Consider the following 250,392-nt stretch of genomic DNA (forward strand, 5'->3'; position numbering starts at 1 on the left):
AGCTTTTTGCTTCGTAACACTTTAGTGGCAAGGTCCTAAGAACCAGATCTAAATTTGCTTTTCTAATTTCCGCTATTGTTTATCGGGATAGAAGTGAAGTATTTGTTAAAACCTGTTATATAGGTAACTAAAATTTGCACATATTTTAAGTTTATTAAAATATGGTTAATACCCGAAAACATTACTTCGAGAGCAATTTAAATACTATAAGGTGCGGTTATGATTTTGTTCACGCCCTAGGCGTTTTCCAAATAATGCCTCTCCATAATAAATCATTTCAACTATGCGTTTTTAAAAAAAAAATATTTTTTGATCATTTATCCCGATAGAGGCATGTATTTAACATTGTAAATAACTTTCTTTTAAAGTTATCATGCTGAATACAAAGGTGCGCCTTTATATGGTAGATCCGCCCCAGAATACTGTATTAAAATTATTAAGTACTACTAAATGTATATGAGAAATTTTTATATTATTCCTTTAGGATATAAAAACGTATTTTATTTATTATAATTTTGTATTTAAACTTTTTCAGATTTATTATGCAAAAAAACAAGACGAAAAAAGACGAACAGCAATTATCGTGAGATTTAGCTCTGTAATTGTGGTCAAATTTCAATATTTCGAAAAAATATACACAAGTACCTAAATATTTAAATGTTCAATTTTTGTCTTATATTCAGCATATCCCCGTATTGAAAACATGCTTTATGATTTAATATGTAACTATGTAAAGTAAAATCTCGAAAAGCAAAACATGGTTAGTTTGAAAATTATTGATAATGTTTTATAGTTAATAAAACATTATGTTTTTCTTTTGTGTGTAACACTGTCATACGGTTAGATACAAAGTTCATAACAAATGTTTGATTTCTAATTATTTGTTGAATGAAATTGTATAATCTATGTGTATTTATATACTTTGTATACCAAATACGGAAAATATCTAACAAAAGCAACACGATATCTATTAAATGATAATTAACATAAAAATTTCATACATGTGTGTAATCGAGAAAAATATTTAAAAGCAACATATTCACTCGAAATTGTACACGAGATGTTACACATTCATTACAATATTAAATACCTACAAAGATTATTTTCAAAATATTAATTAATTTTACTAAATAATTTTCGCATCAGGTAAAATATTTTTCAATGGTTTCCTTTATTTAGAATCAAAACAAGAGATTTTCTTTTCAACGGTAAATAATATTAAAACTCACGAATTATGACCACCCACGAATTTTGATTTTATGATTTTGTAAATTCGACTGTGTAGATAGATGATAGGTAACAAAGTATGATGTAAAATAATTTTGAAATGATTTATGCCGAAATTGTTTACAATATTCTGAATAGGAAGAAAAAATTTCGTTTTCTGAATGAAATTTTCTGGCCCTGCCATAATTTTTATCTAAATTTTAAATGTATTGGACTACGTATTTTTAGGTATTAGATTAGAAACCCTATTTTGTATTGAATTTTGCAAAGCTACGCATGGAATTCTTTAGTCCCAAGAAAACTCGCATTTCTATGGGAAAAAAATCTGCTAACGAGAAAAATAGCATATAGTATTCGAACATTTTTCCTTTACAAAAATTTAAATTTGAAAATTATATTATTATAATTATAAGCTATTTTTAAAATTTTAGAAATTTTTAAGATCTAAAAAATAAAAAGACCGCAATAGAATTTTAATTTCCTGAAGGAAAATGTGAACTTTTTTTCGTTTCGTCGTTTTAACGTTAATTAACAATTTGTTTTTATAGATTTTATTTTTGGAATTTTTTTTTTTTTCAAATAATTTAATTTTTAATGTCTTCATTTTGTGATTGCGACAACTACACACATGTAATTAATTTTTTTTGTTGTTGTTGCTGTATTTACTGTACAAATTTCATTTAATTATGCTTCTATAATATTTATAGAATAATAGCCTAAAAACTTTTTATGATTAAACATTATTTGGCTTACCAATATAAAATTTAGTTATTTGAATATTAAAATAATAAGATTTGAGGTCATGTTAACGATTAAAGCCCTATTAAAACTTTTACGTCAATTCATTAAAGCTATTTATTTTAAAGATTTTTATTATTATTTTTTTTTTTTAAATAAATTTAATATTAAAAACAATTAAAATTGAAATTTTCGAAATAAGTGTTTTTTTTCGTACCTACTTATATGCTATTAAAAGTTTCAACATTTAAAGAACCTTCAAACTTTTTGTATTTTGGATAGAGATTCCAATAAATTTCTACATTAAAATTTAAGATTTTTGCCTACATAGTTATTTTGAAAGGAAGAGTCATACAATGTGCGTAGTTTTTACATAACACGTAATTCTAATGTGCGTAATTTTTACGTAACACGTAATTCTAAAAGCAACCTACAGCAAATTGAAAAATGCTCCTTTGGAGTACTTTAAAGCAATAATTACAAGTAAATAACATATATGTCATAAGTGAAAGAGGAAATAAAGATAGTATGACAATGAATAAGTCTGCCATCAATAATCGACATAGTGTTATATAAGTCTATTAATTGTTCCACCAGTTTCAAAACCATAAGGGATAATCGTCGGACAGAAATTTTTCGATAAATTTCTTTAATCCATCAAAACTACCTCAATCCATCAAATCACCTCCCTAAACCCCAGTGAATCACCTTCCAATAGCTTTAACACTTTGAACAGACCACCCTGTATAATTAATGAGAAAAAATATACTAAGTAGAAATAATTGACATTCTCCGTATACAGATTAAGGTAAAGGTTGCCGAATTATGCAAAAACAATTTTTAAAGTAGTATAATCCACCGTTTAAATTTTAAACTATAAAATATATTATTAATATGGTAAATATTTTAACTGTAAAACTACATCAAAGATAACGTAAATTTTGATTTATACAAGTTTCTACTCTCATACCAATATTATTGTTAATCGTTAATTACAAGTTAAAGAAAATTAATTTTATAATCATTTAAAAACGAAAATTTTTAAAAATCTATAAAATTAATCTCAAAGCGAATATTTTGATTTACCCATGTACAAAGTTCATAAATCACAACTAATAGAGCTATTTCCAAAAAAATTTTAATTTTTTAATTTTCCGAATTTCCTTTTAATTTTACCTTAATTTTTTTTTTTGATTTTAATAAGAACAAAAATAAAATCTTATTAAAGATGCATACTTAATAATTATGATCGTATTTAATAATTCAAAAAATATTTATTTTTATTCTGATTTTCTTGTTTTTCTATATAAATAAACACTATGTTATAATAAATGTACGTATATAATAATCAACACTCAGAAAATTTTAAATAATAATTATTTGCAATTTTCCCAGTTAAAAGCTGTTGATTTATTTACTTAATAATAATGTTCTTGTGCTCTTAATGACATATTTAACATTGTAAAATAATTATAAGAATTTAAATAAATTTACTAAAAAAAAATATAAGTGTTTATTTTGAAAAATTTAAATATTGAAATAATGAATACTACAGGGACAACGAAATGTGAAAACACACAAACTATGCAAATATATTTTTACCGAATAGCACAATATCGAATATAAAAAAAAAAAATCTAATGTGGTCAGCACATAACCAACCGCATTGTGTATTGTCTAGTTAAATGAAAGTGTTACAGAACGTTATAAAAATGCCTTTTAAATACTTCTTTCCAATTTTTAGGACATTAGTAAGCTTGTAGTTAACATACCTAGAAAAATGTAAATTTAGCTCTTAAAAGAGTTTCGCTTTGTGCTACCCAAGTTCCCAGAAATGTTCGCCAGTTAACCAGAACTCAAATATTAAATTTCAAGAAATTCCATAAATTCGTTCCGTAGATATGGTGAAAAATGTAAAATCGGCCCACAAATCACTTTTCGAGCCCTGATCTTTCCAAAAAATTTATATGTTCATTGTTTTAATACGAGGAATTCAAATATTAAATTTCAATGAAATCGGTCAATTATATCCCTTTATATACGCAAAAATATATATTTGGTCCGTAGTAAACGCCCAGTTGCTGATGCCTGATTTCTTTCAAAAGTTAGCAATTTTCGCGAACGGTCTAGAAAAGCTTATATATGAAATTTCAAGTAAATCGGTTGAATACTTTCTTCAAAATGTTCAAATATGTAAAACAGGCAGGCTAAAAAGTGCAGTTCCAGAGGCCTGATATATCCCAAAAGTTGATCCGTGCCATAGTAGAAATAAACTTACATATAAAATTTCATCAAAATCGGTTCAGCAGAACTTGAGATACACGCGTGCACACACAGACCGACAGACCGACGGACCGACAGGTTGCTAAAAATAGTTTACTTACACTTCCCTACTATGCAGAAGTGCATTCCCGCCGAAAACTCGATATGCAAAATTTGTTGCCATCACATAACCTACCTATTGTTTACACAATACGGTCGGTAATTATATACATATGAGACTTTTAATTAAAATTATTTTCATATTATTCCAAAGAAGTAAAGTCAATTAAATTTTTAATTTTCTTAATTTTTACCTTCAAAATATTTATAATCCGTTTAATTCCATTTGCCTACAAATTTAACTGTTCTAAAGGTCAATTATAAGATTATTGTGGATTAATATTGCTGAAAATTTTTGTTGCATTATTTGCTAGAACTAACCAAGTTATTAACGCCTAAAAAATCACCTAAATTCTGAACGGATAAAACTGGTCCTACAGACCAACTAATACCTCCGCACCAACTTGGTTTTTCCGTGCAGGAATTAAATACCTTCCATAAGGAAATTGGTATTTCGTGTTAAATCGAATGGTCTTGTTCGTTCAAGTCTTTCTGTCATAACGTCATTGTCTAGCAGCCGAGCTGCTTCCATATTTACATGCTGTTCTAGACGAGCTCTATGCTTTGTAGCACAACTCCTAATTTCATCCACAACCAAAGGAATTCCTAAGTCCCTGTGGATATCACTGTTACGTATATACCATGGCGCATTTACCATGCCCCGTAGAACTTTATCTGGAAAGTTTGAATTTTGTTAATGTGAGTTTTCTTGGCACAACCCCACAGCTGAATGCCATATCGCCATATTGGTTTAATGATTTGGTTATAAATTAAGATTTTATTATCAATTGCCAAATTGGACTTACGACCTAGGAGCCAATAATTTTCTCTATATTTATTTTCTAATTCTATGTGTTTCTTCTTTATATGCTCTTTCCACCTTAGCTTGACATCTAAAGTCATTCCTAGGTATTTTGCTGAGTTATGGATCGCTACGTTCGTTCCATTTACGTTAATTTGTGGTGAATTCACTATTTTCCGATTGGTGAAGTTTATGTGAACCGATTTTGCTTCATTCAACTTCACCCTCCAATCTCTAGTCCACTGGCTTATTTTGTTAATTGCCTCCTATAATTTTTTTGTCGAATCGCCAATGTTCGCTCCTACTGCCAATATTGCAGTATCGTCAGCAAAAGTGGCTATCGTAGCATTTTCTATTTGTGGCAAAACACTTGTGTAAAGCAGGTACAACGTTGGCAGGTACAAGGTAGCGTGGAGTATTCAGCATCTTGTTTAATTCTAAAAAATCTATCAGCTAAGTAAGATTCCAAAATTTCTACAAATGACGATGGTAACATTTGCCCTAACTTAAGTATCAGGGTGACGCGAACGTTGCCATCTACGTCTGGCTCTTCTCTTTTCACCTATTAAATCAGTTATTTCTCGAGGATAGCTATTTGCTGTCGGTGTGTACTTTGACATTTTTGTATTGTTCCATGCAGCTCTTTGTATGATTTTAATAAATCCTTCTAACTCCACATCTAATTGCTCTCTTGATTGTATATTTATATTTACGTCAATATTGTTTATTATTTCGTATCTAAAGCTCACCCAATCTGTAGTGCTATTTGTTAAACTGGGCCTAAATAATGTTTTAGTTATTTTTTCACTTAGTTTTAATATGACAGCAGAGTGATCCGAATTAAAATCATAGTTATCTTCAAGGCTTAGAAAGTTTTCTGATATTTTTTTGGCTATAAAAAAGTCAATAACATCAGGAATCTTGTTAGTGTCAGTAGGCCAATAAGTAGGAGTGCCAGTGGAGTAACAGCAACAACCTAGCTCTTGAATAGCTTTTCTTAACTCTCTTCCTCTAGTTGAGGTGATTCAAGAACCCCAATCTGTATGTTTGGCATTATAGTCACCTCCTATTAGATATCTGTGTCCATTCTTGTACAGGAGATCTTTAAAAGTATTTTTCTTAATGCTGCAATTTGGTGGACAGTATACATCACCAACACTAAAGTCCTGTTTAGTCGATTTAATTTTTATCGAAATAAGCTGAATTTCAGCCGTTTCTATCTCGAATTCTTCATTATGTTCTATACTTTCTTTTATTAGTATTGCACTACCTCCTCTTGGCTGATTGCTGGGATGTTCCGCTTTATAGCGATCATAGCCCTTTATTTTAAGGCTCGTATAATATGTCAAATGAGCCTCTGACAGCAAACAAATATCTATATTTCTCGTTTTGAGGAAGACCTCCAATTCTTGTTTCTTATTAAGAACACAATTAGCATTCCAAGTTACTATGCGTACCTTATTTACGTATATCTTTTCTTAACTTCTTTGGTGTCCCCGTATACATCTCAGTGTATGCATTTTCTATTTTTTTTAATAGAAAATGTATAATAATCTTTTAGAGATCTCGTCAATTCTAATCAACATACTATGCATCATTTGCATAATGTCTGCGTCAGTTCTTTTTATTTGTGGGGTTTTGTTCTCAGGTTCCTTCATTTTCTTTTTTGTGGGTTTTTTGAAGCGCTTGTGAATAAGATACTCCCTTTAACACCTTCTAGGTGCTGTCGTTCTATCTATTTTTGGAGTTCTTTGTTCATTAAATTTAATTTGGTTTTGTTTGGCCTTATTCTTTTTCAATCTTCTTTTTTGCAATTCTTTTGCAACCAAACAGCCTCGATAGCTAACAGGGTGTGCCTCATTGCAGTTCGCACATTTGGGCTGAAAATTATCCTTCTTGTTGCACTCCGCTGTCATATGATTACCAGCACATTTTACACATCTAGCCTCTCTTTGGCAAAACTTTTGTGTGTGTCCAAATCTCTGGCATCTCTTGCATTGAGGAATGGATTTGCTGCTTAGTATTCTATTTTATAGATCTTGGTTATCTCTTCCGAATGGTCAAAAGATAACATAAAGAGCGGAATTTTTACTGAAATATATTTTCCATTTTCCTTCTTCCTTTTGATTTTATTTACAACATCTAGACATTTAAAGCCTTTGCTAATCAGCTCTTTTTTTATATCCTCTGGCTCACACGATGGATGGAGATTTCTAGCCATAACTTTAACTGGCCTCGTCAGTTTATTCTCATACGTGTGCCACTCCAGTCTAGCCTTATTTATAGCTTTTGTTAGTAATCTGAATTCATTTTCTTTTTCCACATTTATTTTTAATTGGTCATTATTCATCATATTGACCCTAACGTTTATTCTTTCTTCTTTTAATATCTTAACTATGTGGGAGTAGTTCTTAATGTTGCTCAATACAACCGGAGGAGGCTTGTGCTTTTTTGGATTTTCAGCCTTCATTTTAGGGCTGGTTTCATTATTTTTTTTAACTGTCGTCTCTGAATTTATTTCAGGAGACTTTTCCATTTTTCGCTTCTTTGCATTATTCTTTTTTAGGATCCAGTCAGTTTCTCTTGCCAGTTCTTCCTCGTCGGTTTCATATACGATAACTTCCGCATCTTTGTTTTTCTTTTCTGTTGATGCAGATTTTATTTGATTTTTTAAATCTACATTCTCTGCCCGTAATTTGCAGATCTCGTTTTGTAGCACCTTACAAAGACTCTCCAACTCGGTTATTCTCAAGTCCTGAGTATCCAATTTATTCTCCTGTATAAGATACCTTTTCATATTACCTTCTTGGGTTTTCATTTTTTTGTCTTCCGCAAACTTATTAGACTTTTTCTCAGAGTTATCTTCTTAACTCTGTCCTTTTTCTCTGCAATCACCAATTGGGGTGATCGCATGACCCCCGATCTCCTTCTAAATGGGTCCATCAACGCCGATCTACTATGCAATAAGTGGTCTCCCCCAGAATCCATGAGACCAGCCTCCGAAGAGTGTGGATTTTCCAGGATTACTGGATTACCACCTGGGGTATTCAATCCTTGTGTTTTGCTCATTGCATTTGTTTGTTTTATTTCGGAGTTTTCTTCTTCTAGCCTTTGAGAATAATTCCCTCGTGCAGGGCAGCGCATATAATTTCTGCCGTCCTTCAGGGATCAGTCGCAGACCAGAGAGCCGCTCATTGTGAGTCCGTCGCGTCTGGATTTTCATTTGGATTTTAGTGGACTCTTACCACAAGCATACCTTACTGCGGATATTTCGTAGCCCAATCCGCCGGGAGGTTAATTATATAGTATATATAAAAAATTTTTTCAAAAATTAGGAATAAAATATTTTTATACACATATACGAAAAAATGTTCCAGTAATATCTTGAAGTTACCACTCCGCTTATAACGCTAAGAAATAATAGTTTGGGATATAGACATGTACATATATATTCTTACTCAGCTTCAAATTCTAAGTTTGTTTAGCCATTTTCATCTGTTCTTCCCAACGATAACTAGCAATTTCACCAAGTTTACCAAAGCTGAGTTTGAGTTTACCAAAGCAATTGCAAAAATAGAAAATAAACAAATTTTGAAGTTGCAGTTTCATTGTATGCGATTCCATTTAATAACATCGAATTTTTTTGCAGTTGTTAAATTTTGTAGTTTGAAGGATTGCCTCATTGTGTTTAAGACATTTATGATATAACAGAGCCAATGATTCGTACTGGTATCACAGACACGGTCAATTTTTAATTTAATATTTAAATTAATTTTTCTAAAGCAACCGTAGCATAAGTAAAGTAATTATAAATTACAAGCATTTTCATGGCACAATAACAAAATGCAAAACAACAAAACAAAACAAAAACAAAATCGTTGTCACAATAATTTACTGTCAAGCTATTAATGTCGCAATTTTCATTGCGACATTTTAAATCAAAAAGAAAATCAAAATTTTGCTTTGATTCTAATTTATTTTCCAACATATTTTATTCTTTTCATTACTCTCTGACATACTACCTATACATAATGATGTACCAACAAGCTATTAAACAATTATTATAAATTTTTATACAAGAAATAAAATAACAAAACAATCAAATAAAATAAGATCAAAATTTTTGCATTCAATGCACAACAATATTTGCACTTTCCATCTACCGTTATACTCAGATTTTATAGAACTTTTCGTAATTAATTTTTTCTAAATTTATCAAAAAACGAAAAAATAATAAATTTTTTTTTTAATTTTCTCTTTTGAATATTTTATGGTTAGCCTTAAAAATAATTGAACAGTAGATTATGTCTGTTATGTTTTGAAATAAATTCCAATTTTTGTACGCGATGCCAAATAATATTAAAAACACATAAAATTATTTCAAAAATTAGGTTGATCACCCATCTTTAAGATGGTAAATACCTACTTTAAAAACAATTAAATGAATTGAAATTTTATTTCATAAAAATAGTTTTTAAACTAAATGGAATTTATAAAATTTTTTGTTGTTTAATGAGAACAATGTCATTCTTAATATTAAAGTTAATGTTTCTGGTATTTCTATTAAGAATAACTCGAAAGCTTTTATGACATAGTTTTCTGAAACTTTTAAAACCGCTTTATAATATACATAAGCCTTATACAAATCGCATCCATTTCCTTGAGAAAAATTGACTCAAAAAAGTATTCATGTAATAAAGGGCTCAGAAGCAAAGTGGCTTAATTCTCACTCCTAAAATTTTTGCCGCAATATGTGGGTTAGTTCCCACTTTTGCACTGGAAAAAATTTAATTTTGAGTTTAGGCCAAAAAAATAACGGAATATAGGAAATATTTGACTTTTTCGTCGATAAAATTCGGCTAAAAGACAACAAAGCAAAAATTTTGGGATTGAGGGTTAAGCAACTTGGCTTTTGAACCCCTCATATGTATAATATTCAATAAAATCTATAGAAGCTCAATGGTCAATAAAAGTTATGCTCAAAAGTTATTTATTCAACTAAAAGTAAACTTAAGGTTACAATAATTTTAAAGTATCTTTAAATAAGTTTTTACGATTGGAATAATTATTATTTTGTATAGGTGCTAAAATTATTTACAATAAATAAAATACTTTATGTGTTGTATCTGTAAGTATAGCAATTTCAAAGTAATTTTTGATAATTAAAATAGTACAATGCAAATGATCAAGAGTCTATGTAAGAGACCAATTTGTTGAAATAACGCAATCTGTATTTCGTTGAGTTTAATCAATTTTTTATAAAACACAAATTATGTGATATTAGCTCTTTTCCAAGTCGAGATGCTATATTTTAATTGAATTTGAAGTATACGCTAAAAAATATCATTATAGTGCCAGAATGCAATACTATGGTATGCTGCACCAACGTATTATAAACTATAATTTCAAATATAGAAGACGAGAAAATTTTTCAAATATTGCTTTAATTAAAAATTAATGAATAAAACAGTCATGATGTAATATTTTTGCTTTTATAACATTATTACATACGGATTTACAGTGTTATACACCAATGTACTCGTATTTTATTGTAATATATAAAAAATATTTTTATAAAAATTTTATGGCGGCTATTTATAAAATAAATCTAAGTCAAATTGATGATTTGATTAAATTTTTTTTTTTTTGAATAAATTTTAAAAATTACATTTTCTTTTTTTTTAATTATTTTCATTCGATATTGATAACATTTAATTAATTAATATTATGCATTTATAACAAATGAGAGTCAACCATTTTGACGAAATATTTTCAAGTTCTTTTGAAAGCATGAAAGTTCTGCTCTCAATATGTTTACTGAGTTTGTTGAAAAAAAAATAAGTGTAGAATGTTGACGCTCCATGATATTTTTTACTTATCTATACGTCCAAAACTAATTCAATTAAAAAATAAACGGAGACGGAACAATCTCTATGAGTTTTTACTATATTTTCTGAAAATTTGAAATGCAGAATTTAAAATCACACATGATACTTTGCCTTACCGCATATTTTTCCTAAGATCAATATTTTTAAAACTACTGAAAAACTTCAGTGTAAGCAAAATTTTTCCAATGCAAATTTAATTTTACTCTATAGATAAAAATTTATCTACATGTTTTTTCTATATTTAAAGTTCAATTACAACTAAAACGAGAAAAAAAATTGAGTTGACCTTGTCAACTCTGTGATACCCGTACGAATTTGTTATCCTATGTGCGAATAAAGATGCCATAACTGACTATGGGACAGACTATGACTTTAAGTTGCCGTATTACCATATTAATTTATGCAAAATTTCAGTGCTATGTGTTTTTCAAAATACTGTGTGTGCCAAACTACTATTAAAGTTGTATGGCAGCTACCAGAAAGAGCTAAGCAATTTCAACGAATTTTATCAAGCACATCGGCCCTACTAACATATTTGCTTGTGTGAGATTTCAATACCACAGCTTTTATAGTTTCTGGGATATAGCTAAATAACTTTTAAAGTTGTATGGCAAGTATCAGAAGGAGCCAAGCAATTTCAACGACTTTTATGGAACACATTAGCCCTACTAATATATTCGTTTGTGTGAAATTTCAATACCACAACTTTTATAGTTTCTGAGATATAGCCAAATAAATTTTGAAGTTGTATGGCAGCTATCCGAATCGCTACCCCGATCATGTCCAATTTAAATAGGGTTCTGGCACTTACTACAGTAAATCATTTGTAAAAATTTGGTGAACTTAGCTCAATTAGTTTTTGAGTTATCGCTGGAACGGACGGACGGACGAACAGACAAAGCTTAATCAACTCAGAATTTGAAGCAGATCAAAAGCACACACTTGAGTCTATATCTAAGACCGTTATTTCTAAGCGTTACAAACGGTAAGGCAAATTTAGTATACCTTTCGAACATACGTTCGTACGGGTATAAACACGTGGAAAATCTAAAGACATTGTTGCATTATTATTTTAATGCTATTGACAATTTGCAAAAAGAAAACACTGTACAAAAATAATTTTTACTTATACGAGTAAACACAAAAATACTGAGGAAACATTTAAAAATAACAAAAAAAAAATCCTAAAATAAAATTTTTCCACTTTGAAATTGTTCATACAGAGTGCGCTTTCACATACATATGTAGAATACACGAATACTTTGTTGCATATTGTGTTGTATAGGCATTAAATTTCTAGTCTAACAATTTAATTTCTAATTTTCATACATGAAACTAGTTATAAAAATATTGCAAAATTTATTAGAAGACAATAATTAATTTAAGAAATCGCCACTCTACTTGTGATTATGGAAAATTAAATTTAAATGTTTTTAAAGCTGCTCTGGTTAGAATAAAGTTGCACGATTTCGGTTTTTGATTGCGCTAAAATTTATAACTTAGTAGGGAAATTTGTAAAACATAATATTGTTCAAATTCTGTACATAAACCCAAAAATGTAGAGGCAGAGAAATATATAAAAATTGAATTTGTAAATTTAAAACTCATTGTAATATGGTAGAACTCGTCTTATCAAATTAAATGGCATTGAACTAAAATCCCATTTATAAATATTTTTCAGTTTTATTTACGATATGATTTTGAAAGAACACACTAACCACAAAAGAATACTTCAAAATTACCACAACATTTTTTCAGTAATTTAAGCATTAACCATATTAAACATTTCTGTCTAAAATTTTTATTAAGAAATTGCAGTGCAGGCATATTAAGTTTAATACAAATATATTTAATAATTAGACTTATAGATATGTGAAATAAATTAATACAATTGTATTTAACAATTTATTACTTCAACAATACCCAAATTAAAAATTTTAAGAAACAAGTGATGAATTGGTCAACGCAGGTTTTGATCATGCATTCGGTTAAATTGTTATTTTGCAAACTCTTTAAAAATTTGCAAGATTCCTTTATAAATTATTGTAAATAGAATTATTATATTAAATATTTTATTGAAAATTTAAGGTAGTTTTTTTTCGGAGAGCGATTTTATGCAACTACAAATGAAATTATCTTTTGTGAAATAAAACTCAAAAAAGAAGTGCATCGGAATTTCTTTCCAATTCTGAGAGTAGAAAATTGAGTTTTTTCGGAAGTACTTATAGTTTGGAATAGCCATAATTTTCCACCTATGGCTCGACCTATTTGAATAGTTTTAAATAATTGTTTGTATTCACCCATAAACTTGGAATTAACAATTAATTAATGAAAATTGGAAATTTATACATATATTATACATACTAATTTAATAATGCACATATAGTTAAGCAAATTATATGTAAATATTGTATATAATGCATGTATACACAGGAAAGTATATTGCATATAAAAAAACAACTACAATTTCATCATTAGCACAAATTAATTGCCAGCAAACACGTTTTATTTTAGAAAAAACAAAAATTAATGTTTTTATTTCCTAATCATGTTAAATGAATGAAATTGCACATTATGTTTACGTGTTATATATGGACTCGTACAAATACTTGAGATATATTATGTATATACATATATCGCATGTTTTGTAGGTATGATAAAGTGAGGAATTCTTTAACACTGTAAGAAAAAGATTAAATAAGTCGTGCGCCATTTGTTCTATTTGGCAAACAAATTCGATTTTTTTTTTGATTTTTTATCATTAATTTTTCATTCATTCAACAAAAAACAACAAAGTGAAAGTCAAAGTAAAGGGGTTAGAGGTATTATAAAAGTTTCCTTATTTTTAAAATTTTCAATTTTTCATTTCAAAGACATGCAAAATCTCCATACTATTTCAAAAATTGTAATTTTCAATATGCATATTCTTACTTATTTAAGAAAATATTATGGAATGGGTCAAATTTTACTGCTCTAAAGAATAACACATTTTTCATTTGTTTTTGCAAGGAAAAACTACAAGTTGTAATGATTTTTTTAGTTAATTTATATTTTTTTTTTTCTACTTTACTCCATTTGGGATGGTGGCGTTAATACTTACTTTATAATACTGTATATTAACTATAATTATCATAGTGACCTGACCAGGGTTTGAACCCGAACCCGTCGGATAGAAGAGGAGTGCCACATTCACTGCACCATTAATTAGATTTATTTTATTCTATAGAACTAAAAGTTCTATAGTCGGCAATTTCTTTATACCTTTTTAGCTCAGTTGGTAGAGCGTCCGCCTAGAAAGCGGTAGGTCACTGGTTCAAGTCCAGTTCGAGGAGAAAAATTTTTAGTTTTTCTGTCTTTAACTTAAGGAACAAGTGATTACATCATCCATCTGTTCTGCAGTTGTATGAAGAAATTTCCACTAAGCTAATTGGTGTAATAAGCACATTACTTATTAATTGAACACGATGTTTTAATAAATCAGTATTTACTGCTCTAAAGTATCAAAGTATGTACATAATTACTAACAAATTGTTTACTACATACTCTTACACTATTCTTCATTAACAAACACTCACAATATTCCCAATATTTTTTATTTATTCACTTGTTATATTTTGATTTTGATTAATTTTAAATCCGATTTCACGGTCCATTAACATAAAGTTTTGGAAACTATGTTTTAGTAAATAAAATAAAAACCAAATTCAAATTACATAAGATAATTTGAGTATAAAATAGTGTCAAATTTTTCTGTTAAAATATCAAAAGTTCTTATTTGAAACGATGAAGTAGATTACATTTTTGGCATATACAAAACAAAAATATCGATGTATATACACATGAACATACGGTTAGACTGTCTGCTTATAAATTCGTTGTTGCTTACAAATTCAAAACTCTCTTCTTTTCAAATGTCTGAGAACAACATTGAATTTTATTATGAATATACATACATACATACGCAATCTGTACATATTAATGTCTAGGAAATTGTAACCGTATCACAAAATTACTGACATTTTTCTTCTTTGAATTTCAAATTAATTAAATTTTATTTTTGAAAATTTAAAACACGAGAAAAGAACATAAAAAATTTTTTGTTTGTATTCTTTTTTTATTTTTCTATTTTTTTTTTTCTTTTTAATGTGACGCATATTTTCACTTTTTTCATAATTATTTTGCGTGTTATTTCTTCGACAGGTGCATAAGATAACTATGAAATATTTCAGTAAAAAAAATTCAGAAGAAAAAACGCAAATTACCATGGATGATTTCATTTAAAACGGAAATGCATTTTAATAAAATGCAAATTTAATTTTGTGATAATGAAAATTCGGGCAAAGCTCTATAAAATATTTTTTATACATATATTATTGAATTTAGTCATTTTGATTAAATTAATTACAATGATTTTTCCAAAATTAAAACATAAAATTTTTCCTATGCTTGTTTAAAAACAAATTTCAAGGTCATAAACAATAAGATATATTTTTTTTCTTTTCTATAGTAACGGAGTGTATTAATTAAAGATTTTATTTTTATTTATTTTAAGTATATTAAAAATTTCTGAAACAAATTATGTTGAATTTTAATTAAAATTTTTAAAATATTTTAAAATCTTACTTGATTATTTTGTTGCTTTTATTTAAAATATAAAAAATGGTAAATCTTGATTTGATTTGATATTACACAAAGCAATGCAAAGTGATTTCAATCAGGGTATAGGTAGCGCTGTAATATATTAAAAGTATATTTGTATCTTCAATGATTGTCGTAATTAAAATACTATACACATTCACTTTAAAGTGATAATCAGGCTGTAACTGCATGACGGTATCAAATTTCGTAATTTGGCTTCAAACAGTCGGTTCAATTAAAGCATTTATCTGTATTAGTTTGTGATACATCAGTTAGTAGAACCAGCTTAAATCTGAATTGAGAAGAAATTTATTAGTTTAAAATTTAATTCCGAAAATGCAATGCTTAAAATAAATTGATAATAAATTTTTCTTGTCAAATTAATTAAATCTACATATAATGCATATGAATTTAGAAATAGGATTATTGTGTTTGTAAAGGTCATGATTTAACATACAATATAAGCAATATTCTTGGCATTTTTTTATAAAAACAAATTTGACAAATATTATTGTTTAAATGACCTCAGATGATCATAGCTTAAATCCGTAATATAAGAACCTGTAATTTGAAAATGGCGAAGAGTTTCGTTTTAAAATCACTGCAATTTAACGTAATATTCATTTTTGACTGATTCTTTTCAAGTTTCATATTTTGGATTTCAAAATTATTATTCGATATATAAATTAGAACAATCTCTTATATTAAAAATGCATGGATTGCCCATAATAAATTAGTAAATTTGTACAAATAATTTTATAATTTTGTTCTTTTTGTCATTTTGTTCTTTATTTTTCTTCTTTTTTTTTTGAAATTTTGTTGGAACCAAAATAGAAAATTCATCAATGCCAAATTAATTTTTTATTTTGTTCTTTTTGAATGCATCAAAAAGATTTATTTTTAATTTTGTTAATTTTAGTCCTTTAGTCCATATTTTGTTTTTGTGATCACTTATTTTTCTTTATATACACGTCTACATATACATACATACATACATACATACATATAGATAATATTATAATTTTGCATATTTACTGAAAGATTCCTCTTTAGTAAATTGATAATAAACAAATTCATTCAATATTTTGTTGTTATTTATTATTTATATTTTATTTTTCGTTTTATTTTTCAATCATGTAAAACATTTTATTTATTTATTTATTTTTTTTCTTTAAATTTATTTTTATCGAACACGGATTTTATTTTAAGCGAAATGTTGTTTGTTTTTAGTATATGAGTGCAAGTTCTTATTTAATATGGGTGATTTTTTAAATTAAAAAGTTTTAATCTTTATTGTGACTTAATTTTGAAATCGACATTTATGTTAATATAAGTGAAAATCATTCAGATGATCATAACCGACTGAATTATTCCCAAATAATTATAATTGTAAAAAATATTTTTTGCTTCTTAAATATTCAAAACTAGCTTTAGAAGTTGTATGAGAGCTACCCGGAGCGGTTTAATGAATTTTCGGCAGGAGTAGTGTGTTGCCTGACGAAAAGTATGAATTTCATTTATAAAGAGCACTAAACAACGTTAAATTTATATTTAATTACTTCTCCAAAGCATGTTTAATGAAATAATTGTGTATAACACTTATCCATGTATGAATCTTTGAAGAAGAGAGTGACTCCCCTGAAAAATTAAAGAATTAGGGAGCAGATTAAGTATAACATTAAGACTTTTTGCGATTCATATAACAGTAAAACTTGAAAATTTGATCTTACAATAAACAAATACATATTCTTGTATAACAGTTTAATATTCACATAGGTAATTGATACAACTTCATATTTCTTTTCCTATATTCACATATTATTTTTGTGAAGTATTCTGCCAAATAGGTGATTACTACAATATTAATAACGAATAAATAAAATCACTTATCGATATTTTTACCTCAAATCGTTTTATTTCTACGCCGTATTCAAACGTTTATCTCTTATTCCACGAAGCATTTTATGTTTTTCACTTTGAAACTTATACGAATTGTTTTTATATTGCATTTTAAATTGTCCTTAATAATATTAAGATAACGTATTATTTTCTCTTCATATAAGTATATTATGCAGACACATACATATATACATAACATGTATACGTAAAAGTATAAAAAATTAAAAAAAAATGTGTTAAATAGTGACATTAATTTTATTGTGACAAAATACATAAAATGTCGGTGTCGGTTCTCTAAATATTTAAATTGATCTGAATTTTGTAAGAATTCTTAAAGAAACATCAGAAGTAAGAGAATAATTGAAATAGAAAATTTAAATTAATTGTCATCAGATACTCTTCTTAGAAAAATGAAAATCGTTTGAATTCTAATAAAATACAAAGTAACAAAGAAAATAAAAACATATAGCCATTTTTAATATCTATAGTTGTATTATACACATTAAAAGAAATTGTATGTATATTTTATATTTTAAGTAATTATGTATGTATTATTTATTTCGAGATTTTGTAGGATATATGAATAAATTTTGTGTACATAATATATATACATATGTAATTTGAAATGTTGATTTATAACAAATTGCGATTGAAAGTTTACAGCTGTCACAGAACACATTGCGGAGTGTATTTTAAATATTTAAAAAGAATTTAAAAATATAATTATAACAGTTATAGGTATTAGATATGTGTAACACATCTATAAAATAAAAATTTGACACTTTTTAAAATTTGAATAAATTTATTTGCAAGTGTTCTTTGATTTTTAATAAATTGATTTTTAATAAATTCTCACAAATTATATAAAATTCTTACGGTATTGGTTGTCCCTTAAGATACATACTATATCACTTTACCACATGACTTATCAAGTCATGATATATCAGACCAATTACTTGAACCACACATCAACTATCGCAGAAATCAACCTTGTATGAAAAACCACTAACAAACAATCATCATTTCGACACACAAAATTATGATATCAGATTGCCGAACAAAATCGTTTTTCATTATTTAGTGAGGAAGTAAAAGGAATGGGGAACAGTTAGGAAAGATTAGAGTGTATGAGTTTGATAGATACAAATTTTTTGCGTCAGTTCTTATGGAACAAAATTACCGTACGGTTAATTTGTCACTACAAATTAGAACCGTACAACTCCTTCTTCAACACCAAAGAATCACTGTCGAAATCTTTCAGCAAAACTGCTCAGTTCAGAGTCAGTTACAAAATCTGGTGGAACCGGACCGATGCAACGTTTGTCAATATGATGAAAAGGAGTTGACTCGGAATAACGGAAAGCTAAAAGAAGCAAAGAAAGCTTCAGACAAAGGTGATAGAAAACATAGTGGATATTATTTATGTTGTATTGTATGCTTGTTCGTTTGTATTGCACTCTACGGAATATAGGTTTGTGAATAAATAATAAAACTATACAGCGATCACTTTACGAGAACGGAACATTGGCACCTGATAAATAATCATGACAAAAAGGCGAGAAATGCTGAAAAATCTCATTAAAAAACTAAAAACTAATGTCAAATCAATTTTCAAACCAAAAAAATTAATGTTATCTGCTCAAAGAAAATATTATCCAAGAAAACATGTTCTTGGATAATAAAAGTTTAAAAATTATCAGAAAATCGTCAACATACCAGAATGTTGATGTGAATGAAAAGAAGATCGAGTGGCTGCATAAGCCTTCCAAACCGAAGTAAAGTTATCCCAAAATACTTATCTTAGGAATATATTTTCTTTTATAGACAAGTCTTTTATTACTTCTATCAATAATCAATTAGTGTTAATGAAGATGTACACATTCCTCAACAATAACGCTAAGTCTTTCTAACTTTAGTGCGCGATAAAATAATATAAAATGTTGCTTGAGGGTAGTAGTTGCATAGAATAGTATATAGTTAGAGTTTTTCCGATTCACGACACATAGGTTCTTGTATTTTCTTATCTTTTAAGTTTTATTATATTTTTATGTTACATTTTGCAATTAAATAATTAATTTCTGCCGAAGTAGCTTTAAGTTTGAAGTTGTTCTTATTTAAAATCTAAATGGAAGGCATGTAAATATGGAAGCAGCTCGGCTGCTAGACAATGGCGTTATGACAAAAAGATTTAAACGAACAAGACCATTCGATTTAACACGAAATACCAATTTCCTTATGGAAGGTATTTAATTCCTGCACGGAAAAACCAAGTTAGCGCGGAGGTAATAGTTGGTCTGTAGGACCAGTTTTATCCGTTCAGAATTTAGGTGATTTTTTAGGGTTTAATCCATTAAAAATATAAACCAAATTGTTTTCAATACAAACACAAACTTATTTAACAAAGTCAAAATTATTTGATTAACTTATAGATGTTTCGATACACATTCCACTTTTTCCAAAAAAAAATAAAAAAAAAATAATTTTGTTTCATAAATTAACTGGTACGTTCTAATTACAAAAATAATTTAATTATCAATAATTATTATTAATTTGACAAGAGAAGCAATCCTTTTGAAAATGCAACCCCGACAATTTTTGCTTTTCCGCCAATAAATTTAGTATTAGTTTTTTTTTTCGAATTATTGTATAAGAATTGCGCTGAAATATACAAATTCCAGATATTTTATTTTTTTTTCTTCTTTTATTACAAATTTGTTTTTCATTAAAGTATGCGCACATATCCAAAGTCTTAAATCATTTATCGATTAACACATTTGTAATAAATCATAGAATATTTTTTTCCTTTTGCACTTATTTTTTTCAATTTTTTAAATTACTCCAATAAAATAAAATATTACATTTAAATTAAAATTAGTATATAAAATATTTATGTATGTATGTAAGGTTGTCTTTTCGTAACATGCAAAACAATTTAAGTATACAGACGAATTTATAAAACGACAACACTTACTTTGTCGCCATTATTGCTTTATTTATAATTTATTAAAAGATTGACCATATTATACGTTACGTATAAATTTTTGTCGCGCATCATCATTTACGATGATGATATCTGCATAATACATACATACATATTTAATTAAAATAATATTTAAAATTATTAAGTTGTTATCGGTCTGACCGACTGTATACAGCACATTTAATTTTTATATCTTGAAGCATTTTTTTATATCAAGAATTTTTTTAAGTATTTACAAAAGTTTGGAAATTTTGAATCATGCCTCCTCTCTATAGAAAACGTTGATATGGTGCATAAAGAGGTGTTGAAGTTTTATCATAATTGTAAGACCATAAATTGTACGTAGCCGAATGAATTTTTTTAGGTAATAATATTAAATATGTAAATGTTCTTAGTTATAACCCTAGTGATCGGTAGAGTTGAACGTTTTAACTCTGTGATACCCGTACAAATAAATGATATTAAAAGTTGTATGATAATTGCCATGCTTGGCAGACAACTGAAATGACAAGACTTGTACCGAAAATAATGGCCTTATATTCGTTTATACAGAATTTCAGCATAGTTTCTATAATATAATATGTGACCAAATATTTTTGAAGTATTATGGCAAATATTATAAGCTCAACAGCTCTTAGCGATATTTCAACAATTTTTGCCGAAAATTTCAGCACTGTATAAAACATCTTCTGAAGTATTATGGCACCTGCCACAAGAAATCCAGTAATATCAACGACTTTTATTAAACATATTAACTCTAAAAATATGATTTCCTTGTGCGAAGTTCTATAGCCTCTATAACTTCTCAGACACAGTTAAATAACTTTTAAAACTGTATACATATTCAAATAGGGTTCTAAGATTTATTATATTTAATCATTTGTAAAGATTTGGTGAACCTATGTCAATTAATTTTCAGTTATCAATGAGGAAGCGAGATATCGATTCAGAATTCAGAATGCTAACAAAATATTATGCAACTGCATTCTTATACTACGTCTATATTTTGGGCCGTTATTTCAAAGCGTTACAAACGTAGTAGCAATTTTATAATACACTTTCAACATTTATTCGTATGGCTATAAAAATGCACTTGCATATTATTGAAATGCATAATTAAAATAGATAAAATAATGTGTAGAATTAAAAAATTGTCATATTTTGACTTAAAAGTATAAATAATTATACGGGCGTGTGTTTTAAATCGTTTATAAATTTTAAAATAAATACAAAATGCTTTTATTGAGAATATTAAAAGTTGAAAATTATTAACACATTTTTATTTAATGTTTTAATTTTGGATGCGACAAAAATTGGAGAATTTTATTATGAAATTAATTTTTGAATCATAATACATTGCAAAAGAAATCATCATATGTTTTTTTTATTTTTGTATGATAAATATGACTACACACCTATTTTAGGTGATAATGCCTAAACTATACCTGCGAATCCTTCCCTGAAAATTATCAAATGCTAATTAATTTAAGAGTAAATTTAAATTACCTATAATTTTTTCTTACATTAATAACATTTTGTCAACTGTTAGAGTAAATACGAAATCTGCTCTACGGATAACAATTTGAAATCATGTTGGTTGGATGGTTGGTTGATGTGGCTGGTACAGCACGATTATCGCACTCTACAGACCGTTATCGAGCTTACGATTACAGGTGGCCGATTACATTTATCCTAACCTAAAAATTATAGATTTTATAATTATATTTTACTGTATATCAATCGGTATGTAACTGTAATTATATTTGCACTTAAATTTATTATAGATCTTGAGTCTTTAGATTTAACTAAATTTCACGTTTCTTATGCAATCTTTAAAATATTTTATTTTATAAACCTATTTCGAAATTTCTTCAATTAGATTTATCTTAATTACATTTAGAAAATTTCCTAATAAAATCTAAATAATAGGTTCAAGGCGAAATGCACTTACTAAAAAAAACACAAAAAATTTATTAATTAGAAAATGTCAAGATAATTAAATTTTTAAAATGTACCATGCTAAAAATATTTAAATAGGGTAATTTATAAAACTTTATTCACATTCTTATGTAAATAAATTGTTGCGGTTCTTGCAAATATTGGTCTTTATTTAAGATATTAAAAATAAAATTCGTTATTAAAATATGCAATTTTATATAAAGGCCATGAGAGCTTGCAAAAATTAAAAAAAAAATAAAAAGTTTTTAAGGAATCTCTTCAGAGTATTCTCAGAATAAAAGTATATAAACATATAATCGAGAACGTTTACTTTTTTATGAGCAAAGTTTCATAGAGAAAAGGATTCAAGGTCAAAAGTACTATGCCAAACATTCGAATATCCTTTTCATCAGCTGTATAATGTTATTAAGAATTGGTTAATGTCATAATCATGCAAGACTTATTATATTAATCAACCGTAAAGTTATACACTATCCCATGGTTGGTCTGCATTACTCTTTAGCATTTTGTTTTTAAGTTGTAAATATCACAGATATAAGATTTTCTTAAAGATATAAATTTTATATGAAAATTTCTATTATTGCGAATAATATTTTGCAATAAACGCACAAACTCAAAATACAAGTTAAAAAGAAAAATTAAAAATTGAAAAAAAAAAACATTTTAAATCAAGTGGTCTAATAGCTTGTGAAGCGTGGAATTTCTTCAGTATATGCTTTTTTTTCATCTATTAAATGTAATATCAAAGATCCGGTGGGTGGATAAAATTATGTGGTAGCCAAAAATAAAACAAAGCGAAAATAAAGAAGAAAAACGGAAAAAAACAAAATTATAATATATGTATGACAAAATATATAAAATCACTTTTTAATAAAATATTTTAACAAGTATAAGAAAACCCAAATATATAAAAAATAATATAAACTGACTAAGTATATGGTTTTCATTTTATTACTGTACTAAAAAAAAAAAATAAAGTCGATTTTTATATCAAAAATAAAAACAAGAAGGTGATAAATTTTCTATTTAAATGATAGATAAACGCATATATAAACGAATAAGAAAATTAAAAACGAAAATTGATACTTTTATATCCGGGCGATCATATTTCATTGACAATCATCAGAATGTCATTGGATCGAATGTAGTAGAACTTTGTACTTATGTGACTGAGAGCTGAGTACAAACAAAAAATTCTTATTTCACATTATTTACGAAAATCTTTTTTATAAAATTGAAAATGTTGATACAAAACAAATTTTATAATTTCATTTTCTAATGCATTTTCTGTATGCATTATTGCTAACCCTGATACACCCAAAAAAATTATAAGTCCATTGCTTTCACACCCTGAATTCAAATATTTAATATGCGCCAAAATGTAATGTCGGTCCGCGGCAAAAGTCCAGCTGCTGGCTCCTGATTAAGTTATGTGTTTTCTTGTATTGCCAAGCGAAGTTTATGTATAAAATTTCAAGTTAATCGGTTGAATATCTTCTTAAAAATAATCAAAAATGTTAAACCAACTAGTAACATAGCTCAGTTTTCGAGACCTAATATATAACAAAAGTTGATCGAACCGTCTAACACTCAAAGGACGGAGAAAGGCATTTCCACCGTAAACTCCGCAAGTGAAATTTAATACCATCACTTAACCTCCCTTAGTGTATTCAAAGTGATCGTCACTAAAAATCAGCATTGACATTCAAATTTGGTACAATAGTAAGAATTTTTTCCTCTTTTTAGAGCTACCCAAAACTGTCCAGCCGTTGCAGGTAAAATACAAGGATACGTGCGACTATAATTGTACATACGATTATCAAGTTTCATGAATATAACTTCATTATATTTGTATATGCTGTAAATGAGCCATTGGTCGAGTTGGCTCAATTACAGCAGAGTTTCTCCTTGGACACACTTTGTAAAATTTTGTTGGTGTTTTCTTTATTCGCTTTTGAAATGTCTAAATCAACGCAGAATTTTACGCTAAGCAAGAATAATATACACATGTTCATATCGCAGACGACTCCTTTAAGTGATTACAAAATCCGCACCACAGTTTGTTTATCCTCCACGGAGATCCAGGGTATAAATAGTTATACATCTATAAAATGTCAAAGAACAAGTTTCCTCTCTGCCAATAATAAACCTTTTATGCATTTCTTTATCAAAAATTATTTTACATTCAATAAATATTGTTAAAAGCATTGTAAATTCGTGAATTTTTTGAACTTTCAAAAACAAATTATTCAACCGAAATTAATTTTTTCCAAAATATTAAATAATTTTTTTTTTTCTATTTTTCCTATTTTCATTTTGTTTTTCATTAGTTTTAATTTTTGTTAAAAAAAAAAATAAAACTGAGAATGTTGACAAGGTAATATTTTATTATAAATACGAATTCGCCAAATTTTCCAAAATTAAAAAAATAAAATAAAAAATGAAAGAATCATGGAAATATTTAATTTCTATATTCGTTTCATTTTTTTTTTTTTGATTTTTTCACGCAATTTGAAAAAATAAGCGTACGTAATAAATTTAATTTTAGTAGCACGTGTATAAAATTTATTAAATATTTTCCTCTAAAGTTGACATATTTTCTGATTTTTATACAGACTGACACATCTATAATAATGTAATATGTATTATGTGTTAGAGTCTTCAAATAACACATTTATATGTATATCAAATATTTGACTTGAATTTAATAAAACTACACATAGAGTGACGAAAACCTTTTTACTTGTGTGTTACCTTTATCGTGAAATTTTAATAGCCTGTAGTTTTTGTTATGATTTTTTCATAAATTAAATTTATGATTTCTGAGTGGATCTCAATGGACTTGAGAAATCATAAATTAAATTTAATATAATAATAATAAAAAAATATTAATTAATTAATTTTAAATAAATCAATTCAAATTATATCTAATAAAAATAATATGATAAAGAGGTAGGTAAAAAAATTTTATAATAGTAATTTTTTAATAATGGACATGAATATTTTGGCGATTAGCTGAAACAAGTTTGAAAAAACTGCAGATACATGATTTTTTTGCCGTTTTACCACAAACAGTTTTTACTTCGATTTTATAAAAAGATCATTATTCTTAGTCAAAAAACCCATAAGAAATATGGATTAAAGCACTTTGATGGTTATGATTCTAGCAGTTATGTAAAAATATTTTAGTTTACATTGTCTCTTATTTTTCCAAAAATGCTTTTGAACATTCTCTTGAAGTTCTCAGTTAACTTATATTGTTCCAGTCACTATAATAAAAAAAATTAATTTAAAAATTTCAAAAAATAATATTATGAAAGTTTTTTATTACAAGCTTGTTAGTAAGAAGATAAAGGCAAAGGAATGATTTCCAAGCATGTTCTGCTCAAAATAAATCCGTACGAAGCCACAGTTCTTGTATATCTCTAAGAATATAGATTTAAAGCGAACTATTGAAAATACCTACGAGAACAAAAATTAAGTACCGAGAGCTATGAAGAATGATGGTAAAAATCTTCTCAAATTCTTCAGAAGGTATTTTGCTAGAGAGTGTCCACAAAGATGCCTTTTCGTTTTTAAGGCAGATATGACGTAATTTTTGTTTTTTTTTTGGCATATTTATAGGTGCAAATAATGTTTAAATTCTTATAAAAAACAATATTACGCTTTTTACGATTGATTTTTCAAATATTTAATTTTTATTGCATCGAAAACGCCTTTTTCTCATACAATAGCTATGCACATATAATACAAATTTAAAATGCATACAAAATAGGGATAAGTGCAAATAGTTTATGAAAAAATTTAAATAATTTATAAAATAAGGGAAAATAAAATAACTTTCATCATTAATAAATTATTATACTCATACAATAAAATAAAATAAAAAAAAATTATTTATATGTACCTAGCTATATATTTTAAATATTGTCTAGACTGACTAATCATTAACATGATTTTTATAATAGAATAAATTTGATATTATAATATACTACTTAGCATTTTTATAAAAATGTATGTAGATATATTTAAAAAAAAAAAAAAAGAAAAAAAAAATCAAAAATACATAGAACACCTACTTATTTTCGATTACAATTATAATATTAACAACGCCATTTGTGTCCCTCTATATATAATATACATACCTAACATATAGTTTTGTTGTCATTGCCAAAATTTTATAAAATTAAAATACTTCATACATATTATTATATTTAAAATATTATTATCTATTTTAAATATAAATATATTTATATATATACATTCTGCTTACGTTTATACATTCATACCAAACAGATATAGTATTTATGGGCCTATATGAATACATATATAGCGACCATAGATGTATAGGCCTACATGTATATCATTATGATTGTATATGCTTAAAAATAATTTTCAAAATAGTTATAGAAATTTAATAAACGTTTAAAATGATATAAATATAAAATTTATGAATTTTTTTTTATTTTGTTTTAAAAAATTCACTCATTTCTTTTTCAATTAATTTTTCATCTTTTTCCACTTTGAATATAATAATTTTTTTTTTCTCTCTTTATTTTCCTTTTTGTTTTTTTCATTTAGTAATTTATTTGCTTTTGTTTTCTCAATTTCAATACAAAAATGTTACTGAAACAACACATTTATACATACCTACACATTAAAATATTTACATACATAAAATATTCATGTATATTATTATATATTTTTTTTGTTTTTTAAATATGTCATAAACTATTTATGAATAAAAAAAAAGGAGAAAAAAAATTGAGAAAAAAAAGAACTATTCATCATTACGCTCATGTTTCAAAGAATAATACGATGATTAAGAAAAATATTATTTTTATGCTCTTTTATTCTTTTGGTTTTTTTTTTTTTTGAAAAATTTTTTAAATAATATTTTGTACGCAAGATTGCAAGACTGAAAATATTTTTCTTTCTACAATAATTTTCGTGTATTCCACTACATAGCTGCTATGAAAAATAAATTTTGTACAAATTTAAATGTTGTGATTTTTTATAAAAATTCAATATGGAAAATTTATTAAAAAAACTTTAGAAGAAGTAGAAATAAATTGGATTCTTATATTTATATGAAACAATGTATGGTCTGAGCCAATTGTCCAAATTGATTGTGACTGTAAACTTAAATTTGTTTTCTTTTGGGAAAAAAGAAGAAATAAAAATTGCCTTCCCAATTTTTTAAAACCGTGAGGAATTTTCTTCTGTGAGGAACGTTCTTCTTATATTTTTACCTAAGTTAGAACCAGATCCTCAATAATTCATTTAGAGTCAACTTAGAGATTCTAAGTACGAAAAATGGATTTAAACATATAGTTGGGAACGGTCCCAAAAAACAATTTATTTTATTATACAAAAATTTTTAAATTTCGTCTACCGTACCCATTAATTCCTACCCAAAATCTCTTGTAACGTCAGTACAAATTTATTTTATAATTGCCTCAAAGATCAATTTTATTGACCCTAGAATACGATACCCTTTTAGAATTGAAAACAAATTTTTGTTTAAAATTTATATGCGTACTTTATTTTATACAAGGCTTTACACGTCACTACAATAATATTGTCATTTAAAATAATTTCTGACAAATGTTTATTTTACCACTGAAAAGTGTACGGTTCAAATCCGTTCTGCGTTATTTGGTTGAGAAAATTGTTATTTGTTTCTTTTTTTTTCTACAAAAAGAGTATATTTCATAAACGTGAGCATAGGTACATTAGGTGCATAGGTACTTTTATTATTGAATTCTTCTTAATTTTACTTGTGAATTCTTCCGATTTCTTTCTGTTAAATTTGAAAAAAAAATATTCAAAACACCACAAATAATTAAATGTTGAACTCTATAATAAAGCTACGTAGACTGCTATACAATGTTTTATTCAAAAGCAAAGAGACAAAATATACAAAAATTATATTTCAACATTTTTTTAAATGATATAATGTTATGTCTGTATACATAATGTTAGTAAGGAATGTTAGTTACATTTAATATTCTTTATAACGTTTAATTTAATATATTAATATAACAGATTATTTATATTTAAATGCTAACTACTACTAGAACAGAAAAATTTTAAATGATTTCAGATAATTGTAAATGCCTACATAAAAGAGAATCTATAACGCCGAATATGATTTTTCAAACGCTTTCAGCAAAAGCTTTGAAATATAACCAGGTTCAAACAATGGAAAGCAAACATTTTTTAGTATTTATTTTCGTTTATGTGATTTATATACGAGTATTTCATAAATGCCAAGGCCAAATATAGTTTTTTATAAGTGGCAAATGTATAACTGTTTAGTAGTTTTATAACATAGATACAAATATATTTTCTTAATCAAACATAATGGGCTACAAAGCATATAGGTTTATTAATTTTATTGTGGAAGGAACTATTTCATATTCCTTAAATTTTGAGCAATATTTATGCTATAATTTAAAGTGTTTGGGTAATATGAGTTCAGTAAAAATTATTATTTGTCATTTTATTATATAGGTAAGTACGTTTGCTTGCAATAAATATAACAGCATTTAAGAATCCTCTATATTATGTGTTCTAATTGGCGTTCAATTTTATTTCGAACAAATATGTACAAATCACAATTTGTTTCACTACCTTTTTTTTTTCTATGTACTATACGGAAATTAAAATTAAATTATAAAAGAACAAAAAATATTTTATTTTAATAATAAAATATTTGTAAAAATCAAAAACAAAATGCTTTTACATTTAAGAGATTTTTATTTGCTAAAATATTCATATACCGCCATATATACACGTACATTTTATACGATTATATTATTTTTTTTTTTATAATACTTGGGTACATATTCTATGTTTGCTCACAATTACGTCACAAATATTTTTCTCAGAGATTATTTTCTAACGTGAAAAATTTTTTTCTCGTGTTCATGCGCTCTACGACCTTTAACAGATTAAGAAAAAAAATTTACCGTTAAAAAAATACAGAATTCGAGAGTAAAATTAAGATTAAATCTCATGAGATAAAATTGAAATGAGAAATAATCAAAAATATAAATATTGTACTCTAGCATTATTATCAATTTTGTTTACAGTGAGATGAATCTGCTAGTACCATACAAATCATATGACAATATAATTAATGAGTAAAAAAAAAATAAAACAGTATTATGAAATTTTCTGTAAAACTTCGCACGTTTTTCGTTAGAAAAAATATAACATTATTTTTCAATGTGTAAATGCAATTTATAGTTTCAAGGTTTAATGTATAATAATTACTTCAATGAGAATGAAAAAGGTAAATAAATAAAATATAGATATGACAGATAAAAGCAGCCATTTTGTTAATATTTTGACATAAATAAATTGGAAGCTTTCGTTTAGCAATAGAAAATGCGTAAAATTGAACGTTAAAAATTTAAATTATATAATTATGTTATTAGTATTTAAAATACTAATACTATGTAAAAAATTTTTTAAACCAATTAGTAAATAAGAAATTTCTTTAAAATATTAAACATTTTTTATGTTATTTTCGTGAATTTATCAAATAAATTGTGCTAGCAAATTTAATATAAACTTTATTTATTTATATTAAATAATATGTAAAATTTAATTAAATAATATGTATTTAAAAATTAAATATTCATAGTTAATAATAATTTAAAATTGTAGGAAATATTTAATTCAGAAAAAAATATATGTTTTGCTTTACAGTTATAATTTCAATTTTAATATTATTCAAAAAATTTTCAAATTACACAATAATTTCAAAAGGTAAGTTTATCGTATAATTTGTTATTAAATTTGTTTTTAAAATTGCCACTCAAATTCTATTTCTCTATTTATATAAGCATTGCATACTGAGAACAATTTTTGAGCTAAGCTTTTCTCTCTTTATTTCCCTATTTTTTACGAATTTACTCTAATTTCAAATATTTACGAATTTTAAATTTTAGATTATATACACCCAAGGAGTAATTGAGAATTTTTTTTTCAATATAATTCAACAAAAAATAATTATATTAAAAAAAAAAAAAAACAATTATATAATAAAAACGAAAACTTGAAACTGTAAAAAACGAAGTGAAAAAATAAATTGTATTGGAGAAATAAATATTTTAGTGTAAAACCATGTGCCAACAGCATCCCTTTCTTATTGTATTTTCTTTATTTTTTTTTTTTGTGTTAAAATATTCCTGTATACAATACAATGCTTGACTTAACGTTAAACGATAAAATAACGAGAAAAATTTTAATACCGAAATATTTTCTCTCCGTTTTATTTTTTTTTTTTCAATCTCATTTAAGATAAATTTTCTTTTCCTTATTTCTCTTCAGATTTTTCGTAATTTTCATCGTTTTCATTTTTGTTTTTTTTTTTATTGTTAATTCTGTTTCTGCTTATAAGTTATTTTTTCTTATTTTTTTTTTCAAATTTTACGAAATTTTCTATGTTTCATCACAAAATTTACGGAGATGGTTTTTCCTTCATCTCGTTGTCGTGATGATGTTATGTAGTGCTCGATAATAGTTGGCTCGCATGCACACACAGCACACTATAGGATTTTTCGCACGCCGTGTTTTTTAAGTTTTTTATTTTGATTAAAAAAAAAACACAAAAAAAAAACAAAATAATAATAATAAATAAATAAAAATCATAATAAAAAGAAGAATAAAAGCAAAAAAATAAATATAATAATAATCATAATAAAAATCGTGTATAAAAATCCGAAATAAAAAAAAATATGATATTATAGAAATAAAGATATACAAGAAATCACAAGAGCAAGAAAGAAAAAATTGCAAAAAAAATATAAATAAATAAAGTAAAAAAATTATATTTAAAAAAAAAAAAATGAAAATATTGTGAAAATTTCCTCTTTTATTATTATTATTAAAAATAAAATCAAAGTGTACAGTGTGTTAAAAAAGGAAGAAAAAAGTGTAAAATTGTTTAGAAAAAAAAAGTAATAAAGAAATATTATTAAATGTTATGAATACTTAAAATAAAATTTTCTCTTAAGAATTTATAATGAAAAACAAAATCTTAAAGTTACTAAAAAAACAAATATGAAATGCACATATATAAAAAGAAATTGTACATAAATTAAATTAAATTGAAAATATTTGTTAAACAAAATCAAATAAACAAAGTAAGCAAAATAAAAACACACAAACATTTAAACAACTTTTTTTTCTCAGTGTGTTTTCAAATATATTAAATATATTATAAAAAATTAAGAAAAATTAAATAAAACAAATGTAAATATCCCGAACATTTTAATATTTAAAATTTTTTTAGCTTCATAGCAATTAAACAGGAAAAATAAAATGTGTTAATTCTATTTAATATTATTCTTTTAAACAAGAACAAACTTTGATTCTCTTTTGCATTGCGTATAGCCATTAAAATTAGGTTTAATCTTAAATTTAATTTTTTCTTCAAACAGAAAGACAATTTCAATGGAATCAACATTTTCATCTTGTTTGGTTACCTTTTAATGTGTTCTCTTAAATAATTGGCATATAGGACCTGTACAAGGATTATATATATAAAAAAAAAAACATGAATAAAACTTTAAATTCTTAAAATTGAATTCTTAAAAGTCTCAATTTATTTGAAATATCAATATTTATATATATATAAATATATGTTTGTATTACATGTATATAGAAAAATTTTGCAATAAAGAAAACAAATAATGGAATATTGTGTTAGTGAATTTATAAATTAAGTGAAAATTTTTTTGAATTTAATAAATATTATTATTAAAAAATGTATATTGTATAAAATACATTAGCATATATAATTACATACATATACATATATATATGCGTATACGTATTTAAAATTACAGTGAAATTTTTCATGTGTGTATAGTAGAAAAAATTCAAAATAAAGAAAAATAAAAAATTAAAATTGAAAATGTAAAATTAATATAAAAAAAAATAAATAAATATAAATTTAATTTTATTTAAAAAAAAAAATTATTAATAATTTTAATGTAAATTTAAAAATAGAATTTTGAAAATATAAGAGAGAAAACTTTAATTTTAAAAAATTAAAGAGTCTTAAATTTTTTTTTCATTTTTGTTTTCTCATTTTCTTGTTTTTTTTTTTTGTAAAATATGAAGATTTCTTTAAATAAATTCATATATACCGTCGGGATGGAATATAAAATATAATATCTTTGTTTACATTTAACAACAATATAATATAAAAGTTATGCACATATATAGTTATACATATGCATCTAAATTTATATATATAAAAGGTATGAAAATATAATATATATATATATATATATATATAAATATTAAATAAAGAACAAAAATAAATGTGTAATTTTTATTATAATTATTTTTATTCATCTTAAATTTTTTTCAATTTGTAAGTGAATGAAGATTTTAATATATTTGCAGATTGCAATATATTTTAAATTATTTTTGAATTTATTCCATTAATTTAATAAAATATTTATATAAGAGAATTAAAAAAAAAATACAATAATAATAATAAAATATTTTTAGAAAAAGAAATTTGAGGATATTTTTTCGCCTATTATGTGAGTACTTAATAATTGAAAATTTAATTAAATAAAATGAAAGAGATTTTAATTAAATTGAGAACTACTTATATTTCTCATAAAACATTTTAAATAGTAATTTTTTATTAAAGATTTGTCATTCTCTTAAGTTTTAATTTACGTCATTCTCTTCTCAAACTGTTATCTTTTAAGAGTAAATAACTATACAAATAAAATTCTATTTGATAAATGCTCACGGAACAATTTTTGCTAAATATTAGTTGTTTGCAAAATTCTGGGTCAAAAAATTTTAATTTATTTAAAAGCACCCATTTGTGGTACATACATTTTTGCTTTTATATCAATAATTTCATTTCAATATAATCCAATAAAAATATTTCAGTCTTATAACAAGAGAGTTATAAAAATCGAAAAATTTAGTTTGGAAAGATTTTGGCTGTACTGCTCTTAATTTGCACGTGTATGTATGCATAAATTTTTCTTTAGCATGGCAAACCTATATCAAATAAGCTATTAACAACTTTTATAGAATATTATAGAAATGTATAATATTTACTTCTTTCCATTTTATCTATTTCGCCATGTCGCTTGGGAAGCTTGCGATATTGAACTAATTTTTCCATCACGTGATAGTAGGGTTCAAGAATTCAAAATTGCTTTAAACTAATAAAAAATATAATGATAAATTGTAAAAGAAAAGTTTAAGATTTAAGAATTAGCTTTTCTGTAAATTCAAAAGTTAAAATGTTAAATAAGCTTTCGTTAATTATTATTAGCATTGGGATAACAAACATAGAGGAATTTTTGCACCTGATTCCAAATTCTTAATAATTTTTTTACAATTTTTTGTTGTTATATTCAGCTAATTTTATTATCATTAGTTTTAAAACAAGTTATGTATTTTGTAGTCAATATCTAAAAGTTTTATATTTCAAATTTGAAATAATTGAATAATTTTCTTTTGACAATGGTTCTATAAATGAACGCTGTGCCAGACAATATTCAGACTGAATAATATATAAATAATATTGTATTGAATACTATTTGAAAACTTATATTTCTTCTGTTGTTTCATTAGCAAACGAAACAAGACTATCTAAATAAACAATAATATGTTTATTTACAAAAATTCCTATAAAAGGAAACATATGACTAATTTTATGATAGATTTCAAAAATTTACTGAACTTTTTTTTTAATTATTTAATTATTAAAACACATGAAATGGTTCAAAAGAATTTTAATGTAGTTAAGCCCAATGTAATAATAGGAACACGTATTCTTTGTTCCTGGCTATAAAAAAATAGTTCTTCATAAAATTGCAATACGATTAGATAGCCTAGACAAGTGAACGAGTCTAGAGGTACAAAAACTCATCTGTAATTTTCTCAAACTGATTTCAATTGGTGATCTGTCACTCACAAAATAAAAGTCGTGGCGTAAGTCCCTGGTTCGGGTCTAAAAATTTTGTTTTTTATTTTTCCTAAAGCCACGTCTTTTATTTACTTCATCCATCAGTCATGAAAGTTTGTGTGAAGAAATTGTTTTCTTGTATATAAATTTAGTTCAGCAATTAGTTGTATTTTAAATTTTAATTTATCAAATATGTTAGAGAAAACTTGATTTCCTTTTGTTGTATATTCGCTTTTACAGTCAAATAATTTGCAACTCGTATTATTTGGACTCTCGATTATTTTAATCAAAGTATGTTAACAACGAAATTCCCATTTCAACAATCTCAGCCCTACAAGTAATTTGTTATGAAAACTTCAACTCCTTCTCATATTCTCAAAGCTTTTCTGTTATTCATTTGTTATACTTGCATACAGTACACGTACTTGCAAAGTACTTTTTCAATTATTTTCTAAGTTCTTCATTTAGAATAAATAATTAATTAATATTCCCTTATTTCTTTCCCTCTCTAGAACCAGGCGCCTCATCAATATTTTCTTTCTTTTTTAACGACAATTATAACACTTTTTTAACATTATATAATATTGTGATTCTCAAACAAAAAATTTTAATTGTTAATTAGGAGCAGTTTGTTTGAAAAATTTACAAAAGTTTACAGAACAAAATTTTTTGACTAGAAATGCAATAATTTTGTTTAAATTGTCTAAAAAAAATTTATAAAAATTTCTTTATAAAATTTTTCTATTGAAAACATTTTCAAATGTCTAGGTCCTTAACAAATAGATCTAATTATAAATTATTGCCCAATAGTATTTATTCTTTTGTTATACAACCACGACAAAAAAAAACTTTTCTTAAATTTCTATATTTAAGTGACAATGAAACTTTGAAAAGAAAAAAAAAAGAATTGAAAATAATAAAAATAAAAATGTTTAATAAAAAATAAAAAAAAATGATGACACGAGAAGACAACTTGGAAAAAAAAGAATAAAAAATTTCTATAATAATAACTGTTTTTATTAAAACATCGCACGTGCTCCTTACAACTCTGTATAAATAACTTTTGCGCGACGGAAAATTAATAATAAAATCAAACAGAAATTTCTCTAGAACATTTCGAATAAAATTCAAAATTAAGATTAATAATGCTCATTGGCTTTCTATTTATTAATTTATTTAATGAAAATATAAAAATTTTGTTTCAACATTATGAGGAACAACCCCAAATAAAAGCGGGTCAAATTAATGGTTTTTAAAGTAGCACATTTTCCTCTTAAATATTTTGTACTGTTTGGAGTAATTTTCTCGGTTACGAATTACGTCCTCTTATTGTATACTTTTCGGATAAGAATGATAAATGGAATATTTTTCTGAATTGATGGTCAATATGGCCAGGTCAGTTGATTAACAATAATATTTTCTGATAGAACGGGATGTATCTTTAGTTTTTCAATTTCATAGAATTTTTTGGAGATGCTTCCATTTTCCAAAAAGAATAAGTAGCCGAAACCCGAAGTTTTTATAATGCAAAGAAACAATAGTTGAGTTGAGAGAAAAACTAGATTGAAAATATTTACTTCTAATAAATTAAACTGTTCATTAATTATTACAATTTCTCAAAATATAAATTTAAGACTTTTGCAACTTGCAGTCTAAGTGACAAATTGTGTTACAAACCTAAAAAGAAACTATTCAAAACAAATATTTATTTTAACAGCTGTTTTGTTAACAAGCAGTTTCATATTTTGAAAAAGGTGTGGTTTTTTATAAATTGTCAATATTCTTTAAGGTAGAATATATCGAATTCTATTAATTGGAATGTTACTATTTCCCAATTATTTTATAAGATTTCTTGTAATTATTTAGAAAGGTCAATCTGAAGCTAAACGAAACCGTCTATTGATAACGTCCCAAGCTTGGAGAACGTCTCAGCGCTATGTAGACTACTGTTTTTTGAATATTTTGTAAATGATCTTCGACGTTGGCCGCAAGATTTAATATCAAACCTTTACATTGATCTAAATATAATATATCTCGAATGTAATAAAGAAGAGAAAAATGAAAACAGATAGCAAAGAAGGCAAACAAATTTTCACTCAACTAGAACTATTTGAAGTACGAGAGTATGTAATTCTATTAGCTTTAATTAGAGAAAATGAATGAATATTCTGCTTATATTGAAGTTTTAAACTAATTAAATGCAGAATTTTCTCTTCTACCCTTATTAAAAAGTTTAATTACGATTCCAACTGGAATTAAAGTTTAATATGAGAGCATAAGAAATTGAGAACTTAAATTTGTCGTGTTTTCTCTTGTGAAACTACCCTTAATCACTTTATAAAAAATTTAATCACTTTAAGAAAAATTTCATAAATTATAAGAAATTGTGTCCGAATTAAAATTCTTGAACACTATTTTAATATTTTTGCCAATGTACAGCACATGCACAGACAAATATATAACTGTGACATAACATATTTCTCAACAATATACTATACCCAAAAAAGTAGGTCGTTACACTATGAAATTTTTAATGATAATGTTTTTAAATGTTATTTTCATTACAATTTAAATTTAATAAAATTAAAATGAAACTAATGAATAAGTAAATTTTTATATTATTAAAAAATAAAATTATAATTGCATTAAAATACATTTTGAATTGCATAAATCCATTTATATAAAAATACACCCTTAATGTTTGTATAAGTTTCGAATGTATAACAAATGTGAAATTCACATTGTAATACTTAATGTGACACTTTTATTTTTCAATAATGTTTCAAATTGTAATTAAATTTTGTGTAATCACATGCTCTAAATTTTAATTTTAATTGTTATTCATGTTGATATGACATACGACATGTTTAGTATCTTGACATAAAATTAAAAAAAAAATTTATTTGGCAGTCGTAACTACCTGTCTTTTGTTTCATGACTATGTAGTTTTACTTTGTATCCAATATTCTGTTACTTTTAAAATATCAAATACACGCATAGTTTTATTGGAGCATAAAATTTTAATTAGTAAAAATAAAATGTTAATAATGTGTTTAGTTCTCCTTTTATATTTTATACACTTTAACTTATACATGTATAATTTGTACGTACTAATGCATATGTAAATGTTTATATAAGTAAAATAATAGATATAACAGCAAAGTTATAGAGTATTTTAGAAGAATTTCATCTAAAGATTGTTAAAAACTAAAAAAATACGTCTAAAAATCATCTACACGCTTTTAGTTCGTGAATTTTTCAGTTTTTAATCAATTTTCAAATTACTTTGAACCGTGGCAGACCAAAAATTTAAGGCATAGTAAGCTATTTTGATTGAAAATTTTTGATTAGCATTTTTGAAATAACATCCGTTTCCGAAAATTTTAAACAAATTTAAAACAAAAAATTTTCCAATTCTACCACGGCATTTCTAATTTTCCCTGAAATTCCCTTTGTCGACTCTTCTAAAATATTTCTTTGTACAAGTGCCTTACAATCTTAAACGCGTTTCTAGATATAATATTGCAACCAGAGTGAAAATTAGAAATTTCAAAATGCGGAAGGTTCTCTAAGAAGAACAAAAATTTCACGCTTTTGAAATTTGTCTTATGAATGTATAATTTTGTGTGTTTGTTCTCACGTCATAACTTGTCATCATTCTGTTAAATAATAATTCATTCTGTTAAATAATAATTTTAATGTCATAAATAATAATAATTTTAATACCATTCAGTACCAAAAACCCATGGAAAATAATATGAATATTTTGGAGTCACTGCATCCGTCACCTTCCCAAAATTCCAAAAATTTCTATATACAGTATCGGGGCACGTTAAAAATGATTTTATATTCAGAAAATTCAAAAATTTTAATGAATTTTATTACTTTTTTGCGGTAATGTGAATTACTATTTAAGGTTACAATGTACGTTCCAGTCTGATTCTACAGGTTTCTTGAGAAGTATCAATAACGATATAAAAGCCAATTTTGTACTTCAGCCTTATAATTTTCGGCTCTTTGGAAATTCTTAACCAGTAACAAAATATTTGTCAAACTTTTTTAATTAAATATTTGTCAATGGGTGATAGAATATTATTGAGCCTGATCGAATATCTTGCTATTTTTCTCGCCAAGTGAGAGGAAAGTGAGTAACTAGCACATAATTGTGTAGTGTAATTTTCGTTCGATAATTTAAGAAAAAATGCAAAAATCCTGTTGACAAAATGAGTAGCTAATCTTATTGGAAAAATTAAACACCCATTAGAATAAAGTTGGGTCAAACCAATGGTTTGTATTAAAGCACTTTTCCCTTCAACAAGTGAAAATTCTACTTTTAAATACAGTCTATGTATATCCACCACACTATCAAAATTATTTTCATTCTATTTATTATATCAAAATTAATATACAAAACTATTTATAGGATTGCATATATTTAGGATGATGCATATATGCAGTCTTTGAAATAAAGCAAAAATTAATATAAAGTGGGTTTAACATAATGCTCGATTTTAAGATTTAGTTGTGTGAGTTAAGAAAAATAATTATATTTTTTAATGTCATGGAATTTACCGTTAGCTTTTAGCGTTTATAGAAATTTAAAAAAGCTTGCGTGTTCGGAAATATAAGGTGTCGAAAATTCAAATTTTGCAAATTTCAAGAGGCGATAACTTGAGAGGGGGTGGAGATGAAAAAAAATTTTCTTCTAACGAAATGAATTATTTGTTAATGTCTAAAAGTTGCTAAAATTTCAAGCTTCTACAGGCTGGGGTCTAGAAGAAAACCGATATCAAAAATTTGCAAAAAAAAGACTTTAGATAAGGGTAAATTTGAACGGCCATTTTTTTTTTCTTAAGTTTAACTATAGTATACCGCGATAGGTGAAGCAAACCGCTGCCTTTCTGTGTTTGAAAAATTTCAAAAATGCTTATGGTTTTATTGCAACAAATAGTTAAAAAAGGCCATTTTTAGGGTTTTGGGGGGGTATAACTTCTAGAGGGGGGGAGACAGGTAAAAATTTTGTTCAACGGAAATAAGTTTCTAGTAAAGATCTATGTACGTATTAAATTTCAGCTTTCTATCTTCAGAGGGTAGAAGTTTTGTAAACAAAAAAAGTGCCCGCGGACGGACGGACGGACGGACACAGTGAAACTAATAAGCACTTTTTTTCAAAAAATCTTTGGAAAAGTGCTAAAAACGGAGAATCCTAATTTGAAAGTGAATAAAAAGTGAGATGAAAAAGCGAGATACACGATTAAATTGCATGTTTTGAAGATCAAATTCATAATTATTTTATTTAAATTGTAAACGTATTAGATATTTATCGTAATGTGATGGTATTAATATTTACTGCCCCAAACTCTATTGAAAAATTTTCAGTTCGCTAAGAAAAAATCAATCCAACCCTGTTCATATTACAATAATAGGATAGTTATCGCTCTATTTGTAACATAATAAAAATTTTTACATCAATATAAAATTTTAAATTTAATTTTGCAAAAACCAAAATATATTTTTAATTTTCTTTTTTTAATTTATTTATACGAAATAATTAAATTAAATGGCAAAAAAAAAATAAACAAAACCAAAAAAAGAAAGAGAATTTTTATGAATTTTCATTATTTTTTTTTTCCGTATGAATGATGAAAAAATTTCCGTATTGATGATAAATCTTCAGCGTAATAAGATAGATGAAAGAGAAACACTATGTAAAGCCGAGAAAATGAAATTTTTAAATAATATTAGAAAATAAATAAATAAATAAATAAAATATATTTAAATTCTAATATATTTTTATATTACAAATAAATACAAATATACAGACAAACATACAGATATAAATATTATAATAAATTATAAATGAATATAATATTAAAATAAAAATAATTATTAAAATAAGAAAACAAATGAAACAACACAAAAAAAGAAACTCATTTAATGGTATGCCGAGGCAACGTAAACTAAATAAAGAGAGCGGAGAAAAAAAAATATTTAAGATAAAAAGAAAAGAAAAAAATACTTTCTCTTCATCTTCATTTACGATTTTTATAAAATAGGGTGATATAAATTTTATTTATTTTATTTTATATTTTATTTTATTAATATATAAGTATATTAAATTCATTTTTTTTTTTTGTTTTCAAGAATTAAAATCGGCCATTTTGTTTAGATTATTAGAAAAATTTTGTGAACACCCCAAAAAAAAACAAAAATATAAAAAATTATATACCCCTCCCTATACAATAACTAATTTTAAATCAAAAACAACAAAAAAAAAAAACAAAATACTATGTGTATTGTAAGTACTTTGGGTACATTAAAAATTTTATAATTACAAAGTAATCAGTAGTAACATTAAATGTAAAATTTTTATATGTAATTGTGTAGATATATAAATGTAAATATTTAAATTAATATTTTATATATTTATATGTAATTTATATAGGTACATTTGCATACATTTGCATATAAATTTAATTTTATAAAAGTTTTACATCATTTTACTTATATACATAAATAAATATATGCAATTCGAATAATTTAATATATATATATATCTATAAATTGTATATTATATCATTAATGATATTATGTCCTTGTTATACGAGTATAATAAATTTTACATAAATATTTTTGTGGATAAAGGCACATAACATTTAAATATTACATAAAAATGTAATAATTTTATATATAATGCATGATATATGTACATATGAGTATATATACTTTTGCTATAAATTTATAACATGCAGATAACTAAATTTTGTATTTGAAAATGTCTTAACTGCAGAATTTGATGAATTAAAGTCATATTCATTTCATCTGATAATTTTCTTGTTAAATATGTACTCTAAGAATGAGCAACAATAACTTTATGCATGGTATTGCAAAATTACAAAAATTGTGCACTAAATTTCATTTTGTTTCAATTCCGCTAAAAATTCTTCATATCAAAATACTTATAAATGACTGTAATACAAAATTTTTGAAAAATTTATTTGCTTGAATACCATCAAAAGAAGACGTCATTAATTTAAGAAAAAGACGTCGTTAAGCATGAAGAGAGTAACTTAAAATATACTTTAATGTTGACAAAAAAGCTTAAAAATAATGTTGCTATCCGATAATAATTTTGGTCTGACAACCGTGGTGGTCTAAAGCTGATAAAAAACTTTTGGAACTACCTGAAAGAAGCAGCAGATAATGAAAAATAAGAACAAAATTGTAAAGTTATTTATGACACAACCGCATAGTGTTAGAATTCTGCCGCAATATAGTAGTATTTAACAAAGACAACGTAACAAAGTATTGAAGACCTTAATTAAGGTAAAAAAAAAAAGCAATTATGTACAACAATGTACTAAAGTCAGTTTCGCAAAAATTAATTTTTTAAAAAGCCATTTGATCTTTAAATAAAATCTTATTAGTTCAGAATACATGATGGAAAGTAAACCTACTATTACTTTAAAATTTTTAGTGTAAGCAGAAAGTTAGAAATTTTTTAAATTCTAAGAAATTTTCCTAGAATTTTAATATTAAGTAGAATAAAACTTGAAAATTATTGTATTTGGAATGTGATAGTAAGATATATTAACAGAATAGAACAAGAACAACTAATAATTATTTATTGAGATCTATTATTTTTCCAATTTTGCCCAAAATGGACTTAATACACTTTCATTTGTACAGATTTCTATAAAATTTAATATAACTATATTTATTTAAAATAAATTTACATAAAAATTAAGAATAAAAAAATTTTTATTTTACATTCAAATTTTAAATAATCATTAGGACAGAAAGCCAAATTAAAAAATTTGTATATATATGTTTGCATAAGTGTGTGTGTGACCAAATATAGTAATATGGGGATAAGTATGTTTTTGAATAATAATTATAATATTGTATAAGGATATTTTGAATTTCTATTTTTTTCTATTTTATTTTGAATAAATTTCTTTACAACCTTTATAATTAAATTAATAAATTCTGTATTATATTTGTGTAGATTTATGAATATAAACTTACATAATTTATTTTATTTTTTCAATTAAAAAAAAAACAATTTTTTTTTTAAATCCTATTTTGGCTAATTCCTTTTTAAAAAAAAAATTTAATATTATTTTTTATAACATTTAATTGGGATTGTAAAATAAATGGAAATATTTTTATTTCAAAATATAAAAAAATAATTATGCAATAACTAAAATATATATGTATATATATATATATATGTGTATATATATATATATATATACATATATTTTTATTTGATTTTTATATTCAATTCATGTACGTATATTTTTGCTTAATTTTATTTAATTTAATATTATGCAAATTGAATTGTAAATTGAAATAATTAAAATTGTGACAAAATAATACTCTACAGTCTATAATACTCTGTTACTCATAGAAACACATACTCTATTACAACGAAAGTAACAAGAGTTCGGATAAATTTGGTGACTACAACAAAAATTTTCTAAAGTCGAGTTGAGAGTTTTTAATCTGGTGTAAATTCGATTCTTAATTACTTTTCTTTCCAAAATTTAATTAAAATACTTGAATGAATTTGGAAAATTAAAACAAAAGCAATATAAACATATTCCGAAAAAAAAATCTAAATTCACAAAATATGTTATACTTTCAACTTAATCACCTAGATAAAATTTGTTTTGTTCACTTTTGTTTGGCGAAGACCGTGCCGTTACCTGAAGAACAATTCATTGGCATGATTTCTTAGGAAATAATTGCTTGGGTCCATTAAATCACTCATATCACCCGTTATTTTTGAGAAAACTAAATTCTGGTCTAAATACACTTGCAAAAGAAATAAGTTTCAAAAGTAAATTCTAAATTAGAGATTTTCATTCATGTATTTTTACTATCTCAAGTAATAATTATGGATTTTTGATAAATTATCTGGTTTTGTTGTTGTGTCCTGTCCTTTTTAATACAAATAGATTGACTTATAATACAAACAATATTGAGTTAAACTTGTTTTTTATAAATTAACCTATATTAAACATTTAGGTTAAGTTACATGAATTATATTTAATTGAAATATAATATTACTAAAATCATTGCGTATAACAGTTTATGGTGATATACAGAGGACAATTTTTTTTGTAATTAGAGAATAGAATTATTTTTTAGTGGTGCTATTTTAAATTAAAAAATTTAATACTAACTAGCTTCCTTCAAAAAATCTAGCTTGTGGTGTAATCACAAAAATGGTCTTCTATAAAACAATATAAACTGTTATACAAAAAATGGCACTCTCACTTAACATAGACTTCGCATATGTTTTATTGAAAAAAAATTATATTAAAATTCATATAATAACAAAATTTTAAATTAGAGATGGTTTTAGCCTAGACGTAAGCATATAAATGTTCAATTATTTCGTACAATTTCATATAGCCTGAATTTTAAAATATCTCATATAACTTTCACGGAAAATATTCATAAACATATGGCCTTAATTAACTTGAATCAAATTAAAAATTTTTTAATTTTCTCTTTGTTTTTTTTTTTTTTCAAAAAACTTTTTGAACCAATTTTTTTAAAATTCTGTTTAATAGCTCCAGGAAAAACAAAAAACAAAAATGTCCTTTTCACCTTTGTTCAAAAATAAATTTTCTATTCTTATATATAAAAACTTGTATATAATGTCGTATGTCACAATTAAATTTATTAACATTTCCCTATAAAATTGCTATAGTATAAACATTAAAATTTATACTTTCTACATTTAAATATGTATATATACATAAATATGTATATATACATACATTTACATATATACAGATGTATTATAAGGATATCATTTTCAAAATTGATTTATTTTCATTTTAAAAGATTTCAATGTCCATAAAATATACCTACATAAACACCTAGTATATAATATAGTATATGAATTGTACATAAATGTTATATAATATAAAAGTATGTAAATGAAAATTAATAACACAATTTTGTTTTCGTACTTTTAAGAAGCAAAAAACAAAAACAAACACAAAAGAGAAAAGTAGAGGGAGGAAAAAATAAAATTAAACTTTTTTGTTTTTGAAATTTTATAAAGATTTATGCGATGAAAAGTTTGAAATTAAAACAGAAACAACAAAACTATTTATGTACAATGTACTTATAAATTTATATACATACTATGTATATGTATATCGATATTTATATTTGTCAAATAGAAACCAAAATGCATAAGAATGAAAAGGAAGGAAAATTGAAAAATAACAAAAGCGCCTTTCACTTTATTGAAAACTTTGTACTAATTTGTCATAAAAACATGAAAAATCAATTTATAAAGATTTTCAAAAAACAAAAAGAAAGAACAGCAAAAAAATATTAGAGGAAAATTGTAATTTAAATATTTATGTTTGTGACGTATAAATTATAAATTAAAATATTGTTGTTGTATCGAAATGTATAAATTTCAAGGAAACAAGTATATAAACATAAAAAAATATTATTGGAAAATTTATTGGGCAATTTTTGATTGTTATACATAATGTGGTTATAACGCATTTAATGGTCAAATTTTAAAAAATAATAAATTTTGTAATTTCTCGAAAATACTTGAAGGATAATTTGTTAAAACATGCTTGGAGATTGATTGTATGTATACTATTAAAAATATGTATACGGAGAAAAATATTGTTATTCTTTTAAAGTACTGCTGGCTAGTGCTAAATTTATCGGATAATACAGTCCAAATTTGTACTAATTTATTTAAAAAGCAACTAGTTACTAAATTTTTGCTTATTTCAAATCAAATATAATGTAAGCCTATTCACTTTTATATATTAGCGTTTCTTATCAATTTCTAGTTCTACGAAAGATAGCGCAGAAAGTCGTACAAATAATTTGATTGGTAAACATTACTAAAATTATTGACCAAAACTATAAATGACGAATAACTTCAAGGACTTGAAATTATTCGTCATTTCATTTTAAGATTAAAAAATAGTCAAATTATACGTGAACAAATTTCAAATTAAGATATGCTTTTAAAAGGCCTACACTCAAATACATGGCAGAAATTTCAATCAATAAACAATAACACCATCTATACGTGTAACATGTAATTAAAATTAAAAAAAAAATTTCTGTTGCATTCTGTTGTTCTTATAAAATGAACGGAAAAATTTTGGATGTTCAGTTACAGCAATGGATTTCAATATTATATACACGTGTGCATATAGGAACTGTGGTATAAAAAATAATATGTAAAAAACACCTGGATATTGAAAATCTTTTTCGTTGTCCCTCTCGAATTTTAACATTTTTTATTTTTGTTTTTTAAATTTAAATATTTAATTTATTTTCATTCCTTTTTAAAAATTTTTTTCGTATGTTGTTCTCTTGTATCGTTTCCCAACCATCATTAAATCATGACCATTTTATATACTAATATTATATACACATGATGTACGTACCATCATAACTTCCGAATGAGCGAATTTCAGAAATTTTATATTTATTTTTTATTAAGGAATGTTTTTATACACAACCACATTAAATATATAAAATTCGCACCATATACGTTCATAAAATACACGTAGATAATTTAAAATTTTTTTATTCACATATATAGTTCTTACACGTACCTACACATATTATGTGCGAATTTCATTCAAAATTAATATTTAAGTGTGGTAAAATCTACAAAAAAGAGCATCGTTTTTCTTTTGAAATAAAAGAATTTTTTTCATACTGTCTTTTTTCCCTATAATATGAAAAAAACTTTTGTTTTCATATTTTTTCTACCGCCCTCTCATTAAAAAAAAATTTAATATGTTTTCCCGTTCTTCTTCTTCTTCTTTTTATTTTCTTATTATTCTTTTATTTTTTCTTTCTCCCTGCAAAAAAAAAATTGAAACATCGCTTTCACCTGTCGCGTAATGCCATTTCCATTTTGGCCGATGGTAAACAGAGAGAAAACATAAAAAAAAAGGTAACGAAAGAAAAAAAATCACAGAAATTTATAAGTAAAGATGGATGGTCGGGGGGGGAGGGGGCCGAGAAAGAGAGCATCAGTATAAAAAAAAATCAGTGATTCACACACTCAGCTGAAAAAAAGAAAAAAAAAAGAAAAAATAATAAAACCGTGTCAAGGATTTCACTTAAAATATAAATCATGTAAAATTTAAAATAAGACGAATAAAATATTAAATATGAAATAAAAAATAATGTTATATACATATATGTGTATGTAATTAATATAAATATAATTTATTATTTTAAACATGTATACAATTTCAAATTGCAAAATGAAATTTATATTTGCATCAGATAACAAGAACTAAGATCAAGGAAAAAGAAAATGAAAATAAATTTAATTCATCCTCTTATATATATATACATATATATACATACATATTCTAAATAATTAATTAGATATAATTTTACGTGCTCTTAGATTAATGATCTTAATCTTTAGAATTACCTTGAAATCCTAGATGCACCAAAACTTACCGTAATTCATAATATTCATAATTTTGTCGCAATAAGCGAAAATTAAACGTCTACACTCACATTTATTTTCGTAAGACAATTTACTCATACTCGGGTCTACTAGAACCTCTTTTTGTAGGTATTTTCGTGAAAAGTTGGGCAAGATGTTGATCTTGTCGTAGACTAATAACAAAAAAGAAAATTTAAATATACTTCTCGAAGGATTAACACTAACATTGAAAGAGAAATCAATAAATTAAATTCTGTTGCAGTCTGCTAGACTCTGGTGTGAGTATCCCGGGTTAACTAAATTTATTTATTAGTACGAAATAATAATATAACGGAATATTTAATTTCACTTGTTATGGTTAAATTTGGACCTTATTTTGAGTTAATAAAATAAAAATCAGGAGAATCCTTTTTAACAATTTAATTAAACTATTTTTTTGGAAAACATACTATGATTCCGAAATTCGACCTAATGAAATTTTCAGCCAAAAAAAATATATTAAATTATTGAATAAAAATTATGTTGGTGATTTTATGCAAATCCGGTTTTCGTTCGGTTATTTCTATGCGGATCCGATTTAAAACTTCTCAAAAAAGAGGTTTAATTCTTATAATTCCGATTCAGGGGCGTTTTTGCATAAAAGAAACTGAAGTTTATTCTTATATAATCCCAGTATAAAGTAAAATTTCATTTATTTCAGAAGAATAAAGTAAAATTCTAAATTTCTAATGAATATTTGTTATTTAAATTATTCCAAAATTTGATTTCTTAACCTATTGCTTTAAATAAGATTTTACAGTAATAATTTTCTATTTTCCATACAGTCTTTAAATTAATATTCTAGCTTAAAAATTAATTCTAGCTTAAAAATTAATAGCCTCAACTGAAATATTCTATTTTACACGAATTGAAATCCACATTTTATAAAAATTCCTAAATATTCTCATCAGAATACAAAAGAAAACCTGTGTATATTAAAGGCGAACATTTGGAAATTTTTAAAGAATATTATCTCTTCTGCAAATCAAATTGAAAACACAATTTTTATAAAAGGAAACTCCTATATAAAAGAATTCTGAAAAAATATTCAATATACATACGTTAATATAATATAATTATACGTATACGTATACTTACTGCGCTATAAGTACATTTGAATAGGTACACAAAAATGTAATCAAAATACAAAAAAAAAATCATCCATGTCGGATAAGAAAAGCATCTCAAATTAATTCTTTTCCCGCGAAAAATTATCATATTTTATAGTCCGTTCCCGTTCCTCTCCCTATAATAATCGCTTTTCCATTCTCAATATACATTTACATGTCTACCTTGAAATATATTGTGGTTGCGATAAATTTAATCACAGCATTTATTCCTTTTTCACATTTTGTTTTTATTTGCTAGTTATTTTGCTTTATTTTTCTAACACTGTTTTTATTTATATGACTGTAAAAACCAGATCACAGTTGTTCTTTAATATTATAACAGAAGGAAAAAAAAGTGAGAGAAAAAAATTATAACAAGACAATGAAAATGTTCATCTTTTCTTTTTCTTATATAGTCTTTGCTATTTAAAATGTTAAAAATAAGAAAAATAAGAAAAATAAAACCATTATAATAATTTATTTTTTTTTTTATGTTCATTCGCCATTTTTAATATAAACGTGTTGATTTTTACACACATATACACTCCAATAAATACGTACTTATCCGATAAGTTCATAAACAAAGTGTTCCGTATAGTGTAACTGTAATTAGTAAGTAATGTAATTTTTTTTTCAACATTATCTGCCTACCAAAAAATATTAAGCCAAGAAAATATTGAGCAAAGTGCTCAAAATGCTCAATATTTTCTTATTATTTTGTTTTAATCTTTTTTATTATTAATTTAAAGTTGCCATACTTTAGTTTGGTTTCGTTCTAAATTTTACAGTTTTATTGCAACTATATAGTATATGGAAATTATAGCAGCATTGTTCTCAAGATTTTGAATTCAAATAAAATTTCCCAAATCGAATTTCAAAGTTTTTTCAAAATTAATTAGGGTTTGAGTTGCCTACTAAAAGAATTTTGTGAAAATTTAATTTACATGTAACACACTCAATTATAAAGTAAGTCTATTTCTATGACTACATTTTCCATTTACCTTCATGCGTCCATAACAAAAGACAGATGATAGTTTCTGCAGCTGAACATATTCACTGACAACTCTCCCCGTAATGTGTTTTGTACATTGCTGTAATAGCAAAAAATTTATGCCGACAATTTGGTCAATTAACATAACTATCATTTTCTATATATAAAATCTGGAAAGTGAATGCTTAAGTCAAGTTACAAAATCTCGACTCAAATAAATAATTGGGAAAACAATATGATTTTTAATAACTCTGAGTAACGAAAGTTGCTTGTATTTTTTAGTAGCATAAAATTTAAAAAATAGCAACTAATTTTAAGAATGCAGTGCAATAAAACATGATAGAAAATTTTAGTTTTTCGCACTACCCCGATTTCTAACAGTTTTTATTACTTAGAGGATGCAAAATGGTACGGCAGATGTAGTTATAATTCTTTTCTGAGTGTGATAAATTTTTATGAAAAATTCTGTAAAAACCCTAAAGCAAGATTATCGAAACTGCAATTATTTATTTATAAATACGAGAAAATTGGCTCAAGTATCTTAATAAATTATTACTCACTCGAATATTACACGAAAGTAACAGATATACCTTGTGCACTAATTTTATTTTTAAATGTACATAATGTGAAATTGCTGAGTATTACATAAATATTTTTTATATACACACGTATGTAGACACTTAATAAATACCTATACAAAAAATTTTCTGAATTAAATTTACACCTGTATTGTACACATTTACATGCATAGTCATATTGTATAAGTATTTGTAGAAAATATTTTTTTTTATTTATAATAATAATGATAAAAATAAAAAAAAATTTGTATAAAAAGAAAAGCTCATCAAGCTTGTTTTTTTTTTCTCGTTCACTTTTCTTACAATTTTTATTAAAAATTTTCCTATAAATTCTGTAATACAGAAAAAAAAAGTATAACCAAGCAAAAGAAAAAAAAAAATACAAATTTTTCATTTTCTTCCGAAGGATATATGAAAAATTTGTTGACGATATCATAATAGCTAGCAATTTTTGAATAAGAAAGTAAATAAAATTAAAGAAGGGAAATAGGAACAGGAAGTTGTTATAAATTATTATCAAATCGTTGATATTTTCGTTATACACATTAATTTTTTTGTTCTTGTTATTTGGGTTATAAAAAAAATTTGAAATAAAAATTTTGTAATTTGCTTTCAATATTGAAAAGCAAGATATTTAAAGAATTATTGTGTTGGAAGTTTTAATTTTTCATAATAAAACACCAAAAAACAAAAGAGATATTGTTATACATATATCAGCACAATATTTAAGAGACTGAAAATTAAGAAAATATTATTTAAATTGATATTAAACAGGTTTCGAAAAGAATTTTTTCATTAAAATCTAAATTTGTGTAGCTGCCATACCAAAGTTTTGTCACGAAATTTCATTTTTAATATAAAACGTTCTGTATTTTTGATTAAAACAATAGGAAAATTTTCTACTATTGTCTTAATTTACGCAAATTCTACGATTAAATTTAAGGTATTCGCTTTCGCTCATTATTCTGTAACTTCACTATATGATCACCAATGTACTTAAAATTAATAATATAATACCTAAACTTCGCAGTTATAGACTGAATACAAAGAAATAGAAAAATACTTCTATCGCTATTTTATTTTGAAAATTTTAAAACGTAAACTCAATAATAAGATGAATTTATTAAGAAATTAATCAAATTATTGTATATATGCGCTCAAGGACTTTTTATTAAATAAATTTTATTTCAAAGGCATAGCAGTAATTTCTTAAATCAAAAATTTAAAAAAAAAACCACGATTTTTATTTGAAAATGATTTAGAAAATTGACTCAAAATGCGAGATACACACTTACTGGCTCTTAATATAGAACAAATCAATTCCGCCCCAATTAAAATCAAATCGATTCGTTTAGAAATTTATATAAATATATATAATAATAAATTTCAGATTAATAAATAGTATTAAAATTTCTAAATTGCATTTAAATACAATTAATCATAAAATATGCATAAATAAATAGAGGCCATTAGTTTAACGTGTGTTATGCAAATATTATTAGTTTCTAATAATATTGATTTAAACTAGTTTTGTATTTATATGTATTGTATGTATGTAAATACATTTTATTTACACAAAAATGAAAATTAAATAAAATTTAATTATCATTAATTTAATAATATATATTTTGTATACTATAATAAATCAATTCGAAAAAAAAAATTGTGGTAACCCACAAATAATAATTTATAATAATTAAATTTTATAAAATTCTATGTATATATGAGTATATAAAATAAAATAATTATTATTTAAATATCAATTTAATTTATTTCTAATAATTTTTTTCAATTTGTTTTGTATTTCTTCAACTGTAAATTTTATTTAATTAAGACAATATAATTTTTTTTTTGTATTAAAATATAAAAATTAATTATTTTTACCATTTTATTTTTAATATCAAAATTATAATTATTGTTGTATAAAATATTTTACTTTAATTTAATTTAAAATGGTTTTAATTAAATTTTTACCTTTTTTAAAAACTATATTTTAGAATATATTATATAATGGGCCCATATCATCCTGCATTACAAATTATTTATGATACTAACAATGTATAACAATAATAATGAAATTTCCTATATATATACAAAATTTTCATTTTAAATATATACAATAATTAAATTACAAAATACACATATAATATTCTTTACAATTTAAATTTCTCTATTCATATTCGATTTAAATTCAAAATATTTTATTTAATTAAACTTACATTTCATTATTATAAAATGAATATAATAATGAAATCAAAATAATAAACATTTTTTTTTTAAATAACAATATAATAATCATTATTTACATACGTTTCCTCTATTATATATACATATATGTATATATAATAAATGTACCATTTGATGATAATTGTAATAAAATAATAAAAATTATATTTAAATATAAAATATATAACTATTGTAATATAAAATCATAAACAGTTTAATTTTATTATTATTTCAAAATAATATTTTATGAAAATGTGAAAATTTTATATGCAATATGCAGTAATCTTAATATATTATGTACATGTATATGTGACTATATGCTGAAATTCCTACATATATGATAATAATGATTTCTATTCGTTTGGAAATATTATTGGATATTATTGGAAGAAAAGGAATATAATAATGATTCTTGGTAACAAAATTTAATTGTAAAATTTCACAGAATTTAAAAATTTTTGTGAAAATTTTAAAATAAATTGTTTATTTTAAATAAATAGCTTAAAAGCTCTGTCTAACAAGTATGTAGTGACCAGATTGTTTGAAAAATTAATGTAATCTTTGAAAAATATGTACTTATCTTGATTATATTTAAATATTCAGTCTTAGTTTTGGAGTTAAGAAAGAAAGAATACTATTTAAATGTGTGCGTTGCGTAGCACAATATTTTGAATCGTGAAACGGATAGAATTCCAATGAAAGCTGTTGGATTTTATTAATATTTTTATCTGATTAGAAAGTGAACGTTACTTATATTTTTCTTGATTTCTTGCCTATATTAAAAATTTAATATTTTTTTTTTTTTAGTAAATTTTAAAAATTTTATTTAAATACCATTATGGTTTTAAATTTTTAAATTTTATCAATTTAAGACTCGTTTTCACTTAAGGCTAGGGAAATATATTGTATACATTTTAAACCTATTACTAGCATTTACACTTTTTGGCTATATCAAATTATTACAACACTATTTCTTCTAAAATTTCCATAAAAATTAATAATATGTTTACATGTACTAAAATATAATAAAATAAATTCTAAAACGAATTTAATAGTCTTCAAATAAAAATATAATTAACTTGCCCCCATAATTATGCAATTTTGTTTTTTTTAGAATTTTGCTCAAATTTGCTCGTTTTCTTGGTGCTTTTAAAATGTCTAATATTCCATATCTATTCAATTCTTAACTTGCAATTTAAATTAAATAATCACTATTTCTTTTTATAACAATAACAATTTTTTATATCATTTACAATCAATTTAAATTGACGTTTTAGTTAACTAAAACAAAAATAAAGATAGAAAAAAAAAAATTGAATAAATAAATAAAATCACCATTGAACAGGCAAATAAAGAATAATAATAAAAAACGAAAAATATAAAGGAGCATCGTGTGTTCTCATTAAGTATTCCTTATTTTAAGGCATTCATTTTATTATATGATACCCTTCAGGAAATATTTTGTATAGCATAAATATTATACAAATATTTAATTGCAAGAAGAGGAACAAAAGTGTATAATATATAAGTGTATTTTATATTTTTTGTAAATATACAAACATATTGCATTCTATATATATATATATAAAGCTAAACAAAACAAGAACGAAAAAAATTCAATAAGGACGATTGAAGATGAAAATCACAAAACAAAACCACTAAAATCATAACATTAAAGCTAAATATATGTACATGCATAATAATAACAACAACACTTCATTTTCAACATTACATTTTTTTTTTGCGTTCGTTTATTCTTTTCCTGCAATATAAATTCATATTTTTTGAATATGTGTACATGCTACATATAATTTATAACGGTACTTACATTATAATATCAGGATATTTTAAGTATATCCTTAATATTTATATAATACTTTTATTTTATTTTGTTTTTCTTCGTTTTTGCTTTTCTTCTTATTATTTTGATAATTCTATTTTTTCTTTTTTTCATTTTCATTTTCCTTCTCACATTTTATACTCTGATTTCTGCTTTTATATTATGTTATATATATATATATCCTTGAAAAGTTAAAAAGTGTTCCAACCCTAAAAATTTTTCATCATTTTCTATATACAATATTATTATATTGAAAGGTGCAAAATTAATATGCATGTTTTATACTTTACATATACGTTAATATATATATAATATATATATATATGTTTATAATGTAGAAGTATTGTTAATATATTCAATGTAATTTGTATATATGTATGTGCTTGAACATTAAGCATTACCTGGATTTGTATAATGTAATGTACATTAGAGTCAGAATCATTCATATCCTTTTTCTATTCCTTCGATAATGGCGTTTATTAGAAGAATCACTTTAAGTTACCGTAATATTCTTGTTGCTTATATTTTTTCTCTTCTCATCTTACTTTTATATTACATTATATGTATGCATGTATGTATATAAGGTTTTCATGAATATTGTAAGTCATTGTAATTTTATATATAAAATAAATTTTGCTTATTATTTTTACTTAGTTTTTCCATTTTTCTTTTATACTCTAATAAAATATGGATAGAGGAAAAATAAAATATTAAAAGTGAGAAAAAAGAAAATAATTTAAGTCTTTAATTCTATAATATCATATAGTTAATAATTTTAAAATCAATAGTATATTAAGTTTATAAATTAATTTCTATTTAAAAAAAAAAAAGCAAAATAATTGTATACATACTCGTATTATTAACGTTATATAGAAAATTAATTTACCGGTATGAATTGAGGACAGAATATTGAATTTAAAAATTTCCATTAATTTTTTAATTTGCACTAATTATTAATTATATTTAATTATATAAAATAAATTTATAACAGTTTTGATAAAAATATAGTAAAATATTTTGATTAAAAATAAATGGCTGACATAAATTTAATTTTTAAAATTCGACCAAAATTTTTAAATTTTATTGAATTTGTGAAGAAATTTTAGAATTTTTCTTATGCTATATGAGTTCTTATTATTTTTTTAAAAAATTATATTGTAAATTTCTATTAATTTTTAAATCCGAGAAAAATTCTCAAAAAAAATTTGAGGATTTTTTTGTATTTTAATTCGACTTTTCATATCTCGACTCTCACATATTGAAAATTCAGCATACTTGATATTATTAAATAAAAAATTAAGTTGAACTAAAGTAAATGAAAATTTAATAAACACCTTCTGCTTTTTAATTCCATTTTGAAAATCACATACATAAGAGTAGTTGTGAACTGCTTGTTGTTTATGTTACAAAAAACTTAAAAATTAGTAAAAATCTTCCAGTGTTAACAAAGAAAATTCTTTTCATTTAATAATATTTATGTAATAATTTTGAAAATTTTTTAAATCTTCTAATGTTAGTAAATAAAAGTTGCATTAATCATTAAGCTATTCGAATTTCTAGCCATCTCAATTTTGTGTGAATACAAAACCTTAAAAATTTTTATAAGGAATGCGATTATCAATAAAAATTCGCTAGAATAAGATAAAAAACATAATTTTTATCCTAATTGTTAAAAAATTGATTTAAAGCAATTATTTATATAACAATGTTCTTATATAACAATAAACTTTTGAAATATACCACGGTTTATTCTTTTCTAATGACAATTCAAATTCAATCAATAACCGATTTCCATTAAATTTCATATAACAATTAATGCAATATCTTTCAATATAACAAAATCTAATGATTTTTATCGAAACCAAAGGGTTAATAATCTTTTATTCATTTTTATAACACTTACTTTTCTCATACATCATGTCTATTATCTGTTTTAAAATCAAAATACAAAATTGTTTTCCTCTTTGAATATAGAACTTTTATATAATAAAATAATATAACAGGAAAAAAGGAAAAAAAAAAATAAAATATTGCAAATATAACAATATTGAGAATAATTTTTTTTATATTGTTCATTTTCAACATACAAAAACAAAAAAAAAAATAAGAATATAAACTGCTGTAAAAGGTGATGTAAATTGAAAGCATTCGTACATACAAATTGTATTACAGAACAGGAAAAACAACATCAAAAAGAAAAATAATGTAATAAAATAGGAGCAACCAAAACATATACACAAAAGAATAACAAAATAAAAACAAACAAAAATATAAAAATAACAATACAACAAAAAAAAAACAGATAGGAAAAATTTTAAAATGGAAAACGAGTTGAAGACTTTTTTTCAGGACTCTTCAATTTTATGAAAAAAAAAATATTAACAGAAAAACAACAGAAATTTATAACAACAATAACAATATATTCAAAACAAAAAAAAAATCAATAACATCCTCTTTGGAAATTATAAACCTGTTTTTTTTTTGTTTCTCTGCTTTGCATTTTTCAGTTTTATTATTATTATTGTTGTTCCACATGTTCTCTTTAGTTATCCTGTTTGTATAACATTCAATAATAATAATATATAAATTGTACAAGAACATGTGCATACCTACACATATACGCTATATTTACTTATATACATATATTATATGTCTTAGTTCTCTACATTATATATATATATGTATATGTGTACATTTATTGTGTAACCGATTTTCACTTAGTTAAAAAATTATTAAAAAATCCTTTTTAAAAGTAAATTACCTGTCTGTTTGAAACACGTTAAGGATACTTATGTACTTTAACACAAAAACATACACGTACACACGTAAGAAGAAAAAAAAAAATATGAAAAAAAAATCACAAAAATATAAAAGCGAAATAAAAAAATCACAAAAACACAAAAAACAGAAAAACTGAAATTGAATCAAAAATGTTCTAAGTTGTTATTGTTATTATTGTACTTTCATGTATAGTAATTTTGCTTTTCTCTCATTTTTTTTTTTATTTTTGAGAAGATAAAGATCAATTACTGTCATGTAGTTTACTTTCATGATTACAATATGAATAGAAACAAGTTTATGCTTATGTTGATTGTAGAGAGCATATATAAAGTAGGTATATAAATTTTATATTTTTATTATTTTTATTTGGAATATACAATTCTCTTTCTCTCTCTCAATCTTTTATTTTTTCACAATAATGAGTATTTTATGCAAATCTTAATTAAATTCATAATAGTTTAACAAGGATGTTCACTTGCATTTTAAGTAAGTGTACTTACTATAGTTTATGTGCCTATATGTTTGAATACTATTGAACTTACATACTAAGGGTTGCCAGTTGATGGTGATTTCGCAACAAATTTTGTTACTTGTTTTTCCGTTTGTTTAAATGGTTTTAATGTTTTGACATTTATTCCAATTCTCCTTAAATACAGAGGTACTATTAAAAAACTTTTTCAATTGAAACGAGAATAGATCAATTCGTTGACTATATGATGAATTATATGATATACTCGTACGAATGAGTGATTTTAAGAATTGTCACGCTAAGTCATACAAGTTTTGGTTTTTTTTTTTATACAGTGCTTATTTATTTCAAAAAGTTTCAGCAAAATGCATTGTTTATGCAAAGTTTCAGCACTGTCATTTAAATTCTATTTCTATAAGATATAACTTGATTACTTTTGATATAGCATGAGAACTGTTTCAATAATTTCCGAGATATAGTCAAATAACTTTCAAATTCGTATATATAATTTATAAACTTAATAATTTATACTGAAAATAATGACCATACTACCACATTTGTATAAACCTTACCACAATTATTTAAACAATTTCATCGAAAAGCTTGTGAGAAATTTCAATATGTACTACAGCTTCTATTAGATGAAACGAAGCTACTCGAATTACTGCCTCGGCCACATTAAATTAAAATAGTGGTGTCTTTACAATTTATTTGTAAAAATTTGTTGAATTTAATTTATTACTTTTTGAGTTAACATAACAATAAAAATATATTAAGGCTAACAAACAGCAAACTCACAGCATTTATTTTGGTTCCTTTCTGTTTGATTTGATGAAATTTGAACAGACTATTCTTGAAATTGGCAACCCTGCTCATTCAATAAAATCTCTTTAATTCAATTTATTCAATAAAAATTCCTGATTAGTAATTTTTTTGTATGCTCAAATAATTATTGAAATGAAATGAGAATGGAAAACAATATTGTAATTGGAATGAGAAAAATTAAGAGTTTATGTGAGAATTTATTAGGTACAATAATTAAATACTTGTTTAAAGATTAAAATTTTCAATCACTGTCCTAATGATCATAGCCGTTCATACAATTATCATACAATTATGTTATTATAAATAGTAGGTGTTAAAAGTAAAATTTTATAATTTAATCATTCACATTGAAATTTCATCTATATCACACTCATTAAGAACATTTTCTATTTTCTCTTATTCAGTCAAGTTAATTATGCTTTGTTTTAACTTGAACTTAATGACACATAGATTTTTTAATAATATCATTAAAAAATTATTCTTAAAACCCTAATTGCCCTTTTACTTTCATTATTACATTGTAAATTTAATTAATAAACACATTTAACGAGTTATTTTGAAATTATGTCATTCCAAAATATTATAAAATCAAATAACATTGAAAACTTGTTTACGAGCGCAATAATATTAAATAAGAAATCATTTTTAATTAATATAGAACCGAGAGTGAAAATAGAAACAGAAAATATTGTAAAATAAAACAATTTTTTTTAATAGACATTTAAAAGGACAGAAGAAGAAAGATTTCCAGCAAATTGTTATACCATTACGTACCCTTTTCAAGTTGAAACAAAACCATGTAACGTATATAACAACTATGTACAATGTGTCTCTCACACTATGGTTTAAAAGAAAAGAAAAACAAAAAATACTGAAAAAACGAACATTGACAAAAACAATTAACATTTAAAAAACATAGAGAAGAAGTATAACAGCATAATGCAGTCAAAAATAAAATAAAAACAAAAATATGAAAAAAAAAAAGGTATTTTATATTACGGTAAAATATATTCATTGGCACTCATCACCTGTTTAGAGTTCTTAATATAAAACAACACATTAAAATTTCATATTTTCCCAACAGCAAGCACATCTTTTGTTCCCTCATACTGTTTTTGTTTGTTTTTTTTTTAGTAAGTATAATATGACTCCTTCTCAACAACGTACACATGTTTGCATACATTTCTATATTAATAAAAACAAATTTTTTAGTAAATGTGTTATAACTAGGTAATCTCGGTTATAATGCTTTTTAAATAGATTTGCTAGTAAGATTAAATTTGTAACCCTAATCTTACTAGATTCGAATTGAAATTCTAATGTTTGGTGTGAAAGCATATCTTATATTTCCAATGTAGCGGGTTCTATCTATAATAGTGCAGAAATTTTGAATATAAAAGTTAAGCGACATACTTTTGAGCACTCGAGTTTCCGGCTAGATTTCGTTTTATCAAGTATCATATTAGAATTTTATAAAATTAACCTGATTAATTTGAATCAAATTGTTTGACTGCTTTTAAAGTTATATTAAACATTAATTTAAATAACGTGTAAAATCTTCTAAGTATAACAATTTTATGTATAAATTTTTAAGTTTTCAAAATATTTTTCAGGGATCTATCTGATTAGTTTAACATTGAAGCCATATATGTGATTTTGAATCAATTGGCTGTTGTTGTTTTTCTTTCAGCCAATGAAACTGTAATATCAATTGAATTTAAAGTTGCGTCAATCGCCATTTTGCGAAACCGATTCTTATACATTTTTTTTTGGAATATTCTCACATTTACCCAAGCTTTTTGTATATTCTTCACATTGTTGGCTAATTTGAACTTATTGCATTATTATTCCACATAAATTCTTCGTGGCAAGCATATCCGAATATTGTCAAATTTAACGTGTTCCCTTTATGTTTTCTTTTCTGTTTTTTTTTGCATTTTTCATACCTTTTTAAATAAATATTTTATATTGTATACGAAACTGTAAAATATTTCACTGTGTTTCGGTCAGGTTTGTTGTTTTTGTTTTTTAAAAATAATAATATAGCAAAAAAGCAGGGCATAAAGAAAAACAAGTATTATTAAAATAAAAAGGAGAGCAAAATAACCGTGACGTTACAGAGGATACACACAAATAGATTGTAAAGTGTTTGTGTAAAATTTCAATTATTTAAAAAACAAAACTGTAAAAAAAATAAAGAAAGCGCAAAGTATAACAGTATAGCAAGTACGGTAAAAGGGTAAAATCAAAATGGCAGATTTTTATTTTCTGTACAGCAAGTTACACCACTTTTCCAAAAAAAAAAAAAAACAAACAAAAAATCGCAAAATATGTACCAGATTGTTGACTTGAAATGGAACAAAATGCAATGGAAAGGAATAACAAGGATTAAGAAAAAGCGTTTTAGTGAAAATTGAGAGAAAAATGAAACACACAAAAAAAAAATTAAAATTTTGTGTAAAAGCTTGTTCTTTTGTTTTTACTATTGTGCTTGTTTCCATTTCTTTTTTCACATTTTTTTTTATTGTTTTGTTAAAGGTGTAAAAAAATAATTTTTGGTTATGATTTTTCTTTTTCTTTGTGATTTTTTTCTTTTTTCATAATGTGAGCAACAAGAACAACAACAAAAGAAGCAAATATTGATGAAAAAAGAGTTGAGAGCAATCAGAAAGGAAAACATGAAAAAAAAAGGAAAAAAAAAACTTTGCGTTACAAAATCAACATGCGGTTTCATTGTAATGTCACAAAGGTCATGTTATAAACGAACATAAAAACGATCAGAAACAAAAATAAAATGAAAGATAAAAAAAAACCAAATATGACATTGGATTTTTCACCCCCAAATTTCTGGTTTACAAAAGATTTTTTAATTAAATTTTCTAATTTTTTAAAAATATGTGCGAACCCATGACGTGTTCTAAAAAAACTTTTTATTTTTGTTTTACAAGATGAAGCTTGGGAATATAAGCTGATTTGGAAAGACTTCTTAAAAATCCTATATATGTATACTCCATTGTCGCTGAGGTTTTTCTTATAACATGCAGGATATATGATTGAGCAGGATATAGATTGCTTATAAAATTCATTGATTTCATTTCGATTTCATAAATTTTAAGTAAAACGAATTACAAATAAAATTCTTTTACATCATATTTCACATATTTATTGCCTAAATCGATGTTATTGCCAGAAAATTCGACTTTTTTTCGTTCCTTCATGTTCTTAAATTTTCACTAACATTGAATTTCACACCTTAAACCTTGCAGACAATAAAACAAAATTGTTCATCATGACCTCTAATTTGCAGTTTCAATTTGATACAAAAACTTTTAAAAACAAAAAATATTTAAATATGAATAAACTTTTATTGAAATATTTGACATTTTGAAAAATTAATGAAAAAAAAATGAAAGACTTTGTTAAAATAAATCATGATTTTGGTATTTCAGTCCTTGTAGGTTTGAATTTCAAATATGAATTTTATAAAAAGAAAGTTTTTCATGGAATTTTCAACAAAACTGTTAAATTTTTGACATAAAATGCACTTACAACAATTTTTTTTATCCTCTTGTTTGTTAATTTTTTTTGCATTTAAAGCTCTTTACCAAACTTTGTTGGGCTAAATAGATATTTTGAAAAATGTTTAAAAAAAACAGACAGCAGAATGGAAAATAAGTTTAAATTAATTGAAAAATGGAAATTTTTAAGAAAATTTTCAATTTTCCAACAAATTCCCACGATATTTTTAAGAGAAAATGTGTTTTTGTTCACAAATTTGGTACCGAAATCTATAAATTTTAATACTTACTGCAACAACAACGTAATCATTTGAAACGATAATGCAAAAGTTTGTTGGACAAAATATAAATCAATAAGATCTAGTTTCCATTTTAAAGTACTATGCCACAGTAGTATTAAATTTAAAACCAAATCAGCACAATTGTAATTCTCAAAAAATTCAGGACACTGTCTAAAACGAGACTTCAATCACAACATAATCAGTTGTGATCTTAATCAGCGGTCTTAAGCTAAGTAGGTCGAAACTAATGTGAGAATTAAAATTAATATTACCAAATATTTTTGCATCTGATCTCATCTTCCATAATATATTCCACAATGACAAATTGTATATTCCATAATAACATACGTAAACGATATGTTCGATTTGCCACCTTGCTGAAGATTCTCTCAGATGACCCCACTAATAAATGAAGTATTAATTATCATCCTATACACAACTTATTTAAAAATGTTATATCAATAACCACCCTGCAAGATTTCTCCCAAATAGATCTCATCATCTTAGCGCTTAATCTTGAATTATTCCTAAATATGTTGGCTGGCTATATCCAATTTTTTATGATTTTAAAATTTCATATTTGAACCTTGATTTTGTTCAAAATATTTTTACTCGTTATTGTTTTTTAACTTTTTTTTTACAATTTATTCAGACAACACACTCCGAGTAATTCAATAAAACCCCTCATGTTTAAACAGCATCTGTTTTCTGAAATCTTTTGAATATCAATGAAATTTTATTATGATCAAAACAAACAAAAAAAAAAAAAAATCTTGTTATCAAACCACTTTTTTTATTTAATTGGGATTGTTTGAATAAAATCACAAAATAATTTCCTTTTATTTTTAAAGTAGAAAAGTGTACAATAAATAAAAACTATCGCATACGTGCTGCTTTAATTCTATTTCAATTCCGGGTCACAGTTTTTTTCACAAACTTTATGGTTATGTTAAATTCACATTTTCAACATAATTTTCAAATTTCCATTTGAATTTCATTTCAATTTCACATTATTCTCAGTTTTTTTTCATGTTTTTGTAGTTTTTATCCCTTTTGTTCTCTCACTTTAACTATTTTTGCTTTATTGCCCTTTTTTTTTTATTTTCCTCATTTATTGTTGCCCAAATATTTTTCATTTTGTTCATTTCTACTCCTATTTTTTTCATTTTATTTTTATTTTGCTTCCATTTTTGATTTGTTACGGTCCCATAGAAAAAAAACTTAATTTCCCTTTTACCATACTGTTACATTTTATCCCATATTTATACTCTAACTATAATAGAAAATATTCTTTATGTGACGATGATTGTAAATGCAATAAGGAATTTTTGACAAAAATAAACAAAAACAAAATATAAGTAGTTGTGTGTATATATTATGTATAAATAAAAGTAGTCCCTAATTTCCAAGGTCCTTTTTGCATATACATATGTGTATAATATAATAAATGTGCTACTGATGTGGACAATAATAAAAAATTATAAAATTAGAACAAAAAACAAAACAGAAATGTAGAGTGGAAAAACAATTTTAATACTCTGAACTAATATAAAAATCACTAATAAGAAAATACAGAAAGTTAAATTTACTTGTACATGCCAGATATATGAGGAACGTATCGTATACTCATGTGTACATAAGTGTATCAAATATTAAAATATAAGTGCGGCACAATATTCAATACAACTTTATAGATTTCGGGAAAAGCTTTTTAATTTTGAATTAAACTTGACAACAATTTAAGAATTTTCGTATATCACATACCCTCCTTATATCATCGGAAATGTACAAGGTAAATTTAACTTACCGTTTTCCACTATGACTATGTTTGAAAAAATTTAATAGCTCCGATCTTTAAAATTAAATTTTTTTCCAAAATTGTCAGTCCAATTTTTTCACATCGAAACTTATTTTACATAATTGCCCTACTTTCTATTAAGAATCGAATTAACTTCTTTAATTAACTAGTTATCTTTCACAATATAGAACTGCCGTAATAAGAAGAATTTTAGAACATTAAACCATTCCAAAATTTAATATATTTAGATATTTCTTGTGACATTAAACCTAAAACATGGAATTATAGTAGCTGTATATTTAAAATTTATGAGTAAAAAAATTTTAATATGAAAAAACGGGGGAATTGTCAATAATTTAAGTATGTAAAAGAATTATTTATCTCTTTGAATCTCAAAATTAGAACTATATGGGAGATTTTCTGCGGTAATATTAAATAAAATAAAAATTTTCATATCTGTTTTTCAAAAACATATACTTAAGTACATATTTAATTCCTATTCTATTTTTCCAAAAATCTAATAAAATTTTTAGAAAAAATAGATTATCGATATTAGTCACACTTTTTAAATTTAAACTCATAAATTTATGTACTTAATTTATGTACCAAATTATATAATTGAGTGGTTTATGAAAAATATATAAAAAAAAATCTGATGTGGTCAGCATATAACCGGCCGCGATTTATATTGTCTAGTTAAGTGAAAGTGTTACAGAAGATTATAAAAATACGTTTTTAACGCTTCCTTAGAATTTGTAAATTTGTCTCTTAGTATAATTTCGCTTTGTGCAAAATTATGAAATTGGCGCGCAAAAAGATCCAGTTCTCGAGTTTTGACCGAGTTGATGAATCTGTGACATAACTGAAATAAACTCACATATAAAATTTAATTAAAATCGGTTAAACCGAAGTTGAGATACACATGTCCACACCCAGACCGGACAGACCGACACACTTCTAAAAAAAGTTTGTTTGCGTTTCCCTAGAATGGAGAAATGCATTCCCACGGAAATCTCGACATCCGAAATTTGGTGCTATCACATGACCCTTCCTATTGTATGCAATGCGGTCGCTTAAAATTGGAAATAAAAAATTATGACAGAAACATAAATTCTAAACACTTTATATACACTCACACACACGCTCATACATAATAAATATTTAAAAGTGTGCATTTTTCAAATTTCTTGACACAAAAATTATTAGTTATAAAGTTTTTTTTTTTTTTTTTTCATTTTCAATTTAGTTTAATGGTATATCTACATAACATTGCTCGTAATAACTTAACTATTTATATATTTACATCTTATAAACGAACTATAAATCATTCTATTAATTTTATGATTTTTTAGTGTAAAATGTTGACAGCTCATAAACTTTTATGTCATAATTTTTATTAATCTTAAAAAAATCTGTCATTCTTATTGTTAGCTGTTATTAAGGAATTAAAATATTTTAAAATCATTTTGACAAGAAAATATTATAATAAAAATATTATTATTTGAGTATTAGAGTACATTTTTTAAAGTAAAGTAGCTATTAGACAATTTAAAGAAAATAATTTTCTTATTCAGCAGAATAAGATTACTCTAGAGTCTAGGAATTCGGAGTATTTCTAGCATAAATAAATAAAGTTTATAACAGTTTTCAATAATAGAATAGAATAAACTGCCTTGTGCAGTTTTACATAGCTATTAATAATATTTACCTATAGAAAAAGTAGTTTTTCATGTTTGAAGTGCATAAGGAAACCAATAGTGAACCAATCATGACAATGTTTGTCTGTAGATGTCTGAGCGACAAGTTAATATTTCAAAACCATGTTCCTTGTACAGTTTATTTCCAAATAAACAAAAGCATGAAACTGGTTTATTAAAAATTCTGGACTTGTGCCGAACCTTTAAAATTTAATTGAAATTCTCTTAGTATTCATTAACATTTTTATTTTTAAAATAAAATATTTATAATTCTATTCTGGATTTTTTTTTCAAAACCATAAAAATTGAAGTCAATTTTATAAAAGGAAACCACATAAAAAGAGTATTCTAGAGATTACAATTTATATTGTATTTAAAAGAATAGAAAATCTAATAAACTATAATATTTTATATTTTTAATACATATAACAAAAAATAAAATACATTTATACAATTTCATATAACAATTTATTCAATTATATTTCATCTAAAATTAAAATTTTAAAATAGAATCACAATAAGTTTAACAATGACCCAATTAAAAACATTGTATATATATATATATGTGCTACATATCATTGTCCTATATTTACATGCACATATATTAACATATAAAATATGTACATATATTAAAATATTTATAACAAGTTTTAATTTTACAATGACTTTTCATATTACACTAAAATTAGTCCATTTAAATTCTAAGTTCATTACAACAATGTACACTTATATAAAATATGAGTACAATACAATAAAAAAAAAAATAAAAACTTTTATTATGTAATATTAACATGCTTTTGTATTCCTTACTGTATATATAGTTTAATTCCACAATATTTACATATACACGTATACATAATATTATATAACGTATGACATACAACATATTTTAATAATAAAAGGATCATAATTTAAAATAAATTTTTGTCCTTTTAAATTTTATTTGTTTCTTTTTTTTATTTTTTTTTTTGTTTAAATTAAAAGAATGTTTACAACTAAATATAAAATTTGTATGTATGTATGTATGTACATAATATTAAGAACATAAACCCATTCCGTGTACGTATGTGCTTAAAATTGTAATACAAAATATGTGTAGGATAATGTTATACACATATGTTTGTAATATATGTATGGAATATGTAGTATGTGTTTGATTGTATATGTAACATTTTACTTCAATAACAAACCATTAAATTTTTTTGATTAAGAACATTAGATAAAAGAAAAAAAGTAGCAATAAACAAGATAAAAAAAAATGTTAGCAAAAAAAAAAATCTGGTGTGATCAGCACTCATTCGAGAGGAATGTGTATTGTCTAATTTAATGAAAGTATTACAGAAGATTATATAAAAATGCCTTTTAACAATAATTTCTTTCCAATTTTAAGAGGTTAGTAAATCTTTAGTTAAGATACCTAGAAAAATGTAAAATTGGCTCTTAGTAGAATTTCGCTTCTTGCCATCCAAATTCTCTGACAAATTCGTCATTTACTTCCGTGAAAAATTTATAAGTTTATTGGTTTACCATCCCGAATTTAAATATCAAGAAAAATGTTTGATTATTTCCCTTAATGTGTGCAAAAATGTGAAATTTGTCCAGGCCTGCTATACCTAAAAAGTTGATCAACGGGTGATATAGCCCAAATAAACTTGGATCAAAATCGGTGATATAGTCCAAAAAGATCATCAACATCGGTTCAGCCGAATTTAACATATGTACGTGCACACTCAAACAAACAGACCGACATCCCTCTAAATATAGTTTATATATGTTTCCTTACCGTGAAGAAGTGTATTCCTACCGAAAACTCGATGTCCGATATTTGGTACCATCACATCATTTCTCTTATTAAATTCAATGCGGTCGGTAAAAATAATAAAATAATAAAGAGTAAAACTGGTGAAACACAACACAACAGTTATATAATTGTAAATGATAACGATAATAAATAAAGCAAAAACCAAACATATATACATTTGTACAATGTTTTGAACAATAAAGAAAGCTCTAATGATAACAATAAAAATAATATACGAATAGACCCACATACACACACACACATGTAAGAATTGAAAGAGTAAATTTACAAGAAAATTAAAGTATCTATGTAAAAGAAAAAAAAGAACAAAATTATACTAAGTATAGATGAAACGAGTGAGAAAAATTGGAAAGTGAGATTAAAGAAGTTCTAAAAAAATTTTAGAGGAAGAGAGGGAGAGGAAGCAGAGAGTTCGTATAACAAGAATTTAGAAAACAAGAATACATTATGTATCCACAACAATTTATAGCTGATATAGATAGATAATAAAAAGATTATAATAAAACTAAAAAAAAAATACAATAAGAAAACAAAACAATTCACAATTCACGATAATAACAAATAAACTAAACAATATACATACATTTATTATACATGAACATGACGTGTGTGTGGGATTGTATGAGTTTTTAATACAAAACAAAAGTGACGAAGGATATAACAACAAAATCACAAATAATATATAATGTAGAAAAGGATTATTGCTACTACATACATTATTACATATATAGTTTCTGACAGATTGCTTTTATTACATAAATTAAAGTTATAAAAGTAATTTGCTACTTTCGACATCATTTAAATCGTAAGATATGGGTATATCTGTATATTTTATAAATTATACTATTGTAATACTACTGTTATATATAACCGTTACAAATTTTCTTTTAGAAAATTATACCACAGCGATTTCCAAAAATATTTGAATTTTAAATTTTTATTTCTCACGTAGTTTTTCAAATAATTATATTAAGATCTAATCACTTCTTTTATATTGATAAAAGAATATTAATTGTAATTAAGATTAATTTATTATAGATTAATTAAATTCCCTCCAATTCCCTCAAAATTGTTATTTTTCATAACATATTTGTTTTTAGATTTTAAATAAATTTTTTTTTTATTCTTAATATTATTTGCAGACCTTTTAACAAGAATATTTTCTTCACAATATGATTAAAGTTTAAGCCTGTAATATTCATTTACAATTCATATGTAATAGAATTTCGGCATTTCTAAATTTATTAATGTTTGCAATAGGAACATAAATTTTTACCCTACATTAACTATGTCGTCACATAATATTCGGTAATATCAAATTAATAATCCTTTTAACTACATTTAACTACATAATGTTAATTTATGATACTAGTATCTGAATGTTCTTTATTCTTTTGATTCTAAAAAAAATTCGTACCGTAAGGTCTAGTATAATATCAATACCCTTACTTTATTAAAATTATTAACAAGTATAAATCAATTCTAATTTCGAAAACTATTTTAAATAATATTATCTTACACTCTTTTTTCTTACGACTTCTTGAGCCGCCTTTTAAAAATATTATTAATTTTTTAATAAATTTAATAAATCAAAGAAAAATATTATTCTAGAACACAATCTTAATATTTTAGTATAACTAGCATTTTCGTTATTCTGAATTTACTTTAATTTAATCTCATATACTCAAATTCCGATATCACACAGTATTATTGACCAATTAAAATCAATTTTTAATTTCTACCAAATTGTTTATTATAGTATAACAATTTGTAATTCTGTATCATCTATGTCATATACAAATTATAATATGTATGGTCAGGAATATAAATTTCAAATATATTGCCTTCTATATAACATTTAATAAATTATTTATAGAAATGTGTCTGAAATTACTTAAATTTTATGTTCTAAAAATACAAGTTTTCTTATATAATAATAAATAATAAATAAATAATGTAAAAATGTTTGTAAAGATGTAAAAATGAAATGATGTAAAATCATTTTGTTGTTCTTATGTTTTGCTTTGACTTTTACATTCATTCTAACATTATAAACTACCACAATGTATATTGTTACATACATTATAAAGGACTCGAAAATATCGAAAATATTTTTAGACAAAATTTATATAAATTTTTGATTATTTGTCTTTTTTTTCTGCCTTTCTAATATTTTCTATATTTTTTTTTGTTTCTTTTTAATATTTTCTCATTTCCAGTCAAAATGGAGACTTTCATATTATATAAGAAATTTAACAATATTACTATACATGTATAATACGAGTATATAAAAAATATAATGTAATTTTGTATAACAACATTATAACGTAACCATAATGTGACATCATACGAACGACATCATACATGTATACCTTATGTATTTGACAAAAGAGAAGTTAAGAAAATATGCCGCGGAAAAAATTAACAATCTTAATACATTTGGAAAGAAGGAAGAAAAAAATAAGAAAAGAATATTATAATACGAGTATGAACGCGAACATTACAAAAAAAATACTAAAATTGAATAAATAATAACGCATAGCTCTAAATAAGAATCTCGAAATTTTCATGTATGAAAAAATAATCTTTGAAAACATTTTGTTACATTTTGTTGCTGCTTCCCTAGTTAAATGGATACATACAATGTTTATACATCAATCATTAATTTTAATTCTTTATGTTTTCTTTATATATGTGTTATATTGTTTAGATATGCCATGTGTTCTCATATATATTACATTTACATATACATACATTCATGTTTATCATTTAATACGAGTGATATACAATATAACGAATTTTGTATATCCTTTCTAATGGTATTAAAGAAAAAATGAATAGCGGTATGATGTAAGACATCCGTTTTCTTTTAATAATGTAAAGAAAATTTAAGGACCTTTTTGTTTCTTTTCTTGTTTTTGTATTACTTTCTCTTATTTTATGCTCATATCAATGAAAATCCAAAAAATAAAAAATAAGGGGGAAAAATTATATATTCCATTTGATACTTAGTCAGTAAAAAAAAAAAATTTTTTTTTGGCAATAAAATAAAACAACAAGTAAGTAAAAAATGAAAAGGAAAAAGCAAAAAAAAAAAAAAACACAAAAAATTATGACAACACCAAATAAACAAAACAATAAAAATTTCACAGTTACACCATTAAATTTAAAGTTTTTATAACCAACCATATAGCAATAATACAATTTCTCTGACTTTTTGTTGGTATAACAAATTTCTTATTTCGTTACATAACCCACAGATAATTCAGAAACAAAATGTCAATTTAAGAAAAACAAAGCAGACAATTGGAATTTTATTAAAATTAAACCTTTACCAAAATTTCTTAAAAGAAAATTTTCGGTTTTATATAGTAAAATTAAATATGCAGTACTTACAATATTTATAACTAAGTCCCATTACTAATTTTACTCAATTATCATGAATATTAAAATTGTAAAAATATTTTTGAATATCTACTCGTAACCCCTTAGTTCCAAGCTATCTTATCTATGTAGAAACCATTACTGCATTCTTGTAAACAATGGCAAAAAAAAAACTATATAACAAAATTATAACAGTAGTCGTATTAGGTGGGGGGTAGAAATAAACAAAAATTGCTTAAAAAAACAAAGACGAGATTATGGTACAGGTAAACAATGAAAGAACATCGAAAATAATAAGATCCAAGAATCTTACGTATATAATTTATGATGAGAGCTGGAAATTTATGCAGAAAAGAAAAAAAAATATAAACGAAAAGCGGAAGATGCTTTCGCTTTTCAACAATTTTTATTTATTTTTTTTGCCTTAAATATTTTACATTTACTTGCGCTCTTTATGTGGTAAAAAAGTAATAAAAACAGTTAAAAATTATTCTTTTTCTTTGTCCCTCCCCGCCCCCCCTCCCCCTCCCACTGCAGTTACCCTTCTTAACAAGTAGTCTCCTTATATATAAAATTTTTAAACTGGTAAGGAAAGAAAAACCAAAAAGCATAAGAACATTACCATTCTTTTATATTTTTAATGGTTGCTTATTCCATTTTTTTTGTTTTGTTTTACAAATATTACAACGTCCCACAAATTAAAAAGTTGTGTTTCTTTTCGTATTCGAAACCCATCCCATAAGATGTTGAAAACCATAATATATATACGTTAATAGAACAGAAAGTATGTGTAAGGGGTAAATTTATAGTTTAAACTTTGTAAAAATATAAACCGAAAAAAAAAAAAAACAGTTTTATTTTTTTCTGTTATATAAGAATCTTGAAAATAAAGTAGAGAATTAGTGGGGAAATCTTATTTTATTACAATAAAAAGAAAAAAAAAAGTATTTACTTAATGTGTATTTTTGTTATTCTTATTATCGTTGCGGTTACGGAAACTTCAAAAATGAAAACACACAAAAAAAAAGGACTAAAATAAATTATAACATTAAAAACTAATATTAAATTTCTTTATAGAATTTACATGGTCTTTTCTTTTTTACTCGTATTTATACAATTTCGAATTCATTAAATTTTAATATGTAGAAAAACATAAATTATTATACACTTGTCCCACATATTTTTATGTAAAATAATAAATAATATTTGTATATTAATATTAATTATATATATAAAAGTTTAGGTATGTAGAGAAAATATTAAATAATTTTTATTAGAAAAAATTTGTCATAATTTTATTAATCGTAAAAATTTGCATTTTCTTCATTCAATATTCTAGTTCATTCATATAATATAATAAAATAAAATTAATTGTTGTTACTTTTAATTTTACTATTAATGTTATACAAAAAAGAAATTAAACGTCTGTTATCTTATACATAAGATCATATACCCACTTACTTTTTATATACAAGTTTGTATATTTTTCATGTACAATAAAAATTTAATTATACAATTTCCTTAAAAATATTACAATATTATATTGTAGTGTAAATATAATAAATATTGTGGCTTCAAAGGAAATTTACTACTAAAATGGAGTATTAAAATTAAATAATTTAAGATTTTTCGTAGTATAAAATGTAAAATAAGTTTTATGTCATATAAAGTTCAAGAATTTATTGGGTTTCATTAAAAATCATACTTATTTACTAATATAAAATATAGGAGTCATCGAAATAAGTTTTATTTTCCTTAAAAGTATTAAGAGCAAAATACACTTATCTATACTTGCGTTCCAGTAATAGTAATAGTAACAATCAAGTATTAGTACCAATTTTTTTGATTACAAATATAAAAACAGCCAATAAGATGATTTGAGAACCTATTAATTTTAATTCATTTTCGAATTCTTCATAATTTAATTCGTGTTCTATATCATATAATTTAGGCATACATACATGGCACCTATATATTTTGCCTTCCATTTAAGTACCATGATACGAAAAATAGCACGGTAAGGTAATTATAATCTCTCAATTTGTCTCATAATTTTTAGCATTTTCCATACAATTATACAAACAATTAAAAATGTTAGAATAAAATTTATATTTTAAAAAATATTGAATATTATTTCAATTAAACTTTTTAATTTCTATATTTTGCGTTAATGATGTATTGCGACCCATAGAGATTTATTGTGCACCCCCCACCCCTCTAAATGTTCCCCTCTAAACAAACGTTTTTTCATATAACTCTCCGAATCTTCTTAATAAACTTAAGAAAATTGAAAGATCTCAGTTCTAAAACATTATGTAAGCCTGTTACTCCCATAAATTTCGCTTCATTTATGCTCCGAATTCTCGAATAAATCTGTGTTTTTTAAATTGTATACTACCCTATTTCTTCAATACTTATTGACACTCTCTTATAAATTGAATTTGAACACATTTATACGTATATCAAATTAAAATATTCATACAAATAATTTCATTTTTCTATTTTCGCTCCGAAAAAATCTCTATTTAAAATTATAAAAAACTTAAAAATAAATTCCATTTTTTGTATACAATTAAATGTTTTGTATAACAATTAATTTTAGCAAAACATAATCTTTCATTAATGACATTTCAAATATACAAAAAAAAAAAATGTGTACATGAATTTTAAATAATGTGATTATAACCTTGTTCTATATACTAATAACGGTATAATATTGTACTTCTTATATTTAATTTTACAATTATTTGACTTAATGAACATCTCCAAAATTTACTAAAATATGTATAGGTCTCAATGTATGTAGGTCTCAAACTAAAATAATTATAATGCAAAAACTGAAAACATATTTAGAAAAATCTTCTTTTTATACTGCGCTTATTACATATATGTGATCTACATTGCCAAATAAATATTAGACACTTTGCCTAATACTCTTTATGTGATATATTCAACGTATATGCAGTATACAATAAATTTTACCTACTTATAATAATAAAATAGTTAAATATATATGTATGTATGTATATAAGTAGAAGAGATAATGCAAAATTACATCTTAAATAATAATTTTTCATACCACGGTACAATACGTCACTGTGTGCTTAACGATTTACATTCAGATTTACAGATTCTATGCTTACTATACCTATTCATGTACGAGTAATATTATAGTTATATAGGTTCTAACATAAAGAATATAATACACACCAACACTATGCATATCTACAAATATAATGGAAAGGTAAAAACTAACGTGCAAAAGAGAAACAAATAGAAAAGACCGTTATTATCCTTAAACCTCCAAAAATGAACAAGTCTTAAAACAAAACAGAAAAGTAAAACAGAAAAATAAAATGAAAAGAAATCAAATAGAGAGAGAGGAGAATAACTTAAAAGTAGGCGAAAAACAAATAGACTAAATAAGATGACTTTATAAATATGTACATACGTCATTATATTATACCGGTTTACATAATATAAATAGAATACAATATACACACTGTTATACATATACAAATGGACACACATAATATAAATAGGTGAGTGTGCATTGAAAAATAAATTGTACTAAGTATACGTATATACTTTGTAAAGCTCATACTATAGAAAATATAATGAAAACGTTGAATGTTTTGAAAATATCCTTTATGAGATGATATAAAGGCTAAAATGGTTTTTTAGACTCAAAAAAAAAAAAAATTTTTTTTATAAGTGCTATTAAGATAAGAAAAGTACGTGGTTGCACTTACCATGCCCTCAGTTTTTTGTCTTTCTGTTTTTGTTTTTCTTTTATTTTCATATTAATAATAGTAAAAATTATATTATTGTATTATACTTTATGATCAGTGGCGGCTCTTACTGTATAATTTGTGGGTAAGTTTTAAATACACATTAATTCGATTTGGTGTCAGAAATATTACGTAGATGAAATATTCTTGCAAAATAAACGTTTAATTAGTCGAAAGTTGGTGAGTGCATTTTGTTTTAGGTATCTATATGGTTTAGAAATTCTCTTCAAATTCACACCCTTACATTCTAAAATTAACAAAGAGGATATAGGAAAACACAGTGCATTTGTCATTTTCTTATAAAACACATGGAAAAAATATTTGAATTGGAGTGCTGAACATGCTGTTGCAAAACATTTAAAAGTAAATTCAGTTATTTCTTCGAACCTGAGCGATTCTGGAAAATCTCTATTATAGTAAACGAATAGTAGTACGAAAATTATATTGAAAATATCACATGCTCCAAAAAGTAAACTAATAAAACTAACTAATTAAAACTAATTTCAATACTGAAATCATAGCATTTTCGGAATTTCGAACTAAATTCAATATAGTAAATTGTCCTTAAAATAAGAAACTGGAACAATTTTTTTAGGAAATTTAAATCAATTTTGAAACAACGAGATTTTTAATTTTAAAATTTTTGTGATATAAATTTCGATTGAAAGTAACAGAAAACAATTTATGAGTCTTCCAAAATACACAAGTAATAACATCACTCTTTAGAATGAATAATAAAATTGAAATTTCGAATTTGAATTCCGAAAAATCAAAATTGATTTACGAAAACAGTGTTTACAAATTTTCGAAACTAAAACATCCCTGATATTCAACTTTTTGAAAATGAAATAATTTTTACTTTTAGAATGTGACGTGAATCATAAAAAACCATTTTGGACTGTGTTTTACTCTTATTATTTTTGTCCTTTTTTTTTTCATAATATCCTTTTATTTAAATTCACCCTTTCAGATACACTGCAATCTTTTTATTTACTAACTGTAGGACAAAATTCACCTCCATTTTTTATTTCATCTACATTTTTTTTTCCATGTTTTTGGCATCAAAAATTTTCCCTCTTTATATTACTATAATTCATTGTTGGTGTGTAGGTATGCAGCATTCTATATTGCACCTACCGTCTAATACCATAAAATATTTTAGTTTTTCATCTTATTTTCATATTTTTTTTTTCTTTTTTTAACTAACTATTTTCCATAATATATTCCACTTGATTTTAATCCTTAAAATTTAAATTTTCTAACTGTTCTTTATCCTTGAATTATTCTAAATTCATATAAATGCATATATGTCAAGAGCTTTGGGTAATAATAAAAATTAAAGAGTATAAAAAAAAAATTATATAAAAATGAGAAAAAGAAAGGAAAACATTAAAATTTTGTGTCTGGTTCGGTTTATTCATTCACTCTTCATATTCTATCATTTATTCCTTATTCAATCATTCTCTTATATTTTCTCTTTCTCACTTTAGGGAAAAAAAATTTTTTTTTCTTTATTGTTGTTTCAAAAATTTCTGTTATTATAATTTCTTTTTTTTTTCTCTTCTACTTTTTGTTTTTTTTTTTTGTTTTGTTTTGCGTTATATTTTATACTTTTCTTTTCCTTTTTGAATTTATTAGAGAACTGTGCGAACATAAAACATTTTAACCGTGACAACCAACCGAATGTTGGTCGAGGCCAACGGCAGAAAAGTAAAAACAAAAATAAGAAAACAAGAAAAAAACAAATAATGAAAAATGAAAAAAAATTCTCTAGAAACTTGAGAAAGAGCAAAATTAAAATTGCACAATGTGAGCAAAATGATGAGGATAATATAAGGATATAAAGAAATGTGAAAAATATAAGAAGAGTATAATAATAATAAAGGGAAAGGATATACATAGAGAAAGTAAGAAAAATTGGAAAACTTGGCAAATAAATCGCATTATTTAAATAAAAGAAAATTTTAATAAAAGCCTGAGGACAAAGACACCAAATACAAAAAAAAAATAATAAGAAACGAAAAAAACCTTAAAAAAAGAGAAGAAGCAAATGAACAAAACTTTAAAACAGAAAAGAAAAAAAAAGATTAATTCGATACATACAAACACATAAACATACTTTTAAACAATGCAAACATGTCCTTTTTGTTTCCTTCGTATAAGGTACACACTGCGTGATGACTTAAATTTTCAATTTATTATGACCATTGGCTTTTAAAATATTTTGTAAAAAATGGCATTTTTAGAGTTTCATTGCAATAGTGCTAAGGATTTAAAATCGAGAGCAAATATACAGATCAAAATTCGATATTTTATTAATTGATCGAAGATGTTCTCGAAATATAAGGCTACAAGAAACTAATTTTAATGAAAAATTATAAAAAATTATTAAAATTGATTAGTTGGGACCAAGTTTGGCTTTATTATGGCAATTTTTATGAATGATCTTTTCGATTTGTCATTCATATGCTTTCTGAAGGCTATAGTTTCGCATTATACTTATGTGTTATACATAAATTATCTGTGATAAGCACGGAAACTATGAATACCTTGTAATTTATTTTAAAAGTGAAGTAAAAATTGAAAATGCTTGTAGCAGAGAGGACCGAAATTCTTTAAAAATACAAAAACAAAATTAAGCTAGATTAAAATATCTGATATAATTTTTAAATTTTTATGAGAACAAAATCTCTTTTCCATGCAAAAAAGAACCAATTTTAAATTAAAAAGGATTCTAATAACATGCTATGTGAGCATTCCTGATTGACAAATTACATAATGTCAAATTAATTCAATCTGTTTGCCGATAATTATTACTGATTTAATATAATCAATAATTTTCTCTCTTTTATTTAATTAATTTCGAAAAGGAATATGAACTTAACAAAGTCATAGTCTTGAAAAATTTAAGAAATTTTTAATTTATAAAAGGAAATTTGAGAGTCGAAATGTGAATAGAAAGAGCCTAAGAGCATCTTTATTGAAAAACCTTGTGTATGCTCGTATATTATTAACGTTTAACTATGTATAGATATGTACATAGTTATGTATACCTAAATATAATTGTCTACTCTATATACAGGAGACATTTGGGTTTTTCTTTATTGCTACAAAAGGTTATCTTTCCTTTTTGTGTGTACTTTTAGTTTTTTTTTTACCTCTTCATTTCCTTTTAAAAAAGAACACTTGCTCTGAGAATCAATTTGGTGAAAATGTCCTGGGAAATTTTCTTACATTATTTTTTCGTTTTCTTTCTTTCTAATTTTTTTGTTGCATTTTGTTTTTTTTTTTATATGTTCTTCCTTTTTTTTTGTCTTTTGTTTAATCAAAAGAAAATGGGCTTTTAAGAAAATGAAGGATGTTCATTAAGGAAATATTTAGTTTTTTTTTTTACTTATGCTCCTTTTCTTAATATTTTATGTCCTTTTTTTTTAATCTTTTAACATTATTAAGAATAAATGTGTATACATTTTGGAAAGGATATTTTTTTTAACGAATTTTCAATTTTATAAATTACCTTATTCACAGTATATGTACATATATATTTATATAGGTATGTATCAATATACATAATTATATATAAAGTTATATAATCGACATATGAACACACGTGTGCATTTTATACATTGACTTCTTAATTTTTAATATAAAAATTTAAGAGTTTTTCCTTTAGTCGCCTTTATAATTACATTTCATGTAGTAAGTTGTTATTGTTTTGATTTTTTTTATGGTGCATGATTTTAATTTTATAATTACATACTTTTTATATTTCAAATTATTTGAAGTCACATAGAAGAAGAGAAAAATAAAATATTTTTGTTATGTCAAAATTTCTGTTTTAGACAATGACAAAGGATGTGTATAGTTTGTTTTGAATTTGTTTTTTTTTCTGTTCCGTATATAAAATGTATACGTATAACATTAGCAAAGAAATATAAAATGTCATGTACAATAATATTTTATTTTAAGAGTAAACAGAAGAATCACGATTTTTGAAATTGTTCAAACAAATTAAAGGATTTAAAATAATTTTTTTTTTAGCCGAAAAATATATGGAATTAAGAAGTTCTTTTACCTATTCTCTCATTGCATGTGAATAATTTTGTATGGGCACAAAAAATTTTCTTGCAAGTTTCTTAAAACTGATGGTTCACAATATACAATTCAGGCTACTCATCTGAATAACAGTCGTCAGTTTATTAAAAAACTGCCACTAAATTTCGCGCAGTCTTTCGTGTTTATTATTTTTCTCCCTCTATTGGTTTATAGTAGAGGAACTGTTTAATTCGCGTGAATAATACCTTGAATAATACCAGAATGTGACACTTCAGCAAAATCACAAAAATTTTTAATTTTTAATTTTTGGCACTTATGTACCCATAATTTATTTAACTCTTTCCTTTGAAACTAATAGAAATTCACTTAATTCTTTAATAATAAATTATTTTATTTAATTCAACTATTTATACGTATCGCAGAATAAAATGGGGGGTAATGCTTTAATATATGGCATTGCATTACGTTCTACATGTATCTGACCTTTAATTCTTCATTTCACTGAACATTTGAAAATTTTAATATTTTAATTTTAAATTATTTATGTATGCACATATCCATACATATATTATGTACATAAATAATGTGGCGAATGAACTGTGGTTTTAACTCGTGTCTACCATATCAAAAATCTCCATTGTATAAATTTACAAAGGTATACATTATCATACTATACAATAAATTTATTATATATATATACCAAAGAGTATAACAGTTGAATATCAATAATCCGATGGATGTAATATACATGTACATAAGTAAATTCAGTAGTGCTGTTAGCCAATATACAAAAAAAAATCCATAATGTGTTTAGGTACGTGCATACTCATATAGTATTTGTCTACAAAATATGATAAATTTGTATGTATGTATGTATAAGAAAATATTATTACAAAAATAAATAATATTCAGATTTGATCGTACAGAAAAACGTATTCCTTTTTTTTTGTATTTGTCAGCGAACAAATAATAACACAAGAGCGTAATGACACCCTTATAAATATTTACCATCGCGGTACTTTCATGAATTATAAACAAGATATGGTCTGACATTTAAACAAAAGGGTAGTAGCATGACACTATTTTGGTATCACAGTATTTTTTTTTTGCTTTTATTTCACTGAAAATCTATTTAATTTTTTGTTTTCATTCTTATTTTATTTTACCATTGCAAAAATAAAAGGTTCATATTCATATTCGCATAGCAACAATAAATGTATAAAAACAAAACAAAAATTTTTTTAAAGCAATTTCAAACAAAAAGTTTTTTTCGAAGATAGCAAAACTGTGATTTTATTTAATATTTATATGTAAGTTTGTATGCTGGTACACAAATAACACATCATTTCATATACATCCCTTATACATAACAAAGTATGTATAATAATAATACAAATATAACGATTTGTAATATATACTGTGCTAAATATACACACTAACACCCTACTATTCTCATGCGTATACACTGTAAAAATTTCTACGTAAAAATGTGTATGTTTAAAATATATTTAAATTAATATTAAATATAAGTATATATTGTACATATACACATTATAATAATAATATATTTATATACGCTTGTATGTATATATGAAATGTAAATACCCATTACCCTCAGGGGTAATATTTAAGTCAAGTGGATGAGTAAAACGCCCCATCATTCCATGGTATACTTACACTTTTTATTTCTATCCTTGAATGAAAAATTGCCATGAGGCTGTACAATAACAACAGCAACAGAAAGAAAAAAAATCAACAATAAAATAAAATAACAAAAAATTATATATTTTAAAACAAAAGATTTTTCACAAGCTAGCTCAAAAAGGACAAAATGTGTAAACATTAAAATAATTGAAGAGAAGGTAACAAAAAGTAAAAAAAAAAAAAAAACCGTATCAAAAGGCGTTATAAATGCAATAAAAACTGTGCAAAATTTCATTAAAGAAATAATTTTTCATATATACAATAACGGATATCTAAAGTATATGCTTCAAGATAAAGTAAGTGAACTTATTAAACATTAAAAAATAAAAACAAAATCCAGCAAAATCTTGATTTAATTTAAAATACCTTTTTAAATTACCCAACTCAATAGCATAACAACTCAATTGTATGCTGCCATAGAACAGATAAATTTTAATCTTGAGTGAATTGAATTTTACTTTAAGCTAAAAATGCGTCAAATAATTCGAGTAAATTTTTTTAAAATCGTAGGGGTTTTTATGGTATTTGTGTTAAAATATTTTAAAAAATTCAAGAATTATTTTGAATGAACTCAGTAAATGCAATAAAATCGATATTTCTTTCAATATTGAAAACAAAATATTTTACACTTTTTAAGAAAATTCGAATTGAAAAACGAGATTATTTAAATTAGACATTGCTAAGCAAACATTTGTGAAATACGAAAATTCATTTTGAAATGCTAAATTTGGAGAAATTTTCAACATAAATTAAGAGAATTTATGAGAGACATCAATTGAAACAGGATTCCATTGTGAAAGAATTTATCAAATTGGAGTACAACTGAAAAAACACAGTCGATCAACCTAAAGTTATTTAAAGCCTTTTTAAAATAGCGTAAAGAAACGTTAAGGATAAGGAAATAGAAAATTGTTACTTGCTTTATGTACAAGTTCGGTTAAGCTGAAAATCCCAAATCAAATAGCTGACCAAAAAATTTATATATTATTTGAGGTGGAAAAATTTTAAAATTTAAGGTAATTGGATCGAAAGAAAGATGAGCTACAAAAAAAAATTTTATTAATTGCTATCTATAAATTCTTAAAATATGAGATTGTTTCGAATGTACCATGTTGGATAGAGATTGTTGTATAATATTTTCTAGAAGAATTTGTTCCATTTGATTGAAAAAGAAAAGTTTCAGTTGTCATCTTTCTGCCATTGTTAAAATTAATTTCCCAACTTGGAAGAGCAACAACTAAAAAAGGGATTGATTAGATTTTTTTGGAAAAATAATGTTTCAATTAGAGTATTTAAATTTTTAATATTACAGATTGTAGAAGTTTTGTTGACGGACAAGCAAAACAAGTATACTAAAAAGCAAATTAGTTTTCCAAAAGCTTTATGTTATTACATTTCGTTTGAAGTTTATGCATTGCAGGTGCGATAATCGATTTTAATTTTAAATATTTTACGCAAAGAAACGATTAAACTTGTTAATAATGAGTTTACGACCATGGAAATCAGCACAAAACTTTTTAGAAAATTAAAGCAAAACAAAATTTTCCAAAATATTTTATAGGTAATTTTACTCTTCTCCAATTATAACACAAACACATTAATGTAGGAAAATTTGTACTAAATTTTTAAAAGTGCTCTCAAAATTTTACATGCAATATTCACATATATTTAGTTTCGAAACAAATTTAACTCAATTATATAAGCATCATGTTTTTTGAAAGGAAATCTAATTTTATGGTTGAGTTTAATTGGATTTTTCACTTCAACTAAAAATATTTATCTACGCTTATAAAATAGGGGAGTTTTTTATTCAATTTTTAGGACAACAAAATCTTCCAAATTTGCACCATATTGAAAAATTTAACTTATCAATCAATTTTAATTCAATAAATTTCCTAAGGTTAGTCTATGTATTGGTACTCATTCTTATAACAAATTTTTTTTATATAAACATGTTGCGACTAAACAATTACTATTAGTCCTTTAGATTAATTTGATACAATTACAATTGGGCCCATTAAATATTTTGAGCAGCTTACATGTATGTACCTATGTTATTCATTTTATGCTTGTAATTTGAAAGAAGACATTGATTGACTGAGCGACACTCTCTGCTTGTATATAGTTGAAAAAAAAAATTTATTTTTAATTGAAAATTTATGCCAAAATATTTTTGTTAATATGTGTATGATTGTATATTTATAATATGTGTACATATATATATATATATATTTTCTTACTCTATTCATTATAATATAATCCTTTAATATTAAAAAAAAATTTTAGGGAAAATTCTCAAATTTCCCCCTTTTTATTATTCATTCATTCATTTAGGTAATTTTAGAAAAGGTTAGTGACGTGGAAATTGTCTAGTTTCCCAAGTTTTCACTTTTATTTTATATTGTGTTTCCATATAATATTATATGGATATGTATATACACATAACGGTTGATTACATACATACATATATTACATTTTATATTCTAACCATTTCTGATTTTAAATGTTAAAAAACTTTGAAATATTTTGAACGATGGCTGATTTTGAACCCCAAAATTAAAAAGTAAAGAAAAAATTACGTTAATTATAATTGTTTTATTGAAGTGGAAATTTTATTTGAAGTTTAATTTAGAATTAAAAATTGAGATTAAAAATAATTTCGGTAAAAGTTAAAATTGTTAATATGAATTCTGTTTTTTTTTTTTTGTTTTTTTTAAATTGAAGCAATTTCGTGTTGAAAAAAATATATAAGGAAATTAAGTTGAACAAGCAAAAAAAGTAAAACGATTTATGCATGTTAAGGAGGGGAAATTTCATAAAGAACGAAATCAAAGCTCTGAGCGTAAGGAAAAAAAAAATTTTAGAATTAATCCGCTGAATTTAAAAATTATAAGCACATACATAGTTTGCTTTTGAACTTCCACAAACAATTCAATGATAGAAATTAGTAAATTTGAAAATTAATTTGAACATTTTGAAATTGAAGTAAAAATTCATTTGAAAATTTTTTTGTCAATTCTATGAAAATTTTAGAATATTATTAAATATTCCAATAATTCATTAATTAAAAAATTTCCTTGATTTGAGGCATAAATTATTTGTGAATTTAATTAAACACCTTACCCTGGCAATTGTATTTTAGCTATCTGCTCAATATAATTTTAACAGAATAATAACTGCTGTATAAGGTAGACTGATTTCCTTTTCTAAATTTAATTAATCTACTTTATTAAATTTAATTATAATCTACTTAATTCATCTAATTCTCTTGAACTAGATTAGAACAAGTACGTAATATGCATACATAATTTATTTTTCGGCAATTAATATAATTAATAAGTTTAAATTATCACAAGTTTGCACCATATTTTTTAGAGTTAATCCTTCTTATAATTACTTTTAAAGATTTAAAAATAATTTTTAAAAAATTTATAATTAATTCTAATTTTTAAAACGTGGGAGAAAACATAATTTTTTCCTATGATTATTTTATTTTATTTAATAAAAATTTATATTTCTATCCAGAATAAACTTCAATTAAACTTGAATTTTATAATAAATAAGATGAGATTTTTATGAAAATATGAAGCACATGCATTTTAAACTAAATTAAGCTTTAAATTTTATTTTAGAACTTGGTAATCATTTATTCCAAAGAACTTTGTAAGTGTTAACGAACATTATTATATTTGCAGAATTCATTTATAATTAAATTTTATTATAGAAATAATATTTCCGGTAAAATTTTTATTAATATTAATTCTTGTACACAGAATTATTGTATTTTAGCACGAAATTTTATTAGAAATCCTCGACTTCTATAATACTGTGATATCATTTTGATTATCAATTCAGTTCGTAGACATGAATTTGCTTAATTCTAACTATAATAATAAATTTCTGAAATTGAATTTAAATACGGGGTTTTTTGAATTGCAGAACGTTTTTATTCATCAGCAAATGGAAAATAATCAAATTATATCATTAGTAAATTTTAAAATATCCATAGTAAACTCCTAAAATTTGAAAACAAACTGAGTGAATTTTGAAATTAATATTAACCAACCCAGAAAATATTCTTCTCATTTTATAATTGCACATTATAAGAACACATTTGTGACGTTTTCCATGAATTTGGTTTTCACTCGGTAAATGAGAGAGAGAGAGAGAGAATCTTAACCAAATTAAAATTAAATTATAAGCATTACTATAAATATTATATCCTTAAAAATTTAAATTTAAATATAATAATTATAATTATAATAATTTACTTCAAACTATGTTAAAAATAAAATTGAAAGCAATTTAAATAAAATTATCCTTTAAACTAGGATAAAAAACAATTAAATTCTATATTAAAAATAATATAGGTAAAAACCAAGTAAAATTGATATTAAAAATAATTAAATAAAAAAAAAATAGAATAAAAAGAAAAATATCCTTATTGTCCCTTTTTTTCTCATATTATTTTCTTGTGTATATATACATTGTTTATATACATACATACATAGAATGACAAATTATTGTACAAATGCCATTCTTCCTTTAGCATCATATTATTATTATATCCTTCAATAGAATATAAAACCATCATTAAATTTTTATAAATTAATAATAACAATAATAATAATGATAATAAAATTATTAGAGAATTTATATATGTAAGGTTTGAAGTATAATGGAGAAGAAGAATAGTATGAGAATAATATGAATATAAAATGAATTTTGAAAGATGTTTGTTTATTTTTCTCTGGTACGCTTCGACAATTTCAATTAATTTTAATATATTATTTTTCATAGGTATATGTATATATATATATATATATATATATATAATATTGTACTTACATATTATAACAAAGTTTAAAAAGAACCAAACTATGTATATATTATACGTATATATAGTTATACATATATATACATAAAATATAAGTAAAAATATTATTTTGTTATTCATCTATTCATATATACAATAAAAACATTTATTATTATTGCATTAATATTATTTTTTTATTAAAATATACATAATATATAATAATATATAAATAACAATATGTATGTAAATATAAACTGTATATTATATATTAAGAATATTCTAGAAATATTCAATTGAATAATGAAAAGAAAACATGTTTTTTTTTTCTATATCAAATTTATTTTATTTCTTATATGCTTATACAACTTATACAATTCTATTATATAAGTTGTATAACATTATTCAGTTTCATTTTATTATTAATATTTTAATGGTAAATTCGAAGGTAAAATGTTAAAAACAAATTTTAGAATTAGAAAATAAAAATATTACTATTTACAACAAAATAAATTATAAATATAATATTAAATAAAAAATTTTGAGGGTAAAAAATTTTATATAAAATTTTTCACTCACAATACAATTTTGCATAAGTATAAGGAAACAGAATTCAATGAAACAATTTCTCTTTCCCTATATAAACTAATTTCATTACTTGATAAAAATTTTAGTCAAAAAAACAATTTTATTATTTTTAAATTTAATTTAAATTCTAATAGAATAATTCTTTTATTTTTCATTTGAAATTAAATCGAATTTATAATTTCTCAAAAGAAAAAAATTTTAAAGTGTGTGAAAATTTATTAAAATTTATTGAAAAATAATTGATATTTATACTTTACTAAAACTTTGGAAGTCGTATTATTCTTTTCTTCAAACCGACGCCTTTCTCCTCTAGACATATAGGATCTTTCTCGATTCGTGATCCAGTTACTTGAGCACTATTTCTAGGGACCTGATGACACTGCTCCGTCTCTACTTTGTCAACCCCTTTCAGAATAATCACGATGAGACAATATTTTGTGAGCACTCTTACCACTAACACCAAGTTTGAACGACACTCTCCCTCGCCTCATGGGGGCCCACAAATTTCTTGGAATATGCCGTAGGCTTTCCTCGACCAGCCATTCTCAGCACCGCCAATTTAGATAATAAACTATTTTTAACGAAATTTCGGTTCGTGTGTGCACGCAACTTGAAAAACATAAGTTCGGCTGAACCGGTTTTGATGAATATTTTTAAGAAAATTTTTAATTAATTTTAAATATAATACATAAGTTTTATTAAAGAGACTAAAAACCACTTATAGTTTTTGGAAGAAATCTAATGTCAGGAGGCCTAATTTAAAGAAAAATAACCTCATTTCCCTTTAATTTACAATTTGAATACAGGATGTTAAAAGAATGAACGAATACCGGGGTTCGGAAACTGAACTAGGGGCCGATTGAACATTTTTTATCATATTTAAGAAACTAATTGACAGAATTGTTCGAAATTTATTATTTAAATACTGATTGACCGGAACTAACCGATGAACATTTTACGGAATTCGGGTGGTATCAAAAATAAACCTCTTATAGTGGTGTCCTTAAAATGTATTTTGGGTTCAATTAATATGACGTAATTTTTCTAATTTGTACTTATATCAGAAATCATCGAATTCCTAAGAAACTTTTAAAAAAATATTCATTTGAAAATTGCAAAAAATTTATTCTGATTAAATTAAATTCATAAAAAAATTTCAACAATTTCACTTACATCATTTAGCAAAGTTCTCTTACTTCTATTTAAAATTTCTTCTACCTCAAACAAAAAGGCAAATTTAGTAACGTAAACATGTATAATAAGAAAAAATTATGGCTATACCCGTGGAACACTAAATTAATATTTATAATTTGTCATCATTTTTTTTTCCTCTTCTTTTAAAATAAATTCTAACTCACATTTTTCGTTAAAATTTAGAATTTATACTTATGGTACACTAATGATGAAATAATTTTATGATAAATGAAGAAATTTTTACATTTTTTTTTTTTTGACTTCTTAATGGACCCATTTAACTTTAAATTGTTTAATATAACGTGCATATAATGTTACCATATCTAATTTATTCGCTTATTATAACATTTTAAATATTACACAAACTTATATTGTGTTTCATTTTTAAATTAGCACTACCAGCTTTACAAACATTATTAAAGTACTCATGGCTTTGCATTATTATGAAATTTTTACAATTTCGAAAACAGGTAGCCTTGTATGAGAGCTGTTATATTTTAAGGAATATTAAATTAATTTTAAAAAATTATTTAATAATTTTACAAATACCATGAGATTTTACATAAATTCTATGAGATCTGAATAGAAGCTATATCTATATTTTTTAATAAATTTTGAAATATACATATATACTACGATTATGAAACAAAATGTTCTAAGATATTCAACACTCTGTTTATTATAAATAATTGTGACAAATAATTTATTAGACGGCATATCCTATGCATTTCATTTTATATATTTTATCACAAAAAGTCCAGAAAAGAAATTACTAATTCTCTAAAATTTATACAAATTGTATAAATGCATATATACACGCACATAAACACTTTATAATTTAAAAAATTTATATATAAAGCGAATTTGTAACTTGTACATCCTGTTAAAATAAAAATAAAATAAAATGATATTTAAATGTAAATGTTAAAAAAAAAATTGTACTTAATATATATAATGTTTATGTATTAACATACATACATACTTGTACATTTATATTTTTTATTATGACCTAAAAGATCTCATTCACTTATTTTATATATATATATATACATTTTCATTTTAATTTCACAAGCATACTGAACGACCAACAGACCGACCGACACACAAGTATTTTAAAATCCATAGTCCCCATCATAATATAAATATTATAATAATTCTTATATTATATATACAGTATAGATTTTCTTCCGCCTAAAGGAACGTAGCTATTATTATGATACAATATTAAAAAGTGTCTCATCTCTGTTAAAAAAAAGTAACCAGCAAAAATAAAGACTGTAAAATAAAAACATCACCATGGTTATTTTATCTTAATTTTCTTTTTTTTTCCCCGTTATACTTTTTTTTTTTTGTAAATTATTATAAATATAAAATTTTCCTCCTGTTTTTTTCTCGTGTATTTTTAAATATTCAGTATGTATGTTTGTATATATATTTATGAGTATAATGTAAGTACTGCCATGTGCACGTGTAAATATATTTATCTACATAATATAATATGTATATATATAAGTATTAATCTAGATAGAAGTGTGTTTAATATTATAAACAAGAAAGAATATAGAAATTATCCTGCCTTCAGCAAAATTTTAATACAGTTGTAGAAGAATAATAATATCCTTAACAACGGATGTTTACGTATAATATTTATTTATGTACATATATATGCATGTATATTTGTATTTGTATGTAAAAAACATATTTTTTTTTTTATTAGAATGTAATATTATGTTAAAGAAGGCAAAAATCTAAATAAAAAGATTATTTTTGTATATTTGTATGTATTTACGATACTTATTGTATTCAAATGAACATCAACTGCACAGTATAGGTACATACATAGCTAGCATTGAAAATTTAATATTGGAATAAAATGAAAATTTATATTAATATAATTTTTGTGATTGATTCTTAACAACTTTAAGATGAAAAATTGCATTATAAAAGAAATATTTAAAATACAAAAGAAAAATTATTTCAGTGTTTTATACGTGAAAGATATCGATTTCGGAAGAAGCTAATATTTCCCCTAATTAATTAGTATGCAGGTAAATTAATAATAATTATAATTTTCTTTATATAAAATAATTTGACTTTCATGTTTCCAAAAGCGACTTTAAAATTTTCGACACAATATTATATTTGGCATATTTTTGTATAATATTATGACTCTTAATAAATATTCGGACTAATGCAATATTGTGTTATATTGAGAGATAAATATTGCATACGAAAAACCTTGACAAACATGCGCCAGCTATGTATTGTAGATTTGTATTGTAAGCAACAAATAAGCAACATGCTAAAAAGAAAAGCTCATCTAAGTTGAACAAGAGCAATTTTCCGCGGCAAAATATCAGAATTCATATAGAATAGAAAAATTTAAATGAAACTGCCGAGAATCAAGGAAAATTACCGTCTCTAATTTTACAGTCGGCGTTAAAAAAGTCGTACAATAGTGTTAATAGTAAACTCCTATTTGACCGCTGCCGGTTTTTTTAACATTATTTAGTGTTATATTCAAAATACTGTTCAATTGATTTTACCGTTCCACTCTTGTTCTGGGTTAACAACGGAAGTCGTTTGTCGGGGCAGCTCATCATTTTGGTTCTTCCAGTTAAAGAGTATGGTGTGATATACCGATTCAACTGTATAATTGTTTTTGAAATAGTAAATTAGTTACTCTTAATAATTACATATAAGTAATAGTAGTTGTTAAATAGTATATCCAAGATGTTTATTTAAACTCTGGTTTTCACCTTCAATTATAAAAGATATGATAGTCTTATACACGATATATGTATATAAACAGAAATATGAATTCAAAATCTAATTCGGCCGAAAACTACGGAAAATTTGATTTGATTAAATGTGAATTTGTGGCTTTGAAATGTGCACGTCCATTTCATAATATAAAATATCGAAATTATTGGAAAACTATCAGAATTAAAACCAGTTTGAGAATAAAATAACCTTATTTCATAACTCTTAATTTTAAGAAATTTGACGTTAAACAAAAAAAATTCACCAAAGTTACAAACCCATTAACAAATTTTGTACACTTTTTGAAATATTGTAATGTACTCGTAATGAAAAAAAAATAGGTTTTTCCTGTATAATAAAATGTAGTTTTATAAGGAAACTATTAAAAAATTATTATAATTTCATATTCTCATATACTATATACTTTCATAATTTAATTTGCAAAAAATTCACATACATACATGAACATTAAATTCATAATATAAAATTTCATAATATATACCTAGTTATATACATTTGTACTTGTATTAAATTATATTGTTTAAATGCAGATGACGTGCAATTGCGGATATTAAAGAATAATACAAAAATTATAATTTAATCATTATAGTACTTATCAATGTCATATTTAAACTAAATTATACATAATATTTGATGCGCATTATATAATATTTTTCTGACATCTTAATAAATTTGCAATGTCATATTTTATTTAAATCATTTTTTGTTATAATTATTATTAAGAAATTTATTAAAGAATGAATTTTAGTAAATTTGGTTTTGTCATTTTTAAGTAAAATTAAAATAATTAAATTATATTGATAGATGAGTAAGTGTCAAATACAATTAAATAATTATTCGGTCCTAATTTGCGGCCCTAATATTAATCGTACACTCAATGACTCTCAAGTTAATTAGTATTAGTCACAATCATAAATTCCAAAAAAATGGAAATTTAAGGATTAACATTGTTTAATTACAAGTTTTTTTTTTGTCAGAAATCCTTTCAACTTTAAATTGCAATTGCAATCGTGTAAAAAAACATTCCACAACAATTATTTGAGAAAAAAAAACGAATTTTCCCATTTTTATAGCATCATTAGAAGTTTTTCTCTTATAATTAAATTGTTTTTATCTTCATTAAAATATTTAAGTCCTTTTTTTTCCTGTTTTCTTTTCACAAATTCAAATTGAAATGACTAATGACCTAGGTTTCAATTTCTTTAGATTACATCTAGGTTTTCATTTTAAATTTTCCCCAAAATTTTAATTTTAATACTGGAGTATAAAAAAGATAATTAATGCTAAATAAACAAAAAATTTCATAGATATATATATTATGTATATATATTATATACTATAGTATGTTATGTAAACAAAAATGTAGTTTTAATTTTTTGTTTACTTCATAGAATTGAAATAACAAAATTCTTAATGATACCAAAAAATCATTTTATTTTACCTTTAAAAATGGGTAAGCAAAGGTAAACCAACTTGTTTTTCTAAATGTATTCTAATAACATGTTGATGTTGTGAATATGGAATTTGAAGGGATTTGGAAAACACTAAAAAATTCGAATCCAACCATTGGGGTTGTAAAATTAAGTTGGTAAATTTTATTTGATTTTGAATTGAAAATATTTAGTCCGAGAATTTGCTAAAAATTGTTGGAATTCACTTACACTTTCACGCTATATTCGACATATTATCAAGATCTCTAATTTTAAGTACACAATTACATAAAGTTTGGGTATTCGCATATTTCAGATGTTCAAACCAAATATATTTCAATTGCATTTTATTATTCGGACATTATTCCTGTAATCAAATATTTTTTTAACTTTCCCTCACAAAATAACACTGCAAGACTTTAAATTTAGAAATTTTGCATATATTTTAAAATTACCAAAACATTTCCCTCTAAGCCCCTAACAGAATTTATGTGCATTTGTAATATGTGCATTTACTTGTGCAAAAATATTCACAATATTTTTAAAATATATAGTCAGAACCTTGTAAATAAGCTTAACCTTTTTGATTTTTGTATAATTTTTAATATATCTGATGTACATATATAAAAGGACTCAAATGTTTATCTTAGAAAAAGTAAAGCAATATCAGGAAAAACAACAGGTGCTACAAGAATATAGAAAAAATTTATTCATTTTTTTGTTTTTTTTATGTTACTTGATTTTTAGATTGTTTTTATTTTCCTTTCAAAAATTTCCTGTTAGAAAAACCCTGTATAGTTAATCAAAATATTTTTGTACTTAACATTGGAGAAAGAAAAGAGTAAAAAAGTTTGTTAATGGCCTTCTCTATTTCTTGCCTTTTTTTGTTTTGTTTGTTGGTTCATTCAAAATTATGCAGCACATGTATCGAAAACTTATGTATAGTATTCACATTGTATGATAATTATTGTTACCAGGGAATACTAGTATAAAAATTTCCATGATGAAGTTGGAAAGATTCAAAGACGCTTAATATTCTGAATTGATTGCAAGTACTTATAAGGTAAAATTTATACAAAAACGTTTTATAAGTAAAATCTAACATATTGCAAATATACTGTTTAGAGTGCAGTGTATATCTGGTGTTCTCAGCGACAAGTATTTTATGAAATTATTAAATTTGTATGCTGGCTGGATATGACGCAGCCATAGATATTTCCGGAGCGCAGAGGGATTTTGTTTTCCTCAACACACTGAAAATAAATATAGACATTATCTATGATGGACCGACCGCAATAAGAAAGCCCTGTCTACACGTGGGATGGCAAGAAAAAATTGGTCAAAATACAACCTTATATGAAATCAAATCTCAAAAAACCCTATTGAATAATCATAAAAATGCTTTTTATTTCCGTTTTAATGAAAATTATTATTAAAGTATAATGAATAAAGTCTTGCTTCCTTTTGCTTTCCGCCGAAATGTTATAAAAATGCGTACAATGGAAGTGTGTGTATAAATGTATCTTAAAAATTCTTTCATTATTTTATTCATTCCTGCATAATATTACAATATATCTTAAAGTATGTATGTAAGAATTGGAATTTCAATTAATTATATGAGTAAAAATGAAAGTTTTAAGTCCCTCGTTGCTCTTATTATGAGAAAATCTGCACATTTTCTCTGCCCTGCCTGTATTTTTATGTATGTACTAATTTCTATTCTTGCGTGAAATTTTGTGTGCTCATAAGTTTTGTATTTCCCTTGCACACTTTTTATCCCTTTTTTCTATAATTTCATTTTTATTTTGAGCAAAATGTTTGAATAACAATTTTGTAGCCTAAGTAGATGCTTTGGATTTTTTCAAAAATTTCAAAGAAATAAGCAAAAACATGAAAATTAAGAGTAAAAAATATGCCCGAGAATAATGCCAACAAACAGAAAGTTATTTACAATATTGTGATGTTATGTACGTATGTATGTAATGAAAAAAGAAAAGGAACGAATTAGTAACATAAAAAATTAAGGATTAAGAACAATATTAAGAATCTATAAATCATAAGAGGATTTTTTCTTAAGAAAGTATTTTTTAAAAAACAATTTTTTAAAAATTTATTATGAAGTTCGTTAATTATTAAAAATGTGTTCTCTTTTAATGCACATGGATAGCAAATATACATCAGAGTATTTTAAAAAAATAATACTCCGATAATCAGTCGTTTACGAAAAGAAAAATTATTTTACAAAAATGCAAAATCCAAGTCGATTTAAAGTATTATAAGTTGCACCTGAGAATATTGAACACTTTTTTTCTTGGTTTTTTAAACTGAAAAAAAAAATTGGTAAAGGTTTCCCACACTTTAACTCTTTGCACTATAATTGTTTCTCTAATTTGTTCTCGGCCAACTCTGATTTAATTTTTTCTGGTTTTGATATCATATCTTCGGTATGAAGTAATTAGTTGGAGAATACACTCAATACTAACAATAATTGAATTGCGCATGCATGAATAACTGTTTTGTCACGCCAGAGGCGACTTCAGAGTTTTGGAGAAAAATATTTTTGTCACGGCAGAGGTGATTTCAGAGTTTTAGAGAAAAATATTTTTGTCACGCCAGAGGTGACTTCATAGTGCAAAGGGTTAAAGAAGATCAAAATATTGACTCTTATATTTTAAATGCAAATCTTATTTATACCCTCTTATCAAAAACATCTCTGCAATACAAAAATTTTTTTAAAAGGTCTGCAATAAGTATATTAGGAACATGAAAATTTTTGATGATAAAATTTTCATTTCTCGAGGCAAACAAAACAAATAATATTGAGTAGCTGTACAATATTGTACTGAAGTTTCGAAAACTATCTATAATTAAGAGAAAGTTGCATTATGCATCCTTTAACGTATTTTTTAAGAAAAACGACTATATTTTATAACAAGGAATGACATAGTTAACGACTGTACTACATTCAATAAAGACAGCACCAAATTTCACATGTTGAGGAAATGTGTTTCTTCACGTTAGAGTAGCAATAGTGTAGTATTTTTAGATAAATGTCAGTCTGTTGGTCTGTCTTTCTGTTTGTCAGTTTGTTTTACAAAATTTTATATCCGAGATTTTATCGAAAAAGAGCGGATTTGATTAACTTTTGTCTTTGAATATTTCAGCTATCTGGAATGCAATTTTTCATTCTTGACTATATCTAAGAAAATAATGAGCGTATTTTTCTAAATTTTTATAAATAAGTTTAGTCTGATAATACAAAAATGAAATTAGAAAATTTTTGAAATATGTGCGTCCGCAAAGCTAACAAGTTAAAATTTAATATTTAAATTCTGTTTGCTACCAGAAATAATTGGTGAATTTTTGTATAGGAATTCAGATGTCATAAAGTGAAACCCTACTAAGAGCCAAATTCTCATTTTCTGGGTATGTTAACCAAAAGCTTACAAAGTAGACAATTCACATTCCGGTCGGTTATGTGCTGATCACCCCAGATTTTTTGGTATTGTGATTTTTGATTGAAAACTTTAAAGAGATAGTAAAATTTATTACCATATCGCAGTTTAGTGCTTAATTAGTGTATGTCTTTATTTTGGTATAAAGCTGCAATATTTATTCTATTACAATATTATTATATTTCCATTAAACACAAATTAAACTAATACAATACTTTAATTTTTTCTCTTTTTTTATATTTTGTTTCAGATTGGATTCATCATTGGATTTTTATCGAATTTCATGAAGTGAATCTCCAAAAAAAATACTTACTTTTATACTAAACAAGAGAAAACCAATCAAAAATTAAATTTATTTAAAAAAAAAAAATTCTTTTCCATCTTAAAAACAATGCAAAACAATTATGGAAAACTAATCAAATGAAAATCAAAAAAAAAAATATATTTATTTTTTCTTGTATTGATCAATCAATTAAAAAATTTAACAATAAAAACACACAAAACAAAAGGAGCAAAAAACCAAAACAGCAAACAAAATCTACGTAAATGGATAACATAATCATTTTAATAGAACGCTTTTTATTACAAAAATTTAATATAAATTACGAATTTTATGCAATTATTCAATCAAATCATGTGCTCAAATAGCATTAATAATTCTTTGAAAAAATAATTCGTTTTCTTTATTCTCTCTTTTTATACTTATATATTATATAATAATTATATAATTATAATTATTAAATATTTAAATGAAAAATACTCTGTAATATTTAATAAACAAAAAAAAAAAAACGCTATGTAAAAAACAAAACACTTATTTAATATTTGCGAAATGAATTAATTAAAAAAAAATAGAAAAAGAAAAACTGAACCTATGTGTTGTGAATTAAAATAGAATCCTAAAATAAATAAATAAATATATAAATAATAATTATTTAAAATATATAATTGTATTGTAATTATGCATTTCATTTAAAATATTAAAAAATAAGAAAAAAAAATACACAAAAAATTAAATATGATTTTTAATAATAAAACCAAATAAAGTATAACAGAAAAACAAACAACTGTACATACTCGTATATATGAATTAAATGAGAAAAACAAAAATTATATTAAAATTTTTAATATAATTGCGTGTACTCATCCTCAACAAATATTTGTATTATTTAAGGAGGAGTGTAAAATTTCCGTTCAATCATTATTAATTAAATAATTGGAAATAACAAAAAAGAAAAACACTACTTAAAACTTATTATAAAAACCAAACTATTATAAATATAAATAAATAATAGAACAAAATCATATTTTATTTATATACATAAATAAATTGGTAAATATATAATATATATACATATATATATATATATTAAAATTATTCTTTTAGAGTTTTATGTAAAAAACAACAAAATATCGCAAAAAAAAAAAACATGTAATCAAAAAAGTAAAAATCCATAAACTCATTGGTTGTGTAGACTTTAATAATATTACAAAAAAAATACATAAAAAATGTATTAATAAAAAATAAATATATATATATATATATTCAAATAAAAAATTAAATTAAACAATTAAAATAATTAATTTTTTTAAACAAAAAATAATAAAAATATTAATTATATAATATCAATTTAATTTTTTTTTTATTATTTTAATCAAAATAATAATTACCTACTACATACACCTTCTTCTCATCTTTCACTACCCCGGCAAAATTTTAAATAATTAAAATTCATATAATAGAATAGTTAATTCTTTTGAATAAAAAACAAAAACAAATAATATTATAGTTTAAATATTAATGCTTAAGTATGTAGATATTCTTATTATTGCATTATTATTGCATTCTTATTATAATAATTAGTAATCAAAAAAAAAAAAAATTTTTTTTGTAGAAAAATTAATTACAAAATATTACAAATCATATAATAAATTCAAAAGTTAAAAAAAAAAATATAAAATAATTTTTAATTATATAAATTTATTATATAAAAAGAACAAACCTGTATAACATTTCTTTTAATTATTTATTATTTATTAAAATATTTGAATATATTATTATATATAAATAAATATAGTAATTTGATGTCGGAAAATTTTTTTTTCAATATTTTAATATTATATAAATAAATCACTTAAATATTATTATACATACATATATACATACTTATTATTAATTAAAAAAATATATAAATATTATAATTGATTATTAAGTTCATTTTATTATTATAATATATTATATTAATTATTATAAAAAAAAAAGAACAATTTGTATATCAAAAATATTTAAGAAAATATAAATTTTAGTATAAAATATAAAAACACTAATTTGCTCTAAATATATTTCCACCTGTTTTAAAGTGAAAATTATTATTACCTATAAATTAAATTTGCAACAAATGCAAAACTAACAAAATTTCGTTAATGATAATAAATGATATTTAATAAAAAAAATTTACGCAAAATAAATTTATGAATGCGGCAATTATTATATACACGTAACACTCTTATAATCTGATCTTATATATACAAAAAATTATTGGAAATTGTTGATGAAAATTGTAAAAACGAAATAAGAAGAAATATTTGATGTCATTTTAAGTACAGAATAATCAAAAGAAAAATTAAAATAAAAAATTAATAAATAAATTAATTTATATTTTTAATTTTCTCATATATGAGACGTTCCTCCCAACTTCTATCATTCTTCTTCTCGCAAATATGTATTGTATCGTTAGGTTGTGAACATTTTTTCCAATAAAAAATAATTAATTTACAATTTAATTAAAATTTATATTATAAACACAAAGAAACACAAATAAAATGAATGAAAGAGAAATCGAATGGTAAAATTATATTAATAAATATTATTATAAAAATATAACCATATAAATAATAACATCAAAAATATTAAATGAAAAATGAATCAAAACCAAATCAACCACAATATATTATATTATAAAAAATAATTATTAATTTAAAATAAAAATTTTAATTTTATAAAAAATAATAATAATAAAAAAAAAATCAAATGATAATAATCAAAAAGAAAAAAATCAAATATCGTGTACGACATCTATCGGACATACATACAAAATAAATAATGTTTATTCATAAAATTATTTGTACATAAATATTATTATAATAAAAAAATATATTTATGTATATATATATATATATGAATATAATATATAAAAATTAGTAAATATATTTATGTGTAGAAAATTATTAGAAAATTATAAAAGAACCTTATAAATTTCTAATTTAAAACAAAAACAAAATAAATCCACAAACATACATTACAAACATTTTATATATTACCTATCTTAATGTATATATAAACATGTAAATATAAATATATATATATATATATATATACACTTATATAAAATAATTAAATATTTTAAATGTATACTGCAAACCGTCCTATTATATAATATAAAAAAATGTTTATTTATTTTTTCTCGTTAATTTTTTTCCGAATTTAAGAATAAAAATCTTTTTCCAAAATTAAATAGCAAAAAATAAAAAACCTATAATTACAAATTATTATAAATAAAATATTTATAAAAAAAATATTAATTAATAATAATTATTAAATTGAAATTATTTCATGTAGGTTAAAAGAGAAACACTTAGAGAAAAAAAAAATAACAAATTTCAAATTTGGTATTAGAAGAATTTCATGTAAAATTATTTTAAATAATAAGAGTGTAAATAAAATTAAATATTAAACAAAATTTATGAACATAAGTCAAACATTTTCTGATTTACAAAAGTATTTCTTTTAAACTTTTTAAAGAAAACAATTCAGAAAGAAAGGATTTTGAAAGGAGAATAAAAAAATTACAGGTGATATGAGAATAAAATATTTTTTCTAACATGAAATTTATGTATTAAAAATATTGTAAAAAAATAATTTCTCGATAATTCAAAAATTTTGAAAATAAAATTTTTCTTCGATTTAATTTTTCATAACAATAATAATTAATATTATTATTATATTAGAAGAATTTTGTTGTAGAAAATTATTAAAAAAAAAATTAAAATTGAACTTGATGTTAAGTAAAATATTTTTGAACAAAGTAAGAAATAAAACTGGAAATTACGATTAAATTTTTATTGGAGAATAGAAAGAAGAAGGTAAGTGCTAATAATTATTAATTTTGTAATTAAAAAATTTTTTTAAATTTAGGATAAAAGAAATTAATTATATACACTATATTAATCGTATATCTCGTATATTAATCGTATATCTCGCCTTTTCATCTCACTTTCAAACCGGAATTCTCTACTTACTAATTGACATTTCGTTTTTCCAACAAATTTTGCATTTTTTCTCAAATTATCGACTGAACGTATTACCTTCAAAAACAAAATGAATAAATTTTTTATATATTTTATTTATTTCTGCGAGACCATTAAGAAATTGAATAAAGTTGGGTCAAACCAATGGTTTGTATTGTAGCACTTTTCCCTTCAACAAGTGAAAATACTGCTTTTAAAAACAGTTTATGTATATCCACCACACTATTAAAATTATTTTCATTTATAAACAAAACTATTTCTAGGATTGCATATATTTAGGATGAACCATTTATGCAGTCTTTGAAATAAAGCAAAAATTAATATAAAAAGGGGTTAACATAATGCTCGATTTTAAGGTTTAATTGTGTGAGTTAAGAAAAATAATTATATTTTTTAATTTCATGGAATTTACCGTTAACTTTTTGCGTTTATAGAAATTTGAAAAAGCTTGCGGTTTCAGAAATATAAGGTGTCAAAAATGCAAATTTTACAAATTTCAAGAGGCCATAACTTGAGAGGGGGTGGAGATGGAAAAAAATTTTCTTCTAAGGAAATGAACTTCTTGTTAATGTCTAAAAGCACCTAAAATTTCAAGCTTCTACAGGCTGGGGTCTAGAAGAAAAACGACATCAAAAATTTGGAAAAAAATGACTGCAGATAACGGTAAATTTGAACGGCCATTTTGTTTTTGTAAAGTTTAGCTATAGTATACCGCGGTAGGGGAATCAAGCCACTGTCTTTCTGCGTTTACAAAATTTCAAAAATGCTTATGGTTTCATTGCAACAAATAGTTAAAATAGGCCATTTTTAGTGCTTTGGGGGGGTATAACTTCTAGAGGGGGGGAGATAGGTAAAAATTTTGTTCTACAAAAATAAGTTTCTAGTAAAGATCTATGTCCGTATTAAATTTCAGCTTTCTATCTTTAAGAATGTAGAAGTTTTGTAAACAGACACACGGACGGACGGACGGACGGACGGACGGACGGACGGACGGACAGAGTGAAACTAATAAGCACTTTTTTTCAAAAATTTTTTGGAAAAGTGCTAAAAATGAGTTATTGTTTTAAGCAGGTCGTTTAATTTTAGTGCAATCAAATTGGTTAATATCCACACTATTGTAATTATAACATATGTTTTATAATAAATTAAATTATAATTATATCTTATGGCTTTTTAATCTTTGTATAAGTTGATCGTCTAAAGCACAAGATCGATCTTTGAAAATTATGCAATACGTAAGTTTTTGAGCTTTTCGAGACCTTGTTACGTCTTATATAAACAAACTTTAAATATTAGCCTTTAATAAATTTACCGAGTTCATTAAGGTTTTTTTTTTCTAAAGTCCTCCTCGGAACGATTCCGGCAAATGAGGCCTCATGCGACTGACCCTTAAACACTTCGTCTAGCTTAACTTATTGCCTTCCTTAAGTAGTTTTCGAGGAAGACATCATTGCCACTTGCTTTTTTTTATATTGAATATTTTCTTTTTGGAATATCAAGGTTCTAGGGATGTATTGCTAGTGTTTCATATTTCTGTATAGGATTAAAAATGTTTTGCTAATTTTGTTTTTGATATTCAAATCTTCTTTCAAAGTTTATGTTATACAGTACAGTATTTTACACAATATTTTAGGAAATGTTATTAAAATACGAATAAACAATACTTTTGCAACCTATTAGGAACAAAGTCAAAATTATAAATAATTGAAAATAAGAATTTTCTATGCTTGCAAATGGTTTCTTCAAAACGTAATAATTGTCAACATTAATTTGAAATAAGGAAAAGTAAGACTATTAAGTGAATTATTGCTTTTTATTATTTTTCACGCATTTGTATGTGTTCGTTTGTGTCTTATTATATTTTTTGATAAAATAAAAAAACTTTATCTAATTTTGATCTCATGACAATAATTTTTTTTTCTTCGTTTGTTTTTGCTGGTGAGCTATTAAATCCGATTTATTTCTTGAAATATTCAAAAATTGTCTGCAGGTTTTTTTTCTGTGTTATTTTAAAAATTTTTATCCTTTCATCTTATTTTTTTTTTACTTTTATTATATTTAGATTATTATGTTTGTATTTTACTTCTTTTATATTTTTTCACCCCCAATAAAAACATTTATCAAGGCATATTTCTATGTGAATAAATAAATTATTTATTTCGAATTCATGTTACAGTGTTTAAATCAGGCAATAAATTTTTTTATTACTCTTTTCAAGCATGATCGTAAAGCTTTGTTAAATTAAAGTAAAAGCAGATTTTCTTATATTTTCTTTCTCTTTTTTTTTTGCTTCTAATGGCTTCTGACATGTTTTCTTTTTAAATTTAAATTGATGATTTCACGTGTAATATAAAGAGTTTTCAACTAAATCCAATATTTTGTTAGTACTTCTATAAATATAAAATGTTGCGTTTATAGCATAAATGTACAAACATTGATTTTATTATAATACTTAAGAGTTATCTTACGTAAATTGTTTCCCTTGCGCCGCAAATAAAAAAAAAAGTCAGGGCAGGCTATTAAGGGACTCAGGTAAGATTTATACTAGAAAATATTTTTATTTTTGATGAAAAGGATTTCAACTTTCCTACGAAATTTCATTTACCAAATAAAGTACATAAAATGAATTTTAACCACAAGTTTTTAAAATTTTAACGTACATGCATACGTACATAGATACGATTTGAACGCGTTTGTGTGATAATATCCTCATTTATGTGACAATTCTCGTCTTTTATATCTGAAATAAATAACGAAGAATCTATGTATATAATGTGAAAGTTCAAGGATAATAAACTTATTTTTTCCTTTTCTTTCTTTTTTTTTGGTTTGCGTACCTATGTATATCCTAAAGTGTAAATCCATAAAAGAAGAGAAGTACGTTACGAATAAAAATAGATAAAAAAATAGGAAATAAAATAATTTGACAACGTAAGATAACTTTTACCTACAAATTTTAATTTTAACAAAAGTTGATTTTGTTTTTTATCGTAAAAAATTTTCATGCGGAAATCTTTTGTGAGAGGAAGTGAATAATCCTTTTTTATTTTACTTTTCTTTATCATTTTGAACGAGGAAATTCAAATTTAAGATTTATAAATTTTATGTTTTAAAATTATTAATATATATTTTGAAAACTTTTTAAAAGTCTAGAAAATTGATCCGGATATAAGGTAATTTATGTCAGGATAATGCACGAAATCATACTCTACTAAAATAGCAAGCAAAAAATAATGATAATAGTTTTTTTTATGGTGTTTAGTGAGCTTTCTTCTATTTTTGAAATCTTGAACATTTCTAAAGAATTTTCAATTTTGCAATTTTTAATAGCACTTTAGTGTGAAATTGTTGCATCAATAAAGGAAAATCTTCCAAAACTGTGAAAATTCCACATAATCTACTTAAATATGGAGATTCGAACCGATGCTTGATTTTAATTTCATATTCCATTAAAGTCACAGCATTGCGGAATTGATAATGAATCTTTTGACAATGAATCTAACTTGAATGGACCCGGACCACAGTACACAGTATACAGGCCATTTTGTATATAATTTTCTTTCAAAGGTTACTCTTAAATATAGAGCGAAAGAAATTTCAAGATTCTAAAGCAGCTTTTATTACAATTTGTACAATTTGTGGCAATTATTACAATTTGTGGTTACAAATTCGTATTGTTTTTTTTAGGAAAAGCAATACTTTAACACACTGAAAATGAATTTCACAAATTTTAAAAAAAATTTCATTTCATTTTAAATATAATTTCTTTTTATTATTTTTTATCACATTATCCAAATTTGTGACTCAACATTATTACAATGTTATTCTCTACTCTATACATTCGATATTAAATGTACGTACAAACAAACACACATACTAATTTCACACATAAATACAATTTGTTCTATTTCAATTTTCTATAATTCTAATAAAATTTAAAGAATATCAAAGTACAATAACTTTAACAATATATGTATTATATTAAAAATAGAAAGAGAAAGAAAATATAATATTGGAGACAAAAATTGAAAATACTTCTTTTTTGTTCCAATTGTTTTTCGAACTGTAAAAATTCCTAAGATCAAATTTTTCAATTTTATTTTGTTATTTTGTTTGTCAACTTGTAAATTTTTTTATAGGTCTTATTTTATTGTACATACATACACATTTTATAATGTGTAATGAATGTTTTAAGAATTTGGCATTAGTTCAAAAATACAACATTCCAACATAACATCACTTTTAGCCTTTTTGGTTCACACTTTGATATGTAAAGTATTTTATATAAAAAAAAAAACAAAATTAAAAAAAAAATAATGAAATAAATGATAAAAAGAGGAAAAAAACAAGTGTAAATTAAAAATTCTTTTTAAAATTTAATTGTAGCAAAATATACATAAATTTTTTTTATGAAATAGTCATGTAGTAGAGAGTGTTGTGATGCAACGCATAACTAGATGGTTGATAAACAAAATTATGTTTAAAAGGGAAATATTTTTCATCCTTACGACAGAAGGAATTACGGTTCGACTATTCAAATTAAATGAGAAATAGCACATTAATGGTTTAGTCGAGATTCATCGGGAAACAGAAATATAAAAACATGCGCGCGTAACATAATACCTTTTGGTGCTTAACGATACCAAACTAAAATTGTAGGCACAATACAACATACTTGTTCTGAACTAAGTAAAATTCCTTTTATGTTAGTTTAAAGCAAAATAAAGAAAAATATATTTACAAGCTCAGTAAACGCATATAAGAAAATATTTAATGAATTTGAAAACCGAATGCACATTATCCAATTGTATTCTTTTAAAAGAATGAACTTTTGAAATTATAATGTTAAGGGATTTCATTCTGAATGTACCCTGCATACTGATTTATATTTCCGTAATGGTTCCTCTATGTTAAATTGTTTAGAGTTTGGAACGCAATTTTATGTGATTTTTTCAAAATCGCCTTTCTTGACTTAACACGTTTTCAACACAGAAATTCAATTTAGTACTTTTTGTTTTTTTTTTGTAGAAGAATTTTAAAATTCATTATAATTTTCACTTCACAAGGCTTTTAAAAAATTTTTCTCGCATATACCATGGACTGGTATAAAATTTGATTCATATTTAATAAAAATTGTGTGACATTGCGGATCTTGTTCTCTGTCTCAAAATTTAAGATCAAAATATCTCAATTTTCTCGTTTAATGTGAAATAAAAATAATATGAATATGCTAACCATGATTATCCGTTACTCACAATTTTTAATTCATAGTTGTATCCAATTTTCCAAAATAATTTTGAAATTCTACAATTGGTTCATTTTTTCGTTCTCAGCAACTTACATAAATATTAATAATATTAAAGTTCTTATATAAGAACTTCTGATATTTTTGAAATTTAATTTAAAATTAATTATAAATTTTAACAACTTCCACCCCCACCCAACCCTTCAATCTTTAACCATAAAAACCAATTTCAATTTTTATTGCCTTTTTTTTTTCTATATTAATTTTGAAATTTTTTTCTATAGAATATTAAAATTTTAGGCAAAAATAAAAATCAAAAGTTTTAATTTTGAATAAAACTGGAAAAATATTAACTTTCCCTACACCATAAAAAAAAATTATTTTTTTTTTTAACAAAAATGATATTTTTCAACTGCGACAACAATTCATCATATTGTCAAGTATTATGGTGCAAATACTACAGTATTAAAAAAAAAAGGGGTAGATTATTGGGTTTTTCAGTTTTGACGCGATTGCTGGCTGAATCATTTATCATTTTGTTCCCGTTGTACACATTTTATGTATCTATAGGCAAAGGGACAAAGTACATACATTTCTGAAATTCTTATTGGTTTTTCTCTCTCTCTCTCTCTCTCGCAAAGCTCTTTTATTTTATTAACTTCGCATATTTTCATTAATTTTCCAGTTTTACCCATTTTCTATATCTTAAATTGCAAGAAAATTAGAAAACCATTTTCTACATTTTTTTATGTTATTTTTTTATTTCTAAGTATTTTTTGCAGAGATTTTTCTGTTTATATGAAAGGAAGGTTTAATTTCATATTTTTTTAAAGACATTTTACTTGAAAACTTTAATTCTTTTATACTTGATTTGGCATTTTGGCCTAACATTTTCATATAGGCCTTGAAAAAAAAAAAGTTTTTTTTTTTCTTTTATGGTATAAAAAGAATGAAATCAAAATTAATGAGATCATTCTTATGGTATCTCCAAGGCTAACAAACAGTAAAAGAAATGAAAAGAAAGAAAAATAATAAAATTTGTTGAAGTGATGTTAAGCGGGAGTGAACTTGTGAGAGCGAGTAGGAGATAAGAAATGAAGAATGAATGAAAGAGAGTTATTAATAGTTTATTCTCATTTCGGGCATTATAATGGGCCTTTTTCGTATATATGTACATATATACGAAAAATTTCTTTACAAAAAATTTTTTATTTCGTTCCTTTTTTTTTGTTTCATTCTTTCTTCTTTTATCTTATTTTAACTTATTTCGAATAGTTGATTGATTGGTCGATTATTTGCATTGAAAAAAATCCTCTTCTGTTTTTTTTTTCTCTGCCGTTTCTTCTTTTATCGATCAATAAAAACCAAATTTTGTGTTTCGTTGATTTTTAACAATTTTTCGGTTCTTGGGGTTTTCGCATTTTAGGGACGGTACGGTACGTCTTTTCTAATACTTTTATATAATATTCTAAAAAAAAACGAAATAAAATCCAAAAAAAAGAAATGATTTATGGCTTATGAGAAGATGGCATAATGGCAAAGAAAAATGAATCACAAACAAAATAAAAAGGACGAAAATATTTTCATTTTTTGTAATTTTCTTCCTTTTCATTATTTTCACAATAAAAAAAACAAAAAGCACAAACGATGGGACAAAAAAATTTTGTGAATAAATTACTTTAAGTTAAAAACGACAACTTTTGATCTGTTTTTAAAAATAAAAAAAATTTAATATAACACCACATACACAATTCGTCTATATATCTGTAGTTATAGGCGAAATATGAACAACAATTTTAATAAAAAATGCTTGTAATGAAAAAGTTTGTAAATTTTTTATAAGGAATTAAGAATTTCATTGAGAATATATTTTAATATTTTTATACTATGCCGAAACTATATTTTAAATAAAATAATTTCTTCAGATACCTACCCTCAGTTGAAGACAGCAAAGGTCCGTTTTCAATAATTTTCATTGAAACAGACATTTTACTTATAAGTATAAAAATATTTTTTAATTTATAAAAATTAAAAACCCCAAAAGATTCCCTAAAAATTTTATTAAACTTAAAATGAATATTCAAAATTGAATTTTGATTTAGGTTAAAAATTTCAAAAGTATACAAATATTAAGGAACTGGGAATTCAGAGTTGGGATGATAATAAATTTCAGTAGGTACCAACCAAATTAAAATACAAAGAATTGATGTGTTTGGGGTGAAACTTAATAAACATTGAGGTTGAACTTAAAAATAATAAAGTATTTGAAATTTTTTTGCCTGATATGGGGACTCGTAACTTACTTGCATTATAACAGGAAGCCCTTGCAAAGTTATAAGATCTATAACTTTTGTAAATAATGTTTTCTACATTTCGATGAGCATTCATGATTTTTCATGTCTCCTGTCAAATTGACGATTACGATTGATATGGAATACCTGCATTATAAAAATTAATAAACAAAAGGATCACCCCTATAAGTAAAGTGATATAGTGTTAAAAAAAAATTAATATTTGAAAAGTTAAGTGGTTTTTTATAATCCAATATTATAAAAGTAATATTCAACTTTTTAGAGGAATTAAAAAGTAATTAGTACACAAAGTCAAAAATAAAATAGATTGTGCAACGACGGCCCTAGTTTCTCTGTTACGCTTAATCAAAACAACCACTTCAAAAATGCAAAGTTGTACACAATTAATGCAAATTGTTTTATGTCAATAACAGTGTGTATCTATTAAGTATTCGGGTATACTACAATTCGCAAATACAATATTATAATTACCTACAAAATCTATCTATATAGATACATAGAATGAAATAGGATATTATTAAAGATAATTTTTGTAAAATAACCTACACTAAATCAACATTATTTTTTTTTTATTACTTAAAAAATATATACAAAATACATACATTAATTAAATCAAAATACAAAACACAAAATAAAATACAAACATAAAATAAAAAACAGAAGTCAACTAATAAATTTCATTTTCTATTTTTGAGCGAAAATAAATAAAGAAAAGAAGAAAAATAAATAAATAAATGAAAACTCGTAAATTTCTGTAGTTTTGGGTTGAAATTCCACCCTCCGCAATCTCATTTATTCTTCTTTCTTTTTCTTTCATTTCAATATTGCGTTATAACGTTTTCTCTATACATATATAGATATTTGTATAAGAATATGTTCGACCATATCCAAATATACCATTTTGTACTCTTATATTTATGGTTTTTCATTATATTAAGAATATTTTCATTTTCAAGAATTTTCCCCTGTTGTTTTCTTTTTCTGTATATGAAGTATTTTTCGTATTTTGATTTTTTTCTTAGAAAATGAAAATTATTCATTAAGAGTAGCAAATCAATTTCTTAATAGACCAATAAATAAATAAAAATGTGTAAAAGAAATATGAAAGAGATGAGAAAAAATAGAAAAAAGAAGAGAAAGAAAAATTCAATATTTTGTACGACTAAAGTCACTTTTCATATTGAACACATACATACACACATAAAAAGTAAGAAACAAAAATGAAAATTTGTAATAAATTTTAATTTCTTAGTGCTTATTTTCCAATCTGAAAAAAACAAATATACTTAAATAAAATGTTATAAATTTTCATCTATCGGAAATTCGCTAAAATTTATTTTTATTAATTTAATGTCTCATTCTTCATTCGTTCACACAATATCAATGAAATTTAAAGACAAATTGAATTGTAGAAAACAACAATTTTTATAATTTACTTTACAAGACGATAAACTCCCTGGAAATTTTTGTTTCATAATAATTTTTAATTTTAAGAAAATGTATAGTTAACATGGAAATATTTTGTAAAAGTACATTAAAATCTGTAAAATTTTAATGCTTAACAATTCAACCCAAGATTGTAAGATAAAACTATGATTATGGATAAAAGTGCAATATGTATTGAAAATATTTTAAGTAATTTTTAGGTATTATTGAGAGAGAAATTGAAAATTGGAAGATCAATTTGAATGGGGATAAAGCATAAGTGTTTATATAGAGTTGTTTTCGAACACACAAAAATTCTTAAGCTTACAATAAATGATTGAGAAAACTCTCCAGTTTTGCTCGAATTTTACGACCAGAACCCCAGTACAATTTGTCCATTTCAACCCGAGTTTTGGTCGAAACCAAATTAAAACATCATTTTATTTTAAATAATTTTACAAAATTTTACACTTTTTAATAATATCGAAAAGTATCTGGCAGAAATTATACCAAACGAAAGATTGTTCTAGTTTAAGGCAGGATTACATATTTTAGTGTTATACGAAAAAAGTTCATGAAAGTAGAGTGAAAGCATATTTAAAAATTTATGCCATAAAATTTAATAAAATTGTTTTAATTTAGAAAACAGCATTATGTCGATTTGATAATATCATATAAATTTAAGAAGTACTAGCAAGAGTTAAAAATTAAAATTAATTAGTTTTCTAAGGGTAGTGTTTTCATATTGTGCTTTAGGTATACCAAATTCAATTAATAGTTAATCTATTCAAGATTATTACATTTAACAATAAAACTAACATATAAATGTAGAAGTCGATTTTGCCTTAAATTGTATGTCTTCAGTTAATATTTGCATAATATGTATAACAATAAGCTTATTAACATAGTCAAGAACTAAAACTAAATTTACTATTTAATATTATAGTTCCACATTAAGTTATTTTTATATTTCAAGTCAAAATATTTTTTTTTTTAAATTTACATCTTATTTTTATTATTATCGTAAGTATCTAATTTGCTTTCATTTCAATAAGTACTCATATATTTGCTAAATTTATATACTGTTATTTATATGTATAACATTTTAAATACAACGTATAATAAATAAATATAATATGTATATGTAGATTATAATTTTAATGTTTTCCTCTCAATTTGTTTTCTTTTTTATAAATTTATTTTTCATTTAATTTACAAAATAGCTATATTTGAAAATTTTATACATTTTATACTCAAGTATACTCTTAGATACACAATTTATACGAGTATATATGACAAGTAAACATTATTTTCGATTCAAAATGAAGAACATTGTATATATATACAAAAATATACTTAAATAATATAAATGTTGATCGAGAAATTTAAATTATTGCCAAAAACAACAAACATTTTACATATATAAAACAAAAATTATTAATGTTTTTAAAATCAATAAATATGGGAGAATGAGAATTTCATTTATTTATTGAACTTTTATGTTTAATTTATACTACAATATTACAGACATTTTTTGTACATATAATTAAATGTCTAATATTATAGGACCACAATATAATTTTGTATTAGTCCAATATGTATATTTTATAGGAAGACAACGTACATACATTATTACCACAGGAAAACAATAAAATAGCAAAAAAAAAATAAGTAAATTTTTTCTTCTTTTATTAATTGACCACTTGTGATTATATAGACATTTTGTTTACATAATAAAAATTGTAATTTTCTTAACGTACTTAAAGATAATAAAAAAAATTGAATATAAAGGAAAATATTTTTAGTAACATGTTGCTTATATTTTTGATTCACTCTTAATCATAATTTTTCATCTTAAAGAATATAAACGGAGCCGGTGGGGAGTTTAATAAAAAATTCAAAATTATTTACAAAATGCCATAATATTATTGTCTTTTAACTTTTCGTCCTCTATAGATATCAATTACTCATTGTAGACGATCTATACATAAAATTTCAAATAAATCAACTTTTAAAGAATAAGAAAATGTTTGATTGTTTGCGTACTTTGTCTTTGTATTATAACCGTAATCTAAATATTTAGAATATTTAAATTAGACAACAATAATAAATTATTGTATAAGATTACAAAAAGTGATTTTTATTATCATTTCTAGGAACAAATAAAATTGAAAAATTGCATAACTTTATTAATAAAAATCATGAATGAAAAGTTTTCAGAATTAAATTTGTATGTTTATGGGAAGAATTTGTTTTGCATAAAAAATAGAATTTCCAAATCGCTATTTAGAAATAACATTACTTTCTTTTATAATTATGGCATCCATATTCATACTGGAAAAATTCAATTGAAAACGTACTTAAGTTGAATTTACTATTTCAAAATTTTATAGACCACATATATATTAATTCCGAATATAGACCAAATTAAAATGCGAGCCTCAATACTTATGGAAATTTGATTTAATCTTGGATATTTGTATAACACAAAAATTGAGCTATTTATCATTTATTAAGCTTTGGTGAAATTGAAAATTCCCAGATTTATAATTATAATTTATTAGTTCTCATTTAATTATGCTCATATGAGTAACTTATCATTGGCATAGTTTCAAATAATATTATATAACTACTAGAATATTTAATATAATACTATTTATAGGTCGCTTGGTGCACGGTTAATCAGTTCAAATAAAATTTAATTTGCGAAGCGATTAATTACTATAAAGAGAATACTAAACAGTTTTTATTTTTGTATCTTATGGTACATATATATTTCATAAGTGCTGCATATCATTAAAATTTTGTGGAAATCATCAATTTGAGAAAAAGGTGCATTCTATATTTTAAAAAATATTTAAATATTTCAATTGCAAAATGGAAATTACGAATTAAATTTAATATTTAGCGAACGAACTTCATCAATTACAATGATTTCCGCCAAGATACAATGAAACAGGTTCACTTACCAGTAAAGCGTTTTTTTTTCAATTCGTAAATGTTTTGCTTGTATTTTTTAATTTTATGTGTTATTTTTCACTGAAATTAAATTTGATTCGTTTGTGTGAAAAGCTTGATCCAATTAAAGAACTAACTGCGCTAACATTGTTGCACTTAACTATACAAAGAGCACCTACACAAATTTAATTTTAATTAAAAATTCAAGGTAATAATAATCTTCTTAATAAATCAACAATTACTACGTAACAATTTTTACAATATGACACAATAAGACCTATTACGTAATAATTTTTTTTTATTTCCATAAACTAATGCCCAATTACTGAAAATTACAGAATTTTTTTGAAAAATAAATATTAATAAATTGTTATATAACTTAAAACCTAAAAAGATGACTTACAATTTCCATAGAAAATAAGAATTATCCTTAAATTAATTAAATCAATACTCTAATATTTTAAAATTTAAATACATAGTAATAAATTGTAAAAATTTAAGTGATTTATAAAATTGTTTTTGTAATTTTCGTAATTTTCTCCATATTATTTTATATGTTCTAATTATAATATTCAAATTGCAAATAATTTTATGGTTCAATTACAAATTTTAAAGTATTTTCATTTATAAATTTTATTTTTTTTTGAACAAAAATAATCTCATTTCTTATTTTAAAATTAGAAAACCTAAATATAACCCAAGTGTATTTTATATGTGAACAATTACATGACATTTTAATTTATTCCCATTACACATATTTTGTGTTTTTAATTTATGTATGTATATTAGTGTGTATGTTGTGGCATAAATTTAAGAAACATAATCCAAAAAATTATTGTTTTTTGTGAGAATTAAAAATTTCAATAAATATAGATAGTATGGGAATTATAAGCAAATAACTTTAATCTAGGTCGGTGATATTAATAACAGAGAGCAAATTTAAGCCATTATTTAATGTTTGACACATAGACCATTAAAACAAAACTGAAGCAATTACATGACTATTGTAATAGTTTGTTTTAAATTTTTAAAAAACAAATTATATATTCATTTTAAAATGCTAAATTTTGATTAAACATGGTCTCATACTTCGATAGCTATTTTCTCTTGAATTTTATTGAGCTCTAACACTATAGTTTCTGAACATGCGGTACTGGATGAAAATAGTAAAGCTCTGCGGAATTCTTTCAACGATATAGCACAGGATTATTTAAATTTTTTATGACTTTAATCGGAAGATTTCGATATGCTTTTTTAAAATAGACAGACCGAGAGGTAATTCATTCATATCTGCCCAAAGTAAATTAGTCAACTTAGGATTCGACTCCGAGCAAAAATATACGGATACCTTATGTTTCCTTTTTGATATTAATGCAAACACACATGACTTAGATGCAACCCTATACATAATGCAAAATTTAATTTGAAACATTTCAAAAATTAAATAAATCACTAATAAATTTTTCCAGTCTTGATGTTAATTAATTGTTTAATTTAATAATTTCCATTATTTTATAGATTTAGTCAACTGCATTGAGTACAAAATAAAATCGTACATTGAATTTATATTGAACATCTGGTCAAACGTTTGCTCTCCTCAAACAAGTAAACAAGCCTCAGAATAATTTTTCTGAAACTCATATATAAAATCAAAATGAAATTGTTCTTGAAATATCAATTACAATGATTTTGAAAAATATTAATATCTAGAACTTGTTTTACCCTTTTCTAAATTAGAAGACAACCTATTCCCATTCTCAATAATTATAGAAAATTACAACTTTTTTCATATTTGCAATAAAAAGGACTTAATATTCAAATTAAATTACAAACTATACTTAATAAATTTTATGCCGTATACAAAATTATCATAATAATGTGGAATTAATTTATTATATAGGCAGACTACCTAATTATCCTTATTGTTTATATTTTCTCTTGCAATTTAATTTTTGAAATAAAACTCATCCTAGTTGTATTTATTCGTTTATTACAATAATATTTACCAGTTCATTATTTGACTATATTATTATACTAATATTGTGCCATAAATGGCGGTACTATATAACGCTCTTTAAAACTTATGCAAACATTCAACAATTATTTGCTATACACATACGCTAGGAGCATATCCAATAATAATTTTTGTTTAATGTTTATTATAAAAAAAAAATATTTTATTTTTATTTCTCATTCTTCAAAATAAAAAAAAAAAATAAATAAATAATGCCGAAAGAAAATAAAAATAATTATCCATAAAAAAAAAAAAAATTTTTTATATTTCTAATAATTTGCCCTAATAAATTCTAGACTCTAATTTAAAACAAAATCTCAATGTATAAGAAAGGAAAACAGCAGCCATATACGATTTGAGCACATATACGCAGAGAGAAAGCACTACAAAAGACTTACAAATAAAAAAAAATTAAGTTGAAAGAAAAAGCAAAATTTTCTCTGCTTCTGCTTGTTTTTTTTTTTCTCTTTTTTAATTTATTAAAGAATCGTAAGTACACTTCATACAAGGACTTAGAATAAAATAGATCCTTGAAATGAATATGAAGAACTAAAACAAAAATTTATTTATATAAAATTTATATATTTTTTTTTTCTAACTGAAAAAGTTTCAAATAAAAAATAATTTTTATATTTAAATTTTATGCTTTTTTTTTTGTTTTTTTTTTTTCCAGTGTATTTATTATTTTTATGCGTTCATTCATTCACGTGTATTATTTTTATATAAACTGGACCGACTTGACTTTTGTTTTATATTTAATTTTATTTTTATGTATAGAAAAATCTCTATAAATATTTACAGAAAAAAAGAAAATAGATTCATAACTATTTTATATTTACCGAATTCATAGCATACAACATGGGATGCTGTGTGATGGAACCAAATTTCGCATTTCGATTTTTTCTATAGTTATGCATTTGTTCGTAATAAAAAAGGTTAAGTAAACTTTCTTAGAGAAATGTCTGCCTATTCTATCTGCAGTTTACTCCTGTATCTCAATTTCGGCTTAAGCGACTTAAAGGAAAATAGAAGCCTTAACAACAAAATAGCTAACACATAACTTACAAGTTAGACCAGCTGAAGTATATTGTTCATATTATTATAATGCATGAAATATGGAGTATTGACTTGTAATACAGACATTGTAAATATTCAGGTTATCGAAAACAATTCTTATATAGAAAGACTAGATTTAGTCTTTCCTCTAGGTGTTGTTCACGAAATTGAGAACGAATATTGTGATGAATATAATAGTTTTATTACTGCGATCATAAAAAAACAATAGTGCTTATAAAGTAACTACAACTATATATTGACACCCAGAAAATGCTCTTTTCCAAGTAGAAATATTCATTATATTTGAGTTTATTTTGACTCCGTGGCGTATTGAAATTGTGATAATATGTCTATTGATTAACGCCTATTAACTAATATGTCGACTAACGAGAATTAACATATTTGGAATATGACATTTCAATACTGACTCTTGAAACTATAAAATAAAAAAAAAATCATTTGGAAGTGCAAGTTCCGGAAACTGAAAATTCACTTATCTTTAGGGAAATATGCAGCGAATTTTATTGAAACTTAATTTACAAGCTCTGTTTAGCAACAACATTAACTTGTTTTTTTAGAACGACATTCACATTTTTAAGTTATTGAATTCACATCAAACATCATTAAGTTTAAATTTGGAATAAGTACTTAAACAATGTTTTCAAAATCCTGTTCTCCGTTTTCTCAATTTGAAAAATAAATTTATAGGAATTTCTTAATATTAACTAGAGGATATGAATTGCTTTCGGTTATTTGCTGACCGCGTTGAAATTTTTTTATAATTTCTTTCATATTTCATATTTATATATTTTTGTTTTTAAATAATTGAATGAAAAATTTAATTTTGATTTGAGAAGAAAAAAATTTTTTTCCCTTCTTATAATAAAATTTTCCTTCTTTTCATATTGTACTTAAAACTAAAAATTCTATTCATACCATCTAACTATAATACACTCTTAAATATTTTTGTATAGCTATTTGTATCTGAAAAACAAGACATGCGTCTGAATTCTCTGTTTTTATAAAAAATAAATATAATATTTTTATATTGTACACAAAATGTTATTTAAAGGAAGAAAATTACCAGTATCAAAAAATTTATAAACAAGTAAAAACGTTTCAGTCGGTATGAACCGATTGAATTATACCCTGCACCTTTCATTGTTGTATAGCAATTACTCAAACCTGTGAAGTCATTCTATAGAAACTTCACGGATATGTCTGACCTATAATTGGACATCCGACTGAGAAGTTTCATGAATCTGACTTTAATATTTTTCCAAATATTTAAAATTAGCTTTTGGAGTTGTATGGCAGGTACCCGAACCTGCCAAGAAATTCCACTAAAACTTCGCTAATATATCTGATCTATAATTGGACACACAACTGCCAAGTTTCATGAATCTAACTTTATTACTTTTCCAAATATTTAAGATAAGCTTTTGGACTTGTATGGGAGCCACTCGAACCTGTCAAGCAATTCCACCAAAACTTCAGAAATATCTTTGACCTATAATTGGACACACAACTGCCAAGTTTCATGAATCTGTCTTTATTATTTTTCCAAATATTTAAAATTAGCTTTTGGAGTTATATGGCAGGTACCCGAACCTGCCAAGCAACTCCATTAAAACTTCGCAAATATATCTGATCTAAAATTGGACACACAACTGCCAAGTTTCATGAACTTGACTTTATTATTTTTCCAAATATTTAAAATTAGCTTTTGGAGTTGTATGGCAGGTACCCGAACCTGCGAAGCAATTCCACTAAAACTTCGCTAATATATCTGATCTATAATTGGACACACAACTTCCAAGTTTCATGAATCTAACTTTATTACTTTTCCAAATATTTAAAATAAGCTTTTGGACTTGTATGGGAGCCACCCGAACCTGTCAAGCAACTCCACTAAAACTTCGCAGGTATATCTGATCTATAATTGGACACACAACTGCCAAGTTTCATGAATCTAACTTTTTTATTTTTCCAAATATTTAAAATAAGCTTTTGGACTTATATGGGAGCCACTCGAACCTGTCGAGCAATTCCACCAAAACTTCAGAAATATCTTTGACCTATAATTGGACACACAACTGCTAAGTTTCATCAATCTGACTTTATTATTTTTCCAAATATTTAAAATAAGCCTTTGGACTTGTATGGGAGCCACTCGAACCTGTTAAGCAATTCCACCAAAACTTCAGAAATATCTTTGACCTATAATTGGACACACGACTGCCAAGTTTCATGAATCTGACTTTATTATTTTGCCGAATATAAAAAATTTGCTTTTGGAGTTGTATGGCAGCCACCCGAACCGGTGCAGCTACCCCATTATAATTTTTATAACATATGTAGAATATAATTGGACACATGTATACAAAATTTTATATTTGTACCTTTATTAGTTTTTGAAATAATTAAAATAAACTCTTTGAGTTGTATGGCAGCTACCCGAACCCGTTGTCCGAATTGGTCCAATAACAATAGGGTTCGTCCTTGGCACAAAAGAAGCAACTTGTGAAAGTTTGATGTCGATTGCATTATTCATTTTTGAGTTATCGTGCGATCGGACGGACGGACGGACGGACGGACGGACGGACGGACGGACGGACGGACGGACGGACGGACGGACGGACATGTCTAAATCAACGCAGAATTTTACGCTGAGCAAGAATATATATATATGTCCATACCGCAGATGGCTCCTTCAAGTAGTTACAAACTCCATACCAAAGTTAATATACCCTTCACGAAGTGCAGGGTATAAAAAATATGTAATTTTTGAAAGACAAAAAAACAATATCAAATAAAGAGATAAAGTTAAATATAAATGTACATATACTTATGTATAACAATAACATTGAAGGGCAAAAATGAATACAGACATGGAAAATTTTTTAGTATACCATAAAGTTGTTCTAACAATTCAAATTACTTTAAGTATGAAGAAGCATATTAGAGTAAAACCAAAAAAAATTTTGGTCTTCTCTGTAAATAAAGTACACATGCTTGGCAAAGCTTACTTATGCCATTTGTAAAACAAAAATTGAAAAGCGAGTATGAAATAATCAGGAAAAGAGGATTCACTTTTCTTATAAAATATTCAAGTAAATATAGAATAATCTATTATTTGTGGATTTATTGAAAAATAAATATAGCGGAAGGATGTTATTTACTTACTTATTTTATGCGATATTGAAGTTGATACGATAATCGAAGCAAGTCAATTTAGAATGGCTCTTTAAAAATTATTCATAAAAATTTAAATTTAAAGTTTTACATAATGTAGTGTAAAATTATTTAGTGTTTGTAATAGAAAACTACTAACTAGTTTCCTGCAAAATATCACTTATATTCAATAATTTTATTGCTTAGTAATTGCTAAAGAATAAATTCAATTGCAGTACTAGAAAATAGATCTAAGAGTGAAAGCTATTAAAACAAAATCATACTCCAAAACAACGTATACTTCAATTAAAATAATGTTAATAAACAACACTATATCTAGTTTCTAACAAACTTTATTGTACACCCAATTAACAGTTAACACTTAAGTTCCATGAGAGCGGGTATCTAATTCTGTAATAATTACAAAATTATGTCTTATATTTTATTATTGGTATTTTGTATTTATGTCTCTTATGTGTATCTATGTCTTCGCTGTTCCAAAAATTGGTTAATAATGTGTTTTTATAATGCGATTTTTAGGTGAATTGTGAAAAGGGAAACAAATATTTTTCGTATGCTTGACTTCACTAATTACATTCTTCATATTCCGCATATTATGATGATTTATGTCTCAAAAAAAAATCGTATACTCTCGAATTGCGGTGAATGTATCATTTGTAGTTCTAAAATACAAAAATATTTTTAAAAATTTGCCACTGGGACTTTGGGGATGTCCGAGACTCAACAGCACTCGAGCATTAGGATGATATTATGACTCCAGATAAACTAGAAACAGTTACTGACATTTACTTTTTGGGCTCTTTTTCTCCAGATGTTAGGCATAAAGTAGACTTAAAAGTTCTTCAGATGTTACAATATCTGAAAACTGTCTAATTTTTAAGTTTTTAGTGATAACTAGAGAAGTATCACAGGTAAATCCACTTTGCTGTTTCAAAGTTTGATTGAATATTAATTTCTGAATAAAGCGGTTTTATGAACATAGTATTTGTTTTAAGAGCAAATTATAGATTCAGTTGAAGAATTACAACTGAGAAAATGACAATCCCATCCTAAAAAGTGACTAAAAAAATTTATTAAAAATATGAGATGTTGAATGGAGCTCATTGTTGAAAAATTTTCGTTTCATACAAATGAAAATTTGCAATCCACTCATTATTTTGTTAAAGTGTTTTCAATATCTTTTAGAAATTAATTATTTTTCATTAAAATCTTTCCACCATCACTCACGTTCAACAAAACAAATTTGTTTATTTTATAACACTTCTCAAAACTTTCATAACACGATCATTATAAAACTTAGGTAATTCTACAAAATTTCTTAACTGACATACTGACATAGGTAAATCTTCAAAAACATTTAAACATTTCCTTAAAGTCTAAGTAAATTTACCTAAATATTTCATATTGTGTACTTCACACACATGATTTTTCTTAAAGTGATCAATTTCAATTAAATTTTGAAATAGGTTGCCGGGTCAAATTGGAAATACAAGTTTTGTGTCTTTTTAATATCAAAAACAAAATAAATTTAAACTTTTAAATTTAAAAGTTCGTAATTATTTCTCGCACTAAAAGAATTGTTCTTAACATGCGTCATGACCACATTTTAAGCATTAAAGTTGAAAACAAGGAAATTAATATAGCATATTTGTGATGAAAACAAATTTTGAAAGACTCACCATAAAAAGTTATACTTAGAGGTTTCTATCTTATTGGATAGAAACAGTATTCTGTCAATATGTGCCATTATGCTCACTATTTATGTACAAAAACAAGAAGAATACAACACAAAAGCTTTACATTATACAGGGTGAAACTCTTGAGGGAAGATAGATCGGGCAATATTATGAAAAAAAAAAATTTCAAGAGGTAGATAATTTGAAGACAAACACAAATTTCAGATTATGAAAAAAAAATTGAATAGGGTAAATTTTTCAGTAATTGGTCATTTTGTGAAAAGTTTGACATTTTGTTTTTTTTTTTTTTTTTGACTTTTTTCTCAATAAATTTTTAAGCAATGACGCATTTCCAATAAAGAGCTCTTTTTCAGTTTGCCATTGCATATTAATTTTTTTAAAGTGGTTAATAATTATAGAATTTATGTTTATTGAAAACTGATACACTTTTTGTTGTCGAAACAACTGCGATAGTGGTTTAAATGTTCATTTGCAGCCCGCCTCCAGGAACAATTTTTTTCATAAAATTGTCCCGATTTTCTGACCTCGAGAGATCATACCACCTTATAAGTTCACCCTGTATAAAAACTTTTATATTTTCATAGAATATCACTAGGATCGTCGCATATCGGAAGAAACCCAATAAAATCAAATTTTAAAAAAAGTAATACAAGAACAATATTTAAAGATAGAAAGAAAAAAACTTCTCTCTTTTTTTGTCTTTTTTCATCTTCCCTCCTTCCTTATCTTCTTGTAAATATCTAATCTATAAATACATTAATGCCTACATATATTATACTTTGATTGATTATTCCTTAGGGTATAATAAACATGGTCGATGGTAAAATATGGCATTGAATTATATTAAAATGTTTAAAAATAAAAAAAAAAATAAAAAATAAAATGCCTTGAGTATGTTAAAAAACATGGCCAGAATATTATGAACAAAAATTCTTTTTCTTTTTTTTGTTATTATTTTAAAAATAAAAAAAATTCCTTCTTCTTTCAAGAACAAATTTCGCCTGCGACTTTGATCCTTTGAGCTTCTGTTTATGAACATACAAATTTTTTATAAAGATTTGTTCTTTATTATTTTATTACACACATTTTATACATTTTTTGGGAATCAAATGCTTACGAGTATAATAACTTTAGAGAAAAAAAAAAACAAGAAACCGTTTTCTATTTTTAGATGAAAAATTTTTAAAATCGATTAAAATTCTTATAAATTTATTAAAATAAAATGAAACTCAACGCAACTCTTTACTTAAGGAATCTATTTTTCAATTACCCCAATTGAGCAAATTTCAAGATTTATTTGTTATTACTTTCGCTATTTCATTTTGTTGGATTTTATTTACAGGCCAATTGAAAATACGACAACGACCCCAATTGGAATAAAATAAGACCAGATTTCATTTCTATTTTATAAAAAACAACATCACAACAAATTTTATTGAAGATTAATCAAATAACACCCTGACGACTTTCAATTCAATTGAAACAAAGAACAGGAAATTTTTGAATTCTAATTTTTGACAATATAATAACATTTCTTGTACAGTTATATTGGAAATTAAATATGGAAAAGAAAGGAATTGCAATTCCATAATTATAGAAGAACGATTATGATTTTAATTAAACATATTCTTTAGTAGTTTAATGGAACAAACTGAATTTTTTTTCAATTTTCGAGCTCTAATCCTGTTGCCTTTTAAAAATTTTAAGAAAAAATGAATTTAATCAGTAAATAACCAAAATTTGTTTAAGATAATTACAATAGCTCCAGATGCAAATGAGATGTGGTCATGTAAATATTTTTTGAGTATTTTGTCACTACATCTGTTTTGAATGTCAAGATCACGATATTAAATTGTTAATTTCCAAAAAAAAAATATTAATAAAAATTAAAATTGGCAACATTAATTTTCAAATTTCAATTTATAAAAAAAACAAAAATATTTTTGTATGTTACCATAACACAAAAACGAAAGTGAAAAAAAAAAAAATTCAGGTGAAACCTCTTTTTAACAACAATCATTTTTACCTTTCGTTGAAAACCTCAAAAAAAAAGGAAATAATGTTCATTTTTAAATAAAAATCGAAAAATTTTTTTTTTTCTTTAAAAATATTTAATATCACTTTAGAGTATTCAAAAAAGCAACAAAAAAAACTCATATTTAAAAAGGTACTTGAAGGGCCTCCACTCTGCCTTTTACAGACATATTTTATAATACACTATATTATAAAATATAACAAGGAGCTAAATGATAATTTTTTTCCCCTTAATTCTTATAGTTTCTGTTGTTGTTTTAAGAATATAAGAAGGCAAAACTTTCTTTTCGTTAGTTAATTGTACAAAGAAAAGTTTTGGAGCTGTACACAAAACTTTTCTTGTATTTTTAAAATAAATTCTGTATGTACTTTCTCTATATAGGTGTATGGTATGTTTATATGTACAATATACAAGTTCTATACACATATTATATACATATGTATAGGGAATGAACAAAGAAACATAACATTAATCATAAAATATCAGTAGCCAAGAATCTACTCCTCTTATTTTTAAACTTTTACTTATATTATTTTTTTAGTATTTTTTTTTTCAAAAAAATTTTCTGTACATCTTTTATCCACACGAATGGTGTATGTGCGGTATCCCAAATTAAAAAACGAAAAAAAAAAAACTGAAATACACAAAAACCAAAAAATTCATATTCCTTAAAGTTTTCAATATAAACTTTCCAATATTTTATTTTTATTTTGTAGTTAGAGAGAATGAAAACCGAAAATATAAACAACAACAACAAAATATAAAATAAAGTAGAAGGAGAGTACAGGATCCAGGATACAAACGAACGAAAAAAAAAAACAAGAACAATTTAAAAAGTTTTTCCACAACAAAACATAATTTTTCTTATATTATTCTCTAAAGACTTTCAAGTTAAAGATAGCTTTGGGTAGTTTTCCATATACCTACACACATATCTTCAATTCGTATATAATAATGTATAAAAAAAAAATATGTGCAACTTTTTAAGGGTCTAAATCTAAAATATACTAAAACCTTCCCATCTTGTACTCAATTTGATTTTGTATCCTAAGATATGGTAAACTTATATAAAGAGAATCAACTAAAAGTATATTGATATACTTACATATACTTATCAGAAGAGAAAAAAATAGCTGCTGTTAAATTTTAAAGGAAGATATACGAGTAACAGGAGTAACAGACAATGAAATCATGGTTGGTTTCAGTGCAAAAGTAAGAAAAAAAAAACAAAAAGGAACAGAAAAAAACGAGGATCTTTCAACTTATATTTACTGATTTCATACAAAAAAAGAATTGATGTGATCAGCACATAACCGACCGCAACGTATATTGTCTATAGTTAAGTGAAAGTGTTGCAGAACACTGTGGGAATGAGTTTTAAGCTCATCTTTACAATTTTAAGGGAATTAGAAAGCTTTTAATCTAAGAGTACCTAGAAAAAAGTAAATTCCTTGAGTAAGTTTTAAATATTAATTTTGAAGAAGTTCCGTCTGTAAATACCTTAGATATGGGAAAAAATGTAAAATCGAACTCCAGTTCGTTAAATTTCAAGGAAATCAATTGACTATTTCTCTTTATATGCTGAAAAATGTAAAATTGGCTTGGAATCCAGTTCTCGAAACCTGACATATGCCACCCAGTGACTTAGCCAAAACTAAACTCAAGTTTAAAATTTAGCTTAAGATATACTTGTGCACAGATACAGACCGACAGACAGATAAAAATACATCTCTCTAAAAATAATTTATTTGCACATCCCTGCTATAGTGAAGTGCCTTCCTACCGAAAACTCGACCTCCAAAAATTGCTGCCATCACATAATCTCCCTTATTGTATGCAATGTGGTCTCTAGATATAGAACAACTGAAAATGTTTGCAAAAAAAAAATTATTTTTGCTATACCTTTTAAAAATTTCTACTTATGTTTGGTTATATGTGAATTTATTTGTATTGGCATATATTTTATTTTACCCTTCCTTTTTGGTTATTTCCTCTTTTTTTCTTGTTTTTGTTTTTCAATTTTCCGAAAATGGTTGTCGATACCTTAAAAAAGATTTTTGAAAATATTATAGAAAAAAAATATTACAAAATAAAACTTTCTTAAGTTTTCTTCAAGAATTTAATAATACAAGAAAATATTTTAAATTAAAGAAATTCCCGAAATATGAAAGAAATAAAACAGAGAAACCCCCAGAAAATTTTATTTTTATTATGTTCAAATTTAATAGAAAAATTGACGTTTATATTTTCGAATGAAATTGAAATTTTTGTTTTAAAAGAAATAAAATTTTTACCCATACTCTTTTACATTGAGAGTTTAGAAGAAACTAGTTCACACATTTTAAAATATTCTTGTAAAATGCTTCCGGGAACTTAGATTTTTTTTCTTGTACAGTGTATAGTTTGAAATATTAGGAAAATTAGTTGACATTAAGAAGACTTAAATCAGGAGAAAAACAAATTTTCTGAACAGTCATTTGGCTTCATTGTTTTAAATTCAAATTTGACTATGATGTTATATAAACCATAATTTTATTTCTAGTACTATAGAAAATTTAAAGATGTATTCTATTAGGTCATTACCTGTGAAATCAGTCTGAAAAAATATGATATCACCATATCCAATTTAAACATGAAGTCCGTATTTGTCATATGAATTTAAAAAATTCTTTGCTTTTAAGTTCCCTTACATGATTTTAAACAACACTGTCGGAAATTTTATTCAGATTTGATTCGAATTTTAAACAAAATTTTTTTCAAAAAACTTAAAATATAAAATTTAAATTTTCATAAATTTTAATTTGAAGTACATTATTACTTGTATCTATTGTTTTTAGTGTATACAGTAAACATAGCCATCATTGTCAAGATGTTGTTATAAATATTATGTTCGTTCATTGCCCCTTTCAAATTTTATGAGCATAAACACATAATTATTTTTTAAAATGGAAATTTAAAACTTTATTATCATTTCTGGTGAATTAATTATTTTAAAATTATTATAATCCATTAACCCAGCATTTAACCTAAAGCACTTTATAACAAAACAAACTATAAAATTTTTTAAAATAAAATTTAGAAACAGAAAAAAAAATGTAATTTTAATTCTACATATTTCGTGCACTAATGAAGTCATTTACAAAATCTAACAACCATCTATTTTGTTCTTTGTAATTTAAAAAACTTGAAAAATCTCAAGAGATCCGTTTAATTAATTATGTCAGTGTTATGTAGGAGAGAAGTTGAATAAGAAACAATTTATTTAAAAACTCCAGAAATATTTATTGATTTCGTGGTGGAATATTGGGATTTGTGGAATTAATTCTGTTCAAATTTCAAAATTATCATATAAAACTGGTTGGCATATGTGATAATCTTTCGAGGATTTTAAAAAATTTTCTAAAACAATGTCAAAGTCTGTATGAAATTTTTTAATAAAGCAATATTGCAAATAAAGTTAAAAGATTTTTAAAATCGTCCTATAGGTAGCAAAAATAAATCAAGCGGCAAAATTAATGTGATTTGGCAAAAATTTCTTAATCAAATAAATTTTTCCAAATTCTAGAAAAATTCCGAAACTTAATTTTTTATCACTAAATTGGTTTTTTTGAACATCAGAGACACTATACTTCAGTATTAAGAATCCCCTTGCACCCCAATATTTTGTTCTTTGTGTTTGGAAAATTTCCAACGAATTTCAGTTGTGACCATACAATATGTGCGTTATAATTGGGTTCTTGCGGCAACTTACATTACTTACCAATTAGTTTACCTCATTTTCAGCAATTATTTTTATAATTTTTTTTATCTAAATTTTCCATTTTTATTGTTTAATTTTATATAGCAAAAAAAATTTTTTTTTGTCTTGGCATTATTTTTATTTTATAATTGAATTAGAAATAAAAAATATATATGTATGTATGTATGTATGAAAATATAAAATAAAATTAATATTTAAACATGAAAATTTTTTGTATTTTTTTAAACAAAAATAAAATTAGAAAAGCGGAAAAAAATAAAAATTTTCTCCTTCAATTAAAAATAAATTTTTACAGTGTAGTTTTGTGTCACCTTCCAGTCAAATAATTTAATAGTGTGAAATTTATTTTTATTTCCAATTGTTTAATATTTTTTCCAATTTTATTAAAGATTGTACCTACTTATTCTGTGTTCAGTAAAATATGTAATTAAATTTTTGTTTTTAAATTAAAAAAATTAATAAAAAAAAAGAGAAACGAAAATAAAACCAACAATCATTAGCATTACAATTATTATTGTGACCCTCAATTAAGGAATCTCGTAAAAAAAAGAAGAGGGAAAACTATGTATTTAAACCTTGTTTTTTACTTCGCGTGAATCCATAAAAAAAGAGACACAAATGTGCGTAAATACATAAAAAATAAATGTAAAAAAAATAATAATAATAAAATCCAAAATCAAATTAAAAAAGAAATTTTCCCGAACTACAAAAAAAAACCATTCAAATTGGCCACGACACAAAGTGAATATTTAACATAATTTTTTGGTTTTTCATGTTCTTTACTCTGATTATTCTTCGGCCCCATACAACGTGTAAAAAAATATTTTCTTTTTATGTTTTTTTTTTTTTGCTTGTTTTAACAAAATATTTTCTTTACTTTTCTTCTCACATTATTAACCGAAAATTTTTTTATGGTCAATTTTATACTGTTAATTTATTTAAAACTAAATGAGCCATAAAAAATTTGTCAAGAAAATAATATAAAAAAGACAATTTTATTAAAACACAACAAAAAAGAAAAATTCAAATTTTCTTAACTTAATTATAAATACAACAAGTCAACAAAAGAGCCCATCAAACATTCAAATTTTGTGTATTAACACAAAATACAGGAACGGTGGTAGTTCTTTAGAGAAAATTTATTATAAAATATAAAAAACATTTTTTAAATACTTTAAACAAGCATTCGTTTGTATTATGTATGTATTTTATAGTGTACAATGTATACATACATAATATCCATGTATACATAAGAAAGAATATGAAATTTATTTAACATTGTTATTATAGAAATTTTTTTTTTTTGTATGAACGTATTATTTGTATGCAATACATAGAAAAAGCAAGTTCGAATGCAACAATCATTATTTTAATTATGAAGCAAAAATAACATTCACCATTTTAAATACATAAAAAATAAAGTATGTGAAGTGTTATAAAATTATGTATGTATGTATGTCCGTAGCTATACAATGTTATATTTTCTAATGCGATTTTAAGTACATACATACTTATATAAATAAAATTATTGTCATTTTAAAATATTTATAATTTTGATTTATGTTTGATGTATGCACAATTTTTAAAATACCATTTGAAATATAAATTTCTAAAATTAATATGGAAAACGTTAAGAAAAGTCATAATTGCAATTTAAACATCTTTATATTGTTAGATATATATACAAAACTTTTAAATACAGAGTAATATATACATATATACGTTATGTATGTACATGTAATTTTGTAATTATTAAACACAGTTTACATTATTAAAAAAGAAATTATAGAACAGTTTCATCGTTACTCAATTATTATAGTAGAATAAGAAATTTTATTGCCATTATTAAGATTTCTTATAATCTTTGTACATATGTATATATAAATCAAGAAATATAAATTAAAACTATTAATTTTAATTCATATAAGTGTACGAAACATTTATTATTATTTAGATAAAAACAAAAAGATGATTGACAATATTAATATTGAAAAACTTTTGTAGTTTTTCAAAAAAATTTTAAAAATATTTTGACATTTTTTAAATAGCTATCCATGTATGTATGTATGTGTGAACGTTTTTGTTAAATATTTGAAAACTAGTATGTTATATTTTGAACTTATAATTTACTTACATATATTTAATATTTGAATTCGATATAAATATTAAAACTACTAAATATAGCAATATGGTATTTATTTGAAATTCAACAGCTTTCAAATTCTATATAAAAGAGCTGTCTATAATATTACGATAGGCGGTGAGAAGTAGGTCAGATAAATTTTTTCCACAACTACAGAACGGGTGAAACTAACATACTAATTTACGGGGCATATATAAAATTGTTGGTTCCCGTATCTATCAAGGTCCCGTACCGTTCAATGGTCTCTAAGCCAAGGTAGAAACTTCAAAAAGTATAGTTATACCAGGTTCACACACTTTTTTCCATGGAAACGCATTAATTCTTGCTTATTTTCTCGTGTTTTTTTTTTCTAATTGAAAAGAATAATCCTGCTTATTTAATCAAAAAACAACCATCAACTGAAAATGATCGTCAACACTAAAATGTGTTTTTGTTATTCACCCAAATTTTTTATTTTCCAAAAAGCTCTAATATTTAGGTACAGGCGAAAGTCTCATAGTTCTGATTAGATATGAGTATTTTAGCTAAATATGTGCAATGTTACAACCAAAGAATATCATTATGATTTCCATTCGCTTAAATTTGTAAAATATCTTAATTTTCCTTAAAGTTGCATGTTACTTTTCCATAAAGCGAAAGTAACATTTTAGCCTTAAGTATAAGCTTCCTAATAAAAAGTACGTAATTCATCGCACAAAATTATAATAACGAGATAAAAAAAAATTTCAAGTTTTTAAAAATATTTTTGTGATTAATATAAGAAAAATTTATAAAATTCAAATCGAATACTCTAAAAAAAAAGACATTTGATAATTCAAAATCAGAAAAGAAATAAATTTAAAAAACCCAAGTGCCACATATCGTCATTTAAAATGACCACAAATTCCAAAACTTTATAGAATATTAATTTAAATCTTATAAAAAGAATTGTTATAAATTTGTATCCAGATTTTAGGCGCAGAGCCTACATGTGTTTTCTATTAAAATTATTTGAAATAAAAATAAATGAAATTATAAGGGAAACCATTTCTACAAAGTCTCTTTAATTTTATAATGCCACCAATCTATTTTAATTTTTATTTTTTAATTAATTGTGGGAACTATATAAAATATTATAATGTTTTCGAAAATATGTAGGCTATTTTCATATAATTTAAAATAAAAAAATAAAAAATAATCGTAAACATTGTAATTCGGCATAATAAACATATTTTAATAAATATACTAGCGATGACTATTGTACTTAAGCATTTCAAGAATTTCTATTTCAAATTAAAAAAAAAAATTAAAATTAAAATAAATTAAATATGGCAGAGATATTTTAAAAACAATAAAAATAAAGCAAATTGAAAAAAAAAATTAATTTTTCACTTTAAGTACCGTACCGTACCTTAAGTTCTGAAACATAAAAAAAAAATTCATGAAAAATGAAAATAATATAAAATTTATTTTTAATTAAAATTTAATAGAAAAAAAAAAATAAAGTACAGTTGCGTATAATAAATGAAAATTTCAAAAAAAAAAATTAACTGTGTCATTAAACTGAAAAAAAAAATTTTTTTTTAAAATAGATTTCTCTATGTTATATAATAAATTAGAGATTTTTTTTTTCTATAGATAAAATTTTTCATATAAATTCTTTAGAATTACTTTTATGTTACTTTTAGGTCAGAAAAATTTGGTTTAAAGAATCGTATTCAACTTGTAATTGACGATTCGAAGAATTTCTATCAAAATTAATTAAACTTCTACCACATTAAATAACACGTAAAATAAAATTTTAAATTCTCAACTACTAATTTTTTAACTTTTTATTAATAAAAATGTTATATCAAAAGTAATTTTTTGGACATGTATAGTGCTACACCATATTCATCACAAAGTTGATTCAAAATTCACAATTGAAGGCACGAGTGAATGAAAATGACAACTACAGTTTTTTGTAATTCTACAAGTTTCGAGTAAATTAAATTTCTTTCAAGGCAAAATAATTCAATAGTGTGACATATCACCTTTTAAAGACAAGCTATATTTCTTAAACTGAGTCATTGCATTAGACTGAGTCAACTGCATATGAGAGAAAAACATATAAAACTTCTATTTATACAATAAACCCGTTTTCGTAAAAATTGTAGATGACACCTTTATTCAATCGTGTCCTCAATTATGCAGTGGACCTAAGGTATTAAGTCAAGCCGGCACCGATTTTCGAAATTAAATTTGTAATAATATTCCAGAATAAATTTTTAATATTTTTTCTTAAAATTCTATTTTGAAGAGGAGTAACCTGCCTTACAGTTAAAATCACGAAAATCAACGGTTACCCAACATTAACTTTCCTTTTATATCCTTAGGTTGTAATTCTTATGTATTTTATTAATTCGTTCAACTACTCCTACCTTAAACCATATTATTCTTATTTTTACATATATACATACATTATACATTTTCCCTCAAACTTCACCAAAAAACAAAATCTAATTAACCAAAATTTCTTTTTTTTTTTTTCTTTCGCCGTAGGCATAAATGTTATTTTATTTCAAAAGTAACAATAATTTTTACAAAACAAACACATACAATACCATAATATACAAAGTAAAAACAAAAAAAAAAAATTAACATTAAGAATAACAAAACAAAAAAGAAAAAAAAAATTTAAATAAAATTACATAAATGAATCGTAATTAATTTTAAGTGAAAATGTTACAATGAAAATTTCGTAATATTTGAAGAAGAACAAAAAAAAAAAAAAGAGAAAAATTAAAATAATAAAAAGACAAAAAGAAAAAGGAAAAAAATTTTCCACAAAACAAGCGAATCATGAAATGAAAAACAATAACACAAAAACCAACACAGAAACTAAAAAGCAAAACAACACAGACAGATTTGCTGTGTTTATGAAAAACAACACAAAACACTAACAAAAACAAAAAAAACAAAAACATAAGAATAGAAAAATAAATATGGCCGCCACATGACAGAAACAAATTTTTCTTCGAATCAAAATAAAATTGAAAATTATTTTTGAAAAATTAAAACAAACAAAAAGAAATGCAAAGAAAAAAAAAATTAATTTTTATTTTTTGCATTTTCTATCAGGAGCAATCTCAAATATTTTTTTTTTTCTTTTAATAAATCAAAATGAAAATTCTAATTCAATCAACATGAAATTGAATATTAATATGTTTTTGGCATGTTCACCAATTACTATTATTGACATAAATTAGAAAAATAAAATTTTACTAGTCAGTCAGCCGACAAATTTATTTAATCTTCTGCATCATTTCAATTCTCAATATTATTTAAATTAAATTATATGGAAAAGTATACTGTTAGAAGGAGACTCAAATTGAATTTAAAATCTGTACATGATATAAGCCTTTATTGTAAATCTCGGGATTTGGTATAATTGTGAGATTAATAGTTGGACTTATTCTGAAAAACGTGTGACTAAATGAGAGCGAAGTCTATTGTACATATTTAAAAAACCTTATTTTTGGAACGAACCTTTTGAATATGGATTGGTTTGTGGTTATAGTAACAATATCGTACTTTTTACGACAAATGTCGCAATCAGTTGCAGAGTCATTCGACTCACAGAAGGAGAGACAATCTCATGTCTTAGAATGAAATTTAAACTCCAGATAAAACATGGGTCTCCTTGTTGACGGTCGGTAGTTTGAATCGGAAAATAGAAATTCTTTATTTTCGCTGACTTCAGAATAGCATGGACTTCTATTCATATATATGTACATTAAAATAACACATACTTAATTGAAATTCTCGAAACTGAATACAATTTCCCGTTTTCCAAATTTGATTTTATGTAATTCCCATATTGCTAAAATTATTAACTTATAAAGCATTAAATTTCTCGGGCGCTACTATTGTTAAATTAAATTGTGAATATACAATAAATAATAACAAGTAATTATAAGAGTTAATAAGCACTTTAAATATACAATGAATAGAAAGGACAAAAAAATAAAAATTGACAAAACTTCAGTCACATTTTCATTAATAACAATCCATCAGTTGACTCATTTTATATAACAAGTTTTTTTTTTTTTTTGAAATATTTAAATCGAACCTTTTATACTTAAATTGTACTCAATTATCGCTCATAAATCATAATAACCCCCATGCTTAGATTAATATTTTAATTATTATTACAATAAAATATTTTTTATAATTACAAGATCATTAAAATATATATTGAAAAATTTTCATACACACACCACGACCAATTATTGCCATCATTGTAAAAGAAAATTGTGATTAAAAAAAAAAATAAACCGAATTGTTCAGAAAATTCAATGACACTAAAAAATAAAATAAATGAATTTTTAAATTGAACTTTTTTATATTTATTAATTAAAAATAATTGTTATAAAAATATATAATAAAATTAAATTAATTTATTTTATAAAAATATCAGTCAATTGAATTTTCGTTGAATTATTTTTAAATTGTCATTAATTAAAATAAATTTCCAGTTATAAAATTTTATTTTTTCTGTCTGCTGTCATAAAAATAATATTAAATAAATTATATTTATAATATTAACAATAGAAATTTTATTTTGTATTTTGATTTAATATAGAATTGAAAATAGTTCAATTGCTTTAATTTGAATTTAACAAATATTAAAGTAGAATAATTAATTAAATTTAAATTTAGAAAAAAATTGCATACTTTTAGGGATAAATAATAAAGTTTATTAGAATTTTCATTATGATGGCGTCTGATGTGTGAAATTCAATATATTTTATCATATTACGCATGTTAGGTTTGATCTCCTTTTATTAATATTGATATTGATCGAATTGAAGCTGTACAGAGATGTTTCCTTCGTTTCACTCTTCGTGGCTCTTCTTGGATTCGTTTAGATTTCCCCCTTATGAGAGTAGCCTTCAGCTTCTGGATATCAACTTGTGGTGGGTAACATGATTGTTCCGATTTTATTAGGTTAAATTTCTTACAGAGAGAATCCCAGTAACTTAAGGTTGGTCGAGCCTTTCGATATTCCACGTCATAATACGAACTATGGAATGCAGGAGCCATTGATGCGTATTGTAATTATCTTGTAATTATCTTGTATTCGTTTGCTTTTTATACCTACATAAGTAAGAGTAGTCGTATACGTTTGGTTTTAGCTGTTACCTTTCCTCTCGATCTATAAATGGCGACGGTTTTAGTTATAGTCACCTACAGCCACGTTTGCTGGCTAAGTCATATTTTTTTTTGCTTGTACTTTATCAATTTCAACTAAAAAATTTTCATTAAAATTAAAAACCTTAAAATCTTAACCACATATTCTGAAAATTTTATATTCTCAAATTTCTTCAACCAAAAGTATAAATTTTCTTTTCATAAAAAAGATAATTTATGAATGACCAGAAATTTTCATAAAATAAAATATTTCGTTTCTTTTTTTTTTTCTTGGTAAATTCTTGTACCATGAAAAAAACTTAATTACAATTTTTATAAATTTTTTCTCAAAAAATTCTTGAAGAAAAACATTAGAAGAAATGTAAAAGAAAAATAAAAAATACGAAAAGAAATCGAAATGTTTTAAAGTCTGCTGTAGCTCTTGTAAAAGCAATTACATGACGACGCACTTTTTATCTATACACTGAAAAAAAAAAATTAAAATAAAATGAAAAATTCAAACTGAACGAAGAAAGAAAACCAAAAATTTTTGCGATTTTTCTATTTTTTGCTTTTAACAAAATTTTTATTTTAAATTTTTTTTTTTTCGAATAAACCATATTGAAAAAATTTTATACGGACACAGAAATAAAATAGAAAACTTACATACACACATTGGTATACATATGTATATTTTTACATATCTCCGTATTGGGAAAATGACAACGACAGGTGGTATTATTTTTCTACTAAAATTTATGTTTATGAATCGTAAAAACCAAAGAAAAAATTTTAGATTTGAAGTATACAGAATGCTGATATGATAAAAAAAAACACAAATATTTTAATGAAAAATAAAATGTGTATGGTATGGTATGTAACCATATTGGTACATTAATTGTCCCATCTCATCGCATCATACAATATTTCTTTCTAGTGCCCTGAAATAACTTGTGCTTACTAGATTTTCTCATTTTGTTTTTCAATTCACACCAACAAAACAATCTAAAAACAGGTGTGAATAATTAGAGAAATTTTTTCGTGCGAAACAAAAGAATAAAGAATCAAAAAATCTTAGAATTCTTATTAAGAAATGAAAACGATTTTTATCAAAATAAATAAAAGCATATTATCGTCTCTAATTTTGTCTCCATTTATATGCCTACCTTCGAGTACATACACACTTAAATTCGTGTAGATGTAGAAAATAATTAATTTAATCAAAAAAGAAAAAAATTAGATCATATAAATATTATAATGATAATCATAACAGTAATTAACATTACAAAGTGACAAGTTTTATAATAATCAAGATAAGAACTGACCATAATAATAAATTACAAGATTAAAATTAACATTTAAAGGCGAGAATTTTGTATTATAAGAATAAATTCTAAGAAGAGCAGAAATATTTTAATAAACATAAATTGTACCTCTGCGAGCAAAATGTGTTAAATTAAAAAAAATTTGTTTTGAGAAATATGCCGAAAATATTTTCAATTAATATGTGAAGGAAATGTAAAATAAAAATCAATTTCTTTAAATAAATGGTGAATTTTGAAACTATTGTCTGCAATGAAAAAATAATAACATCTTAATGTTAATTGATTAAAATTCTATACAAAATACAATTATATACATATATGTGATTAGGTTTGTTCATCCTACAAAGTAATTTTTTGTCCAGCCTAGAAAGTTAAGGTTTATTCAATATGCAAAATAAAATACATTAATAGAAAATGGCGTAAAATTTTTAACATTTTTTAAGGGTATTGAAAACTGAAAAATCACATTAGTTTGAGTTAATAACATTTTGTTGTAGGGGATTTGAAAATATGCTCTTTAGGCGATTTTATCACAAATTTTTATTAATTAAAATAGCGCCGAATTTATTCGATTAACAAAATTTATTATATTGTGCAAGGGCTTTCAACTGCTTTTATATAATAATATGCAATATAATTTATAAAGACAACATTTATTGTAATTTTAAATAATATTATTGAAACAAAAATTCGGAATAAATTTAGAAAATTTAATTAAGTTTAATTTAAATAGTTTTTTCTTTACATATTAAGTCTTTAATTAAAGCAATTAAATTGAATAATTTAAGAAAATTTTGCAAAAAGAAAAAAAAATTAAAATTTTAATAAAGGGGCAAATTGTATTGCTAATTCCGAAAAGTTTTTACTATACAAAACAAATCTTGAATTCTAAATTGAGAAAAATTAATTTTCTAAATTTTTCTTAATAATTGTAAATCTTGAGTTTATTTTTAAATATGTTAACTTCGACTCTAAATTATTCTGGTCTTTAGCTGTAACGAAGAGCAACAATTGAGTCCACTATTAATTTTTTATTAAATAAATTAAATTTTAATAAATTTCTCTATAAGTTTGATTTAAATAAATTTTTAAAGTTTAAAACAATGATTTTCGTAGGTAATCAAAATTTCAGGAAATACTTAAATTACACATTTTGTCAGCATAATATTAAGCTAACTAGTAGAATTCCTAGAGATAATTTTTATATTTTATAATTTTTAATTTTCTAAAATTCACTTTGACAATTTATTGTTTTTTAAGTATCTTATAATAAAATACTTTATTTTAATATTTAATTTTCTATGAACTTTCGTGTTCGAGTAGTCTGACTCTTCTTTATATACTCATATAATATGTGGTTCAGCTCCCCTTCATGTATATACTCATAATATTTGTGATATTTATAATTCTGCAGCCCATTTGAATAATTTTCATTTTAATTAAAAATTCTTTAAAGAAATCAATTTATGTTGTTGGTTTTTTTTTAAAACCACCCGTATAATATTATAGCAAATCCTTTTTGAGAAGAAGCAAAAGAAGAATAGAAAAAAATTAGAAATGTTAACACTAAACCCAAAGTATGTATTCAATTTTTTTTTTTTCATTTTCTTTATTCATTTTATAAAATAATTTTCGCAATTTTTTCTGTTTTTTCAAAGACAATGTAGATTTTCCCTATCATTATTGTATTTATAAGTTGCTACAAGCTACCAAAAAAAAAATTGTTTTTTTCTTTTTAAAAGCATTTTCATGTTTAGATTAAGCAACAAGAATTGAAAACTTGTTAAACAATTTTAAAACAACCTATAACATAAATAAATTAGTATAATTTTCAATTTTCCTCTTTTTTTTCGGGGTTTTCTCATTTTTTTTTTTGGAAATTTTAAAACAATTTTGTCACAAAATATAATTAAAAAAAAAAAATTGATCAAATTAAAAAATTATCCCGAAATGTTTGCCTTAAGCTCTTATTCAAAGTGTATTACGTAACATTTAAAATTTGAAAATGAAAAAATTTTATGTGAAATTAAGTTTTGTGAGTATTTTAGAATCTTTGTGGGTAATTTTTTATTTCGAGAACTTAAAATATAAAATGTATTCAACCACATAGAGAAAAAATTTAAATATTTTGCCTGTGAGTGATTCGGCTTCAATGTTTGAAAAGTTAAAATTTAGTTTTCTATTTTTGGTTTTTTTTCCTTGCCGTTCTTGTCTTGTTGATATTATTGTTATCAATAAATTAATAAGTGCTTAAATTATTTTTTATAAATTGTATAGACTAGATGGACAACTAGGCGATAGCAAATAAATAGCAAAACTATTCTTCTGTAAGTGGTATATGTTTTCAGTCTTCTTGTTAATTCCAATTGTTTGTCCAATTGCAATATTGTGGTAACTGTCTTGAACAAAGTGTCTTGAACGAACAGTATTAATATTAAGATAATTTTCGAAATCATAGAAGAAAAGTTCCCCAGCAGTTCATTAAACAATGCATGCTTGAAAGTGGAAATTCGAAACCGTTGTACTTAATCATCTAATTTCGGTATTGCCTGTTCGCAATTAAATTTTTTAACAATATTTGCATAAGAAAAATAAATGTGAGGAACTGAAATTTATTATGAAACTAAAAACTGGCGGAAATTTACCCATTTTTTGCTTGTAATTTAATTGCAGGTGTAATTAAAGAAAATTACAAAAAAAAAAGTATTTTAATGTTTAAATTAAATCCATTATATTTTTAAATTTTACAATATTCTTATTTATAGAACTACGCCCGCAATTATACTAATCATTAATTAATTCAATCTTTTATATTATAAAGATTAAATTAATTACAAACGAAAATAGGTATAGAATTGACCCTGCCAACTTTGTAATTCCCGTACGAATGAACGATTTTAAGAATTGCTTCATAATCGCAAAAATGTTTCACACGACCTCTTATTTTTTATATGAATGCCATTTTATTGTACATGGTAGTTATCACATAAACTCACACAATCCTAAAGATTTTTATTGGAAATACTGGTCATATCACCAGTATTCATAAATAACATTATTGAAACTTTGCATATTCGTTTATGCAAAGTTTCAATAATGTTATTTCGGATTAGTTTCTATAAGTTCTAAAGTTGCAGACTCTATTTCGGTATAGTTTCTATAATGTACGACCAAGTAAGTTTCGCAGTGAGATTTAGCTATATAACTTTTATGACAGCTACCAGAAGGAGCCAATCTATTTCAACGACTTTTATTGAATGCAATATCGCTAATAATATTTTTGCTTGTGCGAAATTTCAATACTATAGCTTCTATAATACCTGATATACAGCCAAATAAATTTTGAAATAGTATGGCAGCTACCCGAATCAGTACCTTGATCATATTCAATTTGATTGGAGTTCTGACATTTACTATAGTTAATCACTTGCAAAAATTTGTTGAGCTTAGTTCAATTAGTTTTTGAGTTATTAGCTAGGACAACCAACAGATGACAGACATGGTTAATTTGACAGACTCAGAATTCGACGCTGATCAAAGACACACACACTCATATCCACATCTAATGCCATTATTATTTTTAGTTACAAATGGTAAGGCAAATTTATAACATATTTCGAACGAGTATAAAAATATTATCTAATTATTTTCTCCAATTTATTCGGACTTTGTATCCTCTTCCAAATGCGACATTTTTTTCTAATTTAATATTTTTAATTTTTAACTAGAAATGTAAATATTTTAATAATGTTATATAATATTTTTATTAAAAATTCTTTTTGACTAATCTACTTTATTGTTATATTTTTTCTCATTAATTTTTTTTTTTTTCTTTTTAAATAAAAATTGTAAATTTAGTTTTTTTTAACTCTTAAGATACTTACTTGAAACATTTTAATATTTAAAATTTTTTTCATGAAATATTTAGTATCTAGTATAAAAAACAAAATGTTAGCATAACAACAACAGCTATGCCATGCAATATTAAAAGAACAATAGCAAAATATAGTATAACAAAAAAAAAATTAAGAAAAATAAAAACAAAACGAGAAAAAAGCTATAAAAAATTTTAAGTTGTTATCGTTGTTTTTCTTGTTGTTCCTATTATTGTTTTTATTTCTTATTTTTTAGACAACATTGACCTAACTTAAGTATATTCTTCAAGAATCGGATACTTTTTTTTCAAAAATTTTTGATTACGTCTATAAAGATGTACACCATATAGATATGAAGAAAACATTTTAATGTCCTTGTTGCTATAAAAACAAACAAACATCTCAGAAAAATAATATTAAGAAGCATTTAAAAACTGTATTGTACGATATATAGTATGTAAAATATTTATATACATACATATACTACAATATTGTATATATATAATCAAATTTATAAAAAAAAATATAATTTTGTTCAGTATATACATAGTGTTCATAAAATATATATTGTATATTATTCTGCTTATATATAGTAAAATATTTAAATGTTATATGCTCATAATTTAAGCTTTGGCTATATAACAGTTTGCCTTTGTTTATTGTTTAATACATTCACATATATACTTGCAAATAATATATATGTACGTAGGTATAAATGTATGAACGCATCACTTTTAGATTGTTAAGAAGAGTTATTTTGTATTTTTGCTACAACTTACGGTATTCTTCTTAAAAATATTTTGTTTTTGTTATATTTGTTTTTATTGTTTGCTTTTATGTTTATATGTATGTATACATATGCAGTATATATTTATAAATAATTTATATATGTATACATTTTTGTGTTTTAAGGATATTTAATGCACGTTTTTAGCTTTCTCGCCTTGTCTTTCCATTAATCTGATGAATTATTCATGAAACGAAACGTTTATATTGATTTAATGAGAGTTTTTACCATTTTTCTCTTTATGAGGATATTAAAGTTTATTTTATTTTGTCCTTCTTCTTATATTTTTTTTTTCCTTTCCATTTCTACATACATATTTATATTTATTGTATTTAGTGTTGCCGTTTTATATAAACTGATTTTGTTATTAAGTTGTTAAATTTGTGCTTTTTTTCTTCTTTTTCTTTTTCATGGCATATAGTTTTCACTTTATTTTTTTTTTCTCCTGTTATTTTTCATTTCTTAATTTTTTTTTATTTTTAAATGGTCTTTTTTTACGTTAAATAATACTGCTGCCGCTGAATCATTTTATTATGATATTATTAAATTTTTTTATTCTGTATTTAGGCGCTATTTAAAATTAGGTATAGCAATAGTAGAGTTTACAAGAATAAGTAATGGAAATTGGTGCGAGAAATGGGGTAAAAAATTAAATAAAAGCAAATTACAATGAGTCTACAACATTGTTTGTGTTTCTCTTTCCAAATAATTGATTTGATTTTCTATGTATGTAAATAGCAGCAACCATTTTGCAATATTGCTCTTAAAAATAATATCAGTGATTTGTAATGTATTTTGGTTTTTCAATATTTGTTTATTGTAATGGACTCGTAATAAGAATTCGTTTTAGAATTAAATTCATGTAGCATTAAGAATTCCGCCTATAAAATTTTAACAGAAATATGCAATTTTAAAGCATTTCAGACAAGAATCGGTACATGATTTCTACAATGTTAGAAGATTTAATAAAGTCGGGAATCATATTTTAACTTTAAGAACTCAATTTTAAATTTAATAGCATCAACATTACCTTACTCACCTACTTTAAGTTAATAATAGTCAATAATAACGTGTTTATATTTGATTTTTTCATTTAATATTAAGTGATGGATAGTTTACAATGAAGTTCTACTTTGTTGTGGAATTCCTGATCTATTCTTAATATTATCAAGCTTATTTCATTTCAATACCTATCTCAATCAAATAAAAATAGGCAATTCGAGCTCAACGTAGCTGTAGCGAATCATATTGATGTCAAACTCAATATTAGTCTGCATCCGGTTTTTAAGACAACAAAAATTTTTGAAAATCCCAATTAAAACGCTTTTTTTTATTTTCATTTACACTTTTTTTTTATGTAAGTGTAAAACGGAAAAAAAAAAATTTTTGTTTTTATTTTTCTAATCCCAAAACTGTTATTGAAATTGCAAAATTTTTTTCCACTTTTTTTTTTTTTTAATTTTTTTTTTACATCAATATTTTTAATAAAAGCTTTTATGACCTTCAAAACCATGTCATTATGTTTCCCTCCTGAAATTACATACGTTAATATTTAATTTGATTTATAAACATTGTAACAAATAATATTTTATTAAATTATAAGAGTAACTTCAACTACATACATACACACACACATTATCTATGTATATGAAATATAATCGAATAACTTTCGTTAGCAGCTTTAATATGCACGCCTAAGGATGTGTTTAAAATATAATATTACATGTTTTTCAAAAACCAAAAATTTTAAAATATTAAAGAATATGATTTTATAGAATACGTAGCTATAGATCTAGATTACATTGAATAAAACAAGCCTTAAGTATATAGCAATGGTTTAACAATAAACTGTTGATGTTACCCAATAGAATAGAATTTTATAAAATTGACACCTCAAGATTAAAAAAGTTGTAAAATAAAAATATTAAATGACATATGGGAGTGAGGTGTAAACAAAATTGGGAAAAAAAAAGAAAAGTTCTGTTGGTTTGCCCTTTTCGCATTTTCCATTTAGATTACTTGGTAATAAAAATATTTTCAAAGAACTTTCAGAGTTTATAGCACTTCAGATATTTTAAGTATAAGAAAAATTTGTGTATTTTAACAATCACCTTAAGAGAAAATTTAATAGAAAAGTTTAACAAACATTTTATTAATCACAATAAATAATCAGAACTTTTTAAAATTTTTCTGATCGTAAGAGGAATGAGGACGAAATTATTAAAAGTATTTAAAATTACGAAGAATAGACTCAATTGAGAATTGATTTTTGAAAATTATTGAAATTTTTTCGAGTTTTTCAGATACATACATAAAAAACATTGTTAACTATTTAAATTTTATAAACTATAGGATCATTCGAAATTTTTAGAATATTTTATAAATTAAGTTCAATGTACTGTTCAATAAAATCACCTAGAAACACAGGACTGCTATAAATTTAAAAAATTTTAACAATTCCCATCATTCTGCTTGCAAGAGAAAAATATATTCGATTGCGACATTTAAAGTTTTGTTAACAAAAATTTAAAAACTCAGTCATAGGTGATAGATATACATAGGTACATAAAATTCCATACAAATTTAATATTTGTCAAAATAAAGTAACCAATAACGTCAGTTGAAAATCTCATTTCTTCTTGTAAGTAGATAATGTAAAAAACATGACTTGCCCATACTCATACTCACATAATACATATTTGCGCGTAACCCACAAGAATTTGCCGACAAATTGGTATAGGTAGCCCTAAATGTAGTAATTATCTACATTTAGGTCGTAGACCTTGTATGAATATTTCTCATTGCTCTTCTAGAATTTCTTATTATTACCAATTTAGTATTGTTTTTCGGATACACAAAGTATAAGCCAAATATACGTACAATATTACGTAAAAAGCAAAACTTTACCATAAAAATTATTCTTTTATTTTACAAATAATATAAAAACAATATAAAAACAAACTGTTTATCATTCTGAAAGACTTTTTTTTTTAAATATTATTGGAATAAAATTTCTTATAAAAAACCTCATCCACTTGATCCAGTTTCTATTTTGTTTAATTTTCGTTCTCCTTACAAATTTAAAATTTTTTATTTTTTGTTCGTTCTCTCCCTTTTTAGTAAATAAATTATAATATTTTCTTTCTTTCTATTTTAAAAAGGGAAATAAAATAAAACAAGAGCAAAAGGACGAATATACGAAAAAATACGAAGATAAACAATGTATAAAAAAATTTTAAAGAATAACGAAGGCATTATTTTGGGACACAAATGTTGTTGAAAGGATGTTTATTGTGAATATCCCAAATTTAAAAAGAAAATTTAAATTTTAAGAAATTAAAAAAAGGAAAATATTATAATGTTCACAAATAAACGTTACATTTTATGTACATATTTAATGGGATACAGTAAAACCATTTTAACAGCGGGCCTTATTATGTACTTCGATTTTTGTGAAAAGATTTTCGTATTCGGAAAAATGGTAAAGTAACACCAATCAATTTATATGAGAAAAATCCATTTATTTGGGCGAGTACGATAATCATTTCACGAAAATCGAATTACCCCATAGTAAAGCCCTTGGACAACATCCAATAATGTTTTAGTGAAATAAATTCATTTGAAATTATTGACAATCTGCGGTGTACAGTATAAATCTGCCATAATCATTATTCTATTTCTCTTTATTATTTCACCTTTTAATCCCTTTAGACTTCTTAAAATTATAGTCCAAATAATGTCGCGAAGAAATGAATTATCATTTCAATTTCACATATCGCAATTCACTTTAAAATGCGAGTCCGAAACATAATAACTCTGTCAAAGAACTGGCAGAAGAATTTTTAATTATATTAGATAACACAATTTCCAACCACCCCCTAACTGCAATTTTGAAAGTTTTAAAGCATTTAATAATCAACTATAACCGGGGAAGCTAAAAATTCCTTACCACTTTAATAAATCGAGATTTTACTGTTGCATTTTTAGTTTTTTGTATAAGATAACATTTTTTTATCAATTCTCATTTTCTTCTATTTAAAGCGTCAGTTATAAACGTTCATATTAATGTTTATGTTCTATATGGTATGCTACAATTTATTTGCACGAATAAAGAAATCTTAAGTCCTTTTTCAGCAAAGAAAAACCAAAAAAAAAAAAGGACATCCAAATAAGACAACCAAATAAAAAAAAGACATAAGCAATAATAATAAAAAAAAAAAATAAAAAATAAACAAAAACAAAAATATAACAGAATATTTTAATAAGAGCGGCTCTTTCTTATTGTATGACTCTGTTTCTTATTCTTGAAGCCATAAATGAAGTGACGAGCATTTTAAGAGCACAAAAATTTATGTGTATAATAATAATGACACACAATAATATAAAACAAGAAAAAAAATTAAAATAAAATGAATTGCTGCATAAAAGAACAATAAAATAAAGAGCAACAATTAGATTAACAAAACAAATAAAAAGAAATTGTATGCATAAAAGAGTAAGAGAGAGTAATTAAAAAAAAAAATAAGAGTAAAGAGTAAAACAAAATTTGTCTTATAGTAATAACACTTGCTTGCATGTATTTGACACTTTTCTAAAAGAAGAAGCATTCAAATTATATTACAGTAATTGCAGGCTTTAACTAATTTAATTTGACTAAAGGCCAGACTTTTTGACATAAGGTATAACACATATTTTTTCACAAAATTTAAAATTAAATCCGTGGTCACTCTGCATTTCCAATAATTTTCAACTAATGTTCTTAGTTTTGGGTCAAATATAGGATCACAAATGTATACTATTTTGGAAAAAGGCGCTTAAAATCTCTGCAATAAATATTTTAGCTCTCAAATTAAGTTGAGTAGAAGTCATTTTAAATACCCGACCGTTGTTATGAACACAATACATTAATTTCAATATTAATTTTACATTCAACTGCACTTTAAAACCTATAATAATTCAGAAGAGTGGTCAAACTTAGAATTTAATTTAAAATTTTGTTCATATAGACAAACTTGTTTATAACCGCTTTGCCATTCAATTTATTTGTTTTTCTTAATTTTCCACAACAAATACTTCTCTCATACTTAACGCAGACTTACGTCATTATCATACCCCCCCAAAAAAAAAAAATTGTAATTGTATTCTAATAAATTTTTGTATACTCTAAATTATTATTTTTAGGTTTTCATTTTTATTTTTTAAGTATTTTAAAGATACTCATCTTTTGTGTCCGATGATCATAAAAAAAATAAAACGTATAAAAAAGCAACGAATGTAAAAAAAGTACAAGTATAAAATAATTATTTTCTACACCTTTTACCATACCAAATTTTTACTCATACATAAAAACCAAATGAAAATTGGGTTTTTTTTTTTTTTTGGTCGGACTAGCCATGAATCAACTGAAGTAAAATTATTAAATGTGACATACAGAAAAAAAAAGGCTCATTGTTATATACAAACAATTATTATGTATTCAACATACATAAACCTAACCGTATACATGCGGCCATACATACATAATACATATACACATTGAAATTTTATAAGATCCCTTATTATTATTTCCATTATATTCAATGTTGTCCTGGCTACATTTTGGACAAAAATCAAAATTGAATTTGACATGAATTGCAGACAATGAATATTAATGATATCAGAAGAAGAAAAATTACAAATATATATATATATATATACGTATAAATGTATGTGTGAATATAAAAAATCAATAGAGATATAGAATATTCACATTGGCACAAAGCAACAGTTGAACATAAGACTCTTCAGAACGTTAACATAATAAAAATTAAATTGGGTCCAGTATAAGGTACATTTTATATAATGGCGATATTATGATACCTTGAACATAAAAATTTTATTTAGATTATAAGAGCCGAGGTGAATAATAAGACAAAATATATATGTATGTGTGTAGGTACATAGGTAGAGGAAAATTTTAAATTAATATAAAAATTTTCTATGATAAAAATAGAAAATAAAAAGAACAAATATTTTCTCTCTCTCTCTCTCTCTCTATCTCTTTCTTTTTCTTGTTATTTATTATATAAAATATTAATTCCTTAAGAAAATATTAATTTCTTTTCTTTCTTATCTTAAAAAATTTTATAACAATTTTTTTGTAATATCATTAAGGATTAAAGAAAATAACAAAGATGTATACTCAAATAATATCCTTTTTACTATGTTATATATGAATGGGGGGGGGGGGGGGACCAAGGAATGAAAAAAAAAATTCCTATTTTCTAAGTTTTTTCATTTTTTTTGTAAAAATATTTATAAGAAATTTTCAATTTATTTTTCAAGGTTTTTCTTAATTTAGCATAAAAGTTTTCATCTTTTTATTCTTTTGTTTTTTTTTTTAGTATTTAAAACTGAAAAACTTAAGGAAATATTTATCTTATTTACATTTTATACACAAAAAACTTATAAATATAATATTTGAAAATAGTTTCTAGGAAATTTTTTTTAACATTTTCTTATACATATGTATATATATATATATATATGTATATGGTTTCGAAGATAGGAAGACACTTAAAACTTACCTGAAAAATTATTTAAAACAAAAGTCCTTAATATATCTTCCTTCTTTAAGCAAATATTACAATCATTTTGTAAAGTATTGGTTCACCAATATTTTGTAGTATTGCGGGATCTTAAATATTGTGTTCGAGTTATTATAATTAATCAGTAAAAATCTTGTTGTTGAATCAACAAGACTCTTACTAATTTATTAAATTTTGTTTTTAATTAAAAAACCCAAAAATTAATTGAGCTTATTTCGTTCTGCAACCATCTACATTGAACATTTTTCGTTCATCGAAGAGCCGTATTGGAAATGAAATCTGTTTGAGCGATAAAGGAGTGAAACAGCATAGAATATAGTAGTGAGTTCAGAAACTGTCTAATAGTGAATGGCAAGAGTCTAACAAACACTTTTTTGCAATATTATTGAAAGTAGAAAATTGTTAGCATTATTAAAAGCAGAAAATTTTCTTCATTATTTGATTTGTTTCAAACATTAAGCTATATGAAGATGTTGCTGTCAAAATTTCGATTCCAATAATTAGAACTATACAAATATTAATTTATTGCGCGAAAATAGTTAATAGTGGCATTTTGTTTTAAGAAAATTTTGAAGAAAATTTAATCTTTGAATTTTATAATAATAAAGCCGATTGTATTTCAAAGTAACAACATATAGCCAATAATATTTCCGTATTTTCCCATTTTTTCCTGCACAGAATACGCATTGAATAAAATATTTTTAATAGAAAAATTTGTTAAAAATTCATTAACTATACGCCGCAATTCAAAATATTCTATCAATGTGAGTGAATTATAAATAAACGGCTTAATACTTTAAAAATGAAGAATACGCAGGCTCCTCAGTATCGTATACTTTTAATTTCGAAGTATAGACATTCTAACATCCTTAAATTAGTTAGCCGAAATGAACATTCTAACATAAAATCCTTATTAATTAGTATTTAGAGGAAGAAAAATTTATAATTTTATTATTACAAAAATTATAATGTTTTCATTAACAAAACATTAAATCAACATAAAAAAAAACAAAAAGAAATGAAAAAAAAAACAAATTAATCCTTAAAAAACTAATCAGCAACTTTTGAGAAAAAAAAACATCGCATACATAGCACAAAAATAAAAATCCTTAATAAGCACAATAAATATAACAGTTTTCTAACTTAAGATAAAGAAGTAAAAAAAGGAAAACTATGCGAGAAAAAAAATTAAAAGGAATAAAAACTAAGTAAAAAATTAAATGAGAAATAAAAAAAAAAATAAGAAAAATTTATACAAAAAAAAAAAACATACACACAGCAAAACATAATTTGAACATAATTAAAAAAGTTTTGATTGGACAGCCATAAAACTCTGATTAATTGTAAAGTTTGTGTTTTTTTTTTGTTTTCTTGTTTCATTTTTTATTTCGTTTTTTAGTTTCTTTATTAAATTTTTTTTATTCTCTCTTTATAATTTTGTTTATTTTATTTTCTCTTTTCTTATTTTCTTTTTTTTCACTTAAAAATTTAAAACAAATAATTAAAAAATTAAAAAAATTTAAATTTTCCCCTAAAAGTATGCAATAAAATTTTTATATCGACAATTTTATCTACATACTTTTGTTGTATAACAAAATTCGAAATGACCATTAACATTAAGAATTTTATTGTAACTGTTTACAACTTACTTTACCCCACCCCCCCCCCCCCCCCAAATGTTTTTAGTCTTGCATAAATTATTGTTGTCGGAAAATGTGTGTCGGTCGTTCGGTCGAATTTCGAGAATTTTCTGTATATTTTAAAAATAATTCCAAAACTATGAAGTTTTGTGATTTCTGTGTTTTTTTTTTTTGTTAGATTCCATCATAAAAATAACATTGAATTAAAAATTTAAAACATTTTATTTGAATAGGCGATAAATGTAAGTATATGACGTTGGTTCGGTTTTTTGTAATAAACAAATTTTTTCTTTATTATTATTTTATTTTTTGTATATTCCAATTCAGGGCTATAGCTATTAATCATAAAACTAGGACAAACCTAGTAAAACAAAGTTTATTTGTTTTTTGTCTTTCTTGTTCGTTCTGTTTCTTACTTTTTAAACAAAACTCTCTGTAAAAGTAACAGAATTAAAAATTTGAAAAGAAGAATTTTCGAATTATTTTTTATTTCTGTTTAAAAAGGAAAAAGAAAAAAAAAAGTTTTCTATTTTATTTTGTTATTTTTTTTGCCCCCACTTCGTTGTTTTTAAAAAGATAAAGTTTGTTAATTTCTTTGTTTTTATATTTTAGTTTTTCATTTTCTCAAAAATTCAGAAAAAAAAGAAGGAAGGAAAAAAAGTTTTTTTTTTTTTTTTTTTTGTGGAAAACTTTAAGAAAATAAATTTTAAAATTGGATAATTTAAATAAAAAAAAAAATAATGAAAAAAGAATTTTTTTTTTTGTAAATTTCAATGTAGTTGTCTATAAAAAAAAAAAATTATATACAAATTGCAACTATGATGGCTTTCTTAGCGATTTTTCTAGGATACAACTACTACTATCACATCGAAACGTGTAGTATAACAAAATATAAAAGCTTATATAATACTAAAATCACAATACTCAATTTGGGAGTTAGTTACACTTCACTCACTCAGTTTTAATTTTTAGAGCTTAAGTAGTTTTCTTGACATTTTCTTCTTTGGCAATAGCCTACACTAAAATTGTAAAATAAAAAATTTTTAAATTTTGCGGAGAGCATTTCAACTTTCAACTTTTATTTGTTATATCCAGAAATTTTCAAAGGGAAATAATTGTTTTTTAACAAATTATTGAATAAGTATAGCTTTTTCTTACATTTAAGAGACATGGTCCTTATATAACTTCGTACATAATAAGCTTCTGATTAAATCCTCAAAGTTGAATGTATTTTCATCTCAATCAAAAAAATCTCAGTTATATTATGCAATTACAATTATGCATTCTTTGTTATTAAATACCACGGCAAAGTTATACTTAGTTTTAATTATGCTGAAAAATTTATTTTCCAAATTTTGCTATGTACTGTTTGCGTACATTTCCATTTCACTTAAATTTTCCATCAAAAATGTGAATGAAATGTGAATGTAATTAAAGAGTATACTTGTAAGAAATTATAATTAAAAAAAAACCAAAATTTCAATTATTATGTAAAACATTCAATATCATTAAAAAATTTTTATTCCATAGAAATAGATTTGCATTGATTTTGCAATAATTAATGAATTTTTATACAAATGCATAACAATCGCAAACAAAGCTAAAAAGCAGTCGGAAATTCGAGAAAACAGTCAAATCAAATATAAAGATTCTATGAAATAATTCTATTGAAAATTTTCAATTTTAGTTTTATTTTCGTTCAGAATTGAGTGTGATACAGTGAGAAAATCGCAATTGAAATTAATGATACTGTAAGAATACAAGTGATTATATAAAAGCCCATCCCGTATTTTGTGAATTATTTCGGGTTATTTAAGTTTGTTTTTTAGGGAAAGATTATTGAAAAAATTCTTAGAGATGATTTCAAAACTTTTTTTTTAACTTAAATCTCTACAATTTTCCAATAGTTCTGGAAAATTATTGAAATGTTTTTAACTACAATGCATTTTAATTGAACAATATGCAAAATTTTAATGACAATGTTAGTTTTCCACTTTGATTAAGATGATTTCATTGATTTATTCCAAAAGAGTAGTAGAAAATTATTTTTCCAACACAAAATTATTCTTTCCCTCGACTTTAATAAAAAAATTTTCCATAATATTTTCTATATGCATACTAGCACATACTATATATAAACAACACCAAACTAAATTTCAAGATAACAATATTTTAGTTGACAAATTGAAAACATAAGATAATGAAAGGATATTTTTCTTTTAATTTATTATTCAGAGAAAAAAAATGAATAATTTTTAGAGTTACACAATCGTGTATAATTTGCATTAAATAATTAGAATTTTCCTTTTATACTCAATACTATATACAAGGAAAATATAATAATAAAATTATTAACAAAAAAAGAAAGAAAAAAAAAATGTGCCATAGTAATTTATTGATTTATATTTTCCTCTCAATCCTTAATGAATAAAATGAATAAAATGCAAAAAAAGATGAACAAAGAACAGAAAATCATGAAAAGCAAAAAAACAAGAAAATTGAAAAGAGCACGGAAAAGCACCTAATAAATTTTCTTTAATTTCCAATCAATTCTATTGTTCTTTTCGATTTTATCATTATCCTTTTCAAAACAATATATTATTAATGATCACGATGATAATGACTGTATATTTTTACTATATATCCGATATATATGATGCTATTCAGACGATGACGGTAATGGTATATATACCATACCGTTACGTATATATAGGTTTTGATAGGCTTTTTGTTCTATTTGTAAAATTATATACATATGGAGTAGTATTGATTATATATTATGTATAATGTGATAGTAAGTGAATTTGTGTATGTAGATGTTTGCGTAAATATTGATTTAATACAAGATATATATATATAAAAAACAAATACTCATACTTACAGTTACCATATTATATTGAACAAAAAATGTTGATTGCGAATTGTGGAATTGTATAAATATATACGTACATTTATATATATATATATAGATATATATATTTTGTTTGTGTATAAATTTCATTATATTTAACATATATGGCGGAAACACAATAGAATTAATTGTTATATAGAATTTTTCCCATGAAAGAAAGCATGTTTGTTTTCATCTTGTTTCCTTATCTGTTTTTTTTTGGTTTTTTTTTGTGCTATTGTATAAACACAGTCATATACAAGAATAATATTTGATATAAGAGCAGCATTTAAATTTATTAAAGCAGTATAAAAATTATTTTGAGTTTTAAATTTACAAAAAAATTGAATGTTTTTATTTTATATGAGAGATAAACGATTTGAATGAGTCCTGACAATATTTTCCTCCTATCAACCTAAAATTTGACTTTATTTGACTTGCGATTTTTCAATCTGCTTACAAATTTTATTATTAAATTTTTGAATCTTTTACTTTGACTCCAATTTATGTAACTAAATGTTTGTCCTACTCTGTCTTAGAAATGGGTGAAATTTCTGTCGACACTTTATTACAAATTTTTTTTAAAATGTTATTGTAAGGTTAACTTGTAATTTCTTCTACACATCCTAGGATTACACACATATTTCAGAAAATCTTTAGTTTTTTTTGTTTAGTTTAGATTTTCCAAATCACAATACATTAAAAATACTAAATAATACTTTCGGCACTTAAATGAAAACATTCAAAAGATGTAAGAAAACTTTCGCTTTACATGTTTCTAATTGGTCTTCTTATTCTTCGTGTTTTAGGCTACTAGCCTGTTTTTCATATAAATGCAACTGGTCTGAACATGATCTTGTGTTTCGTAAACAGATCTCATATCTGCACCCTTTCATCTCGCAAGGTTTCCGCGGTATCGCCCCTGGTTTCTACTGCATATATAATTATTGGTCGTACGCAGGTTCTGTAAATTCGGACTTTATTTTATTTGTATCTATTCTAGTTTTTTTTGTATTGACTTATTGTATTACGTAAGTTCCCGGAGATGGTTGCCGCTCCAGCGGTCTGCAAACTAACTTCTGTTTCAACTTGTCGGGAATCAGTAATATCGACACCGAGGTATTTGAAGTGATTGACCTATCATTTTGTTGTTAACTACTAATTTGCACCTAATTGGTTCCTTTTATATAGTCACTGATTTCGTTTTCTCGATGGATGTTTTCATATTGTAATGTTCAGCAACTGTGTTAAATGTGAACAATATTCTCCTAATTGGTCAAAAATATTAATTATATATAAAAATATTTGTTGCTTTTCTGTACAATTTTTTTTGTATTGCACTGTATATTATACAAAATAATGTATAAGTATTATTTTATCTATAATGCTCTTAGTATGTTTGTACTCTTCTTACTTTATTTTGTATTCTCCTTATTTTATAACATGCTCATTTCTATTCTATGAGAAAACAATTTGCTTAATTATTGATAATGCTCCAAAATTAATTATTTTGGTTTTAGCCTCCTTCCTCTATTTTGTTGTTTTTTTTTCTCTCTTTGCCTTTTACACAATAGATCATACTGATAATAATGTAGAATAAAAGTATTGTATGCAAATTGTGAATTCAAATTTCCTTTTCCGATCATAATACCTTCTAATACCTTTGGAAATTATGACAATATGCGTTGCTTCTAAAATAATTTATTAATGAGAAACAATAGTTAATTTAAAATTAAATAATTTGGCAGTATATCGCGTTCAACTGGAGTTCATACCAGAATCAGATTTTTACAATAATCCCACAAAAAATTACTTCTTTGCAAATAAAAAATCTGGTCTTTCATAGCTAGTATTTTATTTTCAATTTTTAATTCCTATAATCAATCAATCAGTATACAGGGCTAAAATATACCTATAACTTAAAAGTTGCCTCTTAAATTCATAAATTAATCTTTTTTTTATAGACGCGTTCAATTTGTTTATTCTTTATCATTTTTGATCCTTTTGTTTGTGCCATACTTTTAATTTCTCTATTGTTTTCTTGTCTCTCATTGTTTTTTTTTTGCCCCCTTGTATTCACAAATTGATTATATTCAAATTATATTCAATTTTATGGAAATTAAGATGAAAAATAAATGAAAAAAAAATGTTAGAAAATACACCATATGTTTAATGGTGGATTAAATTAAAAAAAAAATGATTTTTTTTTATGTAAAAATTGGTGGTTTAAGAAAATCTGAGTATTCTATAATTTTTCTTTTTTATTAGATTTAAAGCTAAAAATCGAATTTTTTACCAACCACAATTTTACATTTTAGATTTAAAGAAAAAAAATTTGTGTATGTGGGTATATACCACATACACAAATTTTTTCTTGTGAAGCCTATGGAAAAAGTAAGCGTGTATAAACAAAGACTTTAAGGATTTTAAAATTAAATTGTGTATTCAAGAAAATTAAACTAAATTTGTCTTCTATAATATTAAAGACTTTAATATAAATTTGTTATTAAGAATTAAGCAGAGTAAGATTTTTTAAGTTTGAACTTAATTAACAATTATAATTCAAACTCAATTCAATTTTGTGATTAAATACTTAGTATTGCTGTAGACATTTTTATTACCGCATTGTTTATAAAATTTAGAGGAAATATTCAATTTTATACCGGCAAGATAGACAAAATTTTTTCATGAGCTTTATACTAATCTAATTAATTTTGTTGAGATTTATAGGAACGACTTTGAGTCATAAAGTATTATTGCTTTCAGCTACTGTCTATGCAATTGTTGCAAGACACCACGTTAATTTTCCTCCAAAAAAAAATGTATTTGTCTTATGCATTCATATTTCACTTAATATCTGAATCTATTTTCTGTAATTTCCATAAAGAATTAAATATATTCTTGTGCTCCTGAAATTAAAAATTCTATAGCGATAACTAAAATTATTTTAATTTAATTTTTTATTAATTTTTCACTACTATAATATTTTTTTTTCTTTTCCCATCTAATTATTTTTCATTTTCAGACTTACTTGTCTTCATTGTTGAACTGCAATGGCTGCTGTTAATTCGGTAAGTTTTATTTTTTTTTAATTTCTGAGATTCTTTTAATAATTTGTTTTTCAAATTTTAATAGTAATTTTGTTAAATTATGAAAATAATCAATATTAAATTATGAAAATAACTAATATTATTATTATGTTTTTCTGAATTTTGTGTATTGAGTTCTAAAATATACGAGGTTTTATTTAAAATGTTCTTGATTTTCTAATATCAGGATAAATGGATTTAAACCTGCGTTCTAAATTAAGTGAATTTAAAATTTAAAATAAATTTGAATTTTGAAATAGAGTCCAAAAAACTATTACGAAATTTTTCCCGTTTAATTTTGATAGGGCCATATTATTTTTAGTTTGTTCTAAAATAAAATTAGTAATATTAATTAATTTAATTCTATATATATATATATATAAGATAATAGAAATTTTATAATTCTGTACAAGGTTCCATAAATTAATAAACAAATACACACAGAACCACTCTTAAATTTTATAACAAAATTATGAAAAATTCATCACGCAAAATATTCATAGGTTCCACCTACATAAAAAATGTAATTATTTCAAAACCGTTTTAGGTCTTAATAAAAATTAAAAAAACAAAATGTTAAAGTGTATACTGCTTCTATAATTTGCATAATACCCTATGTATTTCACACTATTTTATAATCCCACACTTTATATTTAGAACACACAACTTAATGGACTTTTAAGTATTTTGCATTATTAAAAACCTCAAGGTTAGCAAAAAAAAAATATTTTAAATTGAAATTAATTAAGATTTTAATTTTCATAACATTTTACCTTTTTTTTTTGTTGTTTTTATTATTATTATTCAAAAACTAATTTATTTCATTCGAAAAAAAATTCTTTAATTAATATTTCATGAAAAAAAAAACAAAAATTAATATCACATGTTTTACAACAAATTACACTAAAGTAAGAACTCGTAACTTTTAAATAATTTTCAAAAAACAAAAAAAAGTAAAAAAGGCAAAAATTGAAAACTTTTACAAGAAAACCAACAACGAAAAAAAAAATACCCACAGGACATTTTTATTTTAATGAACTATCCTGACCAAGAGAAAAATGAGAAAAATTAAAACAAGTGAAAAACAAAATGCAAAAAACAAAAAAACTTTTGTGTAAAGTAAAAATTTGCAAAAAAAAATTTTCCATACAACACAAGTCTGTCATTTTAATGAATTTTCAAAATATATATATATATATGTATATATGTATGTATATATATATGAGTTAAACAGCAAATAATCGACGGTGTAGGGTACTTTTTGAATTGCGGGATTACGCCAATAAATGAACACTGAAAGTACGCTCTCACAAATCAGCTGAAACAATGGACTATTTGAGCACTCAAAATGTCGAATTGATGGGTCATCCGCCGTACAGTCCTGATTTAGCACCCAATGACTTCTTCTTATTCCCTCACATCAAAAAAAAAATGCGTGGACAACGATTTTCAACACCTGAAGAAGCAGTCGATGCGTTCAAAAACCATGTTTTGGAGGTGTCTCAATCGGAGTGGAAAAAGTGCTACGAAAATTGGTTTCAGCGCATGCAAAAGTGTATTGATCTTCATGGGGAATATTTTGAAAAACAATAAAACCATTTCCAATGATAAATGTTTGTTTTTTATTGCTAGACCCGAAATATAAATAGTGACCCTCGTATCTTAGAGAATAATGCAAAATGTAAAACTGTTAAAACTCAATATAGCAACTTCAAATACCACTTTAAAATTTCGATTTTCTAATAAATTGCTCAACCGAAATTGATATACAAAGCAACATATTTAGACAGACAATATTTTCCTCCTTCCCAACACTAGAAATTGATTTTCCATTTAAAATGTTTAACATGTTAAATTTGGTGTGATCACAATACCTCGCTTATTAAATAGAATGCGGTTAAGGTAGAGAAAAACAACAGAGAGAAAATTCTCATCTTCTTTTATTTTTATTTTTTTTGTATGCTTTATAGAAAAAGTATATGGTCGGTTTTCTCGTCTAGAAATGGTTTTTTCTTTATTTTTAGTTTTAAAATTAATTAGGCTATTTAATTAAAATATTGCAAGAGAAAAAAAAGAAGAAAACGAAACGTCAGCTATGTTTTTCTATAATAATAATAGACAAAGTAAAAAAATTTAATTTCTTAAATGGAATGAACAAATTGCTATTCAATGATATTGAAGAAAATTTTGTACAGTTTTATCTTTTTTCAAAATGAAAGTAAGAAACTAACAAAAAATGTAAATATTGCATATTGAGCAAGGTACACAGCTTTTATTGGTGTTAAAATTGCTCTGTATACAATATTGTGTTGCAATTTTGAGAATTAAATCAGATCCTTTATTTGTTTGATTAAAATTCAAGTTGGCTTTAACTCTTACAATTCAATTTTCTTCAAAAATTATTAAGTATCATATTGAATCTTTTTAGGGACGTTAGAATGCAATTAATAAATTCCAAACATTAAACTTGCGACATATTATTTACAAATTACAAAAATATTAAAATTAATAATTATTTGTTCCCCAGTCCGCCTTTTATTCTTCCCGCTTTCTGTTAAAGATGTTGTGTTCTGCCATCATTCATTAATCAAAATCTAATATAATATTATCGCATCCGTATAAAAAATTAATATTATTTAAATTTCGAACTTAGTAACAATAACAAAACTATTTTTTGAAAAGTGTACAAACATATTATATTTGAAATAATTTTAAGCACTTAATTTAATTAAAAAAATCTTCTCACAGCATATTATAACAATTGCACATTAAATATGTCAAGAAAACAAATTTTGTTTTTAATTTACGGCTGTACGCAGAGATTAAATTTTCTAAATTTATTCTATCCAAGCATACAACAATATCTACAATATTATATTTAACATATAAAAAATTATTTTGACTAAAAGGCCTAAGAAAATATTAGATCTCTACATAATGTATAAAATGTATATACATATATATATATATATATATATACATATAAAGGTACAAACTATGTATATAAACTCCATGTTGCATAAAATATTTAAATTTCATATGGTTATTTTTTTTGCTTTTCGACTCAAAATCATTTACAATTAAAAATTAAACATGTCAAGTGTTTCTCTCAACAGATCTTTATTTATTAAAATAGTTATTAAATTCGACCACCAAGCATAATAAATTGAAAAAATTAAAAGCAAAAAAACAAAAAAATAACAAAAGTATAACAAAATACTTATAATTTTCCATCTCAAATTCCAATTTAATTTTATGTGTACATTTTTAAATAAATAGACTCGTGTAGGCTTTCTAATGAAAGGCATGTATGAGACGACCATATCTTTTAAATTTTTAAAATAATTATACATGAAATACGTTAGGAAATTTGTATGTATACACATATGAAAATTTGACGAAATTTATATACTATACATAATAGTATATAACAAAATGTATATGAACAAAAATAACGTAAAATTTAATCTAAATTATTTACTCTAAATTTAAACTTTGTACATAATATACATGTACATAGAAAAAGTATATAAAATTATTTTCTTCTTGTTAGTACTCCAAAAAGAGAAAATGGGAAAAAAATGCCTGTTAGTTTTGCTCAGTCTGTCCGTCTGTGTGGCCGTTTGATTGTCTGTTGCCTGTTTACAAAACTTCTACACCCTTTAAAATAGACAGCCTTTTTTTGTCACCTCCTTCCGCTTCCAAGTTATATTTTTAGCTACACGAAATTTGTAAAATTGAAATTTTCAATGCATTATAATTCCACAACTGCAAGGTTTTCCAAAATTCTACAATATAAAATAAAATAGTTGAAATTCCATGCCATCGAAAAGTATAATTATTATTTATCTTAACTCATAATAACTTGGCCATTCAGTTCGATTCAATAATTTTTTTACGATCATCCTAAATTTATGCAATATTTTCACATATTTTAGTAAATTAGTGCAAGAAATTTAAATGACATAGTAGATTGCTTTCGAAAATAATATTTTTACTTGTTTAAAGGAAAAATGCTACCTTACAAACCATTAATTTGTCCCAACTTCATGTATTTTCGTTTTTTTATTTTATCCAAATATTTTGGGTCGCATCGTACTTCGTTCAAATCATATATTACTCATTCATTTTTATATTATGGACAATTTGTATGTATGTATACTCTTGTGAATTTAAATTTGCAAAAAAAAAAAAAATGAAATATAATAAAATATTCAAATAAATACGAAAATTGTAAAATATAGGGGATATTTGAATTTACGTATTTTCATTAAAATATTTATGCAGTACGTTATATTATGACGTATTCTACGTATGTATATAATTTTATTATATTGCATTAATACTGCCATACCGCGTATTTATGCAAATAATATAAAAAAAACTGTATTACCTACATATATATATACATATATGCATTCATTTAATTTTATAACTCTTAAATATTATTAAATTCTAATCTATATAGTCTAGAAGGGAAGATGGATGTGTCTGCAATTTTATTTTTACAGCACACCAGAACATTAATAAATTTTTATATTAGTGCATGTCTTATGTGGTTAAAACTGATGATATTAAAATATTCGCAAAATAAAGTTGAAGCATAAATTTTTTATAGAATTAGAGAGAAAAAAAAAACAAAAATTAATGTAAATTTTTTTTTTTAAATTTATTTTGAAATGCAAAGTTAAAAGTTAATATTATTTTGAGTATAAATTTCGAGAAAAAAAAAAATCCCCTTGGAATGACTCATTTAAAATATTTTCTAGATTTTTTTCTTGTTTTTTTTTTTTGGTTATTAGTTTGAATAAGTACTCAGTTAGTATTGCGGTAATAAAAATTAAATTATATAATATGCATGTACTTTAGCATTAGTACATTTTTATTAGTAGGTCAAAATAATTTATGGACCAGCCACATCTTTTTTTTTTTTATAATAAAAGGAATAATAATAATTATTGTGAAAAAAATATGTTGTAATTAAATTGTTCTACATTTCAAATTGCAGGGATCAAACTGGGGAATAAATTTAGAATGGAATTTAATTTTGATATTTTTAATGAAAAAAATTTGGCAAAAAAAATTAAATGAAGAATTATTAAACTTAAATTGTATATTTTCAAAAGCGTGAACCGCATAAATTAGTTTTTCTTCTTCTTTCTATAGGACAACGTCCTATTCTAGACAATATCTTCTTGGGTTGGATTGTCCAATACTCTCGTCACCTTTTTGGGAGGAAACCAGGAAAACGATGACCTTTTGAAACAATTCTAAAGACAATTTTGACAAGAGTATTTTCATTAATTCCTTTTATGTGCTCCCTCCAACAACGTTTTTCCTGTCTCGTCCTACAAAGTACATCTTTTCTATCACATTTTTTTCTGATATCGGTACTTCCGACTCGATCTCTGAGAGTTTTACCAATTATTTGCCGTGAGGTTTTAATTTCTGTACTTTCTGTTTCGGTTACTAATTAACTTATCAATTGATCAAATTCAACCTCTATAAATGAACTAAAACAGTAAGGGATCCATTTAACCTATGACGTGTAATTGATTAGCAGCTTGAATCTCATATCTGAATTTAAATATAAGTATAAATCTACGTCTCAATTAAACCTTTATTTTGAGAAAAAATTCAAGACAGTTAAGAGAAAATAATTTGCTCTTCAAAATTATCATAAAAATAAATCGAAAATATTGTCATCATCAAGATTTTTTCATTGTGTTGTAAAAATTTCCTGTATATTCTTCAATATTTTCTTATGGCATATATCCTTTTTTATCACAAACAAAAATTCATTAAATATAAAAATTGAATTCGAAATTCAAGGATCTTTTTATTAAAATATAATTTAATAGTTACTATACAAAATATTTATTACAAGGTAACAATAATTACTATCATTGAGAACGGTAAAAAAAAAAACTGAAACTACACAATGCTTGCGTCAATTGTACATTTTTTTATTTTGGTTATAAATGAATTAAATTTCTTGTAATTATTAAAAAAAACGAACAAAAATAAAAAATAAAGAAAGGAATGAGATAAAAGATTTTTCTCGTCCTTTTTGTGTATTAGTGTATGTATATATGTTTTAATTCTCGTGTGCATTTTATTCGTATAACAATATACTAGACTCAAATATTATAATTCCACTTGAAAAAATTTTCATCGAATTAAATTACAAAAATCCTTATACAAAGTCCTCTTTTATAAAATTTAAATTTTCTTTTTTCTCCTTATGGTTTTTCTTTTTATTATTTCTGATTTTCTTTGTTAAATTTTTTTCTTTTTTTAATATATGTACGAATGGATATGCATTTTTTTTTTTGCTGTTGATTTTATTTAATAGTTATAATGATGATTATATGTTGATGATGTTGTTAATCACAAAGTTCCGCAGTTATAATGCTATACAACCATATATGCAATATATTATAAGGATTTATTCATTGATGTTTCAAGAATTACTATACAGTAGTTTTTTAATAAAAAAAAAAATTATAAAAGAAGCGCCATGAATTATAGCCTAAATGTCAATTTGCGAATATTTATTATATGAGTTAAATGCAATATGTATTATTGAAATTTGAATTTGTAATAAATTTTAAGACTATACAGAAAATTTTATGTACAAGATAATGAAATTATCATTTTATATTATATTGAAAAATGTTAAATATTTCCTTGAAAAACTGCATTTGGTTCATGTGTTATTTCCGAGAATAGTCTGATTTCGTTTCAATTTTAAAATAAGATAAAGGTGCTAACCAGAGATTCGATATTACACTACATATAAATCTGGTTATATGAGAAAGAGTATCAATATTTTAATTCTAGGAGAATTTGCAAATATTAATCGAAGAATGCTCGGCCTCTTTCTATATCCCAATTTTTTCAATAAATATTATCATAGTCACTTTAAAATCGGAATTCTCATTTTCTTAATTATATAATATTATGTGATATTACCAATAAGAGTACTAATTTTTTCAACTGCATTTTTTCAATTTGTCCCAATATATTATTCAAAAATTTCGAAATTTCGAGCAAATTTTTGATTTTCTTAAATGTATGTATGATTTATGTAACTGAGTGAGGCATTCAGAAAGAGTGAGTACAATAGATCTTTATACGTGGTCGCGATGCACTGTTATTCCAGTTGTACACATTTACAATCTAAAATAAGCATTATACATAATTTGAGAAACATTCTTTCCATTAATATGAAAATTTTGATGCTGCATTGGTGAAAAAATTAAATCCCGATTAATATCGAAAATATCTTAGCTTTCGTTTTAAATAAAAATTTACTTTTATTATTTTCATTTTATTTTATTAAAAATTAGATTATTACTATAAATACTCTGTTTTAAATTTTATTGAACCATAAAAATTCAATGAAATTAAAGTCACATAAAACATTTTAGTTTAAATTTTAAAGAAGATGCACTTAATAATACTGAGAAATATTATAGTTAAAAATAAATTAAATTTATTTTAATAGTAAAATATCTTATTGAATTGCTGAATCTTAATATCCAGCTATTGTGCTGTATGATTTAATACCATTAAATTTAATTTAATTTACCTTCTAAAGACCTTTTTGTTCCTCGAACTCTATTTACTTTAGAAAAACCCTAAAATTTCTCTAATGTTATTTACTTAAATTATAACTGGTCATGAATAAAAAAAAAGTTTTTTACAATTATTAAAAATTTTTATTTTGTCCAAAATGGAAAAACTCGTTTATCTATTTTTCTAGTTTATCTAGAAAAAAATTAATTTCATTTTATAAAATTAAAATTTATAATTTCGTATAACATTGGGCTCTTTTTTATTTGTACACACTGTTTCTCTCTTTTTCTCTCTTATTTCGTTTTGTTTTTTTTCTTTCATTTTTTTCTTACACAGTTGAGTACGCGTACAATTTTCTTCCATTTTCCTTTTTTTTTTTATGAAAATTTAATTTTGAAAATGATGACAATAGAACTCTCTCTCTTACATATACTTCTATACATATATACATTTACATACGTACACAATTATATTTGTATGCATGCATAAAAATATAAAAATTCTTTTATTCAAATTCAACCTTTTTTTTTTCTTTCTTTCTTTCTCCAATTTATTTTTTTCATTTCTTGATTCAATTAAATTTTCTTTCCATATTGCTTTTCATATTATAAAACATATAATTCAACTTAATGATGCTTTGTGATTTTGAATAAATTTTTTTTTTTTTTTTTTAAAATTTTATGCTCGTCCTTTATACAGCAAAAAATATGAAAATAAAAATATGGAAAATATGAAAAATATGAAGAATAAATGCATGTGTATAGGAATAAAGCAAGTCAGCCTTCTTACATATTGTTGAATATTGTACATTATGTGTATAGGATTGTGTATAAAATTGTTATACAGCGAACCAAAGTTATAACATTTTTTTTTTAATATAAGTAAAGGAAAAAAACATGTTAAATAATTTCTTGTAATACTTTTGATCTTCATAAAATGTACAATAAAAAAAATTCTTTTCATATAAACATTTTTAGTTCGATACATAAGTGATGTGTGTATGTATGTATGTCTGCATATAAATGTGAAGAATTTAACCAAAGTATCCGTAAATATGTCTAATTATATTGTTATAGAATAAGGAATGGAGTAGTGATTTAAAATGTCAAAGAACTCGATTTAGAATTTTATTCTTTTTTCTTTTTAATATTATTAAAATTATAATTGGATTTGTATTTTTTTTTTGTTAAATAAAATGAACATTTTAGTAGCAATAAATTTTTTTGTTGTTTTTGTAAAATTTGCTTTCAATATTGTTCGTCTGTTCCGCGCTTTTAGTAAAATTTATGATAAATAATAAATGTAATTTAAATAATTGTTAAGACAGCAATGAAAAACTTTGAATGAAATTAATAAAAAATAAATTCGACCGAAACAAGCGAATTTGAAACATAGTTTATATAGTTTTTGACATTTTGGGATTTATTGTATATAATGATCTAAAAAATTGTTAACTGCTTTTACTTATTTGAAACGTAATTAATACAATGGATTTATTAAAATTTTTATATTAATTTCCCATTATTTGCTTTTGATCTTACCAATATGTCTGCCTTCTCATTCTCTTTTTTTTCCACATATCCCACAATTCTATGCTCAACTCGAAAAAGTTCCCGATAGGCTATTTCGTATACACATATTATTATTTCTACCCGTCTTCTATGACTTCACTCAAGGTTTAACTACAAACATAACTAGCCCAACAGACGGTCAAATACTTTGTCTCAAGATTTAAAATACTTTGCCTTCACCCCAAATGTATCCGTATTTATTCTCACACAAGCCTTTCACACATCATGAACCTTGTACACTTACACCAGTACAATTTTTTTCTCCATAGCTTTTAAACTTAGCTTTTAAGTTGTAAGGTTTTGTATACTGTTAGGAAACCGACCATAACGTATTTAAACTTGCTAAAAATTCAAATTCTAAATACGTTGGAATACGAAAAATTATGAGTTATTAAAAGTTATCCAAAAATCAATTTCCAACAACCGCAATAACAAAAACAAAAATCAATATTTTCTTTTATAATTTCTCTTAATCGTGCATTACAACTAAGAAATCTAAATTTTAAAAAAAAAACAAACTACTCAAATGCACGTAAATTTTTAAAATTTTACAAAGTGTGCAATGATTACAAAGCAAAGTTTGCAACTTCTTTACAAAAAATACAACATTCAAAAATTTTCTTTATTTTATTTAAAATATCAGAATTTCTTCTTGGACATTTCATACCAAACTAAATATGTTACTTTCTATAAAGCACATTTTCTTATCATTTACTTCGTGCTGGTAATAGTTACCATACCATGATGATAATAATATGGTAATAATCATATATATACACAAATATACTTATACATACGTACATAAAAAAACATTTATCATATTATCGTGAGCATCGTTTCTAACATTTACACATATTGCGCTTCATACGAGTATGCACAGGATGTGTTGCAGTGGAAATAATTCAAGAGGAAATTTGCAGTTTTTGACAATGTTATACAATTTTCATTTCAAAATGTCAGTAATACACGAATCCGCAGTAAATTTTTCTCTGTTAAAAAAAAAAAAATTTTTTTTAAATTTTTTTTTGTAAAAAGAAAAATTTTTTATGATTTCCTTTTATTTCTTGGTTGAATGAAAAATGAAAAAAAAAAATATTGTTGCATATTACAAGAAAATCAGTTAAGTAGAAAAATGAACGGATAGCATTTTATAATATTATGGTGAAAATAAAGAAATCTGTAATTTCATATTGAATTTATTTATATGCTACAGAATATTAGTGTGGTACAATGTTGCAATTATCTAAAATTCGAAATTTTGTTAAGCATTTTTATGGTTTTCTTATGAACTCAACGAATGAGTCTGCTTAATTCCGAGCTATTTGTAATTTTGATTATTTTACTAACCTAAGTAATCATGGAGATTGAATTAATTGTAAACAATTTTTATTTATAAAAATTATATGTTGCTGTTCCGTAAAATTTCTCTTTGCATTTTTTTGCCAAACATAAAAATATATTGGAGGTCAATAAAATTCAAAATTCTTTATGTTTGAATTTAACGAAATGGCAGTATTATCCTGCAATTTATTGTTTTTATTATAGGGAGACCCTACCAAATCTAGCTCTGAGTACTTTACGTAATGAAAAGTTATGCCAAAAATTCTTCGAATTTCACATTTGCTTCAAAATGATTACTTTCTAGTATTTTAGTTTATATAATTTAAACACTAGACCTATTAGTTTATATAATTTAAACACTAGACTAGATATTATATTAAAGGTAGATAGACATGCAATATTTTTTTAATTATTTGGACCACACAGAATTTTCATACTTCATTTTTTTATAAAAACTCAGCATATCATGTTAAAATCATGTTAAAAAAATAAAATTTCAAAAGAATTTGAATCAAGACGTAACGTAACGTTCAGGAATTACTTTAATTTTACAAAAATAAACACAAATTCCTGGTTAATTTTCAAAGAATATTATTTTTACATTTTAATGCATAAAATATTTTTTCTTGAATATTTTCTTTAAAATGCATTTAGCTATATTTTAAATAATTTCTATGAACATACAAAATAAAATTTCCAAACAGTTAAGGAAAGTTATATTTAATTTTGCATATATTCTGACGTTTATCACAAATCTTGAATTATTAGATATATCCGAAAAGTAAAAATAAATTATTAAATAGGTGTGTTATTCCAACTAATAGCTCAGAAAATTTCAATTAATACATTCTTTTTCCATATTATTGAATTTTTGGTAATATTTGCACAACGTTTACCCTGAAAATTCATTCAAAATTATCTTATCATTGAATTAAAATAATTTGTCATTCTATAAATAAAATTTCATGCCACATTCCTTCGAATAATATTATAATTATTGTTTAAATTTTGCAAATACTTACGTATTTCTCACTAAAATTCGATTCTAATTAAATAATTTGCACTTGATTCCAATTCCAATTTATTCTTTTGTAAACAAAATAATTAAAATTAAAATCAATATGAAAAATTATTATTAATAATAATCTATTTTACAATATGAAAATTTTTTATAATGGAATGAAGAGGAAATTCAACACACCGTTGCCAATTCTATGGAACAATTTATTTAGTATAAAACATGAATTGAATCGAAAATGAATAGAAAAAATTTTTAGAAAAAAATTTTTTTTTTTTAGAAAAAATAATACCAAATAAAATAAAAATTTGAAAGCCTATTTTAATTAGTGCTTAAAATTAAAATATAATAAATTTATTTATTTATTTTTATGTTTTTTTTTTGTACAAAAAATCAAAAAATAAATATTTAAGCATACTTAAATGGCAAACAAATAAAAAATTATTTTCTATATTTTGTTTTTCTTCTTTTTGCTGTAATTCCTTTAACAACATCCAAAAATTTATAAATAAGAAGCATAACATATACAAGGAAAAAACATCCGAAATCACATTAACTCAAGCCACAATCAAATAAACAAAACACAATTAAAAGAAAGTTCTTTTTGTTTTTGTTCGTATTTCATATATTAAAACAAAACCTAAAGGATTAAAATTAATCCCTTATGAAGGTTATTTTTTGAAAATACAATCACAAGCTAATAAAATACATAAGTATATTAAAAATATGTAAAAGTTTTGTATAACATTGAAAAAAAAAAATATTTATTTTATTCGAACATATTTCGTATAATTTCTAAAATCTTCTAATTTAACTTTTAACTTTGTTTAACACGACCGAAATTTGTATAAAAGGCAAATAATTCTTGTATTATTCAAATAACAAATAGTGTAAATGTATGTACGTATAAGTAAGTATATAGGCAATCTTATTTTATTTTTATACTTTGCTAATGAATTAAAGAAACTACTATCATATTTCAAATAAATTTAAAATTTGATTGTAATCAGCATATAACTGACTGCAGATTGTATTATGTAGTTTAGAGTAATTGTTTCATAAAATTAAAGAAATGCCCTTCAAATACTTGAGAATTTGGTAAGAATGCTCTTAGTAGGGTTTCACTTTATGCCATCTGAATTACTAGAAAAATTAATTAGTTATTTCTGGTAGCAAACAGAATTTAAATATTAAATTTCAAAAAAATTCAATTCGAAAACTAGTTAGCTTTGCAAGCGCTGAATTTTCATGAATGAATTTTACGATTTCATTCTTGTGTTGTCAGATTAGGCTTAAATATTATAAATATTCAGAAAAATAAGCTCATTATTTTCTTAGATATAATCAGAAACGTAAAATCGGCCTGTTGTAAAGATCCATTTCTAGACATACCGTAAATATGTCTAGAATAAAAACTTAGATATAAATTTTCTCGAAAATCAGTCCAACCAAAACTTGAGATATCGATCTGCACAGAGATACTGGCAGACAGATCGGCAGATATTTCTCTAAAAATAGTTTATTTCCGTTTTCCTAACATAGAGAAACACATTTTTACCAAAAACTCAACATGTGAAATTTAGTGCCAGCACATAAGCTCCCTTACTGTATGCAATGCGGCCGGTAAAATTAAAATTACAAAATACAAAGTTTTTAAAATTTATCGTAATTTATTTGAACTTTTTGGAAGCGTAGTACTTGAAAATTTTAAAACCCCATAAACTGAATAAAATCACAATGATTTTGCATTAATTTTAGTGTTAAGATTATCAAAAAAATAGGATTTGGTATACTACAGTAAAGCGAAATCGAGATTGCATGGTTATACCTGTGGAGAATATAAAAAATTACAATTTGTAGTTGTAAAATTTAAAATATTTTGAATTCTGCTTTGATATAGTCATATCTGATTTGCTTATAATTCCATCTATCTAAGCGATAACATATGGAACTATATTTTCTACTCTATTAAATGACAATCAGAGCCTTGGTTCAAACAGTTCAATTTTCAGAATTATTTTGTTTATAATATTATTCAAAATTAGATTATTTTAAATTAAAATTGTGTAAAGTAAATCTGACAACGAATTTCGAATATTTCCAAAAGTTCTTAACATTTTCCTTTAAAAATCTATTTCAATTGATAATTATATTTAATTAGCTTATCAGTAATAATTTAAAAATACAATTTTTTGATAAAAATTTCGCAGACGTAACGTTCCTCAATGTTATTCAAGTCACATTTTCTGACTAGGTAACACACATTTTATAGCAATATATAACTGAGACTTTTATAAAACAGTATAATAAAACAATACTTGACAAGTGTTTGTATAATTGGTTGTTTTTTGAATATAGGATTACCTCATGATATTATTGAAATTGCATGGTTTGTTAAAAACACAATATTATAATATATATAGCATGTAGATTAATTTGCATTATAAACTTTATTTCTTTTATGTACCTATGTTCTTACATACACCTACATGCATATTTTAATATGATTTTCACATATTTTTACATAAAAAAAAATAAATATTATTCTTTTATATTATTTTTTTTATTATTATTATTGTTATTATTACATTCAAAAATACAAAACCACTTATACACACATATGACATTTCAGAAATACCAAAAAAAAAAAAAAAAACAGAAAAAAAAAACAAGAATTAAGGACAAATTCATTCACCAGAAATTTACAAATACAAAACTAAAATACAAAATACATAGAAAAAATTCCAAAATTTAAAATATTTTACCGTTTGTGTAATAACGGCAATCAATATTGTTGTTTGTTTTTTTGTAAAACACTCAGAAATTTTTCAAATTTACAAGAAAGTGTAAGATTTTGTAATGGTGCCTAAAAATATGCAATTTTCATATTTTTGCATTTCGTGTAATTTTAATTTTAATCACTTCGTGTTTCGATTATTCTGAATGCTTCATGTATTGTAACAATTTAAGTTCAAAATTATAACGAAGTTGGCTCTAAGTCAATTCTAGTGAGTTTTGATTACAAGTGTAATTACAACATAAGTCGGTACCTCCCTCCAACGCCTCCTCGTCGTTTATGTTTTCATTCCGAAACTTAAACCGAATCATTGCCATGCTATAAAATCTAAATGTTTTAAGTTTGTAATTTGTATTGTGCCAAACGGCCTGACAATTATTATTAAAATTGAAATTGAAATAAAAAAAAATTCTTAAATTTAAATTTGTACTTTTGATATTTAAAAATAAACATGAACGCTTCTCTGAATCCTTTTTTCCCTCTGATTATTTATATACACATTTATTTCGTTCTCCCTTTTCCTTTCTTCCGTCTACCTCTGCTCACTTTCTCATTCTTGTAATTTAGTTTTTGTTTTGTTTTTTTTTGTTGTGTTTACATTTTTTCCGCTTTTGCATATTTTATATTTTTACCACTTATTTTTCACCTCTTTTTTTTTTTATTATTTATTTTTATTTTTTGTTATTTTATTATTATGTGTTTATTTTTCTCAAGTCTAACAGATTTTTACCGTATGTGAAAATCGTCCTACTTTATAACCAAAAAAAAAAAAAATAAAGAAAAAATTAAAAATGAAAAAAAAAAGCTGTACCCCAATCAGCAAATTTTTATACCTCTGAAATTTAAATTTTTCTTATTATTGTAATGGTTTCTTAAAATAAATAAATTTAAAATCATGACATTGCACATAAAAAGCTGATTGTAATATGAATTTTGGGTAATCCACTGTGTTTGGATTTTGATATTTTAAGCATATTTTGTTTTAACTTTAAGTATTTGGGAGTAGGTAAAGCAATGAGCATATTATAATATTAAATCAGAAGTTTACTTGCTTTCCCTCTAAATGAAGTATGAGGTACAAAACACTGTTACAAGAAATGTCCTATCTTTCAGCTACTAAAGAAATGATTAATAGAAATCTTTGTAATATACAACAAATTTACTCATTCAGAATATCTCTCTATCTGGCCATATCAACTAGAATCCGACTTTACAATATCAAGTTCAAAGTTGTCGCAGGCCTTTTCTTCTTAGAACGCCATGCCAGTTTTCTTGCAAGTTTGTATACTAGGCAAAAGCAATTCTTCTGCTTGCCATGTTTCTTTATATCTAACTAACAGGAATGATCCATCACTGCAATACTGTTAATGCGAGTTCATTACTCTTTCCATACTTCCTAATATTAGCACGTCCAGAAGCTCATCTAGTCGGTATTATTCGTTAGTCGGTAGTGTTTCCAAACATTGCGTTCTCATTTTATATAGAAAAATAATTAACACATGTAGGGGTCTCTTTTATACACAATATCACAATTTCCTCAACTCTTAATCGTTTTCTGCTACGAAAGCAAAATGTAAATCGAATCAACTTAAAGCGTACTCATATTAAATACCAAAGTCAACGATTTAACATAGAACATAAATATTCATGCAGATCACACACCCTGTTAAAAATATTTACCTACATATGTACACATAAATTTAATAATTTCTTTTTTTTCTTATTTTTTATAGCTTATACAAACAAAAATCATGTTGTAATGTTTTTTTTTACCTATTTATTTATATTAAATGAATCTCGCTTATTATTGTTCCGCCACCCATATCCTCTGACTTTTAAATCTAGTTATATGTATATATTGTACTGAGACCTTGAAAGATATCTGTTTTTATTCACTTTTTATTTTATCAATGTAAAATAAAGTAGCAATATGTTTGTGCTACTACATATGTACCATAAAATGCCATATTGGTTTCTGGCAAATATTTTCATTGCAAAAGAATATTAAAAACTTTATCGAACATTTTTATTGCCCCAATTGTGTGCCAAACGTGAAAATTATACATGAAAAAATTGTGAATTTTAATCAGTCATAATTATTGGTAAATTTATTTTGGCCCCTTTATGTTTCTTACGCAGGACTAGCAATAAAAATTTATGAAATTCAATTCTTAAAAGAAAATTCTAGTTGCCTTTATATCTTAAAAGTCGGACATACCACTTATAATTTTTAATTTGTTCTCTTATTTTTATTTTTTGTTTTTTCATCCAAGCATACACACATTTCTTTCGGAAAATATCGAATAAGCTATGCACATGTAAATTTCAACAAAATCTACAAATTACCACCACCCTTTTGTTAAAACTTTTATTTTGTTTTTTTATTCCCTATGTGCTTTTCAAGATTTCATTCTCTTCCTTTTATTTTTTCGACTTTAACGTGTATTTTCATTTATTTGAAATGATTTCTTTACTCTGCCATGGGTACAAATTGTATGTTCAACTTATGAAAATCTGACTTAATAAAAAATCCTGCATTACGCGAAGTACCAAAAAAAAAAACAAGAACCAAAAATAAAAAAGGATGGAGACATAATTATTTTTGTTGTAAATTTTTGTTTTGTTTCTTAATAAAAAGAGTGGTGTAATCGCACTTCGTAAAATTTATAATTTTACAATGCTTTCTACGTTTTGGTTGCTACATGTAATCTTCTCCATTTTTTTTTGTTTTCTATTTACATATACAATCGAAAATATTTTGTATGTGTGTAAAATTCTATAATTTTAATATTAAAGTTATTGTGAATTTTTTAATTCTTTTGTATTCGTGTAGAATCTTGTAAGAGCTTACGCGTATGATTTTATTAAAAATTGTGTATAGTCATAAATTAGAATGTGATCATGAAAATTAAATCATTCAAAAAGAAATTAATAAATAAAATGGGATCTCTTCAGAAATATTTAAGTGAACATTTGCCTTAAATAAATTATAAAATTACTCTAATTCTTATTGGTCTTATCATATTGTTATAGTTCTTTTGGCTCATAAATTATAGTTAGGCCGTTTGTGAACCAAAAACTAGAGTACATTTTATACCTTATTATAAGAATAGAAAAATTTTAAAAATACTAAATCATAAAATGCTTATATATTCCTTATACGAGTATCTCGAGTATCAACAAAGTGGGCTAGGCCACTTCACTTTTTAAAAAACGATTTAAAGTATCAGTATTCATTCGGAAAATTTAAATTAATATAGCAGATTTAAGAGATTGCACATTACTGTTTCAACCAGTATTTGTTTGGCAGAGCAACATTTTAGAATACCCTTGCATTATTTTAGATGTGCGTATATTTGCGATATTTTAGCAATATACTTGAAGAAATATTTTGAAAATTTTAAATACCTTTTGTTACTGAATAAAAGAAGCAAATAGTTAATTTTTGTTAACAACTGTAAATGTGCCAAATCCGGTGTCACTATGAAATTATTCCAATACACCTTACAAAGTTACCCAAATAATAATATTGTTCTCTAAATAATTTTTATAATTAATTGGCAAAACATGCAGAATTAATTGGGATGCAATTTAATTTTTAATAATTTCAACTCAATTCTAAAATTTTATACTCAATATTAAGCGGAATCGGGAAAGGAATAAACGTGAGCAAGAGTTCAGGAAATTATTCAATTAAATTTTTTAAACAAAAGCACCTAGGAAAATTTTGTTACACACACTTAATTTAAAAAATATTTTTCTTTAAAATAATCAATCAAACTTTTTAATTTTCTCCTATACAATATTGGTTAGACTTTTAAATTCTTCTTCAATTAAAACCTCACCCCCTCCCCCCATAAGCAATTTTTCTTCATATATTTTCTTTAATTTTCTTTTCAATAATTTACCTACCATCTCTTCACTTTTATTCAATATTTCTTTTTGGCACCATGTAGGTACTTACGTTGTTTAACAAGAATTTTTCATCGAGGTCTCAACTTTTTCTCATCTTTTGATATTCAATTTTCACATATTGAAATTTTATTTTGCCTTTTGTTCTCTGCTACTCACTCCTGCACCTGTGTGTGTGTGTACATTCATTTCGTTTTATTTTTTTTTTGCTTTTTTCATTAAACTTCATATAACGTGCAAAAAATTTTAAAAATTCAAACCATGGGAATCAAAATCTTTTAAGAAGATTACATTTAAAAATGGTAATTTAACCAAACATTTTGGGTAGAGAAAAAAATTTAAAAAAAAAAAATTGGAAAATATTGTGGGACATGATAAACGTGAATATGCATAAAAATAACAAAAAACCCATTAAAGTTAAAATTATATTATATAAGTATTTAAAAAAAAAAAAAAGAAAAAAAAAATCGTACTTTAAGTAGAACAATTATTGTGAGGTGAAAAACTTTAATCTGTAAAGGTTAGATTTCCCAGACAATAATGTAGATGTACTTAAGAGTGTACAAACATTTCTACATGCATTATTAATACATTTCAAAAGCACTGAAAAACAATATGATATTGCAGGACTTACAAGAAAAAAAAATAATTGTATTTTTTTGCCTTATGCATGGTTTGTAAAAAATAGTTATATTTGAGAAAAAATAAGACCAAAAAAAAATAAATATGGTAATTTGCATATTTTTAGGATGCATATAAAAATAAATGGAAATATTAAAAGTTTTATTAGTGTTACATAACATTTTATTTTTACTTTGTGTTTTGTTTTACTTAAAGTGAAAGCTGTTTTTTTGGAATTTTAATTACCGTCTCATACGCCTTGTACGAACATATTATGAGCACCTACAAATATTCGTCACAATTACTGGTAGGCTCGTCACCTAAATGGTAAACTCAATGACGTAAGAAACTGGCTCATGGTTATTTACAATATCGTGCACCAGCCCAATGCTCCTCCCAGGACTGAAATAGGAATAAAAATAATATAGCTAAGCTCTAGTTAGGTAATATTAATGATATTAATATCTTATGGTTAATTAAATTTTTTAACAATTTTAGGTACTTTAACTGAGAAATTCCTAAATAAGAGAACTTTTTAATTTTGTGAATTTGACTATTTTATTTAGTACATTTCTAAGCATATATAACCGTAAAATTTGGAAGAGATTGATTTTACGGGAATTTTTATATTTTTAACAAAACATAAAAATTTTGCTTTCAATTTTTATCTTGCCAATCAATTTCATCTGAAACATCACATCGCCAAAAGTGTAGTGGTTATTGCACTGGTCCTTTAATAAAACAATTAAATATCAATTATCTTACATATTAAAAATTAAAAGAAAAAACTACGATACGCTTGGCACTTAACTAGTAAAACTCAATTATGCAAGAACCTACTTAGGGTTATCCGCAGTATCAAGCGCCTTCTATATATTTGTCTGTAGAGCGAAGTAAAATAAAAATAAAATCGATTTCAAACTTTTAATAGCATTAATGACAACATGTGTAAATTATTTTATAAGAAAAAATTATTGTTTAGAAAATATTTTGATTGAACCAAAGCTATACAATATATTCTTACCCAGTATTAGTTAGTGAACAAAAATCTCAACTCTTACCCTTTATATATCTGTTATCAAGAAGCGACTGTACCAATATTCACAAGCAACTCATACTGCATGTACATATATAAACATACTAATTTATAATAATATATTTTCTTGTGTTTTTTCTAAATATTTATGAAATGGCACAGCTCCAGTAATTATTGTTCTTATATATTAGCTTCAAAATATTCTACGTATCGTACTCTAATTAACATTTAATTTAATTAAAATTTAAAAGAAACAAAATCGATTTTAAATTTTATCTAATTCAACAATTTAAATCAATTACCCGAAACCCGAAAAACCAAAAATTGAAAATTTCAAAAATTTCTCACTCACTATATTACTTATCTAATTTGATGAACTTTTGTAATAACTATATATATATATGTATTAAAAAATATTCTATAAAAATGTGAAAACATCAAATTTTTTTTTTTGATTTTGAACAAAAAACCAACACCTTTCTGTTACACTTTTTACAATTATTGTGTAACCAAAATGCAACCAAATTCTCTCATTTTTTGTTGTTCTTCTTTAATTTATTATTATTATTTTTCTATTATGAATTTGAACTGCAAAATTCACTATAATAAAAACATTAATATTCAGTGAAATAAAATAACAAAAAACAATAATGAGAGGCAGGCAGGAAACGATCGAAATCGTCAACCTAAATCCCCTTATACACAATGTTATGTGTGTAATGCATATAAAATTAAATTTCACTTCAGAATACATTATTTAATCTACATTTTAATTTAATTTATTTTCAATTTTCATATTTGTTTGTTAACTATTTTGTATTGTTTTTATTATTATTTTTTTTTTTATTACCACAATAAACTGTAAAATTCTTTGGCATTCAGATTTTCTAATTTTTTTTCTGCTATGCTCTAAGCCTTTATTATTTTATTTTTTTTTTTTTGTTTTTCAATTCAATTTTCATTTATTTATTCCACAAATTACTTAAGAATTGTTTCCAACTCTTTGAATATAATCCTATTGTTTGTATGTGATTTTATTAAAAAATACCAAAAAAAAAATAAAAACAAAAATAATATAAAAATAAATTTTTGAATTTCCACCCGTTTTATATACAAAAATTTTGAAGCTTTCTTCCATTTCTTTTTTTATTATTTTTATTTTTTTTTTTTTTTTTTTTTTTGTTTTTCATTTCTGTTTTTGGCTGTTTGCTTGTTTGCTTTTTATATATATTTTTTTTTTGGCATAACGTTCAATTATTGTACTATTTTGACACCTTCCTACAACCATTTTGAATTGATGCCAACAGAAGGCTCTATAAGTTACATACTTTAGTAGCATACATAGATACTGACGCGCATATAATAATAATTTAAAAAAAGAAAAAAATAAAAATTTCCGTATTATATTTCGAAAAATACGGAATGAAAATTGGCAAAACATAGAAGATAGTAAACACAATCCATAAGTATAGCGTGTTATAATAATAATATTTTTTTTTCGGGGAAGGGGAGAGATGAAAACAAACCGAAAGAAACAAAAAAATTCAACTGAATCATTGTTATAAGGATATTATTATTGTATGAACAGACAGAGAGGGAGGGTGACGGATTCAATGAGTATTTCGTAGAACAACAAAATTGTATGATAAAAAAACAAACAAACAAACACAAGTATTCATTCAATGAAATTTGTTCTTTTTTTTTATTCTTTTTAGATTTTCATACCATTTTTACAACATTTACAAGTTTTCAGTACATATAGCGAGAGTAATTCAATTTAAAAATATAATTTTTTAATTTAACAATGATTCTCAACATTTTTTCTATCAATTTTTATTCATAGTTATTTCTGCAACTAAACCATACAAAATAATTCCTTAAAATTTTCCCTTCATATCTAAAAATTTTTACTACACCTATTTGCTGGAGGAAACTTAACAGCAAAATCGCGTCTCTGCGTGCAAAATAGTGAACATTTTTTTATTTGAAAATCACTGGTTTTAATTCATAAATTCTACATATTACAAACATATACAACATTACAGTATTTGTGTAGTTGTACAACATGTTTAAATTTTCATCACATTTAGAATATCCTCGTAGAGCTTAAAATATATTTTGTATTTTATATGACATTTTATAATGTAACCGTTATACTATTATTAAATAACATTTTTAAGTAAAATGGGTACATGTATATGTTTTGAGACAGTGTTGCCTTTAAAACAAAATTTAAAATTATTAAAAATATTAAATAGGAGGAATTTATTTGCATATTATAATGTAGGAATAGTGAAGAAAATAACAATGTGTATTAAATTTTTTAATAAATTTTAATTTTCCAAATACATTATGTAAAGACTATCGAATAAAAGCATTGATTTCGAATTAAAATTGTAAAAATTTTTTTAAATGAAATTTTATGAAATTATTGAACAATATATAATCTCTTAAACAGTATGTAAAACTAAAGAATCAAATTTTAGAGAAATTAAAAAAGAGTTTTATACATTATAACTCTTTGTTATTATTCTAATAAAATCATTGCTTTAAAAACCAACCATTTGAAAAATATTAATATAATTTATCAGCATTTTAATTAACACCCCCCTATTATTTAAAATGACAAAAGAATATGAGTTCGTGTTTAATTTCAAAACTATTGTAAACATTTTATTGAATTTAAATGAAAAGCACCGCATAAACAGGATTTGTTATTGGAAAATTTCATGAGAAAATTACACGTAGCAGTTATAATATACACATAACACGTTCTACAGTCTATTACCGACTTTAAGTAAAATGTGTTCAAAATATTTTAATAACCTAACTTATTAGTTATTATTAGTATAGATATTTTCGAACAATCAATATCAATTTCAATATCACAATGAATAATATTTTTGCTCATTACATTTCTTTACGAACAATCACCCATTACAAACAATACTATTATTTATTAGTATATTAGTATATCAAAAATAATTGAAATATAATCCAGATGTCAAATTTTATTTTATTATCGATGAACATTGAAAATTAAATTTTTATGTAATTTTGATAAATTTTATTTGGCGTTTGTATTTTTGTATTTAGAAAAAAATAAATATTTCAGCCATAATTCGCTCGCCTCCGCCGCATTATTTTGCTTAAGTACTGTTAATTTTATTAAATTGGATCAGCTAACTTTTTACGTAAGAATACATTTGACAAAGAATATCAACGAAATGAAAATATTAGCGTGCTCAACTTGCTTGTCAGCAGAGAAGATTTTATTTTCTTTTCGACTTTTGTTTTCATAATCATTTGCTACAATCAGTGACGGGATATGTCACTCAATCTATATTAAAATATTAAGATTTTCGCAAATAAATCTAAAATTTTATGGCTATTTCTTATAAATACGAGATTATTTATATCAATTTGGTATTTTTCTTAAATTAATCTAGGTAATTGATATTTTTTTGTTTAACAGAAATGACTAAGCTCTTTTTAGCCTATAATTTATTCTAAAATTCATTAAAATTATGAAGAAACCTGATTTAAAATTTGAATTGTTTAGTAATGGATATTCTTTTAGAAGAAGAATTAATTTAAATTTGCGCCTCATTTTATGCAATTTTTTTTTCAAATTTCAATATTTACTTGAACAAAAATATTATCATTAAATTATTCTTTTATAAAAATCTGCTCTTTTCATAAATCTTTAAACATATTTGTTTTATAAAGAAGATAAAAAAGAAATAACTGTTATACAAAAATATATAAATTTTTCTGAATTGCTATATTATAGCAATTACACATGCCTCGTTTTAGAAAAAAAAAAAAGTAGGTACCAATCAGAGCATAAAGAAAATAAATAGCAAAAGTTAAAATTGATTCAACTTAAAATAAAAAATATTGAAATAAAAAGGAATCACATTAATTCTAATAAAAACCATATTTTTGGTATCGTTATTTGATTCTTCGCATTTTCTTCAACATTTAAAGAAAATTTTATTTGTTTTTTATTTTTTTTTTGAAAACTTGAAAAATAAATTTATAAACAGTAACGGCAACAAATTGGAAAACCAATAATTGAATACTACCTAAAATTTCATTCTAACTTTAAATTTCTAACATTATTCTAACTATCAAAAAAACCTGAACATACTCGGTTCTTACTTCAGGTCTAACTCAGTTCCTATCATGTAGAGGACTATGAAAGCGATATTTTGAGTGTTTATACAGAAAATATTAAATATAACAAGTTTGAATTTATTATAAAAATTTTCTTTAAATATAGAAGACAATACGATTAAATTATGCCCGGTAAAAGTCTATAATTCCTTCTAATAATAAACTACCTATAATTCCGGTCGATTACAAAAAAATTTTCTAAAAATATTAATGTTAAATAACTACTGAAAATATATTCATAGATATACAGACAAGTATCCATTATTGGGTTACCATAGTCTTGTTATTAATGTCTGAAAAAATCTTCTCACTCACTGTATATTAATAAAATTTATATGAATTAACTGTTCTACGTATAAAACTTTTTTCCTCTCTTATTCCAGTTCCTATTTTTATTTGTATAATATTATATTTTTGCGTGCAAAAATATAGCAAATATTTTTTTTCCTTCCTCTCTTAAATTTTCTTAAAACAAAATTCTTCTTGCCTTTACATAACTTCCTGCTTTTGTTTCACATAAAAATAAAGTTAAGAAATCATAGATATAAAATAGAAAATCAAATAATAAAAAACAAACTTAAAAACAAAAAAAATATAATAAAATTGTTTTACTGTTATACAATGAAATCGGAGAAAATAATAGATAAGGTATTCTTATTTTACTCTTAATACTCAACAATTCTATAACTGATAAAGAGCCTTAAGAAATAAATTTTAACAATTTCAAAAAAATCAAAGATTAGGCCAGCTAGGTTTTGTGTTCTAGACTAAGAAAACAAATTCACAATTTTCAGCTTATTAAAACCTTGTTATTTGAAGAGACTAATTCTTATTAAATTGAATTCTGAAATTCTGTGGGTTTATTATAAGGTTCACTGAAAACAAGCACATGACATGGTAATCAACTCAATTTATTAAAAAATTTATATATAGGACTTCATTCTTGTTTACCTAAATTCGATCTAACTCTCTCTATAAAAATTTTAATATCAATAAATAACTAAATGATAGACTTGTTTCGATCTAGTTCTCTACACATTTAATATTACAGGCAAGGCTCAGACTATTCCGACTACTTTAAATAAAAATTTTGCTTTTAATCCGAATTTTGTTTTTAGTCCGAATTTTTCTTAAAGAACACTGTGATTAAAAATTTCAAGTTTGACTGAAGTTTTGAAGATCACATCAAAATTTCACTAAAATTTTTAATTCCCATGATTGCAATTTACATTTTAAATTTGAATTTTATTTTTCTATTTGCCTTTTTGATCTTCTCCAAGAAAATGAAAAACGCTTGTTTTCCATGGATTTGCATCCTTGTTTTTTTTAACTTTTAGGTTTGGTTTTTCATATTTTTCTCAATTTAGTTTAAATTTTATTTTTATTTGTATTAAGGAAAAACGAAAAATTTTTTTTTCGTTTTCCAATTTTTCTTATTTTTATTTGTTTGCTTGGGTGCGTAATATTTTTGTAGTAATTTTTGATCTTCCGTTTGTGTACTTGTATTTTCATTTCCCAGGATACCAGCAACGGTGGTTGATAAAATTTAAGGCTTTAATGTAAAATAAATTTCTTTTATTGTTTTCTCTTTTGCCATTTTTTCTCATTTCCTCTAAATTTTTTCTTCATATTTTATTTTATTTTCGAAAACATTAGAACTAATAATATTTGATTGCGCTTTAATTGGAATAAAACCAGAAGTTATTTTAGTGGTTTTCATTTTTTAAATTTAGTAGAATTATTTTTTATACTTTAAATTATGTAGAATAAATTATTTTTTTTTTAATGTGTAATGAATAAATAAATATTTTATTTCAGTCGATTTAAAAGATTTTTTTGCGTTTTTTAAAAGAGGAAATTTTTTGCTCGATAATTGAGACTTTTTAATCAAAAACCCAAAAAACTACGTTAAGAGCAAGCAAAATAATGATGATTAAATTAAAATAGTTTCTAAACTTTTCTTTCTTGGGTAATTTTATTTATTATTAAATTTTCCAAGTCATAAAAGGCTTTCTATTTTCTTTTATAACAAATTCAATTTTGCAAATTTTCTTACTATACTTGAACTTTCTTTTATTTTCTCATCAATAAATTTAATGATTTTTTTGTGTTTTATAGGCAATATGTCCGATATCTACCAGATCCATAGCTAACAGGGGCAATGAGTTTATTTGGTATTTTAATTTGCGATTATTTCATTTGTATCGCAGCATACTTTCTATTTCACTTTTAGAGTTTAAATTTTTAATGATTTCACTGATAATGCTACGTTTGCTTACCTTCGGACTAACTTTTCTGCAAGGTTTTGAAGAAATTTACTTTGGCTATCTATTTTCTTTTTAATATTAGGATTTGATTCTGAATGAATTACATAAGCAGTCAAAGCTACAACATCTAATCTATTGAAAATGAAGACCAATGGCCATCAATTTTAGAGCTTATTGTACGTAAATTCACCCAGAATTTTTTACAAATTGATGACACCGTCCTTTGCATTTTTGTAGTCAAAATTCAAAATCATTTCTGGTTTCTTATAATATGCAGCAAAAATATTTCAGTTATAATGAACAGTAGATAATAGAATTACATTTTCATTTGTTTTTGGAACATTCTCGCACATTGTAACATTTTTGCTAAGAGCAAACATTGTAGACTTAACTTCTTTTAAGAACATTAAAAGAACACTATGAAACCACATTTGCCATTACTATATTCCAGCCACAATTCCAGGTTATATTTCAAAAATTCACAAATATCGTGTATGAATTGTATACTACTTAGTGGAGTTTGTTAGGTGTACGAAATAAATGGTACACAAATCAAATCGCTTAGACTGGATGAAGAATATGTTTTTATAAAAATATTTTACTGTTTTCAGTTCTGACATACACTATTAATTTATGTTATTTAAAGCATTATTTCTTTAATAAATTTTTAACATAACATTTAACGATAAAACGAATATTCTAAAGTATTTCAAATTTCCCACATCAATAATTAAAATTTTGGAATTGTCATCGAATTTTAATTATAAATACCTCAAGACATATTTGGTGCATATCTCCTACCATTCTGAAACTAGATAGTTTTCTCACTAATAATAAGTGAAAACTTAACTATATTGAAGCAATTCTATTTTATTTGTGGCCTCCAGAATTAAAACAATTCATTTTAACAAAAGCGAAAAGAAAAATAAAAAGGAAATAAAAATTTTTCAACCAAATCACTCCATAAATTAAATAAAAATTAAGTAAAAAAGCTAAAATATATTTTTTGTGTTTTAAATTACCAGAAAAGAAAACAAATTGAGAGCAAATAAAAGAAAAAAAAGAAATATTTTCACGTTTTGAAAGAAAAACATTTTCCAATTTCTGTTTATTTTCTTTAGCAATTTTCATTGCCTTCTCTGCCTTCTATATTTACCATGATGAATATCATATACTAATTTTAGAGCTATATAGGTACTGAAAAACTGGTTAACAGAATAAAAATACTGTTTTCTTATTGTATTAAAAAGAAAAAACAATACACACATTTTTTTTATTAATTTCTATATTAGAAAATAAAACAGAACCATAGAGAAATAAAACGAAAAGGATCTCAAAGTATAATATTTATAGAAAAAGGATTTTTTATACTGAAATACAATTTCCTTTTTGAAAAGCTGTCGGACTTTTGGTACAGTATAAATTTAATTTTTTTTTTTATGATTCCCGTTTTTCATGGTTGCTTTTCTCCTCTGTTCAGTATACCAAAAACAAAAGCAAAAAAAAAAAAATAAATATTATTTTCACTTTCTATATCTTCATCTGTTTTCCATGCTCTCTTTATCCTTCTCCTGTATATGGCCTCAACAATAATCCAATAATTCAACAACAATTTTCGTTAGAAAACGGATTTCCTTTTTTTATTGTTGAAAAATGTTAAAGATAAAATTAGACTAGAATTTAAAATTTAGAAATTCATTTATAAAGCATTTCAATAGTTTTTTTTGTCGATTTAAATATCTGAGTGTGAATTTCAATTAGAAGATTGTATGTAGTAATCACATTTAAACAATACTTGGTAATCGCGTAAATTACTTTAAAGCAATGTGAAGAATAATTTGCCAATAATTTTTTCTTACCTCTGTAGCTCAGTTGGTAGAGCATCCGCTTAGAAAGCAGTTGATCGCGTTGAAGAGAAAAAATTTCTTTTGTCTTAATCCTTAGAATTAATAATAAGAGATAAATAACTAAACTTTGCAATGGTTCTTAGTTACAACATGAAGCCGCTTTAATAATTTCAGTTTTTAATAACAAATTCGAAAAATATAAATTTTAATAATTGAAAATTTTAGAATCCAATAAAATTTTGAATTTAAATTGTATTTTTTAGGAAAGTTTGTAAAATTTATTAGTCATGTGAGTCAAAAATATTAAAATCAGTTCCAATTGAATAGTGGCTCAAATAATAAGAGCATGAAAATTAATTTGAAAGTATCAAAAAATAGTTTAAAGAGTATGATTCCAAAGAATCTCAACAAGGCAAAATCAGATGTAATTTTTTTAAATTTATTAATTTTTAGTTTGAATAGATCGTAATAGAAATGTTATTGTAGTCTACGGCTTCCTAGCAATTTTATTATTTTCTCTAACACAACCATTTATTTTAATCATTTGAAGAATAAGGATTACGATTATTTTTCAAAACTTGTAATTTCTAAATTTCGGAACAAGAAGTCAAACCAATATCTCTTAGGATCCGAAAAATCAACCAAAAATTTTTATTGTAAACTGCTCCTTTATCAGTATCCTATTTTATCGTGCATAAACATTAAGATTTTCTTTTTAATTTAGACCGCTTGTTTTACCTTTATTGATCGAAATCATCAAGAAAGTAAATAATACTGAAAAATTAAATTAAATATCATACCTTATTAGGTGGAAACTTGTATTTTCTCCTTATATATTCATAAATTCATATTTTTATTAACAATATCTATATGCATACCTAACAGTATGCTATATAACAGTAACACAATATACACTTATATTCTCAATATAACGCATTAAAATCTATATATAAGAAAAAGTGGAAATAAAAAAGGTCGACTCATATACAGCTAGTATTTTGCTGGATCCTGTTTTACTTCAATACTGTTAACTAAAATTATATATTCTTTTCGCACCTATACCTCCTCCAATTATTTTTATGTTATTTTTTTTTTTTTTTTTTTTGAGAATCTATATTGAAAAGTACAATTGAATAATAAGAAGGCATCAAATATAATATTATATAAGATTATAGAAAATGAAAGGCAAATAAAGAGAAAAAAAAAGCCTGGAATTATTATACGTTTTATGCATACCATACTTATAATAAGCAAATGAAAAAATGGAAGACAAAGGTAAAACAAAAAAAAAACAAGAAGAAAACAAAAATAAGACTATAGTATAACAAATTAGGTTAAAAATTATTAAAGACATTCTTCCACCTTTCATAAATAAGATGAAAAAATAATAACAACGAATGAAAATGAAAACCAGATAAGTTAGGATAACATTCACATATACTTATCAGTACCTGCGCTGCGTATATACAAAGAAAGAAAGCTGATAAGGCAAATAATAATACTTGATGGTGATGTTCAATTAAGTATAACAACACAATATAGTAGAAACAAAGTAATAATAAAAGGCAATATTAAAAAAAAAAACAAATCGAAAAGAAAAATAATAAATAAAAAGGATAAATAATAAAGTTGAATCTGCAAATTTTAGGTATTTGCATTGTAAGAAATCGCAAAGTTGTACAGCCTTCAATGATTCTTTAATTTAAAATATTCCAAAAGCGCGGGTTTTGGGTAAGGCTAGATTTAGTTACTGCAGCCCCTGGTACGAAGAGTGCGATGAAGTTAATAAATTTCCTTTCCACATTGCAAGAACCCAAAAATTTTGGGATCAGGCTGTAGAGCTAAGCAAGGATGACGGCAGTTGTTTTGTTAAAGCAATCTCCCGAAAAATCATTGCCGAGCCCCCCGTATCACCATAGAATCTTTTCACTGAAGAGGTATATGAATAGTCCACTTTGCAAAGCAGATATGTAATGCTTATTTGCAATCTTACCAAATCATATTTCAAATTCATTCAAAATCTAAATCCTTACCAGTAGAAATATTACCATTCTTTTTATCACCATATTTTGTGATATTTTAAACGAATTCCCAAAAATGAAAACCCAAATAATTTTTTCCCCATTTTGAAGCCGATAAAAACAAAGGAACAGCAAAAGATTATAGAAAAGAAAAACTAAAGCTATGGACCCGTAATATAAAAAAATTCAATGTATAATAATATAAAAATGGAACATGAGCGTAACAACTACCACAAAAACAATAACAAAATAATAATAAAAGTACTTATGTACAAGAATTGATTGTTATGGAAATTGTTTGGCTCATATTACCTTCTTAACAGTAATGATTATGATGAAATTTTGATTAAAGATATGCAATATTATTTTTTAGTACATATACATACAAAAATAATGCGAATACATCTATATATACTCGTATATGTATATAGACAAATAAATTATAATACAGAAATGATTATTAGGTGAAAAAAGAAATTATTATTAGGGTTCTAGTTTTTGTACCATTTTATTGTTTTTATTGATCCTGGAAATATTATTAGAAGAGTGTTAAGTGTGTGCATGTGTATACATACAACATCATTACAATATAGAATTCTGCATTATTACTGTTATAATAAAATAAAATTCTACGAATAATTTAAGAAAAATAAAATATAAAAGTTATTTTTAAAAATTATTTTTTATTTTTATTGAAAACAATTTTTTTTTTTTGTTTTTGTTTTTCAATTAACAACAACAGCTCCATTTAAATACAACACGCTTTAGCTGTATATGCTTTTTAAATTAAAGCTATAACATTAAGGCAATTTTTTTCCATTTTAATTTTTAACATAAAATTTAATATTATTATTTATTATATAAAAGCAATATTAAGCTCCTATTGTTATATATAAAGGATTTAATTGAAAATTATTATTATCGCTAATATCCTGATTTTGCCTTGATTAAATTCATGAAAAGTAAGACGCTTCAGAAATCAATTGAGGTATGTTAAATAAATTTAAACTCAATGGGGAAATTTTTACCAATTTTTGGTAAGTAAGATTAAGTTGAAGAATTTTATTCATTCCATATTCTAAGTTTTAACTTTAGATTTGTATTTATAATTTTAATAAGTGATTTTAGTAATTAATAACTCCAAATTCGAATTATTTCGAAACATTCATAATAATTTCATATACGAGTATAAGGTTAATTTTTCGTAGAACTTCGAAACAGAATCTTTCGAATTACTTTTCAATACTTGAAGATTTTTGAATTCTTTCCGTCACAACAAAATGGCAATTCACAATTTCAAATGAAATAAGATAAATAGTGGAAAATTAACAGGAGTTATTTATTTTTCACTTAACTCTTAATATTAAAGCTAAGCATAGTGCTATTCATGTATACATAGTTTAAATGAAATTTGAAATCAAAATGAAATTATTATTTCATAGGGCCTTAATACAATAACCTCACATATTTCGATATTCAAATTAATTTATTTCTATATATTAATTTAAAACTAATCTCAATGACTATCTTTATTATTAATTCTTATAAAAATAACTAATGGAAATTCCTTCATACAACTGCAAAACAGATGGTAGATTAAAAAATTTTTCCCTCAAACTGCATTCGAACCAACGGTCTACCGCTTTCTAGGCAAACACTCTGCCAATTCAACATTGTTCTTCACACTCCTCTACAATAATCTACATTATTACCAAGTATTTGTTTCCAAATTCAGTCACAATAACATTTAAATAGAAATTGTGTCCACTGCACTGCGACTATAATCTCAATTAAATTTTATTTCAAAAAAATTTTGAGGCACGTTAACATAAAATCGTCCAACACCAAAATAATAATTAAACTCTTTTAAAACATTATAAAATCGGCATGTTATTAAATTTATTGCAAAATCTAGGTTAGTCAACTCACACAAACTACTAAAATATTATATTCTTCGATGTTATATTAATTTCACACACACTAAAACATTTTAATTTTAAATAATTTCCCATTTTCGATATTATTTGCTTTATATATGGACACTTAATTCGTAAAATCTTAAATAATAGTAATACAGATATAGTATTTATGTTAACATACATTCACAAATTATTCAGATGTAATTGTATTAGAAATAAAACAACAATATTTCTACATAACCCTTAAAAAAATTTTGAAAAATGTCCTTAAAAATGTTTATTTTTATTTTTATTTTGAAAATCCCAGTTATTTTATTTGTTTTCTTCTTAATACTTTTCATTTTTTTTCTATTTTCTTTGTAATTTTAACGCTTATCTGTAACGTTCTCTTGTTCTAGATTTGTCTGTTTGTTTCTGTTTTCTTTTTTTTCTGTGCTACTCTGATAATATTTTGACATTATTTTGGGGAGTGTTAAGTAATAATGAACAATGACTGTTTTGTAGTTATAAGAATAAAAAAGACAATAAAAGTTCGACTGAGTTTTCCAAAAAAAGAAGCATAAAAACTAGAATAAGAATGAAAATAAAATACAAAAAAAAATAATAGAAAATGTCGCTCGCTAAATAAAAATGTAACAGTAAATCCTATTATTGTCCATTTTTCTTTTCTTGAGTTTTAGTTTTATTTTTGTTCAGCTTTTTCTTTTCTTTTTCTTGTTTTTGAAACTTATTTAACTTACACAAATAATATAGAAAAAGTAGATGCAGGAAAAAAGGACTAAATCTTAAGAAAAATAAAGTGAAAGTAAAAAGGAGCAACAAAAAAAAAAAACAAAAACTGTTCCATGTAAGATTTATTCTTCATCTTAAAAATAAATTTTTGTTTTAAGTATAAAAACAAGAAAACAGGATTTGTCCTAAGTCCTTTGTATTCGAAAAAGAAAAATTATAATATAAAAACAGAAAAAGTATAACTAATAACTTGGAACATCTTTTTTAAGCTTAAATGGTTCTTCTCTTTGCAAAATTTTTACTTAGTCATTATTATTAAGGATTTTTTCTTGTTTCTTTTCCATTGAAGCTATAATTTAAAATTTGAAATTTCCCAAATTATTGAAATAGTATTATGTTTGTTTATTCAACAATAGCGAACTATTCGCCCAAAGTTTTATTGACCAAAACTCAATTGATGGCACTGCTATACCTTCTCTTTCCTCAGTAATTCAAATAAAGTAATATAATTCAAAATTTATACTTTAATTTAGAACATTGAATTTAAAATTCAAATTTTTAGCATTTATAATAAGGTACTGCCCATTTTTCGAGAATTTTAAGTTTTACCCAGCGTCCAAATAATTTGGGAAACCAATATTTAAGCGAGTTTACTACACTGCACAAAATTTTTCTATTACATGACACACAAAAAAAATTCTGTTACATTATGATTCCAACTAAATTATGCTAAAAGTTTCTTTTAGCAAAATTTAGAAATCTAATTCTAAACTAGATCTAATTGCAAACAAGTGAAGTAATTCATTGTTATAGAACCAAAGACTTTGCAAATTTAAATTTACTTTTAATCCATTAGTACACCCTTGCTCTTAATTTTATTCAGTAAATTAAAAAGTTTTTCAAATTCGCAAATTCGACCAAATTCAACACTTACCCCGTAAAAAATTATCTTGTTTTCAATTCTTCTTAAAAACATTATTAATATTGTGCGATATTAAAACATACAAACCCAAAACCTTAAAAATTTATTACACTTAAGTGGACTCGTTTTTATGAATGATAAAAATGTCTTGTACAATAAACTTACTGCGAAATTACATTTACCCTAACCGATGATTAATTGAAAATATTTTTAAAAATTTTAAAATGAAATTTGTATTAAAATTCAATATAAAAGTTGGTTAAATATTGTTAAACACTGACACAACATCTCGCCTCTATATGCGATATTTCATTTCAAATTTTAATTTGAATGAAAACGCCTTGTTGCTCCATAAAATTGTTGTTTTAAATAACTTCTGGTGAAAACCTATAAATACATGCTTAAATATTTTCCATACTTTTGTGTTTACTTATTTTTAAAATTTTTCCATTTTTTTTTTTTGTTGTAAAATTTAATTCTATGAAAAGGTTGCATTTAAAAGGAACTTGAAAATTCATAAAAAAATAAATTTTTTTTATCATACTTTTGAAAATAATAATAATTCTTAGAATTTGTAGCCTAGGCTTAAATATTGAAAATCGATAATATGAGTACTTAGAAAAAGAAAATTTTAAAGAAAAAAAAAATACTTTTTAATTAAAATTAAATATTGCAAAAATAAAAATAAAAGTCCTAAAATAATACTCCCACAATTTGTATATGTATATACAAACATTCACATATATAAACTTTTATACGTAAGTAAAATTGATGTGAACAGCACATTAGCGACCGTATTGATAAAATATTGCGTAAGAATGTTGCATTTATTTTAAATTTGTTCTCAGTAGAGGTTAATTTTCCGTCATTTACCAACATTTTCCATTTAATTTCATTAACACTACAACTCAAATATTAAATTTCAAAAAATTTCATTGTTCCTTACATATGATGAGAATGTAAAATCGACCTCTAAGTGAAAGTTCTGTTTCTAGTCCGTGATATTCCCGAAACATGCATACTGGTTCATTATTTTATTAACTAGGTGTGAAATATTAAAATTAAATGAGACTTCTACGTTCAGAACGGTCCTAGATTGTAGGTTCTTTAAGGAGTTGGCGAGATAGTTCAAGTTAAACTGCATATAAGTCCTTGGATACAGTATGGTAAAGCGGATGAGCTTGCGAGACACGGAACAACCCTGGGGATTCTACCTAAAATGTCTCTAAGAACGTATAATACAGCAAAGCAACAAGCAGTCCAACCTCAGATGGACGAATTGAGCAACATGTAGCGTGACAAAAAAGTTGTTACCAAAGCTAGACTTATGTCGCACAAGAAATCTGATATTTCTGTACAATGGCGACATTTTAACTAGATATTATCTGATTGGTGATCATGCCAGGAGGATAGGTTGGCCCGCAAAAAATCTATCTAGATACTGCTGTGAAGAGGAGGAGGAGGTTCGGCGATGGCGAGTTCCGGCTATATGTTTCTAATTTTTTCAACAGGCTACGGACTTAGCGAATATAAATGCTCGGGACGTTGAAAAATTTCTGACGAACTCGATTGCTTCTAAATGAGGAGAAAGATAAAGATCTGACGGCTCCAAAACTGGCCTAAGTGTACCCTTCAAGGGACACGCATACCTAGCTTAACCTAATCTACGCTTCTCCAGTATTAAGAAACGCATTTTCGTCAAAAGCTCTTTAAACGAAATATGGTGCCATTACATAACCTCCCTTATTGCATTCAATTCGTTCGATAATCATAACTATGGTAATATTGAAATTTGAAAAATATTGATAATTGCACAAAATGGACCCCAAAAATTTTCAAGTTTTCTATTTTTTATTTTTGTTTTTGGGATTCAAGCTAAAGGGAATTTTAAAATAATATACAGAGGAATTTAATTCTTATGGATTTTTGTTTATAGAATAATGTTGGCATTTCTAATATATGTATGTACATAGATTTATGAGTGTATATATAACATGAAATGTAAATTTTTCATTGAAGCATGAATATTTACGTATACATACCTTCACACATGCGTTTATTTTATAGAAATATCATTTAACTATAAACGCTTTTAAAAGCAAAATATTGCAATTAGGAAAGATTTTCCATTTTCAATCGTAAAAAACTAATAAACCAAAAAAAGAAAATATTTTTCTTCTTGTTCACTTGTTTTTGTTTTTATTTCTTTTTGTTGTTCGTAATTTATTTCTTTGAACAAAAATTCATTTGAAATAAATATTATTGTACTTAATATGAAAATATTTTTACTTAATTCTAGGTATGGTATAGAACAAAAATGAGAAAAAGCAATAGTCATTGTGCAGGATTTGAAATTATATGTGTTGGGAAAGTACGTTCCCTGTACGTGCCAAGAAACTAAAAATTAAAATCCTGTTTTTTTTTTTGTGAAAATTATAAAAGCATGTATACATATAAGATTAAATCTTTTAAAATTTGAAAAATAATCGGTATATAATAAAAGCGTTTCAAATATATACGAAATAAGTACTGAACATAATTTTTGTGTCAGTAAATGCTAAACACAGCAGTTATATTGCGCCTATTCGCAAAAATTATAACTCCCATAAATTCTTTTATACATTTTCTCACCACTGTACCGGTTAGGTCAATGAGATCAATCAGTTGTTCTTGTATAAGCAAAATGCATACACATTCATCTTAAAAGAGAAATGAAAATTATTTTATCTTTCCTTTAAATATTTTCAAGTGTTAAAAATAATTTTCTAGAAATCTTAAAAATTAAATTAATTTTTAATTTTAGATTACTTTCTAATTATAATTAATTATTTTCTATATGAGTGTAAAAACATAGATCATTTTATATGAATCTCTATGCCATAAATTTGATTTGAATTTTAATGAAATACGCATTCTGAGCGCAATAAGATAATATAGACGCGATAATTACGCAAAAAAATTTCTTTCTCAAGAAAAATCACTGCATTAATATTATAAACTAACCAAAATTCTGTCCATTAATAATCTCCGATAAAATTAAATGCTTTCAACACGCTCTTTCAGTAGAAATCAATAACCAAAAAAAAAAAAAATAACTCAAAATTCAATTTTAAATGCAGCCGAAATTCATATTAGTGGGAGGAATTCACTATAATGATGTAATCATTGCTGTGTTTTGTCTATATTCCAATTTTATTTTTATTTTTTTACTACATAGTCACTATTCTATTTTTTTTGTTTTCTCATTTTCCTTATTTCTCTTGTTTTCAACAATATTGTATTTTAAGAGGATTTAAACTCATTTACAGCTACCATAGAACAAAAAACTTTCATATTTAAATTTCATAAAGCAAATATACTATATGTACATAGATACGCACATATATAGCTTTGTATAAAGTATTAAAAAACATTATTTTTAGAGAATAGTATATGTCTAGGATAATAGAGGACCTTTGTATCAAACAAAAAGTAGAGGAAAAAAAAAAGCTTTATGAAACATAAGCTGCTTATATTCATTCAAAAATTAACAAAGAATCAAAAAAAAAACATGTAATAAGAGAAATTTCGTTTTATTTTCTCCTTTTTTTTTTGAAAGTAATAAAATATTTTGGAAAACTTTAATTTATAACGTATATCATAGGATGAAGTCTTCAAAATGGTAGCCTTCTAATTAAAATAATCAAATTCTAAGAATATTACGACAAAATAAAAGATTTTAAGGCTAGACTTCCTGATTGTGGTTAAAATCAGACTATCCCTGTACTACTGTTGTACGATTTTTCAACATTATTCACTTTAGACTTACAACTTTTCCCAAAATTCGACAAGTCAAAATATACTGCTACAATATTAAAATTACTTTCAGTAATAAAGGAATATATTTAAAAAAATTGCATAAATTTAGGATGAGAAGTGTAGGCAATTTTATGGTTTCGCTTCAATAAATAGTTAAAAAATGGCATTTTTAGGATTTTGGGGGCTATTTTAACTTTAAGAGGGGAAGAGGACAGGTTAAAATTTTCTTCTACGGAAATAAGTTTTTAGAGGATGAGAAGTGTAGGCAATCTTATGGTTTTACTTCAATAAATAGTCAAAAAATGACATTTTTAAAATTTTGGGGGCTATTTTAACTTTTAAACGGAGAGGGGGGGTCGAACAGGTCAACATTTTCTTCTACGGAGATAAGTTTTTAATAAAGATCTATGTACAAATGAAATTTCGGCTTTCTATCTTCAAGGAAATTCAAAACATTTTTTTCAAAAATGCTTCTAAAAACCATGTTCAATTAAAAAAAAAATTATGTAAAATTTGTTTTTGAATTCCTTGGCTTCTTTACATATTCTTGGCCTCTTAGCTGTTTTATTTTATATTTTCCTAAAAATTTTTGCAAAATTTCTTTCATTAAAATTTTCATTTAAAGAAAAATATTAAAATAACATTCAACATTTCGAATAACGGTATAAGAAAAATAATATTTTAAAAGTATCCTGAAGTTGATTAGCACAACTCTTTTTCTCTATGCATATATTTATTTACTTTTTTAATAATAGTTTTTAAAATAATACTTTTCCAAATAAAAATTCTGCTTCTGTTATTTTTAAGAATATTAAAAATTTAATATAAATTTATTTTATTAAATTAATAATTCGCTTTAATGTACAATATGTACATACTTACATTATAAAATTTTAAAATGAAGAAAAAAAATGCTTTAAGCGGTCAATCAGAATTTTTCTCTTATATTGAATATAAAAAAAATATTTTCAATTTAAATTTTAAATATTTAAATTTAAATGCATATTATTATTATTATTTTACATTATAAATTTTATAAAATTCACAAAGATAGAGGATTTTCAATAAAAGCAGATTTCGAATAAACAAAATGCCATTTTTCTTAAATATTTTCCGAAGAAGCTTTATACAAATTTTATTTTTATTGTACTCGTATTGAAAAATCTATAATAAATAGAAAATAATGATTAAAACTATTTATAAAAAAAAATATAACAATTTTTTTTGTAATGTTATTAAAAATCACAAAATTTATAAAAGTTTCTTGTACTTATAATAACACAAAAAAAATTTCGAATATTTGAGCTTTTTGAACAATTTTGAATTCAATTAAAAATTTTTAAGTATCCTTGCTATTATAAATTTTTTATTTATTTTTTTTTAATTTTCCAAGAAAAATATCAGCATATTTAAAGTATAACTAGTATGTAAATTTAAAATTTTTAATGGCAAATTCTATATATAATATAACGAGGGCTTAATTTATATCATTTGTATAACATATTCAAGTCATTGATCTACAAGTTCACTAAAAGAAATCTACTTCATAAACAAGCCATTACAGAATTCTGTCTTAAAACAGATAAAAGATATAGAAAGTACTAGGTCATTGCAGCATGTGTAGAAGTGCAATAAATTGAAAAATATTAAAAACTAAACACAAGAAATATTATATATAATAATAAGAGTGCCCTTCAAAACACTACATAAAAAATTAAAACATTAACTAAAAACAAATTGTATCAAATATCGTGAATGCTTTCAATACTTTGCCGTGGAATGCTTTCAAAATTTTCAGCTGTGGATCTGGTCCTGAATACACAAACTTTCACGTAAAGGGATTTTGTAAAATATTTAGGTTTATACTTAGGACGGAAACTTTGGCGTCAATATTAGCCAATATTAAGCTAATAAAACTATAATTTTTAAAACAATTTCTCAGAATGTGATGTTTTATGTAAAGCCTGCTCGAGGTAGCTGTGCCAGATTCTTTGAATAAAGAAACTTACACTTAAAACTAAGGGCAAATTAATTTTTAAGTATTTTATATAATTTACTATTTATAAAAATTCATTTCAATTCCAAAATATTACGAATCCAATAATTTCCACCTACAGTGTTTTTTTCTCACTTCACATTTTTTGTGTTTAATCCAATAAAATTATTTGCTTGTAGTTTTATTTTGAACAAATTTTTAAATTATAAAGATTGAAAGGGTTAATGTAGACTAAATACTAAACAAGATGAAAGCAATGTTTATTGAATAAAACTTCTATGCCTCTTGCCCCCATATATATGCAATATTTTTGAAATATATTAAAATTTACGTGATTATAATCAATTGTTCCATCACAAGTTAAAAAACTGACATAAAAATATATACATATTTTCACAGCGATTAATAATTGTCAAGTTACTACCCCCGAGCTGCTATTAGAGCAATTTTTCTTTTTTTTTCTGAATTTCTTTTTTTTAAATTGTCCTTCATTTATTAAGAATATTTGCTTTTTTTTTCTTTATTTAGATAATTTATTTTTTAAATTTAACAAAAAAAAAACGAAGCTAGCTAGTTTATATGCTCGGATTTCTTTATAAACTAGAAAAAGTTTTTTTCTTATAAAGTTTAATATTTCATCCTTTTCATATTCCTTCTTCGCTTTTCATTGCATCGATCTTAGAGAAAATACTAGATGGGGAATACACCTGAAGAATAAAATACAAAAATAAATTTATAATAATAAGTGGAAAACACATGTGTGCACATGTACCCAACTATTGTATATAAATGTTATGTATATTTCGTATTGTATATATACATACATAAATAAGTAGGTATGTGAAATAAAATTATACATTTCCAAAATAAAATGTTATTTTTAATATCTTTTCTGACATTTTTGTTAGACAAGGAATAACACAGATAAAAATACAAAAAGATGCAACAAAAAAAAAATTGAAAACAAAAGGAAAGTTTATATTTTTGGTTTTCTTTTTTTTTTTCTTCGTTTTGCTTTTCTTTTATGAATATCTTGATTAAATATTAAAGTTGTCATATTCTCACAAATTCTAGAGGGCATTCCATTTCTTTTGCATGCTCTAAATGTACATATATTGTACACGTATATGTATACAAAAACACTCATATTGTGTAGCACATATGAAATACAATTTATATAAAAGAATATTTGTTTCAGTGATTTTCAAACTTTTAAACGAAGTTCACAATAACACAATAAACTCATAATTTAAATTAAGTCATAATGCTTTGTGTTCTATTATTTATCAAAATTTAATTTTTGTAAAATTATGAAAATTTAAAGAAGCGTTTTACTCTTGGATTACCGTCTAATAGGAAAGCAATTAATTTCAACGATCATTTTGTTTAACACGGTTTCTACAGTGTGAGGGGGGAGTTAAATATTTTCGCTTAGAGGAATAAAATGTGTAGAAAATTTATTAACACACTCTGGCACGAACAGAAAGACAGACGGATGAACTGAAGAGTGAATTTAATAAGCACTTATTTCATAATTTTTTGCTTATACTTGTTAGTATAAAATTCTTTCAATTGCTAGAAAACGTAAGCAAATTATTCTTTTTAAGAAGATGTAATCGGACTTAATATGATATTTCTTGCGTTTACTGAAAATCTTTCACCCTGTATCTGTGCATAATTAATTAATTTAATTAAATATTAAAAATCTTATAGTTCAAAAGATTTTATATTAATTTAAAACTCTTTTCAAATAGCAAATATTAACAGTTTGTAAATCACTATTTGTCCGTGTAATAAATGGCACATAATATAATGAATATATATATATATATGAAATACCTATATTATAGCAATATTATACACGTACAAGGACAGGTAAATTATGGAAAGATAAAGTGGAAAAATAATGTTCTTAAAAGAAAGTAATGAAAAATAAAATAAAATAATAAAATACAATTTATATATAAATAAATGTATATACATAATATACATAGAGTATATCCACATAATCACACATATCTATAATGAAATATTCAATATAATATAAATATAAAAAAATCATACTGTGTAGGTATGTATATAGAAAATATACATTTTTTTTTTCATATAATAACAAGGAAAAATCTAATAGAAAATTTATTAAAATTGAAATGATTTTTATTTATACATTTTTATTTAGATATTTACATACATATATTTGTATATGTAATACTATATATATACAAATGAATATATTATATGAAATTAAGTTTAAGAGAGTATCATTTTAAATTGCAGTTAAAAAGATTTAAGCAAAATAGTTTTCATATAAACTTTTATCACAAATACAATTATTCTTTTTATATCCTGTAATACACATAGAAAATAAATTGAATATAATTGTATGCTTATCATAATTTATTTATGCATTAATTTATTTTTACATTTTGTTATACAATAAAATTTCATATCACTTATTCAATATTAAGTTTTCTTATACAAAAAGTGCTCATTAGTTTCACTCTGTCCGTCCGTGGACACTTTTTTGTTTATAAAACTTCTACACCATTAAAGATAGAAAGCTGAAATTTCATACATACATAGATCTTCACTAGAAACTTATTTCCGTAGAACAAAATTTTTACCTATCTGCCCCCTTCTAGAAGTTATACCCCCGCAAAACCCTAAAAATGGTATTTTTTAAATATTTGTTGCAATGAAACCATAAGCATTTTTGAAATTTTTTAAACGCCGAAAGGCTGTGGCATAAATCATTCATCCTAAATATATGCAATCCTAGAAATAGTTTTGTATATGAATGAAAATAATTTTAATAGTGTGGTAGGTAGGTACATAGACTGTATTTAAAAGCAGAATTTTCACTTGTTGAAGGGAAAAGTGCTACAATACAAACCATTGCTTTGACCCAATTTTATATTTATTATATACTACAAATATATTAATTGTATTATAAGAAATGTAATTATTATTATATTAAATTTACCATTTTAATTTGTATTGCAAGAATTGAAATTAACCCATTCTGAGCATATTCATAAAATTTCCTATACTAAATATTACGTTAAAAATACAATCATCTCTCATTAAGAGTAAATTTTAGTCCTCTAATTTGCGTATAAAAGTTCTAGGTTTCTATAGTAAAAAAATAATAGAATAGCTAGTAAACAAATTTATACCAGAACACTGTTGTTTTTGTTCTAAAATATCTCGAAATTGAAAATATTGTAAAATATAGAAGTTTTTTAACAACTTTAGCAAACAATAGTATTAGTAATAAAAGTTTAACTGTGATCACATTTCAAGTCATAGCTATAAGTTTTTGTTAACCTGATTGCTTTGATGACTTTCTAGTCAATACAAATTTATAAACAAGTGCAAAATTTTACTATGTTCTCTTCTTATGTTACAGTACGAAGAACATTTGTTAAACAAATTTGTGAATCAAGTGCAAATTTTGTATAATTAGAGAAGGTATTAAATGGTTTGCCTCGGCATACAATCATTAAAACGTTCAAAATGTGAAATTAAAAGCTCATCGAACACATTCATAAATAATTTTTTTTTTAATACTTAATAAATTTAGAAAAGTTGTTCCGGCATCAGTGTTTCATTAAACTATAGAATAATCTATATTAACTTCAATTTCGAAAAAATGCACTTACCCCATTTTTATTATAAAAAATTCCAAAAAAATTATAATGTGAAGGTTATAAATATAAAATATTTCATTTTATCATTTTTATCTTTTTTAGGTGTTATGAAAAACTTTTGAATATGTAATTTGTCATGAATGTCTACCTAACGGTAAAAAAAAAAAAATACAAACAAAATTGAGAATTACAAATGATCAACCATTTTCTGTTTTTGTTTTTTTTTTTCTTTTTTGTTATTTCAACTCTTGAAAAAGTTATTCTCCTATTATAAACCTCTGCCTTTTCTCTTCACCACATACACGAGAAGTAGAACACATAATATTTGTTTTGTTATACGTTTTCTTTTTTGTTGTATCTGTACTAAACTTTTGACAAATCTAAACTTTTTCTTTTTTTTTTGAATAGAAATAAATTATGTAACTATTAGATATTTATACACCTATAAATAATTTCAACACAGAACTGTGAGCTACTTTTTTTTTTCTGCTCTTGTTTAGAAAAACTTTTCCCCATTTACTCAAAAAATTCACCAATATATTGTACGAGTATGTTGTATTAAAATTGATAACTATTATTATATGTCAAAACGACAAATTATTTATGTCAAGTATATTTAAATAAAATAAAATAAAAAAATATTTTGCTGATATTTAAGTAATTGGAATGTAAAATTTGGGGAAAAAATTTTTTATATTAAATAAAAAATATCATATACAAGTTTAAAGAAACTTATTATACTGAAATATAAGGACAATAATATGACAGATTCGTAAAAATAAAATAACAAGATAAGTTTTCAGAAAAAAATATTAGGGAGAAAGAAATTAGAAAAATTGATGTTAAATTTTAGACTTAAGAATAATGTGTGCTATTGATCAAAGTTGGTGAACAGGAAGTTTTTCTTTTTGTAATACATTTGAAATAAGAACAATAATGCAATTGTAGAAAATCATCGAAATTTAACTTACTCTATTAATAAATTTCTGAACTGTTATATACTCAAAATAAAAGGTAAATTTTGACACAAATATTTCAATTTTTAAATTAAATTAAACGGTGACTTATGCTTATGATTTTATCAAAATTAATAAGTAATCATTAACAACAATTATATAATTAAGCCTATTATACATTATATTAATTATAACTATTTTTATTTTTTCATTTCAGGTAAGAAACCAGACACACACAAAACTCAAGTAGTTGGTTAAAATTCTCATATTTGTACAAAATTGTAACTATTCACTTGGACCTTTAAATTTGAAACATAGACTTTTTCATAATTATACTTATTTTCTAAAATTACTGGCAAGAGAATTAAAAATTTTAATTAATTGTTATTTAAGTGAAAAAATGTAAGTACCCAAATAAAATTCTTTGTGTATGCCATTAATATTAATCGATTTTTTAATAAGTTCAAAAATTTATATTAATTTTTATTTCTTGACGAATTAACTTGAGTTTTTTTATAATTAAAAACTTAAATTATGTATACGTGTATAGAAATTCATATAGTCCCATGAAACTGACACAGTTAAATAAAATGTCAGATATATTGTTGTCAATACCAGCCGTATATAAAATTGAATAATGTCTATCATGATATTTGCCAGTTCTGAGGATCTCGTCAATAAAACAAATACATTATAAAAAAAAATGGTCTAAAAATAAAATAAATCAACATAAAAGCCCCAATCTTAGGAATTACACAAGCGAACAGAGAATTCTGTTTCAAATCGCATTATATTGTAGGAAACAAACACGCTTAAGTCGACTTTAGCCGACTAAACTATAACCTTCTCTATAAGGAAAATCTTATTATTTTAAACAATAATAAAGACAACTGTTGAAGCCTGTTTTTGAACTCATAAAGTTGTTTAATTTTATTAAATTTAATAAATTTTATTAACTTTTTTACTAAATTTAATAAAGTTACCTCAATTATAGTCTTTGAAATATTTAGATTTTAGGGTTATGTAGCAACATAATCATTCCACAAAAACTTTTAGGACATAATATTATCTGGCCTGTTATTAAAAAAATTACTGGCAACTTTCATACAGCTAGCCTTATTAGAATTTGAATTATTAAAATTCTTTTGAGCTGCACGACATCTAACCGAACACGTTGTTTGAATTGATTCAAATTACAGTAGCAGTCATTCTCGGTAACAAATTGAGAATTTCTAAGAGCTTTGCGGTCTTGCCCTTTTCGTCTCTTAGTTATCGTAAGATTAAAAAACGGATGAACGATGTCTACAAAGTTTATATACCCAATATAATATCTCCTTCACTAATAAATAAAATACAAAAACACTGTGACTCTTTAACTTAATAATAAATTTCAAACAAATTTCACATTTTAAGAATAATAACAACAATTAACAGTAATTATGAAGGCAATTTGGTTAACGATCAAATATAGTCATAGAAAATAAATATACATTTAAATATTTTTTCACAACTTAATTATTATACGCTCCAAAAAATTTAATTTCTAAATTTTATCAACAATTTTAAAATTTATGATATAATTAGAATTCCAAAAATTAAAAATAAATTAAAAAAATACAACCAAATTCCGCCATTAATTCAAAATAACAAGAATTTTAATAGATTTTCCCATAATATTTAAATAATTTGCATTCATACATACATACATACATATATATCTATATAAATGCATGTACGTATATATTAATTTTGTTTTTGTTTTTTGCCACTACGTTAATTTATTGTCAATTATATAACATTATTTTCATTATTTTAATAGATTTATTATTATTAAAAACAAAAGAAAAACAAACCAAAAAAAAAATTTTCTTTTATATTAAAATAATTAATTTTTTATATCGGTAATTAATTTTTTTTTTATAATAAATTTAATATTTAAATTGTTGCTAATCTCTATTTCAATGCAAAAGATTACGTAATGTATGTACACAGATAAAAACAGAAATCACATAATATACAGAAATATTTTCTATATCTACTTGTATATTATATATGTATATGAATATTTTTTAATATAAAAAACCACAAAATTCTAAAAATTTAATTATATTTTATTTTATATTAAATATATTCAAATATTCCCCTATATTCTTCTCCCCTCCACCCAAAAAAAAAAAAAATTATAATCCATTTATTAAAAATTTTAAATTCTACCTAAATTTATGCGTTATACATATTGTGACCACAAAATTCTTTATCATCATTATTATAGCAAAAAAACCCCGAACTATATATATACATATTATGTTATATATAACTATGAAATTAGATATTATATAATAAATTTTCTCTTTATTATATACAAAATAGATACAAATCATTTACATACGCATATATACAAAAACAGTTATTTTAATAATATATTTAAATAATAGCGTTTATGTACATATACATATACACAAAATAATTTGAATACACAAATATGTATGTATGTATGTTCATAAATTATATTTAAAGTAGTTTTTAGTGGTATACAATTAAACCATAATGTAATCATTAATAATTCTTAATTGAATAATACACATGTACATATAATATATATAATTTTATAATGAGTTATAATCCTTGATTTCTGAATTACTCAAATTATTTAAAATTTAGATTTTAGCAATAACAATAATTATCTAATCATTTTATATTTAGTTAAATATATAAATAGACATCTGATATACATATTATGTATTTATAACATTATAGTAATATTTATATACTACACATAATTTATATAACATTTATGGTAATATATAAATATATATTGCATTGCTATATACATTATTATTGTATATATGGAAAATTATAATAATAAAATAATTAGCATAAATTATAAATATATAATAATTATAATATATAAGATGTACTTAAGGTTAACTCTCTTAATAATTTTAAAAATATGAATTTAAAATGATAAAATTTGTAAAATATATAATTTCTATAATTATATTATATATATGTACGTATATATGTATATAAATAGATACTTAATTTATAAAGAAATATTTAAATAATTTTCAAAGGAAAATGTTAAGTACTTAATCTTATGTTCATTAATAACAAGATGAATTATCTTTAAAATTATCCTTATGATATTTTAACCACATTTTATTATTTTATAAAAATAAAATATTACAAGTACATATGGTATTTATTTTAAAGTACAACACTTCAAATTTTATATTTATTTATAGCAAAGCTAAAATTTTATTTTAAGAAAAAATTAAAATAATAGATTTAGAGAGTTTTTGTAATTTTTGAATTATATATATAAAATTTTTTATAATTATTGTAATAATAATATAATTATGAATTTATGATCAAGAAAGTTTAGGTTTCATATTAACTAGTTTAGTTCATCTAGAATATTAGTAAGACAGTCACTGTGTTATTCAAGCAGAAAATTTCATATTATTATGTGTTTATTTAGGGGCTGTTTAGAGAAACAAAATAACCCATAGACTTTCTTTATACATGAATAATATATACGATAATATAGGAATTAAAATTGATTAAACAATTATGAAAATTCAGAATTTTATATAATTTTATCAGAATTTCCTTTTAGTTCGGAAAGAAATTTCGGATTGTATTAACAGAGTTCTTAAAAATTATTGAATAAAATTAAAATTTTTGGTTGAGAACGAAAAGCTAAAGAATACAATAATTAATATTTTGGTTATTTAATTTGGAAATTTTCGATGAGAAAATCAAATATTTAAATTAAACTTTTAGAAATTAAATTATTCAGAAAACGTATTAGTACACTTTGGAATGAAAATCTCAAAGTATATTGAATGCAGTTGTAATACAAGTTATAATATTCATACATATGCAATATATTTACAATTTATATTTAAATTTAATATTTCATCTACACGTAACAACATTCATATTAATTTTCTAATAAAACCTTGATAGGGAATTCAAGAATTTCTTCAATCTCCATATAACGTATGGGTCTTAGGCACATTGTAGTTTGCAACAATTATAGCGTAAAAATTATAATTTCATCGATTCCAAATTTTGTAAAATTTTACTAATTCATTCACCACAACGGGCCTGAATGGCCTAAGTCTACTCTTCGGGAGGCCGAGAAACCTACTGATTTTTTAAGTTCAGGAAAAGAAAGTCCATCTTTTCATTTTAACTTATTCTAGTATTGAAAAGTTTTTTCGAATATTAAAAAAATTTTCTCATAAAAATATTTATGATTTTTATAAATAATTTTGAATGACATTTAGGAGATTGTACAAATTATACATATATTTAAACCTTATATTGCAATAAAAGTTTTAAATTTCGTAATTTCATGAAAATATCAAACTTTAAATTTTTAAGTTTATTAATTCAAACTTTAAAGTTTTTAAGTTTCATTTAAATTCTTATACTACTGGCATATTTAAGAAATGAACCACATATCCGGGTATACCGTATATATATTATACAATTATACATTATAAATTTGCGTTAATATCTGAGAGTGCGATAAGAACTTATTCCTTATTATTACTATTCTTGTCATTCCCTGTAAATTTAATACCATACTTTGATTTCCTATGAATTAATTATGGGAAACTATTTTATATTTTTGCATATTGTGTACCTATGTATATGAAATTTATGATTAACAAGATAAAACTAATAGCGAAAACTTTTCTTATATTTTTGAAATTTTCATTTATACTGTTATGTTTTTGATTTTACTTAAGCTGGCTTTCTTATTAAAAAAATATTCCAAAGTTTAAAAACTTTTGACGGAAGTTATTTTATGAATATGCATAATATTTTGTATATTTACACTTTCATAATAATAACAAAGTAATAATTATAAACAAAAACTTTCATATGCACATAAAATGAATGTGCAACGTTTACATTGTACATTATACGTGGATTACAATCCAAAATTTTCAGGATTCGAATGCACCATTTAGAGAATACTTTCGATTTGAATTCAAAATATTGACAAAAATTATGCGATTCCTAATATCATGTTCATAAGTTTCCTGGACAACCTACTTATATGCATGTATAATATGCTTAAACGTCATATAAGCGCTCTTTATATTTTTCAGTAAACCTTATCTAACTAAAATGTTCTATACGGGATTATATATGATTTGCAACAGAAAACGTGTAACCTAGGCATAACAAAATACATTCATATAACGCAAACCGAAGCATATACCCGAACCATAAAATTTGTAAATTGACCGGCTGCTATGATGCAGTGAATTCGAAGATAAGCAGCTTTCTTTTGTATTCGAACAGAAACGAAACACCCAGTACGTAAATGGATACAAAATTTCGAAGACGAAGACTTTGTTAACACAAAAATTTACAAGAAAATTTAAATTGAAGAAAAAAAAATTAATTTCTTAGTAAAACTGAATTATTTTTTTTACATTTCTTATTCTTGTTAAAATTTCCAAGAAATAAGGATTATGAAGAATATAGTTTGTTACTTTGACAACAAATTCGTTTCAACGTAATTAGGGTTATGTTTGCATGGGTTATGTATTTCTATTGTAATAAATACATACCCACATATCTTGTATACTTACACATGCATTCAGTACGTGTATAAAACAAAACTTTCCTCAATTCTTCATAAAAAAATTTTGGATACTTGTAAAAAGTTTTCATCACTTTTGTATCTTTTTAATTATAAAAAAAAAAAAAAGAAATAAAATTTTTAGAAATGTAAAATGACATTTTCCTTAGAAAGTTCAAAAATTTTTTTTAAATTCTTATTCTTAAAATTTAATTGGAAAAATATTTTTTTTTTCTGAAATTTTATACATAAGAGAAAATGTGTATGTATACCTATATTATGTGTACAAAATCGATACTGGTTTTTCTTTTAGAAAAACAAGAATTTCTTATTATGAATGTCATAGAGTCAAATCTATATTGGACTCATGTTACGAGTATTTACCTTAAATTTGAACTTGAACCTTCTATGTTTTTGTTTTTTTGCAATAATATAAAAATTTAAGTAATGGCTGAAGGGCATATAGGTAGCATAACATAACATTCTCATCAAAAACAAAAATTAAAAATAATTTTACATATGGTCATTTTAAAAAGGTTATAAGGACGTGTCAGAGACCTGTGACTCTTTGAACATGATATTTTAGATTCACTTTAAAAAATATTTTAAGTTTAAAAATATTTTCACTTTAAAAAAATATAAAAATTATTGTTATTCTTGTAATTGTTATACAAAATTTGTTTAAAATACACCGAGCAATCACGTTTTTTTTTTCTTAAATTATACCCAGGGTCTAGGTCGAAAGAAAAGTTAAATGTGATTTTCAATTGAAGTTGTAACAACAAAATTTATTTGCCTTATTTATCTTTGTTAACAATGTTTCAGATTAATAAGACATAACCAAATCCGAATGAGCCTGATTTTCTTAAATTCCTGAAAAAAAAAACCTTCTGGTTGCCTAGTTATGGCTTTCTCTTACATCGCAAGTTTAAAATACATTTAAATTACACAATTTCTAATTGATTCTTCTATTAGTCTCTTATTTTCTATTTTAAAAACAATTTTTTTGGCCATCAAATATTTTGCTGGTAAGTCATCATCAGGCATTAAAGTGAATTTATTGATTAGTCTTATGTGCATATTTAAAATATTTTTCTATTTTCAATTAATTTTTGAAGTTCACCTTAAATGCAACAAGAATTTCATAAATTTCTAAAAGGACACTCTTATACTTGCGTACAACATAATTCTTTTTAAAAAAAAATCTTTAGCCTAAACTTAAAATTTTAATTTCAAACATTTTATTTATTTTCATGTATGCAAAAAATCAATTCTTTCTATATATTAAATTTGTGAAATGTTACGAAAATTTTAATCACAGTTTTGTTCAAACACAAAGAAAAACATTTATAATAAATAATATTTTAATATAATTTATTATTATTCCTAAATATAAAAGTTTTCTTTTTTTTTTGTTTGTTTCATTCTATTTCTCTCAATACAATTTAAAATAATAAATATGAATATAAGCCTTAAATCAAAAGAGAAAAATATAAATAAAAACAAATAATTTACACATGTATTCGTATATATGTATATATATACCTACATATACATACCTACATAGTATATATAATTTATTTATGTACAAGATGCATAAATATTTATGAAAAATATTCATGAAATATCTACCATTTGATATAGATATTTGTATAAGATAAAAGATTAAGAAAAATATGAAACACGATTGTTGAAAGATGTTTGTAATCATATGGGATAAAATTCATGTCAAACTATAAGTTTGACATTGAATTCTTAAATACATACATATTGTATATAATTTTCTTAATATAAGAAAATATTTACAAACAATTTATTGATAATATAAATTTGCCTTTCCTCTCATAATACTAGAAAATGTTTGATTTGCTTTGTATGATAATGTGCACGTATAACATATTGTTTGAATGGTTTTAGATATTAAATATTATGCGTAAATTTTGTTTGATAGGATAAAATTGCGTTCTATATTTTTTGAGATTTCATATATCATACTGCAAAATTAATTTATGAAGGTTTACACATCGTTTAAGATTCGTGTTAAATTTCAATCAAGTCGAACAAATTGTATGAGCAATGTTTGATAGTGTTTGATTCATACACAGGCTAAAACGAAAAATTTTAATGTAGTATTCAAGTAAAATTGTTTGAAAAATCAAAATTTATAAACGACTATTATTTGTATTCGACACTAAATTAGACCTAGTGAACTGAATTTTTTATACCAATATTTTAGTTCACCAATTCTGATGTCATAAACTAATTTTCAAATCATGCATAGAAATCATTTCAAATTATGCTCTATAGTAAGCCTGTATAAATAATAAATTTTCCAAAAAATTTTTGTATTCTAATACAACTATTAACGAAACACAGAAATGAAAATAGAAAAAAAAAACAACACAGAAAATATGACATTTTTCAAAATTTTTTATTTCTCTTTATTTTATTTGTTTTTTTTTTTTTTTTATTTTATTATTTATATTTGAAAACACGTGCTTAAATATACAATAAACAAAATTAATAATCTTATTGCCAGAAATAAAATGTTTAAATAGACGAGGATAAATGGGTAGGTGCGAATAATGAGATTGTTTAGAACTGAAAATTACAAAAAAAAAAGCGAAAAATTGAATGAAAATAAAAGAAAAACTTAATTTTCTTTTAAATATTTTTAATTTATTTTAAAAAAAAAAAAATTTCTGTTTTTGTGGTATTTTAATATTTTCGAGAAGCAAAGCATTTCACAAAAATATGTGAATGCTAAGGAATTTCAACAAAGATTAAATTTTAATAAATATAAAAAATGTGCACACGAAAGGCGCCGTTAATTAAATTTTTTTTATTTTTTTTTTCTTAAATTTCAATTTCAAATTCTTAATTCCATCTGTTTTCAAATTGTCCGTCATAGTTTCTTTGAAATTAAAAAATTTCATTCAAATTTCATGTTTTTTTTTTAGAGCTCAGATGTTAAAATTTGGTTTTTATGAGACTGCATTAAAATTGGATTTAAAAATTTTTATGATTTTTGGAAAATTACAATTTTATTCCAACTAAAATAATTTGCTTATTCATTTTGAACTACCACATTTAAAATACTTTGAAAATCTGTCGTTCTATAAAATCGCAGCACTAATTTCCATTTAAAATATCAACTCGTTTTCACAAGATTCCCAAATTGCATTCATTTGAGAAAAAATTTTTATGTATATTTTATTTTTGATTAATATTCTTTAATCAGTGTTTTTCAAGGACAATATTCATTAGAACAAGGTTATTTATTATATAACTTGATATAACAGTTTTCAATACATTATTTTATTCACATACATACATAAAAATTATGGTGGTTGTTTAGTCAATTAAACCAAAAAAACTTAATAAAAATTTTAAAATTTCAAAGGAAAACTAAAATCTATGCGATTTTAAAATTTAAAAAACAAAAAGACAAAAATATAAATATCCTTTTTTCTTTCGTCTTTTAATATTTTTATATCTTTTGGCAACGACAAGCGCTGAATATTGGCTAAATTATAACGGTGCATAGTTATTTTTATAGGAAATTTTTGAACATTAATTTTGATTAATGATTTCTAAAAATATTTTAAAATTAACTCATAAAATAATTTAATTGATGAATGATATATGTATGTATGTATGTATGTATATGTATTCTATATGGTGACTTAATAAAATATACAATTTGTAATTTATTTTCAACCAAATTAGTTTGACTCGTTTTTGAAATGAATATTATAAAGTTATTTTTAATGTGTATAAGGTGAATTTTGTTATTTTATGTAGATATTTCAATTATTGCAATTTATTGGAAAATTTTTAATGAATTTTAAATATCATAATTATAATTCTAAATTTTTTTTTGTACTTAATAAATATGAGTACTTTATTGATAGAGGACCGCTCTCTCTCAAAAAATAAGAGAAATCCTCTTAAAAAAGGGAGATCCTCCACAATATTATAATTTGTAATGAAGGATGTTGATATGAAGTAATGAATAACGGGACGAATATTTCTTGAATATTCTGCTGTATGAATATTTCTTTGACTATCCAGAAGAATTATCGAATGTTCCCTTGGCGATATCGCTGATATTTACAAAGTAGTTGGGCTAGCTTCAGTGATCAGTCAGAAGCTTCCTTTTTGTTAAAGCATTTTCAATTTCGAGATTTGCCAATGATCTTCCTTTTTCGATTATTACTTTGTTTCGTTTGCAAGGACCATGCGACACTCCTTTATTGATTAAGACTAAGAATAAAACTATATAGTCTGATATTTCATAAAAATGGAAAAAATTTTTGGTTCCACAATTATTGCATACACTCAGGAGTATATTCATAAATAATTTTTTTGATATTTAAATACAAAGGCCCATTTTAGTTACTTTTTCAATTAAAAATTTTCCATTAATATAAAAATATCTAATTGAATGTTACTAAATACCAAGAGCACCTATTTCATATATGAAATTTATAAAACTTCTGCACCACTTGAAATTATAATTTGTCAACTGGTTTTGCAAAAATATTACCAAATATGGATTCAATTGTTACTTAATTTAATTTAATTAGTAGTTTATTCTCCATTAAACGTGATTAATATTTTCGAACAGTCTTATTCGAAAATTATGAAAAAATATTATAAAGAGATTCAATAAGAAATAAACTGATGTTAAATTAACATACATTTTTTAATTCTGATCTTTATTACAATTTTATTATTCCAAAATGTTTATTAATCTAGTCATTTCTAATTGTTATTTATGTATATAGTTTCTTAATAAATTTTTGAAGATAAATAATAATATTATTTTCATAATTAGATTTCCAGTTGTTTGATCTTATCATAAGACAATTACACTTATTTTTGAGCATAAATCTATATGTATAAATTTCTTTTTAAATATTATATTTTCAAATAATTTCGTCGTACAAGAGTACACAATACAAATCTACAAGTAATTTAAGAAATTCATTAAACATACAGTATCGAATTTAATTTGGCATACAGCCATAAGATTACCCCTCGTAATAAATCATATTTCGAAAGGATTTTTTCATCGAATATTTATGAAAGAGAAAAAAAAAAACAAAAAAAAATAAATAAAAATATTTTTTTGTTTACCATATGCCTAACTCAATATTTTATAAAAATTCACTACATTTTTTTTTTGTATATTTTTATATATGAAATATGAACCAAATAAATGTTAAATATTAGAAAAAGAGGAAAAATAAAAATAAAATAAAAAATTTTAAAAATACCTAAACAAATAGAAAATAAAATAGAAAATTTTAAAGTGAAAAATTAAAAAAAAAAAAAATTTTTTTTTTATATTTGCAAAATTCTTAAATAAAATGACGAATCAAATGCGGTTATGTCGGCCATATTTCGTTATTTTTCATTATTGTTATAAATGTATAATCAACCTTTTATAAATATTTTACATGTTAGACCAGATGGATATGAGGACTTTTGTTCTTTATAAAGATTGATTTTTCTTTTTCACATGAAAACTTTTCTATATGGTAATATTCATTTGTATAACAATATGCAATAGATATGTTGATATAAACCTATATTTCTAATACATAAGCATAAGGGTATGCAATGATATTTTATCAATGACATGGGTAGATTGATTATTTAAGACTAACATGTTTTTATACATTAGAATAAGCCATGATAACATAAAACTATATCTACATATTTTCTATAAAGAAAGATTTTAATTCGTTCATAGAATAGGAAGGATGGTACAATTTTTTGGTAAATATGGAAAATATTATAAAAATTTTTAGAAGAAGCAGAACTTACCATAAAATTTGTGTTTTGCATGATACCGACGAAATCAGGGTATTCAATTTTTTTTTGAATTTTTAAGTTTATAACATTAAAATATTTGATGTTTCTTTTCCTGTAACAAATATATGGAAAGTATTGTATATTATGGGTTTACAAAAAATTATCAATATTAAAATCCTCTCATTACTTTTCCGAAGTTTAAGTTTTGTAAAATTTTGTGGCTAAATTTTTTTAAGCTGTATAAAAGTACAATTTTATTATCAATTATAGTTTTTATTATTAATAACATTTTGTCATTAAAACAGTTTTGAAAAATAAAATTAAGTTGAAAGATAATTTTTGCCACGCCTAAAAATATGCTATACACAATATTACTCCCTAATCTAGATTAATTTTAGAATAAAAACTAATTTAAAAATTTTTTAAAAAATTTTCTTCTAATTAATTTTTTTCTAAAAAAAAGGACACAATGTTTTCCCTAATTGTATTTATTTGAATTCTACAATTAAATCTTGTTATACCTTTATAAAATTCATGAAAATTCAGTACCAAAGCGAAATTCAAAAGTAAATGAAGTGCAATTCAATGTCCAATAGAAAAAGGATCGTCTTATATCAATTAAACTGCCTTACTCAAATTCATTAACAAAAAATAGAATTGATTAAAAACAATTCCAACTTGGCAATATTAGAAAACCAAAACTTTAATAAAAAATTTAATTTTTGCCAACTCAAACTTGCTTACAAAAATTTTTATCAAGCAAAACTTCCTTTAATGCTATAAACTGCATTCAACAAAAATTTTTTTTTAAAAAAGTTTTCTATCTGACTAAATCAAATTTTTATCGAACTTTTTTCCTTTTTCAACAACTAAAATAATGATTAATCTTGCTTCATATATAGACAATGAAATATACATATACATAATTATATAATCTAAATTATTCATTTACGTATAAACATACAAATTTACATTTTAAATTTACAATATTATTCTGGCAAACCATTGAAATTCAAAAAGTAATTTATGCTTCAGTTTCTTTTCAGTTTTCTAACCAAAAAACGTATGTTTTAATTAATGAGCCCAAAATAATAAAAAAATAAATTTTTTTTTTTTTGGATAAAAAGTTTGAATGTTGGGAAACTTCTGTGCCATTTCTGTTTTTTTAATTTTTTTTTTTGTTATACTGTTATACTTTCTCCTAATTATTTTAAAATTACAGCTGAAAAATTTATTTCGTCGAATGAATTTTTTATAACCATTTGTCACCATTGTTCATTATTTCGATCACTTTTATACTTAACTTTTATTTCACCAACAAACAAAAAAATGAAAAAAAAAGAAAAGTTTATTTTTTATGGTCTAAAAAGTTATTAAGAGAAAATTTAATTTATTTTTGGGTAATAAGATAAAGTAAAAAAAAAATTGCGAAAAAAAATAAGAAAATTTTTTTTTTCAACTTTTCAATTTTATTCTTGTAACGGAGAAATTTACACCATTCTACTTTACCGTTAATATATTGGAGAATTTTTTTCTTTTATTTGTAATATGCTTCTCTCATCTTTGGGTTTAAATTTACAGCGTATTGTTACAGGGCCATATACACAACGTCACATAAGAATTTGTTCTCTTTCGACAATTTTTCGAGCCCAATTTTTACATGTAGGTAATTCCTCTTATATTTACATCTTCTATCACATATCACAACCATGTTTATGGTCTTCAATTTCAGTTAACTTTTCATGCAGATATGCGAATAATTTTTTCTGACTTCTGCCTTTTCAATAAATTTGTAACACGCTATGCTTTGTTACCACTATATTTTCTGTATTTTAAAAAACTTACAAATATGTTATACAATATTCAACGGTTAACTCCATACACTATCCAAAGAGCACTGAAAATTCATTCTGTTAAATTTCCCAAGAATTTAAAATTCTCTTATTGTACAATACACCAATAACTATTTTTGAAAATTACTCTATCATATCATTTACAGGTATTTTTAAAAATCTTATTTGTGTTACACATATTTTATGTTTCCCTTAATAAAACGCCTTCTATATATTATGGAATTTGATTGATAAATTAAGACCCTTATATAGTGTATATTACATAATTTTTAACTTATTTTTAAATTTTGATATAATTATGCCCTACAATATTTTATTTCTTTTTAGAAAATTTCTATTGAATCAAGAAAAAGAAACAAAAATGCCCCAAAGAATATCAATGAATCGGGAATGTTATACGAAAAAAAAAATTGTTATATACAATAATATTTTTTTTTTTCTTTTCATATTGTTTTCTTTATTTATATAGTATATTAATTTATAAAATTGATTATATAATAAATATATATTATATACTTTCTCATATACATACTTTTTCTATAATCTTTAATACTATACAAGTATATTGTAAATAGCAAAAGTCTTAAAGTTGATTTTATGAAACAAAAATAAAGAGGAAAAATTTATATTGGCCTTATAAACCCAAAATAATCTTGGGATGAAAAAAACTGAAAACCATAACAGAAAAAACAAAAAAAAAAAGTAAAAAATCAAAAATAATAAAAAAACAACGAAAATTTCTTAAAGCGTTCTTTCAAGTAATTCAAGTCCTTTGACGCAGAATGAGCAAATAAATGAAAAGAAAATTTTTAAATGATTTTTCTTTTAGGCAAACAGAGTATAAACATTATAATATCTGCCACACCAATAATACCTACTCCTACTCAATCTATATATGTACATATATATATGTATACGTATATATATACATCTATATTACAACTATTTTCATATTCATTTCATTCATCTATCCAATCAAAATATTATGTGTATATATAATGTATTATGTATGTATATATTATGTGCTATTTCGATTTTCACATCGCACTAAAACAAAACACTAAGTTCATTTCCACGGCATTTCACATTTTCGTTTCAACTTCATTAATCCATTAAATATCAATCCATGTTTTTTGTTTCTGCTCATTATATTTTATATATACTTATAGATATTATGGGTATATGTTTGAATAAAAATCATATTAATTCAGACAATTTTATATTTTGTAATGATACAAAACTGTGTTATATGTATATATATCATATATGTATATATGATATTTTCCATATAAATATATTGTGTAATTTCGGTAAATAACGTTGATATATTCGAGAGAAATGTTCGATTTCTTTTAAAACGCTGATTCGCTTCACAAAAAAGCTACGAATATTATTTAAAGAATAAATATATGTAATTCAAAAAAAAATATGAAATTTTAACATTAAGCTTACCAATCGAACCTGGTAATTTGTAGGAAAACACCCTGTTAATCAATATTTTCAAGTAACAATCACTTAAATTTTAATATCGCAATTGAATTCCACAAGAGAAATTTCACGTGCACAATTTAGCCCTTAAAATTTAACGAAGAATTGCAAATTTCTCTATATATGTGTGTATCAAACCTTATTTTCTTATATATATTGACATTAGCATTTAAAAAAAATAACCTTCAAATTTTGAATTCGAACTGATGGTAACTTTTTCCCTTTTGTTTTTTTTTTTATTTTGAAATTCATTTCGAAAATTCTATATAACACTTTTAATACATAATACATACATAATATGACACGTTCTACTCAAAACATTAGAATTCTTAAAATAAATTACGAACAAAAAAAAAAAAAAAAACAAAAACAGAAAACGTGTTAGTTGAACACCCTTATTCTATTATAATATTAACATGGACGCACGAATGGATCAGGTAAATTTAATATTAGAATTAAAAACTAAATATCTGGTATGTATGTATAGAACTTGAATATTATAAGTTAGACAAACACTTTAAATATCCTTAAAGCGATCTCTAGCCAAATGTGCCACTCACATTTTAATATTATTATATAAAAATGCATATAAATATTTGTTTTTACACACAAAACACACATACCCATAGTATAATACATAATAGAGCCGCAAAATACTAATGTATAACATAAGTATATAGAGATTGTATAAAATTATATACACATAGATTATAAGATAAGAATACGTAAATGTAAAATGAAAATATAAATTTTTTTTTCATTCTTTTCTCTTTATATATATATATATGTCTATCTCTCTCTCCAATCCCTCTTTATTTGAGATGATGAAAGTATAGAAAATGAAAAGAGAAAACCAAATAAAACCAATAAAACCAAACAGAAACGAAAAAAAAAGAAAATTAGAATAAAACAAAATCTCTTCTGAAACAAAATCTCTTAAGCTCGATAAAAATTTATTTTGAAGGACTAAGAACTTGCTACATATATACAAGAATGGGGATGAGATATGAAAAAAATTTTCAAAAATTGTTTTTCTATATAAAGTAGCTATATTATATTCTACTTACATATAGAAAGAAAAGTTCATTATGAATTTAAAAAAGTTTTCCAGCAAGCATATACAAACTTGTAGCGGAGTGTTAAAGTCTACATAATTATTTTTTATCGAAATCAATGTTAAGAATTGAAAGATTTAGAGTTTTGTCGTTGAAAGAAAAATCTCAAAAATATTAAAATGAAATGTCTATGTTAAATGAAGCTTGTACTAAAATACAAAATGAAATTTAAGTCTTTAGTTTTGAAATATTTGAAAGGACAATAGCGTTTTCTAAAACTTCTCATTTATAATTACAAATTTTTGGAGAAATTTATTAATTACTATAGTACAAAGTTCAATGTGGAAATCATTTTTCTTTAATTTGTACAATCTTTTTGCATAAGTAGTTAAAAAACTTAACGTGCACATGGTTTTATATTGCTCAACTTCCAAAACTTAACAAATTTTTTACAGTTTTATAGTTTTTATTGAAGCTTTATGAATTGAAAAAGAATCGTTTTGAATAAGTTTTAAAATTTGAAATAATATGCCAAAAGATGGTCAGAATAAAAAATATTTTATTTTCCGAAATTTTTAAAACTTACGCTAATTATAAGGATTATAATAAGCTTTTTGCAACACTCAAATTTACATTGATCTTGAAACATAGCTTAAAAATTAAAAAAAATTCGGCAACAGGAAATTTGCAAGAGCATTCTTTAGAATACTTGCCTTTAAAAACCAGTTGGGTTTTCAAAATACAATTTTCTGGAAGATTTCTTTCAGTACAATACAATAAATTGAATCTTATGGGAAATATTTGCGTATGAATAAAAGCAATGGAGTAATTTGCTGAATTTGCTTCCACAAAATTTACAGTTTACTTATCACAGGATTATTCAAGCCTGTATACTTTTAAGAACTTAATCAATTGCAATAAATTTTATGAAATGCAAAATACTTGTAGCATTTATAAATTATTAAACAAATTTTTCATCTAAAAATATTTTCGACTGTGATCCCGATTTAATCAACTTTAGTACTAGCTTTCCTCTCTGAATTCTTTCAAAATACATTTTCAAAAAATTTTGTATTTTAGAATTTATAAAATCTAATTTCAAACATTTTATGAAGGAAATTATTCTATTTAATTTTACAAAATTAAAAATTATATTAAATATATTATAAATTAGAAATTGTATACCTTTATATCGCCCTTTTGAACGAATTATTATTTTGACTCTTGTATTTCGTCGGTATTATGGAAGACTCACGAAACTGCTTCTTTGAGAATTTTGAGCTATATATGTACATGTATAGAAAAATTCAAAATTTTCTAAACTATCTTTATAAAAAACCCACGTAACTCTTATCTTTGTATTTTATAAATTTTACACGTATCTGCAAATTGACAGTATTGTGTTAATTTTCAAATGCGTTTTTCTCGAAAAAAGTTTCGTGACTCTACAATAATCGCAACGATTTCAGTTCATATATTTCTTACTGCATCAAAAATCTCGAATTTCACAAAAATGTTAACGAAAATTTTCCAATTTACAATTGATTTTCCTTCAATCAAAATTCCTCCTCTATAAAACATGAAAATAATTACAAATTATCAATTTCTGTTAATATCAAATGCACAAAACTACACCAATACACAATAAAATATATTAAATCATATTCAAAAATTCCACATAATATAGATTTTTATATATACATATGTAGATATGCATAAATAAACAAGATGAAAATCTAATTAAAATTTTTCATTTATAATTCTATCCCATTGTTTTACTAATAATATTACTGAATAATAACTTAACTGTTAAAATTAAATTTAAGTCAAGCATTTTAATTGAATTAAATTAGGTTAAGCTAAAGTTATATTAACATACAATGTCTCTGAACCATAAACCCAAAAATCAAAAACTATATAAGTACTCGTATTTAATATTCCGTATATACATACATTTATTTATAATAGAGCTATGATTATAGTTTGAATTATATTGAATGGACTTTGCAAGGAAAAAAAAAATAAATGATATTATTGTATGTACATCCATATATGAGCATTATACACAATATATATAATTTAGATGTAAGTATATGTATATTTATGTATAATGAAAAAATAAAATGATAATCTACATATTTCAACCCAATGCAACCTCATAAAGTTTATTCTTTATCCTTGAAGCTAACTAATCTATACAATTTCATCCAATATGAATCAATATATACATATATGTATTTACATAGATGTATGTATGAAAAACGTACACAAAAATTAAAATATAATTTTTTTTTCTCTGTGTATGCACATATTTAGAGATTGTACACGTGTACACACACACGCATATTAATATATTAAATCTTATTTTGAAATTACAACAGAAAATATACAATAAACAATGTTAACAAAATGAAATGATCAAAAATAATATTATACATATGTATATAATAACAATAAAATGTATATGTGATACATTAAATGTGTATAACATACTTTACAAACAATGTACTATACTCTTTTAGAATTTCAAAAATTGTGAATATGACTAGGCACTCTCCAAAATTTTTAAATCCTGATGTGTACAAAATTTTCTTTTGTAGGGAATATGTTCATGTATAAATATATAATATATTTATATATATACACACATATATGTATTTGTAAAAATATATTTGGAAATTTAAGTACACATAACATATACATACATAAATGTGTAGATCAAGTACAACATATTTTTACAGTTATTTTTATTTTTGTAATAATTCACGTATATATACAAAAAATACAGGTTGTATAAAAATATTTTAAATTGAAATATTATTTATGAAGTTTATTTTCACCCGATTGATATGTAAACAAATGTCAAAGAGTGAAGAAAACAAAATGTGAACAAGAAAATTAAATAATTTATTTAAGAAGCATAACTTGTCATTTCACCATAGCTTATATCGTATATGTTCGTATATTGCTCGTAAATCCTATCTTATAGCCTCGTATAGTGTTCGTATCTATACGTAATCCACTCGTGCATGTTTGTATATAATATATGTAATAACTAAATCATATCTATATATCATGCTCTTGTATTACACCACAACGGCTAGTGAAATTAAATTTCTTCATCACTTCCAATTTAATCACATCAAATTTAATTACAAATCTTATAAAATATAATATTCACATATTAATAGGGGAGCTCTAAAAATTAATGGAACCGCCCATCATTGCATGTGTCAGATACAGAGCTGTTTTCTATTGTTAAACTCATCTCAATTTTCAAGAATGAAGAACTTAACTCAGTGACATCTATATTTTAAAACTAATTGACTTATCGCAATTAAAATGAATTTCAAAAGTACTTATAACAAAACTGACCCTGTTATTTTTATAACAACATAGATACATACATATATTACCACATATATGTATATATGTATGTATTTAAATATGAAAAAAAAAACCCAAAAACATAGTAAAGACGTGACAAAGTTATTTTATATCGGTTAGACGCAACAGCACGTCTTTTAAAAGTTTAAGCAACCAACATACATACATACTTACATAACGTTGGAATTTTGTGAAAAAAAAGAGAATAAAAACAAATACAAATGACATGTACTTTGTATAAACATGAATATATGTAGGTATGAATGTAGAACATATCTGCATCCAGCTTGCGTACGTGAACAATAACTATACACACCGTTGTGTAATGACACTAAACTTTAAATGACATAAAAAAATATAATTTTTTCCATTTTTGTTTTTTTTTGTTGCCTTAATGTACTTTTGGAATATGTAAGAGAAACCTACCCAAATATATGTACTTACTTATTTATACGTTCATGTATGTATATTCATACGTACACGTTCACGTATATTTCTATTAAAACTTGCAGACAACAAAATTTAAATAAGTATTTTCCATGTTTTTTGTTTTTATTGTTGTTGTTATTAAAGTTTAATATTATAAAATTTTATTAAATTAAAGTTTTTTTTTTGTTATTTGTAAAACAATATGAAAAATATTGGTATATTCTTATTAAATTAAGATAAGAAACTGATCAGCTGATCTTATTTAAAGAGTAACCCTATCCAAGATATATTTTTTATGAAGTTTAAGGTTTATGGAATATTCTATTGATTTGGAGTTGTTAAACGCGTTAGAGGAGCACAATAACATATTTAAAATAGCTTATATAGTTCTGTATATTGAATTCATTGAAAATTTGAAATATTGAAGCAATGGCCTTACTATATAATTAGATTTTCGTTAAACGAATTGATTGGTTCTACCTCCTCATTTTCCCGAATACGAAAATCGAATTACATAGTAAGGCCTCACAAGTTACCGATTTCGCTACCAATTTTGCACTTACATATTACCAAATTATAAAATGTACACATTATACATGATACAAAAAAAAAATACAACAAACATACTCCATAAGTTCTGTTTTGTTTGTAAATGATATTTAAGAATTTATTGGTGTATCAAATTTTGCAAAATATATCAAATTTCAAGTTAGTATTTCACTATCATTTTGTAATTTAGTAATTTGCAAGGATTGCTATAGATTCATAAGATTATCATGCTAAATAGCTGTATTTTTTTTCCTACGCATTGATATTACGAGTGATGGGCGAAATATTGAAAGTTTTCGTAACATTTTTGATAAAGATTCGTTGAAAAATGTTAAACGCAAGTCATCGGTCACCAAAATATAAAAAAATATTTAATTTTTTTCTCTATACAATAAAAATCGTATTTTACCGGAAACAACATTAAAAAGTGTCAGGTCAAAACGGAGATTTCACTGTATAACTTTCTGTTTCATACAGAACTCATAACATACAATTTATACCCAAACCTTTTATTATATTTTTATAATATTTTCAAAGCATATTATAGTATCAATAGTATGATGCAACAAGAATGAATTTTCAACTCAAAAAAGAACAATCTTAGAAATATAAAATCATTAATTCAATTTGTTTGATGCGACAATGACAGACGACACAATTCCAATTTTTTCCTTAATCTTTTTTTATTAATTTCTTTGAGGAAAAGTTTTTGCTTCCTAAATACAATAATAATTAATGCAATATTATGTTTGACAATCATGATCCAATTTTAGTAATCTAATAATATGCTCAAAATTATATACAATAAATACTTCCTCGTAAAAATTTACATACCTAATTATTTTTATTTATATATTATACACATATATGTGTCCATATTAGAATTGCTATATGTATAACGCTTATATTCTTTAAATATGCACTTAATTACATATACATATTAATATTTTGTTTTTTTTTTATCTACATATTATGTACAATATGCAATTTATTATTTTGTTATATAACAAAATAAATTAATACAAACATTAATATCAATAAATATATTGTAGGTGTATTTAAATTAAAATTAATAGCATCTGTGATAATGTGATTTTTCCCATTTTTCTATTTTTTTTTTCAAAATTAAAAATAAAGAAATTATAAAACGAATCAAGAGGAAAAATAATATTTGTATATATGTAACTATGTATACAGAGTGGTCCAGTTCTGGTGTAAACGCGCTCGAACGGTAATTCCTTAAAGAAAAGTCAAAGATTCAAACGTTTACTTGTGTTTTTTATATAGTACGAATATATGTAGTCGTCTTTTTTCTAGGAATCAAAAAATTTATTTACATAAATTATTATTTTATCTGCGGAACAGCACGCGTCCCATGTAAGTTATTTATAGCAAAAATGTATGGGATAATGCAGTGTATCTAAAGAAAAATTGCGAACATTTTTGAAATAATTAACGTTTTTTGGAAAATTTTCACATTTTTAATCAAAAATTTTATGTTTAAATGTCTAGAACTTAAAAACGTGTGACATCATCCGTCGGCTTATCGATATGTAGGTCTATTAATTGAGAAAAAAAGCTTCTAAAATATTAATTATTGTACCCTCAACAGCTTTGAATCTGGAATGAATATTCGTGAGATAAAATTTTTTCTATTTAATTTTTTTTGTAATCCTCCAAAACTACTTCATCAAATCCGAGTTCCTCTCCCTCTACTCATACGATTTGTTCCCTAAAAAATTTCAAGGAGTCAGCCCTGAAGTCCGTTTACATTAGAACTGGACCACTCTGTATATGTATTCATATAATATGAATGTCGATGATAATATTTTTGTGTTTTGTTGATTTTGTTTGTATCCATAATTATTCTTGCATTCAACAGTCACGCTGTTTGTACTCTTGCATTCTTTTATAATCCTCAAAATATATTTTAAAAAAACAAAAGGAAAATATTATACAGTAGTATATACGTACATATATAATATAAAATCAAAACTATCATCATTATCAATATCATGAGATTTTTCAAAAAAAAAACAAAAAAAAATTATGATCACAGAGGGATGCCGCTGCTTCGTTTCTTATGTTTTTTTATATTATTTAATTTTTTTTGTTTTTTTTTCTCCTTCTTTATGCTCATTATGGTTTGCATTTAAAATGAATTGAAATCTGTCAGAGTCAGCGACATAAAAACAGCATCAACAGTGCTATATAAAATTATTAGCATTGTATGTTATTTATTACATGTAACCAAATATATATACACATACATACTAATATTTATATTTTATATAGAATTGATTAAAAGAAATCATATTAAATCAAATTGTTGGTATATATACGAGTACATATAGAATTGGTAGAAAATATAGAATTGGTATAGAAATGAAATTCTCGCTTAACTACAAAAAGATGTGAAAAAATTTTCTATTTTTTTATTATTTTTATTTTTCTATTTTTTTTTTTAATGGTTTTCAACTCTTTGTATAATTTTCCTTAATTTTTTTTTTATTATTATTTTATTCGCTTCTTTTTATATGATTTCATAGCCCATGAGATTTAATCGTAACGAAAAACAGGAAAACCATTTTTTTGTTTTAACATTTTTTTTTTTTTGTTATTCAAATATTTTTATTTTACAATATTACACGAATATAAAAATAGTATGTGTTTTGGAAGTGTGTGTGTATTATATGCAGATTTGTGAATGAATGCACAATATTTATATGGCATCTAAAATTTATAACAGTATGTTATACTTATGTATAAGTTTATATATAAAATAGATTGAATATAATGTACATATATACATACATACATACATACCTATGCCATATGTCTGAATTATCCTAAGATATTTTAGAGTATGAGATTAGACACTGTTATGAAAACAAAATGCATTTATTATTATGTAAATAATAAGGATTTATGGAGATTTATTTGTTTTACTTTAAATTTAAATTTTATTTATAAAAATATTATTAGATTTTTCTTTTTTTTTTTTTAAATAAATTTTCTTTGCTCCATCAGTAAGCATAAAGATCACATTTTATAATAAAAATATTCAAATGTGTTCAAATGAATTATGATTGTACATGAATAATATAAAAATCAAATGAGAATGCGGCTTATGAAACTTTGATTTTTTAATTCAACTTAATTTTTAAAAAAAAAATTTTGTTAAGTAATAATTTATTATTTAACATTTTCAATATTTTAAAAGCAATCTATGCAGTGAAATTTCGAAACTCACAACTTGTTAAATAGCTATTTAAAATTTGGTTAAAATTTATTCGAAAATTTTCTATTCGCACTATGTAACGCTGTTGAATATTTGGTAAAAGCGAATAAACACCAAAGTTCTGCACATCAAAATAGTGGTAACGTTAAGGGATTTTATATTTCCAAAATCGAATCATCTGTAGTGTGATTTAGTGATAATATATTTCGAAGTGTCAGTAAATTAAAATTTTGAATCAATAATGTTTCCAAAAATTGTATTTTTTCTAATGCCTATAACAATTATAGAGGAGTGCCAATAATTGCGTGAGGTACCAGTACTTATAGTTTTTGGAGCTCTTATATTTTTTTAAATATTTTTTAATAAATAAATTGCTAAAAATAATAAAATTTAATAAATTTTAAAAGAAAATGTCTTAATTTATTTTAAAACAGAATCCCGAGACTTTAAAAACACAATCTTAATAGATTATTATCACTATCTTTCTTATGGGTGCCAATAACTGAAATAAATAAAATAATATTCTGAAAATAAAATAATAGTTTCTGTTGAAATAGGTAGCGAACCTTGATTACAGATTTTAAAAATCCTTACAAATTATTTTCAGTTGAAACACCCTATACATTCCATTTTCAATTAAACCAAAGCACATTACATACAAAAATATACATAATATGAATGAATAAACGAATGTGAATGAATACACAATATATCTATACACATAAATGTACAAAGTATAATAACCGCACAAACGAAATTTCAAATTAATATTACCACAATAGAAAAAATCTATATACAAATACAAGCACTCGGAAGAAAGAGAAATTTACATTTTGAACTAATTAATAATGAATAAAGAATACAATCAAATCATGCTGATTGCATTCATATACACAATTTATACTTATACATCAAAATGTATATAAATTCTGTGTTATACAAGCAGAGACACTGTTATATGGAAAACACAAAAGTCCATTATGAAATACAAATTTCATAATTTATTATCACTTAATGGAAGCAAATTTATTAATAATTTCAAGAGTTTTGTAAAATTTTGTTATTCTATTCCCTTCGCATTAAGTTTAAAAAAGTTGAAAAAAAAAATCTTACAAGTTCATGAATTCAAATGATTTGTTATTAAGAAAAATTGATTTTTAATATGGAAAATTATTGTAACTCTATATAGGGTGTTGTCAACTTATTGGTATTTGGTGTAATGATACTAAACTTTATTGAATTTTTATAATTAAATTGGGCTGTACTTAGGTTGCATTTAGGTTCACAAAAAAATCTTATATGTTATTACAGAAAATTGCAAAAAACGGCACACCCTATCAGATACGAAAGAATGAATGAAATTAAACAGTAAAATTACTACAAATAATTTAGATTGTTGTTGCATTTTGACTTTAAAGCACAAGAACGTACACACAGTAATAAAAACATTGCGATTTTTAATGATGTCAACGGAAGGAACGTCTTTTGGCAATAAATTTTGTAAACTCTTTCATATTTAATCCTTACATCATCAAAAATTCCAATAAATTAATTCAAATGAATTGTAAATTAAGAAAATGCAAATTTTTAACTATTTTTTTTTTTATTTTTAGCAAATTTTTATAATTAAATTCAATTGAAATTCTTTTAATCTTTTGAAAATCTTTTTTCTTTTTTTAATTTAATGTTCTTCTATTCAAAGATTTTTCAAAATTAAAAAACAAAATTAAAATCCTTTACATCATATCTAATCAAATTTTTAAGAATTTCAATAACGAAGCTCATTTTATAAAATTCTATTCAAAAAAAATTTTTGGATTAAGATTTAAAATGAGATTTTTTAACTCTTCAATGGTTTGATGAATTGGCGAGTGGTGAATTAAGAATCCTATTTTATGCAAAAAACGAATGTCAAAGGACAAATTTTTCATGTATCAAGAGGATCTTCTAACCTTGATTTGATGGCATCCGTTTCTATTATATTTATACGATAATGTTGTGATTTGCAAATCTTAATCCAAATTTTATAATTCATGTAAATATAAAATTAATTTCATTTTCCAAATTAATAAAAGAAAACCATAATTTTTCATCTTAAATTTTCTAACCTCAATATTATTTTCTTTTTTATATTTAAATTTTGTTGCATCACAATTATTACGAGTCTTCAAATCAATGATCATTTCCCAAGTGAATCAGTTTGATGGTCTAATCATTTAAATGGAAATGAAACTGGCCAGTTTAATAAAATTGTGTCTTTGCCATGTTTTCGGGTCTATTTGAAGTTTAGGTCTTTTCATTTTTGTTTTTTTTTAATTCTAATCATTTTTATTAATTTTGTTTTGATTATTTCAACATTTTTAAGTGCTTTGAGGTCTACAAATTTTTCTCTCAAATATTTTACTATATTAATTAAATGCTATTTAGGGATTTTATTTTGTTGCTCTCAGATTTTTAAAAATACTGAAAAAGATATGAAATTTTTTATTTTGATTGCCTTAAACAGCACTCTTTGAATACATTAGATTGTTCAGTTTAAGAATGAAAATAAGATAGTAGTCGTGTGTGTGTAATTTAAAAATATTATTGTCGAATATAAAAGAAAATGTTGTGTTCTCTTATAATTTGTAAATTATGATTATGCAAGTATAATAATACGTAGGTAGTTCATTATGAATTAATAATATTAATTAAGCGTGTCGTTTAGTCTCCCTTCATGAAAATTTTAGTGAATTATTGTAATTTATTAAAATTAGTATTAAAGTATTTTGAACCACTCACTCTTATATACACATAGTTACTCAAAAAAAAAAAAAATGCTCCGTAACACAGAACGGCAGAATAACAGATAAAATTCGGTTTTCAACTTACAATATGTGTAAGAGTGGTTTCAATCCGTGACAAACTTTGTTATAATATTTTGTGTTCTAAATTTTCGGATAAAAAACAATTCCTTGCGAGACTACTAACGAGGTTTGGTAATAATCTACTAACAAACATTTTAATATTAATATGAATGTTAACTTGTTACCCAAAATTTATCTTTTGCGTCATAGCAAGAATGATTGCCTGTTAAAGCGGATATTACAAACCCAATTTCAAAAGTAATAGGTTCGAACTTGAAAATAATTGGGGAATAGAAGGCAACACACCTACATAAAGAAAAAAAATTTTCCCAATAATTCGTGATATTTTAAGTACACATAATTTCATTACTTCTATAGTACAACATGTTAACGATTATTACAACCAGCACAACGCGGCAACACTTTTTATTAACTCATACACAAAATTATTTAAAAATAAATGATGGCTGTTATAAATAAGTTTTATTAAACGTTTTAATTATAATAAAAGATTATAATATGTACGTAAGTATGTAAGTATGTACAAACATAAAGTATATAATGTACATATGTATGTAATGAAATAAATTTTTCAGTGATTGTAATGTTCATGATAATAAATGTTACAGCGATTAAATAAAAGATAAAAATAAAACGAAACATGAAAATAAAATAACGAAAAAATAAAACAAAAACGGGAAAAATATATTTGAGAAAAAATCCTCATTAAAGCACAGCACAATTTTTATAGTCATTTAATGACGTTAAACTGATGAAATCCTTTTCATTTTCTATATCATAAAATGTACAAAACAATATTCGTATGTGTGTATGTTTGGATTAGGGATGTGTTGAATGTTGAATTTTGTATAACAAAACCAATAATTATTATTTTGAATACAGAAAAATTCTTTCAATATCGTTAACATTTATTATCGCTTCCGTGCGAGTTACTGAATTAAAAAATTATATTAAAGCACATCACTAAAAGCATTGAATATTAAGCGTGATTAACAATTTTCCAAGCAATATGGACGACGAGGTCTGCCGTCTTTACTTGGAAGACAACGAAATGGTGGAGCACTTATAGTGTGAATGCACGACGGTGGCTCGCCTATGGTTAAGATACTTCGCAAGGGGATTTGTAGCCCGGACAGCTGATATACTACAACTTGTCAGAGGCAAGAATGATCTTCGTAAGAAAAACCTCGGGGCTACGTTCCCTCATGGGGTAAAAAATGCTACTCTTCTTTTCACGCAGAAATTCGTATGTTATCAGGTGAATAAATCGAAAGTTTGTGTCATATACCCTCTAAAATTAAAATTAAGATTTTTTAATATTTGAAAATAAATATGCAAAATTTACTAATATTAAGTAAAAATTTAAAATTATAACGAATAAGAAATGCAAACTAATTAAATTTTTCAGTTTCCCAACGCGATAACAATCATATAATACAAAATTATAAGTTCATGTAACTCTTTCTAGTATAGTAGCCAAATTTTCTTTTGTTGAAGCTAAATATTCTACAATATCCTGTATTCGTCAACAAAATTATTAAACAATACCGAATCAAGAATTTTAAAAGAGCAATATATAAAGAGCGTGTTTGCTTGCCGAAATATAAATAACATAACCCCCCGCACATTAACATATTTTATTGTTCAGCCCTAATTTCTACTTATTCATATAGCTTTATACAGACTAAAATATAATTGTGTATTTGCATGTACATAAAATATTTTACATATTTAATTATTGTATAATAATACAGGTGGTAATTATTATTGTTATATAATAAAATTTTATATAAAAAAAAAATATAATTTTCATTTTTATAGTCACTGAGTAAAAGGAATATAGTATGCGCACGTATAAATTTTATACAAATTTAATATAACAATTAAGTATAATATATTATGCAGAAATTTTTTCCACCCATATTCATTATATTATGTTATTAATATACTACTCATATCGAGTGTAGAGGATCTCCTTTTAGATTTTATTCAAAATAAAAATATCAAATGAATGCTCTTGTGCTTTTTGTTTCGGTTCGAACCCGAAGTACTTGAAATTCTTTTAGATCGGCATCTTTATTTTCTTGCTTTATCATCTAAAAACCTCTTAACTGTTTTTGATAATGAAATCATTTCAACTTTGTAAGGACTTAAAATTTATGCCATATGGCAAAATGGCAGCGGCGTGTTTTTGAGTGACAATTACTAGCTACGCAGCAATAAAATGTGTAAATATAGCCTACAGGTTTCAATTATTTTAAGAGATTTTTTATTCTCATTTTTGATTCTATTCAAATTTTTGGCTAAATTTAGTATTGCATACTTAAATTCTCATAAAAACCCCAAAATATATGCAAAATTTTATGTTTTAATTATAAGGAAATTGGGAAAAAACGAAAGTGCCGTGATTCTTAGGTAAATTTCCGAGAATCTCTTTCAAAAATTTTTTCTTTAATTTTAACAGTAATTGAAAATTTTAGTAGCATTTCAAATTCCATTCCTTATTGTTTCTTAAATACTATTGGGATATACCTAAATAATATTGTTTTTACGTAAAGACACTCTGTTTTTTCTCACCACATATATTTGCCGGACTTCTCTTTCTCTCTGTGCATCTCTGCTGTTTAAAATTTTAAAATATTTATACATAATTTAACAAGTTTTATGAATAATATAAAAAAAAATAAAAACAAAAATTTATTATAATAAATTGTGCAGGTGTTTGTTCCCTATTTACAATATTATTATTTAAAATGGAAAATAAAAAAAAAAATAATTTTATGTAAAATATTAATTTTTCTTTTATAGGCGAGAACAAACTAGAAAATATTATTATTTCGTTATTATATGTATGTGTATATATACATGCATACATATACGAACTCAATTATATTTTAATATTATTTATTATAATTATTTTTGATTTTACTGTACAAAATAATTTATTAAAAACGATTTCAGATAATTTAATATATCTATACACACTGTACTAGAATAAAATTAAATTTATTTTAATTGCAATTATAAATATTGCAAAATATTGAGCATAAATTACTGAAATCTAACTTAACATTATACACGTAACTTAATACTATGTACATACAAAAATTGTGGGCACAAATTATGTTAAACTAAATGAATACGCAATGTGAAAAGTGATTATAAAATTTAATATCTATTAAATTTCATGCAATGAATCAATTTTTAATAAAGATTTATGAATCAGGAGAGCTACATTTGAAATATACCTCGAAAAGCAAGATGATTCACTCGTGTTAATAACAGCCACTAAAATGCTATACATAGCAAAAAAAATCCTACAAATTTTTAAAAAATTTTGAAAATTTTCAATCAAAAAGATATCATAATGCCTGAGTGTATCGCATTTGTTCTATTTTAGTACAGATAGAAAGCCGAAATTAATAAAATTCATTACAATACTAAAATTCGAAATCATTCAAATTTTGGATATATGAGTAAGTTAACGAGTATTTCTTTGTTCTTTTCCTTATACAATAGTAACGAAATCGTATATTAGATTTATGATATTATTGACTAATTAAAATAATTGAAGAAGCCTGACAAGAATGAAATTTCAAAAACTTTCTGTTGAATTTCTTCATTTTCTTAAGAAATTTACTGTTAAGTACTTGTTTATATTTCTGTTTTTATAATTCATTCAATATTAAGATTATTGAAAATAAATACAAAAAAAAAATCAGTAATTATTGCTGAAAAAATTGACTTTCTTATATTGTCGAATAAGCTATAATGCGTTAAACAACTTTAGCATTTAATAACACACACTTTAAGATGTAAAAGTAGTTGACAACTTTCATACAACATAAAATATTGGGTAATTTTTAAATGACTCCACCTCTCAAGTTATTCGCCCAATTGAAATTCAAGCAAAAATTTGGATTTCTTTTTATGAGTTACAAAAATATTGTGTCTGCAGGTGATAATATTATATTGTTTCAGCTAAATCAGATAAATTTCAATAGAATCAGTTCACATATTATGCAATTTACAGCAAATTAGTAAATTAGGAGACGAAAAACTTTTATAAATAATTTCGCCTATTTACTAAACTTTTTTGAAAACTTTTAGAACTGAAAATTTCTAAATCCAGCGCATAACTTAAAACACTTGCGAACCATATACAAAACATCCATACACAATTAATTAATATTACCTATAATAATAATAAAAGCGTTCCACTGTTAATGTGTATAGCCTTCACTATATACTTATTATGTAAATCAAAAGATATTATGTACCTACACAGAACAATTTAAAATTCAAGTTTTTTTTCTTTATTTCTAAGATTTTCTACTTTATAATGAATTATTCTTTTTAAAATAAAACAAAATTTATTACTTTTCTGAAAAATTATAAAAAATTATAAATTTTCAGTCGTTCTTTGACAAAGTTGAAGTCGATAACACATTTATTTTCTTTTCTCTCGTCCCTTTCGAATACATTTTATACGAGTATAATATACACTTAAGTATTTTCAAGTAATTCGAAAAAAATAAAATAAAATAAAAATCCACCTAAAATAAAAAGAAAAGATCAGGAATTCAAATTTCAATCAAAAACCTTAATGACGTCGTTGAATTATGTTGGTAGTTTGGTAGAGAAAAAAAAACTTAATAATAAAAAAAAAGAATCGAAAAGAAACTTGAAAAAAAAATGAGAAAACATAAGACAAGGAGGGTGGAAAAAATAATAACAGAGAAAAGCCTGCAAGGTCTTTTCTCGTAAACACACAAAAACAGACAGAAAGATCATTATGAAGTCATTATTCATTTTCAAAACAACTTACAACACATACACTTAACATACACACACGTTCAATTGTATGAGCCGCACAAAAGAAAAAAAAATGAAAATTAACACCATCAAACAAAAGAAGAAAATATCGCCCACCACAGTTTCCCCTAAAAATTCTTTTATTCCAAAAAAAAAAATTATTGTTTTTTTTTTTTGTTTTTCTTGAATATGTCAAACGTTAATGATGTATAAAGAATTGTAAACTTTCAAGAATAATTTTTTTTTTATTTTTTAACATTTTACGCTATTCTACAAAAATCACTGGCAAAGACAATGGAAAAAAGAAAATTTTTCATCCAATACAAAAAAAAAAAGGCGAAACATTCAAAAAGTTTTTGTGAAACAAAAAACCAAAAAAAAAAAACAAAAAAATTTTCTTTTTCTTTTTTAGCCCAAAACTTAGCGCAAGTATAAATTAGGAAATGACCTCCATATAAATAAAATTGTGAGAATACAAGAGCACCGAAAAAAAACTTTATTTTAATACAAAAAAAAAAAATAAAAAACAATAAAAAAGTTCTAAATTACTTTTAGAGTCATTGTAATTTTCTCCTAAATTTAAGAATTTCTTACACTTATTTGATTCTCAAATCGATATTGTCATTTGGAATTTGAATAACCGAGAAAGAAAAAAACAATATCTTCCACCATTTTCTCAGCATATCGAATCTCGAAGCTCATATACTTACAATAATAATATTGTATACCAATATTTAAATTTATTTATAAAAAAAGTAAATGAAAAAAATAAAAAATGAAGTAAAATGTAATTTTTTTTTTCTAGAATATTATCTTGGGTCCTCTAATAAAATCAAGGATCCTTTTCGTTTTTCGCTCCTTCTATTTTATTTTTTGTATAAAAATTGCGTATATACGCCGTTAAGATTATGAATAGAAGCTATAGATTGCAAAAAGTTGAAAAAGGTGAAGTTTTGTGGCCTATAATATGCTTTAAGTGAAGTTTTTTTTTTATCCAACTTCGCTCATGGGAAGAACATAGGGCAAGTATATACTATCGTAGATAACTTTTATGAGCGAAAATGGTCTTAAGCCTGTGTACTGAAATGCGTTACGTTTTTTTGTAGATCAGTTGAATTTATCTGTTTTTATATACATAAATATTAGAACTTCAAGCTAAAATATTTTGATCGTTAAAACCTTTCGGAGAAAAAGAAAAATAAATTGTTATTTTAACCATTCTAATACTCGCAAGATATTACACTACGTTACTCTTTAAATAATAAACATAAAATCAATTTTCCATAATTATATTGAAAACAGCACCATTTTACAAAATTTACAGTACAATTTAAATACAACTCATGCTGATGAGTAAGTGAATTATTCAAAATAATCATATCGTATCTCTTTTACAAAATACATCGTATACTCTGTTGCTAGAAGTTGGAAGATCGACCAATATTCCATACGTTTATATTTGCTAAATAATTGGATTGAACCGTGGAAGAGCAAGGATTTTTCTCCAATATTCTTTATTCCTGAAGTAATTTTTTTGAAGCTGACACATGTATTGTGTATAAAGAATGCAAATTACAAAATTTTATGAGTCCAATCATTTTGTTATTACAATAATATAAATTATTTAATCTTAAAGCTTAAAGTAATTATTTCGGCTTCATTGTTTTTCTTCTTCTAGCGCTTTTTTATAATCAACATCAAATTATTATTTAGAATATTGAGTTCGTTAGAGTGTAAAAATCTAGTTAATTCACAAAATGAAATACGCACTTTTATATTTCTTATGGTCAATACTAGTTTATTATATCTTCTTCTTCTTCTTCACCCATTACCTAGATTTGATATTTCACGCCATCTTTTTTATGGTCATCCAATCGGTCTTTTGTTTTTTGTGCGATATATGACATTCTTCCGACTTGATCTCGCCAATAACGTCTTCTGATCTGGTTTATCTTACTACTTCTTGAACGTTGCACTCTTCTCTTATAACTTCGCTTCTAATTCTATCTCTGAGTGGGTGACTAGTTATTTGGCTCATTATATAATTTGTTTATGAATTAATAAGTATAATAAATTTAGCTTAATTTTGTATAAATTACAAATTATATTTATACGTAAACATTTAATCGTAATTTTTTATCGTAAATTTATAACGTAAACTCCAGTATATCGTAAATTTATAAAAAAAAATTTTTTTTAGTACACAATCTTAAAATAAAAAAAAAACAAAAATTTCAAATTTTAATTTTAATGTTCCATCTCTGTACAATACAAATTTTATATTCCTATAAAAGAAAATCTCTTATCAAGATAATTTTTATACAATTTTCCTACACACACAACATACACTTCATATATTTCTCCTATTCTAAATGCTGATTAAAAAAAAAAAAGAAAGATCTATCGAAACTACGTCATTTATTAAATCATTATAGAGTTTCTTACTTTTCTTTGAAGTTGCTATGATCTTTTTTTTTCTCATTTATTCTTAAGAGTCTTAAAAGTTTTTCCCCTTAGTTCTTTTTTTTTATTATTCAAAAGATTCAGATTTCTCTTATATATTCAAGATTTTCATTCACATAATATGGTCTTTGTATATATATATATATGAATATATAGCTAAACTTGTATATTCTAAAAGCTATACGGGAAAAAAAAGAAACTCATTTTTCACTTGAATTAAATAAAATGTAATATTTTTATACACACACATTCGAACATTCAAACTTACATATAGCGAAATTTCCCTTTTTTTTTTGTATTTTTGTATTAATTGGAAAAACATTAACGTAATTTCTTTGATTTTTAATAGGTTTTCTGCTAGATTGAAGAAGATTTTGAGAAAAATTCTTTTTACTTATCCTATATTCGCTTTCTTTCTTTTTATCGTTTTTTTTGCTTGTTTTTTTTTATTTCTTCTTTTACTCCTTATTTTTAGTAATTTATTATTTTAATTCTTATTACTTTATTTATATTTTTCATTTTAATTTTTCATTTATTTTTCTTTCTTATTATTATTATTTCTAGAAAATATAACAAGGAATTGAATAATATTATACGTACAGCGAGGAAAATCAAAAGAAAATCAAGAGAAAATCATAGAAAATTTAAATAAATTGAAGTTTGGTAAAAGTTTTATACGATTTTCTTGTATATCACAAAAAAATAAATCCATTAAATTTGTATAAGATTATCCTTATATAATAGTTATATATAAAACGCTTAGCTTAATATAACTACAAGTACTTAATGAATTTTATATTAATTTTATACCGTTAAAAGATATAATAATTATGCGTGGTTTTGAATCAAGTCGAAACTTAATTTAAAATATTAAAATTAAAAAAAAAAATTAAAATTAATTCTAAACAATTTTCTATAACAAAATTAAATGTAAATTATTTTAGCTCTCAGCTCAAAAGTTTATTCAACATTACTGAGGATAAAATTTATAGAAAAAAATTTTAACCCCTTACAGCTATTAATTTGATACCTTCAGGGTGTCGCATGCACCATCTATTTTGTTTTTTGTAAAAAGATGTTTCATGAATTATGTTCCTAAAACATAAAACGACCTTCACTTTCTAGTTTGTTGTAACACAATTTCTCGCAAAAGAGTCAGATTTTGAAATGCAATCGAATGTTTCCACTTGTACAGTGCCTTTCTTGCATTAGTTACTGAAAAAAGAAGACATGAATAAAATATTTTTTTAATTTCTAAAAAAAAAACCAAATTTTACACTTGCAAATAAAACAAATTTTCCCACTTTTCTCGAATTTGAATTGTACTATGTACGGCTATATCTTAAAACAATAATGAAAAATTGATAAAAATGAAAAAAAGAGGAATTTCTTTTAAAAATCTTTTCCATAAAACAGAATGTTGGACTTGTTATAGATTGAGAGAACAATAGTTCAGTATTTGATACAAGCCTTGTTGAAATTATCTAAGTAATCCAATAGAATGTATGGAAGTAATTACATTTTGATTTAACTCTTGAGTAGTTTTAAGAGGCGCATTATACCCAATGAATAATTTTTTAATTTTTTTGAATGATTTTTTGCAAAATAGTGAAATTTTACAAATCAGTGATTTGAATTTTTGCTATTTTCTTAATACATGATTAAAATAATTTCCAGTTCATTATCAATTTTCACCCAAAAAAGAACACAACGAAAGAGTTCCAAGCTTTTCTCACTTTCTATTAACACAGCATCTTGTATACTAACTCATACCAATTTAAATTTTTTTTTAGAAAATCTTCTATACGTCATTTACTTTGTTGTGCTTGTTTTAATTTACTTCAATTTCAGTTTTGTATTTTTCGCTTGTTCTTGTTTTTTCTTATTATTTTACACAAAATAATCTACTTATGTACACCATTTCTTCATTTTTTTCTTTTTACTATTTCTCAAATGATTAATGATTCACCCATTTTCATTTGAATCCTCCAAGTTTTAAGATAATCCAAATTGAATAGAAAAGAAAAATGTTATTTTATTTCAATCAGCATTTCGTTTTCATTTTATTTTTTTTTCTACAGCAATTAATTGATTTTTGAAATACAACAACTTTTCTTTAAATAATTATTTTATTATTATTTCACACAAAGAAAAAAAATATATATATACAGGTTTATAAATAAAATTGTGTGTACAAAAATAGAAACAGCTTACAATTTTGTGGGATTATCAAAAGTAAGTGGGTTGAACGGGTATTCAAAATAAAATCTTTTGTTCCTAGAAAATAATCTGTTAAAAGAATGATTTTTAGATTCAGATAAACTCGAAATTAAAGATTTGAGTTCAATAGAAAATTAGGATTTTTGTTTGTGTAACTTTATTAATTTGAAATCATGAAAATTACCTAATAATTAAAGCTATTCCCTTTTCAATATAAAGAAACATAGAATAAACCGAAAAATCGCGTTACTTGTACTTAAAACATTACGAGATAAAGATCTTATACTGTTTGTCTGTGTGCGTGAAACTGTCCCAATAGCTAGAACTAGTTGAATTATAATTGTAATATTTGAAAATTGTGATATGTAAAACGAAAAGTGATTACTTTCTTTCAGTTTTGTATGGGAAACGAAATTTATTATGTTTCTCATACAAAAACGGAGTTGAGCAGAACGTTAGATTTACCTTTGCGAAACAATAGATTTGCATTTGCTAAATCTTGTATCTTATTATCAAATTATTACAAAAATTTTCCAATATCGCTTAACTTAAAAATAATTTTATCTTAAAAATTAGAAACTAAATTATTAACAAAGAATTTAAATTTCCATTCATTCTATTCAAATTTGAATAAATTGCTAATTTAATATTAGTAAAATTTATTTTCAAACAGCTTGCATTTCTACTTCCGAGTATTGATTCAATTTTGAATTATTGTTGAGAATTTAAATTTTCGAAGTGAAAAAAGCATTGCCATAGTTTTCTTCATTGAATTTTCATTTCTAAAAGAAGGATGCTATTTTTCACTCCTTTTTATATAAACAAGATTATTTAAGAAATTTTTTATAAAATTACAATTTCTAAGGTTTTTATAATAATAAAAGAATTTTTGCACGTTTTTCCAAAGATAACAAAATTTTCAAAAATTTTCGGTGTTTTAGTTTTCTTTTCTTTTTGGAAAAAATGTTATTTTGTAATCAAATCTTTTGTTATGCTTGCTGTTTTGCATTCGTCATTTTAAAATCATATACAAATAAAAATAAAGAAAACATAAAAGGATTTTTAAGAGAGAGAAAGAGGGAGAAAAAAATCCGTTATTATTATAATATTATATTTTAATTTTCTAAATGTATGATTTTATCTTATTACGAAAATCATATTAAAAAATCTACAAAAAATATTATGCAAAAAATAACAAAATTCTGTTGATATTTTTATTATAAAAGTATGACACAAGTAAAAAGTTGTTCTTAAAACTTCATTTATTAAGAAGATTTAAACGAACCTGATAACGAAAAGTGTTAAAAGAGAATATTTTAAAAATAGAACACAAAAAGATTTTAACACTTTTTTCAAAAAGAGATTTTTTATAACACTTATCTATTATACAAACTATGTATGTATATGAATTGAATCCTTTTACAAAAATTAACAATACTCTCATGTTGCATCAAAGCAAAGCAATTCAAAGCATTAGCGAATTAATTTTACAATTTTGCTTAAATATGCAGTGATGTGGAGAATTTCAAATTAATATTAAATCTATAAAATTATAAAGAAAACCATTTGAAAACTGCTAGGAAATTTACCTGTTTTTAGGAAGAAAACTGCAAAATTTAATATTTTGCTCATTTAATCACTGGTTAAGGCTGTAGCTTAAGTACTTAGTAAGTGGTTCATTCATTCTATAAAGTACATTAACAATATTTTGTAGAACGCAACATTGATTGTGTTTATATTCACAACTCTTACCACAACTCAAGTCTTATATACTTAGACAACAATAGGATAGATGGAACTGAAAAAGCAGTACTACTTTCAAAAACACAAAACTTTAGTAAAATTTCAAATGCAAACGGACTGTTTTACGCAGTACATTTACAAAAATGCGGAGCGACTACATCTCTTACTTTGGCTCTTACCTTTCTCGTTAATAGCTCATATACCTTCCCATAATATTGGCATTTCTTCCTTATTCTTTTATAATATTAAAATTTATTCCTTTACAAATTCTTTTCCATTATGATGAACATCAATAAATTCGAACTATGTAGCTTGTACAAATTTGGAACCTCTTTTAAGAATGATGAATCAATAATTACCTCAAAAATTAGTTAAAGAATAAATTAAATACATGTGTAGCTTTTACTTTAAATAAAAATTTTTTGTCTTATATGTATGTACACATGAATATGTATTGCACATTATCATTTGACCAAAAATTTCAATATTTAATCAATATTGCAAATGCACGAACAAATCGTAATCCACAAATAATTTCTTAAGTACAACACACACATGGCATCTTTATCTCAATTGAAAATATTATTAAAAAAGATTTTCATATATTTTTTTTTTTGACATTTAATAAAAAAATATATACGTAAAAAAATCATGGTTAAGAATATTTAAAAATAAAAGTTCAAGGAAACAATTTTTCACATTTGACATAACACAATAATAATATCTATCAACAATAAGATTTTTACCCAAAAAAAGAAGCAGATTTCAAGAAAGGGATACAGAAAATCCATGCACTATAATACATAAAAAAAAAATATCTGCAGGAGCTTAAATTGGCCAATAACATAATATATTCTTCCTTCCTACTCATTCATAAAATCCTTATTTTAATATTATTTCCTTATATTCTATACCACATACATATTTTTGTCGTATTCCAATTATACGTGTCTGAGCCGCATATACAATATTTTTACCGAAAAAAAAAAATCTTATATTTCGCATCCGATGCTCGTCGATGCTTGTTTTCCTTGCTCATTTGTTCTTTCATTTTTTTTTCCTTTCCTTCTGTTAACACGATTCAAAAATATAAATCCAAAAATATATTTTTTCAGTGAAAGAAAACAATCCTTTACTCTAGGCTTCATTCGTATTCTTATACGTACAAGCGTATGTGTGAAGAAAAATTCAATATTAAAAATATCATCTTTACATTTCACCAAAAAAAAAAAAAATCAAATCATAATAATTCGAACATATCATCATATATGTAGGTATGTCAAATGTACAAACCTATATACGTATTGCGTAAATATATAAATTTTACTGTTATTTATAAAGTTCGGCTGTTTTTTTATTTGGATGTAGAAAAAAAAATTAAACCGTTTTTTTTTTTTTTTACCAAACATGACGCAAAAGAGTAATTTTTTTCCCATATACAAAACAAATATTAAATAACAAAAAAAATAATATAACAAAAATACTGCCTTCAAATTATTCACAAGTACACTTTTAAAATTTTTGTTATTTTTTACATACATACAGACAAACATATGAATATTGTACAAAATATACACTCATATTATTGCATACATACACAAACATAATGCACGGCTGAAAAAACAAAAAACACAAAAAAAAGAGAGAGAGAGAGAAAGTGAGTGAAAAAAAATTTATAACAATTTTCACAAAAGGGCGAGAAAATCCAATCAATTTTCCTTTTTAAATGAAAAATATACAAAAAAAAAGAAAACAAAAACAAAATTATAAAAAATTTAAAAAAAAAAATTTTTAACATTCACAATTGAAGAGAGCAGAAAAAAAAATCACTTTTTTCTCTTACTTACACCCATAGTTGAAAACACTTTATTTTTCACACTTTTTTTTTTTATTCTTGACTTCTCACTTTAATAAAAATACGTGATGTTGGCAACACAAGGGCCTTTCTCTTCTTCTTTATTTTTTTTTCACCCTCTATAAAAGGAGTCTTTATTTTCTTTTTTCTATTAAATAAGAGGTTTGTTATTTTTTTTTTTTTTCTTATATTTTTAAATTAATTTGTGATCAACTTTCAATTTAATTTTAACAAGAGCCAAAAATAAATTAAAAATAAAAATAACGCTCATCAAATTAATTTTTGGAATGCTCACTAAAAAATTGAAACTGATTATTAAAGTTTCCTTATCATTAATATTAAAACAAACTTACAATATTCTATTTCAATTGAATATTGTGAAATTTTCAAATAGAGTTGTTGATAATTTGAGGTTATAAGCTATAGTCATTCTAGTTCTTTGTCTTTATTTCATCATAATCATTAAAATTGTCATTTAATTATTGTACTCCAAACTATTACCATATATCAGCCCACAGAGCTCAGAGAGTAAATCAAAAAAAAAATTCCAAACTTATTGTTTGGACAAATTTAAATTGAATGGGTTCCGGAAATTATTTGTGTGGAGAAAATTGATTAATAAATTTAGCTCTATTAACTCTACATTTATTTTTTTTTTAATTTAAAATTTAAATTTAAAATTAAATTTGGTATAATTCAACAGATTACGCTTGAAAAATGCATTAACAAAAAAAAATTGCACTTTTTAAGGCAGCCAACTTTTCTTGTCTTCCATATGGCAAGGGCAATGAATTATAGAGAAAAATTTTGAAAAGTCACATGGAATACTCAAAAATTTCACAAAAAAAAAAATTAGAAAATATTTCAATCGGAATACTTGGAAAACATAAAACATTAAAAATAGTTTTCGTAACGTTCTCAATTTGCAATATTTTGGAAAACAACTTCAGCTTGTAGGCCTGAGCCTGAAAAATAATTATGGCATTACTCCAAACATATTAATTATGTGGGTATATAGCCGCAAATAAGTAGTGTTGAGCACCAAGTTCCTTTATATTTTGTAAGAGTGTTGGAACCAAAAATTGTGACAATCAATCTATTGATTTCTTAAGAGTTGGCATTTAAAACACTTTTGCTTCGCAAATTTCTATCTCAAAAAAATTTCAAATTTTGTTTTTATTTATTGAAATTTTGATTGTAACAAAATTTATTAAAAATATTTTTAATCAAAATCATTTTCATCACAAAATCAATCAAATTCAAGATTTTCTAGAAAAAAAAATTATTTTCCTCGTAACAAAAACAAAAAATTGAAAATCACGAAGGATGTAACAATGTTTTCATTGTTTATTATTGTATGGAGCAGATGTCGAACGTAAAAAGCTTTTCTTTAATACAAATCAAAAAAATTTAATTTTGTAAAATTTTTTTTTGCACATGTGAAAATATTTTAAGATTACACCATCAAAATGTTTCTCTCTTTTTCTCTCATTTTCTTTAAAAGAAAAATGTTTAAATATTTTTTTTTCTGAAATATTTGAATTTTTATTTTAATTCTTGAAAAGTGGTCTTCTATACGATTACGTAATTTTTTTTGCAAGATTAAAACTTACTTGCTTAGGTTTTCAAAATAATTCTAAAAAAAATTTCTATAAAAACAGTTAACAAAATCTTTTTAAATAAAAAGTTACTGGAACGAGATTTCGCGCCCGTTATTCTTAACAATTTAAGCTACATTCATATTTACAAATTAATCTACTGAGCCTTTCATTGCTTAACCGACTATTCTACTTAAAAAGCTAGTATAAAAATCTTAAATTTTAATTTTTCTTAATTTTTATATGAAAAATTTCACTTTTTTACTTCAAATAAAATTTATTTGTTGAATTAAAACTAAAATTTTTTTATATTATTTTTTATTTTCAGGTAAGTGCATCATACCTAGAAGATGATGGTTACTGCAATAGTAAGTATAAACAATACTGCACTGAAATAATAAAAAATTCTCTTTTTGTTGATTACGTTTACACTCCAAAATTTAATCCTGAGCTCTTTGAATTCTTTAAGATAGAAAATTGTTGATCGTTTGAATAGCTTCCTTTTAAAATTACTTTAAGAGCGGGCTATAGTTACTTTATAGCCCGTTCTCGATACTCGTTTCTACTCAATTGAGAGATTTTTAATTTTTCGACTCATCTGCCATACTTCAATTCAAAGCTATTGTTTCCATTTTCTAAATTGCGGTAAATGAGTCCCTTGAATTGCAACAAATATACCCAAGTTACAATAAAACCTTTTCTTCAATTAAAAGTTTTTCTATTAAAATGTTTTTGTAGCCCGGTTTATTCAACAAGTTTTCTTTTATCTATGAGAAATGAAAGTATAAATGAAAGATTTGATGGTAAATGTTTTGAAGATTTTGAAGAACATTTAAGCGCTTACAAAATAATGAAAACCAAAACGTTTTGCTGAAATTAGACTAAATATATTAAAATTGCAGTAGTGCAGTTAACATCTCCCAAATGTCATAAATTTGCTGCAATTGCCACATAAATGATAACACTGCTTCAATTATGTTTTTCATACTGCTTTAATTTGAATGACATTAAGTTCCAATTCAATTGAATCAAAATTTTATGCATTGCTTGGAATATTACATTCTCTGAAAATATTAAAATGAATCTTTTAATCACAAAAAAATATTTTGTACTCACATTATCATAAGAATTAAAATAGTTGCATTTCCAGTCACATCAAATTTGAACACTTTTTTGTCTCAGTACCACAATAATTATTTTGAATTACTTTAACATGACTTCACACTGAATTTCACAAATCTTTAAAACAAAACCATTCCGATTACAATTTTCCATATTCTAAACGCATTCTAGAAATTAGTTTTTAATTATTTTATATTAAGTAGTTCCCGTATTAGAGTTTTAACAAATTTAATTTTTCTTTTTTTTTTTAATTTTCCTAAAAATGAGTTTACTTGTTTCCTTCTTTTCCATTTTGCTGGATATTATAATTAAAAATGTTTCATTGAATTTCAAAGGAAAAAGAAAATTTTTATCTTTAAGTACACAATAGCTATACTTGAAGTTCAACAACTGAAACAAAAAAAAAAAAATAAAATTAAAAAATCGAAAAGTTATCATGCAAAAGGAATAAAGAAAAAAGTTGATTACATTAATTTTAAAAAAAAATTTACAATGTTCACTTTAAGATATTTGAATTCGACTACTGGCAAATAACCCATTACAAATTTATTAGTTTTGAATATGAAATCATTTAGAGATATCCAAAAATTTATGGCAATAATCGATTGTCAACCCAAATATTTTTAAAATTAAAAAAATTTTCCACATGTGCAGGATGCTGCCCAGTAAGATGCCACTTAAATAAGCTGGGGAATTATACTCCCCTTTAAACAGATTCTGTGGATACGGTGACGAGACCGTCGTGTACATTTTTTGAGACTGCCGGCATTGGCTGTTCGGCAACGTAATTGTGTTAGGCAAGATTTCCTCAGTCTACGTGAACTGTTGTCCAATTTCCTTGAGGATATCTCCAGTTTTATACTTGTGACTGGTATATTATAAGTCGCGTATGTCGGCGGTGGCGCGGGAGAAGTGTTCTCTTCCCCTATTCGATTCCCTTAGAATCTATCAACCTACCAACTCGTGCATTAAGGTTTAGAAAGACTGCATTATGGGTTTTCGAAATTCTAAGATGGCCATAAGGAATGAATTTTCAAATTCAGAATAATCTTCCATGATTTGTTTTACAGGTAAAACCAAATAAATAAAAAAAACAAAAATTTTTTTTAATAAAATTCCATTAAAATATACTTTTCATGTACACTTCAAACAAGATAGCTCTTCAGTTCTTTCCTACCTAACCAATATACAATTTATTACATTACTTCATCAAAAAACCATTTTATTTATTTTTGTTTTTTTACAAATTATATTTAAAACAAAAAAAAAAAACAGAAAATTTGTACAATTCAAAAAAAAAATAAAAGTAAAAACATCAAAGTACATTTTTTTTCTTGCTGTGGCTATTTTGATTTTTTTTTTTCTTTCTTGTTTACAACTACAACTTCGAGCGCTCTGTTCTCAATTTTTTCTGCTCGTAAAATTCGAAATTTTATTTTATTATATTTTAAATTCGAATTTCATTCACATTGATGAGTCTATAAAGTTTAAATAATTGCATACATAGATACATACACCCATCTATCTATATACAGTATGCTTATAGGAGAATTATGCAGTAAAATAATACTTTATATCTATCTATAAAATATCAAGGCATCTACTTATATAGATTTTAAAAATAAAATATGAATTTTGCAACCATATATCAAGTGGTTTACAATTTCCAATTAAAACCATTGAATTGAAATTTTAAGTACAGAACACGAAAAATATAATATTATTGAAGTGTGGAAAAAAAAAAAGTATATGTAGCTATACATTTTTCCAAAAATTAATTAGTTGCTATGGTTGTAACTTTAAATTAACAAATACACTCATACCGTATTTATTGTATACATACGTATGCATACTCCGCATGCATAGTCAGTGTAGGATTATGTTAAACCAATCATGATGCAAATGTATGAATCAATATACGTATATGTAAGTGTAATGCAATGTTACTTGGTAACGAGTTTTTTATATTTTTATTATTTTTCGAAAATCCTTTTCAATAATTTTTAACAACTATTGTAATTATTTAATAATTATTTTTTTTAAATTTTCTCTTTGTGAATATTAAAAAATTGCTTTTCAATAAAAAACAAAATTTAACAAAATGAAGTTTTGAAAAGCAGGAGTGAATTTCTTTGCCTCGTTTTATATTTTTAAGCTTAAAATTGTCATTTTATAGCTCAATTTATAAACTTAAATCTTGATTTTACGACCAGATTTCTATGATACTAGTTTACTTGCTAATTATTGTACTTTATTGTAATTTTTAACACTTGAGCATTAAAGCTTTGACTAAAGTATAAAAGCGAAATCATGAAAATTACAACAACTTATTGTTACATTTCAAATCGATCATTTCACATGTGAAATTTCAATATGTTAAAAATTTAAAAAATCTGAAGTGATCAACAAAAAACTGATCACAATGTGTGTTATGTAGTTTAGCCACCATGTTACAATAGGTTATGAAAATACACTTTTGAAACGTTTCTTTTCAATTTTAAGGTAGTTAGTAAACTTTTAGTTAATAAAACCTAAAAAAATTTAAGTAAGGCTCTTAGTTTATTTCACTTTCTGCCATCCGAATTCCCAGAATATTTCTCCACTTGGTTTCGATGACAGCCAGAACTCAAATGTTAAATTTTAAGAAATTCCATTAATTAATATTCCGTAATATTCCGTAATTAATATTCCGTAAATATGGTAAAAATGTATAAAATCAATTTCTATTTCGGTTTCTCAGTCCTGATCTTTTCAAAATAGGTTCATTGCACACCGAATTTAAATTTTAAATTTTAAGATCCAGTTCCCGAAATCTAATATGTCCTAAAAGTTGATCAATACCGAAATAAATTCATATATAAAATTTCATCAAAATCTGTTTAACCGAACATGTGTATCTCAAATACACATGTGCATACACCAATCAACATATATCTCGCTGTTGGACAGAACGACAGATCGACAAACCGACACATCTCTCTAAAAAAAAGTTTATTTACATTTCGCTACAATAGAGAAGTGTGTTCCCACCTAAACTCGACATTCGAAATTTTATGCCATCACATAACCTTGCACTCGGTAACAAACTAATCATGCCAATAGATTTAAAAACTTGTATGTATCAACCTGTATGTACAATTAATTTCATTCTCTTAACAAAAACTTCTCATATTGAAATATTATATAAAATTGTCATTATTTTAGATTTTTTATTCATTACTTCAAAAAATTAATTAAATATTAAAGTAACAGAAAAAATTTATATGAAATATGTATGTACATATGTATTTGTAAAAATATTTCAACATTTTTATAGGCTATAGCCTATGACGTTTTTATTCAATTGTTGTTGCGTATTGGAAGAAAAACTAAAATATGAGCAAAAAATATAAAAAATTCATGTTAACGTCACAGAATGTCAATAATAACTCACCATGAAATATACAGTATGAAAAAACAATTGACACAACATGACATTGTTTTTGAATTTTTTTGTTTTTGTTCTACTCAAAAGAAATAAGTATTAAAATTCAGATGTTGTTAAAAGAACATAATCTTTGAAAAAAAACCACTACTGTATTTAAACTACACCTACTTCTAAAGTATATTGCATATTTTTTGGGGCTTGTTAATCTTATTAATATACCCTGACATCCAGAATGCAATATTAATGTAATGCTACATTGTATCTCTTGTCCATATTGTAGAATAAAAATAAATAGGCAAACAGCCTAGTGAAAAAATCGAGACTATAGTTTTTTACTACATGTCAAAACAGTGTTGCTATTTAATTCCTCTAACTTCCAAAAAGCTTTTAGATAGGAAGCCCTTCCCTCTTCTAAAGTAATTGTTTAAAAAATGAGTTCAAAATTTCTTCATATTTAATTTTCAGAATTTATTTAAGAATACCAAAAAAGTTCAGATTTACACCAATTTATTCTATGAGACATGAACTCGTCAGACATTCATAAATAATCTCAAATAATAAAATATTAAAAAAACCAAAAATTTTTTTTTTAAATAATCTAAATAATTTTAAAAATTTTTATTGTTATTTAGATTGCCTTTTGTTTTTTATTCATTTTTATTTTCGGAAATATTATTTTGGCTCCCGTTTGTATAATTTAATTCAATGAATTGAATAATTTCGAGTTCATGTTACTTAAAGGCCTTAGCCTTGTATGTACCATAACACATACATACATACATATACAAATGAATAGTATATATAGGAGCATATAAAATGAATTATACACATGCAGTACGCTTGAATGAATATTCTGTTAGTTGTTTGCTACTATAGTAGCCGTCATTCATCAATCATCTGTCATTACATCCCGCTAATTGATATTTTTTATGAGTTTTTTTTTTATTTCTTTTTTTTATTCTTTATGAATTTTTTCTCGAATATTTTTTTATTGTATTTTCGCACTTTTTTTTTTTTGTTTTGTAAATTTACCTACGTGTATGAAATTTGTATTGGTATATAATCGTATGTGTGTTTTTTGATACGTAAAATAACACCTCGCTTCTCGTATTTTTAAATACAATATAAATTTTTTAAATGAACACGTTTTCCAATATATATAATTTAATTTTGTGACAAGAAAATTGTGAGATGAGTAGGAATTTTGTTTTGGGTCATGGTGAATTTTTTTTTTATTCGTTATTTTTAATGTATTTTCTATGTATTGTTTTTTTGAAATTAAAATAAAAATTTTAAATTAATTATTAAAAAGACGAAAAATTACATGGAGAGCATTAATGGAAACGACTAAGGCTAAAAAAAACCAATTCATTATTAATTTTGAGAAAAATACGCTTATGTTTTAAAAACTTTGTTACATGAGCAAATTCAAATTAATTCATAACAAATTTAACAAATAAATTTCAATAAATTTTGATGTCTAATCTAAGACCGTGCTCACATTTCAGAAATTAACCTAGCTACCTTCAGTCCTATTCAATCCGAATAGAGGTTCTTGCGGCCTTTCTATTACTTAATCCCATTAATAAATCAACTCTTAGTATTTATGTATCATGTACATTGAAAATAAATTCAATCGATAAAATCCCGCACCGAACTGTACCATTATTCCGACTATTCTACTAGCGACTCTACATCTGGCTCCCCCCCCCCCCCCCTGATCTATGTTTTATAATTGTTAGTAATAAAAAATTATTGAAAACCAAATCCTAGTTCGCTTTTACAATTTTGCCTTTTTAATGATTTAGATCTCACTTCATTAAAATTAAATTAAAATTTAAAATCACATCCAACCAATTCATATAAATTTATCAAATCAACAAGATAATAAAAATTAACAAAAATTTTTCAACAAATTCCATTCTACTCCTCCAACAATTCTTACTTCCGGAATATTAAATAGTTCAAAATTGGAATCATAACATAAAAAACAAAATTAAAAATTTTAGCATCGAATTTATCAAAAATTTTAAGATCCTCAAAAGTATGACTACAATATTTCATTTTACTACAAAGAAATATACAGTTTTTGTTATGTTACGATATTTCTGACACTCTATGATATATTTTCGATGCCTTCAGAATCCTTTTTTAATCAAGATTTATAAATATTTAGAAAATTTAGTTGTGCTATCGCTACGGACATATTATTATTTTTCCTTATCATTTTTTTTTTTCTAAATTTGTTGACCCTTTTTTTCGATTAAATTTTTTTTTCACTCTTACAATTTTTATGAATAACCATCAATCGAGAATTTAATGTGTCATCTTTATTATTATAATATGCACACGCACGTCATGTAAAATTATGACATTATTAATCTTTTTTCTTATATGTTCCTTTATCAAAAGTTTTCCTTCCTTAATCATTTCTAAATAAAAAATTACCTACTTCGAAAAGTTTTTTTGCCATATCCTAAAATTTTAAAATTTAATACAATATGTGCTGTTAAAGCTCACACAGATGTGAGTAATTTTATCTTTAAAATGTAAGAACAGTACCAGCAGATTACAGTTTTTACAGATAATCCTTGCTTCTGTTTAATTTAATGATTTGAAAAAACGATATGAGTCTCCTAACCAGGATTTGTCGACTTATGGCTCATCTGATAGAGTTGCGATTCTCGGCATAATAATTGGTTGTGCAGTAGATCCTCATGTAGTAATTTACAATCTACAACAATGCTATAAAATTTTAGAAATTTATTCTGAACACTTTTCTATTTTACAACCGTTCTTAAATAACAAAACAATTTTATAAAATAAATTTCTTAAATTATAACATTAACTAATATTAGTCTATAAATTCAAGTTTAACTCATAAATTAACGCGTGTACAAGACAATTTTCAAAAAAAAATCTTCCACATAATAATAGTTAACAATCACAACTATAACATGAAAATTAGTGCACCTACATAATTCATTTTCTTTATAAAAAGATTCACTGTGACAAATATATTAAAAATAATAGAGAACCTTTTAAAATTTAAAAACACCTCAAAAAGATTCTCAACTTATTTTTATTATAACTTCATAAATGCACTTTAAATTGTGGCAACACTATAATAATTTTACATCTATTAAAACGTGCTATATTTGCTCGCAGCTATTTTATATTGTACTTTCACAAATATTTTACAAAAATGTTCACATTTATATTAATATATAAGGGCATACTATTATTCTATACACAAGTGATATATTTAGGAATATATATTATGTATATATATACAAAAATGACAGTATACGTGTATATGACAAATAGGGAGAAAATAAATTTTGAGAAAATGATGACAAATTTTTCATTCACTAAATTTGTTTTCCGTATATACAACCTTCGCTTTTAATAGCAATTTATTATAAGAACACACATAGTCACAAATATAATATCAATTCAACTATAATGTAAGTTCATATATGTATGTATATATGCATTTGTGTAATGTACGTATTATTTAAAGGAGTTAAAGGGAAATCAGGATAGCAGCAGAAAAAAAAAAAGAAAAACAAAATATAAAAATTGGTTTTATTCTAGATTACAAAAAAATCTTTGGTATGACGGTATGCATGTTCTACGGTTATACACATAGCAAATATTTATGGCCATAAACGTGTAACATATACATTATGTATAAGTACGTATATATAGAAATATAACATGTAATATTTATGTTGTATAAATACATTTGAAATTTATAAAGATGTATGACAATTTTTCTACTCGGATGGCTAGGTGGAATGTAATCAATTTAAAAACGAAAAAAGAAAAGTACCATAACACGAAGAAAAATTACAACAACAAAACAACACTTAATTGGCACGGAGACAAGAACTTTGAAAATTTAATCCATATGCATATAAAGTAAAAGGATACAAAAAAAAATTACACACAAGTATAAAGAAATTAAAAATATAAAAATATGGAAATAAAAAAAATTCGAAATGAATTCTGTTTTTTATTTGCTAGGAGAAAATTTTATTAAAATATAACATATTTAAACATATATACATACGTACATACATATATTTTTTATAAAAGCTGGTAATTTTAAAAGTGAAGCACGTGAACAAAAAATTATAGAAAAGAATTACCCATAATTTATTTTTGGAGAAAAAAAAATATTATATGTGCTTTGTAAAATATTGCTGATTACTTAAAAATTACACACATTCTCCTTTATATTTTCTTGATAATAAAAAATTCCATTAAAGAACAGCTTTAAAACATTACCAAGCGTATAAAGGAAAGAAATAAAATTTACAATGTGTAAGAAATTTAAAGGTACACAACCAAATTATAATTAAATTGATTAGAATTTCAATTGTGAAAGTGTGATTTTGTGAAAATTTTCTTATATTGCAGCATTTGTTTCAGTATCATTGAAGAAATGCTGTAGTGTACTAGAACCATTTCATTTAATAAAATCCTTGAATTTTGCAATATTATGAATAATTTTCAAATTTTGTGAATAATCACGTTCTTGAAGTACGTAGTAAATTAGGTACCAATAACAATTCCCCTGTAAATATGCAATTTTATGTAATTATAAAATTTGATTTTTCTGAAATTTATTCTTTATAAAGAGCTGCTTAATTTAAAATAACAATCTTGAATTTAAATATAGAAATATTAAAATTTGTTATTTATAACTTTAAAATTAAAAATAAAATCTGTTATATTCATTTTATATTTCTATTAAAATTATACATATGTAGGAGTAACAATAAACTATTTATTATTAAAATACTGTAGAAAATAATTATTTTCATCAGAACTATAGTATAAGATATTTAATTCATTAATTGATTCTTGTGATAAAAATGTGCAAGTTTAAATTATAATACAGAGAACCTGTGAATTAGATTTTTCAAGAAATTTAGTTTTATTACTAATTACCAATAAAACCAATAATACATATATTTATTATTAATTTTTATAAAAGTAACTAATAGAAATTTCTTCATACAATTGCGGAACAGATGGATGACGAAATCAAAGGAACGAGAGTAGATTCCAGAAAAATAATATAAATAACTATTTACCGGTAATTTTTTTATACCTCTGTAGCTGTAGCTTAGAAAATGGTGTGTCACTGGTTTGAGCCCACTTCGAGGTGCAAAAATTTTTTAATAAAATTTTACTGCCTTGACTCGTTCTATTTTCATTAGGTCATTCATCTGTTCTGTAATTCTATGAAGAAATTTCAAAAATTAGTTTTATTAGAAGAAGAGCCTAAAATTGATTTTTATACCTGTGTATATAGATATAATATACATACGTTTAATAAATATGATCTGATTTATTTGAGTTGATATTTAAACATATATGCAACTATAATAATATACTCGTATTTCTGTATTATTCCTATAACAAATATTTGAGGGAATTCTCTTTTTGAATCGAAAACGAACACATTCTTTATAAATAGTAATATTGAGAAAGATGTGATTTTATAAATGTGTATAATTTAACTAAAAACTTTTATTAAATTTTCCTTCCGTATACGAATATAGAAATCAAAGCACTCGTACGTCTAACCACTTAAATATTTTGTTACCAGCATAATATACGAGTATAACATTTTCAAAGCAAGAAAATAACTTTTAAAAATTGAATGAAAGAACACCCACCAAATACATAGATTTCTCATCAGAAACATTATATATGTACATATATATTTATTAGAATTTATAAAGTTTATTCCGCGAAAAAATATTTTTATACTATATTTTATTGACTTCAACTATTTTACTATTTATAAAATATTGTTATATAAGGTATACACATATTTTATTCATATTCTATATATAGTTATATAAGCATTAAATACAGAACTTTTAAGGTACTCGTATATTCAATTTTAATAAAAAGGAAAATCTCTTCTTCGTGCATCTATAAAATAATTTAAAATTAATAAAATATTTACTTTTGAATATAAAAATAATGATACTCGTATGTGTATGTATGTAAATAAATAAAGAATATAAATTTTCAACATAAATCAAAAATTTTAAATATTTTTTTTAAATATTTTATGAATTTATAGATAAGAAATGAAAAATAATTTATTTTGCAATTTTAAAAGTATACAAAAAACTAGAAAGTTGATGATGTTGCTTTTCTTCAAAAATATAAAATCAAAATTAATATTTACTTAGTGAAATTTGACTTTATACACTTTAATAATTTATTTGTATATTAAGTAGGTTAACACATTTGTTAAAAATAATTTTATAGTTACCTGACCAGGGTGTAAGCATTGCACCCTCCACTTATAAGGACGAAACCAACGGCTACACGGCTACACCATTAATCAAATTAAAAAAATAAGTACTTCTTGTGAATGTTTTGATTCGATACAAGAACGAAATTTAACAAAAAGAATGCTAAATATTGAGCTAGTAATTAAAAAATATCAAAAGTTTTTAAAAAACTTTCATTATTCTGCTAAAACTGCTTTACCTGCAATGGATTAAGAGAGAACATCAATTAATAAAATTATTTTCACAATTCCTTCCAAAGAGAGATCCAAAGATCACAACTGGTTTACTTGGTCTGAGTGTATCGTCGGATAGCAGCGTTAATCTAAAACTAAACCTAAACATACCGTTTAAAACTTGAATTACTTTGTATAATGTAAGTATAAATATCATGTAAAAAAACACTAATGAAGTTGTGTTACACAACTAGATAAATAGCCGCATTCTACAAATAGGGCATTACCTGTCCTTACACTATTATGTTAAACTGAGACCTTACATTACGTTAAATTTCTTTGCGAATCAAGGTTACGTTTTATATACGAGCACGGAGCATGTACAAATTATTTTTAGAATAAATACGTAAACTCTGCATGCAAAATACTATTCTATAATTTCATATTCCACAGTTAGATCCCGTTGAGAATAGGTTATTTTTCAGTAATTATAAAATAATACAAAAGTACATAACAGATATAAACACTATTCAAAATAAATTACAAATATACATACATACACAATATATTGTTATATATGCAAAACCTCAATTAATCATAACGTAACAATGAAAAATCTTTTCTTTTTTTAATAACACAACCATTCATGATCATTCTCTGATTTTTATTGTATAATAATAAAATACCAATCCTCTATGTCTTCTAAGTTTTCCAAGGTAATCTTTTCTATTCCAATTTATTGTCACATTTTCTTTTAATGAAAAATAAAAAAGTGAAAAAGAATTTTCAGTTAAATTATATTTTTTATATATGAATGTAATTGTAAAAAAAATTTTTCATTCAAACTTCATCATTAAAAAAAAAAATTTTTTTTTCCTATTATTCTTTCTTTTATTTATTCCGAAATTCTAAAAGAATACAGCGCAATCACCTTGCACAAGTATAGAAAATTTTGACTCCAGAAAAAGTTAAATTAATTTTATTTTTTATACTTTTATTTCCGTTAACAGAATTACTGTAAATAATGGCCACATATACATACAAACTATTGAAAAAAATAATGGCGTAACTCAAAAAAATTAATTTTTCAGAATTTGAGGTTTTTAATTACAAATTTAACTTTAATAAAATAGGGTCCAACAATGGTTTGTAAAATAGCACTTTTTCCTTCAATAAGTGAAAATAATGGTTTCTACATTATTATAATTACTTTCTTTAACAACTAATATATTGCAAAGATTGCATATATTTAGGATAAGGCAAAAATAAATTGAAAGAGACGTTAACATAATTCTCAAATTTAAGGGTGAATTGCGTGGGTTAAGAAAAATAATTATATTTTTCATAGCATGGCATTCACCATTAGATTTGGTAGATTTAAAATTTAAGAAATCTTTAAAGGGCATCTTTCGTTCCAGTTTTGCTAAAAAAAAATTTTAGCAACGTTATAATAATCAAAGAAAAAATATGTTTGGATTTCAAATATGTGTATAATTTTAAAATGCTTTCATAAAGTCTTTGACCATTATTTAACTTTTATTTTAAATTGGAACCATATGCAGCCTTTTTACTAACATGCCACTATTCGTTATATAAAACTAAGAAGCCACTATTGCAATGGAATTCAAAATATTCTTCTTTTCACTGTAAAAATAAAGGCACACATTTCAATAGTACCTTGCACAATAAAATTACTAAATATACTAGAATGCAATCACAACGTCACAAACTACTTGATATGATACATTTTTTTAAATTTTAAAAATTTTTGTTTCTCGTAACATGATTACTCAGTAATCCTGTTTTTTGACTTACGCCTTTTCTAGCAAATTGATGAAATATATTGATGCAATATTTATATGTGTATCTAAATAATGTAACCCACGTAGGACAACGTAAATTTTCTGAAAACAGAACATAAATCTGAATAATCAAGTTTTCTTATTCATTTGATTTAAAAACAGAGAAAAGGTATAAGAAACAACAAAAAAAAAAAACAAGTAACAGAAAAAAAACTTATGTGAAAACAAACGAACAATCATGTTGTCCTTTCATGTCCTTTTAGATTTTTTTTCTTTTTTTGCTTCTACAATTTTATAAGTTCCAATAGAATCGTATACCAACTTAACAATACATCGGTCAACAAAAGAGTAGGAGGAAACAATGAAAGAAACAAATAAAATGTCCTAAATTGGAAATCAAAAGGAAAACAAAAAAAAAAACAAAAACGTTTGTGCAAAAAAACTTTTCCTTTTGTTTTAATTTTTCACATTCATGTAACTTTTGCATCGCCTAAAGAAATGATCTTTTGGCAAACCAAAAATGAAAAAATATAGACTCTATTTTTCTTTTTTTCATTTTCTTATTTTTCCATTTTCTTATTTATAATCGTAAAAAAAATTCATTTCCTTGATTTTTCTTTTGTTTTCTTTTCTTCCATTTTATTTTTACCATCTATCAGTCTCATTCTTTTTCTGTTGTAAATTAAAAAGAGAAAAAGAAAAATAACAAAAAAAAATTACTATTATTATAAGGTAACATACATCATGTAATAACAAAAGG

At 24.0% G+C, this 250,392-nt stretch overlaps 1 long non-coding RNA gene across 2 annotated transcripts; it reads left to right on the plus strand.

The window, feature by feature from the left end:
* The first annotated feature begins 97,961 nt into the window (after positions 1–97,961).
* Positions 97,962–237,375, plus strand: LOC129612075 (uncharacterized). Of its 2 annotated transcripts, none has more exons than XR_008697201.1 (3): positions 97,962–98,275; positions 151,561–151,606; positions 237,111–237,375. It is a non-coding gene; the product is annotated as an uncharacterized LOC129612075 (long non-coding RNA). The 2 variants fall into 2 exon arrangements; XR_008697200.1 differs by lacking the exon at positions 237,111–237,375 and adding an exon at positions 196,006–196,180.
* Positions 237,376–250,392: the final 13,017 nt, after the last annotated feature.

The sequence above is a fragment of the Condylostylus longicornis genome, unplaced genomic scaffold, assembly GCF_029603195.1.
Source record: "Condylostylus longicornis isolate FDR11 unplaced genomic scaffold, ASM2960319v2 ptg000055l, whole genome shotgun sequence".
In the NCBI taxonomy this organism is placed as follows: domain Eukaryota; kingdom Metazoa; phylum Arthropoda; class Insecta; order Diptera; family Dolichopodidae; genus Condylostylus; species Condylostylus longicornis.